Source organism: Pelobates fuscus, chromosome 13 (assembly GCF_036172605.1).
Source record: "Pelobates fuscus isolate aPelFus1 chromosome 13, aPelFus1.pri, whole genome shotgun sequence".
Lineage (NCBI taxonomy): Eukaryota > Metazoa > Chordata > Amphibia > Anura > Pelobatidae > Pelobates > Pelobates fuscus.
The window spans coordinates 62,436,866-62,725,223 of NC_086329.1; the positions used below are offsets into that span (position 1 = coordinate 62,436,866).

The 288,358-nt window shown below is 43.8% G+C and overlaps 2 protein-coding genes across 2 annotated transcripts; one reads left to right on the forward strand and one right to left on the reverse strand.

The window, feature by feature from the left end:
- The first annotated feature begins 29,013 nt into the window (after positions 1-29,013).
- ZFYVE26 (zinc finger FYVE-type containing 26) lies at positions 29,014-188,659 on the forward strand. The gene is made up of 40 exons (XM_063439262.1): positions 29,014-29,201; positions 32,256-32,334; positions 41,456-41,545; positions 42,001-42,541; positions 43,979-44,106; positions 45,227-45,391; positions 46,991-47,079; positions 48,076-48,236; positions 48,710-48,904; positions 48,997-49,107; positions 49,199-49,849; positions 54,220-54,368; positions 58,695-58,887; positions 61,509-61,772; positions 64,241-64,360; positions 67,017-67,172; positions 70,471-70,698; positions 71,923-72,028; positions 72,699-73,438; positions 74,060-74,256; positions 75,747-75,848; positions 77,154-77,276; positions 81,887-82,063; positions 102,564-102,810; positions 108,291-108,389; positions 111,011-111,177; positions 112,352-112,488; positions 113,120-113,154; positions 114,383-114,504; positions 118,799-119,019; positions 122,460-122,607; positions 135,379-135,588; positions 136,515-136,733; positions 158,322-158,519; positions 170,830-171,029; positions 171,896-172,037; positions 181,185-181,244; positions 181,771-181,953; positions 183,919-183,963; positions 188,339-188,659. Exons 1-40 carry the CDS (start codon positions 29,014-29,016, stop codon positions 188,546-188,548), a joined length of 7,596 nt encoding a protein of 2,531 aa, XP_063295332.1. The 3' UTR covers positions 188,549-188,659.
- Positions 188,660-207,546: 18,887 nt separating this feature from the next.
- PIGH (phosphatidylinositol glycan anchor biosynthesis class H) lies at positions 207,547-227,335 on the reverse strand. Its single transcript, XM_063440464.1, has 4 exons — positions 227,120-227,335; positions 222,356-222,565; positions 211,080-211,163; positions 207,547-208,182 (listed from the first exon to the last, which is right to left on the reverse strand). The coding sequence occupies exons 1-4, from the start codon at positions 227,294-227,296 to the stop codon at positions 208,075-208,077; spliced, it is 579 nt and encodes a 192-aa protein (XP_063296534.1). The 5' UTR covers positions 227,297-227,335; the 3' UTR covers positions 207,547-208,074.
- Between the last annotated feature and the right edge of the window lie 61,023 nt (positions 227,336-288,358).

Here is a 288,358-nt window from a genome sequence, read left to right on the forward strand (position 1 = left end):
AATAACTGTTTTTTGTTTTATGTATTCATTTTCTTATCACTTTCTACTGCATACAGTGACTAACGACGTAGCAGACTGGTCATCTTATATTATTGGTACCTAAATATACCCATAGCAGACGTATCCTGTTCACAAATGTAATCACCCACTAGAACATAAGGCACCACCATGACTAATAACTTTACCTCGCTGGGCCTCTCATGGGAGCAACTGTAAGTTCAAGTTCCCAGACATACTCTACTTTTGAAGATTCAGCGACACCTGACTAAACATACCTATTCTCAAAACGTGCCCTTAAACTAATTAAACAGGTCACGTCCTTAGTGTACCTCTGCACTCGGGGACTGCATTGTACCCCCTGCTGGCAAAGGCTGAGCCAGCTAGGGGACTGGTCTGAGAGGGGAAAACCCTGAGCTACATACTGCAGCAGACCTCCTATGAGACTGTACAGTCGTATGCGAATATTTAATAGCCTGACTAGTAAACACCGATGGCCTTTACTTCATAGTCCCTCTGCCAACTGACAGTACTTGAATATACCTTGGGGCAGGCTGTGTGGATCAGTGGGCAAAGGATGTTGATCCTCCTCAACAGGGCCCCACATGCACCCCCATTTTCAACAACTTGCCAGTCAGGGCAACAAGTTTAGTTTTTCCTTATTTTGTGCTTAGTTTTTTTTTTTTTTTGTCTTGCACCAATCTGTGGCATCAATCTAGGTGGTATCATTTAAGTGCTCCTTATGGGCGCTGGGTTCTTATTTAACTTTAACATGCATATTTCTGATATACTGACATGACTCACCAAAGGGATTATGTTTTATCAAGCCTATGACCTTTTACACCTTCCAAATATCAGTAGGTTATTCTTGGTCTATAAAACAAAAGGGGAAAGGAAAAAAAAAAGGTAAAAGAAAATGTGCACTGCATTATAAGCCATATTATTGTATATTAATTTCTACTGCCCTGTCGCCACCAGCGGTTGCGGCGGCATAAACTTGTTAACTGACCCTCTCAGATGAGACTCAATGTCATGTATATCCCTATTAGGTGGTTCACTATGCTGTGACTTACAATCACCTGACACTTCAGATCTAATACACCTAATAAGCTGGTGAATCATCTTAGTTTTTTTTTTTTGTAAACATGTGTAACTATTGAAGCGTCAATGTTGAAGCCAGTTATTCAGCCACAGCATGATTTCCTGTAATAGACAGTTCCTTGCAGCTTAGAGCAGCTAAGTCGTTTAAAACCTGGATAAACCAGCATAGACTTACATATAACTGTTTAAACTATGTACGTATATTTTGCCATTGTCTACCTAACTAATGTTCTTATTTTGTCTCCTTTTTAAAACAAAAAAAAGTGCAGTACCTCTTGACTACATGTACCAAGTGCTTAAAATGCTATGTTATTATGAACATGTCACTGCTTACGCCTGTACTTAACTCTGCACTCAAAAATAAAGAATTAAAAAAAAAAAAAAAAAAAGGATTAGAAACAGGAATCCTTACAGAGAAATAAGGTAAATATCTACAGATGACACATCCCAAGATACCAGTTTTTTTATTATTTACCTAAAATACATAAAAATGCACTTAACCCACCAGGTCGCCCAATTATATCGGGAATTGACTCAATTTCCTCTATAATTTCCGAGTATATTGATATACTACTACAACCTATAGTCACTAAAACCCTTTCACACCTTAAGGATATGATACATATCTTACAAGTGTTGTAGAATTATTAAATTACCTATTATTGATTACCTATTATTGATTTTCCTAACAGTATTTAGAATATTAGAAGGAAATGCTTTTCTAGAAGGTTATGAGCAGCACCGGAACAGTCAAGTTCCTGTAGTATGAAACATTGTATGCCATAGTTAGATCATGAGTTTGGTACTAATAAAATGTCTATTCACTAAAAGCCCTGAGAAAGTAACCTTGAAGCTAAATGGTGCCAAGTACTCAAAATGGCTGGCTGCCAGATCCCCCCTCCCATCGAGCGAGCCTCGTGCTAAACAACAATGGCGCTTGTATCTTAATGTCCTCCCGTGTCAAAGATGACGACATCCCATGATGGGAGGATGCCCAACTGACCACTTAACCCCTAAGCCAATTAATAATATAGATGGGAGGGCATTTAACTTACCACTTAACACATAGACCAATTATTAATGCATAAACCAATGTTATCTCTGACAATGCTAGTGATGTAATAATGCCTTTAAAAGGGTCTGCGTACCCGCTTTTTAACCAGATGCCATTAAATTTTCTTGAAGTTCTTTCATCAAGCTGAACCCTGTGTCTCAGTGTGAATTTACTTCTGCGTATACGCAATTTAATCATCTCTAATTTGGACAGGAACAGATAGTCATTCAAACTTATTGGTTTGCATAAATTAATCTAGTACAATTTGGCGCATCAACGTGGGGCTCTGAGTTATGACCTATCTGGCAGCCGTCCAAGAAGACGCTGGGTGGATGAATCCTGGGGGAAGGAAGGAGATTGATCACCTCTGAATACACGGTAGAGTTTGCTGCAGCACCTGGCCGGTATGTTCCTTTTCCCTGTGATTTACCTGTCCCAGTGTCTGTGACTGCTACCGAGAGGACATCAAAGTCAGGTAATAACTTGCCCAGAGTCCTTGTATTGTTACTGTTACCCACTTTTTACCTGCAGTTTTTTGACTATCTGTTGCCTGGGTGTGTTTGCATTGTTTCGTTTTTTGGCTTAGTGCCCGGGTAGAGTGCTTGCCTGTTTACCCCTTTTAGGAGCCACGTGGCTGTGGCTGTAAGGAAAAAGGGGGGTGGACCTGTGGAAGTTTTCCTGGGGGTCTTCTCTTGCCTGTTTACCCCTTTTAGGAGCCACGTGGCTGTGGCTGTAAGGAAAAAGGGGAGGGGGGATCTGTGGAAGTCGGTGTAGACTCACTGCTTCCTGGGGATTCCCCATAGTGTCGCTTTGACAGCTTAGCTAGCCTCATTGGACACTTATTTTCTCTGCTTGCAGAGGACAGGACACTTCAGCCTCGAGTGCTGATGCTGGTAGTGTTCCAGTCTTTATTTTCGTGGCGGGTGGATTCAAGCAGGCATTGCTGTCTCCAGCACCACGTGGTAGTGGGACTTATGGGTGGGTCCGTAGGGGCACTACGGGAGTGAGGGAAGAGGTGGTTGCGGACCACTGTAACTAAGGAGGCTACACAGGATTCGGGTCGGAGTTGGTTGCTGTTTCCTGTGGCCGCTGGTAGTGAGATTTACGAAAATCGTTCTCCGAGCGGGGACACTACGAGGTTGAGGGAGGTGGCTTTGCCCACATGAGTAAAGGAAAGGGATTACTGTTGAATTTAATTTGAACTGTGATGCATGCACTGTATTTTAAATTGCAAATTGTCTTTGTTGACTGTCACACAAATCTCTGTGTCTACTCTTGCTTTCACTTTTACTCTACTTTCTGTGTTATTTACACTTTCCCCTCCTATTTATCTTTGTGAGAGAAGTGATTGGTCACACACTTCTCACCTCGCTCCAATCCGTGGCTACCTCGGGTAGGCGGAATAAGTGACTAGTCTACATTTTGGGAAGACGTACGTAGGAACCCACTCTTACGTAGCAGTCGAGCACTGTAGACCTTCTTTTCCCTCTTACTCTATATCTGGGAAGCCTTATATAGGGAGGTTTAGATAAACCCAGTAAGGGTTGGTTAGCATGTGATCTGGTGGAAGATAGAGAGGGTGAAGAAATGATTAAGAAAGTTGAAAATATTGCTAAGGTATGTGGTATTGCCGTACCTTCATGTGGCAGATTGCAGCCAGAGAGCTGGCGTAGGTTATTGACAGAAAAGAAAGGCAAGCTGTTAGACCATGATTTGCTCCGTACAGCAGAAGCTTGGTACAGAGTAGCAAGAGCTATTCAGCAGGAGGGATGGGTTGAGGAAGAAATTGATCACAAAGGTTTAAGATTGTATGTTCATCATAATAATTGTGTTACTGGGAAGTTCTCCCAGCCAGCGCCCTGTCATGGCGTCCAGGAGGTGACCACTCATCATCCCGTCAGTAATGACCGAAATGTAGCTGACCTCGGTCACCATCCCTGGTCCCCACCCTACCCCAATCTTAAATGCTGTGGGGTTTTTGTATTTTGTGTTAGCCATTAGATGGCAGAGGACCACCCTAGTAGAGGGTTGGGGTTTTGTACTGAGTTTCACTGAGATTATTACTGTGTTATGATTGACCTGACTGGATCAGGAGTTATTTGCTGTGTTTTACTGTTTATATGCGCATTATTCTAATGTGTACATGGCCATATTACTTTCTGCTATAGTATGGGTAAATGTTGTGTTTTTGTGTCTCTTTGCTTGCAATAACTGTAACGTAACTGTCCTTCCAGCGCTGACATGGTTAAAAATTCATGCTTGCAGTCTCTCTCTTGTTCCTCTCCCCCTCTTCCCCCCATCCCTCCCTCCTTGCCTTCTGTGAGACGCGAGGGGGGGAGGAGGGAGGGGTGCGATTCAGATTTGTGTTCCATAGAGTTATTCAGAAGCTACTGATAAGAGTTAGCAATGGAATTTTTGCTAGAAAATATTCTAATTGTGTATTTTGTTATTTCAATAGAAGTTGTTAAGTTAGTATGTGAAGTGATTAATTGCTGGTGAATGATGGGGGAGATTGGTTGCATTCCGTGAGTTTATTTTGCATCATGTTATTTTGAAGTATATGTTTCTAGAGACAGCTTTACGGGCTGTTAGATGCATGTTGTTTTCAACTGTCTTATTTAACCTGCCAGGTTTGTTTATAGTTTAGTATTCCATTTTTGCAGAACAGAATGTTGCTTCTCTGACTTATTTTATTAAGTCATAATATAGTGTAATGTTGAAAGTACGTCAGCCTAGTACAAAAGGAGGTTGGCACAGCCAATCCCGTGACCTCCACCTAATTACCATACCACTGATGTCACTTCTGCCCTTACCATACCACTGATGTCACTTCTGCCCTTACCATACCACTGATGTCACTTCTGCCCTTACCATATCAGTGATGTCACTTCCGCCCTTACATCCTGTCCTGTCACTTCCTTCCTTGCCCCTGTCATGGCTGCCTCGATCATAAGACCTACTCCTATCATGCTCATCCTATATTAAGACATGCTGTTTTCCTTGAATCCCACATATTATAAACAGGAAAGTTATAATTACTAAAGGGAAAAATTAGAGAGTTTCAATAATTTAATTTAATGGTAATACAATTAAAGATTGGTCTCAAAATGTTTTGATCTAATTGAAAAGGAACCAGAAAACATTATAAGCCTAACTATTAACAAATGGAATAAGGACTTAGGTACTGGCATAAACTATGAAGAATGGATAAGGTGGGAGTGTGCTCCAATCTGTCTTTATTGGATAATGATAGCCTCCAAGATTAAAGACTGACTAACATAATTTTTGATGTAAGCCCAGATATTTTATTATTGCATATACATTTAAGTCGAGACTTTGGGCATTATAGTGTATTGATTCCAGATCTGTTACTAGCAGCAAGTGCATTACATAGAAACATAGAATGTGACGGCAGATAAGAACCATTCGGCCCATCTAGTCTGCCCAGTTTTCTAAATACTTCCATTAGTCCCTGGCATTATCTTATAGTTAGGATAGCCTTATGCCTATCCCACGCATGCTTAAACTCCTTTACTGTGTTAACCTCTACCACTTCAGCTGGAAGGCTAATCCATGCATCCACTACCCTCTCAGTAAAGTAATACTTCCTGATATTATTTTTAAACCTTTGTCCCTCTAATTTTAGACTATGTCCTCTTGTTGTGGTAGTTTTTTCTTCTTTTAAATATAGTCTCCGCCTTTACTGTGTTGATCCCCTTTATGAATTTAAATGTTTCTATCATATTCCCCCTGTCTCGTCTTTCCACCAAGCTATACATGTTAAGATCCTTTAACCTTTCCTGGTAAGTTTTATCCTACAATCCATGAACAAGTTTAGTAGCCCTTCTTTGAACTCTCTCTAAGGTATCAATATCCTTCTGAAGATATGGTCTCCAGTACTGTGTACAGTACTCCAAGTGAGGTCTCACCAGTGTTCTGTACAATGGCATGAGCACTTCCCTCTTTCTACTGCTAATACCTCTCCCTATACAACCAAGCATTCTGCTAGCATTACCTGCTGCTCTATTACATTGTACATTGTCATTAACAGCCAGAAACTGGAAAACAAGAAAGGTAAATTAATGTATAGCTATTTATAAAGCTTAACAAAATCTCCATTATCTTTTTCATTTATTTCGCAGAAAACAATGTTATTTGTCTATTTTGTATGTTTTAATACATTATCAGCGAAGAGTAGAATAAGTTTTATCCCTTTTGCAAGACATAAAATTGTGATAATGTATATTTGTGATGTATGTAAAAATTATATTTTGAGATATGTTAGAAATAAATAAATAAATAAAAGAAAGAACGAGAGTCAGGGATAGCGTCTGTCTCCACGGGCACAAGTCTGGTGTGGGAGATGTAGTGGGTTAGCCACTGCGGGATACCCACGGAGTGAAGCATGTTAGCCTTTTATTATTTTTCTATAGGGAAAGCATAGGGTCAGTTAATAGTTGTTGTAAATGGGCTATTTGCGGCCTTCTACCTGGTCTTGAATGCTGATGGATCCTTATTCTTCCCCCCATCAGTCCTATAGATCTCGTCACCCTCATCCTCTCCTTTACCACCCTCCCCCTCTAATCCATTTCTCCCGTCCACTTTTCCTCCCTTCAAACCCATCCACAACCTTGCCCACCTCCACTGCTTCATCACCTGTCTGCTCCCTTACCTGCCCACCTCCTCTTACTCCTTCCACCGATCCCTCCTCCCCCTTCATCTCCTGTCCTTCCTACTCCACCTTCTCCTCCTTCTACTCCTTCCGTCCTTCCTACTCCACCTTCAGCTCCTCCTACTCCTCCCGTCCTTCCTACTCCACCTTCTCCTCCTCCTACTCCTCCCATCCTTCCTACTCCACCTTCTCCTCCTCCTACTCCTCCCGTCCTTCCTACTCCACCTTCTCCTCCTCCTCCTCCTCCCGTCCTTCCTACTCCACCTTCTCCTCCTCCTACTCCTCCCATCCTTCCTACTCCACCTTCTCCTCCTCCTACTCCTCCTGTCCTTCCTACTCCACCTTCTCCTCCTCCTCCCTCATCTCATGGCCTTCCTACCCCACCTTTTCCCCCTCCTACTCCACCCGCTACTCATTCCTCCATCTCCCCACCACCATATCTATCCTTTATATGCTTCCTCCCTTCTTAATCCCTACCCATCTCCTCCGCCCTACCCGTGCCCCGACCTGGCACCTGCCATCCTCCTACCCTTACCCCGCAACTCCGCCCTATTCAGCCACTTCCCATGTAACTTCCATTGCCACACCCCCGACCCCAATCACGCCTACACTGCCTCAACCAATAATTCTTGCTCCTCATGATATTAATTCTATTCCCTACTGTATCCAGCCAAAGCACCTTACTTCTCTAAGACATTTCCGCCCACAGACAACTCTGCCTCTACCTGACAACATCATATTTTGAAGAAATGTTACTCCGGCCACTCTTTTGCCACTTCCCAGGGGGGAATACCACACTACGAAAAATTATTCAGACTGGTGGAGGTACACCTCATCATGACAGACCTGGTTTTGGGACTCTGGAAGTAAGACACATGTGTCATCACTGGGAGGTGGCTGTCCCTCATTTCCTTCTTCACTAAGTCCCCAGAAATCTCATGAAAGGAACCTGACTCATTAGAACAAAAACATGAAACACTAAAAATCGATATCAGCTCTCTACAGAGGGGGGTCAGCAAGAGAACTATAAATGGAAAGACAAATACCCTCCATCTCACACAGAAATAGGTGAGGATACCTCTCCTACTGCTCCTCATGGTTGCTTTGAACAGATGAAAGAGGAAACAAGACACCTCTCAACAGGGCATGCAGTAGCTTTGCCAGATCCTGACTCCACTCTGTTTGCGGATGAAGAGGGAAGGTACCATACTGGATTTGCTGTTGCTACAGAAGATCAGGTACGTCAAGCATCTTCACTTTCCTCACCCACATCTGCTCAAGACGCTGAATTGACAGCCTTCTCAATGGCATGCAAAATGTCTGAAGGAAGACGTGCTAATACCTACAGAAGATATGCCCTGGGTGCGGCACATGATTTTGGATCAATCTGGAAGACAAGAAGATTTCACACAGCGACTGGCACGACAGTTAAGCATAGCACGGCTATTAAGAAGTTGGTGGATGCCCTACTCCTTCTGAAGAAGTGGCCATAATAAAGGTGAAGGCCCATGGAAAACTGAATTTAGAAGAAGCACCACTCAGCTGACCAAATTGTCAAGCAAGCCGCAAGTGCACCAAGGGAAGTGGACAGAAGGGTGTCCGCTGAAGAAACTTCTATACTCACCATGAAGATCCTATCTACAGATTTCAAGCTCCTGAAAGAATAACAAGCAGCTGCTGATCCTGAAGAAATGCAAAGCTGGACAACAAAAAGGGGCAACCCTTGAAGACGGGCTGTACTCCAACACTCTCAAGTTTTGTTTACCCAAAAACATGTACTGGGCAGTGGGCCCATGGCGTTTTATACCTATCCAAGACCCTCATGAACTCTTTGATCTCTAAATACTCTGAAGCACCTATAATTACTCCTCTAATCAACAGTTACTGCCGATCCTGTGTCATTTGTGCCAAGGACAGCTCAGGCAGAAGAGGAGGAGAATCCTAAGCATCTAGCTAACTCTCACTATCCCTTTCAAGAATCCAAGTGACTATATCCAGGTGCCAAAGAGCTGCCGGTTCAAATATGCACTAGTTATAATAGACATTTTGCCAGGATGGCCAGAGGCCTAGTCGGTCATCAATGTGACAACCAAGACCATATACCCAATAGTGCATTGTGAAAGTTGCAGAGATCACTCAGTGGATTCACTGTTCCAGATTCAAGACTCTCTCTGCAACATGGGAAGTAACATTTGTTGATCTTGACAAACCTTTGACTCTAAAGGAAAAATTACTTGTTAGAAGACAAAAAGATATCAACAAGTAGGTGTTTGATGGCCATAATAATGCCTGACCACCTGCCATCGATGGAAAGCCGAGGACCCCAAAAGGAGACCTCGTGAAGCTAAAGAGATTCAAACGCCAAGCTTCTTCAGGATTATCTGCCCATCCTGAGTTTGTGGTGATATTAATATTGACTAAATGATCCGAGTCCACCTACACTGATGTAGCATGGGACAGGTTTAATACTATGATGAATAAGTAAATGTGCCCTAGCCAAGGTTATTATGTCCATACACATAATACATGACAAGGTACTCTTGACACACCACATTCATGCTTCAGAACAAAAAAAGGAGCACCCCTCTAAAGGGAAGTTTGACACATATACATATATATTGATGCCATAGGTGTGCCAAGGGGGGTACCAGATGATTTTGCAGTTAAAGAAAAGTTTGAGTCCATTTTCCCAACCGTCACTGCTAATAATATTTTGATTTGCATTTATTATATCTATAACAACCAACAACGTTTTGTCAACTACACCAGAGATGCCCTCCAGGGCTTGGCCGAACAGATGCAGTCCACATCCCAGATGACCTTCCAGAACAGAATGGCCTTAGACATGATTCTAGCTGAGAAGGGGGGTGTATGTAAAATACTACCTGACACCATGACTTGTTGTGCCTATATTCCAGATAACACAGGTCCATATGGTAATGTAAGCTTGTCTATTTTATGATGTCCCTCTGAAGAACTAAAAAGACTTTAGGAACCGTTACTTCATAGGGTTTTGTGCCTTTGGGCTAACATGTCTCCTGGAACTAACATATATAGTTTATCTTTTAGTGACTAACATTTTATAGGGGGGACTGTTGTAGGATTATTAAATTACCTATTATTGATTGCCTATTATTGATTTTCCTAACAGTATTTAGAATATTAGAAGGAAATGCTTTTCTAGAAGGTTATGAGCAGCACCGGAACAGTCAAGTTCCTGTAGTATGAAACATTGTATGCCATAGTTAGATCATGAGTTTGGTACTAATAAAATGTCTATTCACTAAAAGCCCTGAGAAAGTAACCTTGAAGCTAAATGGTGCCAAGTACTCTAAATGGCTGGCTGCCAGATCCCCCCTCCCATCGAGCGAGCCTCGTGCTAAACAACAATGGCGCTTGTATCTTAATGTCCTCCCGTGTCAAAGATGACGACATCCCATGATGGGAGGATGCCCAACTGACCACTTAACCCCTAAGCCAATTAATAATATAGATGGGAGGGCATTTAACTTACCACTTAACACATAGACCAATTATTAATGCATAAACCAATGTTATCTCTGACAATGCTAGTGATGTAATAATGCCTTTAAAAGGGTCTGCGTACCCGCTTTTTAACCAGATGCCATTAAATTTTCTTGAAGTTCTTTCATCAAGCTGAACCCTGTGTCTCAGTGTGAATTTACTTCTGCGTATACGCAATTTAATCATCTCTAATTTGGACAGGAACAGATAGTCATTCAAACTTATTGGTTTGCATAAATGAATCTAGTACACAAGTATTAGACTCTATTCAATGGAAGAAAGACTACCACTTAGTTACAAGCGACGTTACTTCTCTGTACAGCATTATCCCGCATGAGATAGGGATAAAAGCAGTTAAATATTTTTTATCTCAAGCAGATTTTAAAGATGAACAAATTGAGTTCATTTTAGAAGGAATCCACCTAATTTTAACGAATATTTTTTTTTGGTATCATGATACGTTTTATTTGCAGATCAGAGGTACGGCGATTGGCACCAAATTCGCACCCAGTTACGCGAATCTTTTGATGGCGTATTGGGAGGAACATTACATTTATTCAGTCCACCCCTGGGTGTCGAATTTGGTGTCCTATTGCCGATACATAGACAACATCTTTTTAATTTGGGACGGAGCCCCAGACCTTTTAGAAATGTTTAAATACTTTTTAAATGACAACGATTGGGGGATTATGCTGACGACCTCTCAAAGCCAGAAGGAAATCCAATTTTTAGACCTCCATATTTTTATACAGAACGAACAAATCAAAACAAAGAATTTTTTTAAGGCAGTTGATGCCAACGGATACATTGAGAAATCCAGTTGCCATTATAGACCATGGCTCAACAATGCACCAAAGGGCCAATTTTTAAGGATAAGGCAGAATTGTACCAATGATGAGGACTACATGATGCAGGCAGGAAGGATAAAAGAACAATTTAAAGAAAAAGGATACGAAGAAACCAAACTAGATAAGGCAATGATAGAAGTAAAAGAAACATCGAGGAAAGAACTATTAACCTATAAACCCAAAAACATACAATCAAAATATTCTCAAGAAATTCCCTTTATTTGTAATTTTAACGGTAATTATAAAAAAAGTAAATAAGGACATTAAAAAATACTGGTACATCCTACAGGAAGATCCTGTCTTAAAACATATACTACTACGAATTATTTATAGAGGCGCTACCAATTTTAAAAAAAACTCTAGGGTCACCTCTCACCCGCCGATTTTTTTTAGATACATACAAATTAGAGACTTCGTGAACCAGGCGCACATAAAAACAGCGGCCCGGAGACGGATGACGTTCTTCGAACGCATCTGCCTCCACAAAATAATACCCAAAGGCATGATAACGCTCATGTACGCCCACCTTTGTGCAGAAGCTAGGGACTGGGGCAAATTAGCCTATACAGATCACTGGGAAAGAGACCTAGGGGACACACTAGAAGGTATAGAGTGGCAAGAGATCTGGGAGGCAAATCATACCTCGTCGGTGTGCGTGGCCCTCCAGGAGCAATCTATTAAAACAATGCTCTGCTGGTACACTACTCCAGTTAAACTATTCCAAATGCACAAGACTCCTACAGATGAGTGCTGGAGAGGGCGTGGCCTGAGGGGGACATACGTCCACATGTGGTGGGAATGCCCACAGATGAACACATTTTGGAAAAGGGTGCAGACACTACTGACACAGGTCTTTGGCAGAGCACCGGGCCTCGACCCATGGCTATACCTCTTAAGTAGGACTCTGGACAGCTGGACTAGGCAAGAACAAAAGCTTATCCATAAAATTACCTTAGCAGCAAGGAGGGCAGTAGCCACAGACTGGCTTAAGCCAGGCACTCCGGCTATCGCAGGAGTCATTAACAGAATTAAAGAAGTCCACCTAATGGACGACCTGACAGCTAGAATAAGGGGCACTCAAAAAACGTTTCAAAAGATATGGGAACCCTGGGAAAACTCCAACCTGAGTAACTGACACCCAACCTGTCCCTGATGGAGACTTACTGGCCCTGCCCCCCCCCCCCCCCTTTCTGTTCACTATCTCTTTCTCCAAGCCTCTTTGGCAAAATCAAAATAACTGACCAACGCACTGCATCCATGGGAACAGACACATGGGACATATAGAAAATTGACACTTCAGCAGAGGGAACTGGGTGTATAGCCCGTCACACCACACATGACTTGCCATGAGTAAAGCGCAAACCTTCTATATCACTAGCAAGGCACCAACTGGGTCGTAACGACCAGTGATACGGTTATACATGCTAATGCGGAACAGCCACATAGCGCCGAACGCACCAAAACACGTTCAAAGTACATACAGAGACCCCATGGCAGGTCCGTTGAAAGACCATGTTAAACGCACTATACTCTCAGTTAACCCATGTCTAATTCATGCTAATCCATGTTCAAACTGTGCAAGTTCTTGTATGTAACATGTCGTGTCAAGACAAAATAAAGAATTAAAAAAAAACACTTTTTAAACCAAAATAAAGGATTTTACGGTTGTGGGACCTGCTTAGCGTGCAGAACTACTAAGAGCAAAAAAAGGCACCTAACCAATATCAAAGATTTTATTAATAGGGAATTTACGATTAAAGAGCAATTAACGTGTTTTTCGAAAGGAGTTATATACGTACTAAAATGTCCTTGTGACCTACTATATATAGGTAGAACCACTAGATGCCTGCATGTAAGAATCTCTGAGCATGTACGCAATATTAAAAAGGGCTTAGAGACCCATAGCGTATCAAACCATTTTAAAATTCACCATAATAAGGATGCCGAAAACGTATTCTTTTGCCCACTTAAACTTGTTAAGAAAGACTGGAGGGGATTTTAATAAAAAAATGGCACAGAAGAAATTAAATTTATTTACAATTTTAACACGCTTATACCTCATGGACTAAATTCAGACTTCGAGATTTGTCATTTTTTTAACATTAATTTTATTATTTTAATAGGTGGTCCATTTAATAGCTTTTAAAATAAGAAGAAAGTGTTAGTTTTTATTTAGTTTTTTTCAGACTAGGTGTTTCTCTGAGAAGCCATTCGGATTAGTCAGTATATAGATATTTTTATTGCTCATATGTTTTTTAAATATTATCCACACTCTTCTGCACAATAAGCACTTTACACTTAAAGCCTTAATGGATGTCCTTTTCCCCTCATTACATTACCTGGTAAAGAATGATTTTCCAAAACCTAAATAAAAAAAGAGCAAAGAGAAAAGGAAGCAATAAAAGTCTATTACTTTATTGCTACATAGGGGAAAAGAACATCTAATGTTTCTTTATGATAAGGGAATCTATAGCAATTAGCTGATCTTACTTGTGTGGAAACCGAAAGTAACGAATATGTTAACATTTGTTTATGCTATGGTGGAACGCATGATCGAATCGACATGCGTTCCAGTGACGTCAGCCGACGGAGACTGCGACTATCCGGAAGTAGTAAACATGCCGTCGGCTGTGGAACGCACGTTGCGTTCCAAACGCAAGTTGATTGAAACCCGGAAGTAAAACGAACGAGGAAGGTAAGAAGGCGCCGAGAGAGAGAAGACTCACACACACCGATTGAAAAAGCCCCTGGTGTGGTGTATTACCAAACTCTATAAATTATTATGTACGCATACACATATAAACTCTGGTCCGTCTACTTTAACAAATATTTATTCAGAGACAAAACAACAACAACATACAAATAATGACACACAATCTAACTATACCAACAACAACAACAACAACAGCAACAACAACCTAACTAACAATAACAACTAAATCTTATAAAATCACCAGATCCCACTCACAGTTCACCATGATAAAAATTAGCCCATGTCTGCTTAAGGGTCTGCTTAGTAGCACAGCCAAGAAGGAACAGAAAGGAATGGGGATAGGGGGGAGTGGTTATCTCTTTCCTGACCTGTAAAGGTTTTGAATTACCATATCAAAGGTAAAGCTTATCCCACTGTGAGAAAGGCATACATGAGCTTGGTCACATGACCCCTGGTCACCATATTAGTTTGATGACAGAATGTCACCACATTCCCTCACTTTTTTTTCTCTTATGTTGAGCACATTTAAAAGTGAGAGAAAGAATATAGTCAAACAGGGGTTGCATCACCCCACATTCCCCCAATTTCTATTGTTTTCAGTTGTTCCGTTTTTTAAATTAACTACTGCCCTAGTGGGTTGGTAAGAACCCTGGTAGTTGTTCATTAATATTATATGCTAATGTGTTCATGTGAAGTAAAGTAAAATCCAGACACAATCAACCCCATACAGTAATAATCACTAGTGTATGACACAAAATGATGTTTAGTTTAGCCTGGGACTGGAATCTGAAGACTGTGACTGATCTGTGTGCTTGATAGCTGTGATTTTAGAATGAATTCTCCTTGAATATTGTCTTAACCAATCCATTACGAAGCTTGAGGTTTGTTTGTTTAATGGCACATGCAAGTTCATGAGTGTAGGGGAAACTCATTCTGTGACCACCTTGAAATGACACAAATTCCTGCTTCTTGCTGTTACTTTATCCTCATTCTGGGCTGTGTTAATAGTTTGACTTGGTAATCTCAGCACTTCATCTGTATAGTATCCATTTTCAGGATAATAGTTTGACGTGTAATCCCAGCACCTCTTCATCTGAATAGTAATCATTTTCATGATAATAGTTTGTCTTGGTAATCCCAGCACTTCTTCATCTGTATAGTAATCATTTTCATGATAATAGTTTGTCTTGGTAATCCCAGCACTTCTTCATCTGTATAGTAAACTGTGACAGGACATGTCAGTTACCTTCACCTCTCTGGGCCTTCCAATTAAAATGTTCTTTGAATCAAACACAGACAATGAAAAATGTACAACAGTAATCAGCGTATTGTCTTGTGTCAAAGGCTTAACTAGTTTTGTCTAATAAAATCTATTTGGTTGTGGTGTCTGAAGGCTATGTTTACATTTTAGATGTAGGTAAAAGACCCACAAATGTCTCCTGAAATTTTGATTAATTTAGACATTTACTCCACACCTGATGGAGAGTTGAACACAAAACCATATTAGTTATTTTATAATTTACTGGTGAATACATGCAATAATCACAAAATGTACATAGTTTTAACCGAAAATTATTATACATGAATGTGAGTGGGAAAGATGTAAGGGTGAAAAATGTATTCGCAATTGAACGTAGGTGCAAATTCTCATACCCACAACTATTTAATCCCCTGCGTATAGCCAAATAGAACAAATAGCATACATTGTCACTTTATTCTTTATGCCATCTTCACTCAAGGCAATCTAATTTCCCTATATTCTTAATGACAAAAAGCAAAAAAAAAAAAAAAAACCAAAGCATCAAAGATGGTGAGAGAGAAGAAAAAAAAAAAAATAGACTGAATGCTACCATGACACAGTTTGGCAGCGTGCAATCTATAGATCAATCAAAAATCAACTTGAGGCTATATTTGTTGGGAACCAAATAAAAAAAAAATGCTTTTAATGTTTTTACTGTTGTAAACCAACAGAAAGTTACACTATCACATCTCTCCAGTGTGATCAAATATAAGCCTCACGTTGGCCACAATTCACTTAAACTATGATTTTTTTAATTATTAATCCAGCATAAAAAAAAAAAACATAGCTGGCAGTGCAGGCGTGCTAAACTAATAAAAACAAAAAATATTTGGAATTTGGCCCACCTGACTGTAATTAATGAATTTAGAGGCTTATCCTTAATATGAAAAATATATATATATATATATATATATATATATATATAACAATACATACTAAGGTCCTCTTTAAACTGGAGTGTTACGAGATAATGGTGAGACAGATAAAATATAGAAACAAAAGAAAAACAAACATACATACATACAGATGTAGAGGACAACAAACATTATGGGAGTTATTAATTACTGGGGACCCCCAATTGATCAGTATTTCCCTCCCTCATCTGTTCCCTAAGCGCTTTCACGTCTGCCTCCAATCTCTCAGTCTGTCTCTTTAGGTCCCAGTAGTCTCTATTCCCTTCTTTATTCCTCCAATTATCCCAATTCCGTCTATTAGTCTGATGCTCATCCCATCTATGGTTCCTTCTCCAATTATTCTCCCAATAACTGTTCCTGTTGTTTCTCTGTTTTTCCTGCCAACTGTGATTTTTGCAGTTATTCTCTCTCCTTTTTAGCCTCTCCCATGTATTATTATTATTCCAATTATTATTAATTACCTTAGGCCCCTCCCATCTATTTTTCCAATTATCTCCCATTACATTGCTCCTTTTAGCACTGTCCCTATTCCTATGGTCCCTCTGTGGATCTCTCCATCTTTTGTCAAAGTCCTGTTTTGGTCTCCAGTTCTCATTATCCCTCTTGTTCTGGGGTACATCCCACCTCTGGCTTCTCCATTTACCATCTAAATCTCTACCAGAGTCAACCTTGAATGTTCTTATGGCTGAAACGGAGAAGGCCTGTTCTGAGGAAGGATGCTTAATCCACCAATTGGCAGCTCTAGTTAGTACAATCTCTAAGTTTGCTGGTGTTGGATCAAAAAGCCTGACAAATTCTTGACACTCCCAGGGAAGGGCTTCCATTACTTTAGCAATGTGTTCTGGTGAGCCCAAGACCAGAGGCTGTTGAGGTTGGCGTAGCGTATACCAGAACAATATCCTTTGAGCTACCTCTCTAGGACCATCTGCTGGTCTCATCATAATATTAGCTATTTCTTTCTCTATGCTGACTAGATAGAAATTTGTTGCAGCAATTCTTCCTGCCTGATCAGACACACTGTTATTAAATCCAAATAGTCTGCTAGCCAAAGGACCCATAGCATATTCTAACAGTTCTGTCCATTCTTCGAAGTTAAGACCTCCTTTTTTTGCTCTATTTGCTCCCCTCATGAACCAATGTGTAAAGGTGTTAAAGTCGTCAGTTGGCATACTTCCCCACCATTTCTGGAAATTATCTTTGTCTGTGATTGACATAGTCCTTGTCTGTCTAGAGAAGCTAGTAGGCCTTTCTCTTACATTAAAATGTTCAGTTATTATTATAGGGGCTTGTGGGACACAATTTACAATTGGCACATTTCCATTGTGTTTTGTTCCCAGCACTGGTTCTTTACTTTCAGATATAAAATACAACTGGTCTGGGCATACTCTAGGAATCTCCTTATCCCATTTATTTCTGTTTTCTTTAATTTTAATTTTATATTCCATGACTAGGTCTTGGAGTTCAGTGATCTTAGCACTATATGCATCTCTCTGTTGTTCTATTTCCTTTAATTCCTTCTCCAACCCCTCAATCATTTTGTTTGTTCTTAGGGCAGCTATTTTAAAACAATCTCTTTCATCAAGAGCATCTTCCATTTTATTAGTGGTTACTAAATTAGCTTGCTGCAATTCGACTACCATGCTTGCCAAACCCCTTATTGCAGCAACAATCGCTTGTGCCACCAAGCTTTTCCTTTTCTTAATATTGCACTTTTTATTAGTAACAATCTGTGTCAAAACATCCATGAAACCTTCATATTTTCCACAATTGGGGCCTGCTGGCAGAGGCGGCTCTAGACTTTATGAGGCCTTAGGCGAAACTCAAACATGAGGCCCCACTAACAAAAAAGTGTCACATATACACAATGATGCACAGTTTACCTGTGTATGTGCCTGAGAGTGTGTCTGACGGAGTATCCTTGTGTGTGAATGCAGAGGCGGCTCTAGACTTTATGAGGCCTTAGGCGAAACTCAAACATGAGGCCCCACTAACAAAAAAGTGTCACATATACACATTGATGCACAGTTTACCTGTGTATGTGCCTGAGAGTGTGTCTGACGGAGTATCCTTGTGTGTGAATGTATGTCTCTGTGAGCATGTTTGCATTTTTGTCTGAGACCCTATGTGTATGGGGTAGCTGCTTGAAGTGTGTTGTGTGTATAGGAGGGTGATGGTGAGAAGGAGAGGCGGGTGATGGTGAGAGGGGGTGATGGTGACAGGAAGGTGATGGTGTGGGGGGTGATTGTAATGTGAGAGGGGTGATGGTGATGTGAGAAGATGGGGGGGGTGATGTGAGAAGGAGGGGGGTGATGTGAGAAGGAGGGGGGGTGATGTCAGAAGGAGGGGGGGTGATGTCAGAAGGAGGGGGGGTGATGTCAGAAGGAGGGGGGGTGATGTCAGAAGGAGGGGGGGTGATGTCAGAAGGAGGGGGGGTGATGTCAGAAGGAGGGGGGTGATGTCAGAAGGAGGGGGGTGATGTGAGAAGGAGGGGGGGTGATGTGAGAAGGGGGGGTGATGTGAGAAGGAGGGGGGGTGATGTGAGAGGAGGGGGGTGATGTGAGAGGGAGGGGGGTGATGTGAGAGGGAGGGGGGTGATGTGAGAGGGAGGGGGGTGATGTGAGAGGGAGGGGGATGATGTGTGAGGGAGGGGGGTGATGTGTGAGGGAGGGGGGTGATGTGAGGGTTGATGGTGAGGGGTGATGCTGAGGGTGGTGGGGGATGGTGAGGCTGAGGGTGGTGGGGGATGGTGGTGCCTGATGCTGAGGGTGGTGTGGGGGGTAGTAAGGCTGAGGGTGGTGTGGGGGGTAGTGAGGCTGAGGGGGGTGGTTGGGGGTGGTGATGCTGTGGGGGGTGGGGGGTGAGGCTGAGGGTGGTGGGGGGTGAGGCTGAGGGTGGTTTGGGGGGTAGTGAGGCTGAGGGTGGTGTGGGGGGTAGTGAGGCTGAGGTTGGTGTGGGGGTAGTGAGGCTGAGGGTGGTGTGAGGGATAGTGAGGCTGAGGGTGGTGGGGGGTAGTGAGGCTGAGGGTGGTGGGGGGGTAGTGAGGCTAAGGGTGGTGGGGGTGAGGCTGAGGGTGGTGGGGGGTGAGGCTGAGGGTGGTTTGGGGGTGGTGGGGGGTGAGGCTGAGGGTGGTGTGGGGGGTAGTGAGGCTGAGGGTAGTGAGGCTGAGGGTGGTGGGGGTAGTGAGGCTGAGGGTGGTGGGTAGTGAGGCTGAGGGGTAGTGAGGCTAAGGCTGGTGGGGTTAGTAAGGCTGAGGGTGGTGGGGGTAGTGAGGCTGAGGGTGGTGGGGTAGTGAGGCTGAGGGTGGGGGGGGTAGTGAGGCTGAGGGTGGTGGGGGGGTAGTGAGGCTGAGGTTGGTGTGGGGGGTAGTGAGGCTGGTGTGAGGGATAGTGAGGCTGAGGGTGGTGGGGGGGTAGTGAGGCTGAGGGTGGTAGGGGGAATGAGGCTGAGGGTGGGGGTAGTGAGGTTAGTGAGGCTGAGGGTGGTGGGGGTAGTGAGGCTGAGGGTGGTGGGGGTAGTGAGGCTGAGGGTGGTGGGGGTAGTGAGGCTGAGGGTGGTGGGGTTAGTGAGGCTGAGGGTGGGGGGATGGTGAGGCTGAGGGTAGTGAGGCTGAGGCTGGTGGGGTTAGTAAGGCTGAGGGTGGTGGGGGTAGTGAGGCTGAGGGTGGTGGGGGTAGTGAGACTGAGGGTGGTGGGAGGGTGAGGCTGAGGGTGGTGGGGGTAGTGAGGCTGAGGGGTAGTGAGGCTGAGGGTGGTGTGGGTGGCGAGGCTGAGGGTAAGGCTGAGGGGGTTGAGAGCCTACCTTTCCTGGTGGTCACCCTTCCCTGGTGGTCCAGTGTGGGCTCCCTGGTGGTCTGGTGGCCATTGCTGCCTTCCGGTCTGCAGCTCCACAGAGCTGCAGACCATGTAATCTCGCGAGATGTCAGAGCGTTGCCGTGGTAACCCGCGGCAACGCTCTGATTGGCCGGTTCTCGCGAGACACATGGTCTGCAGCTCTGCTGACTGCGGAGCTGCAGACCGGTGTCTGCGGTGGCCGGGCAGCCAGGAGGGGCCTCGCACCCGGCGGCATACCGGGCAACCCGCCGGGCCCCCTCCTGGTGTCAGGTCCTCGGTCACTGACCGAGGACCTGACACACTCTGCCAACAGGCGGTTTAGGCGGCCGCGAGGCCCCAGCCAGCGCGAGGCCTTAGGCGGCCGCCTAAACCGCCTAATTAGAGGGCCGCCTCTGCCTGCTGATTCTGGAAGCTCATATGGTCCATCATGTTTGTCAATGTCATTCTTGAAGTACTCTAGTACTTCTACAGAAAAATACTTAGTACCTAGAAATGACATTTTAAAACTGAGCTCTCCCTGAGTCTTTAATCGAAATAGACTAGCAGACTAAGTAAAAAAAACAACAAGCTTTTAACAATGGGATTAGTTTAAAAAAAAAAAACTGAAACTGGCTCCAAAGAGATTGAACCATTTGAGAAACTTAATTACATTAACCTATTCAAAAAACTCTTGTCTTTTAAGAAAAAAACTTCACAGTCTCAATACAACAAATGCCCACAGATAGCAAAACACAAAACCACCCTTCTGCCTTTGTTTAAGGGGAGGGGGTGGGGGTTTACAAATAAACAGAATGATTTAAAGGAAGATATGGGAACTGGAAAATACCTGACTGTAACTTCACAATGATAATTCCCAACCATATAACAATCTAACATAGGCACCTTTACTTCATAATATTTACCTCAAATACAAACTGTTCATTTTCTATTAAACACACTCCAGTGTAAAAATGGAAATGGTAACTTGGCTAAACAATAGCCACCACACTGTATTAGCCCCAATACCTTTATCATGTAAACACAATGCTCCTACCCAGAATTCAATGGTTCAAACAGACAAAAGAGAACCAAAAAAACTGTTTGCTATTTAAACTTAGAATGCAGTGAAGCCACAAAATGTACAAAATGTAACATCTAAAAACAATTACAATATATTCAGTTTGGTTCTAGTTAGTTGCAACAGGAGAGAGACAATACAGCACATGGGCTATTAAAAATGGCCGAAACATCCATAATACCAATGCAGTGCAACTATTCAATCTTCCCCTTTAATCACCAATAATTTAAAACTGTGCAGAAACAAAATTAAAAATGCTACAATTTGCAACAAAATACGTTCTGTCAGTCATAATGCACAAACATTATGCTCCTATCCTGAATTCAATTATTCAAACAGACAAAAGATAACAACAACAAAAAACGTTTGCTATTTAAACTTAGAATGCAGGGAAGCCTCAAAATGTAACATCTAAGAAAACAATTAAAATAGATTAAGTTTCATTCTAGTTAGTTGCAACAAGAGAGAGACAATACAGCACATGGGCTATTAAAAATGGCCAAAACATCAAAGGTTCCAATGCAGTGAAACTATTACATTTTCCCTTTCTATCACCAATACTTTAAAACTGTACAGAAACAAAGTTAAACCTATAAATGCTACAATTTGCAACAAAATATGTTCTGTCAGTCACAATACACAAATTTAAAACAGTCAACAAAACACATATGTATATTTGTTTCAACAACGAATCCTATGCTATAAAGTCTCTTGCTCTTAGATTATGTATCAATATGGTAGTTATTGCGCCTCACAAACATTTGTTGTAGAAGTCTAAAATTCATGGTCGCCACATGTGGTATATTACCAAACTCTATAAATTATTATGTACGCATACACATATAAACTCTGGTCCGTCTACTTTAACAAATATTTATTCAGAGACAAAACAACAACAACATACAAATAATGACACACAATCTAACTAACTATACCAACAACAACAACAACAGCAACAACAACCTAACTAACAATAACAACTAAATCTTATAAAATCACCAGATCCCACTCACAGTTCACCATGATAAAAATTAGCCCATGTCTGCTTAAGGGTCTGCTTAGTAGCACAGCCAAGAAGGAACAGAAAGGAATGGGGATAGGGGGGAGTGGTTATCTCTTTCCTGACCTGTAAAGGTTTTGAATTACCATATCAAAGGTAAAGCTTATCCCACTGTGAGAAAGGCATACATGAGCTTGGTCACATGACCCCTGGTCACCATATTAGTTTGATGACAGAATGTCACCACACCTGGTACGGGGCGAAACGCGTTTCGGACTATTTGAACTTTTATTGCCAGAGGCAGGACTGATTATAAGTTGATTTTATATTGCGGATATTTTATTTCCACTATTTTCTTTGTATTTTATTGTATTTTACTCCACATTGTGGAGCAATAAATTGATTTTTTTGAAAAGACACCATTGGAAGTGTGGAATCCAGATTATTCCCTGACCGGAAGAATCAGAAGGCTGCCTAGTAACAGGAGAGGGACACCCTGTACAAACAGTCCCAAGGCATCATCCATGAGAGCCATTGATACCGGAGAAACTGACGGAAGCGAAGCACAGAGAGATGGACACAGGTTTCTTCAGGAAGGAAGAGATTCTTTATTGGATCACCGATCGGGACTCAGAGGGACTAACGTCACCAAAATACAGCAAGTTCTGAGCCCCGGACAATAGTGCAGGCTCCTTATATAGGCACATAACTCCTCCCATATTAAGCTCCACCCGCACATTCTCTTAACCAATCAACACAAATAAGAATTAACTTCCTGTTTGACCGCATGGCCTGTCCAGCACAATGGAGGAGGGGAATACTATATCCTGTATTCTTGCACATGCTCCGTACACTACTGATCGATACGTCAGCATATGCACGTACACATGCCACGTGGTAATCTCGGCCTACTAAATTTATTTTTACCGAGATTCCACCACATTCCCCCCTTTGATGCCTCTTGATATTTCACAATTACTTGAGGCATCACTTAACCTTAGTTTGCATACACCGCAAGTTACCTTGAACCAGACCAGACTTATCTTATGATGTGAATCTTCAACACTCATCTTCCTGCATTAGTTCTCCCTGATCTAGAGCCTCATATTTATAAATTGCCATTATCTGTGCAGCAGCCTTCCTCTTTGCTATATTTTCTATCAGGCTTTGCACAGACCTAACTACTAAGGGTATAAGACACGGCAGGAGTAGACACAACATTAAAATCAGTAGGACTCCACCTACCACTGCCTTAAGCCCTCCAAACCACTCATACCAGCTACCAAACCAACTACTTGGATTGTACCCTTTCCATACCTGAGTAGGCACATGTGCTAGTTTAACCATATGGCTAGTAAGCTCAGCTATCGCTTGCCCTTCGTCATCTATTTGAAGACAGCAATTGCTCAGGTTAAACTTCCCACATACACCTCCCTCTACTGCCAAAAGGTAATCCAAGGCTAATCTATTCTGGTAGACTGCTGTCCTCATCCTGGTATTATGCTTCGCTAGAAGATTGAGCGCTTGTGATGTCTCGTTAGTAATGATCTCAACCACCGCCTGTAATCGTATAATACGGTTGAGCATATAAATAGGGGTTCTATAACCAAAGGTACCATCTTCTGCCCACGTGGCTGGCCCATAATAATCTATAATACGCTGGGGAGGCCATTCATTATCTTCCCAGGCGCCTATCTCTATGGGTCCCCTTTTCTTCCTATGATTCACATCATACACTTTAACACCTAAAGTCTCACCTGTTTCAATAGGTAACAAGAAGAAGGATGGTTTGAGCATACCCAACACACATGCCCCTTCCCAGTCCTGTGGCAACTCCGAATAGGCTTTCTTACCACAGATCCAGTACAAATTTGCTGGGGCTCTCCAGGTAGATGTGATGGATAGATCAAACCACACATCCTTTAAATTGGCGTATCTAGCAAACGGGTTAGATGGTTCTGAGACATTTGAAGCCGACCACCAAGTTGTATTCTTTGTATCATCATCATAAGCTTTTTGCCCTAGACAAGTTAATTCTCCTACAGAAGTATTATACATCATTCCTTTCCTTGCTATGCAAACATAACCTATGATGGAGGTCTTTAATCTCCACTCAGATTTACCTCTAACACTCATATGATAATCGGCTTGTGTAGATATTAATTGGTCAACTGCCTCAGAACCGGACATTACCTCCTTTGCTTCCCAAGGCCATTGGTCTCCCATGTTAGTACCTCCACACACATAGCAGTTGGTAACATTAAGACTACCGGCAATACTTTCAGCTAAATCAATGAACAGGTTTTTAGCATTATGGGGGATCTTATTATCTATACTCATCTCTTCATAAAAGGAATGGTATACTTGATGAGTTTGGGAGGATACCGTATCAGTCTCTATCCCTATAAACAATACTGTCCCAGGATCTAAACCCGTCCCATATATTTGAAACCCAAATAAATTACCATACTTGTCTAAGAACTTGTCGGGGTTATTTATAAGTATATGGACTGGGTTGCATTCCATAGACTTACAATATGGGCTGGTAGGCAACTTAGTCACTATCATGTCCTTGTCTACTGTCTGTCCCCAAGTTGCCCACCCCACACAAGACCAATATGGGCAAAAGTTATAATCTCTATTTGGGCATCTAGGACTCACATATTTATTTTTACTACTGGGACAAATATATTTATCATTAGACCCATACGTCCTCTCCCATCTAAGATCCCCACATACATTCCACGGCTTTCTACCACTTGATATCGCCTTACATGCATCAAATAGCAGAACACCCGAAGAATGTACGGATTCTAACACCGTCTTGTTAATTAGGGTCCCCTGAGGATCTCCATTCCTGAGAGTCAACCAAATTGTACGAGGTTGATACTCCGGACTGAAGCACTTAGGTTCTCCTACTCCTAAATGGCACACACTATATTCTATATTAAGGTATCTACATCTTGATACATCTCCTTTACACTCGTATTGTGAATGCCAAATTAGGGTTTGGGAAATATGATTACCTGTTCTCGTAGTCTTAATGCATACCTCACAGCTAGGAGTGTCGGTACCTCTACCTTCCTGAATATAAAAACACACATAAATAAACATTATCAAAAACACATCTTTCGCCGTCATCCTCAGTCTTCGTCCGTGCGAAGGCACCTCAGCTTCCAGGATGTAAGGGCTGCAAGGAATGGAGTTCTGCTCGTCTTCACAGGAGTCCCTTCGAGACTTTCCTGGCTTATACACTATATGTCGGTGAGCGGACAGGCTTTATTATGGCCGTCTAAACACTCACTTCACCAAATCTCTGTAACAATAATCCACAAAGTTCCTCGTTACTCCGACTGAGTCGTGCGTTTTAACCGGATCTTGCAGGGATTCTCTGGATCTGCTGTAATCACCTCAACTGTCTTCGACATATTTATGTGTCTGAACTATTGAGGTGAACAGATCGGTCATAGCTTGTGGTTTCTCAGTATACGAGGAATTGTGGGTCTTCCAGTTTAAGAGATCGGTTGTCGTGAATGGGACATATACGAAGACTGGGTCAGCATGTGCCATTTGACCTGCGGCATCGATATAGGCTGACCCGGGATTCAGACGAAGAGGCATCTGATAATGTTTTAATTGTTGGGTACCGGTCAGTTGTCGGGTTTGTATGGGGCTACGTGGAGGGGCGTCAGTCATGGGTTCCAGTCGGGGAGAAATAGGGCATGAGGATGTGGGAGCTTGGTTTTGGGAAAAGGTAGTGAATAAAACACTTCGAGCCGAGCTAGAAGAAGCTTGACCGGAAGTCTGAAGTGGCGCCAAATCAGGATATTCAGATCTAGTGGGGGTTGGCTCTGATTCCGGAAGGGGAGATTTAGTACGAGGGGGGGTGGATTCTGTACTGGAGGAGGAAGCGGAAGTGGATGAGGGCAATGAGGGGAGGGGTGCAGGACTTCCTGCATTTGCGTCACTTCCTCTTAAAGGAAAGTAAGGGGGCGGCAAAGGAATCTCGAACTCAGGGGGCGTGTCCAAAATGGGCCTAACACCAGTCCTAGTGGACAAACAAGTCCTAGCCACCATGAGGCGACACTGCTCCTCGTGGCACGTCTGGATCCATTTTGGCGAGTCATTTACGGCCTGTCTCCAACAATCAATATAAGGAAACTGCCCGTAAAGTTCTGGCCTACCCGATACAGCCACGTGTAAGCGCTGTACCAGAGTTGGATCCAAACTGCCACGTGGCGGCCATGCCGCAACCAAAGTAGGCCACTCCCTAGTACACAAAGTGACCAAACGTACAGGAGACATTTTAACCCCAAAATCACAAGTTTTGAATCCCTTTTTAAAATTCTTCACCATACAACCTAAGGGATCCGGAATCGTTGACTGCGACGCGCCCATACTTATCAATGGAACGTCGTTGACAACGAATACTATACACGCGTACTATTCAACAGTCACACCCGTTTCCTCTGGCAACAGCACCACGTGATACGGTTACCAAGTGAAACGTACACAATAATACAATAAACACTCAGGGAATTCCCGTACACACACAGCTGTTACACCAGTCACTATATAATCAATATTATGCCCTTTGGCGAAACTATACAGTCACCCACGCTATAATTCTCTATATATGAATTACCCGTCTATAACACACCCCAGTAACATCGTCTTTTACAAATAGCGGTTACAGTACGGTTAGCATAGGTCAAAGCACAATTTAAGGTCACAATACAATTATTAGTGGTTATGGTGTTAAACATGCAATGGACGACAGTGATTAGTACTTATATACAGTGTCAGTAAATATACAGGGTTATGGTACCGTGCACTATAATACAGCAACACACTATTAACACTCTCGCTAGACGGCTGAGCTTGCGCTATCTAACAAGATATACACTTTACTAAACAATCTTTAACACATTTACAATTCCCAACTAAACTATTGGCCAGTACCTTGAATGGACTACCTAAAACTATGTACACCCGTTTTGGTTAGCCACACTGCCCAAGCACCACATATAGCGAGCTAGAGGACCGAATTTACACAGGCGCCTCTTAGTCGATAACTATCAAAAATCTAGTGGGTTCCAAATTTACACGCCTTCCCACTTAGCCAAGATAGGTTGAGAGCTAGCGAACCGAATTTACACAGGCGCCGCTTAGTCTCCCGGTCCCTCCGACCTAGCGAACGTAATATACACCCTAGAACGCTAGTCTAGACAAGACACCGGTGTCCGGCTAGGGCTATTTACACCAGGACCCCGCCTGACTAACCAAATCAAACGGTCTGACTAAAGAGCGTTCGATTGAGCGGTGCGCCTTCGCTCCTTCCCTCCGACAGAGGGGGCAGATTCCATACACAAATAACCCCTTATGGGCCTACCGCACAATCGGTATACCCCTAGTGGGTCTGCCGTCTAAAACAGCAGTTGTCTTACCTCCTCGTTCCTGAACCTGAGTTCACACTCATCGACGGGGACACCCCAGCACTTCTTACGTAGAGGCCGATGATCTCCTGGACAACAGACCAGTGGCGCCGAGACGAAGGGAGGTCCACGCAGAAGTTCAGGGGTGCAGCCGTAGAGAACGTGGGCAAAGATAGACCGTCTCACGCCTCTGCCTCTCAGCTACCGTTGAACGATGAGTTTCCCAGCCAATGCACCAAATGATACCGGAGAAACTGACGGAAGCGAAGCACAGAGAGATGGACACAGGTTTCTTCAGGAAGGAAGAGATTCTTTATTGGATCACCGATTGGGACTCAGAGGGACTAACGTCACCAAAATACAGCAAGTTCTGAGCCCCGGACAATAGTGCAGGCTCCTTATATAGGCACATAACTCCTCCCATATTAAGCTCCACCCGCACATTCTCTTAACCAATCAACACAAATAAGAATTAACTTCCTGTTTGACCGCATGGCCTGTCCAGCACAATGGAGGAGGGGAATACTATATCCTGTATTCTTGCACATGCTCCGTACACTACTGATCGTATCTTGCCTCGTGCAACCAACTGATCGATACGTCAGCATATGCACGTACACATGCCACGTGGTAATCTCGGCCTACTAAATTTATTTTTACCGAGATTCCACCACACCATATGTTGTGATTTGGCTCTAGGCTTGTGAGTACCAGACTCCTACTCCTATTTATACATTGTACATACTATATTACACTATGTTGTTTTTTGTACATTCCTTTTAGATGTTGAAGTGTGATTCACCTATGACATTGTACGTACTCTAATAAGATTACATATATTCACCTGGTTACATAGGTACTCTACTAAGATAACATCAAAACAGAACCAGTGTCTTGTTCCATCACACCATGGAAACTAGTGACATTCTTACTGTGTTGAACAGTGCTGCACGGGTCCAGGGTGATTTTAAAGGAACACTCCAAGCATTAAAGTACACTATTGTGGTTATGGTGCTTGGATTGTTACTTATATACCCAAGGATACCTTAGGCCTGCTCAATGATGTTAGTGTACATTGACAGAAAAATCCCAGGCTTGCACAACCCAATGGAGGGGGGGGGGGGGGGGGGGGGGTGTACATGAAGTACAGTAAGGGTTAATTATTATTTTTTTTACAGTATTATAAGAGGTAAATTTAACAACAATGTTACGGGAACAATAGGTTGACGATGACCCTGCTCAAAAGTAGCATTCAAAACTATCATATAAATTCATATAAATAAAAAAACTAAGAAAAACAAACCCACTATCTTTTAGTTAAACCTACTGGCTTGTGCATAAATCTCTCTGGTGACAATTCTACTTTAAAACATCAGGGAATCAAAGAAAATGGGGCAAGCAAGACATTATGTCTTAAATCTTCCTACATCACGTGACAGGTGTTCCATCAAATTTCGTACTCTGTCATGTGACCGTATAGTCATGTGACCTCCCTTTCTCTGTCATGTGACGTTCCCCAGTGTGCTAGTTTTTTTTGCTAGAGGGAAAGTCCGCGGTGTGGGTAGTAATGTCGGACGCACAGGGCTTAGACCGTGTCACCTCTCTAAGGCGCCTCCGAGGCTTCTTCCGCCGGTGCCTGAGGCGGGGGCAGTGGCAGCTTGCTCTGTCCTGTGTACCCCTATTATACCAGGCTCCTGAAGCCAATAAGACGGAGGAGATCTTGAGAGCCCTGGTAACTGTTCCCCATTTACTAAGGTGAGGACACTTTTTGTCCTGTACATTTGTATGAAATTCCTCAGTACACTGGCTTTATGTGAATACACTGGATAATTATGTTTACATAATCTTATTTCTAAAATGCATAGTTCATGCACACACACAAGATCATGTTAAATTTGAGATTAGGAGGAAATGTTTGGTATCTAATAGTAATTTGGTATGCAGTAGTACATTCTTTGCATTATGTAAGAATTTCATAATGTTTATGAATCACACAATAACTTTACAAGTCTAATAAATTACTGTGTGTGTATATATATATATATATATCTATTTCAAGGGCACCCTCCTTTGTTACTATACACACAGGCTGTCTGTGTGCATTAACCCCTTAAAGGTACACTCCACTGCCCAAATACAAAATATTTTTTTTTAAAAATACTGTTTAGTAGATATACCCCATATTTAATTATGCATTTTTTTTCATTTGAGTTATATATTAAAAAAAACAAAAAAACTGCTTACAAAATCTAACCCAGAAATTCTAAAAAAATTCTAACCCAGCCCAAACTTTCTGTTGCTGTCCAATTGCAGAATTCCCAATGCAGCTCTACGAGAAGTCTTTGCAAGGCAGGTGCTCTGGGCAATTACTGCCTCCTGAGTTTAGCTCCACTGAGCTAACCAAACCAGAAAGTAACATTACCCGTTGTCTAAGTTTTTATATATATATATTTTATATATAAAAATCAACCATTTTAACTTATAAAAGTGCCAATTTCTAATGAAATTTGCACTTTTTGCAAAATGATAAAATGAGGACACACTCTTCACACAATGCTTTTCAGCAAGCTAAATTGCTTTAGGGGTCTGGAGTGTCCCTCTAGGGACAAAGGCAATTTTGTAGAATAAGTAATGAATCTAAACAAACATTTGTGTTGTATATTTGTTCAACCGTAATTTAAGGGTTTAATTTTAAGTGCCTCCATACACATTCATGGATGTGAAAGATATATTGCCTGACTGCCAGGATATGCAGTTCCAGGTGTCGGGTATGGATATGTTGGACACCCAGATCGGGGCTATCAGGGGATGTAACTTTTGTGGGGGTTTTATGTGTTTTGGAGGTATAAATTCTGTGACTGTGCTTCGATTAAACGGACTACTTCCCAGCATTAAAAGCTTTGGCTCGTGTGTGGGGGTAGATTGCTATACTGCTCTTTGGATTACTATACCTGCTATACTCTTTTGGAGGAGAGGTCTTTCCACTGGGAACTGGAGACCCCAGCTAAGCTGCGGCGGCTAAGGTTGCTACAGTGGTTATGGTGTCTGTTGCGGTGATTATAGTACCCAGAGATACCCAGTCGGGGTGCCAGGTGGGCCGCCACATCTACTGTAACGGAGCTCCCTGTACCCTGGCTGGGTACCTCTGCCAAGGACAGCTTCCTAACTGGAACAGGGGACAAACCTCAGCACTCCTGCCCCCAGTCGCCGTGACTTGACTGGGGTCCTGGAACCACTCCTTCCTGGAGCCGAATGGGGGAACTCGCTCTATCCACTCCCAGGACTTTCCACGTTGAATTATCCACACTGGAACAAACTGGAGTAGTGATTTAGCCCTTTCCCCTCTCAGTAACCAGACGACACATAGTTCTGGGAGTACAAGCTGGAATGTTTTAATTTGGTCAGATGGCCTGCTTTTATACATTTCTGAACACAGACAAGCATGCCCATGACACTCCCACACAAAACAGGATAATCGCTCCCCTGTGCCTGGGAGATAATCGAATTTCGAACTGTACAAAACTCAATTATCTACAGGCACAAAAAACACACATTTCACAGACACCGCACATTAAACTACATGAAAACCCGACAAAAGTTATATCCCCTGATGGCCCCGATCTGGGTGACCAACATGTCCAAAAATCACCCAGATTGGTTCAGGGGTTTGGGATTTTCATGGAAATCCTATTTTGACCGACCGCACACAAGGCTCCTGCCCAAAATAGTTCCCGGGAAAAAGTGGCAGTGGTCGGTCAAGTTCAGTAGTTTAACCCCTTAAGGACCAAACTTCTGGAATAAAAGGGAGTCATGACATGTCGTGTCCTTAAGGGGTTAAAAGAAAACAAACTACGGGACAGAATCCATTGCCATACCGTGGATCTTCATCCAGACAAACGATCCCACTGAATAGTGTTCTTCTAAGTTATATAAAACCGAACGCAGGCGATCATGGAAGTACAGCGGTGTTTGGGAGCTGCTTTCAGTTCCATGAACTCGACGACCAAACACCGCTTCCTGCGTTCGTGCGAACAAGATGGCCGCCACTACGTGTTCGTGCATACGAACAGCGGCCACTCAGGCAAACCATTAGGACACTGCGGTTCCGATCGTTACAATGTATCCATTAAGCTTGACAAGCTCCCGGGTGGTCCATAGTTCGTGTGGCGGTTCGGTTCCCGAACGGCATAGAGGAATCACACCAACCAAGCCAGTTAAATAGTCTTTTACAGGTTTTCCTGCAGGGCCCATAGTCTGTGGGCAGGAGGCTGGTAAGCAGACTCCTCCAGGAGTTCATGGCAAACTCACATGGGAAAGGGAGTTTGTCACACCAGATAGGCAGTATTTTCTTTTATTCTTTTACCTCTGTTGTGTCGTGGTACTCTCTAGTGAGTCAGAGCGCATCTATGGGTCGTTTCCAGCTTGCATTCTGGCTCACTGAGTACTAATCTGTGAGGGAGTTATTATTGAGGTCTGCAATCACTGGAGACGCAAAACCTCACGCTAGCCCGCCAGGCATAGATAATGCTCCTTTTGGGCCACCAAGGAGTATGGTCTCCCCCATTGCACCACCAGGGACGATTGTACCATGCAGATGTCCCTTAGCTTATCTGGTGACTAGTCACATCATTACTGTGAATTTGACATCACATTTGCGTTTGTGTTCAGTAGAGACAGGTAGGAATCCCCTTATTGATTGTAAATTTTACATTCTGCTCAATTTAACATCAATTTATAGGCATACATACATAGTTGTAATACTGTTGCTAACTTTGTATTTTATTGTTTATTTTTGTTTTGTTTATATAGATGTGATGAAAACCACACTCCTGAGCAGTTATCCTGGTTCTGGCTTAGTGCTTTGAGTGAGTGGTTTCAATGGAGTAAGGTATGTATCCTGAAACTTTTTTTTTTTCTTTCTTTTTTTTTTATCTTTGTTTTGGTTGCAGAAGATTGCTAATAGATCATCATCATAATAATGTTGGCATCCATTTCACAATCTCCGGCACATTTTGGAAATTAGGGTTTTATACTCCAAACAGAATGCATAAGAAACACACTGAAACAATTTCTTGTTTAAGTGTTTGCTGCAGAAGAACAGTAATAAACTAAAGTTGGAGTGCTGGTGAGCAGGGGTTGTGAAGCGACTGATATTTTTACTATTTTTATATATATATATAATATATATATATATATATATATATATATATATATATATATATATATATATATATATTTTTTTTTTTTTTTGTTTACCTCAGTGAAAGTGGAGTTGGTTCCAAATGTCGTTTGTGACATTTTCAGAGTTGAGAGCAGAGCTAATTGGTGTCTGCTGAGGTATTGCTCCCTACGACTGCCTTGCTGTACTTGTCACCAGGGATGAGGAATCTTAAGGCGCATTACAATAGTTACATGTCTTGTGAGAAGTAGGCTGGACTATTGACCTGGGTTATAGGAAAAGTTGTTAATGCTTCCTGAACCCTCCACACACAAACACCACTGCATTCACAAACACATATTTCGGCTTTCCCACACATACTGGCACTCCATACATATGTCTGCTTTCCTGCTCATGCTGGCTCTCCAAGGGTGGTCTTTGCTTTTCTGACAACATTGTCTCTCTGTGCGTGCGTCACCTGCTTTCCTACACAAACCTGCGCTCCACTCGCATGTTTCCTTGCCTTTCCACAAGCATAGTCACTCCATACTGACATTCTGTTCTTTACCCATACCTCCCTGTGATGTAGAATTATTAAAAATCTTTATTGTACTTGTATTGAATTATTGCACTAACTCCATTTTAACCTGATGCTGTGACAAATCCTCCATTTTGTCCTCCTAACCTGACTTCTTCAATCCTCCATTTTGTCCTCATAACCTGACTTCTCCATATGAAAACTACATTACATGACAGAATTGCTCAGCACATCTAACACAACAGACAAAGACTGTATTTTTCCATAAAGATATGACTAACCCAGGAACTGCTGAATTTCCCCTAACTCGCAACATAGTATAAATTGAAGGCCATGAGAACACTGTAGTAATGAAATGTTCTATTCATAAGAGACCTTGCACCTGACCACGAGATCTGACATCACCGACCGTGTAAAATGACGCTCAAGACCCCCTTGTCCCCACCCGTGTCCAAAATAATACCACCTCTTGGTGGGTGGACACGAAGCTAACCACTTAGTTTTTGATCCAATTAATAATATTGATGGGTGGACACTGATATAGTCACATAACGTTTAATCCAATTAATGATGTTTATTTGTTATTATCTGATATTCAATGATGATGTCATTTTGCTTTTAAAAAGATCTGCACAACTGTTTTCCAACCAGATTGCATTAAATTTTCTGAAGTGCTTTTAACCTGAACTCCATGTGTCAGTGTGAGCTTACTTCTGCGTATACGCAATTTAATCATCTCAGATTTGGACAGGAACAGATAGACATTTAAACATATTTGTTTATTTCTAAATTAATCTACATCAATTTGGCGCTTTCCAACGTGGGGCATCGGGCTATGGCCTCTGGCCGGTGAGCCGTCCTAAGGAAGATGCTGTTGGACGGGGGAATCCTGGGGGTAGGAAAGGAGACTGATCACCTCCAGGTACACGGTAGAGACTTCTGCAGAGCCACCGGTATGTTCCGGCCCCTTTGATTAACCCGTCCACGTGTCTGTGACTGCTTCCCGGGAGGACATCAAAGACAGGTAATATCTTGCCCGGTGTCTCGTTACTCACTTGCTTACCTGCATTTTAGTCTATCTGTTGCCTGGGTGTGTTTGAGTTGTGTTTGAATTGTTTGCCTGTTTCCCCATTTTGAGATAAAGGGGGGTGGACCTGCAGGGGATTTGCCTGGGGTTCTGTCTTGCTTGTTTTCCCCTTTTTGGGATAAAGGGGGGTGGACCTGAGGGGACTTGCCTGGGTCTTCAGTTTGCCTGTCTATCTGTTTGTATTTTCCCCCTTTTGGGATAAAGGGGGGTGGACCTGAGGGGATTTGCCTGGGTCTTCTGTTGCCTGTTTTACCCCTTTTAGGAACCACGGTGCTGTGGTTGTAGGGAAAAAGGGGGGTTGACCTGTGGATGTGTTCCTGGGGGTCATCTTTTCCTGTTTAACTCTTTTAGGAGCCTCGTGGCTGGGGCTGTAGGGAAAAAGAGGTGTGTTGGATCTGTGGAGATTGTGTAGACTCATAGTTTCCTGGGGATCCTTCTGGTGTCACTTTGATAGCCTAGCTGGCTTCTCTGTGCACGTTACTCTGCTTGCAGAGTGGTGGTACCCTCCAGCTTTGAGCGCTGAGCTGGAGCCATTCCAATTTTTTATTTGTGGTGGATGAATTCGGGCAGGCATTGCTGTCTTCATCGCCACGGAGTAGTGAGACTTATAAAGTGGGTTTTTTATAGGGGCACTACAAGGGTGAGGGTAGCGCAGACACTATTAGTGGGCTGCTGTGTCAAGGGAGGCTGGCGGAACTCGGACCGGTGTCAGTTGTTTTCCGCGGCCGTAGGTAGTGGAGACACTACGGGATTGAGGGAGGTGACTTTGGAGTAAGCACACGAGTAAAGGAAAGGAATTACTGTTGATTTCATTTGAACTGTGATGCATGCACTGTATTTCAACTGTATTGTTGTCTTGTTTGTTTAATGAGGAGTCTCATGAACTCCTGTGTCTGTCTCTAAGGATTTTTCCTTGCCTTTTCCCTTTTCTATACTTCCTATATTATTATTCTATCCTCTCCTATTTCTATTGTGAGAGAAGTGACTGGTCACACACTTCTCACCTCGCTCCAATTAGTGACTAGTCTACGTTTTGGGAAGACGCACTTGGGGGGGGACCCACCCCTCTCGAGTGTCAGTCCACCATTGTAGACACTGTTTAAAACCTTTTTCCCCTATATCTGGGACGCCTGTATAGGAGGGGAATGGAACAGGGTTAGAAAAGCCCAATAAGGGCTGGCTAGCGCGTGTGATCTAGTTGAAGATAGAGATTGCTAAAGTGTGTAAAATTGCTGTGCCTTCATGTGGTAGATTACTGACAGAGAAGAAAGCAAGCTTACTGGTACAGAGTAGCAATGCTATTCAGCAGGAAGGTTGGGCTGAGGAAGAACTAGATCACAAAGGGTTAAGAATATATGTATATTATAATAATTGTTTTTGTATTTTGTGTTAGCCATTACCCTGGTAGAGGGTGGGGGTTTTGTATTGAGTTCCACTGAGAGTATTACTATATTGTGATTGACCTGACTGGATCAGGGATTATTTCAATTATTGCTATAAGTATGGGTACCCTAGGTGTATTGTCTAAATGTCATGCTTGCAGCCCCCCCTACCTCTTGTTTCTCTCCCTCTCTCCTCCTACCCCTCCCTTTTTGCCTTCTGTGAGACAGGGGAGGGAGGAGGAGGAGGGGGGGGGGGGGCGTGGTTGCGACTCAGTGCGATTCAGATTTGTGTTTCGTAGAGTTGTTACTGATAAGACTTAGCAATGGAATTTTTGCTAGAAAATATTCTAATTGTGTATTTTGCTACTTACATAAGAGTGATGTGTCGTATGGAACGCTTTATGGGAGGTTTCTAGGGTTTGTGTGTTGTTGCTGCTGCCATTTGTGAGACGCCAGCAGGTTCCGTGGCGTTGTATATGTATTTGGACGTGTTGAGTGATTAATAGCTGGTGAATGATGGGGGAGGTTGGTTGCATCCCGTGAGTTTATTTATTTATTTATTTTTTTATTTTTATTTTTTGCACCATGTTATTTCAAAGCTTCACGGGCTGTTAAATGTATAATGCTTTCATTTGTCAGCTGAAATGCCCTAAAAGAAAATGGCCCCTAGAATAAAAGAAGGTTGTCCTTAGTACCCACACCTCCTCCTGCCCTCACTCTTCCCTTACCATATCAGTGAGGTCATATCCGCCCGTGTATTGTGTCATGCTCATCCTATCTTAAAGACATGCTGTCTTCCTTAATTCCCATATATTATGAACAAAAAAGAACATTTACTAAAAGAAAGTTCTAATAAACCAAGATCTCTTGAACAAATGAATAAGCCAAGTTTAAAGACTGACTAACATAATTTTTGTTGTAAGCCCAGATATTTTATTATTGCATATGCATAGGAATTGAGACTTTGGGCATTATAGTATATTAATTCTAGATCTGTTACTAGCAGCAAGTGCTTAGCCTTATGCCTATTCCACGCATGCTTAAACACTTCTACTGAGTTAACCTCTACCACTACAACTGGAAGGCTATTCCATGTATCCACTACCCTCTCAGTAATGTAATGCTTCCTGATATTATTTTTAAACCTTTGTCCCTCTATTTTTGAGACTATGTCCTCTTGTTATGGTAGTTTTTCCTTCTTTTAAATATAGTCTCCACTTTTACTGTGTTGTTTCCCTTTATGTATTTAAAATGCTTTTATCATATTTCCCCTGTCTCGTCTTTTCACCAAGCTATACCTGTCAAGATCCTTTCACCTTTCCTGGTGAATTTTACCCTGCAATCCATGAACCAGTTTAATAGCCCTTCTTTGAACTCTCTCTAAGGTATCCATATCCTTCTGAAGATATGGTCTCCAGTACTGTATCCAGTACTCTGCACTTCCCTCTTCCTACTGCTAATACCTCTCCCTATGCAACCAAGCATTCTGCTAGCATTCCCTGCTGCTCTATTACATTGTACATTGACATTAACAGCCAGAAACTGGAGAACAAGAAATGTGAATTAATGTATAGCCATTTATAAGCTTAACAAAATCTCCATTATCTTTTCCATTTATTTTGCAGAAGACAATGTTATTTGTCTATTTCGTATGTCTTAAAGATACATTATCAGTGAAGAGTAGAATAAATTTTATCCCATTTGCGAGACATAAAAATTGTGATAATGTATATTTGTGATATGCGTAGGAATTAAATTTTGAGATGTTAGATATAAATTAATAAAATTAAGAACGAGAGTCAGGGATAGCGTCTGTCTCCACGGGCACAAGACCCCGTGTGGAGAAGTGGTGGGCAAGCCATCATGGGCCACCCATGGGAGTGAAACGTTCGAGGCTTGTGGAGACAAGATGAGCATGTTAGCCTTTTATTATTTTTCTCTAGGGAAAGCATAGGGCCAGTAATAGTTGTTGTACATGGGCTATTTGCAGCCTCCATTGCATTTCTACCTAGTCTTGATTTCTGATGTATCCTCCATTGCTACATCACCTGTCTGCTCCCTTACCTGCCCACCCCCGCTTATTCCTCCCACCGATCCCTCCCCTTCATCTGCAGTCCCCCACTTTCTCCTACCACCCCTCCCTCTACTCCACCTTCTCCTCTCTCCTCCTACTTCTCCTCTTCTCCTCCTCCTACTCCTCTCTCTACTCCACCTTCTCCTCCTCCTCCTACTCCTCCCTCTACTCCACCTTCTCCTTCTACTCCACCTTCTCCTCTCTCCTCCTACTTCTCCTCTTCTCCTCCTCCTACTCCTCCCTCTACTCCACCTTCTCCTCCTCCTACTCCTCCCTCTACTCCACCTTCTCCTTCTACTCCACCTTCTCCTCTCTCCTCCTACTTCTCCTCTTCTCCTCCTCCTACTCCTCCCTCTACTCCACCTTCTCCTCCTCCTACTCCTTCTTCCTGCTCTTACTCCTCCTTCTTCTTCCTACTCCTCCCTCTACTCCACTTTCTCCTCCCTCTACTCCACCTTCTCCCTCTACTCCACCTTCTCCTCCTCCTACTCCTTCTTCCTGCTCTTACTCCTCCTTCTTCTTCCTACTCCTCCCTCTACTCCACTTTCTCCTCCTACTCCTCCCTCTACTCCACCTTCTCCTCTCTCCTCCTACTTCTCCTCTACTCCTCCTCCTACTCCTCCCTCTACTCCACTTTCTCCTTCCACTCCACCTTCTCCTCTCTCCTCCTACTTCTCCTCTATTCCTCCTTCTCCTCCTCCTACTCCACCTTCTTCCCTCTCACTCTATCCACTACTCCTTCTTCCATCTCCCCACCACCATATCTATATCCTTTATATGCTTCCTCCCTTCTTATTCCTTACCAATTTCCTCCACCCATAGACAACTCTGCCTCTACCTGACAACATTATATTTTGCAGAAAGGTTGCTCTGGCCACTCTTCCGCCACTTCCCAGGGGGGAATACCACACTAACGAAAAATTAAAATTATTCAGACATGAAAGAATTGTTTTGGGCACTCTCAAGGAAATAGTGCGGTCCTGACCCAGATTCCCATGGAAGTAAGACACCTGTAAGGGAGGTGGCTGTCCCTCATGTTTTTTTCTTCACTAAGCCCCCAGAAATCTCATGAAAGGAACACATGAAACACTAACAATCAATTTGCAACTCTCTACAGGGGGGGGTCAGCAAGAGAACTGTAAATAGAAAGACAAATACCCCCCAATCTCACACAGAAATAGGTGAGGAAACCTCTTCTACTGCTCCTCATGGTTGCTTTGAACAGATGAAAGAAACAAGACACCTTTCAACAGAGCATGCAGTAGCTTTACCAGATCCTGACTCCACTCTGTTTGCGGATAAAGAGGAAAGGTACCATACTGGATTTGCTGTTGCTACAGAAGATCAGGTACGTCAAGCATCTTCACTTTCCTCACTCACATCTGCTCAAGACGCTGAACTGACAGCCTTCTCAGTGGCATACAAAATGCCTGAAGGAAGACATGCCAATATCTACACTGACTCAAGATATGCCCTGGGTGCAGCACATTATTTTGGATCAATCTGGAAGATAAGAAGCACCACTCAGCTGACTAAAAGCTGCCAACCAAGCCACAAGTGAACCAAGGGAAGTGGACAGAATGGTGTCCGCTAAAGAAACTTCTATACTCACCATGTAGATCCTACCTACAGATCTCAAGCTTCTGAAAGAATGACAAACAGCTACTGACCCTGAAGAAATACAAAGCTGGAAAAACAGAAAGGGGCAACTCTTGAAGACGGGCTGTACTCCAACGCTCTCAAGCTCTGTTCACCCAAAAACATGTACTGGGCAGTGAGCCCATGGAACTTTATACCTATCCAAGACCCTCATGAACTCTTTGATCTCTAAATACTCCTAAGCACCTAGCTAACTCTCAATATCCCTTTCAAGAATCCAGGTGACAAAGAGCTACTGGGTCAAATATGCACTAGTTATAATAGACATTTTGTCAGGATGGCCAGAAGCCTAGCCGGTCATCAATGTGACAACCAAGACCATATACCCAATAGTGCATTGTGAAAGTTGCAGAGATCACTCAGTGGATTCATTGTTCCAGATTCAAGACTCTCTCTCTCTCTGCAACATGAGAAGTAACATTTGTTGATTTTTACACACTTTTGACTCTAAAGAAAAAAAAGATACCAACAAGTAGGTGTTTGATGGCCATAATAATGCCTGACCACTTGCCATCGATGGAAAGCCGAGGACCCCAAAAGGAGACCTCGTGAAGCTAAAGCAATCCAAACGCCAAGCTCCCTCAGGATTATTTGCCCATCCTGAGTTTGTGGTGATATTAATATTGACTAAATGATCCTAGTCCACCTACGCTGGTGTAGCGTGAGACAGGTTTAATACTACAATGCATAAGCAAATGCGCCCTAGCCAAGGTTATTATGTCCATACACATAATACATGACAAGGTACTCTTGACACACCACATTCATGCTTCAGAACATAAAGAGGAGCACCCCTCTAAAGGGAAAGTTTGACACATATATATATATATATATATGGATGCCATAGGTGTGCCAAGGGGGGTACCAGATGATTTTGCAGTAAAAGGAAAGTTTGAGTCCATTTTCCCAATCGTCACTGCTAATAATTATAATAATATTTTGATTTGCATTTATTATATCAATTGCAACCAACAACGTTTACCTGTCACCATGACTTGTTGTGCCTATATTCCAGATAACACAGGTCCATATGGTAATGTAAGCTCGTCTATTTATGATGTCCCTCTGAAGAACTAAGAAGACTTTAAGAACCGTTACTTCATAGGGTTTTGTGCCTTTGGGCTAACCTGTCCTCTGAAACTAACTAATAAAGTTTATCTCTTAGAATATTAACATTTCATAGGGGGGACTGATGTAGAATTATTAAAAATCTTTATTGTACTTGTATTGAATTATTGCACTAACTCCATTTTAACCTGATGCTGTGACAAATCCTCCATTTTGTCCTCCTAACCTGACTTCTTCAATCCTCCATTTTGTCCTCATAACCTGACTTCTCCATATGAAAACTACATTACATGACAGAATTGCTCAGCACATCTAACACAACAGACAAAGACTGTATTTTTCCATAAAGATATGACTAACCCAGGAACTGCTGAATTTCCCCTAACTCGCAACATAGTATAAATTGAAGGCCATGAGAACACTGTAGTAATGAAATGTTCTATTCATAAGAGACCTTGCACCTGACCACGAGATCTGACATCACCGACCGTGTAAAATGACGCTCAAGACCCCCTTGTCCCCACCCGTGTCCAAAATAATACCACCTCTTGGTGGGTGGACACGAAGCTAACCACTTAGTTTTTGATCCAATTAATAATATTGATGGGTGGACACTGATATAGTCACATAACGTTTAATCCAATTAATGATGTTTATTTGTTATTATCTGATATTCAATGATGATGTCATTTTGCTTTTAAAAAGATCTTCACAACTGTTTTCCAACCAGATTGCATTAAATTTTCTGAAGTGCTTTTAACCTGAACTCCATGTGTCAGTGTGAGCTTACTTCTGCGTATACGCAATTTAATCATCTCAGATTTGGACAGGAACAGATAGACCTTTAAACATATTTGTTTATTTCTAAATTAATCTACATCACCTGCATTCCCAAAGGCACTCAAACTAAACACAAATATACGCATGCTGCAGGGCTGTGTGTATAATTGGTGTCTATATGTGAAAAGAAAATCACTAATATTATACATTTTAATGTAACCTTTTTTTTTAACCTACCGTATATGTATTTCTGTTTTCTTTAGGCTGTTCTTCCTGTTTTACTCAAAAATGAAACTGAATTTCTTTTCTTACTGGGCGAGTTGGAATGCAACATTTTAGAACAAGTTCATAAGGTAATGGTAGAATTTAAATCTGGATAAATTAGAACCTCTTGAATACTAAACCCCCTAAACGTTGTTCAGCTTAGCTCCTCCTACCTTAGAGTATTGTAAATTGTAGCGAAGATGAAGTCAAACTTTGTGACTTCTATAAATGTGATACGGTCAGGTTCAGAGGAAACCCATTGCTTTTAACAAAGAGAAATGTGGATACATCATTGGATAACTCAGGGGGACAAAGACACTGCACCCAGACCAGTTAAATGAGCTGAAGTGGTCTGGTTGTTTATAGTGTCCCTTAACAAAAATACACAGACGCAAGCACTTTTAGACCATTGAATAGATTTAAATCTATGTACTATATATTGCCTGAGCTCTTCTGGGTGACTATTATGTGACAACTGTAACATTTATTTTAAAGCTCTGACTCAAATGCTTTGCTTTCTTTAACTGTCTGTGCTCTTCGCCAGGAGTTGCATGATGCGTTTTTACACAGTCAACATGAATCTAAGGAAAATAGGAATGAAGGACCGGGCCCACAGCTCAGCCATGAAACCATCACTGTTTTACAAGATGTTCTGTCTAAAAACCCACGACTAACACAAGCTATCTTTCAGTTTTTACTTGTTGATGATGGCCACACATCTGCACTGGAATATAATAATAGCTTGCACAGAATTTCAGTGGACTATCTCTTACGCTTGTTAACATCTCTTGAACACCTCCAACATAGTGATCAATCCAAGACACATCTAGAAGAACAGAGAGCAGAGCAGATTTACAACATCTTAAGCACTATGCACTTTAATGTGGAACATCAAGCGATTGACTTGAAACACTTGTGTGAAGAACTCTATAGAGCCTGTCGGAGAAAGAGAAATGTTTTGATTGAAGAAGACGTACAAGGATGTATGCTACGAAAACACAACTATGGATTAATTCGTTTGTATGGAAGTGTGGCTAGTGAACAAATAAAGGAACAAATCCTTATGTGGAATGCTATAGAAAAAGGTTTGTCCTTGTACGACGATTGTCATTGTATTGTTTTTTCCCCCCCCTGGTTTTAAAGAATGCATTAATGCAATGCAATTTGGAATTTTTCTACACCAGGATTTTAAACTGTAGGAAACACCAAAAGGAGTAGAAAAGGGAACTTGTGCTTTAAAACTAGGGAAGAGCTTTACATAACATATTTTTTTGTTCCCTCCCCCCCCCCATACTTTAATTGTTTTTTTTTTTTCAATTAAATTATGGTGATAACACTTTTTTATTTTCATAATGCATATGTCATAATACTGTTTTTTATGATTGTTTTGTCCTCATAGTAAACTTTTGTCTTTTTTTTGTTTTGTTTTTTTCTTTATGTCTGACTTTTCTAATTTATTTATTTTTGTGTTTGTGTAACTGTAGAGAATTTCTCAATATGACGAGTCATTGTTATCCCTTCAGCCAATTGAAGTGATCTGGGTGCCAACTACCATCACCCTTAACCCTGCAAGTGTAATTATTGCAGTTTTTGTAAACTGCAATAATTACCTTGCAGGGTTAAGTCCTCCTCTAGTGGCTGTTCTTAGACGGGTTCTTAGACGACTTTTGGTCATCTAAAAGACGCTGGAATCCCGTTAGGAAAGCATTAAATAATACTTTCCTATGGAGAAATCCTAATGCGAGTGCGGCCATTGCCGCACATGCTCGTTAGGTCTCCCCCCCCGCCGGCTGACGTCGGTGTGGGAGGAGCGTGGGCGGAGCCTGAACCAGCCCCGACGGGGTTTAAACCCCTTCAGCGACGTCGATGGGGGCTGGAGAGAGGGGGGCACTCCATGATTCTGAAGTGCCAGGAAAACTGGTTTGTGATAAAATAGATTTTAACCAATGCCTTTATTTACAAAACAGTAACTTTAAAATCATATGAATTACAAAATAAAAATGTATCAGCTCTCTTATCCAACCAGTGCTTTCCCATTTGGACAAAAGTGACATTGAAATTATAGATAATTAATGTAACTGAAGGGTGATCTTAGGGTGCTGGATAGAGCCCCGGTTTATCAAACTATACCTAAATGAATCAGGGGATGGAACCAAGAGACTGTTTGCAGTATAACTGTCTTGAGCTGTAATGATTGTGTTTTTTTTTTTTTTTAAGTGACAGTTTAAATATTCCCTAGACTAACTAGCACTTGAGATGGGACCGTTTATATCCATAATACTGCTAGTTAGTCTGCGGTAATACGACTACCTATTGCAATCTCTTTTTAACCGTGAACCATAACTTTATCAATGACTATAATACCTTGTTGTTCTGTTTGTTCCCTTATAATTTTTCTGTTATTGTGTTATTTGCTTTATAGACCTTTAACTAATTTACATGTGTATATTAGTGCTTTAAACATATGTATGTATGTATGTGTATATATATATATATATATATATTTATTTATTTCTCTCCAGTTGGTGATCTCTCTAATAGTGAGCGAGCTATCCTTGCCTTATTCAGTAACCCTGAGCAATCTGACCCCTGGAAGGCTGCCTATTTCTATTGCTGTTCCACTGGAAAACACTTTCTGGAGCAGATTGTGGTGCGTGTGTTCATTGATTTTATTTTATTTATTTTTCCTTATTTCTTTCCCAAAGAGAAAATATAAAAATCTAACAGTTTAACGTATACATATGTTGTTTTTTTGTATTTTGTTTTTTCAATGGCCACATGCTTTTGATTCCTTAAAGGTCTTAAAAGCCCCAAATAGCTTTATTTTAATGAAGCCTTACAAATAAATATTCCTAATGCTATAATGCCCTGGTCACATTTTAGGTGATGGGCCAGTGCTTACAAAAGTAAAAAATTGTGCATATTTGCATGTGGGTCGAATTTGTGTTAACTTTAAAACCACTTTTTTTGTCAAATGCATTCACTGCGTTCTTTTTTTTTTTTGACACCTAAAACTTGAATAAAGTCTAAAATTATAATAAAAGAGGATTTTTATACTTTTTCTCATTTGCCTGCTGTTCTCCTCATGGAAGTTCTGCCACTTTGGCTGAGATCATTTAGATTGGAGAATAGTATGAATGTGGGGCAAAGCGCTGTTTTACTCTTTGTCAGAAGCACCTGTTATATTGACAGCCACTAGAGGCAAGTTAACCCTGCAATGTAAATATTGCTGTTTCTGCAGAAAGCAAATGTTTTCAACTGCAGGGTTAAAAGGTGATTGGCATGGCACCCAGACCACTTCATAGAGATGAAATGGTCAGTGTGCCAATGGTGTTCTTTTAACATTTTGCAGTTTCCTCACCTACTCGTGGCTGTCATTGAAACACCCACTAGCGGCTCCGGGAAAAAATAGATTCAACTATTCAATCATTTTGACATCTGTTTAAAGTATGTAGACATGAGATGCTTTGTGCACCCATTGATTGTTTGAGTGGTAAACACAAAGAATATTATTCTGGTGACTATAGTGTCCCTTTAGGACAAATAGTTTAAATTACATAAATGCATTAGGATATAAAGAATCTTAAATGTCCTCTAAACAGGTTGATAACGTGTTGGAGTACCAAATGAATAAGCTGGAAATTACACTGAATATAAAATAGAAACATTTGAAAAATTGCTCATATTGTTTACCATCTTTTTTTTTTTTTTAATGATTGGATTAAAACAGAATAACTCTTTCCTATATTATTTGTGATGCTATTTTTCAGCTTACTGCCTTAGCTTTGATAAAGAAGGAAGACTTCTACAATTTGGAGCTGCTTTTGAAGAAAGAATTTAAACCGCTTCGACGTCTCCTTGTGCTGTTAGGATGGGGTCACTGTCGGAGTATTGAAGCAGTAAATTCTCTTCTGTGTGCTCTCCATCAAGGAAAAGTAGGTCTTAATCATTCATGGTAAAATACAAAACCGATAAATAACTTAGGCTAAAATGCTAGGATGCGCTTACATTTCATCGTTTTAGTTATCCAAATTATCTTTTGTAGTAGAAGATTGCGGATAGGGGATGTACTCTGTGTAAGGAGTGCATTTGACGTGGACAGTGGACATATGGGGGTTGGTGGAGCTAAATGCTTCCTCAGGCCACCTGAAGATGTGGGATTTCATCTGATAGCATAACTCTCCCACTGAAAGCTTGAGTTCAATAATTTCTCATTAAAGTAATCTGGAGTTCTTTGAACTTAAAGTGTAAATACATAAAGGGAATCGACACAGTAAAGGAGGAGACTATATTTAAAAGAAGAAAAACTACCACAACAAGAGGACATAGTCTTAAATTAGAGGGACAAAGGTTTAAAAATAGTATCAGGAAGTATTACTTTACTGAGAGGGTAGTGGATGCATGGAATAGCCTTCCAGCTGAAGTGGTAGAGGTTAACACAGTAAAGGAGTTTAAGCATGCATGGGATAGGCATAAGGCTATCCTAACTATTAGATAAGGCCAGGGACTAATGAAAGTATTTAGAAAATTGGGCAGACTAGATGGGCCGAATGGTTCTTATCTGCCGTCACATTCTATGAAAAGGCTGCATTGGTTCATGAAAATTGTATAGTAAGATTGCATCTCTGTCATTTGTAAATAGTTGGCAAGGGTAGAGCTGTGACACTAGACCAGGGGTAAGCTACCTTTTGTAGTACTGTACCAAAACAAGATCTGGATGTCCTTTGGCGTGCCGATCCCTTATATTTCTTTTTATTTTTTTATTGAGGTATGTTATTCTACTTGTTATTTATGAGTGCTGCAGTTGCTTTGTAGCGTTGTATTTGTTTATGTTTTATATTGTATATGTTCATGAGTAGTTTGTGATATTGGCTATGATACCTATGAATCTGGGATTTGTATGAGGTCTGCTTGTGGTATTGTGTGGATGAAATGTCACAGTGTGTCTGGTGGTGTGTGTCTGTGTGGGTAATGCAAGTGAGGCTGCTTGTGTGGTTGTGTGCGTGTATTTGGAATGTCGGAGTTTTGTTTGTGGGAACTGTGCGTGTGTTTGTGTGGGGGCTGTTTGTATTATTTGTATGGGTGGGCTTCTTCTGCAGCTCTGTATTTATCTAGCAGTGTGGGTGACTTTTCTGAAGTCCAGTGTGGACCGGGTTTGCCAGGCGCAGGTCATGGGTAGGAGCTGCAATAGCGGCTGTTGGCTGCTCTACTCCAGTGCAGCTTCCTGTTCACAAGTGCTGGGAGGAAGTGGTTTGAGTGTTCTAAATGTGCAGCAATGTTTATAGAGGATTGTCCTGCACTCACCACTTGCTTTGCACTAGCAGATATTTGAAGACCCTCTGGGACACCTGACAGGCCAGAGTCTATTTGGCTTTGGCAGCCTTGAGTCCTGTGCATGGCAGACGTGCCATAGGTTGCTGACCCCTGCACTAGATTATGGATCTGAATTTATATTTTCTTGTTCTTTTAGTGCCTGAACAATAACACATTCTTGCCCTGTTTTACAATAAACTTGTAATGTATTTATTTTTCAGGATACTTGCAATGATTTAGTGTTTAAAGAAGTCTGTGATGGATTGATGTTTCAGGTTGATGCTTTAAGATGGTGCATAGAACATAACAGGTATTTAAATGATTTTATTTTATTTGTTAGCACTTGAATGTAAACGTTGAATGGATTTGTCGAAAAAGCAGAACAATAGAACCTCAGTCGTTGGGAATCTATTCTACATAATGTTGTTGCTTTTGTTTAATTCAAGTTCCTTTTTAAGTGTCTTTAGATTAATTTCATATACCTTAGGAAATCTTGCAAGTAAGAATATACACCTAACTCTTTCATGATTAAATAAACTTTATGAACCTATTTATAAATGGCATTGACAAATAGTTTGTTGATGGAAAGGTGTAACCATATGCTATACAATGCATAATATTTATCAGTTCTTATATAATGATACTAACCAAGGTACTGTCCTGATCTTTGTACATTAGTACTGTAGGTACCATAATAACTTCAACTTTTTGAAGTAGTTTTGGTTCCTGAAGTCCACTGATTCTGGATCCCACATCAATGGTAAATGATCTGTTCACTTTTTTGCAGAAATGCTTGGTTTCTGGCAGCTTGGCCATTACGTTATAGCAGGCAGCATTCTGTTTTGAACTTATATCATATTTCCAATAGATCTCTAATTTGGCTGGCAGTGATAGGTGCTCAGCTGACACTCTGCCTATCACTGCCCACTTCCCCTGGAATTATGTGAAGTGGAGTCATTTCGTTTCGTTTCCGTGTATTTGATTTGCACAACAAGTTTTCATATTTTGTTATAGCTTTTAGATGTTGATTTGCAAGCCTTAAACAGGAATGCCTGCTCCAGATAAACTCAGGAAGGGATTAATTGTGTTCTATTTAGTCCCTCAAAGTTAGGCATAATATATACGCCATTATTTATTGATATGGAAAAGCTTTAAAGAAGTTGTGGGTTGAATTAAGCAACCATGGCCTGTTATTTATGAGTTAATGTAAAGGTTCTAAAAGGATTTTACAAATAGAGTCTTGATCCAAGGAAAGAAAATGTTATTTTATTTGTTTATACTTGCATTCTCTTTTTTTTTCTTCCAGTCAGAGTATTCCTAAAAAAACTCTCTTACGCCACTTGAACAGTATAGAGAGCCAATCAGCCTTGTATATACTGCATCACCTGACTAACCTGGCAGAGGTAAACGAGGACGACGTGCTTAAGCTCCTGCGGGCAGAACCCTCCATTGGAAAAGGAGGAGATGGTATGATTTTGCAAATTAGTCAGGGCTGAAAAAAATGCTCTCCTGTACATGTTTAATGTCATTTTTCTGGAAGCCATCTTACATTTCTGATTTCACACCTGCTTCTCTCTTTCACCCAGCAATCCAAAATAAAACAGATTAAAAAGGAACTAATGGATACTGATTAATTTCTGTCCTGCAGTTTTGCATTTAACCTTCCTTCTTTTGTCCTATAGTCAGAGGAGTCTTGTCGGTGTTCCTTTAAACATGCTTTCTGTGCAGAAATAATAATGCCATAGTTGTTAGTAGTTTAGTGCAGACACAATGTGTTCAGATGCAATGCTAGCCAATATGTTGACACAACAGGTATACAGTTAAAGGAGGACTAGTTGCAACATATGTTCACTGCATGTTACTCTCCATGGTAGTTTATCAATTTTCACATGTGCCAGATTTTTTCCCCTTTAATTTCTTTATATTTTTAAACCATGTAGATGCAAGCATCTCCCTGCAGCAACACAACAGTGCTGTGTTTCAGGCATTTTGTGCTATAAAATATGCGATTTATGCAATCTCTCTCAATGCTCATAAGAGCGTCCGATCCAAGGGCTGCCAGCAGAGCTTTCTGAGTGGATCCACAACAAGCACTGAGGTTCTCAATATTCCAGAGGAGTCAGTTCCATCACAAGGTATCTTTCCTTATTACTACTCCACATTGTGTAGTTGTACCTGTGACTTTGACATTGCTTAGCCAATAATTGTGTAATTTGTCTCCTGTCAGATGGCTCTAAGATGTATGAACAATCCAAGGACTGCCAAGAGAGCTTTCTGAGTGGATCCACAAAAAGTACGGAGGTTCTCAGTATGCCAGAAGAGTCCATTAAATCACAAGGTATCTTCCGTTACACCCACTCAGTGTTTTTTAGTTGTACCTGTGACTTTGATATTGCTTAGCCAATAATTGTGGAATTTTCTTCTTTCAGATGATTCTAAGCTGTTTGAGCATTACTTATCAAAGTGCCAGTATTATTTACAACTATTACCGGCTCATTTGAAGCTGGAACTGTTGGAGAACATTTTCTCTCTTTTCTTTGTGTCACTAAATGACTTGAACACCAGCTCCTCACAATCTGATGACTGTGCTATGGAGCAAAATGAAGACTACGTACATCTCAATATTGAAAGGCCAATAAACTTGGATAGTAGAGAATATTCTCAGGTTGTCGTATCTGCAAAACAGACTCACCACAGCGAAGGCTCTATTAACAGTATTGATTTGTCTGATGTTTCTGAAACCTCTTCCTTTTCTGATGTGGAAAACGCTGAAAAGATTTCACATGGATTCCTCAGAAATAATTATTTAGACCTGGAACATTTCACTAGAGAATTGTCAGGGTTTGTAGTTGATGAATTGTCCATGGATGCGTTTTTGAAAATGTTAAAAGAAAACATTGAAGAACTGAAAGACTTCATTTCATTGTGTGGAGATAACCTTAATGAAGAGCAAACGTTGAATGAATGTTGGTCCAACTCTACATTCAAAAAGGATTTCAATTGTAGAATACTTCAGTTATCTAAATATATATCAGAAGCCCAGTGGCGATACAAGGTTGTGATGAGCAACAGAAGTGCATGTAAGCAAAATATTGGCTTTCTTTTTATTTGTTGTTGTGTGGTGGTGGTTTTTATTTACTTATTTCATTTGTGGCTTGCTGATAAATTTGTAATGATGCTATCTAAAATGATAGTAAATGAAGGCCCTTTTGTTTATACAAGGGTATTTATCAAGTATTTGAAGTTGAACTGTGGTGGTAGCAGCTCCATGTTGTGGTTTGTTTGGTATTACAGGACTGGATATTGTGCAACGTGGGACAGTGTATAGTGCTACATTGCAATCTGTAATGGGTTTCAGTATTGGTTTATGTACTTAAGACATAAATTGGGAAGTGGACTCAAAAGTGCCAAAATAGTGCAGGAAAGCTGCTGACCACACGATGACTCCTCAATCCAATAAAAAACAATGTTTATAGATAGACTCTGTAAACATGCAAGAAAACAATATATAAGTGGAGCTCTGAGATACCTGTACAAACAAATTTGTTGAGTATGTTGGTAAAATATTATTACAATAATCTGCAAATAATAGACAATCAAATCATAGTGCAGATATTTCTTGTAAAATATGGATAGTTGTACAATACAAATTAGCAACTCACAAGTATAGAGCCAAGAGGTCACCTGGCTCTAGTGATGTACGCCTTGGGATCTTTTAAGGGAGATCCACTACCCTCTCTTTGGAAAATTCCAAAGGTGGTTGAGACGAAACACCTTTGGAATTTTCCTGTCCGCACCTATTTCTTACAATTGGAAGTGGAGGAGACTAGGAGGAGACAAAGAGAGGGTAGTGGATCTCCCTTAAAAGATCCCAAGGCGTACATCACTAGAGCCAGGTGACCTCTTGGCTCTATACTTGTGAGTTGCTAATTTGTATTGTACAATTATCCATATTTTACAAGAAATATCTGCACTATGATTTGATTGTCTATTATTTGCAGATTATTGTAATAATATTTTACCAATATACTCAACAAATTTGTTTGTACGGGTATCTCAGAGCTCCACTTATATTTTTGTTTTCTCGCATGTTTTGTATTGTGAAGGTTAAGGGAATCCTTCTCTTAAGTGTTGAGCCTGATCTCACCTTACTGCATTAGTGTGCACTTTCTTTCTTTGTATACATAAGACTCTTTAAACAAATCAGGGCACCACAATCAATAATATCATCATATAAAAAGAACAATAGAGAGAAAATAATAGTGCAGTAATTTAATACAATTAAAATAAATATAAAAAAACAAAACAAATGAAACACTCACATTAAACAGTGACACAATTAAATTGCATTAAATGTGCAAAAATCTATTTGTAGCCACGATGGGTTTAGTCCCACAGGGAATAACAGCAGTCAGTCTTAATATCGGGAACCTGGAGACCACCACAATGCAGAGGAGAAATCTGGAAGAACGCTGGCTATTGTCCCTCTTGTGTAATCCACAAGAGGAACAATTGTGCCAGCAGTCTTCTGGATTAATAAAATTTTACTGTGTGGTATATACATCCACCCCAGTCAATAGTGGAGGGCTATAGGCTATACCAGTTACCCTAAATTATAAAGGGCTCTGTAACCTAAAAATAAGCACACATATAGTGAAATATTGCCAATATTTAGTGAAAAATTGTGCTTTAATTGGAAACTCTCACATTGGATGGAGACTAATATGGACATGCTCTACTCACATGGGCTGATTTGTACTTAGGTGATACTGTCCCTCTTCCGCTGTATCTTCAAGCTTTTGAAGACAAACTAATTGATAAAGTCGATTGTCGGTCAAACGTGACTTGGGAGGACTGCTGGAGAATATTTTCAGCTTATTTGATTTGAATTGTTTGTTTTTGACATAATTTAATAAGTAGTAATATTTAGATATTTCATGTGGACTCCATGTACTATACTTGTCCAGTTTCCAAAGAAGGATTTGTGTCCTCTTTATAGAAACAAAGATCTACACACTTAGAGACAAATATCATAGGCTCTAAAAAAAGGTGAACAGTTTGCAGTGTTTCACTATATTTGATATTTGAATAGCATATTGCACTCTTTTTTTTTCACAACTTTTTGTCTTTAAAAGTTTGACAACATACAGCGGAAGAGGGACAGTGTGACCCGACGAGATTAGAGCATGTCCGTATTAGGCTCTATACAATTTTCCATTTTTCACAAAATATTGGCAATATTGCACTATATGTATGTTTATTTTTTTTATACTACACAGTCCTTTATAGTTAAGGGTAAGTGTTATAGCCCATAGCTCTCCACTATTGACTGGGATGGGTGTATATACCACACAGTTAGGTTTTATTAGTTTATCAGGGATTTGTTCTGGGACCGCTTCTATTCAACCTACTTATAAATTACCTTGAAATAGGCATTTAAAGCCATGTTTCAGTATTTGCAGATGCTGCAAAACTCTGTGAAGTAATACAATGTTAGCAGGATATTGCTTTGCAGAGGGTTTTAGATAGATTAGGTTACTGTGCACTCAAATACAGATAACCTTTGTAGAGACACCATGGTCACCATAACAACTACAGCTTATTGTAGTTGTTCACGTGAGTATAATAATTCCCTGCAGGCATTTTCATGCAAACACTGCCTTTTCAGATAAAAGGAAGTGTTTACATTGCCACCTAGGGACAGCTCCAGTGGCCACTCCTCAGATGGCCACTGGAGATGATTCCTGAGGCATTGCTGCACAGTGTCTCCACACTCTGCATGGAGACACTGAACTTTCCTCATATAGATGCATTGATTCTAGAGATGCATTGATTTTAGGGAGCTAAGGGGAGACAAGCCACTTAAATGGTAGATTGAACACTATAGGGTCAGGAATAGATTTGTGTTCCGGACCCTATGGTATTTCTATAATGTAGAAAAATTAAAAATTATGCACTTTTGGGTAAAGAATGCACAAGCAACTTACACCCTTAATGGTAGTGAATTAGAGCTAACACACACAAAGGATTTGGGAATTGTTATAGGCCTCACACTAGGCAGCAAAGTGCAATGTCAATCGGCAGTTACTAAGATATGTTAAATATAAATAGGGGCATTAATTCTCAGGATTAAAATATAATTTTTGCTTCTTTATAAATCACTGGTAAGACCACACCTTGAATATGCTGTGCAATATTGGGCACCTGTTCTAAAGATGGATATTACGGCTCCAGAAAAAGTCCAGAGGCGGATTACAAAATTGATAAAAGGAATGGAGCATTTTAGGTATGAAGAAAGGCTAACAAATTTCAATCTATTCATAAACCGAACTATACATGAGGTCATGCATTTAGACTGAAGAATGGAGATTTTGTCTAAGGCAAAGGAAAGCGTTTTTTACAGTAAAATCAATGATGATGTGGAATTCTCTGCCTGAAAATATGGTTTTATTAGAGTCTATATTGATATTTAAACAGCAATTGCATAGATACTTGCAAAAAACATAATATACAGGGATATAATTTTTAATTTGTGGGATAATAGCTTCTTGATCCATGGACAGATCTGACTTCCATTTGGTCAAGAAGGTATTTTTTCCTAGTTTGTTGCAAATTGGAAGTGCTTCAAACTAGGGATCGACCGATTATCGGTCTGGTCGATATTATAGGCCGATATTTTGTATTTTCAGCAGTATCGGCCGATACCGATATTTCCGATAATGCAGACCAGTGCGCCATCAGGGTCCTGGGGTACCCAAGGCTGTCCTGGGGGGCCCAACAAGCACCTACTTACCTTCTCAGCAGCTCCCTTCAGCTCCCCTGTCTAACTCTCGCGAGTCCCACGGCCGTCAGAGCGTTGCCACGGGTTACCATGGCAACGCCCTGTGCAGCATTCAGCCCGCGAGATTTAGACAGGGAAGCTGAAGGAAGCTGCTGAGAAGGTAAGTAGGCGCTTGCTGGGCATATCCCCCATCCCTGGCCAGGTAAGAAGCAGGGAGGGGGGACTAAAAGCTCTTACCTCACCCATGAATATTGGGTCATGGCTTCCATTTAAAGAATGGGTAGTGGCCAGATCACTGTCCACCTGCACAGTTGGGCTAATAATTTAAATAAATTAAGCGGTGGAGACACTACTCCATCGGTGGCAAGCAAATGTGACTATAATTAAAATTAACTTAAAAAAATGCCCCCCCCCCCCCATTTTACACACTTAACATACCTACACACACACACACACACACACACACACACACACACACACACTACATTCATTATATATACACACTCTGCATTCATTATATACACACTACAAAAACACACACCTTGCATTCATTATATACACACACTACTGAATGAATCTGAATTTAAATATAATTTTTTTTTAAGTTTGAATCATTTTATTTTGTCTTGCAATTTCAAGCCTTTACATATGATTTATTTCTTAATGCAGGTAGCAAGTCAGCTGGTTTTACTGCCAGGGATGGCACAGATAACCGAACACAAGCTCAAGAACAAAATCTGATTCCCATGATGCTCTCCTCACCTGAATGTTTGCTTGTGTCATGTATATTGAGAGGGAACTACACAGAAGCGCATCAGGTATTTTGGATAAGAACCGTCTCAATCTCGTTGATTCTCGTGATCAAAATATAATTTGCCTCTTTTTAAATTAATGGTAAGACCCACACTTGAATATCTAGTGCAATCTTGGGCACTAGTTTTAAAGAAGGATATTGCAGAACTAGAAAAAGTACAGAGGTAAGCTACAAAACTAGTAAGGGGGATGGAAAACATTAGTTATGATGAAAGGATAGGAAAATTGGAATTTATTTTTTATTTTTTTTCTTCTACAAAAAAGGTGTCTCAGAGGGGATAATAGCACTATGCAATTATACACAGGATTAGTACAGACCGCTGTGTGCTAACCTGTTCATTAGGACTGAAAGAAAGGTTTACATTAGAGGAAATAGTTCTTTACAGTAAGAACAATAAAGATGCAGAATTTTCTACCTAAGTCTTATTAGATGCTATATATATATTTAAAAAAAAAAAGGCTTGGATGCTTTTTTGCATAAACAGAATATTTAATGTTATAATTGATATGTATGTAAACAGGTTGTTGATCCATGGATGAATCTGATTGCCATTATGGGGGCAAGAAGGATTGTTTTCCCCTTTTGTGGCATAATTGAAAATAATAACTATTGGGTTTGTTTTTTTTGCTTTGTTTTGGATGAACCACATAAAATAATGATTTGAAAGGTTGCACTTGATGGACTTAATTTTTTTTTTCCGTCTTTTCTTTTTTTTTTTCAACCTGGATTACTATATAACTGAACTTTTATAGTCCGCAACATATATCTCAATATAGGAATTTCTAAATATAGTCACCGTATGCCAGCCACTCAGAGGCTACCTGTGTTGCTGACGTGGCTATTGCTAAATGTCTTATGAGTGAGGCATTCGTGCAATAGTCTGCTGGAGGTCATCGGCTGGCCATTTCCATAGTTGCATTGGGGACTTCTGGGAGTTCCTGGAACATGCTGATATGGCATATATAGGACTAATGCTGGTAGCCGTTATATCAGGTAGCCTCTGTTGATAGCTGTAACTGATTGGAAATGGCATTTTGCGATGTAGGCCCATTTGTTTTGATAGTCAAGTAAGACAACTTGGCATCTAGCACACACTGTCTTATATTCTGTCAATACTAATAGAGAGAGCAGGGATATGACGTTGTTATATCCTCACTTCTTCCATACAGCACCCGGTCGCAAACAAGCAGAATCCAGACATGACATGCTTGCACCATGCTTCTTGGCCTTGTTATTAGTGCTGGTGAGATGGATATTGGGCCACATAGTGGAAGGGATAGATGTGGAAGGGATCGATGGGGAATTCGGGTGAATATTTCGTACCGGAGGGGTGGATCTTGGGAGAGGGAGTGGGCGGGAGGGGTGGATATTGGGAGAGGGAGTGGGCGGGAGGGGTGGATATTGGGAGAGGGAGTGGGCGGGAGGGGTGGATATTGGGAGTGGGCGGGAGGGGTGGATATTGGGAGATGGAGTGGGCGGGAGGGGTGGATATTGGGAGAGGGAGTGGGCAGGAGGGGTGGATATTGGGAGAGGAAGTGGGCGGGAGGGGTGGATATTGGGAGAGGGAGTGGGCGGGAAAGGTGGATATTGGGAGAGGAAGTGGGCGGGAGGGGATGATATTGGGAGAGGGAGCGGGCGGGAGGGGTGGATATTGGGAGAGGGAGTGGGCGGGAGGGGTGGATATTGGGAGAGGAAGTGGGCGGGAGGGGTGGATATTGGGAGAGGGAGTGGGCGGGAAAGGTGGATATTGGGAGAGGAAGTGGGCGGGAGGGGATGATATTGGGAGAGGGAGCGGGCGGGAGGGGTGGATATTGGGAGAGGGAGCGGGCGGGAGGGGTGGATATTGGGAGAGGGAGCGGGCGGGAGGGGTGGATATTGGGAGAGGGAGCGGGCGGGAGGGGTGGATATTGGGAGAGGGAGCGGGCGGGAGGGGTGGATATTGGGAGAGGGAGCGGGCGGGAGGGGTGGATAGTGGGAGAGGGAGCGGGCGGGAGGGGTGGATAGTGGGAGAGGGAGCGGGCGGGAGGGGTGGATAGTGGGAGAGGGAGCGGGCGGGAGGGGTGGATAGTGGGAGAGGGAGCGGGCGGGAGGGGTGGATAGTGGGAGAGGGAGCGGGCGGGAGGGGTGGGTAGTGGGAGAGGGAGCGGGCGGGAGGGGTGGGTAGTGGGAGAGGGAGCGGGCGGGAGGGGTGGGTAGTGGGAGAGGGAGCGGGCGGGAGGGGTGGGTAGTGGGAGAGGGAGCGGGCGGGAGGGGTGGGTAGTGGGAGAGGGAGCGGGCGGGAGGGGTGGGTAGTGGGAGAGGGAGCGGGCGGGAGGGGTGGGTAGTGGGAGAGGGAGCGGGCGGGAGGGGTGGGTAGTGGGAGAGGGAGCGGGCGGGAGGGGTGGATATTGGGAGTGGGCGGGAGGGGTGGATATTGGGAGAGGGAGTGGGCGGGAGGGGTGGATATTGGGAGAGGAAGTGGGCGGGAGGGGTGGATATTGGGAGAGGGAGTGGGCGGGAAAGGTGGATATTGGGAGAGGAAGCGGGCGGGAGGGGATGATATTGGGAGAGGGAGCGGGCGGGAGGGGTGGATATTGGGAGAGGGAGTGGGCGGGAGGGGTGGATATTGGGAGAGGAAGTGGGCGGGAGGGGTGGATATTGGGAGAGGGAGTGGGCGGGAAAGGTGGATATTGGGAGAGGAAGTGGGCGGGAGGGGATGATATTGGGAGAGGGAGCGGGCGGGAGGGGTGGATATTGGGAGAGGGAGCGGGCGGGAGGGGTGGATATTGGGAGAGGGAGCGGGCGGGAGGGGTGGATAGTGGGAGAGGGAGCGGGCGGGAGGGGTGGATAGTGGGAGAGGGAGCGGGCGGGAGGGGTGGATAGTGGGAGAGGGAGCGGGCGGGAGGGGTGGATAGTGGGAGAGGGAGCGGGCGGGAGGGGTGGATAGTGGGAGAGGGAGCGGGCGGGAGGGGTGGGTAGTGGGAGAGGGAGCGGGCGGGAGGGGTGGGTAGTGGGAGAGGGAGCGGGCGGGAGGGGTGGGTAGTGGGAGAGGGAGCGGGCGGGAGGGGTGGGTAGTGGGAGAGGGAGCGGGCGGGAGGGGTGGGTAGTGGGAGAGGGAGCGGGCGGGAGGGGTGGGTAGTGGGAGAGGGAGCGGGCGGGAGGGGTGGGTAGTGGGAGAGGGAGCGGGCGGGAGGGGTGGGTAGTGGGAGAGGGAGCGGGCGGGAGGGGTGGGTAGTGGGAGAGGGAGCGGGCGGGAGGGGTGGGTAGTGGGAGAGCGGGTGGGTAGTGGGAGAGGGAGCGGGCCGGAGTGGTGGGTAGTGGGAGAGGGGAGGGGTGGGTAGTGGGAGGGGTGGGTAGTGGGAGAGGGAGCGGGAGGGGTGGGTAGTGGGAGAGGGAGCGGGCGGGAGGGGTGGGTAGTGGGAGAGGGAGCGGGCAGGAGGGGTGGGTAGTGGGAGAGGGAGCGGGCGGGAGGGGTGGGTAGTGGGAGAGGGAGCGGGTGGGTAGTGGGAGAGGGGGCGGGAGGGGTGGGTAGTGGGAGAGGGAGCGGGAGGGGTGGGTAGTGGGAGAGGGAGCGGGAGGGGTGGGTAGCGGGAGAGGGAGCGGGCGGGAGGGGTGGGTAGCGGGAGAGGGAGCGGGCGGGAGGGGTGGGTAGCGGGAGAGGGGGCGGGCGGGAGGGGTGGATGGATAGTGGGAGAGGGGGCGGGCGGGAGGGAGGGATGGATAGTGGGAGAGGGGGCGGGCGGGAGGGGTGGATAGTGGGAGAGGGGGCGGGAGGGGTGGATAGTGGGAGAGGGGGAGGGAGGGGTGGATAGTGGGAGAGGGGGCGGGCGGGAGGGAGGGGTGGATAGTGGGAGAGGGGGCGGGCGGGAGGGAGGGGTGGATAGTGGGAGAGGGGGCGGGAGGGGTGGATAGTGGGAGAGGGGGCGGGCGGGAGGGAGGGGTGGATAGTTGGAGAGGGGGCGGGCGGGAGGGAGGGGTGGATAGTGGGAGAGGGGGCGGGCGGGAGGGAGGGGAGGGTTATGAGATGCTTTGAGGGAGATGTGTTGTATGGAAAATGGGAGGTTGGGTAAGTTGGTAATAGGATAGGAAGATATTTAATTTTTTGTGTTTGTGTGGACTTTTTTTTTGTTTGTTTGATTTTTATATTGCTGACTGACACTGCACTAGATGTAAAAATGATTCATGAGTTATACAAATTAAATAAAAACAAACCCCACAAACTTTCTCTGTAAGAGGGTACACATTTGTTTGAATTCTTCTCTAAATTTATCAATGCTCTAATCCATTATTTTACAACTTATTGATAATGTGATTCTGCTTATTCTAATTTATTACAAATCCATTCGTTTAGGTTGCACTGATGTACAATCTGCAACATTCGTCAAGTTACAGTGAGTTAAAATTCATGGAATGCTATGAGGAAGTGATGCGAGAACTTGCTAGGCTTGAGCAAAAAATAGAAAATCAGATCTCAGAGGCCAACATTAGCAAGCCGAGTAATAGTCGCTCTACTCTCAAAGCCATTGGAAATGCAGCAGCTGCAGGTAATATTTTCCTTTTAATAATGTTAAATTTCCTAGGGTTATTACCCTTCTTGCTCAAATTGCTTTGGGAAAGTGGCCATTAATAAACTGAGCCACTTGCACAGTGCTTACATGTATTAGGAAGCAATGCAGAAGTGCAGCACTTACACAGAGCTGGTACAATAAGTAAGATACATGAATTATTGTGTTACTATGGCATCGTTAAAATGCGAGCTGACACATGCTTAATACTTTACTGTTTGCTGGAGGTCTCATCTTGACTAAAGCCTCAAATAATATAATATTCATAGTATGCAAGGCATGTTAAACAGATACTCCACTGCCCAAATAAATAAATCACTATGTAGTAGATATACCTACTATCGAAACATACATGCATTTAATTATGCTTTTTGTTTTCTTTGCTGGTATTTCTAAAACCAATTTGCAAGGCGGCAGATCTCGTTTGCAGCTTTTACAAGCATTCCTCTTCTTCCCAACCCAGACTTTCTGTGGCTGTACCAGGGCCAGCTCGTCCATAGACCGCAGTGGAACCATGGCTCCAGACTGCACACTGACAGAGTGGCGGCATTTTGCCGCCCCTGTCATCTAACATAGGCGTTCCCAACCCGTGGCAGTGGTGCAGCTGCACTACATGGGTTGCGAACCTGTGTGAAGGTACATCAGGTGGCCCGTGGCCTTAGGGCCTCCCGATAGACGTATGCAATGAGATGCCCGGTTGTGCACTGCGGCACTTTAACAGGGCCTCTTCCTATCCGCATGGAGAGCTGGGAGGAAGTGACAGCCTCTCTCTTCCACCCAGCTCACAAACTGACACAGAGCCGTGTGGTAGGAGGTGGCCGCGAGGATGGGACCAGACCTGGAGAGCATTTCCCAACTCTCATTGGCCACAGCCAGCAGAAGGGAATAAAGTGCTGGGTGGCTTAATTTTGTAATGTTTGTGTGTATCTTGGATGTGTATGTGAGTGTACATCTGTATGTATGTCAATATCTGCATGTGTGTCAGTGTTTGATAAATATACTGGCACACATGCAGATGCACAGACACACATACAGTTGCATAGACACACTGATACACGTGCAGATATACAGACACACAGATACAAACACTGCCACACATGCAAATACATTGACAAACAGATACAATCACTGTCACAGATACAAACACTGCCACACATGCAAATACATAGACAAACAGATACAATCACTGTCACAGATACTAACACACATGCATATATAGACACACAGTGTATAGGCAAGTGTATTGGCTGCAGTGCAGACACACACTTCATTCCCAGTACACACACACACACAGACACACACTTCATTCCCAGTACACACACAGACACACTTATCATCCCCAGCACACAGTTAGACACACACTTCATTCCCAGTATGCACACAGACACATGTTTTATCCACAGCACACACACACACACATAGAGACACTACCATTGCAGAAAGGTATGTTTTTGTTTTTTTTAGGGAGGGGGCAGCATTTCATCCTTGGACCAAGGTAGCACAATGTCTTGGGCTGGCCCTGGGCTGTCCAATAACATATTTTGCAATGCAGTTCAATGAGAAGCCTTTGCAAGGCAGGTGCTCTGAGCAATCACTATGCTATACAACCAGGAAATAGCAGAACTTGTCTGACAGCTAGGTGGGTAGAACAAGATTAACTTATAAACAAGAGAATATTATAACTCTAAAAATGGGAAAAAAGCTTGGAGAAACTCAGTAGCTTGCGCTTCGGTTAGTCTCTGCTCAAAAAATGTTTTTGCTCACTTGTGCCATTACAAAATGAACCTTATACCATTTGCATATCAGACTGATCCCACCCGCAAGGGCTGTCAAGAACAGAAATGCCAGTAAGTTATCTCTGCATGAGAAATACGGCAACACCGGACAATCGTTTCGGCCTTCTTAGGGCTTTGTGTAGCTCAAACATGTCAAACTGACAGCCCATAATGAACATCTTGTGGGTCTAGTAAAGATATTCATTACTAATAGGGGGGCGGTCCGCCCCGGTTGCCATTCTTTAGGAAGGTGCTATCAGTGTTGCGATGGCCGCGACTGGACAGTGGAGGACATGGAGGTGCGCAACGCCACATGACCTTGACGTACTTGATTTTCTACTCCTGATGAAGTCTAATACATTAGACAAAAAGTACATTAGACAAAAGTACCATTTTTTAAAATTGAATTTTGCACTTTTTTGGAAAATGACAAAAGAACGCTTGCTTTTTACAAATAAAGTGCTAGGGGGTTGGAGTGTTCCTTTAAAGGGACACGATAGGCACTTTAACAGCTTAATTTTGTTTTAAGTTGTTATAGTGCCTGCAGTCCTGCCCCCTCACCCAAACCCTTTAGTCTAATTAGTCACTAATTAGAGTTTGGCTTTGGAGTGTTGCTTCATGCCACGCCTCCAAACCCTCTGGGTACGAGAGCCGTCATATACCATGACATCATGCACGTCATATCTTCTCAGGGACAAACTTTACACAATAATGCTGTTAGATATAGTCATTCTTGCAAAATCAATTTTCAAAGTTGTATGTGTTTGATTTCTAGGTATTTGCTGTATTTCACTGTATACAAATGTATTTTTTTTTTTTTTTCAGGCATGGTGTCGTACTCTATTTCAGATGTAATGGATAAATTACTGACCCCAGGAGAAGGGCGAATACCTGCATTACATGATGATTTCTGGATAAATAGCGCTAGATTAGAGAAGGTTAGTTCTTGGAGGTGTGTGATAGAAGAACTGATTCCCTCGGCAATGACCACTTTTGATCTGGCCTGCACTCAGGCTCGTGTCTGGAAAACTTGCAAACAACTGCTTGAAACTGCAGAAAGAAGACTGCATAATCACTATGAAATAAAAGGTAGGTTGTAGAGTACATTTATATATTATTTTCTTTAATTTTTTTCATTAAAATGATAGCATGTAATACACAATAGTACCAACATGGGACCTATGATTTAGTAATACACATTATATGATATAGGTTTGAGTGGTATAGGAAAACATCTCACTTTATAATATAGGCAAAGTATAAAAATGACACTGCATGTAATGTTAGCTAGGGATTCAGCTTGCAATCATCCCGTTCCCCAATCTGCAAGATGACAACCAGCCATTTGGTGGGTAGTCCCAAGCTAATTGAGACCTGTAGCTCCACAGGCTGCTGTGACACTGCTCCTAAATTCCACAAGGTCTCCCAAAAGCAGCAGTCGCCATCTCACTGTCAGCCTGGACTGTGTAACCATAATGGTTGTAGTGCTCAGGTCTCCTCTTCCATCCCCTGCCATCTTGGAAGCAGATGTGTTGGATCCTGTGAGCTAGGTAGGGTACCTTTAGAGCGCCGTCCTCTCCCACACCAGACCTGCTTGTAGGCCGCTAGAATCTCGATCCAGACATTCGAGGTGAATACAGCAACAAATGTGGTATCCTTTGATTTGTTGAGCTGCCCTTTCTTAGGTAAGGTATTTTTTGCACAAGATCAGCAAACTGAATTTATGTATATAAAACCAATGCATTACACAGGAGCTCGCTCAGCATGTGTCTTCTCTGCTTGGATTTCAAGATCAACTCCCTTAAAGGATACTTTAAGCATCATAACTGCGTGCCATAGCAGCTATGGTTCTAGGAGTCCCTGACACTGTTACGGTAATTAATTTCTGTGTGGTTTTACTGTTACCTGGCTTTGTTAGTTTCCTGCAGTACATTCGGTATGCACTGATATGCTAATTTGGAAATCCATACTTCTACATTAGCTATATTAATTTTTTGTGACTTTTGCAGAGCATTCATTGGCTCAGAATGTCCAGGGGAATCCTGGCAGGAGCAATATTTAAGTATTTGCCATAGTGGTAATTTCCCTTCTTATTTAGTGCACAAATGTGTATCAGTCACTGTTTATTTGTTTTTTTGGGGGAGGGAGGGTGCATTTAAGACTTTATTTTCATAATCTATTCACTTATATAACTTTCCATAGGGAGCATTATCAAAATGCATAAAAACTTGGACAGTTTTACCAGTTACAATCCCTGCTACTTTTGGTTTTAAAGTGGCACTGTCACCATCTGGGGACTTTGCATAGTTTGCAAAGACCTCCAGAGACATCGCCACTGGGTGTCCAATGGCCTGGGGTGTTGGCAAGAGTGAGTTCAACTTACCTGAACCTATCCTTCACATGTACTGCTATCTTCTTCTGGCCGGTCCTCTAATGCTTAGGAGCCAACATCACTGCTGTACTCGGATTACGGATGCGCATGAATACAGCATTGAGGTCTATGGAGGGTCCCATGAGACCACGGAATTCTCCATAGATAGAGCCAATTCTCTGCTGCCGTTACTGGCATAGGAAAAATACTGAGGCAAAGTAATCTGTGCCTCTTTGTCTCAGTTTATCTTTTGATTGGGTTGGAATTTCAGTGAAGATTTTATCATTATGAAATACGCATTTTGCGTGACAGTGCCACTTTAAGTTTGGAATTTATTTTGAATTCTCTCTCTAGTATATAACTCTGTAAGTATTGATTGTAGAGATGCCTTATTCACTTACGGTTCTCACATTTTTACTGTGCAGGTCATACACAAAGCGGTTCATTTCTTTTTTTTTTTTCTTTTTCTTTTTATAAATCTAATTTATTGCATTGCAGTAATATCCCGCTATAAATCTGTTTTCCTCTGGTTCCCCAAAATACAGGAATGTTCTTGTTTTGCTTTTTTTTTATTTGCCTTTTACATTTTATTTATTTTGTCAATTTACAAGACTAAATTTCAGTTCTAATATTTGGAATTGTGACACTGGTCCAATGTATCATCGTTGAGTAATTGAACAAGCTACAATTTTAAATTAGTTTTGTATGTAGGACCATTTTTTTTTTTTTTTTATGAGCGGAGAAGGAGCCAGAGGGGATCAAGACACGGGTTGGCAAAGGGGGCAATGTCTACACTTACCTTTAAGCCCCTCTCTAACTCAAAATCACTGTAAGCAATAAATGGCCTTGGGCCCTTTCATCACTGTATGACACAAGGATGTAAATATGATTGATGATAAATATTTAAGTGGTGGTTTGTGGAATTGTGGATGAACAGTGACTCTAACCTCTTGTCTCAGTCTCTCTTCCAGTAAGTAAAGAGAGATCTGGAGACTTTTTAAAAAGCAAACTAACTTTTTTTTTTTTTTTTTTTTTTTTTTTTAAGACTAGACTTGTTTAATTATGTTTCTGTAAGCTCAAAATAGTTTTATAGGTGAGGATAATGCAAGGTATAAAAACGTGTTTTGTAAGAAACTGTAATACTTGTGATTAAAAAATGTAAATGTAAAAATATTTGTTTCTGCAGGCAGCAAGCAGTTTCCTATAATTAATTATCCAGAAGGTATACGTGGCTTTCCATCAGTCCTTCAGCAAATTAGTAAAATCATTACTTACCCGTGTCCTGCTCCAGTACAAGATGAATTAGGTATCCTGTCATATTATCATTTTTTTTTTAAACTTCATATGTGTGGTCAATCTCATGCCTGATAGTAATAGAAAAGAAAAGGAAGAAAAGAAACCTTTTTACACAGTACTGGAGACCCTATCTTCAGAAGGATATTGATACCTTAGAGAGAGTTCAAAGAAGGGCTACTAAACTGGTTCATGGATTGCAGGATAAAACTTACCAGGAAAGGTTAAAGGATCTTAACATGTATAGCATGGAGGAAAGACGAGACAGGGGGGATATGATAGAAACATTTAAATACATAAAGGGAATCAACACAGTAAAGGAGGAGACTATATTTAAAAGAAGAAAAACTACCACAACAAGAGGACATAGTCTTAAATTAGAGGGACAAAGGTTTAAAAATAATATCAGGAAGTATTACTTTACTGAGAGGGTAGTGGATGCATGGAATAGCCTTCCAGCTGAAGTGGTAGAGGTTAACACAGTAAAGGAGTTTAAGCATGCGTGGGATAGGCATAAGGCTATCCTAACTATAAGATAAGGCCAGGGACTAATGAAAGTATTTAGAAAACTGGGCAGACTAGATGGGCCGAATGGTTCTTATCTGCCGTCACATTCTATGTTTCTATGTTTCTTTTTGACTACGTGTCGAATATATCTTGGGCTATGTCTGCTCTCCACAGTTTCATACCAATGTTGAAATATTATAAACTGGAATATTATTATTTCATTACATTAATACCAAAATGAGTTTGCCTTACATTAGGATGTATCCAGCGCCAATGTCCCTCAGTGTTGGTTCAGGCTCCGCTCCTCTCCTCTCCCATCAACGTCAGCCGATGGTGGGGGAGATCTAATGTGCATGCGCCGCTATTGCCGCACTGGCATTAGCTCTTCCACCATAGGAAAGCATTGTATATTGAATGACCTGAATGTCCTCATGCATAGCGTAAGTACGTCCAGTGTCAGGCGACCAAATGTAGACCGCCACTAGAGGTAGTGTTAACACTTAAAGGTAATTATTGATTATTAAAAATTGCAATAATTACCTTTGCAGGGTTAAGGGACCTGGGACACTGCGCCCAGACCACTTTAGTGAGATAAAGTGGTCTGGGTGCCTGTAATGTCCCTTTCAATTTCAACTTTTTTATTTTAATTTGAGTTTCAGATCGGAGGTCATGAAGAAATTGTTAAATATATTCCTTTAGAGCTCTTAGTCAGGTCACAACGGCATCTTGGGTCAAAAACACTCTTAAAATCAAATCTTAATGATTGAAGCATAGCTAAGCCTACCCAATTGCAATAGGAAATATTCTTTTGAATTATGGCTTTCATTGAGTGTGGAATATTTTACTGCTGTGCTAACCATGTAAATAAAGAAAAAAAATTTTTTGTGAGAATTCATATTCTTTATAAATACTGTTGTGATACATTTGTCTCCCAAACAAAATTGAAATTGTCATCAATTATCTGATGATTACTGGAACAGCTTAGAATACCTTATTCTAGAAATGTGTCAATGGCTCTCTTTAATTAACATGGGGTCTTCTTCATTATTTTGGAAACTGTAATACATGTAAAGAAGCGAAACCTCCAGCTATTTGTAACGTCCCGTATGTTTGTGGGGGTTTTTTATTTTTTTTTTACAAATCTTTTAAAAAGGAAATTGTAGTACAACACGAATAATAGAAAAAGATATCAATGTGAGATGATCTTAATTTACAGCTTAACAAATGTGACAGCTGGCGTTAATTAACAGATCATTCAGGTTTATAGGTTGTTGGGTTTTTTCAATTTATTTAGTCATGACAGTGCAAAAAGACAATACAGATTACATAGTGTAATATGCAAAAAGGCAACAGGTATGGTCATAAGAAAAGCAATGACAGTCAGAAATTTAAAGCCACCTCACTTTACCGAATTTGAACATTTCTCACTTGGAGTATTGTACACAGTACTGGAGACCGTATCTTCAGAAGGATATTGATACTTTGGAAAGAGTTCAGAGAAGGGCTACTAAACTGGTTCATGGATTGCAGGATAAAACTTACCAGGAAAGGTTAAAGGATCTTAACATGTATAGCTTGGAGGAAAGACGAGACAGGGGGGATATGATGGAAACATTTAAATACATAAAGGGAATCAACACAGTAAAGGAGGAAACTATATTTAAAAGAAGAAAAACTACCACAACAAGAGGACAGAGTCTTAAATTAGAGGGACAAAGGTTTAAAAATAATATCAGGAAGTATTACTTTACGGAGAGGGTAGTGGATGCATGGAATAGCTTTCCAGCTGAAGTGGTAGAGGTTAACACAGTAAAGGAGTTTAAGCATGCGTGGGATAGGCATAAGGCTATCCTAACTATAAGATATGGCCAGGGACTATTAAAAGCATTAAGGAACTTGGGCATACTAGATGGGCCGAATGGTTCTTACCCGCAGTCACATTCTGTTTCTATATAAGTATGGATAGTTACAAGGTAGGTAAAAGGTAACTGAAAAACCTAAACTCAGAGCTTGCATAGGCATGGTAAGGGGGAGACACATAATTAGAGGTAATTAAAGCTGTTTAAATGTTCTACTATAAAATGTTATGCACAAATGCAAAAATAAATGTTACCCAAATACTATTATTATAATTTTTTTCTATTTTGTTTTACATATTAAAGGAGATAAAATAAGCAACCAATTCAAGTGTAACATTACAGAGATTTTGCACACTTGCTATGCAGTAATGTCCGATGAGTATATTATTCGCAATATTACACTTGACCGTGAGCGGGAACAAATTCTCCTTTGTCTTAAAGCTGCAATATCTGTTCATGGTGAGTAAAGTTTTGTCATCTGTGCCTGTCAACCCTGAAATACTTCAAAAGCATAATCCAGGGTGCGCTAAATAAAATAAAGGGAGATGAAAAAGTCTTTATGGGTACAATGTGGACCTTGAGTGAGTGTTCTTATGTTCTTTCTTTGTAGTATCTCAGTAGTCGAATATGGAATACAAAAGCAGAGAGGGGAGACCAATAGTGCAAAACCGTAATGCGGAAAGGATCACGAACAACACAGACGTGGAGAAGTGCCAACTTACAATTTAAAGAGCTAAGCCCAGCTCTAGGTAAAACAGCATACAGTGGTATTTAATACTCCCCACATGTAGGATATTACTGGACAATTGGAGGTGTCTTCACAAGATTCTTTACACCATCCCAGACAGACGTCAGCATATAAAATATATAAAAGATGGAAAAACCCAATGGTGCAATAACTTTGGTAATACTGCAACAACAGACAACACTGAGGTCCTAAGAGTGCCAACTTACAATTTAAAGAGCTATGACCAGCTCTGAGTAAAACAGCATGCAGTGGTATTTTAACTCCCCACGTGTAGGATATTCCTCTAATGATGCTTGCAGTCAGGGGCGTATTTGCCGCGAGGCAAACAAGGCATTTGCCTTGGGCGGCATTTTCCAGGGGGCGGCAAAAAAAGCCGCCCCCAAACGCCCAGGGCAAATGCCTTGTTAGCCTTGCGGCTAACAGACATCCTGGGCTGGTGGCTGCTGGGCTGGTTGCTGGGCGGGCGGGCGGCTGGCGAGGGAGCACTTCCTCTGAGCTGTCTGCTCAGCTCCCTCGCGCGCCGCAGAGTGAGGCTGGGAGCCGGAATATGACGTCATATTCCGGCTCCGCCTCCCAGCCTCACTCTGCGGCGCGCGAGGGAGCTGAGCAGACAGCTCAGAGGAAGTGCTCCCCAGGTAAGGAGGCTGGGGGGGTAAATAAAAAAAAAAAAATGAGTTCATGTGAGTGAGTGTGTGTCTGTTAGTGTGTGTCTGTTAGTGTGTGTGTGTGTGAGCGTGTCTGACTGTGTGTGTCTGTTAGTGTGTGTGTGAGTGTGTCTGTTAGTGTGTGTGAGAGTGTGTGTGAGTGTGTCTGACTGTGTGTCTGTTAGTGTGTGTGTGTGTCTGTTAGTGTGTGTGTGTGTCTGTTAGTGTGTGTGAGTGTGTCTGACTGTGTGTGTCTGACTGTGTGTGTCTGTTAGTGTGTGTCTGTTAGTGAGTGAGTGTGTCTGTCTGTTAGAGTGTGTGTGTGTGAGAGTGTGTCTGTTAGAGAGTGTGTGTGTGTCTGACTGTGTGTGTCTGTTAGTGTGTGTGTGAGTCTGACTGTGTGTGTCTGTTAGTGTGTGTGTGAGTGTGTCTGTTAGTGAGTGTGTGAGTGTGTCTGTTAGCAGCTAACAGACACACTCACACACTCACTAACAGACACTCACACACACTGACATACACACACTAACAGACACACACACTAACAGACACACACACTAACAGACACACACACTAACAGACACACACACTAACAGACACACACACTAACAGACACACACACTAACAGACACACACACTAACAGACACACACACTAACAGACACACTCACTAACAGACACACTCACTAACAGACACACTCACTAACAGACACACTCACTAACAGACACACTCACACACAGACACACTCACACACAGACACACTCATACACTCACACACACACACACTGACAGATACGCATCCATTAGCTAACAGTTAGCTAATGGATGCGTATCTGTCAGTGTGTGTGTATTTAGAAGGCGGGGGTGGCGGGGGGGGGGGGGGGGTGGGGGTGAGGGGGGCGTCTGAGTTTTGTCCTGCCTAGGGCAGCACAAAACCAGGATACACCCCTGCTTGCAGTGCCGGTCTTATGAAAATAAAATCACAAGAGAGGGCCCATAGTGTTTTCCATATATAAAATGACAAAGAAATAAAAAGAAACATACTTACAGTGTTCAGAGCAGCCACACTGCTCTATGAACCAAGCGTAGGTGGAATAATCCCCACCAGGGATTTCTGTTTTACTCAGAGCTGGTCATAGCTCTTTAAATTGTAAGTTGGCACTCTTAGGACTTCAGTGTTGTCTGTTGTTGCAGTATTACCAAAGTTATTGCACCATTGGGTTTTTCCATCTTTTATATATTTTATATGCTGACGTCTGTCTGGGATGGTGTAAAGAATCTTAGGAAGACACCTCCAATTGTCCAGTAATATCCTACATGTGGGGAGTATTAAATACCACTGTATGCTGTTTTACCTAGAGCTGGGTTTAGCTCTTTAAATTGTAAGTTGGCACTTCTCCACGTCTGTGTTGTTCGTGATCCTTTCCGCATTACAGTTTTGCAATATTGGTCTCCCCTCTCTGCTTTTGTATTCCATATTCGACTACTGAGATCACAAAGAAAGAACATAAGAACACTCACTCAAGGTCCACATTGTACCTATAAAGACTTTTTCATCTCCCTTTATTTTATTTAGCGCACCCTGTATTTGTTGTATTTTGTTCTCTCCATTCTTTGAAGGGTTTGAGGGTTACCCTTCCTTTCAGGTGTGCAGCTCTATCCCCCCTTGTGATCAGTACTGTAGCGCTGTTCCCCTCCCTTTCTATTTACTACAAATCTCAAATCAAACCCTTATTTAAACTCTCATGCAAACTAATTCTTAATGCAAGTATCCCTAGTGGTCACACATCATGTAACAATGTTTCTTGTAAGGTCAACCTCCAAGAGAACAACAAAAAAGAGTAGAGATAGAAGAAGAGCACCCTCACATGGTTAAGAGCTATTGGCTTAGTTTAGTGTCAGGCAGCAGGAGCAGTATTCGGATATGCCGTTTTCGAATATGCAATATGTTGCAGCTTCACAGAACAAAGCAAGCAATACATGATGCGGTGTGGCTTACCAGCAAGTTGATTGGCAAAATATGGAACAAATGCAATAATGTAACACTGTATATTCATGGTATTTAAATAAAATGTATGCTTACTTAATGTAGAGTGCTGTTTGCTATGCTAAGAGTACCCGCACTTTAGGTGGTTTAGTCCCCACCATTAGGACCTTTTAAATTGCAGCTCCGTAGCAAATATAGCATTTGGCCCAAAAATTTCCAGCACAAGTTCAGTTTGTACAACTTATTTAAAAATTTAAAAAAAAATACATATAGAAAATAAACACTAAACACGTTTCACCCCAGGCTTCATCAAAGTGTAAATGCCCCAGTTTTCTTTTAATTTTGACAAACCAAAGTTTCTTTTTTTCTCTTAAATTATAGAAGCAAAAGGAAATCTGATCCAAACATTACTGGATCAGTCCTCTACAAAACCCCAAGAAGTTCAATCGCATCCTGTACGCCAGGAGATGTCACTTCTCTTGAACAATCTGGATGAATGCGAAAGGTCTCTTGAGAACCAAATCCATAAGTCTCAGTATATCAGAAGCTTTTTCACACATATGGACACTTTAGCCAAAGTTATCATTCAAAGCATAAATACAGAACTTGGTAAGTATGGGAAATATTTTGAAACTAAAGTAATAATACTAACAAAATGACTGAAGGGACACTGCACAAATAAAAAAATAATACAAATCACCATTTTGTAGGTATACTCCCAGCGAAACTTTTCTTTAGTAAAATTATTTGTTTTTTACATCAGTGAGCTTAAAGTGTTTTAGGGGGCTGATGTGTCCCTTTAACAAAATACATTCAAATAATACTTTTTCATTTAACTTTACTCGTCATTGATGACTGGTGTTGTTTCCTGGAGTAGGAGACATTTAATTAAAATATATAATTAATTTTTTGATGAGTTTGGCCGCAACTCCTGGTCGAGACCAAACCAGGCTGCAATATTGACAGATTGAAGCCTCTCTGCCTCACTTAGCAGGGTTACTCCAGTAAGGTTTTCTGCCGTACCTGGATGTTAGCAGGCCTCCACCGGTGGAAAGAAATCCAAGAGCTTTCGTCTCCACACGTTCGATTAACATATCGTACTTAATTCTAAACTGACCTGAGGACAACTTCTCCTAAAGTCAAAGAACGAACAACAACAAAAAGCCAGAAATATAAAGATTATGCAGAAGAAAAAAAAATTCAGTTTTTTTTGTTGTTGTTTTTTTTTGTGGGTTGGAAACACTTAGTGGTGTGGTGACTTATAGACAGGAAAAATCTATTTTCTCTATAAGGCCTTCAAGGAATATAAGTAGCTATAGTGCTTGGAAAGTCTCTTTTAATGTTTCATGATCATTCAATTATAATAAAAATATAGGTTTTTAGTATGTTTGGATGCAAATTATTAGTTACCTATTCATAAAAGATATGTAGAACAAATACAGCTCAAATCCTTCATAATTCACTCACAAATTCTATAATTCAACTGTGCAGTTATCCAGAATCTTATTTTGTGTCAAAAGCATTATCTCAAGAAAAAAAGACACACGCAGGCATTCACACATAACCACAGCGCTATGAGCAAGCTGCGAATGTGATCTTGTTAGAAGATCCACCATTTTTACTTACTGTACCTTCAACACAGTCTATATTATGTTCATGTAATTCCTTGATCTTGTTCATAGCTCTGCTTATTAAAACAATTTGCCATCACTAATTTGTTTGCAGGTATACACAAGATTAGTATATGAAGGCATACCTCAAACGTGTGTGTGTGTGTATAGATGTATACATAATGTAATGTGTGATGTAAAATGTTATTGTCTTCTTTTGTAGATACATCTCTAGATCTGAAAACTGGAAATCCTTTTGTTCTTCTACAACAAAAACCTGCTCAGTTGATTTCTTACTTGCTGTTTGAAAAACAAGTACAAGCAGAAAGGTGAGGTACTGCCATTTGTTTAGGTGTGTTGTATTTATGTACGGCTATTATTATTATTGCCATTTATATAGCACCAACAGATTCCTTAGCACTTTACAATATTATGAGAGGGGGGATTTAACTATAAATAGGACAATTACAAGAAAACTTACAGGGACGATAGATTGAAGAGGACCCTGCTCAAACAAGCTTACATTCTCTAGGAGGTGGGGTGTAAAACACAATAGGACAGGAATTCGCAATCAAGTAAGGTGGGAGTGAGGCAGAGCTGGAGGAGAGAGTATAGTGCTGCCCTTTAGGAGAGAGAAAGAGACAGGTAAGGTAGAGGTTACTCTGGGAGACCATAAGCTTTCCTAAAGAGATGGGTTTTAAGGCACTTCTTAAAAGATGCAAGACTAGGGGAGAGTCTGATGGCGCTAGGCAGGCTATTCCATAGGAAGGGAGACGCCCGCGAGAAGACCTGCAAGCATGAGTTGGCCGTATGGGTGCGGACAATGGACAGGAGACGGTCATGGGCAGGGCGGAGAGACCGAGAAAGGAACATACCGCTATCTGTTGATGTGGTTTGTAAAGTATCAACGTTAAACAAACAGGCTTTAAAGTAGCCTACCTCTGCAAGAACACCACTTTTATAGTAACTTTACTGAAATATTGTTTTTATTCACTATAGGTTGTCTTCACTACTGGAGAAAGAAAATATTGAGCTAAATTTAGGGCGGGTTATACTGGATTGTTGCTGTGAGCCATTGTCCATTTGTAGGACAATGAAGACTGTCCAGACTCAGTTGCTCTTGATTGGTATTGGACAAATGACTCAGCAATGTTTGAATACTTGTTTACCAGACATATGTATCCCACTTCTCAAGTGTGACAAGGATAGAGAAGCCAGTTCTTCCTTTAAGCAAACTGTGTCTGATTCTAGCCAGTACAGTATCACAGCATCCATCCTAAACTTCTTAAAATCAAAGTCAAATATAACTGCAATTATTGCCTGTCTGAGTGCTTCCAAAATTCATAAAGCCCCAAAATCAGGTCTGTCCTGGATGGAATTAATAGGCAACAAGAAAGAAAGTCCACTGGAAATGGAATACATTGCAAAGGAATGTGAACTGCTCCTTTCTGAGTTTCTAGTTCTTCAAAGGTTTTTGTCCACCATGTCTGCGCCATTTGTGGATGACTATACTGAGGGCAATGAATATAACCGGTCTATCTGTGGCAAGATTTGCAGTTCCTTGATTCTCCTAGGTTTTCACTACCCTGCTGCAAATGAAGTAATTATGGAAGCTTTCCAGAAAGCCGTTACTGAAAAGAATTGGAAAAAGGTTTTGCAGATTTTAGATTTGCATATTGGTGAACTTGAAGACTTTGCAGGAGTGAAAGACGCTCTCTTGTGCTGTGCTGCTGCTGAAGGTATGTTGAATAATTTGCTATTTTTATTAATACGTGACTCTTGGAGCATTATAAAGATCCAGGTCGAAGAAATTAAATTTTCGACACAAATTCCAGGGGACATATTCAGTAATGTTGCATAATGTCCTTAAGACTGTTTGTAAATATCCACATCAATGGTTTTCCTCGAACATTCAAGTAATTGTGACTTCAACTTGCACATTTGTAAATCTGTAGTGGTTATGATTGCAGGATTGCCCTTGCTTTCAGCCAGTGTAAGTAGTGAAACGGTTTGTAATGTTTTGGCAACTTACCTAGGGCACTGAGGTCACTTCCTATAATTAAGAGACATTTCCTTCCTACTCAGAGCTTCGATTAAATGGTCTGAGCCAAGTACTACCATGCAGAGCCAGCTAATTGACAGAGAGGGTCAGCTGGTTGCCAAACCTAGTTAACCGCATAAATCTGGCTCTCATGGAAGAGTCTGTTTACCGGTGGTGGAGTGGTACGTGCTCCATTGCTGCTCTATTTTAATAGAGGTTTTAAAATAGGTGATTTTAAGAGGAATGGATCTGAGAAATGTATTGTTCAGTGTTAGTCGTTCATGGGAGTTCTATTATCAACTTTACTTATTTCTAATAGAGGCAGATGGCTGGAAATACATTTTTGCGGTTGAAGACCCTGACTTAAGAAGTAAACTTGCCCTTCACTTTCTTGACAAGTGGCCTCTGGAAGCATGTCAAGAGATCCTTGGATATTGTTTCTGTGAGCCACACATTGCCGCTGATTTGAAACAAGACCTGCAGAACAAAATAAAGGAACTGGAGATTTATCGCAAGGTGTGTCAATCATTTTAGATGGATGCATGCTATATTCTTTAAAACTGACCTCTATGATTGTTCTTGCACTCATTACTCTACTGGGTTTTAAATATTCATACACAATTTGATTCAGTTCCTAAAGATTAAAGAGGCATTGAAACAAAAATATTTTTTGAATTCTTAAAATCGCATACTGCCATATATAATTGTATTGGGTTAAAATTCTTTGAAAAATGTGACAGACTAATGTCGGTAGAATTGTTCACTGATATAGAGATCCACAAAAATATGCTTTGAGCAACATTACAAAATATTTAAATAAATTCAATACTCAAAAGCTGTGTTCCAAAAAATACAGAGAATAGACAAGAACTCAAGTAGCTTGCTCTGTTCCCAAGCAAATTTAGGACACGTTATCCATTTGAAGAGAGTTCCTGGATCATTTGCATGTCAGATTGAGGCCTCTTCTAATAGTTCTGTTAGTGAATGTGTAGTTTGAATGGCATTATCCCAAAGTGTCTGTGGGTTGCTGTATCTGTAGCCACCTGCTCTCTGTCGGGATTGCCCTGCTTAAGATTACTTCCTCAAGCAGGGTAGTTCTTAATGATGACACGGATTTGCTAACTTCACTGCCAGCACATCGGTGTCTGTTTGCCCATATTCCCCCAGCAAGCATGAGACATGCATGCTAGAGGGGAAGCAGTCTATCAGGGAGCAAGGGAACCTCATAGGGAAGGGTTTGTTTGCTCTCCTTGTCACTCACTCATTGCAATTAGATCCTCTGTTCTGCCAGGTTCTAATGCTGAGGATTGATTAACATGTGGATGAGGAACCAAAAGAGCTTTAAATGGAAATATGTACATTTGCTAGCATTTCTGCTAGCACAAGGCATGGAAGGAATTCATTGCTCTTTATTCCCATAAGGGGACAGCTTCAGAAGTAAAAGGCCATCATGGTAGGAAATCTGTTATCTGTCTTTAAGGGGTGAAAATGACCTAACTTCTGCATACTATGGCAGGATAACTTTAGTCTGTTGACTATAATTATTACTTAGTCTTTTTGTTTAATGATATGGATAACTCAACCCCATTTAGTTCCCTAAGTTGTCACTTTAGTTTGTTTATTGTTTGATTATATGTTTTGTACAATCTTTGGGCACTGTGGTGGTTCTCATTGCTACAGCTTCTCTTTAAGAGTTATACTGTTCATAAATGTTTAACCACTTAAGGGAACACAGAACCTCCAGGCAACATAATGACTTAATTGACATAAGTCATTATGTAGTCCTTTAACTCAATAAATATTCAATTGCGTATGTATTGTTTTATTTTTTGTCATTTCATTTGTACAAAATAACCCCTAAACTTTGATGTTATGTAGGATGGCTCAGTCAATTAGTGTGATCCTTAGGGTGTACCATAGTTAGAAGATAATGCAATGCAAACCATTTCAAGGAGTGCCATAAATGGAAAATATGTTTCATGTCATTCTTAACTACTTTATTTCAGATTCTCACTCTGAAAGATGATGTTTGGGCAAATTGGCAGGATTTAAAGAAGAACTGTGTAGACAATCCACATACAATCATTGCTATTATACTGGAAGCTAAGGTATTGAATACAACTGTAATGTCTTTTTCTTTCTTTTTAACACCCTGTTTAAAACAGTGATATGACATTCACACCTTTTTATAACAAACCTGTGTGAACAAAGGTTAAATAGCTTGCAGCAAGAAAACAAAATTAACAAAGCCTTCCCTCTTATATCTGAACTGCTTATTTTCACAGCAATTTCCAGTCTAAATTAATCAGGTAGAGAGAATATGAATATGAAATCACACCTGGTAGGATAAATTGCAAGCCCAGGAATTAAGCAGAATCACACATGAAGCTCCATTAAGTCATATATTGCAGGCATCCGGGCACAGTATAAATCAGACGGCATTGAAATTTCCTTCTGCACTACATATAATGTAGAAGTGTATATTTATTATATTATTTATTCTATTATTCATCATTTTATTTTTATGATATGGCATACCTTTGTGGTTGTGTCCTGTTTTACAGTTTGTTTGACTATGGAATCTTTGCTTGTTTGCTAGGGGTATCTACAAATAATAATTTTGTTTGCTTTGCTGAAATCTATTGAGATTCACATTGAGATTCACAACTTAGATATACCTCTCTGCAAGTAACTTTGGATTCCACATTAACCGTGTATCTTCATAAAGACAAATAGTACTTCAGTGTTGGCTCATGAAGTTTAACGACTGTGGATTGCTAGACTCTATTTAGAACTCTATCTCTTATCCCGTAGCTTCTTGGGCTCTGCTCACTTAATCCATGCAATACAGGGCTTGGCTCAGGAGAGCTAATGAGGGTTCCTGAGGAACTGCCAGTTCTTAGGAGATGTTAGTGGAGGCAGGGAGCAGAGCCTAGCTAAGAATTCCAACTGTTCAGAAATGGTTTCACTCCCTTTAATGAGGGCTTCGCCAGGGAACTCCTGGCACCATAGCCACTACAGATTGTCTTGGATTGTTTCTTATAAAGCATATGAGTTTTGCATTGTAAATTAACACTCATAGCCTTTTGATTTGTTCCTTTTCAATCGAAAAAATCCATTCTAGTTTTAAATATATTTTTGTTTTGCTAAGTGTGTATCTACAGTGCTCAATAATTTTAGAATTGTGTAGAAACGTTTTGTATTTTTTTTTCTTTACCCATATTGATCTATTGTATTTTATTTGATTATTTTGTGTATTGACATATTCTGTTATAGATTTAACAGAAGAACAAAAAACATACTTCTCTATGTTTTGTTTCACTGTATTTATTTTTGTCATATCAAGTGATGCTCAATGTTGTGGAGCACACTGCGGTACGGCTGAAAACTAACCATTCCTGTTCCTGCCACAGGACTATGAGTTATGTGAGGACTGGAGTCTCTTTTATCCAATTCCAACAGAACTATTAACCAGTCTTCATGGAGAACACCTCCTGCATTTATTGCACATCAAAGACACTGAAAGATCCCTACAGGTAATATTCTACTTCTCTGTGCAAATGTATTTAAACATGACACATTGATATTTTCTTTTTCAGGGCACTTGTGAGTTCTGTTAAGTTGAAACTGACAAGGGTTTAGGGGGAAGCACTACTTAAAAAATAAAAAAAAATAAAAAATAAAAAAAATATACAAACCAAAATAAAGGAAGAAAAACTTTGAAACGTATGTAATAAACATTTTAAAAAATTACTATAAACATGCTAAGATTCAGCGGTTGAACTACCACCAGTGGCTACACGGGAGGCCCGCAGACTCAGAGGGTTTAGAGGGTGGCCCATGCACTTAGGGGCACCCAATGGCAAAAGTGTTTTTTCATAGGCCCAATCAGCGCTATGACACTTTAATCGCACGACCAGGCCCTTTAAATTATATCAGACAGGGCTAAGAGGAAGAGACATCCAGTCACTTCCTCCCAGATATAACAGAGCCATCCAGGAGAAAGTCTGAGAGGAGAGGAGTGGAGTGGGAGAATTTCTTTATCTCGACTAGACCCCTGGGAAGCCACCTTGCTGCAGGTAGGAAACCGGAAAATATTTTTCAACAGGACAAATGAGTGCAATCGGTTTTAATCCCTTAATGAACGTGATAATCCTAAATATATGAGAACATTTTTACTTTTATTATCTATTCCTGAAGTTGTTCTCTTCTGCAGGTATTCTATTTAGACAGCTTCTTTCAGACACTTTGTATGATTTGGGTGCATTTGTATTATCTAAAACTAATAAGTATACATTAAAAAAATTACATCCTTCTTTGCTTATGGGACAAGCAGCATTAAACCGTGAAATTGAAGCACTTGTGCATAAACAGTTTATAAAACTTGTTTCATTAATCCCAATCTCTGGAAGCGTGGCTTTAATAATTTTTTTTTTGATTTTTTTTATTTTTGTTGTGCAAAGGAATTACAGCAGTTCTTGTATAGCCACAGTAGCTTTCACAAGCGCGTTTTTTATGGGTTGTAACATGGCTTGTAGATATCTTGCACATTTTTTAGAATAATATGACATGCTGGGTTAAGTATGCATATAACTGCGAATATCATAGATAAGCACACTTTTGCTTATAGTGAAATATGCAGGTCTCGTGTGAAGCTTAAAAGGAAAAATAATTAAAATAGGCATGTTCTACACTGAAGCTTAAAACATATTAGCAGTGTGAACAGTGGGAACATATTAGCAGTATAAGTATGCTTATAACTTCGAGTATCATAGATAAGTACACTGTTGCCTATAGTGAAATATGCAGGTCTCGGGTTAAGCATAATAAGAAAAAAGAATAAAATAGGCAAGTTTTTTATATGTCATCAGACATTCGTGACTATGCCTGGGTTGGAGTCTCAGTCCCTTTGGGGTCAGCCGATGCCTTGACGGGGCTGGGTGAGTACCCCCTGCTGTAGGTGGTGCAGCTGCTGCAATCTCCTTGGCTTGTCGGTGCTGAGATCCCCTGGGCAGTTCTGAGTTGCTGTGGGTGCTGAGTGTGGCTTCACCTGCCTTGTGTGGGGTGGTCTGGTGCTTGTCTTCGGCGGTTCCCTCTGCTTCCCCGCCTTGCCTGGGAGATGCCGGTGTTTGACCACCCGCCGCCTTCCAGCATCCGCTTTTTTGGGTTGTGTGTCCTGCCACTGCCCCTGCCGGTTCGGGTTAGTGTCGCCCTTTTGCTGCGTCTGCCGTTGGGGTTGCGCTGCTGTTTGTCCCCATCTGGCGTCTTGTGGGGTACCCTGTGGCGAAGTCTGGGGGATCTCTTCAGGCTCTGAGCCCCTCATGTGGGTTTCTAGGGACTTCCAGAAAGCAGTGAATATACGGTTTAGTCGCACCTCAGTTTCCCGCCATGTGTTAGACATGTCGGCAGTGCGAGAGGTAGCTTTTGGGCTCCACGGAGCCGGTTCTGGCCCATTGCTTTGCCAGGGGGTTGGTTGGGGGTGGACCGGGATGACCCCCCCCCCCCCTCACCAGTCCAGGGGGGGGGGGGGGAACGAGGGCTTGCAGTCAGCTTTCCAGAGTGGCCTTGCTGCTGGGGAGCGGCCGCCTCCTTAGCGCCTGCCACGCTTGTAGGCCTCATTGTGTGCTGTGCTCGGTTCGTCGCTTGAGAGGTACCGATCTCTGCACCTCGGTGTCGTCTCTCGAGTGGTCGCTTTGGGATCATGATTAAGTGCCAGTTTGGCGGTTAATTTTAGCCTTAAGTGCCGGCTTTAATATTTTTAAAAACAAACCGTAATTATGAGAATAAGAGGATTACTGATTCCTATGAATTATTATATAGTACCAGAAATTATGATTTATTTTTTTTCAAGGGTTCTTTGTCTATTTTGACTTGCATAATGGTTGCATTAAATAAAAACTGTGCTTTAAAAAAAAAAAAAAAGTGTACATTTTTCATGCATATCTATATGAGCATCTGTGTGTCTTTGCGACTGTGTATCTAAATGTGTATTAGTGTGTATCTAAATGTGTATTGGTGTGTGTGTGTGTTTGTATCTAAATATGTCTGCATGTGTATTGGTGTGTGACTGCGTATCTGGTGTTTAATATATGTATATGTGCGTCTGTGTATCTGCATGTGAAAGTGTAGCCTGGTGTGTGTCAATGTGTTTGTGTGTACATCTGAGAATTCAAACTTCAACACTGCACACAAATACACCCCTGCATTTAAAAGTCAACACTACATACAAACACACCTCTACATTCAAAGATAAACACTACATAAGCACTGCTTTCAAATGACAACAGTACATAAAACACACACACAACACTACACACAAATACACCCCTATATTCAGTGGCGGAACTAATCTAGAGAGTGCCCTGGTGCAAAAAATATTTTTGGGCCTCCCACTAGCGAAAGGGTGGGCAAAAAGTAGATTCCCCTCTGTCATACAACTCCCACAATGCTATGCAAGCTGAAGACCTACCATTTGTCCATCCTTGCAGGATTTTATTTGTAAGCAGTGTTTGAATGTAATCATGTTCTTGTATAGAGTATAGGTGTAATTGTATATACTGTTGCCATTGGAATGCAGTGGTGTGCTTGTGTTTAGGGTTTGCGTTTGAATGCAGGGGTGTATTTATATGTTGTGTTGGCTTTTAAATGCAGGTGTACATTTGTGTGTAGTGTTGGTATGTGAATGAAGGGCTGTTTGTATATAATTGGGAGTTTTAATACAGGGGTGGGTTTGTAATGTTTGCCAAGGGTGTGTTTGATTTCTGTGATGTTTGCACATACATACATACGTACACAGATAAACATACACATTGACACACACACACACACACACACACATAAAAAACAATGACACATACACACATGCAAATACACACACTGACACATACAAACACTCTGACGCACAGATGCAGACGCACACAGACACATAAATACATACACTCATATATGTAAGAATTTTTAGGCTTACCTGGAGTCCTGCTGCTGGCTCCGTCTGATGGGAGTGTGGTTTTGGAGCTGGGCCTCTCCCCTTCCTCTTATGCTGTGGCCCCTCTCTCTCCCACACAGCTCTTTCTGTAGCTGGGAGGAAGTGATCTGATCTCACTTCCTCCCAGCATGCCAATGTGAAAGAGGCCCGGTCAGGCTCTTAAGGGTCCAAGGTGCACGACCGGGCACCTTTTCAGAAATGCCCATCGTTTGACCCTAAGTGCAGCCGCATCAGCTGCACCGATTGTAGTTCCGCCACTCCCTACATTCACACACATACTCCATACGCAAATATGCTCTGTGTAAAACATTGTGGGAGTCTACTTTTTTTTTTCTATCATTGCAATAGGGGGCCCCAAAAAACAATCTTGCACCAGGGCCTCTCTACTTAAGTTCCACCACTGGTAAGATTCCATTATTGGGCACACCACTTGGGTAGGAGAGTTTCTTCAGCCTCCCTCCCCCGACCCCTTACCCTCTCATCTCAGTTCCAGACCAGTCCTTTAATGACATAAACAGGGCATCATTGTGCAGCAGTAGAGAGAAACCAGACAGTGGAAGCCTGCTCTACATGATCACGCTGATAAGACTCTTTTCCCCCTATCGGGATGTTGCAAGGTGAAGATATCTTCCAACATCATGTGTGTAAATCTGTCAAGCATGCCCAATGTACTTCAGTATTCCTGGGGATAGAACACTGGTTAAATCGGTGTACCCCCTGAGGTGGGTGTGGAAAAAATAAGAAAAGGGAAGAAGGTAACTGGAGGGGGAAAACATTTAATTTGCCTGCTTTTTTATTATTTTTTATTTTTGTTCAGCCTGCTTAGTGCATGTTTGCACAGCTGAGAATGTTTTAACTTTAGCTGTTTTGGTTTCAAGTATGAAAATAATTTTTAATTCACGATAATTCTCTTTAGTGAATAACCCTGAATATCTAACAATATAAAAAAAGCATTAATTTGCGCCACAAAATTTTGAACAGGAGTGCAAAATTTTGTTCTTGGATAATAATCCTAAAATGTGCTACTGTAGGATTTTAATGAACTTAGAAATTCTTAATTGGGTTTGTGTTATTTGGTTTAAATTCATTATTTTGTATTGAGTTAAAATGATTTGCTGTATATGCTTTGGATTACATTCCTTGAATTTTTATATCCTGTAGCTGTTGCAGAGGATAAAAGACCAGAATTTGCAGCTTGCAGTCACTGAACAGGCGTTACTTCAAAATCCTGGCACTTTTGCTTGCCATTTCTTGTCTGATTACCTACTGTCCCATTTTCAAAATAGACTTGCAGAAACACGTCAACATGATATACAAAATATGCATATGGGTTCAAAGGTAAGCATGGTTTAAGTCAAGTATGGACTTTACAAGTCTTAATATGTGTGTATTGACTACTGCTGTTTAATAATACTAATGATGCAGGTGAATTATCGATCTTTGAGAATAAAAAAAAAAACACTTTTAAAAAAAAACAACTTTTAACTGTAAATTGAACTTTAATCACTCACAGGAGGCTCCTGCAGGGTTTAGCAGACTAAACAAACCAGTAGATAAGAAATTCTAAATTAAACAGAATTTGCTGTGGCAAACCTAGCCACTTCTGGACTATGCTGTACCAAGGTTGTCTGTAGGCTGTAGGGGGGACTGTATATATTGTGTATGTGTATATTTTACTGTGGCCGTTCGCATGCTGGCAGCCCTAAGCTACCAGCCTGCAAACACTTCGTTTGACAAATCGCGGCTATCCGGGCCGTTCGCCAAACGAATACGGGCTCCCCAGGTGGACCACACACTTAGAGGCGTGTGGCGCTCATTAACCGATTGCAACAATGTTGCAATCGGTAATTAAAGGCTCTCCTAGGTGGCCGTCGTTCGACTACCGACCATGCGGCGGTCGGCCATCTTGGATCCTTTGTCTCTCCAGCGGTGTTCGGTCGTCGAGTGCCTGGAACTAAAAACGGCTACTCGATGATACGAATACCGCTGGACTTCCAGAGCGTTCGGGAGTTCCGCTCTACTCACATTATGTTCCCCGTCGGTGTTCGGTAGTTTTAAGCCGAACTCGATGGTTAAATGTATTTCATGCGGCGTTCGGTCAGTTCAGCTGGGAGCTGAGCGGTATTCTCCCAAAAGATGCGTTCAGCCCCCAGCTACCTACCGAACGATCGGTCACATTAATCTGTCGAATAAAACTCTAAAACTGTATTTTAATGTAGATTGTCAGTTCTGCTGCACGAGGGGATAATCCACTTAATCGTCCATTTTAGTGGGAGTATCCCTCTCGTGCAGCGAAGCCTGTTGGGAGAATTATGCTGCATAATGGGAGAAATCCCCTGAAGTAACTGTATGGAAACCCCTTGCATGGGGAACTGTATAAATATGCACACTGTGAATAAAGCCAGTTAGTTGACTCCCAAACTGTGTTTCGTCCGGTTATTGGGAGGATTGGGGATATTGCCTTACTTTTCAGCGCTGACTGTGGATGTACCTGTTATACCAGCGGAGATCGTGGATTCTAATACTGCAGGCAGCTACAATTGGTGGCAAGCGACGGGATCCGAACCTTACAGCAGAAAAGCGAAATTCGTGCAATCAGAACTGCCGAATAGGAAAAGGGAATGGCAAGCAGAATACAGCGAAAGAACTGATTACCGAAAGTGAATGGAGACAGATTATTCTAAGCTGAAGAGACAAACGTTAAAAGAACTGCTGGAAGCCAGGGGTAAGATAACCAGCAGCAAACCCAAGGCTACACTAATTGCCGAGCTGATGGAGGGAGACCGAGCCCGCAGTGCTACACCCCCAGCAGTTATGGAGGAAACGCTCTATGAGAGAGAAATGAGGACCAGGCTAGCATTTTTGTCGCAGCCTATATCAGATGCCATGATGAACCTGGTGATGGCGAATGTGCAGGAATACGTAATGGCACACAGCCCGCAGCACACGCTGGCTCGAGCAGAGTCCGCAACCGGGTCCCTATACAACCCGGTAAAACCCAAAATCCCGTATCAGGCCTTTAAAGCATTTTGCAAGGAAAAGGATGAGATTGATGGGTACTTGCAGGACTTTGAGAGACTTTGTGATTTGCATGAGTTAGAGCGGACAGTATGGGTGCCACTGCTGGCAGGCAAGCTAGCAGGTCGGGCAGCCGAAGCATACCGTGCTGTGCCCAGTGAGGACAGCAAAGATTATGAGAATGTGAAACGAGCAATATTAGAGAGGTATGCCATTACTCCGGAGGCATACCGGCGCAAGTTCAGAAACTTGCGCAAACCAGAACGGGATTCGCACACTGAATGGGCACACAAGCTAGACCAGGCCTCCCAAGGGTGGATACAGGCCAGCCAAGCCACCACCATGGAAGGGTTGCGGCAGCTGATGTTATTGGAGCAGTTTTTTAATGGACTATCCCCAGAGACACAAGAATGGGTGCGGGACAGGAAACCCCTCACCCTAACTGAAGCAGCTAGATTGGCCGACCAACACTTTGACGCACGGCGACACCATGGACCTATAGCCAAAAGCTACCCACGACCCACCGGACTACCTAGCGCTATACCAACCCCAGCGCACACAGCCTCCCCATTTCGTCCTTCCCTAGGGAATTTGCCTCCACCCTCTAGGTATAACGGGCGGGCCAACATCCAATGCCACTCTTGCAAACAATGGGGGCATATGGCCCGGGAATGTACCCAAAACCGGGGCAAGCCCGCCTGGAATCAGGGGCGCCCAAACCCAGTACCTAGGGCCGCTGCCCATTATTATCAAAGGGAACCAACCACACAGGAATTGTGGAGTGTTCATGCGGAGGAACCCCTGGGTATATTACATGAGGTCATGACAGTCCGAGACACGGATAACCGGCAACATCACCGCCAGCTAGTGACCGTGGAGGGAAAGGAAGTCCAGGGACTTCGGGATTCGGGAGCTACCCTAACCCTGATTACTCCCCATTTGGTTCCTGATACAGCACACACTGGTGGATCTGTGGCAGTACGAGTGGCAGGGGGAGCAGTATACCGATTGCCCACTGCTAAGAATTATTTGGATTGGGGTGCGGGGGAGGGCATGATAGAGGTAGGCTTGATGCAAAACCTACCAGCGGATGTGGTACTGGGGAATGACCTGGGTCAGATGACATCTGCTTTTGTACTTCATGCCCCACATCAGGAGGTCCACCCCGTAACCACCCGGCAGCAGGCACGCACCACGGCCCCACCAGCTCACACCGAGGCTCAGGTAAGAAACCATGACAACCCCTTGACATGTATGACCTGGGACACCCCCACACAATTTGAGGCAGAGGTAAAAACTGACCCCACGCTGCAGGTGTACCGAGATAAAGTGAGCACTGATCAGGCTGGTTTAGAGGGGGAGCGGTACATCTGGGAGAAAGGGTTATTATACCGTATAGCAGCTAGTAGTACCCCAGAAGTATAGGCAAGAGCTGCTTAGGATAGCTCACGACATTCCTCTATCAGGTCACCTGGGAATGACACGCACCCGCTACCGATTGACCCACGCTTTTTTCTGGCCTGGGATCTCTAAGGATGTAAGGCAATATTGCACCTCCTGTGACGTGTGCCAACGTGTAGGCAAACGAGGTGACCGCCATAAGGCTAAGCTATGCCCATTACCCATCATTGAGGAACCCTTTAGCAGAGTAGCTGTGGATATCGTCGGGCCTCTACCCAAACCCAGTCCCTCCGGGAAGAGGTACATTTTAACCGTAGTGGACTACGCCACTCTGTATCCCGAGGCCATTGCCCTCTCCAACATCCATGCAGAGACGGTAGCTGAAGCATTAATAAAAATATTTTCCCGGGTCGGATTTCCCCAAGAGATAATCTCCGATAGGGGCACCCAGTTCACCGCCGAGGTTACCCAACAGCTTTGGAAGGTATGTGGTATTAAACCAATAGTTAACTCAGCATACCATCCCCAGTCCAATGGGTTATGTGAGAGATTTAATGGGACCCTAAAACAGATGCTCCGTACATTTGGCGAGACTCATAAGGACTGGGAGCGTTACTTACCCCATCTACTTTTTGCCTATAGGGAGGTACCCCAAGAGTCGACAGGTTTTTTCCCCCTTTGAATTGCTATTTGGGAGGAGGGTGCGGGGGCCATTGAACCTCATTAGAGAACATTGGGAAGGGGAGAGTAGCCCTGATGGTAACCCCATTGTATCTTACGTGCTGGAGTTCAGGGGCCGACTGGAGGCGTTGACCCAGGCTGTACACACCAACCTCCGGGTGGCCCAACAACTCCAGCGCCGCTGGTACGATAGGGGAGCCAGAGACCGTAGCTTTCAAGTGGGACAGAAAGTTTTAATTTTAAAACCTGTCCGCACAGACAAGCTGCAGGCCATCTGGCAAGGCCCATACCAGGTAGTAGAGCAGCGATGCGACACGACCTATGTGGTTGGCCCCTGCTCAGGGGTAGGGAAGCGACGCATGCTTCATGTGAACATGCTCAAACCCTACCATGAGAGGATAGAGGACGTGGCGGCCATATGCGCCTCGGCCTCTGAGGATCAGGAGAATCTGCCGCTACCTGACCTATTAGAACCCGAGGACCCGATCGAGCCCTCCAAGGGTGTCCAACTGGGAGAGCGGCTAAGCCCTTCAGAGCGTGACCAGGTACAAGAGTTGATGCTAGCTAAAGGAGCTATCTTCTCCAACGTACCCGGGTACACTCCGCTGGCCACTCACCGAGTGGAAACCCCAGGACAGCTACCTATGCGGCAAACACCATATCGTGTCCCTGAAGCAGTCAAGGCACATATGAAGGCAGAAATTGACGAAATGTTGCAACTAGGGGTTATCGAACCGTCAGACAGCCCCTGGGCATCGCCGGTAGTTTTGGTGCCCAAGAAAGACGGCACCACACACTTCTGCGTTGACTACCGGAGGCTAAATGACAAAACGGTGTCTGATGCCTATCCGATGCCCCGGATAGACGAGTTGCTGGATAAAATGGCTAGAGGACAGTATCTTACGACCATAGACTTATGTAAGGGATACTGGCAAATTCCACTAGCCGATGACGCCATCCCCAAGTCGGCGTTTGTCACCCCGTTTGGCCTGTACCAATTTCGGGTCATGCCTTTCGGGATGAAAAACGCTCCGGCGACCTTTCAAAGGATGGTGGATCGGCTATTGGACGGGTTCCAGGAATATGCATGTGCATACCTGGACGATATTGCCATATATAGCCAGAGCTGGTCAGAACACCTCCGACATATAGGAGCAGTTATTGACCGTATAGGGGAGGCAGGACTGACCCTGAAACCTAGTAAGTGCCATGTCGGGATGGCAGAGGTACAATATTTAGGACACCGGGTGGGGAGCGGGCACCAGAAACCCGAACCGGCCAAAATTGAAGCTGTGGCTAAGTGGCCTACCCCTAGGACCAAGACCCAAGTACTAGCATTCCTAGGTACAGCGGGGTACTACCGGAAGTTCGTGCACAATTATAGTGCCCTAGCCAAACCCCTGACCGACTTGACACGTAAAAACCTTCCCCGACAGGTTACCTGGGCCCCAGAGTGTGATCAGGCATTTCAACAGCTAAAGACTGCTCTAACTAATGCTCCCGTACTCGCTGCACCCGATCCAACTAAAAGATTTCTTGTTCACACAGACGCTTCAATGTTTGGATTGGGGGCAGTGCTGAGCCAAGTTGGAGCCGATGGCGGAGAACACCCCGTAGCCTACTTGAGCCGAAAGTTATTACCCCGTGAAGTAAGCTACGCCGCCATCGAAAAAGAATGCCTGCCCGTGGTGTGGGCCCTTAAAAAGCTACAGCCGTATTTATATGGACAACCTTTTTCCTTACTCACAGATCACAACCCGTTGGTGTGGCTGAACCGTGTGGCTGGGGACAATGCCAGGCTGCTGCGCTGGAGTTTGGCGCTGCAACCCTTCGACTTCACCATACATTACCGCCCAGGGAAACAAAACGGTAACGCCGACGGGTTATCCAGACAAACTGACCTTGAAAAGTGATCTGTGGGTGCTCTCCCGGACATCCCCAAGCCGATCCGTTGGGATCAGACTGTGTATGCCGGCTTGGTTCTGGGGGAGCATTGTGGCAAACCTAGCCACTTCTGGACTATGCTGTACCAAGGTTGTCCGTAGGCTGTAGGGGGGACTGTATATATTGTGTATGTGTATATTTTACTGTGGCCGTTCGCATGCTGGCAGCCCTAAGCTACCAGCCTGCAAACACTTAGTTTGACGAATCGCGGCTATCCGGGCCGTTCGCCAAACGAATACGGGCTCCCCAGGTGGACCACACACTTAGAGGCGTGTGGCGCTCATTAACCGATTGCAACAATGTTGCAATCGGTAATTAAAGGCTCTCCTAGGTGGCCGTCGTTCGACTACCGACCATGCGGTGGTCGGCCATCTTGGATCCTTTGTCTCTCCAGCGGTGTTCGGTCGTCGAGTGCCTGGAACTAAAAACGGCTACTCGATGATACGAATACCGCTGGACTTCCAGAGCGTTCGGGAGTTCCGCTCTACTCACATTATGTTCCCCGTCCGTGTTCGGTAGTTTTAAGCTGAACTCGATGGTTAAATGTATTTCATGCGGCGTTCGGTCAGTTCAGCTGGGAGCTGAGCGGTATTATCCCAAAAGATGCGTTCACCTACCGAACGTTCGGTCACATTAATCTGTCGAATAAAACTCTAAAACTGTATTTTAATGTAGATTGTCAGTTCTGCTGCACAAGGGGATAATCCACTTAATTGTCCATTTTAGTGGGAGTATCCCTCTCGTGCAGCGAAGCCTGTTGGGAGAATTATGCTGCATGATGGGAGAAATCCCCTGAAGTAACTGTATGGAAACCCCTTGCATGGGGAACTGTATAAATATGCACACTGTGAATAAAGCCAGTTAGTTGACTCCCAAACTGTGTTTCGTCCGGTTATTGGGAGGATTGGAGATATTGCCTTACTTTTCAGCGCTGACTGTGGATGTACCTGTTATACCAGCGGAGATCGTGGATTCTAATACTGCACTCCGCTACATTTGCCATAAAGAAGTTTAAACATTAGATATCTCTTTATAGGAAGTGTTTAGTAAGGCTGTGGAAGTCACAGTCAGGGGAGGTGTGCCTAGAGCTGCCTAAACAAAGGGATTTAACTCCTGAATGGCAGAGAATTGAGTAGTCTATGTACCAAAACGTCTTCATTAAGCTAAAGTTTTTTTGGTGCCTATGCTGCCCCTTTAAGAGACAATAGTGACCTTTAAATTTTTAGCAGTGGCCAATCATTCATCACTTTAGTAATGGCTGTTTCAGTAGAATGGAGAGAGCGCAAACTAGACTGAAGAGGGTCAAGGAGGAAGTTGGAGTTGAGAAAGTTTGTAAAAAGGGTTGTACACAGGGCACTCTAGAAGAGGTGAACGGAAGAAGGGATATGGGATGGAGGTTATGAAGTATGATTAAGAGAAGCCTTTTTTAGGATGGAACTGACATTTGCATGTTTTAGCCAAATATGAAAGGCTACAGAAGACAGAGAATTAAGTATATACAAGGAAAGAAAACAGGGAGAATTATTAAGAAAAAAACATTAAAAGTGAGTGTCTTTTTCTGCTGATATTTTAATGCATTAGCTCTGTAACAAAGAAAGTGGGTAAACTAAACTAAAATCTTTGAGATATTATTGACACAAGGAGTATCACAATATTCATCTTTTGTGCTCAAAGACGTAAAGGGTAATGACACATCAGTTGACAACAGGGCTTGTAATTGGTTCTGTATTCCTGTAATCAGTGCCTCCCGAAACATCAACAATGGCAGAATTAAAGCGGCACTGTCATGCCGAACTTACCTTTCCTCAATCTCTTCCTCTTCTCCCCCTCTCTCGGGATCTGTTATTCATTTCTTCCTGTCTTCTTTAGTTTTCTTTAAAATCATAAGACAAAGTAGGGACTCTTTGTCTTATGGATGATTCCTCCGCTTTACCAGCTTAGATCAGCGGAGGAGCAAAGTGTGCTTCATTTCCGCTTGTCAGAGCAATTTTCCCATGATCCCTAGCTTTCCTCCCTGTTCCCACAATGCTTCCTGTCAGTATTGCCGAACGTCCTGTCACTTAGTCAGAACGCCGGCAAAACTGCCGAATTGCATCCTAACAGAATGAGCACTGTTTCTCCATTGGTGTTAGGATGCAATTCGGTATTTTGATCGTTTCGGAATTTCATTCTAATGAATGAAACTCCGATCCTATTCATTGCTGTGGCTGCATCTTGCAGCCGCTTAGTAGATAACTCCCTAATTCCCACGGTATCAGGGAGCTATCTACTAAAAGGCTGAAAGACCTAAACTGGTATTTCAGCCACATTTACTAACACTAAGTAAAAATGACTTGGTATTAGTAAATAATATGCCCCTACTCGCTATACCGCGAGTAGGGGCATGTCTAGTAAGCAGTGAGCAGCCTGTGGCTGCTCACTGTAAAAAAAAAATAAAAAAAAAATATTGCCCACCACCCCTAAACGACGGGTGGGGGCCGTAAAGTAAAATAAGGGAGGGAGACCTATTGTCGCCCCCCCCCCGGCCCCCACCCCTGAGCGGTGGGTGGGGGCCATAAAGATAATGAGGGGGGGGGGACCTACTGTCCTCCCCCCCCCGGCCCCCACCCCTGGGCGGCGGGTGGGGGCCATAATAGTAGTAGGGGGGGGACCTACTGTCCTCCCCCCCAGCCCCCACCCCTGGGCGGCGGGTGGGGGCCATAATGGTAATAAAGGGGGGGGACCTACTGTCCTCCACCCCCCCGGCCCCCACTCCTGGGCGGCGGGTGGGGGCCATAATAGTAGTAGGGGGGGGACCTACTGTCCTCCCCCCCAGCCCCCACCCCTGGGCGGCGGGTGGGGGCCATAATGGTAATAAAGGGGGGGGACCTACTGTCCTCCACCTCCCCGGCCCCCACCCCTGGCCGGCGGGTGGGGGCCATAATGGTAATAAGAGGGGGGGGGGACATACTGTCCTCCCCCCCGGCCCCCACCCCTGGGCGGCGGGTGGGGGCCATCATAGTAATAAGGGGGGGGACGACCTACTGCCCCCCCCGGCCCCCACCCCAGGGCGGCGGCGGGTGGGGGCCATCATGGTAATAAGGGGGGGGACCTACTGTCCTCCCCTCCCCCGCCCCCACCCCTGGGCGGCGGGTGGGGGCTATAACGATAATGGGGGGGGGACCTACTGTCCTCCCCCGGCCCCCCCCCGGGCGGCGGGTGGGGGCCATAATAGTAGTGGGGGGGACCTACTGTCCTCCCCCCCGGCCCCCACCCCTGGGCGGCGGGTGGGGGCCATCATAGTAATAAGGGGGGGGGACCTACTGTCCTCCCCTCCCCCGGCCCCCACCCCTGGGCGGCGGGTGGGGGCTATAACGATAATGGGGGGGGGACCTACTGTCCTCCCCCCGCCCCCACCCCTGGGCGGCGGGTGGGGGCACTAAGTAAATTCCGCCCCCCCCCCCATCAAGGTGACTAGGGGTCCCCAAGCCCCTAGTCACCCACCCCCCACCCAAATAAAAAATGCCCCTACCTACCCCCCTCACCCTAAAAAATAGTGAGGGGGGGAATAAAAAGCTAACCTGTAAAGTAAAATTAAACTTACCATTCGACGTCTTCTTTTTTCTAAAATCTTCATTTTTCAGCCACAAAAAAGGCCAAATAAAAAACCATCATAGCCGTCGAACTAAAAATAAAATAAAAAACCCGAGCGCAAAAAAAAAAATCCATCTTCACCCATGGAGGGCTCCGCGCAGACTGAGCTCCGCAGGGCGGGGGAAGGCTTATAAAGCCTTGCCCCGCCGTGCAATTAGGCTAAGAACACTCTGATTGGTGGGTTTAAGCCAATCAGAGTGCTCTTTGTCATTTTACAAGCGTGGGAAAGTTCTTTGGAATTTTCCCACGCTTGTAAAATGACACAGAGCACTGTGATTGGATGGCTTGAAATCCATCCAATCACAGTGCTCTGTGTCATTTTACAAGCGTGGGAAAGTTCTTTGGAATTTTCCCACGCTGGTAAAATGACACAGAGCACTGTGATTGGATGGATTTCAAGCCATCCAATCACAGTGCTCTGTGTCATTTTACAAGCGTGGGAAAGTTCTTTGGAATTTTCCCACACTTGTAAAATGACACAGAGCACTGTAATTGGATGGCTTGAACTCCATCCAATCACAGTGCTCTGTGTCATTTTACAAGCGTGGGAAAGTTCTTTGGAATTTTCCCACGCTTGTAAAATGACCCAAAGCACTGTGATTGGATGGATTTCAAGCCATCCAATCACAGTGCTCTGTGTCATTTTACAAGCGTGGGAAAATTCCAAAGAACTTTCCCACGCTTGTAAAATGACAAAGAGCACTCTGATTGGCTTAAACCCACCAATCAGAGTGTTCTTAGCCTAATTGCACGGCGGGGCAAGGCTTTATAAGCCTTCCCCCGCCTTGCGGAGCTCAGTCTGCGCGGAGCCCTCCATGGGTGAAGATGGATTATTTTTTTGTGCGCTCGGGTTTTTTCTTTTATTTTTAGTTCGACGGCTATGATGTTTTTTTATTTGGCCTTTTTTGGGGCTGAAAAATGAAGATTTTAGAAAAAAGAAGACGTCGAATGGTAAGTTTAATTTTACTTTACAGGTTAGCAATTTTATTCCCCCCTCACTATTTTTTAGGGGGAGGGGGGTAGGTAGGGGCATTTTATTTGGGTGGGGGGGGTGGGTGACTAGGGGCTTGGGCACCCCTAGTCACCTTGATGGGGGGGGAGAATTTACTTAGTGCCCCCACCCGCCGGCCAGGGGTGGGGGCGGGGGGAGGACAGTAGGTTTCCCCCCCCCCATTATCGTTATGGCCCCCACCCGCCGCCCAGGGGTGGGGGCCGGGGGAGGGGAGGACAGTAGGTCCCCCCCCTTATTACTATTATGGCCCCCACCCGCCGCCCAGGGGTGGGGGCCGGGGGTGGAGGACAGTAGGTCCCCCCTCCCCCCTTATTACTATTATGGCCCCCACCCGCCGCCCAGGGGTGGGGGCCGGGGGGGAGGATAGTAGGTCCCCCCCCCTACTACTATTATGGCCCCCACCCGCCGCCCAGGGGTGGGGGCCGGGGGGTGGAGGACAGTAGTTCCCCCCCCCCCACCCCCCTTATTACCAATTTTTTTTTTACAGTGAGCAGCCACAGGCTGCTCACTGTTTAGTAGACATGCCCCTACTCGCGGTATAGCGAGTAGGGGCATTGGGGAGATTTTAATCTCCCTTATGCTATTATGGGGGTCATATTGATCCCCATAGAGTGAGGAGAGGACCTGGGGGGCTAATGAAGTGGTGGGGAGCACAGCTCCCTGCCGCTTCTGTCTTTACATATTGCAAGGAGGGTGCTGCACGCCGGTAGCTCCCTCCTTGTAATAAACCGAACAAACAAACGAACACTGATATTCGGTGTTAGTTTGTTCGTTTGATTTTTTCTATTCATTCATTCGTCTGTCTGATGAATGAATAGGTGAAATTCCCGTTCGCATGTCCAGGTGTTTCACTGGGCATGTGCGGGAATCTCACAGTCTGTGTAGTGTGGGCAGATGACGTGTCCCACTGGGACTTCACCTACCCACACAAAGATGGCGGCGCCCTGAATAAAGATCGGGGCAGAAGATAAAGAATAAAAAATAGGTAATGTGGGGGGCTTAGGGGCATTTGGGGGTGACTAGGGGGTCGATTGGATGTAGTGGAGGCGGGAGGGGGGTTAAAAAAAAAAAAACGGAATTCGGCATGACAGTGCCGCTTTAAGAACAAAATTGGAAACTTGTAGAACTTGTAGATTATGCTAGCTTTAGTGTACCCATAATCTTCATTTTTGTAATGACAGGTGGCAAAAAAATTTCAGGACGCTGGCTGGCTGGATTTGGTGGGTCATAGTTTGAGGACCCCTGTCTTAGAGTGATGGTAAATACACCAAAAACAAGTAAAAATAGGCGCTGGTAAAAATAGTCTTAAAATCTAAATATCAATATTAAAAGAATATAGAAAAAGCTGCACCTTAACAAGTGTAAAGCTCCAATACAACACTCTTACAATATAAACAATCCCAAATAAAGGTGCGCTGTGTCTTTAAGACCAAAATCTCAAAAGTGCCAAAAGTGCAATATGTGATCAAGTGCAAAAATTATTTGAAAGTGCACTTAGAATATTAAACAAATTTATACATACATATATGCGTCCTCTCCAATAGTAATGAACATATGAAAGGGAGAGATAAAAAACAATAATAGTGTAAATCTATTTAAAAGCGTATAAATACGGTGTGGTAAGAAAATTTTCACTCACAAAGATAGAGCAGTAAAAGCCTGCTCTAGCTGTATCAGCTTCTTCAAATATTTCCTTTAAGGAAAATGACAGCACGGACAAAAGATTATTTTCATGGATTTTAATGCCCAACTTAGCACAGGTACTCCACCTTCCTCTGCAGACAGTGTACAGTCAAACGGAATGGCTTTAGTATACTTTGGGGTGTTGACAAGTCCCTTAGTAATCCGCCGCTGTTGCTGCTTCCAACTTCCGGGAGGAGGGGCTTCCAATCGTGCGTAACACGTGGTGCGTAATTTGCGTGATGACGCGTTTCGCCGTACTCACGGCTTCATCAGATCTGTCCGTTCACGTCCTCTTTAGTCTTATATACACACCTTCATGGGTGTGTTCAGCTGATTGGCATTTAACAAGTCCTTATTCTGAGCACACAAACCCTTCTTGACACTATATACTTCTTAAATACATGAGTATATATTTATATTTAAAAATCAACTTTATTTCACATATGAATCTTTTAAAAACTATTTATATCAAAGTCCATTGGCATTATATCAATATAGTATAATCTAAAAAAACTTAATACACGAAAATACATTTAACATTTAAAGCGACAGTATAAAACTTATGAAAATAGAAAAAAAAGGGGATAATTATACCTTAGGAGTTCTATCATAATGCAATTAATGAAAAACATATTAGAACATTACATATTAGCTGTATGAAATATAAAAGATAAAAGTTAGTACATATATAATAATATGAAAAACTCTGAAAAACTGTCTAAATTTTTTTTTTTTAAATTCCCATAAATATAATATCTCTAAAAAAATCTATATAAATATTAATAAATATTTTCTAAAAAACTAAGAATTTTACTCTTTCATCTTTTTTTCATCTAGAAGCCTAAAATATTAATATTTTAACCTAAAAAAATTAAGCAAATCAAATTCTATGTTGAGCCCCCTGGGTTCTAGAGTTTTTAATCTATGGACCCATTGCATCTCTTTTTTACCTATATCTATTAAGTGATTTCCTCCTTGCCATGATCTTTTAACTATCTCTATTCCTAAAAATATTAAGCCCTTTGGATCCTTATTATGGTGTTTCTTAAAATGTGCAGACACACTGTGGTTATCGTAGCCCTTTATAATATTGTTCACATGTTCGTATATTCTTTTGTGTAGTGGGCGAATTGTTCGCCCTACGTATTGGAGTCCACATGGGCATATTAATAAATAAATTAAATTTTTGCTAAAACAAGTAATAAAATAATTTATAAAAAATTCAGCCTTATTTGTTTTGCTTTTGAACTTACTAATACCTTTTAAAGTCACGTTTCTACTACATCTACATCCTGCACATTTATTACATGAATAAAACCCTTTTTTATTATCTAAAAAGGTCTTAGGAATTACTTTTTTTGGATGTTTAAAAGTTAAGATACGTTTAAAATTAGGTGCTCCTCTAAAAGTAATAAAAGGCTTCTCTGGAATAATTTTATTGAGTTCATTATCTTTTTTAAGAACATGCCAGTGTTTATTGATTATAGATCTTATTTTATTGCAATCCTGATTAAAATTAAAAACTAGGGGTAAAATCACTTCCTTTTTCATATTTACATTATTTTGTTTATTTCATAGATAACTAGGTTCTAAACTGTTCACTTCATTATATGCTTTTTCTAAAAATTGTTGTGGATACTTTTTTTGTTTAAATTTATCTATGATTACCTTAGCTTGTTCCTCAAATTTTTCTTTGTCAGTGCAATTTCTCCTAATTCTCTGTAGCTGCCCCTTAGGGATGTTATTGAGCCAGGGAGTATAGTGGCCGCTATTGTATAAAACATAATTGTTAGCGTCCACCCCATATAAAAATTAAATCATCGATATACCTATAATACAGGACCAGGCTTGCCCCCCACTCTGGGCTCTCATATATATATATTTATTTTCCCAGCCTGACATATACAGATTTGCATAACTGGGGGCAAACCTGGTCCCCATGGCAGTTCCTTGACACTGTAGATAAAAACTTGAATTGAATAAAAAATAATTATTATTTAAAATCCAATTAATACTTTTAATTAAAAAGTTAATATGTTTATCTGAAAATGTATTTGATGTGTTTAGGCAATCTTCTATTACCTGACAGCCATGGATATGTGGAATAGAAGTAAATAAGGAGGATACATCACTTGTTACCAATACATATGAATTTTTCCACTCAATATTTTTTAAAAAATTGATCACATCTAGTGTATCTTTTAAATATGAAGGTATTATTTTAACTAAAACCAGCAACAGCGGCGAAAAACAGCGGCGGATTACTAAGGGACTTGTCGACACCCCAAAGTATACTAAAGCCATTCCGTTTGACTGTACACTGTCTGCAGAGGAAGGTGGAGTACCTGTGCTAAGTTGGGCATTAAAATCCATGAAAATAATCTTTTGTCCGTGCTGTCATTTTCCTTAAAGGAAATATTTGAAGAAGCTGATACAGCTAGAGCAGGCTTTTACTGCTCTATCTTTGTGAGTGAAAATTTTCTTACCACACCGTATTTATACGCTTTTAAATAGATTTACACTATTATTGTTTTTTATCTCTCCCTTTCATATGTTCATTACTATTGGAGAGGACGCATATATGTATGTATAAATTTGTTTAATATTCTAAGTGCACTTTCAAATAATTTTTGCACTTGATCACATATTGCACTTTTGGCACTTTTGAGATTTTGGTCTTAAAGACACAGCGCACCTTTATTTGGGATTGTTTAGAGTGATGGTAGTCCATTCCAGAAACTATCTACCAGTAGGGGTCAGTATACCTAGCAAGTAACCGTACAGATTTTAGTACATATGAAACAATCAACTTGCGATTAGTGAAACCATATCCTTCCACACCCAATTCATTTCTAACTATACACATTAAACTGATGCATATCTCCTCTAGAATTCGAAGGATATTGCATTAATGATCAATAAAGATAAATACAGTTATTACAAAACTGCTAAGGGAATATTTGATATTACCAATTTATCAAATCAGACAAGCAACAGGTAAACAACATATGCAGCACATGGCAATAAACGTGCTGGCAGCAGATAAGAAACAATCCGTTAGGGTATTTTACTAGCTCACTGCTGGCTATAGTTCTCACCGAGCAAACGCTTTAACATTGAAAAGCAGAGTTTCAATACCTTTAAACAATTTCACACAGTTAGTTCAATTTAATTTTCTTTCTCTACCAAGAAAACCGTAAGCCGTAATCTTTCAACTACAGTATTTAAATAACTAATTGTGACAGTCTATGGGAGGGTAATAGAAGGAAGGTATCTAGGACCCAGAATCCTCCATAGTCTATACTCATTCACCTGCCCAATTAGCAACTGCTGAGGCTTTAATGAGCAGGTCTCAGGGCAGAAAGAGTCAGATACAATCTGACCTGCAGAGAGAGAGCAGGTCTGTGCAGAGCAGCATCTAAACAATGTGCTAAAGGTTGGTGAAACCAATGCTTATTTTTGATTTGTGTAGTTTATTACCCTGGTGAGTAAGGGACATTTCTTTATGTTTAGTTAGTGCTCAAATTTGAGCTAGGATTTATTTTGTAGATTTTCCTTTCTGTTGTGCTGCAGTTTTTTGAACAAACTGATTGCTGTATGGATTTTGTGCACGCTATAAATAAACCACACCATTTTTGCACCAGAGACTGTTGTTCTATGCCTGTTACCCTAGAGGACTGTGTTGCTTTGCCCATAAAGGTCACATAATTTACAACTGATGCAAACTCTTCAGTAGCTGGTAACAATTAAGAATGTTTAATATCTCTGGATAATAACTTTATATGCTAAACTTGGCAAATTACCAGTGAATCAATATTTAATAATTTCATCTGCAGTCTAAAATCCTGAATTATATTATTCCCTTTGGCTAGGTATGATTCCAAATTTTTGGAATCTAGATCAGTAATTTTCCAGGTATATTGTTTTTTTTTTTTTAGGAAAACTTAAAGTAAATCAATTGTATTCACCAGTCTTCTGTAGTAAATTATCTTGTATTGTGGAGATTTAATCCAATGGGTGTAACATCTTTAATAAAATAAAGAAGTGTGCTAGGCGCTTCAAACAATAATTACTAAACAGTGCCGAAAAAAACCAAATGTCACTGATATAAAGAAGTACTTCCCCAACACTAAAATATATACAAACATACACAGGATGTTGGTACCAAGGTAGTAATATAGATACTGTAGGAATACCACTTACATGGCCAGAAGCCGTACCAGGCTCTGTATAAAAGGCTCAAAAGGTATACTACCAATACTGGCTCAGGATCCACTTGTCGATAGCAGGAGATAAGACATCAGATGTATGGCAAAAATATTATTTATTTAAAATAAAAATATATACAGAGTACATTTAAAAAAAACTGGGTGCTAGGCCAGAATGGTGGTGGAACAACTACTATAAAATTTAATATATTATCAAAGTTCCACTTCCCACCAAAAAGTAACACAGGATTAAAAAAATTTATCAAATGAATTCTCTCCAAACCAAACCGCAAAATGCAAAATATTAGAAAGGGAAACATCCAAAGAAAAACCAAAAAACATTGCCATCTTCAAACCGAATGCACTCCTAAAGAAGACTCAATACCTGTGAGAGAGAGAGAGAGAGGAGCCAATGCAGCCACCGAGCCAAGGTGGTGGTAGAAACTGGTTTGTGAGGGTCCACATACGAAATAAGAAGCTGACCTGACAGTGAAGAACAAAGTGGAGCCGTAACTTCTACATAACAGAGAAGAGAGGAGACGACACACACTTAAAACATACTCGTTTTCCTGGCACTAGAGTGCCCTGAGGGTGCCCCCACCCTCAGGGACCCACTCCCGCCGGGCTCTGGGGGGAGGAAGGGGTTAAACTTACCTCTTTCTCCAGCGCCGGGCGGGGAGCTTTTCTCCTCCTCTCCTTCTTCCTTGCGAGACGTCATCGGCTGAATGCGCATGCGCGGCAGGAGCCGCGCTCGCATTCAGCCGGTCGCATAGGAAAGCATTTACAATGCTTTCGTATGGACGCTTGTGTGCTCTCACTGTGATTTTCACAGTGAGAAGCACGCAAGCGCCTCTAGTGGCTGTCAATGAGACAGCCACTAGAGATTTTGGAGGCTGGATTAACCCTCAGTATAAACATAGCAGTTTCTCTGAAACTATGTTTATAAAAAAAAAAGGGTTAATCCTAGAGGGACCAGGCACCCAGACCATTTCATTAAGCTGAAGTGGTCTGGGTGCCTAGAGTGGTCCTTTAATGAAAATCCTGGAAAAACTGGTAGAAAACCAAAGACGAATCGGACTTTGGCAAACTTGAAACTGTGAATCATATTCCCTCCGGGGAAAATTAAAAGCCATCAGAGACTATGCCTTAACAACCGAAACCATGAAGGAAGGAAATGAGACACAACCACAGGGTGATTTTATCCGACAACTGCCTGATAGACAAGTCCACATTATTAGGCCAATCTTATCTACATCAAATGAGTGTATTTGGGAACTGGTGGATGTGAACCTAATGCCATGCAAAAAGTGATTAGAGGGTCCTGAACTACACCTAAACCCCTAACCAGGATGAGGTCAACGGAGATATCCAACCGCATCATGTCAATCGAACAAGAAGTCCTACCTAAGGAAAAAATATGAGATTTAAAAATCTGTGCACCAAAGACCATAAAGGGATCAATGTTCCTTTCCAAGCACCAGCACTCCAGGAGTTCCATGCAGAATGTTTACATCACAGAGTGCCTGGCACTCAGGAGTCCCACCGCAGATCCTTGGTTGCATGCAATAATACCACAACACTCTGTGAGACCCAGAAACCGTCCACCCACTTACTGCAAGACTAAACTCCATCTGTGTTGGTTTAAGATGAGTTTTATAGCAGCTGCAGTGGATAGGTTGTATTAGTCCAGTGATGTTTGTAGCAGATTTAGGAGGGTTTTCCCTTCCTTATCAGTTATCTTGTTACATTGTGTGACTAGATGCTATTCCACGTTATTTATCCCTAACAGGACGTTATTTATCTCAAGCAGTAGTCTTTCACCCACAGGGATCTGGGGTGTATTGATAAGCTATACACTCCATCTGTGTTTGTTTAAGATGAGTTTTATAGCAGCTAGCATTTACTCCTACTAGCCTAAGATATCTTGCTATATTGTTTGACTAGATCCTATTCCACATTATCTATCTCTACCAGTACGCTTAGATTATTGCCTAGCAGGTATTCTAGGCAGTAGTCCTTCACCCACAGGGATCTGGGGTGTATTGAAAAGCTATACACATGCCTCTCTTGGCAAACGTATTACCTCTTTTGGATTTCACTACCACCTGTACGCTGATGACACCCAGCTATATCTCTCCTCCCCGGACCTCTCCCCTGCCGTCCTGCAACGTGTCACTGCTTGCCTTTCTTCCATCTCTGACTGGATGTCCTCCCGCTTTCTGAAACTCAATCTCTCAAAAACTGAGCTCCTTGTCTTTCCTCCTCCTAATACTGATCCTCCTCTTTCGCTCTCCCTCCAAGTTTGTGGTACCAACATCAGTCCATCCTTGCAAGCGCGCTGTCTTGGCGTCATACTTGACTCTGGTCTCACCTTTGAGCCTCACATCCAGCATGTTGCCAAATCCTGTAGATTCCATCTTAAAAACATAGCCCGCATCCGCCCCTTTCTTGCACCAGATACTACCAAGGAGCTTGTCCATGCTCTAGTAATTTCCCGCATGGATTATTGTAACCCTCTCCTGATTGGTCTCCCCAATAGCCGTACTGCACCCTTACAGTCCGTAATGAATGCTGCTGCTAGATTGATTTTCCTCTCTAGTCGTTTCTCTCACACCTCACCCCTCTGCCAGTCCTTACATTGGCTTCCTGTATGCTATAGGAGTCAATTCAAGGTACTAACTCACACCTATAAAGCACTGAACAACTCTAGCCCCTCTTATATCTCCTCACAGATCCATAGATATGTCCCTTCTCGGTCTCTCCGTTCTGCTCGTGACCACCTCCTGTCCGTTGTCCGCACTCGTACGGCCAACTCGCGCTTGCAGGACTTCTCACGGGCGGCTCCCTTCCTATGGAATAGCCTGCCTACCGCCATCAGACTCTCCCCTAGTCTTGCATCTTTTAAGAAGTGCCTTAAAACCCATCTCTTTAGGAAAGCTTATGGCCTCCAAGACTAACCCTTACCTCACATACCTGTCTCTTGCCCTCTCCTAAAGGGCAGCCCACCTTATTTGATTGTAAATTCCTGTCCTAATGTGTTTTACACCCCACCTCCTATAGAATGTAAGCTCGTTTGAGCAGGGTCCTCTTCAACCCATTGTTCCTGTAAGTTTATTTGTAATTGTCCTATTTATAGTTAAATCCCCCCTCTCATAATATTGTAAAGCGCTACGGAATCTGTTGGCGCTATATAAATGGCAATAATAAATAAAATAAATAAATCTTTGTTTGCTAAAGATAAGAGTTTTATAGCATCTAGCATTTACTCCTATTAGTCCAAGTTACGGCAGCTATGTGTTGGATATTAATAATTTCCCCTCGTTACAAATAGGCTTTTGCGAGTGACTAATTCATTGGGGCATATATCCTTCACAAAGAGATATTTTGCTATGGTCTTTTGCTTGTCTACATTTTTAATTTTGAGTTTGTCACTAGCATTAGTATTTTATGTCTATAATCATTAAAAGTTATGTTTTAATATGTACGGAATCTAGCAAGGGACCAACTACACGCTTTGGACCCTCACTGTATTTTTCTCCTTTGGGTCCTTTTTTTCTCTTTGATGTACACGCATATGTGAGGGTTGTCATCTATAAGGTCTAGCTAGTTCCCCTAGGGGCTTCTAGCTTTCTATTCTGACTAAGGTTGTTAACTGGGCAAAATTCTCCCGTCTTTTTGCGTACCAGAAAGAAACTGCTGGAAAAACATCTGGAGTGAGCTGAACTGCGCCTTTGGGCAATAGAGATGACTCTCCGCATCTATGAGGCATTGCTTTTCCCCACAAAAAACAAGAACTGAACCGATAGAAGGTAGACCACATGAGTCAGAGGGAAATTAAAGGAATAAAGGCGGGCTGAGAAGCAGAAAATGAGAACTAGGGAGCATGAGGGCACTCAATAAAAATGATTTCAATAATCACAAATTCACACAATGTGAATGACCCAGGACATGAGATATCTGACCTGTGCTGAAGTCTTGGAAGTAACTTGTTACCACCTTTCCATTTTTTATTGGATGTAATGGTTATTGTTCTAATTGGTGCTACAAAATAAGAAGCATCCTGTCATGTAGTAAAATCTACAAACCTCTTGCTGCAAACAGATCCTGTAAGCTCATCTTAGAAGAGTAATTCTTTACATACTCATACATGCTTTGTAAAATCATTTGTTTAAGATGGACTACTTTTAAGCTACAATAACTTATTTTTGTGTGGAGTAAACCACTAATTACATTATTATTTCTGTACTGTTGCTTTTAGGTACTGCTTCTACTTCCGGAGTCTGCTCATCCAAGCTATGAACATCTCCTGTCCAGCCCACTCCTTCTCATAGAGCAATTGCTGATGAATATGAAAATTGACTGGGTTTCTGTTGCAGTGAATGCTCTGCAACAGCTACTGGTCGAACCCAGTTCAAGTCTTTCAACGGAAGATGTAGACAAATTACTCACACTATATGCAGGAAAAGCTTTGGCCATCCCATTTTCATTTCGTGAAAGGAAACCAGGTCAGTCTCTCTTATGTTCCCTCAGTAGTTGAGTTCAGTACTTGTACAGTAATATACATTACCGTATTTATCGGCGTATAACACGCACCTCATTTTTAGAAAGAAATTCCAGGAAATTTCCCCCCCTCCCATAGTATTCCCCCCCCTCATCCCATAGTATTCCCCCCTCATCCCATAGTGTTCCCCCCTCATCCCATAGTGTTCCCCCCTCATCCCATAGTATTCTCCCCCCCTCCCATAGTATTCCCCCCCTCCCATAGTATTCTCCCCCCCTCCCCTCCCATAGTATTCTCCCCCCTCCCCTCCCATAGTATTATCCCCCCTCCCCTCCCATAGTATTCTCCCCCTCCCCTCCCATAGTATTTCCCCCCCTCCCCTCCCATAGTATTTCCCCCCCCTCCCCTCCCATAGTGTACTTCCCCCCCTCCCCTCCCATAGTGTACTTTCCTCCCCCTCCCCTCCCCTCCCATAGTGTACTTCCCCCCCTCCCCTCCCATAGTGTACTTTCCTCCCCCTCCCCTCCCCTCCCATAGTGTACTTCCCCCCCCCCCTCCCCTCCCATAGTGTACTTCCCCCCCTCCCCTACCATAGTGTACTTCCCCTCCCATAATTACTTACCTGTCCTGAAGCGTGTGCCGGCTTCTCAGTGCGCACCGCGGTACAGGAACTTTAATTTAAGGTTTCGGTTTCCGGCGGGACTGAAAGGAAGTGTGCACACTATTGTGCACACTTCCTTTCAGTCCCGCCGGAAACCGGAACCTGAAATTAAAGTTCCTGTACCGCGGTGCGCGCTGTGAAGCCGGCCCACGCTTCAGGACAGGTAAGTAATTATGGGATATCGGCGTATAACACGCACCCACGATTTCCCCCCTATTTTCAGGGGGAAAAAGTGCGTGTTATACGCCGATAAATACGGTATTTTAAGTTTTACTCCTAGTGTGGTGTAATTTTTAGCTCTTTCATCCAAAAGTTTCCTGTGGTATCTTTTTTTTATTTTATTTTTTGCAAGGACAGGGAAATCTGAAGGAATTTCGGTTATCTGGAATTTGACATACCATTGCAGTGAATTATTAAAATGGCAGACTTTATTGCAGCATTCATCGCTAATATAGCAAGATTCCAGACCACCGTGCTCGTTCGAATATGCAAGTGCATATAAAAGACTTAAAACATGTTTACTCTATTGTACATTATATGTATTTATTTATAAAATATTTTACCAGGAAAGATACATTAAGATTTCTCTCATTATCAAGTATGTCCTGGGATATCAATTATATCAAGTACAGTAGCATATATGAATAAAAATGCTACCACCATATGCATTGCTAAACTTAAAACAGTAGAGATTCAATGTATACAATCTTTCAATTTAAAGGGATTCTCCAGTGCCAGGAAAACATATTTGTTTTTCTGGCACTGCAGGACCCTGGAGTGCCCCTCTCCCTCCCACCCCACATCCCGAGTTGCTGAAGGGGTTGAAACCTCTTCAGTGACTTACCGGAGTCCAGCGCCGATGTCCCTCAGCGCTGGTCAGGCTCCGCCTACTCTCCTCCCCTGCCATCAGCCAGCGGGGGAGACCTAATGAGCATGCGTGGCAATGGCCATGCACGCGCAATTGACCTCCCCATCAGAAAGCATTATTCAATGCTTTCCTATGGGGATTTTGGTGAAGCTGGAGGTCTTCACATAGCGTGAGGACATCCAGCGACGCTGAAAACACTTTTCGTGTTCTTTAAACACAGAAGTCCCTCTAGTGGCTGTCTGTTAGACAGCCACTAGAGGAGGATTTAACCCTGCAAGGTAAATATTGCAGTTTATGAAAAAAAATTACACTAGCAGGGTTAAGGGTAGTGGGAGTTGGCACCCAGACCACTCCAATGTGCCTGGAGTATCCCTTTAATGTATAAGCAGTTTTTTTTATTTTTTTTAAACAGTTGCTTTATTATGGCCAGCAATATATTCAATTAGTGAAGAGTATTTCTGTGCATAGATATGTTTATATGTATGTGTTTGTATCTGTGTGTGTACATATATAAAAGTGAGTACACCCTTACATTTTTGTAAATATTTTATTATATGTTTTCATGTGACAACACTGAAGAAATTACACTTTGCTACAATGTAAAGTAGTAAGTGTACAACCTGTATAACCCTGTATAACCGTGTGAATTTGCTGTCCCCTCAAAATAACTCAACACACAGCCATTAAAGGAACACTATAGTCACCTAAATTACTTTAGCTAAATAAAGCAGTTTTAGTGTATAGATCATTCCCCTGCAATTCCACTGCTCAATTCACTGTCATTTAGGAGTTAAATCACTTTGTTTCTGTTTATGCACCCCTAGCCACACCTCCCCTGGCAATGATTGACAGAACCTGCATGGAAAAAAAAAACTGGGTTCACTTTCAAACAGATGTAATTTACCTTAAATAATTGTATCTCAATCTCTAAATTAAACTTTAATCACATACAGGAGGCTCTTGCAGGGTCTAGCAAGCTATTAACATAGCAGGAGATAAGAAAATCTTAATTAAACAGAACTTGCAATAAAGAAAGCCTAAATAGGGCTCTCTTTACACGAAGTGTTTATGGAAGGCTGTGTAAGTCACATGCAGGGAGGTGTGACTAGGGTTCATAAACAAAGGGATTCAACTCCTAAATGGCAGAGGATTGAGCAGTGAGGCTGCAGGGGCATGTTCTATACACCAAAACTGCTCCATTAAGCTAAAGTTGTTCAGGTGACTATAGTGTCCCTTTAATGTCTAAACCATTGGCAATAAAAGTGAGTACACCGCTAAGTGGAAATGTCCAAATCGGGCTCAATTATAAATTTTCCACCCCCGGTGTCATGTGACTCGTTAGTGTTACAAAGTCTCCGGTGGGAATGGGTAGCAGGTGTGTTAAATTTCACTTTCACACACTCTCATACTGGTCACTGGAAGTTCAACATGGCACCTCATGGCAAAGAACTCTCTGAGGATCTGAAAAAAAAAGTTGCTCTACATAAAGATGACCTAGGCTATTAGAAGATTGCCGGGACCCTGAAACTGTGCTGCAGGACGGTGGGCAAGACCATAGAGTGGTTTCACAGGACCGGTTCCACTCAGAATAGGCCTCGCCATGGTCGACCAAAGAAGCTGAGTGCACGTGCTTAGCAACATATCCTGAAGCTGTTTTTGGGAAATAGTCGTATAAGTGCTGGCAGCATTGCTGCAGAGATTGAAGGGGTGGGGGGGTCAGCCTGTCAGTGCTCAGACCATAAGCCGCACACTGCATTATATTGGTCTGCATGGCTGCCGTCCCAGAAGGAAGCCTCTTCTAAAGATGATGCACAAGAAAGCCTGCAAACAATTTGATGAAGACAAGCAGACTAAGGACATGGATTACTGGAACCATGTCCGATGAGACCAAGATAAACTTATTTGGTTCAGATGGTGTCAAGCGTGTGTGGCGGCAACCAAGTGAGGAGTACAAAGACAAGTGTGTCTTGCCTACAGTCAAGCATGGTGGTGGGAGTGTCATGCTCTGGGCCTGCATGAGTGCTGCCTGCACTGGGGAGCTGCAGTTCATTGAGGGAACCCTGAATGCCAACATGTACTGTGCCATACTGTAGCAAAGCATGATCCCCCTCCCTTCGGAGACTAGGCCGCAGAGCAGTATTCCAACATAACGACCCCAAACACACCTCCAAGACAACCACTGCCTTCCTAAAGAAGCTGAAGGTAAAGGTGATGGATTGGCCAAGCATGTCTCTAGACCTAAACCCTATTAAGCATCTGTGGGCCATCTTCAAATGGAAGGTGGGGGAGCGCAAGGTCTCTAACATCCATCAGCTCCATGTCGTCGTCATGGAAGAGTGGAAGAGGACTCAAGTGGCAACCTGTGAAGCTCTGGTGAATTCCATGCCCATGAGGGTTAAGGCAGTGCTGGAAAATAATGGTGACCACAGAAAATATTGACACTTTGGGCCAAATTTGGACATTACCACTTAGGTGTGTACTCACTTTTGTTGCCAACGGTTTAGACATTTTATGGCTGTGTGTGGAGTTATTTTGAGGGGACAGCAAACTTACACTGTTATACAGGCTGTACACTTACTACTTTACATTGTAGAAGAGTGTCATTTCTTCAGTGTTGTCACATGAAAATATTTAATTAAATATTTACAAAAATGTTAGGGGTGTACTCACTTTTGTGAGATTTGTAAGTGTATATTTATTTATAAAATATTTTACCAGGCAGGTGTAAGGGCTTACCTTGGTTGGAGTCCATAGTGCAGAGATGTTGGCTCACCCTTGCAGATAATCAGGGAAAATAGGCAACAGCACAGGAACAGGAAACAATGAACTGACACTGCCCTCAGGGAGAGGCAGTGTTATGTTCCTGGATAATGAGCAAGTTGCCTCAGGTGGACTTAAAGAGACAGGTAGTAGCCACAAGAAAAGTCCAGCCCCCTAGTGCTGCAGACAAGGCAAAGTAAAGGGCTCGAACCACACTAATCGAACAAGTTCAGCAGTGACTCAGAGGCAGGAAAGCGGGCACAGGATACTGAAGGTCCCAGGATCAAGGCCCCTGAGGGGTGACCACGCCTAGTCGTCTGGATACATTGAGATTCCTCTTTTTTTTTTTTTTTTTTAAAGTATGTCCTGGGTCCACAAAACATTACATTGTATATGTATGTATGTATGTGTCTTTTGTGTGTCTGTCTCATGTTTCTCTACAGTCCAACTTGAGATATGCAGATGATGCACAACAGGAAGTTTTCTGTTTGCACTGTGGGGAGTTTTATATTGTTGGTATCACCACAAAGTTTTGGCATTTAGATATAAGCTTTCAGAGAGACTTTAAATTGCAGACCTGAACTAGTGCCTTACTGATCCGACCCAAAAAGTTAATACTGAATAATCCATGGCTGGTATCTGCAGAAATGCCGGGTGAAATCTAAAACACAGCGCATGTCTGTGCTCATTTGCATACAAAGCTAGGAACTCTGGGATAGTTTATGACTTCCCAAAGTCCAATTTGTGATATACAGGTGATGCGCAACAGTGGTTTTTCAATTTGCACTGTTGCGAGATTCATTGCTGTTGGACTTCCCACAAACCTTTTGGCTCTCAGAGAGACTTCAATTTCCAGACCAGAACCGATGCCATGCTGATGATACACAAAAGGTCAAAACTCTATAGTCATGGCTGGGTTCTTGTATCAGAAACCTTGCTATGGTATGTTTAAAAAAGCTGTTTAAAACCGCATCCATTGCTACGGGAACCTGCAGAAATGCAGGGTGAAGTCTGAAACACAATGCCGGTTTGTGTTCATTTGCATGTCAAGCTGGGACCTCTGGAATAATTGTGTAAACAGTATTCTCGAGTTTCTGTGCCCAAAGGGGACCTTTTAAATCCCTGCTTAAGATATGAAGGTGATGCACAACAGTAAAACGTTTACATTTTGCATGTGTAATCTTCTGTTTTCTAGATACTGTGAGTCGAAATCCAGATAGCTACAGTCAGTTATCAGAACCTGAACCTATTACACCGTCTTCACCAGCAGACCAACCTGGTTCCTCTTTGGCTGGTAAGGAAGATGATCTGTAAAGCAATTAGGATATAACTTTGAATCTTTAGAATGTAATTAATCACTCAAACAGTCTAAAAGGAATTTGCTTTTCTGGACAAATGTACCGGGACAAACAGATATTTCTTTATGGCTCCCTCTATGTGTTATATCACCTAGCAGGAAGATGCTAACATTTTATTGCCAAGCCATTAAGCTGGGACTTAGATCAGGTGAACCCAGATCATTTAGTGTCAATCGGTATATTCAGAAATTGTCTGAATTCTTTGGTGGTGCTAACCTTCCCCCGCAGTCATCCAGTAACAAACTTCCAGGTTGAATGGAATTAACAGTGCTAGCTCTGCATTATCAATGAGGCTCAGTAGAAGGGAAGTAATAGTTGGACACAAAACTATAGGAGGACCCCAGACACTCGTCAGCCTAACCACAACTTAAATCAGTAGTGGTTATGGTGTTTAGAGTGTCCCTTTAATTTTGCTCAATATATACTTGTGAGCGAAAGAGGTTACATTCTAGGCTGAAAAAAAGACTCAAGTCTGTAAAGTACAACCTTCAAACACATATTTGAAAAAATTCTGACACTCTTACAAGGTTGTTCTTTTAGGGAATGTGTGACAAATAAGAGACAAATACAAGTGTATAAAATAAATGTATTGTTAATGTTGATTTAGGATACGGTTACAGATTTTAAAAGGATACACACACTACACATTATAACCATATCAAGTCCAAAACAAAAAAAAACATAGAAAAAGGGCAATACTTAAACATTTAATGAAGATCTTCCCCTTGTGCCTTCATCATTGGTATCCTAGGACAGTCTCTCTCAGTTCGCCATGGCACCTCTGCTAGCTGCGCTGTCCTTCCCAAAAGAGACAATGAGAAAAAGAGCGCACGACCTCCTTAGCTGTTGTCCTTTTGAAGACTGATTCTTGCAGTCCTTAACTACATATCCCAGAGTCTCTTGTCACCTCACAAAAAGTGTTTAATCCAGTCCCCTTTTCTCTGAGAGTTCTGTTTTAATACAAGTATCTTTGATCTCTTCCCCTGAGCTATGCTACAACATGCTGTAAGAAGTGACTAGTTAGGTTAGGTTTCTGGGTAAGTTGGGCAGGGTGGCTTGGGAAATCACATACTTCTAGGTTACACCGAGATGTTAATTACTCTGACACTCTGATTCCCTGATAACATGACCCTTGAAACCTGTATAGTAAAGATGTACACACATTTGTACCCTTGGATTACAACCTTTGATATGTAAATGGAATTCCATTGTGAAACCAGATAGCTTATTACACAACAAACCTAATCAAAGCATATGTCAATATATTAAATAGATAATATATATTTTTAACGGCACCACATTTCTTACACTATTCCTGAACTCTGATTAATCATCAGAGCAGTAGTCATTTCTGTACCTTGACAGATATAAGAAAAGACACCAGAACCATAAAATTACCACCCTTGTATCCTTCCTGAACAAGTAGAGACAACATATGTTAATATGTATGTAATATGTACTGACAGACTATGATAGAATAAGTGTCCATACATGTGCAAACAGAAGAGCTAGTTCCCTTTATCTTCTTTTATAAACATGCCTATTTCAAGAGAAATCAACACTTTTTTTTTAAACACCCTTGATAACACCTACCTGTTAGTATTGCCTTCCTCATTCACTTTGAGCACTTGCTCACAGCATAAAAGAGCGCTTCTCCTAGAGAAGCATTGTTTTTTGCCAACACATGCGCCCAGTGTCTCACTGCTTCTTTAAGAGAAACATTAATTGGCTGGGTTCTTTTTTTACTTCATTTTATTTTTGTTATCATAATTGATATCAAATTGCACCAAATAATGGCCACTATTTGCCAACTGCTTCCTTCCTTTAATGTTTGAAAGAAAGTCAATTACAAGAACTAAACTAGCATATATTCAAGCAGGTGCTTCAATGTACTGAGACATGGAAATGTAAAAGTATCTGTCCCTCTATTCCAGTCATTGTCTAATTAAAATGACTGTAGGTGTGCAGACTCAGTTTGAAACAACATAATTTGAAATAACATTTGGTTTGTGAAACGTCATTTTTTTTTTTTTTAAACAAGACCGTCTTATATTAAAGACTTTATCAAGTAAGTCTCATTCTATTCTGCCTCGTTAATGTTCTATAAGACACACAAAAGAATTATAACAAAGTTGAACTTGTTCCCAAAGTATCTATAATGTTAAATAATGCACTAATACAATAATGTTCCCTTTTGGTATTTACAAAATGTAACGCAGTCAACTATGGGAGAAAACACAAAAACATGGTTCATGAATTCACAATACCAAATCAATTTAAAAAGCTACGACTCGATTTCATTGCCTGAAGCAAGTTTATGGTAACTGCATTTAGGCAAGTTTGTAGCTTAATGAATGAAGTCTTCCTCAAGTCCATCTACTTCCTGAAATCACAAGTCGACCTGAGTACCACTAATGATCAACACAACTATTAAAAAGCTCACAGGTTTGTGACTTGGTAACATTTTTTATTTATAACTTGCTTTCAGGTGAACATTTTTAAACATCTCTACTTCGGATATAACACAGTTCTTACTATACTATCTTGCATATTTTAGATTGGTCTCGCTTTCAGACACCTCCGGGTCCTCCAGAAAAATTCTTAAGGAAGAACAAGTCTTCTCCAGAGTTTGTGCCACCCGATACACCACCAGCAAAAGCTCAGTGGATACCAGATGAAACAGAAACTATCTGCATGGTCTGTAAAAATGAGAGGTTTACTATGGTAAGTATGTGCTTTACTCTTTCAGGAACAGGCACCTGATTAGTAATTAAGGCTATACCTAAATTGACTGCACCATGAAAATATTTAGTGCTTAAATTGCCTTGAAAAGAAAAAACAAATCTATGTTTCAGTCTATTTGAATATGCCTGCTTACAAAGTGGGAAAAGGCTTTGATTTGGGAAGCTACTTCCAGTTTTAGCCTGTGTAAATCATAAGGAAGAATATAAGATGCTAACGATAGGAGGAATGACTAACCATCTCTGCTGGAATAAGTATGGTGAGGTTGGTGTAAGTGCCCCTTGCTAGTACAACCACGATGGATAAAAGAGACAACACTACTCTCGTGCATATTTAGTGAAAATTCTTGCACTACATCCTGGAGTTTTTCTATTGTATAATATCTGCTTGGGGCAAAAGAAGGGAAATCTATTATTGGTTGGGATATGTTCTAAACCATCTAATGTTACTATTGATGAGGAACAACAGCTGTTCGAGCAAATGGGGAAAGCTGCAAATCTGGCTAACACATTAATTATTGCAGATTTTAATTACCCAGACATAGATTGGGGTAGAAGGTCTAGTAGTTCAGAAAGGGAGTCAGGTTTTTGAACCTATTAAATGACGCCTTCATGACACAATTGGTAGCACCAACTAGAAAGGATGCTTCTCTGGATCTGGTTAAAATATACAATGTTGATCTTTTGACCAACATTCAAGTAGGAGAGCACTTGGGAAATGCATCGATTTTAAAATTAAAGTGTAGGTACACTGAAAACAGATGAGTGTTAATTAATGAAGACCAGAAAAAGGCAGACATTTTTTATTTAGTGTATGTGTGTGTGTATATATATATATATATATATATATATTTCTACTACTTATTGTAAAGTGCTGTGGAATAAGCTGGCGTTATATAAATACCAATAATAATTGTAAAATGTGTTGAAAGTTCTAAAAAAAATGTAAGGATTTTGGGAAAGTTGCTAATCTAATTCTAAACAATGCAATAACATTTTTGAATGTTTATCACTATTAACATTGTCATCCACACAACTCCTTGAAAATAAAAACACTCTACAGAAACCTCTGAAATCTGGTGTCAAGATACAGTTGTCTGTGATACTTTTTCCTGATTCTTGACAGTACTTTACCTTTAATTCTGTTTTTTTCCAAGTTTAACCGTAGACACCATTGCCGGCGGTGTGGGAGGCTTGTTTGCAGCTCCTGTTCCATGAAAACAATGGTGGTAGAAGGGTGTCGTGAGAACCCAGCACGTGTGTGTGATCAGTGTCATGATTATTTCTCTTCAAGGTAAATGTTCCAAATTTTAGCTGAACAAACTATGCTTATAGATGTTTGCTCACTGCAAACTTCATTCCTTGGAATTGTGTCCTTCATCCTTGGAGCTTTCCACACTTGGCACACCTTCATAAGTATTTTAGGTAAAAAATATTTATTTTTTTAATATTGTTGGATTTAATGGTATTCAGTTTTTAATATAAAAATATATTTACATACACTTCATAAGCGTGTATCTCCCTCTGACCTCATGATGAGTTTGGCTGTGGTAGCGCTATGTGGCAAGTAATGCCTGTCTTGCTCAGATAGGAAGTGTCTTTTTATTGAGAGTGAGAAAAGCCAAGCATCCTTCCTGAGTGCAGAACCGGTGCTGCTATAAGCCTAACCGTTTAAATGCAGAAGTTTTTTGTGTTTTCATAATAGAAGTGGTGAATCAACAGGACGCTTACCCCTCCTGTTGAACAGACACTTGGATATAAGCTGTTTAAGGACATTCTAAAATAATTCACAGTGATGTTATACTATGAATTAAAGGACTTGCCTGATAAATGACATTACTATAAACCCACACTATGCACATTACATATGATGTTTGTTATAATTAGATTTATTACTAATGATTTTAAATAATGTTTGTCTATAGCATTATACCTGAAGAAGACCCAGAGCAAAATCAAGGTAATAGTTTGTGTATATGTGGATAATATCTGTTGTGTGAACAAAACGTGTTGTTTTTTGTAATTCTTGCCAAACGATGGCTCACACCTACTTATTCCATATAGGCACTGGCTACAGAGCTAAAGGAGTCTGGGATATTTAGTTGATTGCAAGTGAGGTTCTCGAGCCAGTACTGCAACAAAAACAAAGAATATGAGAACTCTGAGAATGGACAAAAGCTTAGAGACGCTCAGTGTCTTGCCCTTCGGTAAATCACCTCAGGTCTCAAAATAGTTTTTGCTCACTTATATTGTATTAAATATTACATAGAGATCTTATTCTGAAGCACATCAGACTGATCCCACCCGTAAAGGCAGTCCAGGACCGACATGCCAACAAGTTCGCTCTGTGCGAGAGATACAGCAACCACAGACAATTGTTTTGGCCTTCTTTGGACCTCTGTAATGGCACAAGTGAGCAAAAACTCTTTTGAGACCTGAGCGGGGATTTATCGACTGCTATTCAATGGGTAGGCTCTGTGGAACTGATTCTTTAACCCCTTAAGGACCAAACTTCTGGAATAAAAGGGAATCATGACATGTCAGACACGTCATGTGTCCTTAAGGGGTTAAAAAAAAAATGGAATTTTGTGGACTTTGAGCTTGGAGATTGTTACATAGTATAGAAAGAAATAGAACTAAAATAAGTATGGACAACAAGTTAGGAGATTGATTCGGAGTGTAGTAGGGAGTAGTAGTTCATCTATAGTTACATTAGGAGAACAAGACAACAAACAAGGCTTGTAGCATAAAACTGTATCTTCAACTGTAAATTCAACTTGTTCACCGCAAAAACCCACTGAATAACTCACTCACGATTTCCAAATCTCTATAAAGCAGTGCAGTAAAGACGTGGTATAAAATGCAGATAAAATCAGCCAGAGCCTCATACCAAACATGTCCTCTAGTAGAGACTTCATGCACTACAGTGTTAGATGTGATGTAAACCAGTCATCATGGCCCAGCAAGGCTTGTTTCCATTTATTTTCTTATGGATATACTTGCAAAACCTGTACTGTTGCTGGGTCATAAAGACTGGTTTGGGGACCATTGAGTTATTGGGTCTAACATGTTATCCTGATCACGAACACAAACAGATGTTGCATCTTTATAAGGATTCGTTAAATGTGTTCTAGTTTGTAACCTGTTTATAATGAAAATCCATTATGTTTGTTTGTGTATTACTGCAGAAGGTCTGGTTGTAAACTTAGCAGAAGTTCTAAAGTTATCAAAGTCTCAAGAAATACAGTGGCTGTTAACACTTGATGAGCATGAAAATGAAATGGAACGGAGTGAGTTTTATTATGAACAGGTAAGATAATATAGTATTAATGAAAGATAGCAATGTTTTAATGCACGTCAGGCTCTCTGCCAATCATGCAAGATGACCAACCAAGGGAATACTGTGCAAACAGCATCCTGAGTTTGGCATAAATGCGTCTAATGATGCTCTAGCTCTACGCTTTCTAAGGACTGTCCCCTAGCACTCGCTGTTTCATTCCTCTACTAACCTTCTTACTGGCAGGCAGGAACTTTTGTTGTGCAGTCTGGGAGCAAGTAGTGCGCAAACTCTGCTTTATCTCAACTAAGTTCATTGTCTGCCAGTCCACACCAGTTTTGTTCCCCTACATCCCTCTTAAGTTTCCATACTTAACCAAGAGCATGTGAAAAGTAGCCCAAAAAAATTCCACAGGCACAGGCCTGTAACTGCAGCTCCATCAGCCCCTATGTAATCCATGCTGTAGTGGCTCTGGTGTTTGAATTATGTAGTGAATGGGCCATGGAGTTGTTTTGCATTGAAAGAACATGATCGACAAAACATTTTTTTCATTTAATTTGTTTATAGTGAAGAAAAAAAAACCTTTTATAGAAAAGGAAAAAAAATCTTCATGAACAGTTTCAATCATTAAATTTTGATTTGTAGCAAATTAAAGTCTGATGGCAAAATGTGGGCAGAGTAATTAGTCACAAATTGGCTGTTTTGAATGAATTTGAATATTCACAGGGTTATTCATTACAGTATGGAGACCATGTTACAGAACCTATCTGTGATAAAAGAGGCTCTTACAAACAAATAATGAATAATAGAAAGATACATAGAATAAGCTGCTACAACACTTGGATTGGTTCGTTCCTTACACCACACCAGAACTGTACAAAAAAGATCTAATACTGTGTGACCGGATAACGACTCCAACATCAGTAAATGAGTGGAGCGCTTGCTGGTAAGTATATATTATCACTACGCAATCACTCACCCTTGAGTGTTACAGGTACAATTGGCTCAGTCACCCAGGGAAGCTTTCTATTACCAAAGGTATTTGCCTCTTCTCTTTCTCCGGGACTGTGGTATTCCGGCAGACTTTATACAACCAGGATATCCATTATCCGCACTCTTTTGTAAATTGCATTATTAGCACTCTTTTGTAAAATGCATCAATGCATTACCAGCACTCTTTAGTAAAATGCATCATTGCATTATCAGCACTCTTTTGTAAATTGCATTATTAGCACTCTTTTGTAAATTGCATTAGTAGCACTCTTTTGTAAATTGCATTAGTAGCACTCTTTTGTAAATTGCATTATTAGCACTCTTTAGTAAAATGCATCATTGCATTATCAGCACTCTTTTTGTAAATGCATTGTTGCATTGTCAGCGCTCTTTAGTAAATTGCATCGTTGCATGTATAAACTTTCCTAAATGCTCACCACAGAAACCTCCCAAATATCACCTATTTGTTAGAAAGAACATGCTATTGGTCACCACCAGTGGGAGAAGGTTTTAAACAAACCCACTGCAAGGTAGTCACCTTATGGAAGTGCTGTTGATTGGGTTGTCAGAGCTAAGAGGCTGAACCCTGGTTTGACTTCATGTATGCAGGGGCCCAGTGTCATCCCATGAGAGAGAGAGTTGGGTCAGACTCCCGTTCACTAAACGGGGTACCCAGGCTGGCGGCTCAGAGAAATGGGTCTTCAGGGATAAGAGGCTGAACCATGGCATATATGCAATGGACTGCTTTCATCTTCTGAGGGAGCGATTGGATCTGACCCCCGGTCACGAAATGGGGTACCCAGGCTGGCGACTCATAGAGATTGGTCTTCAGGGATAAGAGGCTGAACCCTGGCTGGGCCAGGTACACCATGGACCGCATTCATCCCCCGATAGAGAGGTCAGACCCCCCACTCACTAAAGGGGTTACCCAGGCTAGCGACTCATAGAGCTATGCTGTTGCTGGGTCTTCAGGGATAAGAGGCTGAACCCTGGCTTCATGTATGGACCGCTTTCCTCTTCTGAAGTAGGGAATTGGGTGAGACCCTGGGTCACTAAAGGGGTTAGCCAGGCTAGCAACTCATAGACCTATATACTAAATATATATATATATATATATATATATATATATATATATATATATTTTAAGAGTTACAAAAATACAATAACACATGTGGATCAAATTTGGTGTTTAGTGAATAACCTGGTCAGACTCATTTGCTACAATTCAATATTTAGTGAAAAACTTGGACATACAATGGGTAAAATATCCAAGTGAAAAATTCCTTCCTGACCCCATATTAAGGCGATTGGTTACAAGTCTGTCCCTGGATCTGTATTCAATGTATTTCGTATGAATCATTTACCCCATACATTACCATCCTCTTCAGATCATGTTTAGGTCCATACAGCAGATTATCCAGAAGGTAATGGTTTGTTCTGATGAATTCCTGTTTACCCTGTAGTCCCAGCTCCACACTGACTGGCTTCAGATTGTTCAAACTCTTTGTTAGATACTCTCAGATTATTATCTCCTTTTCCCCTCCCCAGTCGTAAATACCTTCATATGACTGTTCCATCCCTATTCCTCAGGCCTCACTTCACAATCAGCTCAGTGAAGACTGCATTTTTTTTCTCCCCACTTCCCACCCACCCTCCCCTCCTCCCGCCCACCCAGGCTCCCCTTAAAGATATAGCATGCTCCTCCAGCTGTTTGAGATTCTCACCCAATTACCTCTTCATTCCCCTAACATCTTACCAATAGCTTCTCTCTGTTAACTCTTTCAGCCATCACCTCCAAACTTCCCCTGCTACCTCTTGTCTCAAATCCCCATGGTTTCCTTTAGATTGTACGCTCACGGGCCATCTAGCCAAGCACTTTGTATAAAAGAGCTCCAATGGCTAGATATCAGCTTACGGGCAGGGCTCTCTTACCCCTTGTATTTGTATGTGTATATTGTACGTTTCTCAACTAATTGTACAGCGCTGCGGAATCTGTGTGCGCTTTATAAATAGCAATAATAAATAAATAAAAAAATTATGATGCATGATGACATCACTGCTTAGTGGTATCCTTATGAAGTAAATAGGCACATCAAATGTCTTGGGTTTATTTATTCTTAATAGTTGTCTATAACTACAAATTGTATATAAAAATAAGTCTGTACAATCAAAATTACTCTAATTGTTTTAAATGGTTTGGGAGAGGAACACTGCTATACGTATTCAAAGGCAAATAGCTTTAACTATCCAAACATAAACCAAAGATCTATATCATCTATAATGTCTGCCTGCTGTGGGACTTCTATACAGTAAAAACATGTATTTATCAAGATGCTTTACGTGAATCTGTCCTTTACTAATTTTGACTAACAGCTTATCTAATTTACAAGACTTTCAGCTGATATCATGTGAAACTGTGTATATTAAATACATATATTTTTAGGATTATTCACTAAAGCGAGAACCATTACACCATTAAAAAAAACTTTGAAAACCACCCATTACTTGTGTTAAACCATTAATTACATTTATAACAAGGATAGACAGTGTGCTAAGATGGAGGCGCCCAGTTCAAAGGTAAATTTAAAAACAGCGGATTTCTACATGTAATGCTATTTTTCCTCACAAAACACATTTCTACATACAGTGAATAGGAATATTAAAAAACCTGGTAGGAGCTCCCCTTTAATTGGCACTTTTGATTTGCCGTTTTTGTTTTTTTTTGTAACCCAGTTGCATTGGGGTAGGAAGTGGATGGGAGGGGTAAGATACCCACGGTCCACATATAAGTTCATCAAGCACCACCTCAGACAACTCAGCCTCAGGCACAAGGTGTTGCAAGCACATATATTATATTTATTCCCTCTTCTATTTTGATTAAATTTGATACTTTAGCATACATTTTGGTTGTTGTGTATTGCTTTTGGTATGACTGGAGAGCATCAGTAGGGTCAGCACAGAGAGTTTGCAGTGAGATCCAATTTCCTCAGACCCCATGGGTCTCCCCTTGTTAGATTAAATCCCGGTGATGTCAGAAATGTGTCAAAGTATATGGCTGAGCCCAGAATTCAGCCTTGGTAATTTAAACGGCTATATGCAGCACTCATTTTGAGTGCTGCATACATCTCACCGGTCAGCGTGGGGCCACTAATTCTGGCTCCTGCTGACCATGGTGAGTCCATGGTGTTGAGTATTAGCTGGAGTCCCTAAATAAATTGAATTAGTCATTGGTCCTGAAGGGATTTAAAATGTTGCTTTGTTCTCTTATCTATTAAGCAAAGTCACATGCATATCTGTGCTAGTTTGTTACCCAATTGTTTGTGGTTTTACTCAGGCTCCGAGTGCGTCGTTATGTACAGCCATCCTTAACTTGCATTCAAAATGCGAAGAGTGTGGATACCAGTTGATTGAACATTGCTGCACGTTATCCAAAGGACTGACTAATCCTGAGATGGATTGTAGACTGCTTTTGGACATCATGAGAAATTTGTTGTTCAGTGCCAAGATGATATTTGTAAAAGCAGCAAGGAGCCAAGACCTTGAACTGTGTGATAGGTATGTAAAATGTATCGTACAGTGTTCTCTAATATAGCAACCAGTCAGCACAGATCATTACCTTGGCTTGGTGTTTCAAATTCCTAATATTAGATTCTTATGTGCAAACATTATATGAGTACATATGCTTCTAGCAACGTTGATCTTAAATCAACCCAAAGCATTGTATGAATGCTTACACATTTAAGTCCAGGATGTGTGGACTGCTTTCACTTTATTTGTACAGAAAAGCAACTTCAGCAGTTGTCTATGTTGAGCATCTTGTAGATCCTTTAGGACTGTTATGTTACATTAATTGTTTTTTTCCCAATGACACCATAGTTGTTACCATAATTGTAGCATAGATAAAGTGCTGCAAGTGCAATTATTGTTACCAACACGGCAACAAATTAAACATGCGCTCCAGGCACCATTGGTGTGAGAATGCATCTTATGGAAAAATATGCTTTTTATGCCTTTTTGTTAGATCGACAGCAGGAACTAACATGAAATTGTATGGTATTACAGATTTCCTCCAACTTAAATGATTTGAGAAAAAAAAAAAAAACTCTCCCATGGCATACCTCCGTAGCATGTAACCTCCTTCATTTTAGGCAGAAAACTTATCCATCAAATACAGGTGCATTTTTTTCACCAAGTTCTTGTTATTTTTTTACTTTCTACAAAGGTAGCTGATCTAGGTTGTCCACACTTTGTATGCGACGATTGTAACTAGAGGCTCTGAGTAAATTACAACTTAAAGGACCACTCTAGGCACCCAGACGACTTCAGCTTAATGAAGTGGTCTGGGTGCCAGGTACCTCTAGGATTAACCCTTTTTTTTTTATAAACATAGCAGTTTCAGAGAAACTGCTATGTTTATAATGAGGGTTAATCCAGCCTCCAAATCCTCTAGTGGCTGTCTCATTGACAGCCGCTAGAGGCGCTTGCGTGCTTCTCACTGTGAAAATCACAGTGAGAGCACGCAAGCGTCCATAGGAAAGCATTGTAAATGCTTTCCTATGCGACCGGCTGAATGCGAGCGCGGCTCCTGCCGCGCATGCGCATTCAGCCGATGACGCCGCGATCAAGATGGAGAGGAGGAGGAAAGCTCCCCGCCCGGCGCTGGAAAAAGAGGTAAGTTTAACCCCTTCCTCTCTCCAGAGCCCGGCGGGAGGGGGTCCCTGAGGGTGGGGGCACCCTCAGGGTACTCTAGTGCCAGGAAAACGAGTATGTTTTCCTGGCACTAGAGTGGTCCTTTAACTAAACAGTGTTATGGAAAAATACATAGCATGTTACACCCTTTGTTAGAGTACATGTTCATGCAGGAAACCGACACCTTGAGCACTTTCAGGTACTGATAGTGACCTGCTGGACCCCTGGACCATGGTAGTTTTCCCTCCCTGGAATGTTGTCTCCTGGACAATATCATCACAATGTAAGAGTTTATGGACATCAGCAGAGCAAACGTCAGTGTAAACTACTTGAAGCTTATGTGCATGTATTTTTCCACAACATTCTGTTCAACCCAACTTCACCATCTGTAGAAAATGAGCATGGTCACAAAGGAGTTAGAAAATCTAAAACAGAAAAAGGACACAAATGGCGCTAAGCTAATTAGATCCGGTGCAGCAAAACCACCGAAGTGTAATGTCACCACTTACACTAAAATGTGATAAATTCTGAAAAATAAAGTGATTTGCGCACACAGAAAAAGCAAGTGTGAGTTTTACCTTTTACACAGGATATTCTTGTATGTTCACACTACAAACAGTATGTATCACCTATATACAGGTAAATAAAATACACATAGTGTAAACTGTAAAAAACAATGTTTTAAAAGTGGTGTATATCATCAAACTCACAATTTTCAGAGCCCATTTAAAGTTGGCTCTAGACTTATAGCGCTTTTCATCTCACTCTTGAGATATCCAGTGTTGGAAAAATGTGTACATCCACAGGAACTTGGAACTGGTAGCTTGCAGTGATGCTCCAAAAAGTCCAAGGCAGGTATGTAGTTAAAAGTATTTTATTCCAAAAGTTATTTTAAAATGCAAAATATATATATATATATACACAATAAAATATATATATATATAAACAGCACAACGCGTTTCAACCTTTCAGTAGGTCTTTCTCAAGTGCATCTGGTTTTACAATGGGCTCAAAAATCCTAATATATACCAAACAATTAAATAATTACCTTAATAATACTAAACATCTGTGAATATGCTCCCACCCATGTCCAAATATGGTCACAGCCGGAAGTGTTATGCCACACTCAATATGGCTACACTTCCATCTGTGTACCTCTATCTCCAGCCCTCCCCCACATGTCCGATATTACATTCAGCCATATCAGTCCGTGTGACTCCAATTAATCATCTCTTCGGTCCTCTTTTCATCGCGTCATTTCCTTTAGTGACGTCGTGGTGCGGTCCGATACGTCACTTCCGGTTATAGTTTTTCCGGTCTATCGTGATCTTTCAGTCAATTTCGGCGCATAAATGTCCATCATTAAGAAGGGCAAATTGCCAGTAGTTCATATTGCACATCAATAGAAGGACAAACGTTAAAAGGAAGGGAAAAAAGATATTAGAGTTGGAAAAAAAGGGAAGGTATTTATATTGGACATTAGTGGAACATTTAAAAAATAAACAACAGGATGAATAAACATATCCCAAGGAGATTCTGGGTCCAACTCTCTCTTAGTTGAATGTTTTCTATTAGAATGTCAGAATACCTGTGATCAAAAGATTGATACTAATAACTGTGTATGTAGACTCCATGTTAATGGTTCTTATCTGGAATTTAGCCAATGCTCAAACAGTTGGAGCAATCTCTTACTGAAGAGCAATATCTACAGCATTCTGTTACCAACACATGTTATTTTAGTAAATATTGATTTTTATGAAGTCATTTTTTTTAATTTATTTTTTTCAAATACAACAGAGTAGTAAAGGGCCTCGCAGGTCAGCGCAATTCTTGTTACACATATAGAAACTGAGAGAGCGGCAATAGACTTATTAAATGGTCCCCTCACTATATAAAGACCTTATGTGATAGTGTCGGGTGTAGACGCTATCCAGCATATGTTAGCGTTGCCCTGTATGTCAGCCATTCTTGTTGGCATGTCTTCTTGCATTAGCTAGTATCAAATGGGAAGGTATCGGCCGGTGTTGGTGACACATCAGCGTCCCAGGGGTTCATTTAGGCACATTCGGGTCATATGAAACAATAGTAGATCTGTTACGGCAGGTATGTGTAAACACATGCTATTTTAGTTCAAATCTTGGTATTCGTCTCTAATACGCAAATATTAGTAGACGTCTAGTCCTAAAGTTGTTCAGTCTTACTAGCATGCTGCCTTCATAATTGAGTATGTGAATATTTTATTTTTTATTATTTAATATTTAAATGCTTTTATTTCTCTGTTAAAACACCTATTTTTTTCTTGACAGCTACAGCAGTAAGGTGGATTTATTGAAGATTTTAGTAGCAGCATCATACAAGGACATTCCCTCTCTAGATGAGATTGTAAGGCCGGCTGCTGTAATTAGGTTAAGGAACCGTCTTTTGGAAGCAGAGTATTATAGTTTAGCAATTGAGGTAAGTGTACCCAGGCATAGAACAAGGCATTGAGTTCCTCAGTCATCCATTTTTCCTCTACTATATTCTTAACGATTTCTGTCTGGTAATAGTAATTCTGTGCAGTTTACAAATAGATTTGGATTTACTGTCCAAGCTTTGATGCTCCATTCCCTTATACTGCAGGATAAGGATAGTCTGATCCTCCAGCTGCCCTGCTACAGGATTTTCATGGTTAAATTAGCTAATGTGAAAAACTATCCATCTCTTCTATAATCACATTTTGGCTATTTTAGCTCATTTTTACCGTTAAGATTACTTTCTTTTTTTTAAATTCTTTATTTGTAACAAGGTGAAACACCATTAGCACAATATACATATATATACATCGCATTTGTAAAGACGTTAACAAGATCCAGCGTGAATGATGAGCAAGTTGTTCAAAGTAAAGCGTATGATATTCGTAGCTTTGTTAATGTCTTCGGCACACTGGCCTCGAAGCGTCCATATATGTGCACGGTGTCTTTCCAATTTTCCATTAACATAAAATTCAAAAAGAACATGAATGGCTGCAGTACATGAGGCATCTTGTTGTTAAGTATGCATATATAATCCCATATCTTACAGATTACATAGGGCCCTTTTATAGTCCCGCCAGGGGGTCGCTGGTTGATATAGTTGCAGATGCCTAAGATTAACACTGAATAGTCGCGATCCCCATCAGTTAAGACAAGGTCCCAGCCAAGATAGATAAAAATGCGAAGTAAAAGCCATTCAGATAATAAAGAAGTAGAGGAAAGAAAGAACAAAGAACAACACAGACAGAATAAGCGGGGATAGAGTAAGGTATAGAAAAGGAGGTCAAGGGGGAGGGGGGGGGAGGGAAAGGGAGTGTGAAGGGTAGGAAGGGTAGGAGTAGTCATCCGTCCTCAGCACCAGCCCATGAGGCTGTGCCCTCATTCATAGTCACGTCACTCTATTCCTTGTATACAGCCCCACCTATCCTCGAAGACCCGCAGAATCCTAGAGGCTCCCGATGGGAGCCACATTACATCCTCTGTAAGGGCAGCAAGTCAGGTAAGCATCCTGATCGCGAAAAGGTGACGGGAGAAGGGAGAACGGAGGCCCGGATCCCATTCCCGTATCACCTATTCTCCCGTGACACTATTTATCCACGGTGCCCAAATTTTATCAAATTTTGCCGTCGTGCCTCTGACCTTCGCTGTAAGTTTATCCTTAAGGAACGTATCCTTAATCTTTTGTAGCACCCTGTGAAAAGGGGGGGAGGAAGGTTGAAGCCAGACCTGAGCCAACGCCCGCCTTGCCGCCAGGTTTACGTTATTTAACAGTTTCATTTCCGTTCTGGTCCATCCCTCAAGAGGTCTGGCCAGAAGGAAAACCCATGGGTCTAGGTCAATCTCCCTATCAAAGATATCCTTCAGTAAGTCCGCCACCCCCTTCCAGAACGATTTAATCCTAGAGCACTCCCACCACATGTGTAAGTAAGTCCCTTTATGACCGCAGCCTCTCCAGCATACATCTGTGGATACCCTGTTCATCCTACACAATTTCACCGGGGTGGTGTACCACCTAAACATGGTTTTATATGCTTGCTCCTGCATTGAAACACATATAGACGACGTTGCTGCAGCTTCCCAAATCTCCTGCCAATCCACCCCCTCCAATTCTTCGCCAAGATCCGCCTCCCATTGAGCTATGTAAGTAAGGTCCCCCCATTCTGACGTGGAAGTGCTTAAATGCGCATATAAAGCTGTTATAAGGCCCCTCGGGAACTGTTCCCTGAGGCACATGGCTTCGAAAAAGGTAAGTGGTTGCAGTGCACTAGACCTATTGGTCGGGGTCTGTGCAAAGTCAGTCTCTAAGTTGTAAAAAGCGAAAGAAGTCAGAAGGGCGTAAATTTGCCCTGGCCTTTAAATCCTCAAACTGAAGTAGTGAGCCACCTTCATAGAGTTGGCAAAGGCGCTGGACGCCCGTACCCTCTATTCCTTTGAATTCCCTAGCGTGTAGACCAGGTGGAAAAGCTTTGTTTCTAAGGTAGGGGGTCAATGGGGATGTCCGGGAGGACAACCCATATTTGATCGACGCAATGTCCCATATTTTCATCGAATTCGCTATGGCCGTGCATTCAACTCGTGTTGTTGGTCTATGTTCACGAGGAACCCACATAAGGAATTGGGGCATATCAGGACCCATGAGGGACGACATCTGGAGGGGTGTGTCACAATGCTATTTGCATGAGCTGGGCCGCTAAATAGTAAAAATAAAAATTTGGCAACCCCTGCCCCCCCCAGAGTTTGATCTATATAGGATATTACGGGAAACTCTGTGCCTCCTGTTTTGCCAGATGAATTTCCCTGCGGCTCGCTGAAGCGGGCCTAAGTCAGACTTGGTGAGTCGAACTGGGAGAGACTGGAACAGGAACAAAATTCTGGGGAGGACATTCATCTTCACTGAGTGGATTCTACCAATCCAAGAGATTGGCTTATCCTGCCAGTTTTCCATATCCGAGATAAGGGTGCGTATCATGGGCGTGTAATTCTGCTGGAAGAGCTGGGCAGGATCTGCTGTCAAATGGATCCCCAGGTATTTGATGTGATGCCTATCAATACGAATGTTGTGATTATTTCCCACGCGAGCGATATCAGTATCACTCATACTTATAGGTAGAGCGCACGACTTGGGCAGATTCACTTTGTATCCGGCCAATTCACCGTATGTCTCTAAGACTGCTGCCAGCGCATCCATTGACTCTGTCGGCTCCGTCAGAGTCAGCAGAACGTCATCAGCGAATGCAGATACAACATATCGCTGGTCCCCAATCGAAATTCCATGAATCTCCTCGGTACATCTTACTCGTTGTAACAGGGGTTCCAGTGACAAAGCAAAGAGTAGGGGCGACAAAGGGCAGCCCTGTCTGGTCCCGTTGCCCAAGTTAAACGGTAAAGCCTTTGATCCTGCTATACGTACCCGATCCCGGACATCTGTATATAAGGCCCGAATTGCAGTGATAAACGTGTTAGGGAGGCCGAAGTGTCGCAGGACCTCGAATAAGTATGGCCATTTAACCCTATTGAAAGCCTTCTCTGCGTCAAGCGACAGGACCAATGTTGGGATCTTCCTATTCGCCTGCCGCCAGAGAAGGTCGATATTACGTCGAGTGTTTTCGTACAATTGTCTACCGGGGATAAAACCCACCTGGTCCGGATGGATCAGACGAGTTAAAAAGGGGTTCAGGCGAGTCGCTAAGATTTTAGCTAGAATCTTAGAGTCATGGTTTATCAATGAGATCGTTTGAAAATTTTCAGGGAGCGAATCGTCTCTGCCTGGCTTTGGTAGCAGGATCACGTCGGCCAGCGACATGTCCCTGTCCGGTATGCCCCCCTTCATTAGATCGTTAAACAACGTCTCAAGATGCGGTACCAGCTCTTCCCGAAACGTCTTATAATAACCGCCCTCGAAGCCATCTGGGCCGGGAGCTTTATTGCCCTTCAAGGACGATATTGCCGCGTCTATTTCGTCGGCTGTGATTTGAGCTCCCAAGGTGGCAGCGTCGCCACCCTCCAGTTTTGGTAGGGCTAGTCGGTTGAGGAAAATCCTTGTTTCCTCCGTCTCACGCTGTTGTCGTTCCCCGTCTGCTCCTCCAGAGTGGTTATATAAGTTGGAGTAGTATGCTGTGAATACCGTCGCTATGTCAGTGGGATCCATGCAATACTTACCCGCTGCGTCTTTGATGCTCGTGATGTGAGAGTGACCCTGTCTCGGGCGGAGGGACCTAGCTAACAATGTGTCCATTTTATTAGATTTTTCGTAGTATGTCCTCTTGGACCATACCACTGCCCTAGCTGTATCATCTAATAGTGTCTCTCGTACAGACATACGCAATTTCTGTGCGTCCGCCTACGTGGTAGCAGACGGGACTGCCTTATGCTTCTCTTCCGCACGTCCCAGGGCCTCCAGAAGGGATGACAGCATTTTACGCTTCTTTTTTATCGTCGCTTCTCTAATAAATATTCCCCGGATAACCGCTTTGTGAGCGGCCCAAACCGTTGCCGGGCGGAGGTCAGGCATTACATTCCGAAGAAAATAATCGGATAATTCCTGACGGACTGTCTCCACCACGACCGGGTCCTGTAATAACGAAGTGTTCAGTTTCCAGGACCACGGAGACGCGGTGCAAAGTTTGTCCATTGTTAACGAGATCTCCGCGTGGTCCGACCAGGTTATAGAACCGATCGTGGAATCAGAGGTCTTGGATGCCGCATGCGAGTTGACTAGAAATAGGTCAATCCTAGAGTAAGAGTCGTGGGGTGCAGAATAAAACGTAAAATCACGGGCATCGGGATGATGAGCTCTCCAGATATCTAAGAGTCGAGTACGCTGGATAAATGTGCGGAGTAGTTTGTCCTGACTCCCCCTACCGTGTGATCTTGGCAACCCGCTGCAACGGCTCCGGTCAACAGCCGGGCACGGAGTGGCATTAAGGTCGCCGCCCACAACTATCATTCCATGCGGTAAGTTATTGACCATTTGGGCCATGGCGTCCCAGAATTCGGCAGAGGGGACATTGGGGGCATATATATTGAGGAAGTGGATCGTATGGGTGTGCAAACTCCCAGAAAGTAATAAATAGCGTCCAGCCGGATCAGCTACCACATTCCCCATCCGAAAGGGGCATCTGTGGTGTATAAGGATGGCTACGCCATTCCTCTTGTTTAGAGCTCTCGCCTCATGTACAATGCGGAATGTATGGTCCCTCAACATAAATTTTGCTGGCTTTGGTATATGCGTTTCCTGCAGGAAGGCTATGTCAGGGTTCAGGCGTTTAAGTTCCCTAAACATAAGGCGCCGTTTACTCGGGGCATTAAGGCCTTTAACATTCAAAGATAAAAGTTTCAACGGCATTGTAGTGGATTTAGAGATCGGCTTGTCATACAAGTCGGATCCTCTATGGATCGACTCTGATAATGCGCAGAGGACACAATGACACCTCCCCCCAACTGGGACCGAACAGGGAATAGGGTTAAGGGAAGGTAAAAAGGGTAACAAGGGGTGGAAGAACAGTGAATGAAAAAAGAAAAAGAGAAAAACATAAACAGTAGCCTGGTCTTACCTATTGCCAGGACCAAATGGGAAATATGTCGAGGCGTTTCCAGAGAACCGAGTCGGCCCCAGAACCGCCTCAACATAGACCAACGACGAATAGCACCCCCAGGGTGCCAGACAATCCCCAATTGGAGATAAAATTCGAAAGTATTATATAAAAGAACCGAAATGAAGGGGGAGCCCGCTAGGCCGCCCCCAGGCAACATCCAGAATAAAAAAAAAAAAACTCCAAAATCTAACAGGTGCCTTAATCTTACACCTATACACAGCATACCCCGCCCCCCCCTCCCCCACACAACCCCCCGCCCGGGAATGTACGACACACAGTGTCATAACCTGACTTAAAAGTGTATGTAGCATAAAAATAAACGTGAACATAGCGTGAACCATATCCCGCCGCCTCATCCCGAACCCACCCCCCAGAAGAAAACCGTAACATAAATGTACATTGCCCCCGGCCCAAAAGGGTAAGCTATGAAACCAAAAAATGGTGGGCCGGCCCAAGAAAAATCCTGTGAGGAGGGGGCGGCATCGAAGCAGGAGCGAGAGGGGGGGGGGGGACAAACAATAAGCAACATCATGATCTGATGCATTAGAATGGGTAGCGAAAAAATATGAACACCAGGAAAACCGCATCCCGCCGCCCACCGCCCCTCTCCGAACCCACCCCCCAGAAAAACAGTGTCTACATATACAATGCCTCCGGCCCCGAGGGACCAGGCATGAAACCCAAAAATCATGCTACTAAAAATAGTGGGCCAACCTGGAAAGAGTCCTTTGGGGAAGGGGCAGCAAATAATAAAATAACATGAATACAGTGAAAATCGCATCCCGCCGCCCGCCGCCCCACTCCGATCCCACTCCCCAGAAAAACCAGTGAATAAATGTACATTGCCCCCGGCCCCGAGGGACCAGGCATAATACCCAAAAATCATGCTTTGAAAAATGGTGGGTAAACTTGAGAAGAGTCCTTCGAGGGAGGGTGAGCAAGTAATAAATAATATGAACACAGTGAAAAAACGCTTCCCGCCGCCCCACCCTGATCCCATTCCCCGGAAAAACAGTGTTTAAACAAACATTGCCCTCGGCTCCGTGGGACCAGATATGAATCCCAAAATCGTACGAAGAAAAATAGTGGGCAAATCTGAAAAAGGTCCCCCCGGGACGGGGCAGCAATAAGTCAGGAGTGTGGGAACCAGGGCGAGGTATGGGGACGGTAAGAAGCCCTAACCCACCCCATAACGAGCCTGCCCACCCGATATGAAACCCTATAACCTGGGCCCGCCGCAACCAGAAATGCTAATAATAAAGACCCAAAGGGCGCATTAAGCGGGGCCCAGGAATCGCCCACCCAAACAACCTAAGCCCACCCGCGAGGTCTTACCATCCAGAAGAACAGCCTGCCGATACGACAATGGAATAGCCTCCCTCCTCATTCATCCGTCGCGTACCACTCTCGGGGGAGAGCGGCAAGAGCCTCCGCCGATCCCCTCGACACCGGAAAATCATCAGGGGTTTGGATCCCCAGCTCGGCTAGGAACTTCCTCGGGTCGCCATCAGGGAATAGAAGCTTCGTGCGGCCATCCCTGAAGGCCGTCAGCCGGAATGGGTGCCCCCAAGCGTACTTGATGGAATGGCGCTGCAAGAGTTCAGTGATCGGACGCCAATCCCTTCGCCTCTGCAAGGTCAGTGGGGTAAGGTCCTGATAGAGAGTAAGGTTTACCCCGTTATAGAGGATCTGTCAGTCTCTGCCATACCTCATCAGGGCCTCCTTCGTTTGGAACGATAGGAATTTAATTATTACATCCCTTGGGCGCTGGTCTTCCGCCCTCCTAGCCCTGAGGGCCTATGCACCCGTTCAATGTGCCACAAGTGTTCCGGGATGTCGGGGAGTAGCGGCCTGAAAATCCCCAGGACGACCTCAGTCAGGGACCCTTCCCCTTCCTGCTCAGGCGTATATTGTTGCGCCGCGTTCTATTCCCCAGATCATCTATGGCTGATTCTGCAGTAAGTAGTTGGGAGGTGAGGTGGTTTATCTGGGCGGCTGCAGCGTTGTGGGCCACAACCGTGGATTCGACCCGCTGCTCAAGTACGGTCGTCCTCACCCCCAAAGCCTGTATTTCTGCATTCACTTCTGAGGTGGTACGAACCATCTCTGAGGCCAGATAGCTACGAACCTCTGCCAGTTTCGCCAGGATCTGGCTGGTATCGGTATCCGAGGCCACACCGCTTGCTGGGCTCGCGGGGGAACGCGGCGTAGTTTGGCCTTCTCGTCCGCCATCTTGTGTGCTTAGTCGCACGGCGCGAAAGGCCGCAAACATCTCCGGCACAATGACGCCCGTTTCCACCGCCTTTTTCGCCTGTTTTTTCGTGGTTCTCCGATCCATCACGTCTCCCCCGCCTAAATCGGTCAATTTGAGAGTTTATCTCCGCCTTTGTATGCTGTTTGCACCGTGGTCGCAGCGGAGCTCTACCCGGACACGTCCAGCACGCTCGGCTGCAAACCACGCCCCCCCGTTAAGATTACTTTCACTGAAATTAATTGTATATTACATAATTAGGTCTGAATTCTATAATGCGCACTCTAGAAGGTGGGGTTCACAAAACAATGTTGCCTTTCCCAGACATTTTATATTTCTAGTTAAGGGAATATACATTTTAATGGTATTCATAACAACTCAACTTTACTTTGTAGTAAACGTACATCTTGTTTTTCAGTTGTGTTTAACATTGTTGTTGAATATTTTATTAAAGTGCATTTCTATTTACTGCGAGTGTCACTGTAACCTACAATTATGATTATATAGTTTTAGGAGAGCATTGGTGTTTTTCCCCTGGGTACCGTATTTTTCGCACCACAACATAAGACGCACCTAGTTTTTAGAGGAGGAAACCCAGAAAAAAATATTTTGATCAAACTATCCCATAGTGTTTTTTACTGTGGGAAAGTTTGTTCAGAATATTTGTTTTTCTCCCCTGTCCAATAGTGTTCCTTACCACCCACTCCCCTCTCCTGTCCCATAATGATCTTTAACCCCCCCTCCCCTATCCCATAGTGATTTTTAACCCCCCCCCCTTCCTCTGTCCCATAGTGATTTTTAACCCCTCCTCCTCTGTCCCATAGTGTTCTTTAACCCCCATCCCCTTGTCCAAGTGTTCTTTAACCCCCTCCTCCCCTTGTCCAATAGTGTTCTCATCCCATAGTGTTCCCCTCTCCCCTCCTCCCATAGTGTTCCCCCCCTCCCCATCTCCCATAGTGTTCCCCCCCTCCCCTCCTCCCATAGTGTTCTCCCCCTCATCCCATAGTGTTCCCCCCTCCCCTCCTCCCATAGTGTTCTCCCCTCCCCTCCTCCCATAGTGTTCTCTCCTCCCCTCCTCCCATAATGTTCTCCCCTCCCCTCCTCCCATAGTGTTCTCCCCTCCCCTCCTCCCATAGTGTTCTCCCCTCCCCTCCTCCCATAGTGTTCTCCCCTCCCCTCCTCCCATAGTGTTCTCCCCTCCCCTCCTCCCATAGTGTTCTCCCCTCCTCCCATAGTGTTCTCCCCTCCTCCCATAGTGTTCTCCCCTCCTCCCATAGTGTTCTCCCCTCTTTCCATAGTGTTCTCCCCTCTTTCCATAGTGTTCTCCCCTCCTCCCATAGTGTTCTCCCCTCCTCCCATAGTGTTCTCCCCTCCTCCCATAGTGTTCTCCCCTCCTCCCATAGTGTTCTCCCCTCCTCCCATAGTGTTCTCCCCTCCTCCCATAGTGTTCTCCCCTCCTCCCATAGTGTTCTCCCCTCCTCCCATAGTGTTCTCCCCTCCTCCCATAGTGTTCTCCCCTCCTCCCATAGTGTTCTACCCCTCATCCCATAGTGTTCCCTCCTCCCATAGTGTCCTCCCCCTCTCCCATAGTGTCCTCCCCCTCTCCCATAGTGTCCTCCCCCTCTCCCATAGTGTCCTCCCCCTCTCCCATAGTGTCCTCCCCCTCTCCCATAGTGTTCCCCCCTCCCCTCCATAGTGTCTCCCCCTCCAATAGTGTACTCCTCTTCTCCCATAGTGTTCCCCCCTCCCCTCCAATAGTGTTCCCCCTCCTCTTCTCCCATAGTGTTCTCCCCCTCCCCTCCTCCCACAGTGTTCCCCCCTCCTCTCCTCCCATAGTGTTCTCCCCCTCCCCTCCTCCCACAGTGTTCTCCCCCTCCCCTCCTCCCACAGTGTTCCCCCCTCCCATAGTGTTCCCCCCTCCCCTCCTCCCCTAGTGCTGCCCCCTCCACCCCTCCCACAGTGTTCCCCCCCTCGCCTCCTCCCACAGTGTTCCCCCCCCTCGCCTCCTCCCACAGTGTCCCCCCATCTCCCATAGTGTTCCCCTCTCCCCTCCCCTTGTCCCATAGTGCACCCCCTCTTCCCTCCTCTTGTCCACCCCCTCTCCCCTCCCCTTGTCCCATAATTACTTACCTGTCTTGTAGCGTGGGCCGGCTCCACAGCGCGCACCGTGGTACTGGAGCTTCAATTTCAGCTTCCGGTTTCCGGCGGGACTGAAAGGAAGTGTGCACACTTTCGAAAAGCGAAGTCCTGAACATCACACTACCCAAAGCGGAATACACTTCCCTGGAGTCACAGTTCGCATTTCGCTGGTGTCATGACAAGATGAAGTACCTTGGCATCTGGATGTCTACGGAACCGGTTGACATATATCGATACAATTCACAGCCACTATTAAAGAATATCCTGGCTGACTTGACTAAATGGTCATACCCGCACGTCACATGGCATGGACGAATAGCGGTGTTAGAAATGAACATACTCCCGAGAATTCTATACCTCATGCAGACCATACCAGTCATCCTGCCGGCGACCTTCTTCTCATCCCTGAAATCGGCAGTCATCAAATATGTATGGCGGGGCGAACGATCCAGAATACGATATGACATTCTAAGCCGGCCCAGACAACACGGGGGCTTGGCACTACCGGATTTTAAAAAGTATTGCCAAGCTACGGTACTACAGCGTATCTTGGACTGGCACTCGGGACCAATACAGAAACAATGGGCAGAGGCCTTATCGGCCCTACGTTGGAGGCAAAGATCTGGGGGGTAGACGGGAGTAGTGTGTCGCAATACCGAGGGGAGGGGACGATCTTTACAGATGATGCAAAGCTGGAGGGCGTTGAGAGATCAGAACCATATCTCACCCACGCCAAGCCCAATGATCCCTCTCACACATAACAAAGCCGTGGGAGGAGGATTACCCACTAGAGCATGGTCCATTGCTAGCACCGGGACATTCATGCCTATACACAAGGCCCTGGGAAACAGAAGGCTGCGTACTCTGGACTCGTTACTGGAGGGTGAGCCCAGGACTCCCCTCACCGTCATGAGATACATACAACTAAAACATTACTACGACGCAATGCTCCACAAAGAACGCCTACACAGAGACCTCACCTGGTTTGAAGACCTTTGCGAACGAGGCTACCCCTCAGAACACGCAATCTCAGCACTCTATCAACATCTAATAACAGCGGGCACGACTAATACCAACACATTCCAGCGACAATGGGAGGAACAATTGGGGACGACTTTCACAACCCCGCAATGGGATAAAGCACTAATCTGGCAACAGAAGAGCTCCATTTGCTCATATTACCAAGAAGTGAATTACAAGTTACTCTCTTTTTGGTACAGAACACAGACACTGTTACACCGGATCTTCCCATCAGTCGTCCCCCCCCCATGCTGGAGATGCCAGGCAAAAAGGGGCACCCTGACACACATCTGGTGGTCATGCAGGAGCATAACCACATACTGGGAAATGATCAAGGACACGGTGACAACTATCCTGGGAGACATACCGTATTGGAGTGCAGAACTGGCCTTGCTCCACATTTTGACGCAACCAATTCCGCTATACAAAAAAAATCGATGCTCCGTCATCTACTAAATGCAGCCAAAGCGTCCATACCGGTACACTGGAAAACAGCGACAGTACCCACTAAAAGACAATGGATCCTCAGGGTAGAGGACATCCAGGCAGCAGAAGCAACGCATGCCTCTCTGACAGAACGAGGAACCAGACATGCAGAGATGTGGCTACCATGGTTCCTATACATATCCCAATACCGGCGGGATGGAGATGCTACCGGGGCTGCAGAAGGGACGTCAACGGGGACAGGGCCTACGTAACACAGATCGTACCGTATACCCCCTTACCTTACCTTCCCACGTTATCCCGCCCTCTCTTATTGTTCTCTCTTGGCCGACTGCCGGAGTGCCAGGGCGGGGGGGAATGGGAATGGGAGTGGGGGCCGAGGAGACCAACCACATGATACACAGCATGCTACGTCCATAATAGGTACAACACAACCTGACACAGGTTCTCTATCTTATGTGTTTAGAGACACATATCATGAAACACTCTAACCACAGGGAACATAACTGAAGAATTAACACATAACACCCACAACGCCTTACGATTCACCAACGTTCAACACACACACCTCTCTCATTATTATAGAAAAGCATTATAGAGAAGAGGTCAGGAGGATAGGGCACGATGCAGACTCCTCCACAGACAACAAACACGAACACCCGTACATATGAGTTTAGGGGTGAACCGAACCCCAGGCACAATATCTCACTGTGGTTTTTGGGACCTACGAGACTAATCAGAAACATAGCCTATGACTTACTAAGCTTGCATACTTCTTGGACCCTCCCAGTTATAAACACAAAACATATCCCTGTCTGGCGAACTTACTCTGGTTAATGAAACTAGAAATACACACTTCTTTTCTCTGTAAATATGTATTAAGTACAGGCAAACACCACGTTCAAAAACTGGCAACACCATATAGGACCTGCGCATCCGACACTACAGTGGGCCTGCGAGCCCAGTTGATAGCATTTAACATCTGATATTAGTCCTCGGACACATCATACAATTGTCTGTAAAACATTTTTTTTTTATTCTTTGTTTACCTAAAGAGATATATGTATCTAAAATATGTATTTCTAAGCATGAAAAATAAAAATCTGATTTACAAATTGGATAAATACTTGCAAACACAAAACATACAGGGATATAATTTCTGATTAGTGGGTAATAGCTGCTTGATCCAAGGAGACATCTGACTTTTTTGGGGTCAAGAAGGAATTTTTTCCTAGTTTGTTGAAAAATTGGAATTGCTTCAGACTGGGTCTTTTGCCTTCTTTTGGATCGACAGCAAAAACATATGTGAGGAAGGCTGAACTTGATGGACGCAAGTCTCTTTTCAGCAACTTTTCATGTAACTTTGTAAAATAATTTTGCTCTTCCATGCAGGCATAATATATAAAGCTCCAAATTCCCACAGTTTTACATATGGTGAGTAAATGTGATTAAAAAGTGCGGATTTGCCCTCCCCCAACCGACTAGACCCCTCGACGCAACCACCAAGTTCTCCCCTACCCGTTAAGATATAAAACTGATGCACAACAGTCAATATATTGAAATTGCCGCAATTACTGTTTTCTCTGGAAAGCTAAAAGTGTAACACTTGAGATATTGTAACAACAGAACGACTTCTGAGAACTAATGTAAACAGATATCGATTGTATGACTGTATCTTTCTCAATGCATCAATAAAAATAAAGAATTATAAAAAAAAAAAAAGTGCGGATTTGTTTATTTTTTCATGTCTCTTGCTTCTTTATAGGTGTCTACCAAAACAGGACTTGATCCTGCAGGTGTTTGGCATGCCTGGGGCATGGCTTGTCTTAAATCTGATAATTTACCTGGAGCAAGGGAAAAATTTAGTAGGTGTTTCAAAGCACCTCTGGATCTTAACCAAAAGAATGTTGGATCAAAGCTGTTGGAGGATGTTGTTCAGTACCTTGAGACTGCAGCCAAACCAATCCTCTTGGTGGTACGTATGCTCTGTTTATTAACCTGTCCACCATGTAAAGATCACCGTATTTTTCCCTCCATAAGACGCACCTAGTTTTTAGAGGAGGAAAACCAGAAAAAAGATTCTGAATCAAATGGTATACTAAACTATTTAATAAACGGTATCAGAATAATATTTCAATCATGTAAAGTGAACAGCAGTCAACAGTGGCAGTAAGAACACTAGTACAGTTTTTGCGCGCGCACACACAGAGATAAACACTGACACTCCCAACTATAAACACAGATACATGCGCGCACACACAGCTACACACACAGAGATACACACTGACACTCACAACTACACAGATGCACACTGACACTCACAACTACACACACTGACACACACACACAGATACACATACCTAAACATACACACTGACACACAAATTGCAGTTGACCTATTATTAACCACACCCTGTTTCCATACCTTTTGTTGCAGGGAGGTGAATTCCTGGGGCTGACTGAGGCTGGTGATGGGATGGTAGTCTGCCTGCAGAGCTTTCTCCTCCCTCGTCCTCTCTGTGTGCCTTCAGTCCTCCCAGCAAGTTCGGTCAGTAAGCTGGGAGGAAGTAACAGTCGCTTCCTCCCAGCACTCTCTGCTCGGGAGGGGCTCGGTATCGGCTTTCTGCAGCCTTCCCTCCTCCATGCCGCATGATCTCAGTATGCATTCGCTCCATGAGATGCACAGACATTTCCCCTTACTTTTAAGGAGGAAAAAAGTGCGTCGTATGAAGTGAAAAATACGGTTCTTTTTAACTATAAAAAAATAAAAAATCACATTATAACACTTGCTACAGTGCTGTTGGAAAGTTGTATAGAAATAGGATTAGGCTGCATGTGTATGCAAATTGCCTTAAACAATGTTTATGTGTGTGTATACTTTTTTATTTATTTATTTTTTAGAAGGATGATGACTATTTTGCAACCCTTAAAGAGCTTGAAAACACTTTGAAAACCCGTTGCATATGGTATGAAATGATGCCTGAGGGAAAGATAAAAAATAACACCTACTACCAGGAATGTTTGCATTACCTTCATACCTACGGCACCCACCTAGAGATTATAAAGTTTTACATGCGCCGTGAGCTCATGCGTGAAGCATTGCTGTATTTATTAAATAAGGTAATAATGCAAAGAATAATTTTAAAGGGAAATTCATTGTTTTAATATATCACTTTTTAGTCCGATGTCATATTTTTGTGAAATATTGGTGTGATATCATATAAACGTATAAAACGAATCTTCCTGACAATATAAAACTGTGCTCCTATTTGATCCTGGCTAAAATTAAAGTCTGTCAAAAGGTAAAATAAGGCAACCATCTCTGTGAATATTTAAGAGATAAAGAAAAATGCAGTGATAACTGGCATTTGATCAGAGATAAGCTTTAGTTAGTGAAGATTCACATCATATCTTTGATATATATATCTTTCAGTACTCTGTCTCAGCATATTGTCATATTGATCTGTTATGAGGGCTGAGTAGCTAATATCACACTAGCTCAGTAAGCATATTGTCCAAGTAAAAAGGGTAGGTTAGCGCTAATAATACAGTGGATAGGCAGCGACCTTACAGAGGGTAACCCTCTATTTGAGAAATGTACAACAAGGAAAAGAAAGGCTGCGCCAAAGGGAAATAGTAAAAAAAAAAAGTGAAAGTTTAAAATAAATATCGTTAAAAATATAAAATAGTCCCAATGAATATCAGAAGGTAAATAGGCTTTGTCACTGATTCCGCTGGTAGGGTATCTTCTCTGTTTATAGTAGTTAAAATCGTCTTGTGATATGGAAGACACAAGAAGAGAGGGCCAATCGTGCAGAGTGTATAAAGTAAATATATATAAAATATAATATAAGTATTACACTCACTATGTATATACTCTCTATGTGCCAGGTTTTATATTATTCCATTTTGATAAAGCCCCAGTGGTAAAACGCGTTAATTACACTCACATTTAGATGAGCTATGGCCAGCTCAGGTATACCTCCAAAGGGTGATTGTAACGGCACCCCGGGCATAAAAGGGGTTAAAAGCCGTTTAGTAGATCTTCCCCTTCCAGAGACACGGGCACAGCTACTACAGAACCCCAAACTCCCGAACAGGATACAAAGTAGCACTCCAAACTCCCGAACTGGAACCTCACGAATAGCTGCTAGCAGCTGAACAGGAAAAGCACCCAAGCGGCTTACACTCTTGGCAATCAGTCTGTAACAGCATACAGTAAATCCCCCCCTAGAACGAGACAAGGCTCCATGTTGAGGGTCAAGCAGTGAACAGACAGAGCTGTGGGTTTATTGTTCTTATATACACATTAGTACTACCCACAGGGTTTTGGAGAACAACCAATAAACACGTACAATACACTCAGACACTCCCACACAACATCCTCCCCTCTGCCTGTGATACAATTACCTTACACAATGGGTAAAGTAATTATCAGAAGCAGAGAAATACAGTTTTTCCACATTATGTATAACTTTAAAAGTACGCATCACATTCACACTTACATTTTCAGAATCAGCATACTTCAAATCCGAACATATGTCAAAATCATCCACATTGGTCCATTGGTTCAAAAGATAGATCGTAGTTCTTTGTGACCAAATTAAGCATGGCTTTTCTGCCCAAAACCAGTTGTTCCACAGAGTCTTCTATCCTGGAGATAATTGGGAAGTAATCCAATTATCTCCAAGGACAGAGGCAAAACTCCATTGAACACATGGCAGCAAAAGACCATAAAATACATAAAAATATATAACTGTGCAGCCATTTCATAAACCGGTACATTCAACATATCCCCAGATAGCTCAGATCTGAGTGCACAGTATTACTGAATGGCGCTCAGATCAGACACATACAGTTCAATTGCCATGGAGCCAAAGTCTTTCCCATAGTCTTTCATTATACAAATGGGCTTCATGGCATAGCTATCCGGGGTATCACCGCTCAAACAGGGCAAGCACCGAATGACCCGGCTTTCGTGTCACTGCAGGGGAAAATCAAGCGTTTCAACATGGGGCCATAGTCTAAAGGCAGCAGGCGGGCAACCAGGCTCCTCCAATGCACAGTGGCGAGATTGGTCTCGTCACAGTGATGATGTCCAATTCTCAGGAGAAGAGGAAAATAAAAACAGCAAATAGTGCTCTCTGATAATATGATGTAACAGTAGATAAAATAGAATAAATATACTCACAAATGGAGTGCAGACCACACTGAACTCTGGAAGTAGCGTTGGTGGTATAATCACCACCTCAGGATAAATTGAATAAAATGCCAGGAAAAAATAAATGGTGTGTAAAAAGATAGTGGCACAAATATTTAGCCAAAAATCATTTATTATATAAATACACAATATTTAAAACCATTAACGCGTTTTACCACTGGGGCTTTATCAAAATGGAATAATATAAAACCTGGCACATAGAGAGTATATACATAGTGAGTGTAATACTTATATTATATTTTATATATATTTACTTTATACACTCTGCACGATTGGCCCTCTCTTCTTGTGACTTCCATATCACGAGACGATTTGAACTACTATAAACAGAGAAGATACCCTACCAGCGGAATCAGTGACAAAGCCTATTTACCTTCTGATATTCATTGGGACTATTTTACTTATTTTTATATTTATTTTTAACTTTCACTTTTTTTTTTTACTATTTCCCTTTGGCGCAGCCTTTCTTTTCCTTGCTGTACAGTAAGCATATTGTGCTTGAGTGGTCTACAATTAATTCAGAAAGACATATAGTGCCACATTTCATCCTTAATTGTATTCCTTTGTATTGTATTGTATTATGCCAATTTCAAGATCATTTATAAACATGTTAAATAGAAGTGGTCCCAGAAAAGAACACCACTAACACATTTATCCAGCTTGAAAATGTATCATTAATGACAACTCTCTGTACTCTGTCATTAAGCCAGTGTTCTACCCAAGAACAAGAACTTTTCATCTAGACCAATTTGTTTTAGTTTTATCACTAACCTATTGTGTGGAACTGTATCGAATGACTTGACAAAATCTAAGCAGATCACATCCACTGCAATGCCCTGATCTATACTTCTAATTACTTCTTTGTAGAACGCAATTACCGTATATACTCGAGTATAAGCCAAGTTTTTCCGCACATTTTTTGTGCTGAAAACCCCCACTCGTCTTATATAATTTACATTGCCATAATACAGACTGGGGGCTGGCAGCGAGCACTTACCTCTCCTGCAGCTCCTGTCAGCTCCCTCCTCCTCCGCTCCGGTCCGTTCAGCACCTCTGTCAGCTCCCAGTGTAAGTCTCGCGAGAGCCGCGGGGTCATAGTGCGGCCGCGAGACTTACAGTGTGAGCTGACAGAAGAGCTGCACAGACCGGCGCGGAGGAGGAGGGAGCTGACAGGAGCTGCAGGAGAGGTAAGTGCTTCCTGCCAGCCCCCCTCCACTGAACTGCCAATGCCACTGGACCACCAGGGAGTGAGAGCCCCCCTCCCTGCCATGTATCAAGCAAGGAGGGGGGCCGAAAAAATATATATATAAATAATAATAAAAAATAATTAAATAAAAAATAATACAACAAAAAAATTATTAAAATAATAAATAAATAATAATAATAAAAATGCCCACCCCCACCAAGGCTCTGCAACACACACACACTGCATTCACACACACTGCACTCATACACACACACACTGCACTCATACACACACACTGCACTCATACACACACACAACACATACTGCACTCATACACACACACACACTGCACACACACACTGCACACACACACACACACTGCATTCACACACACACACTGCACTCATACACACACACTGCACTCATACACACACTGCACTCATACACACACTGCACTCATACACACACTGCACTCATACACACACTGCACTCATACACACACTGCACTCATACACACACTGCACTCACACACACTGCAGTCATACACTCACTGCACTCATACACACACTGCACTCATACACACACACACTGCACTCATACACACACTGCACTCATACACACACACTGCACTCATACACACACACACTGCACTCATACACACACTGCACTCATACACACACACACTGCACTCATACACACACACACTGCACTCATACACACACACACTGCACTCATACACACACACACACTGCACTCATACACACACACACTGCACTCATACACACACACACACACTGCACTCATACACACACACACACTGCACTCATACACACACACTCATACACTCACTGCAGTCATACACTCACTGCAGTCATACACTCACTGCAGTCATACACTCACTGCACTCATACACTCACTGCACTCATACACTCACTGCACTCATACACTCACTGCACTCATACACTCACTGCACTCATACACACACACACTGCACTCATACACACACACACTGCACTCATACACACACACACTGCACTCATACACACACACACTGCACTCATACACACACACACTGCACTCATACACACACACACTGCACTCATACACACACACACTGCACTCATACACACACACACCACTCATACACACACACTGCACTCATACACACACACTGCACTCATACACACACACACACTGCACTCATACACACACACACACTGCACTCATACACACACACACACTGCACTCATACACACACAGACTGCACTCATACACACACACACACACTGCACTCATACACACACACACACACTGCACTCATACACACACACTGCACTCATACACACACACTGCACTCATACACACACACTGCACTCATACACACACACTGCATTCATACACACACACACTGCATTCATACACACACACACTGCATTCATACACACACACACTGCATTCATACACACACACACTGCATTCATACACACACACTGCATTCATACACACACACTGCATTCATACACACACACACTGCATTCATACACACACACACTGCATTCATACACACACACACACTGCATTCATACACACACACACACTGCACTCATACACACACACACACTGCACTCATACACACACACACACTGCACTCATACACACACACACACTGCACTCATACACACACACACACACACACTGCACTCATACACACACACACACACTGCACTCATACACACACACACACTGCACTCATACACACACACACACAATGCATTCATTATATACACACAATGCATTCATTATATACACACACTGTAAATAAATATTCAATTAATATAATTTTTTTAGGATCTAATTTTTAGAAATTTACCAGTAGCTGCTGAATTTCCCACCCTAGTCTTATACTTGAGTCAGTACGGTTTCCCAGTTTTTTTGGGTAAAATTAGGGGCCTCGGCTTATATTCGGGTCAGCTTATACTCGAGTATATACGGTAAGTTAGTTTGACATGTTTCAAACTGTGTTTCATAAAACCATGCTAATTTTTGCTGATAACAATGTTCTCAATGAATTCCTGACAATTAACCCTTAATAGCCCTTTAAATACTTTCCCAGCCACAGACGTTAAGCTCACAAGTCTATAATTTCAGACAAAGATTTGAATCCCTTTTGAACCACATCTGCCTTACTCCAATCCTCCGGTACAATTTCTGAAACAAAAGAATCCTGAAAGATTAAAAGCAGAGGTTCACTTATTTCTACACTTAACTCCTTAAAGGGACACTGTAGTCACCAGAACAACTACCGTTTATTGTAGTTGTTCTGGTGTCTATAGCTTGTCCCTGCAGGCTTTTTAATGTAATATTTGCCCTTTCAGAGAATCACTCAGAGGGCAACTAGAGTTGCATCCTCGGTCTTTACTGCACATTCTGCATCATTCACGTTAAGTGTCTCTACACCATGCATGGAGGCACTATATGTTCCTTATAGAGATGCATTGATTCAAGCTGGACAAAAGTAGCAAGTGGGGTCCCTCTGGGTTCTGTTCTGGGTTCGCTTCTATTTAACATATTTATAAATTAACTTTAAATAGGCATTGAAGCCATGTTTCAGTGTTTGCAGATGACACAAAACTCTGTAAAAGCATACAATGTGAGCAGGATATTGCTTTGCTGCAGAGGGATTTATGTAGATTGGAGGAGTGGACACTCAAATGCCAAATTAAATTTAATATGGAAAAATTAAAAGTTATGTACTTCAAGGTAAAGAATGCACCACTTAAACCATAAATGGTAGTGAAATAAGGATAACAACTTGAACGGACCGTTTCTGCACACAAGGGGTTAGAATCCGTTTAGGCGATATTCCCCTTTCAGATATAAAGGCAGCTACTGTAGAACACCAAACTCCCGAATTGAATACAAGTGAATGCACCAAACTCCCAAACTGCATACAAGGGAATAAGGTAGCACTCCAAACTCCCGAACCGAAACCTCACGAATAACTGCTAGCAGATGAACAGGAAAAGCTCCCAAGCGGCTTACACTCCTGGCAATCAGTCTCTATCAGCATACAGTGAATCCCCCCAAGAACGAGACAAGGCTCCGTGTTGAGGGTCAAGCAGTGGTCTGTTTAATGGCACCAAAAGAACCTTCTTTTATGACAGTTTCCATTAGGTAGGACCACCCACAGGGTGTTACAAACTAACCAATCTGCATCCGAAGTGCCAATTTAAAGCTGCAGAACTGCTCCAATACAATTTAAAGGGGCAGCAAGTCTTTTAAAATCCAATCTGCTAAAATATTATTTAACAGGCAATATCTTCCAAGGGCCATAGTCTTAAAGGGGCATTGTTCCCAAAAGTCACAGTATGTCCCCAGATGGTTCTTAAATACTGTATTTAGAGGGTCAAATCTCCCAGGGGCCATAGTCAGGAGGCAGGCAAACAGGCTTCTCCAATGCAATGTGGTGAGATTCTCGTCACAACAACAATGTTGTCGATTTGTGAATTGTTATAGACCATAAACTAGGCAACAATATGCAATGTCAATCAGCAGTGGCTAAGGCCAGTAAGGTATTGTCATGTATAAATATGGGCAATCATTGTCTGGATGAAAATATAATTTTGCCTCTTTAAAAATTAATGGTAAGACCACACCTTGAATATGCTGTGCAATTTTGGGCACCTGTTCTAAAGAAGGATATTATAACACTAGAAAAAGTGCAGAGGCGGGCTACAAAATTGATAAAAGGAATGAAGCATTTTAGTTATGAGATGTTAAGAAATTTAAATTTCTTTAAGTTGGAAAAACAGCGCCTCAGAAGGGATATGATCAGGGGCGGATCCAGAACCAAATCTCGGGAGGGGCACTGATGGTGGGATGTAGAGGGGGAAAGTGGGCTGTAGCGGGGGACAGAGAACTATAGTTTAGGGGCTGGAGTGGGGGGTTTGGGAGCTGTAATTAGTGGGTTAGGGGGCTGTAGAGAGAGCATAGAGAGGTGGTTTTTGAGGGGGTAGGGAATTATAGTGGAGGGATGGGACTCTAATTAGATGAAATTACATTCACAGACACATAAAATAATAGAGGTCCAGGCACTCCTTGGTTCAAGACAGGTACTTTATTAAGAACCACAAAAGCAATCTTAATGAAGTACCTGTCTTGAACGAAGAAGTGCCTGGACCACAATTATTTTATTAATTTTTGGAAAACTGGTGTTTGATTCCGGTTTAGCAAGCAACCTGGCTCAGATTTATGGGAGTGAGTGCAGTTCCACACACACTACTAAAGATTCACTGACACACACACACACACACACACACACACACAGATATAAACATGAACCTACACATACGCACAACGGCACACACAGATACACATACACACACATTTACAATACACACACTGACACACATACCTTTACATATACACGGTGTTACACACACACACACACGGGCACACATCTACACAACACACTGGCACATGCACAAAGTCACACACACAGATACATATATACACAGATACAAACAAACACAGATACACACACTGGTACAGTTTACACACCGATACGTACACATACACACACTGGCAAACACAGATACACATACATACATACACAGATACACAATTGCCACTGGATATGATTGCATTACACAAATATTCAGGGCCAATACAAACCACTGTCTGGAAATCTATTCATACATAGGACTATACATAGGACATTAGGTCATGTATTTAAGGAGTTTATTCTAAGGCAAAGGAGAGGGTTTTTGACCATAAGAACAATACGAATGTGGAATTCTCTGCCTGAAGAGGTCTATACAGGTGTTTAAACAGCAATTGGATAAATACTTGCAAAAACATACTATACAGGGATAAAACCTGTAATTAGTGGGGTAATTAGTGGGGTAATTAGCTCTAAAAATGGTCAGACCTGTGGCAACTGACATTTAACGTGGATAAGTGCAAGATAATGCATCTTGGGTGTAAAAACCCAGGGGTAGAGTTTTGAATATTTAATACAGTCATAACCTCAACATCTAAAGAAAGGGAATTAGGGGTAATTATTTCAGATAACTTACAGGTAGGCAGACAATGTAACAGAGCAGGAAATGCTAGCGGTATGCTTGGTTGTATACGGAGAGGTATTACCAGTAGAAAGGAGGAAGTGCTCATGCCACTGTACAAAGCACTGATGAGACCTCAATTCTCTCCAGAAGGATATTGATACTTTGGAGAGAGTTTAGAGAACGGCTGCAAAACTGGTTCATGGATTGCAAGGTAAAACTTACCAGGAAAGGTTAAAGGATTGTAACATGTATAGCTTGGAGGAAAGACGAGACAGGGGGGATATGATAGAAACATTTAAATATATAAAGGGAATCCACACTGTAAAGTAGGAGAGTATATTTAAAGAAAGGAAAACTACCACAGCAAGAGGACATAGTCTTAAATTAGAGGGACAAAGGTTTATAAATATCACAAAGTATTACTTTACTGAGAGAGTAGTGGACGCATGGGATAGCCTTCCAGCTGAAGTGGTAGAGGTTAACACAGTGAGGGAGTTTAACCCCTTAAGGACCGGACTGTTTTTGCGATGTTGTACATTTGCGACCAGGCATCTTTTTACACTTTTGTGGTGTTTGTGTTTAGCTGTAATTTTCCGCTCTCTCATTTACTGTTCCCATACAAATTATATATTGTTTTTTTCAGGACAAAAGGGGCTTTCTTTACATACCATTATTTATATAATCTCATGTAATTTAATTTTAAAAAAATGAAAAAATATGATGAAAAATTGAAAAAAATACATGTTTTTTTACTTTTATGTGAAAAATATTTTACTCATCTACAAAAGCGAATGAAAAAAACTGCTAAATAGATTCAAAATTTTGTCCTGAGTTTAAAAATACCCAGTGTTTACATGCTTTTTGCTATTTTTTTGCATGTTATAGGGCTATAAGTACAAGTAGGATATTGCGGTTTCAAAACATACATTTTTAAAATGTATCAATAGTGACATTGTAACACTATTATCTGTCATAAATCGAGGAATAACACCCCACATGTAAATATTTTTTTTAAAGTAGACAACCCAGGGTATTCAATATGGGGTATGTCCAGACTTTTTTTAGTAGCCACTTAGTCGCAAACACTGGCCAAAGTTAGCATTTATATTTGTTTGTGTGTGAAAAAAGTAAAAAACTAAATTGAACGCTAATTTTGGCCAGTGTTTGTGACTAAGTGGTTACTAAAAAAGACTGGACATACCCCATTTGCAATACCTTGGGTTGCCTTCTTTTGCAAATGGTATGCCATCATGGGGGTAATTCTCATTCCTGGGCTACCATACGCAGGGCCGGCGCCACCTGTAAGGCGACCTAGGCAGCCGCCTAGGGCGCAACTTACCAGGGGGCGCCGGATCCCTGCACCCGGTGTCGCTCCTCATGCTGCGCCGCCTGAGCTCTCTTGCAAGCCTCAGGCGGCGCAGCACTGCAGCATGGAGGGTGGCCGGGTTTGAGCGACCGGCAGGAGGGAAGCGCAGAGCGCTCCCTCCTGCCGGTCTCTCCATGTAGCGTGGCCGGGCGGCGCGGAACGCGGGACAGGAACCTTTGTTTCCTGTACCCGGCCGCCGGCGGACTGACAGGAAGTGCTCACTCAGAGCGCTCCCTCCTGCCGGTCTCTCCATGTAGCGTGGCCGGGCGGCGCGGAACGCGGGACAGGAACCTTTGTTTCCTGTACCCGGCCGCCGGCGGACTGACAGGAAGTGCTCACTCAGTGAGCGCTTCCCTTCAGTCTGCCGGCGGCCGGGTACAGGAAACAAAGGTTCCTGTCCCGCGTTCCGCGCCGCCCGGCCACGCTACAAAGGCAGGAGGGGAGGGTAAGGACCACTAGGGGTGGGAGGGAGGAAAGGAGGGGGGAGGGGATAAGGACCACTAGGGGTGGGAGGGGGGGGGGAGGAAAGGACCACGAGGGGTGGGAGGGGGGGGAGGAAAGGACCACGAGGGGTGGGAGGGGGGGGGAGGAAAGGACCACGAGGGGTGGGAGCGGGGGGGGAGGAAAGGACCACGAGGGGTGGGAGCGGGGGGGGAGGAAAGGACCACTAGGGGTGGGAGCGGGGGGGGAGGAAAGGACCACTAGGGGTGGGAGGGGGGGGAGGAAAGGACCACTAGGGGTGGGAGGGGGGGGAGGAAAGGACCACTAGGGGTGGGAGGGGGGGGGGAGGAAAGGACCACTAGGGGTGGGAGGGGGGGGGAGGAAAGGACCACTAGGGGTGGGAGGGGGGGGAGGAAAGGACCACTAGGGGTGGGAGGGGGGGAGGAAAGGACCACTAGGGGTGGGAGGGGGGGGAGGAAAGGACCATTAGGGGTGGGAGGGGGGGGAGGAAAGGACCATTAGGGGTGGGAGGGGGGGGAGGAAAGGACCACTAGGGGTGGGAGGGGGGGGAAAGGACCACTAGGGGTGGGAGGGGGGGGGGAAAGGACCACTAGGGGTGGGAGGGGGGGGAGGAAAGACCACTAGGGGTGGGAGGGGGGGGGGAAAGGACCACTAGGGGTGGGAGGGGGGGGGGGAAAGGACCACTAGGGGTGGGAGGGGGGGGGGAAAGGACCACTAGGGGTGGGAGGGGGGGGGGAAAGGACCACTAGGGGTGGGAGGGGGGGGGGAAAGGACCACTAGGGGTGGGAGGGGGGGGAGGAAAGGACCACTAGGGGTGGGAGGGGGGGGGAGGAAAGGACCACTAGGGGTGGGAGGGGGGGGAGGAAAGGACCACTAGGGGTGGGAGGGGGGGAGGAAAGGACCACTAGGGGTGGGAGGGGGGGGAGGAAAGGACCACTAGGGGTGGGAGGGGGGGGAGGAAAGGACCATTAGGGGTGGGAGGGGGGGAGGAAAGGACCATTAGGGGTGGGAGGGGGGGGAGGAAAGGACCACTAGGGGTGGGAGGGGGAGGAAAGGACCACTAGGGGTGGGAGGGGGGGGGAAAGGACCACTAGGGGTGGGAGGGGGGGGAGGAAAGGACCACTAGGGGTGGGAGGGGGGGGGGAAAGGACCACTAGGGGTGGGAGGGGGGGGGGGGAAAGGACCACTAGGGGTGGGAGGGGGGGGGGGAAAAGGACCACTAGGGGTGGGAGGGGGGGGGGGAAAAGGACCACTAGGGGTGGGAGGGGGGGGGGGAAAAGGACCACTAGGGGTGGGAGGGGGGGGGGAAAAGGACCACTAGGGGTGGGAGGGGGGGGGGAAAGGACCACTAGGGGTGGGAGGGGGGGGGGAAAGGACCACTAGGGGTGGGAGGGGGGGGGAAGGACCACTAGGGGTGGGAGGGGGGGGAAAGGACCACGAGGGGGGGGGGGAAAGGACCACTAGGGGTGGGGGGGGGGGAAAGGAAAGGACCACTAGGGGTGGGAGGGGGGGGGAAAGGACCACTAGGGGTGGGAGGGGGGGGAAAGGACCACTGGGGGGGGAAAGGACCACTAGGGGTGGGAGGGGGGGGGGGAAGGACCACTAGGGGTGGGAGGGGGGGGGAAAGGACCACTAGGGGTGGGAGGGGGGGGAAAGGACCACTAGGGGTGGGAGGGGGGGGGGAAAGGACCACTAGGGGTGGGAGGGGGGGGGGAAAGGACCACTAGGGGTGGGAGGGGGGGGGAAAGGACCACTAGGGGTGGGAGAGAGGGGGTATAAGGACCACTAGGGGAGGAGGGGAGATATGGACCACTAGGGGAGGGGGGGGATATGGACCACTAGGGGAGGGGGGGGATATGGACCACTAGGGGAGGGGGGGGATATGGACCACTAGGGGAGGGGGGGGATATGGACCACTAGGGGAGGGGGGGATATGGACCACTAGGGGAGGGGGGGGATAAGGACCACTAGGGGTGGGAGGGGGGATAAGGACCACTAGGGGTGGGAGGGGGGATAAGGACCACTAGGGGTGGGAGGGGGGATAAGGACCACTAGGGGTGGGAGGGGGGATAAGGACCACTAGGGGTGGGAGGGGGGATAAGGACCACTAGGGGTGGGAGGGGGGATAAGGACCACTAGGGGTGGGAGGGGGGATAAGGACCACTAGGGGTGGGAGGGGGGATAAGGACCACTAGGGGTGGGAGGGGGGATAAGGACCACTAGGGGGGAGAGGGGGGGTATAAGGACCACTAAAGGGGGGGGGGGGCGGTAAGGACCACTAGGGGAGGGGGAGGTGGGAGTGAGAAGACCACCAAGGGGGAACTGCAGAGGGACAGGGGGCCAAGGGAGAGCACTAAGGGACAGAAGGGAAGGGGAAATCAATAATTGACCGGAGGGGAGAGCACTATGAATTTTAAAAATAAATAAATAAAGAGCTGCTCCCCTCTCAGTCCCTATCCTACCCCACAAACCCTCTCTTTTACACTACACACATACACAATGCATCCCCCCCACATACACAATGCATCCCCCCCACATACACATACACACACACACACACACACACAGAAACATACAATGCATTCCTACTCACACACAGACACACCCGAAACACACAATGCATCCCTTACGTTCACACAAACACTCATTCTCTTAGACACAGAAACTACATTACATACACAGAAACAAACTTTGCACCCCTTACACACACACACACACACACACACATACAATGCATTCCTTATACGCAAACACACACTGCATCCCCTATAAACACACTACATCCCTTACACAAATTGCACACATAAAACATCCCCAACTCATGGATGGGCCATGTAGGTGGATTTCTGGGTGGGCATTGTAGGCATACTCACGGTCAAGCTCTGGGGGCCCAAACCTTGAGCTGTGTAAGGGGCCCTAAAAAATGGAGCTGTTTACTGTTCGTTAATTGTTGTGAGCACTGTTAAAAACAGTCTCCAGAGAGCCTCTTCTACACCAGACCTGTGGAGCCAGACTGAGCCCATCATCAGCCTCTTGTCCTCATCTGGTGGTAAGTAGGCAATCCAATATATTATTAGTGGCACTAATTTCTCATTTACCTCACATTAAATGGATACTATAGTCACCAGAAGCACTACAGCATAATGTAGTGGATCTGGTGTCTATAACCTGTGCCTGTAGGCTTTTTAATGTAAACACACTGTCTTTTCAGATAAGACACTTTGTGAAGACTGGCGTTGGCCCATATGGCAGAGCATATGGGCGGGGCATTGTGATGTCACATGGTGGGCCGGACATATGGGGGGGAGGGGGAGGGGGGGGCAAAACATTTTTTGCCTAGGGCGGCAAAAATCCTTGCACCGGCCCTGACCATACGCTCTCAAAGGCAACGTAACCAACCTGGCATTTTTCAATGTAAAAATATTTGACCCATATATTTGACCCTGTAACTTTCAAAAACGCTATAAAACCTGTACATGGGGGGTACTTTTATACTCAGGAGACTTTGCTGAACACAAATATTAGTGTTTCAAAACTGGAAAATGTATCACAACAATTATATCATCAGTAAAAGTGCTGTTTGTGTGTGAAAAATGCAAAAAAAGTCACTTTCACTGACAATATCATCGCTGTGATATGTTTTACTGTTTTGAATCACTAATATTTGTGTTCAGCAAAGTCTCCCCCGAGTAAAACAGTACCCCCCATATACAGGTTTTAGGGTGTCGTAGAACGTTACATGGTAAAATACAGTGATAGCAAATTAAATTCTCTGGACTTTCGGCCTGGGTTGGCAGGCAGGTCCCTTAAATTGCAATCAATAAAATAACTTAATTATGTAAAAATATTACATAAATACGCACGTAGAATTTAAATATATATGCATATTTATATATTTGAAGTCTACGTGTATATTTATATAATTATTTATGTAATTTTGTATATGGACATATGAATAGTTCATATTCTTTTTATTTATTTATATATACATAGATATATATATAGGTATAATATATGTCTATATATCACACATATATATATATATATATATATATATATATATATATATATATATATACACACATATATAATAATAATAATTTTTTTTTATTCACTTTAACCCCTTCACGACGGGTGACAGACGAGGTCCGTCATCCAGGGGATACCCTTAACGACGGATGACGGACCTCGTCCGTCACACGGTAAAATTAACCCCAGATTGTCCGTGCTGTCATTTTCCTTAAAGGAAATATTGGAAGAAGCTGATACAGCTAGAGCAGGCTTTTACTGCTCTATCTTTGTGAGTGAAAATTTTCTTACCACACCGTATTTATACGCTTTTAAATAGATTTACACTATTATTGTTTTTTATCTCTCCCTTTCATATGTTCATTACTATTGGAGAGGACGCATATATGTATGTATAAATTTGTTTAATATTCTAAGTGGGGGGGCGGGGCCTGACCGCAGAGCCGAACGGTCGACATCCTTGTGGGCTCCTGCATGACTCCGCAATTTAACCGGTTTTCCCCGACCCAAACGCGACTTAAGCGGGCCGATAGAGCCAGCAATCGATGGGGAATGCCGAGAGGAACAGAATGATGCCCCTCAAGCGGCGAAACGAGAGTTTTATGCCCGACGGCCGTCGGAGGCCTAGTTAACGGGCGGGAGCAAGAGAGACGGCCGCTCTCCCCCCGCCAGGACTGGGGGCTTCGCTGTGGACAGATCCCTGTCCCCCCCCCCTGGACCGGTGGGGGTCATCCCGGTCCTCCAGCATAGGACACGTTCCCCTGGGACACAGACCCGTGCCACGCAGCCATGACAGCACCACGAGGCCTGGCCTGGCCAAGATGGCAGTCGACAAAGAGGCTCCTCTGCAACAGCGGAGCGATGAGGACTGGGCGGCGGCATTCCAGGCTAAATTCGACGCAATCTGCCAGCGCTTCTGGGACCGCATCGAGGATGGGAGCCCACGACCTGTACAGGTACCTGCCTCAACGGCACGAAGCCGGTGCGCCCCCCTTATCGCACAGACGGGCCATCCGACCCCAGCACAAGCACCGCGAAAGCGGTTTAAAGATACGGAGACCCGGAAGATAACACACAGACCGGGTGCATCCAGCACAAACCCGCCCCACAAAAGCCGGGCACAGGCGTCACAGAAGCGGGTGAGAGGATACTGCAGTCCGCCCATCACAAAGGGGGGCCCCAACAGACCGCTAACTCTAGGGCGCCCCTGCCAGACAAAACCCCTGCCGACACCACCCGCCAACCGAACAGGCCTGAGGGGCAGAGACACCAGGCCACCGGGTACACATCTGACGAAACACAACTCCTCACCACAAACAGGACTGGAAAAGCCACGGCAGACTAGCACCCGCAAGTACAGCACTCACCCCTGGTGGCTGATGCCTCTGACTACGCTGAAGAACTTTAATTCTTTCCCAGACCGTACAGAGTCCCTGCTCTGTACCCTCATGCTGGACAGGTCGGTATGCCGGGTGGGCATAGGATGAAGGGGCTAACTTAAAGGAACACTATCACCGCTGGCAGCAACTCACAGCCCGGACACCCACCTCGCAATATGTGTTCCTATTTGAACTGTCAACGACAAATCTTATTTAGCATTACCCGGACATGCATGTTATTAGTTTCACGCAGTATGTTTAGCATATGATTAGATTACCTGACCCACCAGCACTAGCCTGCTCACATAACTAGCGCACTGCATTCACTTTTGTAGTTTACCAGCGTGATACGTTGATTACGTTCAGTTTCATTATTATCATTTACTCTAATCTCTTTTAATTTTTTGTCATTAATGCGCTACGAAGACAAACACCTAAACAACCAGCCTGCTCCATATCTTAAGCGCAATCAGCACTGTTCTATGCATGCCTAGCTTAGCCTGCTATATCATGAAAACAAAGTTTAATAGCTTGATACCCTAGATAACAATATTTAAGCGAGAGATAACAGTATCAAAGCTAGAGATAGAGATAACAGTATTGAAGCGAGAGATGACAGTATTAAAGCGAGAGACAACAGTATTAAAGCGAGAGATAACAAATATTAAAGCGAGAGATAACAGTATTAATGCGAGAGATTACAGTATTAAAGCGAGAGATAACAGTATTTAGCCATAGCATGTTACTATACATAAAATGAGGTTGATAATCTTAGGAGACGTTGATAATATGTTATGACGACCCTATCCTGTACAACTTTTGAAAGTCTCCCTCTCTTTTTCTGTACCCCTATAATCACATGCCTCAACAAAAATAAAGAATTAAAAAAAAAAAAAAAAAAAATATTCTAAGTGCACTTTCAAATAATTTTTGCACTTTATCACATATTGCACTTTTGGCACTTTTGAGATTTTGGTCTTAAAGACACAGCGCACCTTTATTTGGGATTGTTTATATCAAATTAAAGCCCTTTCTGTCCTTTAAAAAACAGTATATAGGGGCGGGGCCGGACCGCCGAGCTGGACGGTCGCAAGTACGAGCAGCTCCTGCCAGCTTACACTCTCTAAATCCTCAAAAGCATGATTTTTAACGAGTTTTCAGACCGACAGCATGAGCACTCAGCGCACGGTGGGCACTGTATCCAGGGCGAGGCTGGCTCTTTGAGCTCCAGTCCCCTGGAGGGGAAATCTTCTCTGCACCTGAGGGGGCCTTCTCCGGCGGTGAGCGGGGCGGACGGCCGCTGCCCTGCCTTCCCGCCCAGCAGCACCCGGCCAGAGGCCCAAATCGGCGAATACCTGGCCCTGTTCCCCCCCCCCTCTGGACCGGCGGGGGTGATCCCGGTCCCAACTCTGAGGCAGGTCATCCGAGGCCCAGCAGCGTTACCATCACGATCTGCGGCCTATATCCCTCAATCAAAATGGCGGACGCCACGCGCCCTAACAGCACTGAGAGGGCCGGCAACAACACAGCGCTGACAACATACAGCTCCCACAGACACAAGATAGACTGCCACTCACAACAGCCGGAGGTCAACTCCCATCAAGGAGCCCTGGCACGACATCTGCCTTCGGAGCCGCAGTACTGTGCCTCAGCACCAACTCCCGGGCAGGCCCGAAAATGGTGGAAGAGATGGGGGAATAGCAAACCAGTACCCGGAGCAAAACTAAAGCAAAAGACAAAACGCCAGGAAAACTTACCCCTCAGATACGTAGGAGTACCAGTCACCCACATGAAGAGCAGCACCCCATTCCGGGAGAGCCCTATATCCACTCACAGACGACGCCTGTCACAACGCTGGCCGGCCTGCGGTAGGGTAACGCAAAGCCCCCTGAGGGCGACAGCACCGCGAAGACCCGAGAGGCCACACCGCTCCACTATCTCGGAATCAGCACAGCAGCGACTGGTCCAGAAGCGATGGACTATCCCTTTAAGCCATGATCTGACGCGGGACGAAGAGTCCCTGAGCATGAACGGGACACTAGTTGCTGGACAGTACACACAGGGAAGTGGAGCTCCCAGCCAAGGTATCGGCTGACCCACCAACTACAGTAGCCGGCTGTCGAGCAAGCCATGTCTGGCAGAGACTGTCACCTGAGATCTGAGAGACCCAGTGTCACACAATCGTTTTATTTCCTAGTTTAAATTTTCTTTTATAACATAATGTGTAGATAAACCTGTCTTACTCCATTTAGTCTAACACCCATATTAAGCTGCCTACAACCCAACATCACCCACTAAGCATAACACCACTGTAGCCAGCTTGAGCATACAGGGGGGCTGGGCACCTAGGCAACGTAGCGCTGCCACATCGTTTAATGCCCCAAAGCGGTTCTTCATCTCCATTAACAAAACACGAATGTGGCACACCTCACCTCACTGCATACAGAGGCACAAGCATGTTATATAGCATAATGTGAGGGAGAGAAAACCACTACAATGAGCAGTATCATACTGAACAACGACTTTACCTGCAATAACATATGTCTAAACCTGCTTATACACAAATGTTACCTACTCGGATGGCCTAACATGTATTCTAAAAGTGGAACTATATCCCACACTGGTACCACGGTATCTCCTGACTATGTTTTGTCTCTCCACTGTCTCTTTACCCTGTTACCATCTTTTGAACTCAGCGCTTTCACTCTATGATTCACACAGCTACCTTGAATTTATTAAGCGTGCATAAATATCTTGAAAATCGCAGATTAAGCTATTAGATCTAACTGTAAAACATAACCATTATAAAGCTAAGCTCTGTTTATGCAGTCATACACAAAAAATGTGCACTGAATGAATACCATAAATGTAAAACAAATGTGATATGTTTATGCTTGCGAACGCTATTATGGCAGAGTAAGCAGCTATGTCTATTCATGCACTCAAAAATAAAGAATTGAAAAAAAAAAAAACAGTATATAATATGTGCCGGTGCAATAAATGAGAGAGATGCAAATTGCAGTTGAACGCAAACAGCAAGAAAATGCAAAAATAGCTTGTGTCATTAAGCGTAAGTCAAGCTTCTGAAGCTGTGTCCTTAAGGGGTTAACTTTCTTTTTTTAAATAAAGCACAGACAGTCCCCCTGCAGGCAGACACATGGACACCTATTGTGACCATGTGGTCGCCCTGTTGGGCGATCACATGCCCACAGGGGTCCTAATCCGCCATGGGGAGACTGTCTGGGCTGCAGGCAGTCTCCCCACAACGGGAGCACCGCCGATCGCCGCCGGGGGAACGACGGCGATCGGGTAAGTACATCTTAAATTTAGGACGGTTCAGGACCGTCGTCGGTCGGCAATGGAAAAATGCAGATGACGGTCCTGAACCGTCCTGCGTCGTTAAGGGGTTAAGCATGCGTGGTATAGGCATAAGGCTAATGTTGAAAGCATTTAGAAAATTGGGCAGACTAAATGGACTGAATAGCTCTATGTTTCTATGTAATAGCTTCTTGATCCAAGGAGAGATCTGACTGCCATTATGGGGGTCAAGAAAGGTTTTTTTTCCCTAGCTTTTTGCACAATTGGATATGCTTCAGACTGGGTTTTTTGCCTTATTTGGATCAACAGCAAAAATCAAATGTGAGAAAGGCTGATCTTGATGGACACATCCCTTTTCAGCTATGTAACTATGTAATCTCTATGAAGATATGCTGATTGGCGTAGTGAGGCATTTTGCTGCGTACAATAACCTCCCAATGCTTTCCTATGGGAGAGCATTGGCTTGGCTGAGATTGCCAATTTTGATGATCTCCGTCAAGGAGGTGGAACTGGGGTGCAGCCATCCGTGACAAGACCTGCACGGTGCTAGAATAACTGTGTGTATAATACCTTTTACTATTCTAACAGTGGGGCCTGGGAACTAAAATATATATTTTTAAAGCTATAATGTTTGTATTCATGTCCCTATAGTGTTGCTTTAAGTACTTGTGGTTGAATACTGTCTGGGCCTGGGGCTTTCTTTAGTTGCTGTAGCACCTGGTCTTGTCATCCAATCACAATTTTTCTACAAGTTTATTGCAGCAATCATTTGTGAATCTCTTGCCTTATCTTCCTCAGTATATATGAAGGAGAAACGTAAGCTAGCTGCCCAGTCATGTGTCTCATCCCGCCATGTTTTCATTATGCCTATTATGTCATGTTGCTTAGTGTATGCTATTGCCCCTAGTTCCCCCATTTTGTTATTTAGTCTCTTTGCATTAGTAAGCATGCATTTAATATTATCATGTCACTTGTACTTTATGTGAATTTTTATTACTATTACATACCTTCTCTGTTCTGATCTTGCCCCTTGCCCCATCTCATCCACCCTTGTGCTTAGCTAAAGCCCATGTCCTATCTCCATTTTGAAGATTTGTGTTGCTCCCACCTACCACTAGATTTAAAATCTTCTCCAACCTTCCAGCTATCCTGTCCCCCAGCACATCTGACCCTTTTCCATTTAGGTGCAATCTGTCACGGCCATAAACATTATACCCAAGCGCAAAATCAGCCCAGTGCTGATTAAAGAGACACTATAGTCACCAAAACAAGTTTAGCTTAATGAAGCCGTTTTAGTGTATAGATCATGACTCTGAAGTCTCATTGCTCAATTATTTGCCATTTAGAAATTATATCACTTTTGTTTATACAACACTGGCCACACCTCGACTGACACTAACTGACACAGCCTGCATGAAAAAAAATACTTTCACTTTCAATCAGATAGTAACTTGCTTTAAACATTTGTATCATCTGCTCTCTAAATTGAACTTTAATCAAATACAGGAGGATCCTGCAGGCTCTAGCAAACTATTAACAGAGCAGAAAATAAGAAATAATCAATTAAATAGAATTTGCAATAAAGGAAGAGTGAACATTAGATGACTTATTACAGGAAGTGTTTACGAAGGCTGTGCAAGTCACATGCAGGAAGGTGTGACTAGGGCTATATAAACAAAGCAATTTAACTCCTAAATGGCAGATAATTGAGCAGTGAGACTCCAGGGGCATGATCTAAACAGCAGAAAAGCTCCATTAAGCTAGAGCTGTTTTGGTGACTATAGTATCCCTTTAAGATAAGGATTAAGAGACTGTCACTTCACTGGATTTGTAACGAAATTCTGCTCAAACCCTTCATTAGAATCTTCTCAGTATCAGGGGCATATGCTTTCATTTGGAATTGCAAGGCAGTGGCAGTGACTTTACTGTGGTCAACTGCTCGGAGCTTTATGAATATGATGTTGCCTTTTCCGGTCTTAGAGACCTACTTTTGTCTTCTGACCCAGGGATTAAGAACTACTGATTTAAAACTTGCATTCAGTTGGTGTTGTATATACAACTTTTACTAACCCCTAAAGACATAAAGTATATCATAATTAAAGGGATATTATTGGAATCAAAATAACTTTAGCATAATGAAGAAGTTTTAGTATATAGATCATGCCCCTGCAGTCTCACTACTCAATTATCTGCCATTTAGGAGTTACACATTTTTATACAGCTAGTCACACCTCCCCTGCAATAAAAAAAAAATAGGTTTAATTTTCCATCAGGTGTTCACTTGCTTTACACGTTTTTATCTTCTGCTCTGTAAACTGAATGTTAATCACACGTAGGAGGCTCTTGCAGGATCTAGAAGGCTATTAACAGAGCAGGATAAATATTTTTTTTAAATCAAACAGAATTTGCAACAAAGGAAGTTTAAACATTAGATCTCACTTTACAGGAAGTGTGTTAATAAGGCAGTGCAGGCTACATGCAGGGAGGTGTGACTAGCCCTGCATAAACAAACATTAACTCCTAATGTTTGTTTTATAGGGACATAATCTATACAGCAAAACTACTTCATTACATTCCTGGTACTGAAATGCTAAATACTTGTCAGTTGCCATCAAATATATGTCCATGTTAGTTGTTATAATGGTTTTCATTCATGCTGTGATCACTTTGTTTATGTACAGGATTGTCCTGCTGATATTTTCATTGAAGGAGTTTTTGTGCCGAGTTATGAAAGTGGCAAGTTGCAAGCGCTGGAAAACCTGATTAAATATATTGACTCCACTTTGCAATCCTGGAGCAGCTATCTGATTGAAGTGTGTAAATACCTCCAACAGAAGAACTTCTATAATATCCTTTATGAACTTCAGCAATTTATGAAGGTTAGTAGTCAATTTTGGAATATCAGACATACAAGTATAAAGGGATACAGCTGTTTAACCTAAAAAACAATTAACACATAGTGTGATTTAGTTATAGGCATGTATAAAGACATGCTACTGATAGCACTCACAGAATGGAGATAATCAAATCGACTTAAAGGCCCAATAGGGGGGTTGTGGAAATGCACCTCACTTCTTTGGAAAACGGGAACCAGAAGGAAGCCGGAATCAGGTAGTATAAACAATTTATTGACGAGAGATAAATAAAAACAGCGGTCCTACGTGTATCGTTCTAGACATAGAACTTCCTCAGGGACCTCCTCAATTTGAAACAATAATATCATATAACATGGAGTTAAAAATTCAGCCTAATTCCCACCCTCCCACAGTTTCCAATATATAGGGCTTATATAGGGCTCCCCTCCTCCATCATTGGTGGTGTAATGGGTGTGTTGCTAATTCACTCCACGATTGGTTTTGTCATCATACCGATCTCGATCGCGGTGATGACGTGTACGTTTCACGGAACACTTCCGTGCATTCCAGGGACGTCATTTCCTCTATGTGTTCGGTTAGTGGCTACACATGCGTATTGAAGACTTTTTCATACTTGGCCATATAACGGTATTTTAAAAGTCCTCTTATAGGAAAATCAAATAGTGTAAATGATGAAGAAACCACTACAAGAAGAAACATTTATTAGAACCCATAATCCTTATTACTCATGTATATATCAATAGGATAAAATGTAACTTAAAGGGACAGTATAGTCACCTGAACAACTTTAGCTTAATGAAGCAGTTGTGGTGTATAGAACATGCCCCTGCAGCCTCACTGCTCAATCCTCTGCCATTTAGGAGTTGAATCCCTTTGTTTATGAACCCTAGTCACACCTCCCTGCATGTGACTTGCACAGCCTTCCATAAACACTTCCTGTAAAGAGAGCACTATTTAGGCTTGCTTTATTGCAAGTTCTGTTTAATTAAGATTTTCTTATCCCCTGCTATGTTAATAGCTTGCTAGACCCTGCAAAAGCCTCCTGTATGTGATTAAAGTTCAATTTAGAGATTGAGATGCAATTATTTAAGGTAAATTACATCTGTTTGAAAGTGAAACCAGTTTTTTTTCCATGCAGGCTCTGTCAATCATAGCCAGGGGAGGTGTGGCTAGGGCTGCATAAACAGAAACAAAGTGATTTAACTCCTAAATGACAGTGAATTGAGCAGTGAAATTGCAGGGGAATGATCTATTCTATACACTAAAACTGCTTTATTTAGCTAAAGTAATTTAGGTGACTATAGTGTTCCTTTAAGTATAAATTAACTCAATCCTGACTCCATCTAAGGATTGAGTAAATTTATAGTTAATTGTTATTAATTTATAGTTAAGTTATAGCTAAGACTAGTGATCATATGAAGCCATTTAAATTCACATAGTTGTTTGGCTCCTTTTTAAATCATAACAGAAATCACCCAAATGTATCTGATCAACAGTTTACATACCCTTGAATGTTTGGCATTGTTACAGACACACAAGGTGACAAAAACAGGTTAAAATGGCAATTAAAGGGTCATCTCCCACTGTGTCAGAAATGCCTATGCCACGTGTTCTTGGAGGGGCCTCCTTGCCAGCCTCCTTCTCAAAAGACTATGGGCCCTTTAAAAACCTTATGTGATTTATGTACTTTTGTACTCCTGAAAGAAAGACCGACCTAATTCCGACCTAATTCCTTGGAAATGTTAGCCCTAATTCCTTGGAAATGTTTTGGGCATAGGACAAATGTGCCAGGTCAGTCAAAATTATGACTTCCATGGAAATCCCGAACCCCTGAACCAATCTGGGAGATTTTTGGATATGTTGTTCCCCCAGATCAGGGCTATCAGGGGATATTACTTTTGTGGGGTTTCCATGTGTTTTGGGGGTACTTTCCGGATGTTGTTAAAATTTGTTTTCTGTGCCTGAAGATAATTGAGTTTAGTACAGTTCCTGACTCCATTATCTCTCAGGCACAGGGGAGTGATTTTCTTGTTTTGTGTGGGAGTATCCTGGACAAGAGAGCCAATGTAATTACAGTGTGTACTTTGTCACAGTCCCCTCTCAGGTCCAATGGGGAATGCCTCTGGAATATGTTATGGAAAACCCCCTGCATGGGGAGTTGCATATAAGGCCAGTTGTGGCTGCCATTAAACAGTTCTACTTCCCCACTTAACACAGATCCTCGTCCCGTGCTTGTAGGGAACAGCTATATCACTAGCTCTTGTAATGGCTATCCTGCTATACTCGCTAGAGTAAGAGAGGTCTACCCACTGCAAGTTGGGACCAGGGTGGGTGGAGGACAACGAGACCTCAGCCAAGCTGCGGCGGCTAAGGGTCTACAGTGCTGATGGTGTCTGGTGGAGTGCTTGGAAGTACTCAGAGTTACTAGGAAGCGGTGATTGGCAGGGGGGCGCCAAGCGGTCCGCCACACCCACAACTGTGGCTTTTTAAATTGCAATTAGTGTCTGTGTATAAATAGTCAATAAGTTTGTTAGCTCTCACTTGGATGCACTGAGCAGGTTAGATACTGAACCATGAGGAGCAGAAAAGCACTGTCAAAAGACTTGCGTAACAAGGTAATGGAACTTTTTAAAGATGGAAAAGGATATAAAAAGATAACCAAAGCTTTGAAAATGCAAGTCAGTACTGTTCAATCACAAATTCGGTGATCTCTTGATACCAAGCCAAGGTCAGGTGGACCAAGATAGATTTCAGCCACAACTGCCTGAAGATTTGTTTGGGATAAGAAAACCCCACGAATAACCCCAGGAGAAATACAGGCTGCTCTGGAAAAAAGATGGTGTGGTTGTTTCAAGGAGCACAATACAATGATACTTAAACAAAAATGAGCGGTGTGGTCGAGTTGCCAGAAAGAAGCCTTTACTGCGCCAATGCCACAAAAAAGCCCGGTTACAATATGCCCGACAACAGCTTCTGGCACACTGTAATTTGGAGTGACGAGACCAAAATAAAGCTTTATGGTCACAACCAGAAGTGCTATGTTTGAAGAGGGATCAACAAGGCCTAAAGTGAAAAGAATACCATCTCCACTGTGAAGCATGGTGGTGGTTCACTTGATGTTTTGGGGGTATGTGAGCTCTAAAGGCATGGGGAATCTTGTAAAAATTGATGGCAAGATGAATGCAGCATGTTATCAGAAAATACTGGCAGACAATTTGGATCATTTTGCACGAAGGCTGCGCATGGGATGCACTTAGACTTTCCAGCATGAAATGACCCAAAGCACAAGGTCAATTTGATCCTCCAGTGGTTACAGCAGATAAAGGTGAAGGTTCTGGAGTGGCCATCAGTCTCCTGACCCTAATATCATCGAGCCACTCTGAGGAGATCGCAAACTTGCATGTCCTGGAGGCATTTTGCCAAGATGAATGGACAGCTATACCACCTGCAAGAATTAGGGGCCCTCATACAGGGCCGCCATCAGGGCATGACAACCGTGACAATTGTCACGGGCCCGGCGGCCCTGGGGGGCCCGGCCGCCCGGGCCCCACGTGTTTTAGCTTAACTGCCGCCGGTGCATCTGCACCGGGGCCCACACGCTGATGGGGCCCATCAGGTGGCCCAAGCATTTAGGGCCACCCAATGGGCCCTATTATCTTCAGGGGCCCGGTCAGCGCTGTAATAGCGCGACCGGGCCCCTTTAAAAAGAAAATGCAGCCGGAAAGCAAGTGCTGCTGGGAGGGAGTGACGTCCGGTCACTTCCTCCCTGTTTACTCCGCGCGGGGGAAGGAGAAGAGAAAAGCCGCGAGGAGAGGCAGCCGACGCACATCATCCCCAGCCACCCTCCTGCGACGAAATGGTAAGGAAGAGAGGAGGGTGGCTGAAAATGAGGTGTGTGTATGTATGCCAGTGTATGTATGTGTGTATGCCAGTGTGTGTGTGCCAGTGTGCCAGTGTATGTATGTGTGTATGCCAGTGTATGTATGTGTGTATGCCAGTGTGCCAGTGTATGTGTGTGTATGCCAGTGTATGTATGTGTGTATGCCATTGTGCCAGTGTGTGTATGCCAGTGTGCCAGTGTATGTATGCGTGTATGCCAGTGTATGTATGTGTGTATGCCAGTGTGCCAGTGTATGTATGTGTGTAGGCCAGTGTATGTATGTGTGTATGCCAATGTGCCAGTGTATGTATGTGTGTATGCCAGTGTGTGTATGCCAATGTGCCAGTGTATGTATGTGTGTATGCCAGTGTATGTATGCCAGTGTGCCAGTGTATGTATGTGTGTATGCCAGTGTATGTATGTGTGTATGCCAGTGTATGTATGCCAGTGTGCCAGTGTATGTATGTGTGTATGCCAGTGTATGCCAGTTTATGTAGGTGTGTATGCCAGTGTATGCCAGTGTATGTATGTATGTATGCCAGTGTATGTATGTATGTATGCCAGTGTATGTATGCATGTATGCCAGTGTATGTATGTGTGTATGCCAATGTGCCAGTGTATGTATGTGTGTATGCCAGTGTATGTATGTGTGTATGCCAGTGTATGTATGCCAGTGTGCCAGTGTATGTATGCCAGTGTATGGCAGTGTATGTATGTGTGTATGCCAGTGTGCCAGTGTATGTATGTGTGTGTGCCAGTGTGCCAGTGTATGTATGTGTGTATGCCAGTGTGTGTGTGCCAGTGTGCCAGTGTATGTATGTGTGTATGCCAGTGTATGTATGTGTGTATGCCAGTGTATGTATGTGTGTATGCCAGTGTGCCAGTGTATGTATGTGTGTATGCCAGTGTATGTATGTGTGTATGCCAGTGTGCCAGTGTATGTATGTGTGTATGCCAGTGTGCCAGTGTATGTATGCATGTATGCCAGTGTATGTATGTGTGTATGCCAGTGTGCCAGTGTATGTATGCCAGTGTGCCAGTGTATGTATGTGTGTATGTATGCCAGTGTATGGCAGTGTATGTATGTATGTGTGTATGCCAGTGTCCCAGTGTATGTATGCCAGTGTGCCAGTGTGTGTATGCCAGTGTATGTATGTATGCCAGTGTATGTATGTATGCCAGTGTATGTATGCCAGTGTATGTATGTGTATGTATGTGTGTATGCCTGTGTATGCCTGTGTATGTATGTGTGTATGCCTGTGTATGTATGCCAGTGTGTATGCCAGTGTGTGTGTATGTATGCCACAGTGTGTGTGTGTGTGTGTATGCCACAGTGTGTGTGTATGTATGCCACAGTGTGTGTGTATGTATGCCACAGTGTGTGTGTATGTATGCCACAGTGTGTGTGTATGCCACAGTGTGTGTATGTATGTATGCCAGTGTGTGTGTATGTATGTATATATCAGTATGCAGTATGTGTGTCAGTATGTATTTCTGCATGTATATATGTGTGTGTGTGTCAGTATCTCCCTATGCATGTGTGTATGTTTGTTTCAGTATTTGTATATGTTAGTGTGTGTGTATTCCTGTGGGCGGGATTTGGAGGCGGGCCCTGTGGGCGGGCTTGAAGGGGGGCCCAGACCTTGAGCTGTGTTAGGGGCCCCAAAATTTCTGATGGCGGCCCTGCCCTCATAGACAACTTTTACAAAAGACTGCACGCTGTCATTGATGCTAAAGTGGGAAATACACAGTATTGAGGGTATCCCGACTTTTAAACAGGGATCATTTCATTTTTTTCTTTCTTGCCATGTTTTGTTTTATGATTGTGCCATTCTGTTATAACCTACAGTTGAATATGAATCCCATAAGAAATAGAAGAAATGTTTTGCCTTTCTTTAAAAATGGTACATATAGATAGACCATATTTAAAAGAAGAACTACCACAACAAGAGGACATAGTCTTAAATCAGAGGGGCAAAGGTTTAAAAATAATATCAGGAAGTATTACTTTACTGAGTGGGTAGTGAATGCATGGAATAGCCTTCCAGCTGAAGTGGTAGAGGTTAACACAGTAAAGGAGTTTAAACATGCGTGGGATAGGCATAAGGCTATCCTAACTATAAGATAAGGCCAGGGACTAAGGAAAGTATTTAGAAAATTGGGCAGACTAGATGGGCTAAATGGTTCTTATCTGCTGCCACATTCTATGTTTGTGTGTATATATATATATATATATATATATATATATTATATATATATATGTATATATATAAAATGTCTATCCAGTTCTCAAAGGGTATGCAAACTTTTGAGTACAACTGTAAATGCTAATAACTGGCACATTTTGTGCAATTGTCAACATTTCAAGTGGTCTTTGTAATGCCAGTATGATGTAGTTAAAGGAATACAAACCTGTATTACTAACACAATAGCACCCGTCTAACTGTTTAGATGTATGTATTAAAAAGTAGTTTTTACTCAACTTTTACCCCTGGCCGCACCAGTCTGCCCTGTTGATCCGCCTCCCTAGCTGAGATTATCAGTCTTGATGATCTCAGCCAATCTAATGCTTTAACATTGGGAAGCTAGTGTGCATGCACTGCAAATTGCTATGCTTCACCAATCAGTATCTCCTCATACAGATATATTGTATTAGTTAATGTCTGTGTGAAGCATTTTGTGTCTCCATGCAGAGTGTGGAGACTTTGAATGTAGGTACTGCAGTCACTGCATGACCTCGTCCATGAAGTCCCTCTAGTGCCTGTCTGAGTGGCAGCCAGTAGAGGTGGACATGGGCAGTAATGTAAACACTGCCTTTTCTCTCAAAACAGTATTTACAATGTTCAGCCTTCATGGACAAGACCGTAGTCCCCAGAGCTGTAATGGTTCTGGTGACTACATTGAGCTGTAGTGGTTGTGGTGACTACATTGAGCTGTAGTGGTTCTGGTGACCAAGCCTACCTTCCAAGCCTACCTTCCTGTGCCTGAGAGGACTGGAGTAGATCCTCTCCCTGGAGAGCGGTGTGCACCAGGCACCAGTGTCCAGTAATGGCTGCTGTACTTTGGGGCACGGCTGCTATCATTTTATATTGACGGTTTGTCACTGGATCTTCATGGGCTACCCAGTCGCCTAGACTAGATGCCAGTAGAGCCACTGTGCACTAGCATCCTGGCCACTGCCGAAGTGGCCTTAAAGCACTGGCTGTGTGGATGGCCGGCAGAATCAGTGTCCCCGCATTATTGACATCTGGGTCTACAGTCCCACATGATCGACATCTGGGTCTACAGAATCTGGATACATGTCACAACCAGCCTTAAAGGGGGCCAGGGTATTTCTGGCATCATAACAACTACAGCAGGCATTTGGTGCTTAAGTTTTATGTTGGAGACTAGACAGGACTAATACTGATATTGTTTTTTTAAATGCCTCCAAACTATTTTTAAAAATAGGTGTGTGCGACAGGGTGCTATGGCCTTACCTGTTCAAACTACTTAGTTTTCAGGGGTTCCCAGAGACCTTTGTGGCAGCGATACAAGCATTATATACCGACCTGAGGGCACAAATACTCATTACGGGGGCACATAAAACACCTTTTACCCTGGGAAACGGCACCAGACAGGGTTGTCCTCTGTCCCCTTTACTTAGAGCCACTGCTACAAGCTATTCGGCAACACCCGCACATCAAAGGCATTGAGATTGGAGGCACACCATTCACGGTCTCGGCATACACCGATGATGTCATGCTGACGCTCAGGGAACCAATGAACTCGCTCCACCATTTAACGCTCGTAGTAGAGCGATTCGGGAATATAGCTGGGTACAAAATCAACTACTCCAAATCAGTAGCAATGCCCTTCCATCTGGAGCCCCCAGACGTAGCACACATACACAGCAAATATCACTTAAAGATTGCCACTGACGAATTTATGTACTTGGGGGGTCCGCCTAACAGCAAATACATCCTCCCTATTCGCCCGCAACTACACAGCCCTGCTCCGGACGCTCATCGCAGAACCGGAGCAATGGACAGACAGGCCCATTTCCTGGCTGGGGCGAGTAAACTCTATAAAAATGAATGTGCTACCGAGGCTCTTATTCCTCTTTCAGGCACTCCCGATACTAGTTACCCGGGGGAACCTGACAGGCATACAACGGGCGATCGATTCCTTCATCTGGCACAACAAACGCCCAAGAATAGCATACACCCTCATGTACAGACCAAAACCCAGGGGGGCATTGGGACTGCCTAATATATACGCCTACTACTTAGCGGCACAGCTGACTCAGGTCATACAATGGCACACACCCCCAGACAGGAGACGATGGGTAGATCTGGAGTCGCTGATGACGGGTCAAGACCTCCCACAGTTTTTCATATGGGAACCTAGAACACAGAGAGCCATACTACGAACCAAGAATCCGGCCATAATCAACTCCATACAGATATGGGACCATACCAAAACGAAATACTCCCTCAGCCCCCACTTGACCCCCATGGCGCCGGTCCTTAGAAATAGGGCATTCCCCCAGGAATGAGGGCTCGGGACTACAAGGGGATAGAGGCCACAGGGCTCCAAAGATACGTCCACCTATTTGTGAACCAAAACGTAGTCACATACGAACACCTAAGCACCAAAGCCACCTTACGAACAAGAGATTACTTCAGGTACTTACAAATCCGAGACTTCGCGCTAAAGCCCGAAGTGCAGAAGGCGGCCCTGACGCCAGTAACCTATTTTGAAAAATTATGTTATAATGAGACTACACAAACTAAACTTATCACACTACTGTACAACCACCTCAACGGGGCTCCAGACAGGGAGAGCACACTACGATACACTGACCAGTGGGAAGCCGACCTGGGGGAGGTACTAGAGGGAACGGAGTGGCAAGACATATGGGAAGCATGCACCAAAACCACAATGTGCGTAACACTCCAAGAACAGTCTTATAAAACGCTATTCCGATGGTACATGACTCCAGTAAAACAGAAACACATGGGATTGAGCCCCACAGACGACTGCTGGCATGGGTGTGGGGGGCGAGGCACATATATACACATGTGGTGGGAGTGCCCGGGGGTCGCTGCGTACTGGCGCAGCATCGTAGAGCTCAGGTGACAAATCATACAAAAACGACTGGCACTAGACCCATGGGCGTGCCTACTATCAAGACCCACAGAGGGCCTCCCCAGACACGAACAAAGGCTTCTCAACATGCTCTATTTAGCGGCCCGTAGGGCCCTAGCACAACAGTGGTCATGCCCAGACCTCCCGCAGATATCTCTGGTCAAGACAAAACTGCGAGACAACTACATAATAGATAAATTAACCTCCCAGGTGCGAAACACTATGACCAAGTTCCAGAAGGTATGGGATCTGTGGGAGCAGTACGACACTTAGAATCATAACCCGGGCGTGGGGCGGCATCCACGCGTTCCACAACAGTGGCAATAATTGGGATTCACCCAACACCAAATATCACACCAGAACCCGGACAAGTGATAGAGGCACCACTACAGGACGGGTATATGGTGAAAACCAGAACAAGGAGCGCAGTCTGAGGAGACTTGCGACCCTTATCTCTAGACCCCCAGGAGACCATCTCAAGATGATACCTATCTACAGTTACTTGTCTCTAACTATCTTTCCTTTATACCTATCTATTTAATGCAAGAACTCTAGTCTTGCAAGCCGGCAGGAGGAGTGTCAGGCAAAAATACGCTTACGATCCGCAGACAACAGGGGGGAGTGTGAGAACCATCAAATACCCCAAGGGGACTAAGACCAAAACTCTGCTCCCTAAGCCTACTCCTCCACACTACTACCATTGTATATAGTTACTTTTGCTTGCCAACATAACAGAAAATATCTGACGGAGATACCCACAGAGAGCACAATGTATGTAACATGTCTAAACTAACCACTGCAATTTGCATTCTGTAAAACACTTTATGACACTACGCTGTCACTTGCATACATATGCCTGCATATTTGTATATCGACTTGTTCGTCAGACCAAAAATAAAGAATTAAAAAAAAAAATAGGTGTGTGCATGCACTCTTTTCTAGGGATTTTAATTACAAAGTAGCATCTTACAAAACAACTTGTTTGGCAACTAGGTTAACCGGTTTCTTTCCAATTTGAAAATCCATTATACCAAATTATATTTCTTTAATATCTCTAACACGTACGCTCACTCAAACAAACATCAGTTTTCTTTTTAACTTGTCCTCCTTTTGTCTCAAATATATTTTGGATTTAACTTGATGTGGGTGCTTTTTAGTTTACAGAACTTCGTATCTTTACTGGCAAGATTTCAAAACGACTTTTCAAAATCTGTCATATAATATGAATTTGGAAACTTTAGTGTAGTCCAGATCAGCGGTTCCCAACCCGTGTACGCTTACCCCCAGGGGTACAATTGGGTTGGGAACCGCTGCCTGAGTCCATCGGGTGGCCCATGCACTTTGGGCCACCCGATACACAAATGCCTTCAGGGGTCCAATCGCACATGCCTTCAGGGGTCCTGACTCTGTGTTCCTGCAGCCAGAGCTGGCAGGAAGTAACAGCTTGTAACTACTTTCTCTCAGCTTGCACACCGAGCATGCTGCGCAGGAGAGGAGGGGGCAAGGCAGGCAGAGTGGACCGGGAGAGCAGCAGGGCTCTAACCCCAGCCAGCCAAAAGGTAGGATGTGTGTGTTTTTGTGTATCTGTATGTCGGTGTGTGTTTCTGTATGTCAGTATATTTGTGTGTGTATGTGTATCTCAGGGTTCAACAAATCCCAGGCGTCAGGTCGCCATGGTGACTAGGAAATTTGTTCTGGCGTCTGGAATATGTCAGCCCAGAGCGGCAAGGGAGAATGCAGGTGGCCAGCCGTGGGCGAGCATTGGTGGCCGGCCAGCCAGCCGTTTGTGTGTCTGCATGTGTGACAGTTTGTGTGTCTGGGGCAGAGGAGAAGCAGGGAGAGCCTGGGGCGGAGGAGAAGCAGGGAGAGCCTGGGGCGGAGGAGAAGCAGGGAGAGCCTGGGGCGGAGGAGAAGCAGGGAGAGCCTGGGGCGGAGGAGAAGCAGGGAGAGCCTGGGGCGGAGGAGAAGCAGGGAGAGCCTGGGGCAGAGGAGAAGCAGGGAGAGCCTGGGGCGGAGGAGAAGCAGGGAAGGTCTGGGGCGGAGGAGAAGCAGGGAGGGTCTGGGGCGGAGGAGAAGCAGGGAGGGTCTGGGGCGGAGGAGAAGCAGGGAGAGTATGGGGCGGAGGAGACGTAGGGGAATCCTAGGGCAGAGAAAAAGGGGAGATTGAACATAGAAAAATGAATAAATTTTAAATAAATGCAACTATATTAATTACAACATTTTGATAATGTAACGGGTACAATTTATGAAAATGGGCTGCCAAGGGGTACTCAAGTGAAAAAAGGTTAGGAACCACTGGTCTAGATGAACACCTTCTGTTATATTTGGCAATGAAGGATTTGCAGGCCAAAAAATCATCATATGACATAAACTGGAGTGGATGGTCTAGCCTTCTAAGTTTTTAAAATATTACCAGGCATAGCATCTCCAAAAAGTTGTAGGCTGTTAGAAAGCAGAATATGTCAAATAATAGCACATTGGTATACCCATGTGCAATCTGATTTTGATTTCCCCTTTATTATCCTTGGTACTCTCAACTCTGGTATTCTTTCACCTCCTTTTGCAAGATTTAAAACTATACTTTTCATGGTAACTGTAAACTCTCTAAAATGTATGGTTTCACATATGGGGCTATTAAATGATGCCAACCTTGGCTAGCTTACTCCTGTGTGTGATTTTCTATGTGACTTTACCTCTGCTAGTAAGTGACCATTTTTTAAATTTATTTTTTACTGGTTTTAATGTTTTGTTTTTCACCTCCCTAAACATGCAGCATTAAACCCAGCCACTCTAAGCATGTATATATATATATCTATCATTCATCATTCACTCTTACTTTTAGTTAAGACTAGTTTGATCAGTTCCCTGGCACCCAACCACTTACTTCCGCTGATTATTCTGCATTCCCCCTCAAGCCTTGTCTCAGATCTTCAGGTTGTCTATTGTCTCTACACCAATATAACTACTAGGACGCAGTCTCCTTTAGACCCTTGAAATACAAAAACTACATAAATATGTAAAATCCTTATTTCACACACCACATTTAACCAGTCCTTATCCTTCCATTATTTGAGGAACTTTGTTTTCACTGATACTCTCGCCCTTTACTTGAACATTTATATGTCGTTCAGGCTATAACTTTGTTTTGGTAATTAACTGTTTTATTGTACTTTGTTTCTCCTTTGGATAGTTGTATGTGCCTCTCTGTACTTTTTTCCTTTATGATTAAATCTTAATTCAGATACAGTGTATGTGTAACTATTTGTAACTTCTACAAACTTAACAAAATACCATTTCTTTCAGGACCATGTACGTGCGGCCATGACCTGCATATATTTTTTCTCTTACAAATCGAAGAACTACCAAGACCTAGGACATAATCAAAAATGGCTGATCAAATCAAAGGAGCATCTCAAAACATATTTGCAAGATTTGTCTCGAAGCAGTAGGAAAAAATCCTTTGACACATTTAGGAAAAAAATGTCTCCATCTGAAGTCTCCAGGTAGTATTTTCTGAACGAAGCCTTGCCCTTAAAACATACAACCATTAACATTGACACTAAACTACTGGAAATAATTTTCCAGCCTGCTATCAGATTAAAACTATTTTTTTTTTTTTTATAGAGACATTTAATTTATAGGCACTATACCCATAATGTTAAAGTTGTAATAGAATTCTTAATTATGATACCTTTAGAACTCAATGTGTTATACATTGAAAATTTATCTGCCCTTGTGTGCTAGTAAGAGATTGTTTCGAAATAGATTTTAATTTGTAATTATGAAATCTTCCATCGCTGAAAACTGTTATGTAAGCCTTTTTATTCAGCATTATAAAGATTCAAAGGGATACTATACAACTTTTGCTTCATGAAGCAGGTTTTCTGTATAGAACATACCCCTGAAATCTCACTGCTCAATTCCCCTGCTATTTAGGTTGACTCTAAATCACTTTTGTTTCTGTATTTGCTCCCCGAGCCACACCTCCTCTTAGATTTAGATTTTTTTAATTCTAAATATACAGAAAATTATTACAAAATATAAATATATAGCTTCCCTTTTTATATTTAAGTTGTCTCTGCCACTATAGGAGGCATAGACTATCCACTACTGTGCAGCTAATGTGGTGTGGAGATAAAATTACTTTCGATCCCTTTGCAGTGTCACCATGGCAGCCTCGCACCATGGGCTTTTGAAGACCACTACTAAAATATGTATAAAATACATTATAGTGCTGCACTTTTACAGATGTATAATCTTCTTTAAATGGACATCAAAAAATTTAACAGTCTTTTACTTACATTAAAAATGTTCTGACTATAATTTTTAAAAACTATGTGCTACATAAACACCCTCTTCCTTAAAACAGACACATCAATACAATTGAACTACAGATGGAAATTACAAGGTTCTTGAAAAAATATCATTTTTCAGAGACCACAAATGTCTCCAGCAAACCACCGCCAACACTTTTTGGCAATAGCTCCATGATGATTGATGTAGCATGTAAGGTAAGACACATGTTGCTGTACATTTAGGATCATTCTGACTTTTCCCTCACCGACCCCTACCTTGCACTGGGCATTGTGTAGTCAATGTGACATGTGAATTCATAACAATTATCGATTTTCCTTTTTTTCTGTGAGTTAAAATATTGTCTGTTCTATATAAAGAAAATGTATGTAATTCTTACTCTTTGATTCAACTTTCACTGTCTCAATTTTTATTTATATATAGAAACATATAGAAACATAGAATGTGACGGCAGATAAGAACTATTCGGCCCATCTAGTCTGCCCAATTTTCTCAATACTTTCATTAGTCCCTGGCCTTATCTTAGTTAGGATAGCCTTATGCCTATCCAACGCATGCTTAAACTCCTTTACTGTGTTAACCACTACCGTCCCCTAATATTTGGTTTTAAGGTAAAAATTAGGGGACGGTAGTGAATAACACATACACAATAAATTATGTGAGACTTCTGTCAATTATACACAAAAGCAGAAGTGTCAAAGGCGTGTGTGGAGGATAGGAGAAAAGGGAAGGATTAAGGGAGATCATATTGAATTGTCTGTGATTTATTTTTTTTCATAATTAATTTTATTTTTTTTTAAAGTTATTCACATCCATAGATGGATATACAAAATTTGTTGCATTTTAAATTTTTGTCAGTTTTTCCAACCACACAGAAACAAGCTTCCAACAGTTAGAACATACAAAAATTATTTAGCAATCTAAAGATTATCAATTATCTAAAATAATCTTAATTTATGTTCCATATATATGATAATATCATGGTCTGCGCAACTGGTTGTGTCTCCCCTCACTCTATACCATAAGTCTTAAAGATAAAACTAAATTAGGCTTTAAATCCATCAGGATATGAGCTCATCCAAGGTTCCCATATTTTCAAGTATGTTCAAATCTTTAACCCCTTAAGGACACATGACATGTCATGATTCCCTTTTATTCCAGAAGTTTGGTCCTTAAGGGGTTAAAAAGCCGAAAAGCATCCTTTTTCCATCGTACCTTGAAAATGTATTTGATTCAAGACCTTTGTCAGAGTGATTGCTTGTTTTTTTTCCTCCACATTCTAGTTATAACTTCCTTCATGGCCATAAAAATCTGAATAGTAAAAAATGTACTATGTTTGTTGATATTATCTAGATTTAAGTGTAATACAGCTTTTTCTGGGGAAAGCAAGATTTTTATCTTTAAAATATCTGAAATTATTTGAAAAACTTTATCCATGTATAGTCAGTGATACATTGATGCCATTCTGATTGTTTGGAATAGGCCAAAAGATGCCTTGCAATACTGTATGTTTAAATTTCCATAATTCACTAGATCAGGGGTCAAGTCCTGGGGAAAAAAGTGTGGGAACTCACCCAAGATTCCCGCCCCCCCCCCCCCCCCCTTAAAAAAAAATAATTACACTCCTATGCATATAGTGCAGTGCAGGGTGTGTATAATGGATGTAGTATGTTTGTAGTGAATGCAGTGTGTATAATAAATGTATTGTGTTTGTAGCGAGTGCAGTGTGTGTATAATGAATGTAGTGTGTGAAGTGAGTGCAGTGTGTGTATAATGAATGCAGTGTGTGTAGTGAGTGCAGTGTGTATAATGAATGTAGTGTGTTTGTAGTGTGTTTGTAGTGAGTGCAGAGTGTGTATAATGAATGTAGTGTGTTTGTAGCGAGTGCAGTGTGTGTATAATGAATGTAGTGTGTGTAGTGAGTGCAGTGTGTGTATAATGAATGTAGTGTATGTAGTGAGTGCAGTGTGTATAATGAATGTAGTGTGTTTGTAGTGAGTGCAGAGTGTGTATAATGAATGTAGTGTGTTTGTAGTGAGTGCAGAATGTGTATAATGAATGTAGTGTGTTTGTAGTGAGTGCAGAGTGTGTATAATGAATGTAGTGTGTTTGTAGTGAGTGCAGAGTGTGTATAATGAATGTAGTGTGTTTGTAGTGAGTGCAGAGTGTGTATAATGAATGTAGTGTGTGTAGTGAGTGCAGTGTGTATAATGAATGTAGTGAGTGCAGAGTGTGTATAATGAATGTAGTGTGTTTGTAGTGAGTGCAGAGTGTGTATAATGAATGTAGTGTGTTTGTAGTGAGTGCAGAGTGTGTATAATGAATGTAGTGTGTTTGTAGTGAGTGCAGAATGTGTATAATGAATGTAGTGTGTTTGTAGTGAGTGCAGAGTGTGTATAATGAATGTAGTGTGTTTGTAGTGAGTGCAGAGTGTGTATAATGAATGTAGTGTGTTTGTAGTGAGTGCAGAGTGTGTATAATGAATGTAGTGTGTTTGTAGTGAGTGCAGAGTGTGTATAATGAATGTAGTGTGTGTAGTGAGTGCAGTGTGTATAATGAATGTAGTGAGTGCAGAGTGTGTATAATGAATGTAGTGTGTTTGTAGTGAGTGCAGAGTGTGTATAATGAATGTAGTGTGTTTGTAGTGAGTGCAGAGTGTGTATAATGAATGGTGTGTGTGCTGGATGATGTGTGTGCTGGATTGTGTGCGTGTGTGTTGGATGATGTGTGCTGGATGGTGTGTGTGTGTGTGTGTGTGTGTGTGTGTGTGTGTGTGTGCTGGATGATGTGTGTGTGTGTGTGTGTGTGTGTGCTGGATGATGTGTGTGTGTGTGCTGGATGATGTGTGTGTGTGCTGGATGATGTGTGTGTGTGTGCTGGATGATGTGTGTGTGTGTGCTGGATGATGTGTGTGTGTGTGTGTGCTGGATGATGTGTGTGTGTGTGTGTGTGCTGGATGATGTGTGTGTGTGTGTGCTGGATGATGTGTGTGTGTGTGTGTGCTGGATGATGTGTGTGTGTGTGTGTGCTGGATGATGTGTGTGTGTGTGTGTGCTGGATGATGTGTGTGTGTGTGTGTGCTGGATGATGGGTGTGTGTGTGCGTGCTGGATGATGGGTGTGTGTGTGTGTGCGTGCTGGATGATATGGGTGTGTGTGTGTGTGCGTGCTGGATGATATGTGTGTGTGTGTGCGTGCTGGATGGTGTGTGTGTGTGCTGGATGGTGTGTGTGTGTGCTGGATGGTGTGTGTGTGTGCTGGATGGTGTGTGTGTGTGCTGGATGGTGTGTGCTGGATGGTGTGTGTGTGTGCTGGATGGTGTGTGTGTGCTGGATGGTGTGTGTGTGCTGGATGGTGTGTGTGTGTGCTGGATGGTGTGTGTGTGTGCTGGATGGTGTGTGTGCTGGATGGTGTGTGTGTGTGCTGGATGGTGTGTGTGTGTGCTGGATGGTGTGTGTGTGTGCTGGATGGTGTGTGTGCTGGATGGTGTGTGTGCTGGATGGTGCGTGTGCTGGATGGTGTGTGTGTGTGTGCTGGATGATGTGTGTGTGTGTGTGTGCTGGATGGTGTGTGTGTGTGTGTGCTGGATGGTGTATGTGTGTGTGCGCTGGATGGTGTGTGTGTGTGTGCGTGCTGGATGGTGTGTGTGTGCTGGATGATGTGTGTGTGTGCTGGATGATGTGTGTGTGTGCTGGATGATGTGTGTGTGTGCTGGATGATGTGTGTGTGTGCTGGATGATGTGTGTGTGTGCTGGATGATGTGTGTGTGTGCGTGTGTGTGCTGGATGATGTGTGTGCGTGTGTGTGCTGGATGATGTGTGTGCGTGTGTGTGCTGGATGATGTGTGTGCGTGTGTGTGCTGGATGATGTGTGTGCGTGTGTGTGCTGGATGATATGTGTGCATGTGTGTGCTGGATGATATGTGTGCGTGTGTGTGCTGGATGATATGTGTGCGTGTGTGTGCTGGATGATATGTGTGTGTGTGTGTGCTGGATGATATGTGTGTGTGTGTGCTGGATGATATGTGTGTGTGTGTGCTGGATGATATGTGTGTGTGTGTGCTGGATGATGTGTGTGCGTGCTGGATGGTGTGTGCGTGCTGGATGGTGTGTGCGTGCTAGATTATGTGTGTGTGTGTGCGCTGGATGGTGTGTGTGCGCTGGATGGTGTGTGTGTGTGTGTGCTGGATGATGTGTGTGTGTGTGTGTGTGCTGGATGGTGTGTGTGCTGGATGATGTGTGTGTGTGTGTGTGTGTGCTGGATGGTGTGTGCGCTGGATGGTGTGTGTGTGTGTGTGTGCGCTGGATGGTGTGTGTGTGTGTGCGCTGGATGGTGTGTGTGTGTGTGCGCGCTGGATGGTGTGTGTGTGTGCGCGCGCTGGATGGTGTGTGTGTGTGTGCGCGCTGGATGGTGTGTGTGTGTGTGTGTGCGCGCGCTGGATGGTGTGTGTGTGTGTGTGTGTGTGTGCGCTGGATGGTGTGTGTGTGTGTGTGCGCTGGATGGTGTGTGTGTGTGTGTGCGCTGGATGGTGTGTGTGTGTGTGTGCGCTGGATGGTGTGTGTGTGTGTGTGCGCTGGATGGTGTGTGTGTGTGTGTGCGCTGGATGGTGTGTGTGTGTGTGCTGTGTGCTGGATGGTGTGTGTGTGTGTGTGTGCTGTGTGCTGGATGGTGTGTGTGTGTGTGCGCTGGATGGTGTGTGTGTGCTGGATGCTGTGTGCTGGATGGTGTGTGTGTGTGTGTGTGTGTGCTGGATGATGGGTGTGTGTGTGTGTTGGATGATGGGTGTGTGTGTTTGTGTTGGATGATGGGGGGGGAGCATTTTTTTTTTTTTTACTTTGTGTCTATATATTTTTTTTAATCCCCCTGCGTGCTAGATTATGTGTGTGTGTGTGCGCTGGATGGTGTGTGTGTGTGTGTGTGCTGGATGCTGTGTGCTGGGGTGTGTGTGTGTGTGCTGGATGATGGGTGTGTGTGTGTGCTGGATGATGGGTGTGTGTGTGTGCTGGATGATGGGTGTGTGTGTGTGCTGGATGATGTGTGTGTGTGTGTGCTGGATGCTGTGTGCTGGGGTGTGTGTGTGTGTGCTGGATGGTGTGTGTGTGTGTGTGCTGGATGGTGTGTGTGTGTGTGTGCTGGATGGTGTGTGTGTGTGTGTGCTGGATGATGTGTGTGTGTGTGTGCTGGATGATGTGTGTGTGTGTGCTGGATGATGGGTGTGTGTGTGTGTGCTGGATGATGTGTGTGTGTGTGTGTGTGTGTGTGTGTGTGTGTGCTGGATGATGTGTGTGTGTGTGTGTGTGCTGGATGATGGGTGGGTGTGTGCTGGATGATGGGTGTGTGTGTGTGTGTGTGTGTGTGCTGGATGATGGGTGTGTGTGTGTGCGCTGGATGATGGGTGTGTGTGTGTGTGTGTGTGTGTGCTGGATGATGGGTGTGTGTGTGTGTGTGTGTGCTGGATGATGTGTGTGTGTTGGATTGTGTGTGTGTTTGTGTTGGATGATGGGGGGGAGCATTTTTATTTTTTTTACTTTATGTGTCTATATTTTTTTTTTTTAATCCCCCCTCCCTGCTTCTTACCTTGTCAGGGAGGGGGGAGATCGCCTCTTGGTCCGGTGGGGGAAGCCAGCCGCTGCACACAGGGGCCATCACACGCTGTGTTCCCTCTCCAGAACTAACTCTCGCGAGACTCGCCTGTGCGGAGCGTTGCCATGGTAACCCGTGGCAACGCTCTGACAGCCGCGGGTCTCGCGAGAGTTAGTTCTGGAGAGGGAACACAGCGTATGATGGCCCCTGTGTGCAGGTAGCAGGGCCGGTGTTCTATCAAAAAACCCTACCCCGTGAAAATTCCCTACCGTCGTCACTTCCGGTGACGCGGCCGCACCGGAAGTGACGTCCGGAGGGGGGGTGCGCCGCCGCGCAAGCGCACACCGACTGGGTAGGTGATTTTACATCGAGAAGGGGACATTAAGCCCACAGTGCGCACCCTCCCGTCGGAGGGTCAGCGCGCGTGCGCACTACTGGGCAGACAGCGCTTCACACCCCGCGCGTGCGCAGTTTAGGGGTAGGAAAATTTTATGGCCATTTCTCCTGTGAAATCTCCATACCCCTATACTGCGCGTGCGCGGACCCAATAGACCGCGCGTGCGCAATGTGGGGTAGGGAAATTTCACAGGACAAATGGCCATTAAATTTCCCTAGTATTAACCCCCCAGCACCCCTTTATTATAGTATTAACCCCCAGCACCCCCTTATTATAGTATTAACCCCCCCAGCACCCCTTTATTATAGTATTAACCCCCAGCACCCCCTTATTATTAAATTTAATGGCCATTTCTCCTGTGAAATTTCCCTACCCCACATTGTGCACGCGCGGTCTATTGGGTCCGCGCACGCGCAGTATAGGGGTATGGAGATTTCACAGGAGAAATGGCCATAAAATTTTCCTACCCCTAAACTGCGCACGCGCGAACTCTGATCGTTGGATTAAAGCCTCTCTCCCTTGCCACTAGTGCGCACGCGCGCTGTACCTCCGACGGGAGTACTTTGCCGCGCGTGCGCACTGTGGCGTTAATTTCCCCTACCCCGTGAAAAATCCCTACCTAGCCTAGTTGGTGTGCGCCTGCGCGGCGGCGCACACCCTCCTCCTCCATTGGATGAGCAACGTACCTCATTGTCACAGTGCCAGCACAAAAAAAGTGTGCGGCAATCCTTGGGCATAAAGTGTTGCTGGAGAGGAGTACCATTTTGAGCAAATTTTACAAGATATCTGCTGTAACCGTCTTTCGCAGCCGCACCGGAAGTGACGAGGATAGGGAATTTTCACGGGGTAGGGTTTTTTGATAGAACACCGGGCCTGCAGGATCACTAGCGGGAACGGCGTTCCTGCTTCGGAAAAAGTGCAGGAACGCCGTTCCCATGCGTTCCTGCAGGACTCGAGCCCTGCACTAGATGCTCCAATACGGTTAACACCCAAGTGCTGTAATGAATGATTCCATTGCATGACCTGTATACAGTATGTAGTCAAGCTTACCTTCAAAGGATGCAACCTTTCTATGGGGATACATGGCTCGCTTTGCCTTTTGCAGGCACCCTCAACCCCTAGGTGGGACAGATTTGGTGAGCCCCACATTCTGTGATCCCTTTTGTTTAAATTGTTTCCGAACACACCTCCAAATTTCTCCATCTTTAAAAAAAAAAAAAAAAAAATGTAATCCATGCTCAGATGTCATATTGTCTCAGAGAATGTGCCTTTCACAGAAGCTTACATTTTAATGGTTTTGTGTGGAGGGTCCCCCTCCGGCTCATTGTCTTTCAGTTGTTTATAATGTTTTTGTTTTACGAGGTATAACCCTAACATGCAGACTTTAGGACAGCAAGGGACAGACAAAGGAAAATAAATGTATTACTGGGCATTAGTGTGGCCGGACTTAACGTTAGAGATTAAAGTATAATTATGATACAAGCTGAGGTCAGGGTAACAGAGAGACAGCGAAAACGAGAACGTAGCCAGAGTCCGGTAAACGGTAATCAGTCAGATGGGCAAACAAGACAGGCAAGGGTTAAAGAGAAACGCGGAGTCAGGAAAGAGAGCAACGGTCAATACCAGAATGCAATACAATACAACAACTCATGCAACGCACTAAAGGGTACTGGGAACAGTAACCACAATAGAACACAGTATCTAGGGCCAGGTAAGTTTAAATAATACTGGATTTCATTTGATTGGTCCACGTCATGCCTGTGCCCCAAAACATGCGTAAATGGGGGCACCGGAATGATGCCGACTGGAAGGTTAGGCTCCCATTTCCCCTTTAAGAGTGTGCTTGTGATGAGAGCAGCGTTTTTAATACTGTACGGGCCGTGCACCGAACTGTCTGATTTGGCCCAGCAGAAGCTAGGAGTGTTTGAGCCGCATGCAGCTTTCCTGGAGGCAAGAGTGCTAGAGCCGCGTGCGGTTCCAGTGGAGGACTCCTGCATGCATGAGGACCATGTACAGTACCGCTACAGTTGCATAACAATCGGTACAATCTCCCTGCACAAATAAGTGGGAGAAAGACGGTTGCAGCAGATATCTTGTAAAATTTGCTCAAAATGGTACTCCTCTCCAGCAACACTTTATGCCCAAGGATTGCCGCACACTTTTTTTGTGCTGGCACTGTGACAATGAGGTACGTTGCTGCACATTTGGTGGGGTTGCACTCTGGTTTAGAAGTTTTGTTCACCATTTGTGTCAAGATGGGTTCAGGACCAGGGCTGTCTTTCCACATGGGCGTTGCCCGGGGGCCCCAAAAGCATGGGGGCCCCACCGCACTGACCAGCGTGCCCAGGCAGTTAGGGGAGATCATTTGATCTCCCCTGCGGGCCCATGGAGAGCCGGTACAAACACGCCACACCCCTCACTGCAGTCTGGGTGTATTCAGTAGTGTGTGTGTGTGGGTGTATTTAGCAGTCTGTGTGTGTGGGTGTATTCAGCAGCCTGTGTGCGTGTGTATTCAGCAGTCTTTGTGTTTGTGTGTTTGTATTCAGGGGATTGTGTGCATGTACTCCGCAGTCTGTGACTATATTCAGCAGTCTGTGTGTATGTAGTCTGCAGTCTGTGACTATATTCAGCAGTCTGTGTGTATGTAGTCTGCAGTCTGTGACTATATTCAGCAGTCTGTGTGTGTGTATGTATGTATTGCATTTGTTGAAGGTACCCATAAATATAGCTTAATTTTATCGATAATTTATATTTTTATTCCTGTGAGTTGTTGTGTAGGCAGGGTCCCGTTAAGATGGCACTGTTCAGGGCGTTGATATCAGACAGAAGGAAGATCTTGGCCACTAATATTCAGAAATAGTTTTACTTGCTGGAGTACCTTTCCTCCATAACGGTGGCGTGATCGGCCTAGTTCTGGTTGTGTGCAAGTGAATCTCTGTGCAGTAGGGTCTACCATGGCTATGTTCCTACTTTTTTTTTTTATCTGCTCCTCCTCCCCCTTTCCCCATCCTCTGTCCACCCACTTTTTTTTTTCTTCTATTTTGCACTTCTACAGACTTCATGTCTGTCAGGAAGCACATTTGTAGATTCTATAGCAGCTGATCAGACAGAGGATTTTAATATTTCTCTCTCTCTCTCTCTCTCTCTCTCTCTCTATCATTACCAGAAAAACTACTGCTTAATGTAGTTGTTCTGGTATCTATAGCCTGTCCCTGCAGGCATTTTCATGTAATCACTGCCTTTTCAGAGAACAGGCCGTTTACATTGCCACCTAGTAATACATTGAGGCCAAAATGTCATGCATCTGTTTTTGTCTATTTTTATTGTAATATTCAAACCAATAAACTCACATGCATTCTTTGTAGGTCATTTTAGGGGGGAAAAACGTGGAAGAAGGATTTGGAATAGCTTTCCGTGTCATCCAGGTAAAGCCTTTTTTCTTCTTCTTCTTTTTTTTTTTTTAATGTTGGCTACAGATTATTTGGTAAAAATATAATGGATAAAGTGTTATAGTGATCTTAAAAAATAATTCCTATTCCAGAGCATTGTAAAAGTTAAACGGGCACTTGAAGCTCATGATTGCAATTATTATGGTGCCTAGTGCCCTCTGGCGCAGTACCCATTTTAGACCAGTTGCATCTAACGAGTGGGTCTCCTGGCATTATGTGAAAATTTGTAAATGTTTAAAAAACTTTTTTTTTTGTGGAAAATGTTGGCTCTTTAGAAATGCCATTGATAAAATAATAACAAATGATGTTGTTCACATAGTGTCATTTATCTGTATACATTACAGATGGTTAACGTTTTCAGTAGAGAAGTTTGGTCTGTAACTCTTCTATTGAATATTTTGTTTTGTATTATATTTGGTAGGCACTTGACTACTAGAGTAATAGAGAAATTTTGACCTTTTTTAATAGTTATAGAATTTTTCCCCCCTATTTTTTTATTTAGGACTTTCAGTTGGATGCAACAAAAGTATACAGTAAAGTGTGCAAAGAGCTGGCACAAAGGAAACATTATTCTGAAATATTGCAACTTGTGAAGTGTGTCAGCGAATCTGGCGTTGCTTCAGAGAGTGACTGTGATCAAATTATACTAAAATGTGTAGAAGACATTGTGGACGGGAACTTAGATGTAAGATTTTTTTTTTTTATTATTGATATCATGAATGTTTCAGAAAATATTACAAAAGCACTGGGTTTTGCAAAATATACATTGTTTCTTCTAGCACTTAAATTGTCATTTTGAATTATTTTTCAGAAAAAAATAAAGTTTACACTTATGTTATAGTTAAAAGTACCAAAATAACTTTAGCTTGATCAAGCAATATTGTTGTCTAAATCATACCCATGTAGTCTTACTGCTCAATTCTTTACAATTTAGGAGTTAAATCCTAGTCTCATCTAACCTGCATGTGATCTTACAGCCTCCCTACACATTAACTGTAAAGAGAAATCTAATGTTTAAACTTCCTTTATTTCACAGTCTGTTTAATTTAGAATGTATTTCCTGCACTGATAACAGGTGCCTCCTATAGGGTTTAGCAGGCTGTTATCAGTGCAGGAAATACATTCTAAATTAAACAGACTGTGAAATAAAGGAAGTGTGTTTAAAGTTACATTTACAGAGCAGGATATAAAAACCTACAAAGCAAGTTAACATCTGATTGTAAATGAAACCTTTTTTCATGCAGGCCGTGTGAGTCACAGACAGGGGAGGTGTGGCCAAGGCTGCATTAACAGAAAGAAAAGCTATTTAAAGGACCACTATAGTGCCAGGAAAACAAACTCGTTTTCCTGGCTCAATAGGGTCTTTGGGTGTCCCACTCCCGCCGGGCTGAAGGGAGAGGAAGGCGTTAAATTTTTACCTTTCTCCAGCGTCGGAGTCCCTCTGCGCTGGGGACTCTCCTCCCTCTTCTGACGTCATCCGCTGAATGTGCATGCGCGGCAAGAGCCGCGCACGCATTCAATCAGTCGATTTCTTATTTCTCACTGTGAAAGTCAATGAGACAGCCACTAGAGGCTGGATTAACCCTAATGTAAACATAGCAGTTTCTCTGAAACTGCTATGTTTACAGCAGACAGGGTTATCCCTAGATGGACCTGGCACCCAGACAACTTCATTAAGCTGAAGTGGTTTGGGTGCCTATAGTGGTCCTTTAACTTCTAAATGGAGTACTGAGCTGCGAGAATTTATATTGTTTCCAATTTTGTGATAGAACTTGAATTTTCTTCAAGTGGGGGAGGTGTTTGATTTCTTTTAGATCAACCATGAAACGGAGACGTGTGTAAAGCTGCACTATAGGGAACGTGATCACTACAATATTAGAGTAAATAAAAAAAAAATATCTTTTGACAAATTCCCACAGCTTTCCGATCAGAGTTCACTTTTTTCTCAAATGGAATATGAGAAATAGAAAAGTCACTAAGCAACCTTTTTTGGCTAGCATCAAATTGGGTCACTAATTCAGTTTCCATTGTTGGGCAGCACACCTTGAGGAACAATATGCTCAAGACTGTCCATAAACTTAGGCTGTGTGGTAATCCTTCGGGACTGGTATGTCTGATCAGATGAAAGGTCAGGATTCAGACAACCACATATAAAACTGTAACATTAAATGGCAGACATTATTCACAGCTTAAAGATAATCAGAATATTAAAGCAGGCACAAAATATTATCAAGAACATTACGTCTCAACATAGATTGTTCAAAGCATCTTAAGGGAATTATGGTATCTTAGAATTCAGCTAAAATATATTATCTTGAGGACAACTAGTTCCATTGTCAGCCGATGCTGTGGCTCAAATGTGATATTTACAATTATCTTTTTTTTTTTTTTTTACTATTCTATCTGCTGTTTTCTAAGTTACTCAGAATGTCATTCAGGATAGAACCAGCATCATCAAGTTCACTCCAACACTGCCAATGAGCTGCTACATGGCTATATATATATATATATATATATATATATATATATATATATATATATATATATATATATATATATATATATATATATATATATATATATATATATATATATAGTAATCTGCTATTCTAATGAATAATTTGCTATTTTTTTTATTTTTTTTTTACAGGAACTTGAAAATCTTATTCGAGAAGTAAAAAATGATGATAACAAGGTACGTGATCAGACAGCTTGTTGTACATAACCTTAAATGTGATTGTTCTAAAGGACATACATGATGTACTCAATGAAAATGACACGTAGCACATACACAAATTGATATTTGTTTAACACAAAAATCTAAGCAACCTTTTACTTTTCTGTCACGGTGACAGCACAAGAAGTGGACCTTTTAGTTGGATAAAGGCATAGTTATGCAATTTTGGATGAGGAACACCAAAGTAATTTAAAGTGAGAAAAATAGAGGTACCGGCTGCGCCAATATCTATAACAAAATATAATGAGCAGTGAAAATCACAACACATAAAATGAGTAAAAAATCAAAATCGCAATAAAAAAGTGCAATAGAAAGGATCTTACTCAGACCAAATATAGAATAAGGTGCTTAAACGGGAGTAATATCCTCAATGTCTTTTTCCGGATGAATCCACTCATATGAAAGACAAAATCCAGGTAAAAAGAACCAATAGTGCAATATGAACAGTCCAATATGTATAATAGATTAAATAAACGGCAATAAACTCACATTTAGCAGAGCTATAGCTATATGAAGGGCGGACAGCGGTATAATCCCTGCTTATGGGATATGGTGTGGGTTTCTTCCGTCTGGGGTATGGTCCACACTCAGGATAGAGGGTAAAAAGAGACAATAGTGCAACAGTATATAAAATAACTAAAGTAGTACTCACAAGAAAAGAGCAGGCTAACTACTCCTTGGTAACAGAGCTCGTGGTATGATCCCCACCTCGGATTTCTAGTAGTGCAGGATACTAAAAAAAATGCCAGGTAAAAATCAAGTGTATAAAAAGATAGTTGGTACAAGGGAAGTGACCAAAAAAATCTTTATTACAATTAAAAATCCACAAAGCCTCAGGGCTTTATCAAAATGGAATAACACATAATACCTGGCAGTATTAGTTTAGATAGGGATACACATCGTGAAATACAACTAAAAATAGGCTAAAACATATATAGGTAGTAAACAGAGTAATTGTAGTATTTGGGTATTTGATTTCATGTAAAAACAAGGTGTCTATCACAGAATATAAGTGATTTATTGTGATCATGTGACTTTTTTTCCCCCCCCCTCTCTTTATTAGCAAATGAGAACATATGAGGATTACTTATATGAATGGTTAGAAATATATGTGAGGGCTATCATTAATAAGGGAATATAACACGGTTAAATAAAAATAGCAGATGATAGAGATAAAACAATTCAAACACTAAATAAACAAAACAATAAAAATAATAAAATGTTTGGATACTGAATTTCAAGTATCCTTTTTTTAATATTTCTGCAGTGTTCACTTAATCTAATTTTTAAGCACCTGGTGGTCATTCCAACATACTGGAAGCCACAGGGGCATTCAAGCAGATATATAACATTATTTGTATTGCAATTAATGAAATCTTTTATCTTATAAACCCTTTTTGTCCTATTAGAATTGAATTAAGTTACTTTGGAAGATACCGTGTGGTCTGTAGTTTTACCGACTATGCAAAATTGCATTTGCAAAAACCTATGGTTTGGGGAAAAAAGGACAGATTTTGTTTGTTTAGAGTTTCTCTAGTAAAACTGGTTGTTTAAATGGATTTAAAATTGGGTGCTCCTCTGAAAACTATATTTGGATTTTCGGGTATGATTTGGCGGAGAGTCTCATCTTGTTTTAAAATGTGCCAATGTTTCTTTATGATCTTTTTTATGTTTCTTTTATTTTGGCTTATATATTAAAAGATAATTTCTATCCTTTTGTTTAATCATATCAATAGTATTTTTTAGGTCTGTTTCAGAGTAGGTTTTTTTCGGCAAATTCTTTTTTTTATAAATTCAGCTTGCTCATTAAAATCATTCAGTTCGGAACAATTTCTACAGAGAAGGGTTTATAATGGCAGCTTGATTTGTCTATCGCAGTGTTTACACAGACTTTTTTAAAAAAAGTTTTTGTATGTAATTGTCCATTTTTTTAATAAAAAAAATACTAAAATCTACAAAATGAATCTGTTCCTTTACTATATTCGTATGTTAAAATGATGCCTCTATTGTTAGTGTTCAGATCCTCAATGAAGAGGATGAGGCTATCCTCTGAACCTTCCCAAATAAAAAAAAGAGATCGTCAATATACCTAAAATATGAGACCAGGTTTGCCTTCCAATCATGGTTCCCAAAAATGGCTTGAAATTCCCAGTCAGCCATAAACAAGTTAGCATAACTGGGGGCAAACCTGGTTCCTATAGCTGTACCTACTTTTTTGAAGATAAAAAGAATTTAAAAACCAAAAGCAGTTATTAAATGATGTTAATACCCTCTAATATAAACTTAATCTGTGTGTCGTAAATTTTACCTTTAATTAGTATGTCTTTAATAGCTTGACAACCTATATTATTGGGGTATGATGGTATAAAGAGACTGTACAGGTAACTAGCATAACATTTGGTTTCCATTTACAATTATTTACAACATGGAGTCTGGTAGATAAGACTTCATTAGTTTGACGGAAGGTTGGAGAAGGGTGTCTATATAGTGGGTGAGGTTGTATAAAAGGAGCCTATACCTGACACAATAGGTCTTCCTTGGGGGTTTCTGTGCATTTTTTATGTATTTTGGGAAGGAAATATATGACAGGAATTGTAGGAAATTTTTGGTTTAAAAAAATTGAACTCCTGTTTGTTTAAAATATTTTGTTCAAAACCTTTTTTTAAAAACTGGGATAAAATATCTTGTATATTTTTAGTTGGATCTGATAAAAGTTTCTCGTATACATTGCCATCACTGAGTTGCCTGTGTGCCTCTTCTATGTACATTGTACTAGATTGGATTACAAGCCGTCCCCCTTTGTTAGCTGGTTTTATAACTATATCTGTGTCGTCTTGAAGTTCTTTAAGTACCATTCTTTCTGCCTGTGTGAGATTGTAGGGGTCATATTTATACATTACATGGTACGGAGTTAGAAAAACTAATATGGTCTTGGAAATATAAACAGACTAAGCAATGTCAGCGAGCAGTTTATAATGCTAGGAAGATATGTTCATGCTTAAAAAGGAATTTAAATTCAAAAGTAAAATATATCTTTTATTAAACAATGGACTTTACCTTAAATGAGCTGTGCAGTTTTGGGCACCTGCTTTAAAGAACACTTTTATGGAACTAGAAAGCGTGCTAAGGCAGGTTACAAATTTAGTTTGTGGAATGGAAATGGAGTTATGAGGAAAGGCTAGAAAACTTGAAATTATTTACTTTAGAAAAAATGGGACTCGGAGGTGAGACCTGGCAATGTTAATTAACAGGACTGCTCAAAGAACTAGACGTCACCAATTTAGACTTGGAGAAAGATTTTATGTACAGCAGAGGAATTGGTTATTTACAGTAAATACGTTAAAGGGACTCTCCAATGCCAGGAAAATATATGTTTTCTTCCCACCCCCATCCCATGTTGCTGAAGGGGTTAAAACCCCTTCAGTGACTTACCTGAATCGAGCGCCGATGTCTCTCGGCGCAGAGTCAGGCTCCGCCTACGCTCCTTCCCCCGCAGACGTCCCCTGGCGAGGGAGACCTAATGCGCATGCGCGGCAATGGCCATGCGCGCATGAGACCTCCCCATAGGAAAGCTTTATTCAGTGCTTTCCTATGGGGATTCCGGCAACACTGGAGGTCCTCATGCATAGCGTGAGGATGTCCAGCGTCATTTAAAACCCTTTTTGTGTTTTAAGAAGCCAGAAGTCCCTCTAGTGGCTGTCTGATAGACCTCTAGTGGCTGATGGACAGCCACTAGAGGAGGTCGTAACCCTGCAAGGTAGTTATTGCAGTTTATGAAAACTGCAATAATTACACTTGCAGGGTTATGGGTGATGGGAGTTGGCACCCAGACCACTCCAATGGGCAGAAGTGGTCTGGGTGCCTGGAGTGTCCATTTAAATAAATGGAATTTACTGCCTATAGAGGTTAATTTTAAACACCCAAATGATTTTTAGAAAAAACTGCATGTTCAAGGATTTAATAGACAATGTGGGGTAACTGGTTGTTGATCCAAGCATAAATCTGTTTGCCATTTTGGTGTCAAGAAGACTTAAACCCTCCCACCTAGTTTATAGCATGTATTTTTAGTACACTTACACTTGTGCACTGTAGGAGTGGATCTTCTTAATTTTTGTTTATATTTGGGATTGAAGATTTAATTGTTGCTTTATAAATAACTTTTTTTAGCTTTATTTTTGTAATCATCCAGACTTTTTATCTCATTTGGGTTCTATTTATTGCTTTTGTGTTTGGTTTCTATATGGGTTAATAATATATACATATTTTTAATAACTAAGTAATTAATATCTGCATAACGATACTAAATGCCTTTGCCTACATTTTTCTCTCTCAGATTAAGGCATACTTGAAGTGTCACTCACTTCGCTCTGCTTTTTTGACGGCCATAAAGCTGGAACCTACCAAAGCCTTCCCCATCATACAGGAGGTTTGTGACATGTCCTACAAATTAGGGCAAATGCGTGTTCACGAAATATCCTTTAAATGGCTTGAAGACTACGAACTAATGACCAAGGAAGTGAATAAAAGAAGCACAAAGAAGTAACTGCTTTTAGGGAAAAATACTTAAGCATAAATTGGTGCTCCAAATTCTAGTGTACAAAAAATAATAATTTATAGAAATGTAAGTTTGTCATCAAGTACTGTAAATACGTGAAAAGGGTCTTAAAGGGACACTATAGGCACCCCCAGACCACTTTATTTAAATGAAGTGGTCTGGGTGCCATGTGACCCCCTTTTAACCCTGCAGTTGAAAACATTGCCCCTGTGCAGGAACTGTAGTGTTTACATTGCAGATTTAACCTGCCTCTAGTTGCTGTCAATGTGATAGCCACTAGAGGTGCTTTCGTAAAATAGCAGAATTTTAGTCTAATGATCTCAGGAGACCATCTGATTGACGCAGCATTGTTTTGCCACACATGCATAAAAGCTTCTCAATGCTTTCTCCTATGAGAAAGTATTGGATTGGCTGAGAACATCAACCTTGATCTCCGCCAAAAAAGGCGGAACTACATGGAGTAGACAGGTGCTGCGAGGTCTAAAAAGTTAAGTAAATCACCTTTTCTTTTTTTAACCCTGGCAGCACTGGCCTGGTCTCGTAAATTGTGACTAGCATTAGGAATATTGTATTCCTTAAAATATAGTGTTCCTTTAAAAGTTATTTAAAATAAAGAGTAATAAAAACAAACGTACAGAAACTGAAGCTGTAATAATGGACAATGCTCAGGGTTTTTATACTTTGTAAATGTTTTGTACATCTCAGTAGAAATATCAGCCAAGTATAAGTTTACACGATTTGTCAGGGTTTTCCACTAAACTCAGAATTTTATAGCATTGAATCTGAATGGTAAAGTTTAGGCAAAAACAGCTTGACTATTTTATCATTTATTTTGAATCCAGGTTTAACTTGATAAAATGTTGGGGGGGGGGGGGGGGGGGGGGGGGATAAATATGTGTCTTGGACTCACCATACAGTGCCAACCATTGCAAGAGAAGAAATCTCTACCTCCAAGAAATGCTAAAAGAACTGACTGAAAGTCTTTAATAGTTAAAGTAATGTTTTGTTGTATATAGTAATATAGTTATAATTGAATAGAATATCACGGCTAGAAATATTTTGATATGTACATTGCCAACGATGGTTGTACCCAAACAAATGAAAACATGCAGATTAGTTTTACAACCAACTTCCAATTTGATGTTTGAACCTAATTCTCAAATTGAATTGGACTAACAGTATAACCTTTGTGACTTTGCAAAGACAAGATCTGAAAAGATATTCTGCTCGCATAGTTTTTAACTAAAGTGAGAATTCAAGGAGCATTTTAAATTTTAGGCCAAACTGAATGCATAACTGACTTAGAGATGGTTTTTGTAATTCAGCTATTTTGGCCTTTAATTTGAATGAACAATTACTGATTGAAATATTTCTTCTGCAAATCAACATCTAATGTGAAGGCTTGGTTTTGCAACTTTGCATTAGAATTAAGTTTATATTGAGTGCATTGATCAACCCGCAAAATTCTCAATCCCTAATATGCTTTCGTAGAAGAACTAAATATACACACCTGCTTCCATATAGAGATTATTTAGTTACATTTTAAACTAAAGTTCTATATAGGGAAGTAATTTAATTGTATGCCACAGACTATACCCTTTAGCTTTTCTGACCTTATCAAAGACTATTTTCTTAAAAAAAAAAACACTGCCCATATTTGTACTTGCCTCTCAAGAGGATCTCCTGTGTTTCTCTCAACCTGTCTGTGCATTGAGCAGCCTTGTGCTGGTTCTGTAGAAGTACCGCACATGTGCACAGTCACTGACTCTTCAGTTGATTTGTTGAGGTTCCCCTGGGGCACTGAAGCTGGAAAGGATGCTCATTGTCTTTATACAGGGTTTAAGGCACCTAATTTTATCACCACTATTTTTGCGTGTGTAAATTATATGCACTCAACTTCAGAAAGCTGTAGTAAATATACATCCTAGTAAAAGTCCAAGAGTCACCATGTGATATACTGCTACTGTGGGCCGTATGTTGTCCATTGGTTTTTAACAGCCAGGCATAGCTCTAGCAGTATCATGTACAAAGTAGTACATGATTGATTTTTATTTTTCACACTTTAATGAACAGTTCTCTTCATAATTACTGTGGAAACCAAGTCTTTATTTCTCTGTGAAAGTAATGGAGCTACCCTGGTTGTGGATGCACAACCTTTTTATATACCATTTATATTACATTGGGTCTCTCTAACTAGACATTGTGACATTTTTTATTTTTTTTTTGAGAAACCAATTGCATGCTCACTTTATTACAATTCTCTCTGGTTGTGTTTTTCAATGTGTACATAGGACAGGAAAATAAAGACTCTCAGAATAAACTGTAGTTTAATATTAAAGAATAAAATATGTTCCCACTATATATCCCGGTAGTAGTATATTGGATGTGTACCGTTTGAGAAAAATGGGAAGTGGCCAATCCATTATCTTTTAGAAATTAATTTGGATAAAGGAGTTACAATACCCAATCCATTGCTAAGTTACATTACTAAAGTGTATTCTTTGTCTTTCCACTAATAGTGCATAATATTGTATGGTCGATATAATGTATTTGTTTGGGGTTGAGAATGGCAGCCTAAACCCCCCAGTTTCTTCAATGTAGAGGTATGCAGAGAAGATGTGCAATGCCATGGTATGTTTACATATCATTGTCTTCTGTGGATGTCCAACTTGCTGCTAATCGTGCATGTAATTAATGAGGCATAGGAGAAAACATTATTTTGGTAGCTTATTAAAACCTGTGCTATGAACAGGAATTACTCTTTTAATTGTATAAATACAGCATTGGTTGGGTAAAGAGTCTTTGCTACCTAGGCGAGATTCCAGACTATGTCAGACGTGTTGAGGCCAAACAGGAAGCTAGATATGGCTAACTATGGATAAAGATAGAGGAAAGGAAATGTGACTATTCTAGTTTGAAGTGGTGTCTAAAGTAATACACAGTCCACATCCAAAAATAATTGTTAAGTCACACTTGTAAGATATGTATTTGTTGCAGTGACACTTTCAGAAAAAAGGGTTTTTTTTTTTTTGGTTTTTTTTGTGTTTTAATTTATGACTAATTGGAGTATTTAAAAATTATATAATTGAATTTCCAGATATTGCACAAACATAAGAAGGGGAACATTCAGATTAGATATATTTTACTTTATAAACTCCTCACCAAATAATAAACTTTGTTCATATAGCTTAGTTACAAAACGCTCTACAACACAGTAGCTAATGACTGTCTCCCTATATATAAGGTCTAATGAATAATTTCTGATTCTATGCAATTTAATTTTTTTTTTAAATATTTGTCTTGTTTTGTTTGTGCTATAAGTATATATTTGATTAAATATTGTGACTTTTTATATAATTTAAAATTTTTCAATAAATTAGCTATCCGACTGCAGTCTCTTTTGTTAAATGGCGATCACATTCCTCATTGTCCATATGAAAATTAATTTTACGGAGGGAGATAACCAGAAACAGTTTAAGAGCTCTTATCTTGCAAAACACAGAAGAGCATAACTTAATATGGACTCTCGGTTCACCAGTACAACTTTTATTACAATTATTCATATAATTGATCCAAGGAGCTATTTTGGGGTCAAGAAGGAATTTTTTCCTAGTTTGTTGCAAATTGGAAGCGCTTCAGACTAGGTTTTTTGCCTTTTTTTGGATCAACAGCAAAAACATATGTGAGGAAGGCTGAACTTGATGTACGCAAGTCTCTTTTCAGCTAAGTAACTATGTAATATAGTGTCAGCAAATTCTGCAACGCTATCCAATAGGTAGATTTTAACAAAATACACTTTATATATGGGAACAGTACGTGAAATGCTAAAAATTACAGCACGTTTATGAGGCCAAAATAAATGCAATTTCAAATCTTTATTATATTTACACAAAACAAATGTTTTGCAGAAAACTTTCTTCTTATCCACGCCCCCTCATGCCATAACAATGTCCTTAGTTGTCCTCAGGGTTCTTCAGTAAAGTGAGAATTCAAAGTTAATTGAAAACTTAAGGACAAAAGAGCCAGTTTGACTTTGCAGCCTTAAATTTGAAATTAGGGGGTATAGGCTCAGCGCTAGGTGGTCTAAAGGAGAAGAGAAAAGAGAGAAGCTGCAACCTATGGGTATGAGGTTCCCTCTAAAGTCCTCAATTAAGAATGTGGAAAAAACAAAATAATAGGTCGCGCTGTACAGAAATAATACAATTTAAAGGTAAAATGAGAAATATAAAATAGAAATTTTACTCACATATAGATATACACTAAAATAAATATAAGAAAAAACGTAATAGTCCCAATATGTAGTGGATTCCAATAGGCTGATGGAAACTTGATACTGTAGTCAAAATAGAACGCTGGGTCTTCTATGGTATAGGCAATCTTGGCTCAATGATGGGCATGCAAAATAGAAAGACAGGGAGACTCCAATAGTGCAGACTGTATTGGCATAGATAAAATAAAATGAAATAGGTGTAGGGGAGGTATTTCACTCACCTATGCAAGAGCATGTACTTGCTCAAGTGTAATCAGCATTCAGTGGCGTTTATCCCCCACTGGCGGGACATAGATGCGGGTAATTCCTCGAAGTAAAGAAAATAAAATATAGTGCTCACTGTATATAAAATATAAGAGTAAGACTTAAAAAATAGAGAACGTACTCACATTTGAATGAGCAGGATATACTGCTCAATATGATGGCGTGGGTGGTATAATCCCCACCTAGGATTCTTTAGACAATAGTCAGCTCCAAAATGACGTGTAACCAGGTAAAAGAGGAAAAGATAATATAATATAAAATATACGGATAAAATAAAATAAAATAAAATAAAGGGTATATGGCAAATGTATGGTGAAAAAAGCCAATATTCCTTTATTAGTACAAGTATAAAATATATATATAAAATTAGCCAAAACGCGTTTCGCCACACAGGGCTTTATCAACTGGCAATAATATACAATAACCTGGTAAAAATGAAGCTTATATAGGTTTGAAGAATACATAATGGTTTGAATTATGGCGCCAAAATGACGTCATCAATACAATGAGAGAAATACAGAAATGTTAAAAAACATAAACATAACTTAACAATAGCAAGAGTATTGAATAATAATGGAATTTATAACTGAATGCTGTAAAAATTAATTAAAAACGAGTAGTTATAATGATAAAAGAGAGTGAAATAGATGGTCATGTGATCGCGAGTTGCCGTGATCACATGGTACGTCCCAGTGCTTGTTGGGACATGTAGTACATATGATGGTGAGCTGGGGAGACTGGAAGGGTAAAGAACACGTGACCGCGACCGCTCGCAGTCACGTGATATAACATGGAAATTAGAAAGGGTGTGATGTCTGGACGGAGGCTGGCTTCTGAGGGTACACCTCTGTCCGATGGTAGCCAGTAGGGAGGTGGGACACGTGATCGCGAACACGCGCGGTCACGTGTTGTGGCACAAGGCATCGTGGGAAGTGTAGTGCCCAGGGATGCAGCCCTTGATTGAAGTAAAAACAACACGTGATCGCGAACACGCGCGGTCACGTGGTGTGGCACAAGGTATTATGGGAAATGTAGTATCCAGGGATGCAGCCCTTGATTGAATGTAAAAACGGCCAAATAAAAGGATATGTAGTATCTCAAAGATATGTAGATAAAGGGAAAAGGGGGACTTAATGCTGAATAGCTAAAAAATATATGGTGGAGATAAAACCAAAAAGAGAGGAACTATACACATGTAGAGAAAAAGAGACAAAAAATATAATATAAAAAAGGAGAAGAATAATGGGTAAAAATGAATAATAATAGATAAAGAAAGGGATGGAGCAGGGCAATCTGATATAAAAATAAAGATATCTGGTATATATAATAAAAAAGGGGAAGGGAGATAATGAGATGAAAATATGTATAATAAAATAACTTATAAATTTATATACTTAATTTAAAGGGGCAGAGGTGATACAAATAGTGGTAAAAAATAAGTTATTACAAAAAATTAAAAAGATCAAATTCAGCATTAAGTCCTTTTGGGGAGAGGGTTTTTAATTGAAAAACCCAATACATTTCCCTTTTCCCTAAAACTGTATTGTATTGGGTTTTTCAATGAAAAACCCTCTCCCCAAAAGGACTTAATGCTGAATTTGATCTTTTTAATTTTTTGTAATAACTTATTTTTTACCACTATTTGTATCACCTCTGCCCCTTTAAATTAAGTATATAAATGTATAAGTTATTTTATTATACATATTTTCATCTCATTATCTCCCTTCCCCTTTTTTATTATATATACCAGATATCTTTATTTTTATATCAGATTGCCCTGCTCCATCCCTTTCTTTATCTATTATTATTCATTTTTACCCATTATTCTTCTCCTTTTTTATATTATATTTTTTTGTCTCTTTTTCTCTACATGTGTATAGTTCCTCTCTTTTTGGTTTTATCTCCACCATATATTTTTTAGCTATTCAGCATTAAGTCCCCCTTTTCCCTTTATCTACATATCTTTGAGATACTACATATCCTTTTATTTGGCCGTTTTTACATTCAATCAAGGGCTGCATCCCTGGATACTACATTTCCCATAATACCTTGTGCCACACCACGTGACCGCGCGTGTTCGCGATCACGTGTTGTTTTTACTCCAATCAAGGGCTGCATCCCTGGGCACTACACTTCCCACGATGCCTTGTGCCACAACACGTGACCGCGCGTGTTCGCGATCACGTGTCCCACCTCCCTACTGGCTACCATCGGACAGAGGTGTGCCCTCAGAAGCCAGCCTCCGTCCAGACATCACACCCTTTCTAATTTCCATGTTATATCACGTGACCGCGAGCGGTCGCGGTCACGTGTTCTTTACCCTTCCAGTCTCCCCAGCTCACCATCATATGTACTACATGTCCCAACAAGCACTGGGACGTACCATGTGATCACGGCAACTCGCGATCACATGACCATCTATTTCACTCTCTTTTATCATTATAACTACTCGTTTTTTATTAATTTTTACAGCATTCAGTTATAAATTCCATTATTATTCAATACTCTTGCTATTGTTAAGTTATGTTTGTTTTTTAACATTTCTGTATTTCTCTCATTGTATTGATGACGTCATTTTGGCGCCATAATTCAAACCATTATGTATTCTTCAAACCTATATAAGCTTCATTTTTACCAGGTTATTGTATATTATTGCCAGTTGATAAAGCCCTGTGTGGCGAAACGCGTTTTGGCTAATTTTATATATATATTTTATACTTGTACTAATAAAGGAATATTGGCTTTTTTCACCATACATTTGCCATATACCCTTTATTTTATTTTATTTTATCCGTATATTTTATATTATATTATCTTTTCCTCTTTTACCTGGTTACACGTCATTTTGGAGCTGACTATTGTCTAAAGAATCCTAGGTGGGGATTATACCACCCACGCCATCATATTGAGCAGTATATTCTGCTCATTCAAATGTGAGTACGTTCTCTATTTTTTAAGTCTTACTCTTATATTTTATATACAGTGAGCACTATATTTTATTTTCTTTACTTCGAGGAATTACCCGCATCTATGTCCCGCCAGTGGGGGATAAACGCCACTGAATGCTGATTACACTTGAGCAAGTACATGCTCTTGCATAGGTGAGTGAAATACCTCCCCTACACCTATTTCATTTTATTTTATCTATGCCAATACAGTCTGCACTATTGGAGTCTCCCTGTCTTTCTATTTTGCATGCCCATCATTGAGCCAAGATTGCCTATACCATAGAAGACCCAGCGTTCTATTTTGACTACAGTATCAAGTTTCCATCAGCCTATTGGAATCCACTACATATTGGGACTATTACGTTTTTTCTTATATTTATTTTAGTGTATATCTATATGTGAGTAAAATTTCTATCTATTTTATATTTCTCATTTTACCTTTAAATTGTATTATTTCTGTACAGCGCGACTGTGGCGAAACCAACCTCGCCACTGGGCCCTGGAGAAGCCTGTTTGCTAGCCTCCTACCTACTGACTATGGCCCCTGGGTTATTTGGGGCATATTGTACTGTATATTGCTGCTACTGGCCCTTTTAACAGCATCTATGGACATATTGGGACTTTTGGGACTACTGTCCCTTTAAGACTGTGAAGCATATTCAAGTGTACTGCCTGTAATATTATATATGTATTTATAGATGTGTTAAGTTTATCCTGGGTGATTTGTATGCAGCATTCTGATTGTTCGGTAGAATCACTCCATTCAGTATATTGAGTGAAACTACCGAACAACCAGACCACCCAGGAATGAGTGTGCCTCCAATTACCGTTTGCAACAATGTTGCAAACAGGTAATTGGCAATCAGTGCAGTGTGGTCTTTGTCCTCTGGGTGGCCGCCATTCGGGAAACAAACACGTGGCGGCGGCCATCTTAAACTACCGAACAGCGGTGTTTTGCCGTCGAGTGTCTGGAACTAAAATCGGACACTTGACTAGGCAAACACCGCTGAGACCTCCATACTTCCAGAAATTCGTATGGAAACTACCGAATGACCCGCCGTTCGGTAGAAAGAGCCCCATAAACAAGGGAATTCATTCAAACCCTCTCCAGGCTCTATAACACAGGCAATTCGCCTGTTTTCATTCCCTTGTTTGTGACCGACCGCAGGGCCAAAATGCATGGAACTGTTTTCGGATACTTTACCCATGCGGTCGGTCAAATCTTTGGAACCCCATATCTCACGAACCATTCATCCGAATTACTTGAATTTTGGATATGTTGTCCCCCTGAATAAGGGCTATCCAGCGATGCTGGATTTAAAGGTGTACCCCCGGGTTTTGGGGTACATCCAGAACTTGGCTGAAAAAGTGTACTGGATAATTGAGTTTAATGTTATCTGAGGGGAGGGGATGTGTGGGCTGAACCATGTATGTGATTGGTTATTTTATGCCTCCCCCTGGGTGTGGCCTGTATGTGGATTAGTGTAATAAAAGCCAGGCTGGATGAGCCAGTCGAGAGTTCCTGTTTTACCCTCAAAGTGATGTGTCGTCTCATTATTGGGGGGAAGGATTTATTGCATGCTGTTCCAGTTGACTGCTAGGAGTACAAGCCTATTCATATGGTTCCTATTCAATGGTCTACAGCATTCACATGCTTGGGAGAATTTTAAAGGTTTCCCGGATTCGGTGATTGTGGTGTCTGCCAGAGTGCTTGGAGTCCTCAGGAAGCACTAGGAGCATCCATTAACGGAGGTACCAAGTCGGGGTGCCAGGTGATCCGTTACATTGGTGGCAGCGGTGGGATGGCGTCCTAGTGCGAGGTAAAGCAGCTCGGAGACACAGTGCGTTTGGATTTACAATTGAGGGCAACGCTAGCAGTCGTGCAGCGCCCCTGGGAGCAGACAAGTATGGAAGGTTCTGGCTCTGGAGATGATTGGCTGGCCGAGGTGAGGCAGCGAGTGGCTGAGTATGGGGATGATATACCCATGGAGACACGCCGGGTGATCTGGAACCAGGTCATGGCCGAGCGAAACACAAGGCTGGACCGAGAATTCCGGTTGGCAAAAGAGAGGAAGTATGCTCAGCAGCAGGAGCGTTACAGCAGCCGGGTAGAGGCTGCATCCGAGGAGGTTAGCCGTCTTTCCCTGAGGCGGCGGGAGGAACCCGAAGTGGGGGTCCTCATAGACTGGTCCTGTGAGGAACCACAACAGGCAGGTAGAGATGGGACCAAGGTCACTCCACCGGGATGCTGGGCAGCCGGCCCAGATCCCCAGCAGCAACCAGAGTTGCCAGGTGGGGAAGCAGGTGGCCCTTACTCACAAATGTTGAGGGGCCTCACGGATTGGTCCTGGGAAGACCCACCAATGGCAGGTGGAGATGGGACTGCGGTCTCTCTACCGGCCCTACAGGGATGCTGGGCAGTCGGCCCAGATCCCCAGCGGCAGTGTGCGTTACAGGGAGCTGAAGGTGCCGTTCTGGCTCCCCAGCGGCAGTCTACGGTGCAGGGAGAGGAGCCTGTTATCCCCTCTCCCCAGCGGTTGAAGGTGTGTAAGGGAGAGGAGTTTGTTATTCCCTCTCCCCAGCGGCAGCACAGCTCACCAAAGGGAGACAGTAAGCCCCACACCAGCGCAGATGGGACCGTGGTCTCTGCGCCCAAGCTACAGGGAGCTGAAGGGGCCGTCCTCCCTCCCCAGCAGCAGTGTGATTTGTTGGGAATTGGGAGCCCAGTCTCCATTCCCCACCGGCAGGCTGAGTTACAGGGGGCAGAGGTAGTTGGTCCTACCCCCCAGCAGCAGCGTGATTTTTTGGGAATAGAGAGCCCAGTCTCTATTCCCCAGCAGCAGGACACTGAATTGGGAGGAGAGACAGTCGGTCTCCCTCCACAAAGACTGAAAGTAGGCATGGGAGAGGAGATTGTTACCTCCTCTCCCCAGCGGCAGATCATCAATGGGCAGAGTGTTCTAATGGGAGAGGAGATTGTTACCACCTCTCCCCAGCGGCAGATCATCAATGGGCAGAGTGTTCTAATGGGAGAGGAGCTGGTTACCACCTCTCCCCAGCGGCAGCTTAATGTACCAGGGGGAGACTGTAAGCCCCACACCTGTGCAGATGGGACCGTGGTCTCTGCACTTCCAGCACAGGGGGTAGGGACGGTCGGTCCTGCCCCCCCACAACAGGGCTGTTTAGCCAAAGGGGAGACAGTCTGTCTCCAGCAGCAGAGCTGTGTAACTAAAGGGGAGACAGTCGGTCTCCAGCAGCAGAGCTGCGCAGCAAAAGGGGAGACAGTCGGTCTCCAGCAACCAGGCTCCAACCAGACTACTCCTGTAGTAGTGCTGGCACCAGGGCAGAGTACCGCTGGTCTCTGCCCACTCAGCAACCCACCAAAACAGCCTACCAGTCCCCCACACAGCCGGGGTGAGGCACCTGGACCTGGACAAGTTTTTCCATTACTCAGGTGTAGTAACCATTTATTGTGGGTGGGCTGTACTGCTGTTTCTGTTTTGTGGGTGGGCTGCTGGACTAACAAGGGCACTGACCGGCAAGAGGTCAGGTACCCTGTTAGTCTGTTTGGAAAAGGGGAGAAGTGTGGCGAAACCAACCTCGCCACTGGGCCCTGGAGAAGCCTGTTTGCTAGCCTCCTACCTACTGACTATGGCCCCTGGGTTATTTGGGGCATATTGTACTGTATATTGCTGCTACTGGCCCTTTTAACAGCATCTATGGACATATTGGGACTTTTGGGACTACTGTCCCTTTAAGACTGTGAAGCATATTCAAGTGTACTGCCTGTAATATTATATATGTATTTATAGATGTGTTAAGTTTATCCTGGGTGATTTGTATGCAGCATTCTGATTGTTCGGTAGAATCACTCCATTCAGTATATTGAGTGAAACTACCGAACAACCAGACCACCCAGGAATGAGTGTGCCTCCAATTACCGTTTGCAACAATGTTGCAAACAGGTAATTGGCAATCAGTGCAGTGTGGTCTTTGTCCTCTGGGTGGCCGCCATTCGGGAAACAAACACGTGGCGGCGGCCATCTTAAACTACCGAACAGCGGTGTTTTGCCGTCGAGTGTCTGGAACTAAAATCGGACACTTGACTAGGCAAACACCGCTGAGACCTCCATACTTCCAGAAATTCGTATGGAAACTACCGAATGACCCGCCGTTCGGTAGAAAGAGCCCCATAAACAAGGGAATTCATTCAAACCCTCTCCAGGCTCTATAACACAGGCAATTCGCCTGTTTTCATTCCCTTGTTTGTGACCGACCGCAGGGCCAAAATGCATGGAACTGTTTTCGGATACTTTACCCATGCGGTCGGTCAAATCTTTGGAACCCCATATCTCACGAACCATTCATCCGAATTACTTGAATTTTGGATATGTTGTCCCCCTGAATAAGGGCTATCCAGCGATGCTGGATTTAAAGGTGTACCCCCGGGTTTTGGGGTACATCCAGAACTTGGCTGAAAAAGTGTACTGAATAATTGAGTTTAATGTTATCTGAGGGGAGGGGATGTGTGGGCTGAACCATGTATGTGATTGGTTATTTTATGCCTCCCCCTGGGTGTGGCCTGTATGTGGATTAGTGTAATAAAAGCCAGGCTGGATGAGCCAGTCGAGAGTTCCTGTTTTACCCTCAAAGTGATGTGTCGTCTCATTATTGGGGGGAAGGATTTATTGCATGCTGTTCCAGTTGACTGCTAGGAGTACAAGCCTATTCATATGGTTCCTATTCAATGGTCTACAGCATTCACATGCTTGGGAGAATTTTAAAGGTTTCCCGGATTCGGTGATTGTGGTGTCTGCCAGAGTGCTTGGAGTCCTCAGGAAGCACTAGGAGCATCCATTAACGGAGGTACCAAGTCGGGGTGCCAGGTGATCCGTTACAGCGACCTATTTTGTTTTTTCTTAAATTTGAAATTCACTTTGAATTCTTACTTTAGTAAATAACTCTGTATGTTTTCCTTTTCTTGTATGTGGTGTCCTTTCCTTTTAATGCATGTTGCTTTGTAGTTCAGATCACTCAGTGCTGTCAGTGGATTAGCTGTGTACATACCTTGTGAGGGTGTGTGGCTAAGGAGGTAGGCTTATGGTGCATTTAGTTTTTTTTGTCATTAAAGATTTGAGCAAAAGATACAGGATATTAATGAGGCCAAAATCTGGTAAAATGCATTAAAGTTGTATTAGTGTCCCTGCAATTTTGGAAAAGTGGGGAACCTCTTTCTCCAATCTGAGCTTTCACACGTAGGTTACTTCCAGAAAATAAATTGTAATCTGTTTAATATTTATTCATATCCTGATCATGAATCTGTTTTAATCACATGAAAAAAGAAATATTACTCATCAGATAATCATATTGCAGGTGAAACATTATGTACAAAGAAAGTAAATTTCCACTTTTATTAAAGGAACATTTCAAGCAGCCCACGGTTGTGGTTCCTGTAGTACCCTTGGTGCCTTTCCAAAGTAAGTAATTAAACGGTTTAAAAAGCTTCCGGCAGTAGTGGAGACAGCAACGGGTGCCTGGCGGACCCAGGTAAGTTGTCAAATTGTTCTTAATGGTTTGGTAACTTACTCTTAAGCACAGGGCCGGTGCTACCTGTAAGGCGGACTAGGCAGCCGCCTAGGGCGCCCCTTAGGGAGTGCCGGCCCCCCTCATGCTGCAGCCGCCCTAGCACTCTGCATAGAGCCTCAAGCAGCTGCAGCTTTGCCCGGGCACACCGCCCAGGTGCAGCCTGAGGAGAGGGGCTGACCGGAGGGAAGCGCTCAGCACTCCCTCCTGTCACTCCCTCACTGTAGCGTGGCCGAGCCCTGTATGGTCCGCTGGTACAGGGAGCATCTGTCTCCTGTACCCGGCCGGACTAACAGGAAGTGAACACTGAGTGTGCACTTCCTGTTAGTCCGGCCGGGTACAGGAAACAAATGCTCCTTGTACATACAGGGCTCTACAATAGTAGAGGAAGTAGGGGAGGGAGAAATGGACAGTGAGGGGGGGGGGGAAGGAATGGACGGTGGGGGGGGGGGAAGGAATGGACGGTGGGGGGGGGGGGAAGGAATGGACGGTGGGGGGGGGGAAGGAATGGACGGTGGGGGGGGGGAAGGAATGGACGGTGGGGGGGGGGAAGGAATGGACGGTGGGGGGGGGAAGGAATGGACGGTGGGAGTGGGGGGGGGAGGAGAGAGGAATGGACGGTGGGAGTGGGGGGGGGAGGAGAGAGGAATGGACGGTGGGAGTGGGGGGGGAGGAGAGAGGAATGGACGGTGGGAGTGGGGGGGAGGAGAGAGGAATGGACGGTGGGAGTGGGGGGGGAGGAGAGAGGAATGGACGGTGGGAGTGGGGGGGGGAGGAGAGAGGAATGGACGGTGGGAGTGGGGGGGGAGGAGAGAGGAATGGACGGTGGGAGTGGGGGGGGGAGGAGAGAGGAATGGACGGTGGGAGTGGGGGGGGGAGGAGAGAGGAATGGACGGTGGGAGTGGGGGGGGGAGGAGAGAGGAATGGACGGTGGGAGTGGGGGGGGGAGGAGAGAGGAATGGACGGTGGGAGTGGGGGGGGGAGGAGAGAGGAATGGACGGTGGGAGTGGGGGGGGGAGGAGAGAGGAATGGACGGTGGGAGTGGGGGGGGGAGGAGAGAGGAATGGACGGTGGGAGTGGGGGGGGGAGGAGAGAGGAATGGACGGTGGGAGTGGGGGGGGGAGGAGAGAGGAATGGACGGTGGGAGGGGGGGAGGAGAGAGGAATGGACGGTGGGAGGGGGGGGAGGAGAGAGGAATGGACGGTGGGAGGGGGGGGAGGAGAGAGGAATGGACGGTGGGAGGGGGGGAGGAGAGAGGAATGGACGGTGGGAGGGGGGGGAGGAGAGAGGAATGGACGGTGGGAGGGGGGGGAGGAGAGAGGAATGGACGGTGGGAGGGGGGGAGGAGAGAGGAATGGACGGTGGGAGGGGGGGAGGAGAGAGGAATGGACGGTGGGAGGGGGGGAGGAGAGAGGAATGGACGGTGGGAGGGGGGGGAGGAGAGAGGAATGGACGGTGGGAGGGGGGGAGGAGAGAGGGATGGACGGTGGGAGGGGGGGAGGAGAGAGGAATGGACGGTGGGAGGGGGGGGAGGAGAGAGGAATGGACGGTGGGAGGGGGGGGAGGAGAGAGGAATGGACGGTGGGAGGGGGGGAGGAGAGGAATGGACGGTGGGAGGGGGGGAGGAGAGGAATGGACGGTGGGAGGAGAGAGGAATGGACGGTGGGAGGAGAGAGGAATGGACGGTGGGAGGGGGGAGAGGAATGGACGGTGGGAGGGGGGGAGGAATGGACGGTGGGAGGGGGGGGGAGGAATGGACGGTGGGAGGGGGGGGAGGAGAGGAATGGACGGTGGGAGGGGGGGGAGGAGAGGAATGGACGGTGGGAGGGGGGGGAGGAGAGGAATGGACGGTGGGAGGGGGGGAGGAGAGGAATGGACGGTGGGAGGAGAGAGGAATGGACGTTGGGAGGGGGGGGAGGAGAGAGGAATGGACGGTGGGAGGAGAGAGGAATGGACGGTGGGAGGGGGGGAGGAGAGGAATGGACGGTGGGAGGGGGGGGAGGAGAGGAATGGACGGTGGGAGGAGAGAGGAATGGACGGTGGGAGGAGAGAGGAATGGACGGTGGGAGGGGGGAGGAGAGAGGAATGGACGGTGGGAGCGGGGGGAGGAGAGAGGAATGGACGGTGGGAGGGGGGGGAGGAGAGGAATGGACGGTGGGAGGGGGGGGGAGGAGAGGAATGGACGGTGGGAGGGGGGGAGGAGAGGAATGGACGGTGGGAGGAGAGAGGAATGGACGTTGGGAGGGGGGGGGAGGAGAGAGGAATGGACGGTGGGAGGAGAGAGGAATGGACGGTGGGAGGGGGGGAGGAGAGGAATGGACGGTGGGAGGGGGGGGAGGAGAGGAATGGACGGTGGGAGGAGAGAGGAATGGACGGTGGGAGGAGAGAGGAATGGACGGTGGGAGGGGGGAGGAGAGAGGAATGGACGGTGGGAGCGGGGGGAGGAGAGAGGAATGGACGGTGGGAGGGGGGGGAGGAGAGAGGAATGGACGGTGGGAGGGGGGGGAGGAGAGAGGAATGGACGGTGGGAGGGGGGGGAGGAGAGAGGAATGGACGGTGGGAGGGGGGGGAGGAGAGAGGAATGGACGGTGGGAGGGGGGGGAGGAGAGAGGAATGGACGGTGGGAGGGGGGGGAGGAGAGAGGAATGGAGGGGGGGAGGAGAGAGGAATGGAGGGGGGGAGGAGAGAGGATGGGAGGGGGGGAGGAGAGAGGAATGGACGGTGGGAGGCGGGGAGGAGAGAGGAATGGACGGTGGGAGGGGGGGAGGAGAGAGGAATGGACGGTGGGAGGGGGGGAGGAGAGAGGAATGGACGGTGGGAGGGGGGGGAGGAGAGAGGAATGGACGGTGGGAGGGGGGGGAGGAGAGAGGAATGGACGGTGGGAGGGGGGGAGGAGAGAGGAATGGACGGTGGGAGGGGGGGGAGGAGAGAGGAATGGACGGTGGGAGGGGGGGGAGGAGAGAGGAATGGACGGTGGGAGGGGGGGGAGGAGAGAGGAATGGACGGTGGGAGGGGGGAGGAGGAGAGAGGAATGGACGGTGGGAGGGGGGAGGAGAGAGGAATGGACGGTGGGAGGAGAGGGGGAGAGGAATGGACGGTGGGAGGAGGGGGGGGAGAGGAATGGACGGTGGGAGGAGGGGGGGAGAGGAATGGACGGTGGGAGGAGGGGGGGGAGGAATGGACGGTGGGAGGAGGGGGGGGAGGAATTGACGGTGGGAGGAGGGGGGGGAGGAATTGACGGTGGGAGGAGGGGGGGGAGGAATGGACGGTGGGAGGAGGGGGGGGAGGAATGGACGGTGGGAGGAGGGGGGGGAGGAATGGACGGTGGGAGGAGGGGGGGGAGGAATGGACGGTGGGAGGAGGGGGGGGGAGAGGAATGGACGGTGGGAGGAGGGGGGGGGGAGAGGAATGGACGGTGGGAGGAGGGGGGGGGGAGAGGAATGGACGGTGGGAGGAGGGGGGGGGGAGAGGAATGGACGGTGGGAGGAGGGGGGGGGAGAGGAATGGACGGTGGGAGGAGGGGGGGGGGAGAGGAATGGACGGTGGGAGGAGGGGGGGGGGAGAGGAATGGACGGTGGGAGGAGAGGAATGGACGGTGGGAGGAGGGGGGGGGAGAGGAATGGACGGTGGGAGGAGGGGGGGGAGAGGAATGGACGGTGGGAGGAGGGGGGGGGGGAGGAATGGACGGTGGGAGGAGGGGGGGGGAGAGGAATGGACGGTGGGAGGAGGGGGGGGAGAGGAATGGACGGTGGGAGGAGGGGGGGGGAGAGGAATGGACGGTGGGAGGGGGGGGGGAGAGGAATGGACGGTGGGAGGAGGGGGGCGAGAGGAATGGACGGTGGGAGGAGGGGGGCGAGAGGAATGGACGGTGGGAGGAGGGGGGCGAGAGGAGGGGGGAGAGGAATGGACGGTGGGAGGAGGGGGGGGAGAGGAATGGACGGTGGGAGGAGGGGGGGGAGAGGAATGGACGGTGGGAGGAGGGGGGGGAGAGGAATGGACGGTGGGAGGAGAGGGGGAGAGGAATGGACGGTGGGAGGAGGGGGGGGAGAGGAATGGACGGTGGGAGGGGGGGATTTGACAGTGAGGGGGGAGAGAAAGAAATTGAGAGGGGGGAATTGACGGGGAGAGAAATAAATTGACAGGGGGGTGAGAGTGACGGTAGGGAGGGGGAATGACAGTTGGGAGGTGGAGGGGAGAAGAGAGTGACAAGGGAGGAAGAGGGAGGAGAAGAGAATGACATCCATCCATCACACAGAAAAATACACAACGCATTACACACACACGCACACACACAAACACACAATGCACCCCTTACAGATGCACACACTGCATCCCGTACATACACAGAAACACACCTTGCAGCCCTTACACATACAAACACAGATTCACATAATGCATTCCTTACACACATATCAGGACATTCCCTACACACGCCAACCCCTGTGAAAAAACTCATTGGTGGAACATGAAAGTGGACCCTGGGACCCAAACCTTGAGCTGTGTAAAGGGCCCCCAAAAAATGGAGCTGTTTCCCGTTCTACCAGAACATTGATTTTTGTGACCACAGTTACAAACAGCCTCCAGCGAGCCTGTTCTACACCAGACCAGTGGAGCCAGACTGCAGCCCATCACCATCCTCATCTGGCTGTAAGTAGGCAATCTAGTATATTATTCGTGGCACTAATCTCTAATTTACCTCACATTAAAGAAACACTATAGTCCCTAGAACCACTGCAGCTTAATGTAGTGGTTCTGGTGTCTATAGCCTGTCCCTGCAGGCCTTTTAATGTAAACACGGCGGCACTGCAGCACTGGCGTTAGTTAAAGGGAAACTCCAGTGCCAGAAAAACGATCCGTTTTTCTGGCACTGGAGGGTCCCTCTCCCTCCCACCCACCAATCCCCGGTTACTGAAGGGGTGAAAACCCCTTCAGTGACTTACCTGGGACAGCGGCGATGTCCCTCGCCGCTGTCTCCGCCTCCGCAACGCTCCTCCTATTGATTACGTCGGCCGGTGGGCGAGACTAATCTCGCTCACCGGCCGAGGAGACCTAATGCGCATGCGCGGAAATTCCGCGCATGCGCATTAAGTCTCCCCATAGGAAAGCATTGAAAAATCATTTCAATGCTTTCCTATGGGGTTTTGAGCGACGCTGGAGGTCCTCACAGAGCGTGAGGACGTCCAGCGACGCTCTAGCACAGGAAACCTGTGCTAGAACCCAGGAAGTGACCTCTAGTGGCTGTCTAATAGACAGCCACTAGAGGTGGAGTTAACCCTGCAATGTAAATATTGCAGTTTATGAAAAACTGCAATAATTACACTTGCAGGGTTAAGGGTAGTGGGAGTTGGCACCCAGACCACTCCAATGAGCAGAAGTGGTCTGGGTGCCTGGAGTGTCCCTTTAACATGGCAGATCATATGGGTGGGGCATTGTGATGTCACATGGGGGGGGGGGGGCGCAAAAATCCTTGCACCGGCCCTGCTTTAGCATGCCAGGGCACTACTGGTTCCATAACCGTCACCGGGAGTTGAAGTGCTTGGAGTATGTGTCAGCAGTCTACTTTCATACTACTACAACCACCCATTGCTGCTATTAAGTGGTATGGCAAGAAGGTAGAGTGTAATCTAATTTAGCCATACCTCCATTGGGGACCATGCTAAGGGCAGCCAGGGACTTTCATTACTCTTTCATCTGCTTGAAAATCGGCTTAACACTAAATGGAGAGTCAGTGCTAGGGGACTCAAGGCCAATTTAATAAGATGCAACAGTTTTAGTGCCTTGAGTGTTCCAGATGCATACATCTAAATAAAGTTAGGTCATATGCAGCCCTCCAGCTAAACTTACATAAGTCACAGACAGAAGTTTGCTAGTAAAGTCTATTTCACAATCATAACCAATCATTCACAATTTGAGAGAAAATATATCTAACCCTGCACATGTGCTACTTACATTTAATACTTTCATTACTTTGCGAGACATTTTGGTTACACAACTCACAGCCCTATTAATGTCCATCTAAACCAGGTGCTTGGCTTTATAAAAATCACATTTACTTATAAAAGTAAGAATTTATAAAAAAAAAAAAAAATTTTTAACCCCTTAAGGACACATGACATGTGTGACATGTCATGATTCCCTTTTATTCCAGAAGTTTGGTCCTTAAGGGGTTAAAGAAAAATATTAAAAATAGACTTTGTCATCTTTCTTCAGAACTAAAAGCCAGGCTGAGATGAAAACAGTGACTAAGACAAATAAGAAAATAATCAAGTGACATTATTATAGAATTTTTATGATTAATGTCCATAACTGCTCCATATTTTTGAGACTGGTTTCCATGTTCTCACAAATATAACTGACGGCTTTGTATAGCCTGTGATGGCATAAAATATGAAGCAAGTCACATTCAAAATGTAGACTATTGAAAGACATCTATAATGGAGGTAGTTTGCTCATGGCTGTTCTACATCTAAGATGTCAATAGATTTTTTTTCCTTGGATAAGATGTCTTGGCAGCTCTTATAGACTTCAACCAAACAGTCCAGATGGGGCTTTGCACTCTAAAACATGAAGAAAAAAAAAATGTTTACATACATGCCTGATTTGCTCCTGAGTGCTCAATTTTAAGGTGTTTTCTAATTTTCACATAAAATATACTGTGGCTATAAAGAGTCTACACACACTCATAAAAATTGCATGTTTTTGACATGTGAAGACCTAACTTAAATGTCAGACTTTTTCCATCTGTAACATAATCTTCCAACAAACAAATCCAGAGGGAAAACAAAAAAAATAATTCAGAACATTTACATTTAAAAAATGTATATATCCTACACTGATTGGATAAGTCTGTACACCCTGTTCTAATGGGGACTCTCTAAATAATCTCTGTTGGTAAGTAGCATACACCTGCCACTAATGCAGCTCACTCACTTTCTGGGGTCTTTGCATGGTTTGCAAAGACCCCCAGCACTGACATCACAATCAGGAATCCAGTGGCCATGTGCGGGCTGGGAGGTAGGTTATGCTTAATTAAGATTGTCCTTCATGGGCACCACCATTTTCATCTGTCCGGTCCTCCTCAGCTACTAGGAGCAGAAGTACGCGCTGTAATCTTGAAAGAGCTTTTGTTTCTGCCCCCCACTCCAAAGTAGTTTCTGCACCATCATAAAGACTGATTCTAGATATGGGGGTAACCCAGCCGCTTTAAAGAAAAGATTCTGATTAATGTCATTTGATGCTGTAGAATTTGATTGAATTATTAAAGCTGCATCCTACTGTGGTTCACTAAATTATCAACAAAAATTCAAAGAACTAACTGATTGATGGGAAATACCAATCAGGAGAATAGAATTTTGAAGGCATTGGATGTTTCATGAAGCATTGTTTTATCAAAATTGTCATCAGAGAGACAGACATTGCAGAGATTAAGCCAACTCTCCAAAGTTAAAGGGATACTATAGTCACCTGAACAACTACAGCTTAATGTATTTGTTCAGGTGAGAACGATAGCTCCCTGCAGGCAATCTAATCTATTTGCAGAGAAAATACAGTGTTACCATTGATTGATAGGAATACCTCCAGTGGCAGTCACTCAGACGGCCACCAGAGGGACTTCCTATTATGTAGGGCCCTAAAAAGGCCTTGTACACGTCAGACGAGAGAGAAGGCACTGTGTGCGCGCCTTCTCTCTAGTGCCTGTCAGCAGAGGAGATGGGGCGGGCAAAGACCGCGAGCTGAGCTGTCAGCTCGCGGCCACGCGCATGCGCGGTAGTGCGTTTAGGACTACAGTGGGCGGCATGAATGCCGCCCTATGAAGTATGTGCGGCGAAGCCGCGCATGAGCACAAAAAAGCAATGACGCTTCCAAATGGAAGCATCTTATTGCTCCCGGCTCGCGCCCACCTATATCATTTTGATTAAATAGGGGGCGCGGCTTTACGAGGCTCCCGGCGCTGGAACCAGGTGAGTTAAATACTCTGCCTGGAGAGTCCCTTTAATGAGGGGATGAGAAGTGTAACAGAACTTCACCATCACCAAAGCCCTGTGGAATAAAACAGTGAAATGCCGGATAAAGCATCTGTTCGGTAATTTAATTTGTTACTTTTCGGCAGATTTCTACCGAACACCGGACTGATTTGATCTATTACAAAGCATGTTTTACCTTTCCAGCCTGTTTCCAGCCGTTCGCATCATTTCGCACGAACTCTGTGTATAACATATAGGTGGCCGCCACTTCGGGACTTTTGCACGTGTTCGCGGCCATCTTGCGTGCGAACAGCGGTGTTTGCCTGTGAACGCATGGAACTAAAAACGGATACACAAACAGGCGAACACCGCTGAGACCTCCATGCGCCCAGAAATTCGTGCTGGAACTACCGAACGACTGGCCATTCGGTAGTTACACTTAATCAGCTATGGGGAATCCAGCGAACTCTGAGATAGTTGTGGATGATAAGAATTTCGTATAGTTCTAACAGGCGAAAATCCGTGCAGTCGGTCAAAACTTCAAACATCCATAACTCCCGAACCCCACAACCGAATGGGCTGAAATTTGGACAGATTGTTCCCCTAACCAAGACCTTTCAAGCGGTGCTGGACTTAAAGGTGTACCCCCTGTTTTTGGGGTACATCCAGAACTGGGGTAAAATATTGTACGTTATAATTGTGTTATGTGTTTATCTGAGGGGAGGAGACGTGGGGGTGTTACCCTGTGTATAATTGGTTGTTTTCATCCTCCCCCTGGGAGTGTCCTGTGTGTGCCTTTTCCTAATAAAAAGCAGGCTGGGTGTTCCAGTCCTCAGTTCATCTTGACCCTTCAAAACGTAGCCTCGTCTCGTTCTTGGAAGGGGATTATTTGGGGATGTTACTCTGCTCCTGTTACAGCTGAACCTGACTCTCGCTCTGGATATCGTGGATGTGATTACATCAGCTTACTTCTCCACAGCAGCTTGCAGGGAAAAAGGACGTCTTCAACGGCAGATACCCTCTCTCTACCTGGGTAGCCGTTACAAGGAGAAAATATAGGATAGGGATAGGATAGGGTGGAAAAACAGAAACCTGTCTTATAAAAAGGAGCATCCAACTCCATTTCAATTATGCCAAGATATTCAGTTACCCCAACCCATGTTAGGAAATGTACTATGGTATGAGGAGACACAGCTTTGCCTAATGTGTGGCAACAAGTCATCAATGTTCATCAAGCAACACCATAATGACGTTGATGCATGGTGATGGTAGCATCATGTGTTGGTTGCTTCTCTTCAGATGGGTCAGAGGCACTTGTTACGATAGATAGCATAACAGTTTGGTACAAAACCTGATGTCCTCGGTCAGAAAGATGGAGGATGTTCACATTCCAAGATGACAATGACCCAAAACACACAAACAAGGTACAGCTTCATAAAAATAAGAAGAGGAGCCTTGCAAAGTCTCAGCAATAGAAAACATTAGCTTACCTGAAACACTGGTACAATGCTTGAAATGCCTTTTGGATCAGCAGGATCTTTAAGGAGAATGCACAAGTAATATATGACTTTTTGCTGAAAAATATCAAAATAGTAGAATAGCATATTTAAACACCAACTATGTATGAATCAATATTACACAATTAAAAGGGTTACCAGAACAATTTAGAGTAAGCATTGCATCCCCCAAATAAGAAAACAAAATAAAGCTAAAGCTGACCTCAGTTTAAGTGCCAAGACCAAGTTCTTACGGTTTAATGATCCTCTGTTGATATTGCTCCCCCTCGCTGGAGGGGAAAGGATGCTATCATGCTGATGTCAGATGTCTAATCTACACAGAATTAATGTTGGCCACCTAGAACTCTTCTCTGTGCTGACTAATGACATCTCAATAACACTGTCAAAGAAGGAGTAAACTCTGTATGTTTAGTGTTTGACTCCAGGCACCATAAACACTTCACCTCACTGGCATAGTCTTGGTGCTTTAAGAAACCCCAAATTGAGCCGTTTTGGTGTATAGTTTATGCCCCTGTAGTCTCACTGCTCAATTATCTTGCCATTTAAAAGTTTATGCAAACCTAGCTACCCCTTCCCTAACTGTGCTTCACAGATCCTCCATTTTACAACATACTGTGTTTACTTGATAGGTGCTTATCTCTTTCTCCCTTATTTGAACTTGACACACACAGGAGGTCACTGCATGCTATTAACTGAGCAGGTGATAACAATTCCTACAAATAAACACACTGGCAATAAATACATTTTAAAAATTAGATCTCTCTTTACAAGAAGTGTGTAGGGAGGCAGTGGAAGTCACAGCCAAGGGGCTGCATAAACAGAAGCAAAAATGACAACTCCTAAATGACAAATTGAGCAGTGAGATTGCAGGGTCGTGATCTGTATACCAGAACTACCTCATTAGGCTAAATTTGTTTTGCTATTTAAAGTGTCCCTTTAACCCCTTAAGGATAGAGGCAGTTGTACCAGTTGTGATCAAAACAAAACTTTGAATTTGCGCCATATGTCTGTTCAACCAGAATTCCCCTCTTTTATATTAAATGCACCCACACTTATTATATATAATTTTCTTCAGGAGGAACAGGGCTTTCATTTCATATCAAATATTTATATATGAAACATAATTTAATATGAATAAAATATAAATGTGAGAAATTAAGATTATTTTTTTTTTAGTTATGCATGGCATTTAAACTGTGAATGTCATACTACTGTTACTGCAATAAAACACACATATTTGTATTCAGCAATGTTTCACAAGTAAAACAGAACCCCCATATATAGGTTTTATGGTGTTTTGTAAAGTTACAGGGTCAAATAAAGCACGTTACATTTTTCAGCTTATACACATTGAAATTTGGCAGATGGGTTCTGTTGCCTTTGAGACCAAACGATAGCCCAGGAATGATAATTACTCCCATGATGGCAGACCATTTGCAAACGTAGACCACAAGGTATTGCAAATGGGATATGTCCAGTCTTTTTTAGTAGCTACTTAGTCGCAAAGACTTTCAAAAGTTAGCGTTCATATTTGTTTGCATGTGAAAAATGCAAAAAAATAATTTTAATGCTAACTTTAGCCAGTGTTTGTGACTAAGTGGCTACTAAAAAAGACTGGACATGCCCCATTTGCAATACCTTGGGTTGCCTACTTTTGTAAAAAGGTATGCCATCATGGGGGTAATTCTCATTCATGGGCTACCATACGGCCTAAAAGGCAACATAACCAATCTGGCAAATTTCAATGTGAAAAAACTGAAAGGCAAGCTTTATATTTGACCATGTAACTAAAGTGATGGCACTTTCACCTATGATATCACTGTGATACATTTTATTGTTTTGAAACACTAATATTTGTGTTCAGCGAAGTCTCCTGAGTAAAACGGTACCTACCCATGTACAGGTTTTACAGTGTCTTGGAAAGTTATAGGGTTAAATACCGTATATACTAGAGTATAAGCCGACCCGAATATAAGCCGAGGACCCTAATTTTACCCCAAAAAACTGGGAAAACTGATTGACTCGAGTATAAGACTAGGGTGGGAAATGCAGCAGCTACTGGTAAATTTCTAAATAAAATTAGATCCTAAAAAAATTAATTGAATATTTATTTACAGTGTGTGTATATAATGAGTGCAGTGTGTGTGTATGAGTGCAGTGTGTGTGAATGCAGAGTGTGATGCAGAGCCTTGGGGGGGGGGGGGGGGGGCATTTTTAATATTTTTTTAATTATTTTTTTATATTATTATTTATTTATTTATTTATTTATTATTATTATTATTATTTTATTTTTTTTCGTCCCCCCTCCCTGCTTGATACATGGCAGGGAGGGGGGCTCTCCTTCCCTGGTGGTCCAGTGGCATTGGCAGTTCAGTTGGGGGGAGGGGGGCTGGCAGAGAGCACTTACCGCTCCTGTCAGCTCCCTCCTCCTCCGCGCCGGTCTGTGCAGCTCTTCTGTCAGCTCACACTGTAAGTCTCGCGAGAGCCGCACTATGACCCCGCGGCTCTCGCGAGACTTACACTGGGAGCTGACAGAGGTGCTGAACGGACCGCTGCGGAGGAGGAGAGAGCTGACAGGAGCTGCAGGAGAGGTAAGTAACCGCACACAGCCCCCAGTCTGTATTATGGCAATGTAAATTGCCATAATACAGACAGTGACTCGAGTATAAGCCGAGTTGGGGGTTTTCAGCACAAAAAATGTGCTGAAAAACTCGGCTTATACTCTAGTATATACGGTATAGGGCCTGCAAACTAAATGCTGTGGACTTTTTGCCTGGGTTGTCATGCAGGTATACTCAAACCATAATTAATAAAATTACTTAATTATGTAAAAATATTACGTAAAAATATACGAAGAATTTAAATAAATATATATATATAATGGAAAATTTATTCATACTTACCGTAATTTTCTTTTCCTGGTTATATGCCATGGCAGCACAACATTGGGTAGCTCCTCCCTATCCCCATTGGACAGGAATAATAATTAAGCCGTATAAGTACCACCTCCTGCCCCTCCTTCCCCAGTCACGTGTTCCAGCAATATCCCCGGGCGGGACCCTTGTGCTGCCATGGCATATAACCAGGAAAAGAAAATTACGGTAAGTATGAATAAATTTTCCATTTTCCTGGCCATATCCATGGCAGCACAACATTGGGTAATACCCAAGCAATAAAACCAGGGAGGGAAAGAGACACAGACTCAAAAAATTTCATAAATGCAAAGTGTATTAACACCACAACAAGTGACAGACACAGAGATCAGGAATTAGATACAGACAGGACTGATTTAGCAAATTGATCAGACAACCCTGCTCTAACATCAATCTGGTAGCTCCTAATGAAAGTGTTAGAGGAAGACCATGTAGCCGCCTTACAGATGAGTTCAGGGGAGACATTAGCAGCGGCTGCCCAGGAAGATGAGAGAGCCCTAGTGGAATGGGCTTTAAGACCCACAGGGACCGGATATCCGGCGGACTGATAAGCCAGAATGATAGCCGCTACAATCCATCGGCTAATGGCAGATTTGGGAGCTTGAGAGCCCTTTTTACAGCCGCTATGAAGAACGAAGAGACTGTCAGAAGAACGCCAATCAGAAGTCCTATCGATATACATCCGGAGGCATCTCACTAGATCCAGAGAGGACAGGTCAGCAGAATTCCCCATTCCATGGGCGTCCGACCTCAGAGACGGAAGAACAATATCCTCGTTGATGTGGAAGGAGGAAGTAACTTTGGGTCGAAACACTGGAACAGTACGGAGGACCACTCTGTCCTTGTGGAAGATAGTAAAAGGCTCTTTGATGGACAGAGCACTGAGCTCAGAAACTCTCCTGCCAGAGGCTAAGGCCACCAGCAAGGCAGTCTTAATAGAGAGAACCTGTAGGGAAACTGAATCAAACGGTTCAAAAGGTTTCAACTTCATGGCATCCAGAACCAGAGGGAGACTCCAGGAAGGGACAAACGGTTTAATAGGAGGTTTCATGTGAAGGACACCTTTGATGAATCTGATGATATCCGAGTCCAGAGCCCATCTATGACTGGTCAGGGCGGACAAGGCTGAAATGTGTACCTTGAGAGTGTTATAGCTCAGTCCTTTCTCAAGGCCTGATTGCAAGAAATCCAAAATATGGGAGGAGGAGGGATTTTGGACATCCACATTACTGTGAAGGGCCCAGTTGGAGAAAACTTCCCATACTCTATAATAAGTGGCCGAAGTGGAATGCTTACGAGCCCTCAGCATAGTATCAATCACGGTCTGGGAGAACCCTCTATTCAACAGCCGGTTCCTTTCAGTTTCCAAGCCATAAGGTTGAGAGAGACAGGGTCTGGATGAATGACAGGACCCTGGAACAGAAGATCCGCAACTTTGGGGAGTGGGAGAGGAGGTTCCACCGAAAGACTCAGAAGCAGAGGAAACCAAGGTCTCCGAGGCCAATAAGGCGCAATCAGGATGAGAGACACCCGCTCCGATCTCAGCTTCCTCAGGAGTGGTAGGATTAGTGGAAACGGGGGGAACGCATAGCCCATTGAGAACCTCCAGGGGCTTGATAAGGCATCTCTTCCCAATGCCAGGTGGTCCTCTTCCTTTGTGAAGAAAAGGGCTACCTTGCTGTTGGCCCGAGAGGCTAGAAGGTCCACTTGAGGCAGACCCCACTTGTCCACAATCATGCGGAACACCCTGTGAGCCAGGCACCATTCCCCCGGATCTATTCTGGATCTGCTGAGGAAATCTGCCAGTTGATTCCGTTTCCCTGGGAGATGAATGGCTACAATGCCCGCCAGGTTTCTCTGAACCCACCACATCAGGTGATTCATCAGTACCATCATCTTGCAGCTCCTGGTACCCCCTTGGTGATTGACATAGGACACTACGGTGGAGTTGTCCGTCCTTATCTTCACCCATTGACCCTTGAGCTGGGACGAGAAGTGCTTCAAAGCTTTGAGGACAGCCAGAAGTTCCAGCAGATTGGAATGAACCTTGCTTGTCTCGAAATTCCATTCTTCCTGCGCAAAGTGGTGGAGATAATGAGCGCCCCAACCCCACTGGCTGGCGTCCGTTGTCACGGTCCTCCATGCGATATCCCCTAATGGAAAGCCGTTGGCTAGGTGCTTTCTGTTCAGCCACCAGATCAGAGAATGGCGTACCTTCAGGGGAAGCTTGATGGGCTGGAACAGGTTCCCGGATAGGAAACGACTCAGGAAGTTGGCCTGGAATGGTCTCATCCTCCACTGAGCCCATCTCGTCAGACCTATTGTGGAGGACATAGAACCAAGGAGGCTCATCACCGCCTTTGCAGGGGCAACCGGGGAATTCAGCATTCTTCTCAATAACTTTCTGAGTTTCAGAATTCTCACTGATGAGAGCTGGACAGTACCCTTTAGGGTGTCGAAATGGGCACCTAAGTAAACCATAGATTGAGTCGGGTGGAGGTGGCTTTTCTTGGTGTTGATCTTCCAGCCGTGGGCTTGCAGAACTGAATGCTGGTGATAGCTTGGGACGTCACAGAATCCACGTCGTTTCCCAAGATTAAAACGTCGTCCAGATAATGGTAAATAGCAATGTTTTGCTTTCTGAGCTCCGCGATGAGAACAACCAGGACCTTTGTAAACGTCCTCGGGGCAGTGCTCAGTCCAAAGGGGAGGGCCCTGAACTGGAAATGACCTTCCTCTACAGCAAACCTCAGGAACTTCTGATGGATTCGGGCAATGGGTATGTGAAAGTATGCGTCTAGTAGATCTATAGACAGCATCCATTGGTTGGGTGACACAACCTTTATTATAGACTGCAGAGATTCCATCTTGAATCTGCGAACGTGCAGATGCTTGTTCAGCCTGTGCAGATCCAGAATGGGTCTCCAACCCCCTGAGGATTTCCTTGTCAAGAAGATGTGAGAGTAGAATCCCTGAGTTCTTTCGCCTGCCGGTACTTGGACGATGACCTTCTCCTTCTGCAAGGAATGGACGAAATTTCGTAGAGCCATGCATTTCTCCCTGTCCCCTGGCCATTTCGTGAGGTGAAAGGATCGGTTGGGAGGATGCTTGAAGAATTCTAGCAGGTAACCTCTCCGAATAATATCCAGCACCCAAACGTCGCTTGTAGAGATGGTCCATCTCGAAAGATATTGGAGAAGACAAGCCCCGACACCTTCGGTTTTGGGCCGTACGTAGTCATAGATTCTTCTGGTCCTTAGAGGAAGACGACCCACGAGACCTGCCTCCTCTGTACCCAGAAGGGGCACCTCTCCTCGGTTGGAATCGGGAGTATTCCCTACCCGGCTTGTAGGACCTACTGTCACGAAAGGAATGGTACTCTTTCCGGGCGCGAAAGGATCCTTTATACTTCCTCTCTTGGGGTAAAAAGGCTTTATTCCCTTCAGCCGCCCTCTTGATGCACTCATCCAAATTCTTGCCGAATAACATGTTTCCGTGAAATGGGAGAGAACACAAACTATTCTTGGAGGAAGCATCGGCCGCCCAAGACCTGAGCCAGAGCGCCCGCCTGGAGGAAACCGAGAAGGACATATTTCTAGCAAGGTTTCTCACCAGATCCACTGCGGCCTCCGAAGAGAAATCAATCGCTAGACGCATATCCTTCAGGGCATCAACAATAGAGGAACGGCTCCTGCCCCTCTTGATGTCCCCTTCCAGCTCCTGTAGCCAAACCTTCATAGCTCTTGAAACAGACGTGAGAGCAACGGCAGGGTGGAGACTCGTGCCTGAGGCTACATAGGACTTAGACAGGCAGTATTCCATCTTACGATCCATTGGATCCCTGAAGGAGCCTGCATCATCCACTGGCAGGGTAGTGCGCTTGGCTAGCCTAACCACCGCAGCATCCACCTTGGGTGGAAAATCCCATGTTTCAGCATCTTTGGGATCAAACGGATATAATCTGGAGAATTTCCCTTTAGCAGAGGATCTCCTATCGGACCTGGACCATTCTTCTCTAATAAGGTCACTAATAGTGGTATGCACAGGGAAAGCCGCTCTTTTCTTTCTAAGATCTGAGAAATAGCGGTTAGATGTAGAGGGTTCCTCCTCCGAGGGCTCTTTCAAAGTAAGGGTTTCTCTGACCCGAGCAATCAAATGATCCACCTCCGCAGGTATCAGGAAGTCAGGATCAGGCAAAGCATCCTCCTCCGAGGAAAAAGCCAAGTCTCTCAGCGAAGCCGTGTCCATGAACTCATCCTCCGAGTTATCAGGAGACCAATCTGACGGCTCAGAATATCTAGGTCGCTTGTGGGTCTTACCAACCTCTTTGATGCCCCGGGCAACTGCATGCTTGATAAGCTGCTTAAAGTCAGGTGTTAACTGAGAAGGTCCTGCGGCTGCTGAGAGACAATTCGAACAGAGACGTTTCCCTTCTATGGCTCTGTTATCACAGGATACACACAGCGTCCTTTTGGGCGACTTCCCTTTGGACGATCCTGAAGTCTTTGTACTTTTATCACTGAAATACACCAAACGTGAATATTAGTACCTTACCACTCTTTTAGATATCAAAGTATCAATAAATTCCAAAATTGGATGGCTTACCTATATCGCTTAGATTGTGACCTACTATGATGAGAAGATTCTGATTCTCTAGATCCTGAGCGCGAATCCATCTATAAATAATAGATGAAACAGCGAAACTATAACCTAGAAGAAAAACTACAGGAAACCAACAAAGAGAAAGGAAAAGAACTTACTTTAGAAGAAAAAGACGAAGAATCAACAATCCACAGAACTCAATGGTGCCAGAAACTCTCCAGGAAGCAGAAAATACAAATTTGACAAAAAAGGAGGCCTGGCGCTTTAAGAAGGCGTCTGACGTCATCGCGCATGCGCAGATGACCGAAAAGACGCGCGAAACGGCCAGATTTGCGCGCGAATTCCGCGCATGCGTCCCAGAGTCCCCAGAACCGCGCAGGCGCCCAGGAGACCCATACACGCCGCGCAAGCGACGCCTACACGCCGCGCGGGCGCTACACGCCGCGCGGGCGCACAGGAGACGCCTACACACCGCGCGGGCGCACAGGAGGTTCCCGAGAGCCATGCAGGGAGACCCCAGAACGCTCAACGAAAAAAAACTTTCCAAAAGAAAGGAAAACCAACAGGTAAATTAAAATAATATTACCTTGAGCCTGGTGGGAGGATACCAACCCGGAAACCAGTCGCAATCCATGTACCTTTCCATGTCATCACTGGAAAAATGGAAAGAAAAAACCCCCGGTCACTAAAGGGGTTTTCTCCAGGGGGACACCTTTGCGCAGGGCCGTATACTGGAGACTTCCCAGGGGAGAGAGGGTGAACTCCCCAAGGGCCAGAGGAACTAATCCTCAGGTAAGCCATAAAAGAAAAATTTTTAGCAGTCTGAAAAGACCGACATGTCCTAGGGATAGGACAGGAAAAAAAGACTGGGGAAGGAGGGGCAGGAGGTGGTACTTATACGGCTTAATTATTATTCCTGTCCAATGGGGATAGGGAGGAGCTACCCAATGTTGTGCTGCCATGGATATGGCCAGGAAATATATATACACACACACACACACACACACACATATTTATATAGATATATATATATATGATTTTGTTCTAAGTGTATTTTGATATCAATATTATATATTAATATCAAAATACAGTTAGAACAAAATTACACATGTATAATCATTTATTTTAATACTAATGTATTATTAAAATACTTAGTGTATGTGCATATATACGGTATATATATATATATATATATATATATATATATATATATACACATACACACACACACACACACACAAAAAAATCATATATATAATACATATATATGATCTAAGTATATCTAATACACTTTTAAACGGTTTTTAAACTATTTAAAAAAAAAACAAAACTTTATTACAGGCACTGGGGGGAGTGGCTGGCATTCCAAGCAGGCACTGCTTTAAATGGGTATTCCAGGCAAGTCCCCCCATCGTGATCGCCAGCGATCAGGTAAGTGGGAAGGACAGCGTGGACGTACTATGCCGCCGGCCGGTGTTTAGGACCGGGTCCCCAAGGATGGCATAGTACGCCCGCCGTCCTTAAGGGGCTAATAGGCCACGTTATAAATGTAATATAATTGGCATTAGAACTGTTAATGATTTACTTTACAGCAGTGTTCTGGAACCTAACCTGCCATTTTAGCAACGTGTACCTGTATAGAACTACAAACTTTAAAGGGCCACTCTACACCTATAACGTACTTCACCTTGGTAAAGTGCTTTATGGGAGAGGAAAATGTGCTATACTTGAGCGCGCCTGCTTCCCCTACGTACCTGAGAACTGAGCTGTACAGTGTACGCCCACAAGCCAGCACATGCATAGAGGGAGGCTTCAGAGGCTTCTTAATTAGAAGCCTCTGTCTCTTCTTGGGGAAAAAAGTGAGGGCTTGTAAACACTGCAGTGCATGAGAACTACAGCTATTTCAAGCTGGTTTAAGATATATCCCCAATGAATATATGCATTGGTGATATAACTACTAAATAGTGATTTCAACTTCTTTTGCCCATTTGCGCAGTGGAGTGTTCCTTTTAATATGATGTTTGCATCAGGCATCAGCGTAGAAACCAAATTAAACCTGGGGAATGGTGGACAAAGAGCTTTTCATATTAATTCTAGTCACATATAGGAAGCATAAATTCAACCATGCAGTTTTCTACAAGCAAAACATATGTAATTACTATGTAGTCTATTAGTAGAATGTGATAAAACTTAACATATGTTTAGTTTTTCTTATCTTTCTTACATAGTAGCATATCTGAAACACAACATCCCCCCACCCAATTCCTACACTCATGGATTATAAGCACGTTTGAGCATGGCATTCTTTACTGCTTGACTTGACTTGTTATATTGTAAGTTAGAGGTCTCATATTCCCATTTTAGAATTGTAAAGCACTGCAGAATGTGTTGGTGCTATATAAATTATGATGATGATAATAATAATAATGGCATCAGCTAACTCCCCTTTATTTGTGCTATTCTAATCAGCCTAATTACAGCCAACATCGTAAGGTGCAAATAGTAGTTCTAATGTATTAATAGGACGGAAACCTTTTATATACTTACAATCTGTCTCGAAAGATAATTAAGCATGAAGCTGAAATGTTGTATTCAAGGGGTTGTCTTAATAGGGGTTGTATCCCTATAATAAACAAGAACCTCCCTCTGCTCCTTACTGTGTTTCCTTTCACATTCTTTCTCTTGTAACATTGGGGATTGGTGGTTCCCTATTTGGTCAGAACATCAGTAGTGTGAAAGAAGCCACCTTGGTCAACTGTGTTAGCAGTGTTGTGTCGGTTACAGTCAGCAATGTGGGAGCGAATGGCTATGCATACAGCACATAACAGAGACAACTCAACTTAAAGTAAGAGTAACTGGTAACTGATATCTCTATATAAGTGCTGGATATTTTTCTATCCGCATGTATTAATAAGTACTAGACGTGCATTTGCTTCGGAAGAATTGCAAAAGTGACAAAATTTCAGTTTTTGGTCATTTAGTCATATAAAGAAAGAAACGTCGCTGTCCTTTCTGCAGTGTGCACAGTGCGCAGCGTGCAGAATGTTGCATGTTAATGCATATGTTTATAAAAATAACAGATATATCACCCCAAGTCGTAGTAACCTAACAAAAACTTTTTTTCTTTGAACAAATTACTGAAAACACTGTAAGCTTTCTCCATGCACATGTCTAATACTTACTAGAAGTCGACCACTTGAACAGTTTAAATAGGTCCACTTTAAATATTCGTACATTTGTGTGTCAAGGAGCCTTCGGCATAAGGACATGAAGGGCTAGTAAACACATTTTAAGAAAGTACATTCTATTGAAATCTGATATTTGGCGCAAATATATGTTGTATAATTATACCGATCCAAATGTAGAGAGACTGCACCTAAAGACTCCTTTCGCCATAACCACTACAATAAGCCATAATGGTTATTGAATGTGGACCATACATTTAATCTATGTTACATCCTCAGCAAACAGGTAAGGAAATTATATATTGCTATAGTTAAGTAGCTGAGAACACCCTTAATCTGTGTGCTGATCTAAGAGAAAGATAGATATTGTAAAAAAAAAAAATATATATATATATATATATATATATATATATTTAAATGAAATATAAAAAGTAGTTATTTAAAAATGGGTGTGGCTATCATTTACTTTTGACTTTTTTTTTTTAATAACATTCCTTGACTTCAAGTGATCACACATTGTTTAACATACCATAAAGATGGCTTCATTAATGACCACATCCTTGACTCTATGCATTTCAATAAATTCTGTGCTTTCTTTGCCCGATGCAAAGGATAAGGTCATCTGAATGCCCAAAGAGCCAATAACCAGCAAAGATTCCTGGTCAATTTTCACAAAATGTAGAAAGAAAAGCAAACCGATAAGGGTGCAAAATATGGCAGCTGACAAGACCATGCTGTTCTGCAAAGAAGAAAACAGTTTAAGATATTTAAAAACAGGTAACAGATTGAGACATTTGATCCCATCCAAGTCCTAAAACCAGGCTGACAGATGAGCTTGGTGTGGTGTTTAAAGTGAGCGCTGTACACAGTCCTTTAAATACTGCGGCTGAGTAATCTCGCTAACCCCTGGTATTTCTATCACTGACCCGGTGACCCCAACCTCCTTCATTACAAAAAAGGGACCCTTCTGTATCGTGATACCTGGGAGACCGCTCTCTCAGTTAGGGCCACAGTTAGTGGCCCCAGACTGACAGGAGAGCTATAAGCAGTGCTTATGGTCCTTTAAATTTAAAAACATCCCTGTAAATTTAAAAATTCCTCTCATGCTTCAATCACAGAGCAAAGAGGGCTTACGGAGACCTCTGTACTGTGTGAGTTAGGAAAAACCTCTGCTGATGTCAGTATTGACATCAGCAGAAGGAATCCCTTGAGAGGTGGGAATAGAGGGTGTAAACAGGATTAGGTTTAGAGAGTGGGATCAAGACAGATTATAGAGAGGATTATGGAATGGATTAGAGATTGGATTAGGGGTAGGAAAAGGGGTTACCTTATGGGTATGATTATAGGTTAGACTAAGGATTACATGTAGGGTATCATTGAACTCAAGAACAGTAGCAGAATATACATATGGGATGTTTGTAGTATTTGAACATATGGTCTGTGACCTTTACCAAAATACAACATGTGTGGAACCCCTCCCCACAAAATATTAACTGACTTGACCTAGGTTTGTGATAAAATGGTTAGATGGAAAGTGTCAAAATACTCTTAGTTACATAGCCGGAGGGGTTTATTCTACAAATATATATACAATATATTGCGCAGCGGTTTTGGATTCTGGCATAGTTGTAGTAGAGATGTGGAACTGCACTCCATCCCAAGTATTATGTATCTGGGTGCAACCAGGCCAGTAGCAGGGACCAAATATATAATAGAGACAAAAAGAAGAAAGGTCCAGGCACTCCAGGATACAAAAAGGCAAATTTATTGAACCCACTGCCAATCACAACATTTTGACCTGTACGGTTGTCGTCCGACAAAGACCGTCCAGGTCGAAATGTTGTGACTGGCAGTGGGTTCAATAAATTTTCCTTTTTGTATCCTGGAGTGCCTGGACCTTTCTTCGATTTTTTTTCGCGGTTTTGGATTCTGCGACTTCTATTAAAATTGTAATCTTTAAAACTGTAACTCATTTACTGCATTTGTTTTATAACTTCTAAACAGTATTAAATCTATTTTGAGTTAGTTTTCTCTATTTGCACCTGGTATGTACAACTTCAAATTAAAAATTGAGAAAAAAAAGGAGTGAGGAAAAATACATAAAGCAAAGTAGTCCCTACTTTTCCTTATGCAATTTAGTAGCAAATTGAAAAAGAAAAAACAGATTAGGAGTAAGGAAAAGCAAGGAACGGTAAATTGAGGTTAGCTAAAGGAGGAGTTGCAGTTGGGTGGAGAAGGTGCTCTAGGTATTAAAAAAAAAGCATTTGGGGTTATGAGAGAAGGTGCTAGTGAGAGAGGTAACATACTCTTGCTTGTAAAAGGAGGTGGTGGAAAAACAAGAATGCAACATGATTTTGTAATCTGCATATTAAAATTTAACAAATTATTTTTGGGCAAATACAAACAGCTGGACAGATTTCATAAATGAGAGGCAGGACCCAGTATCAAAACTACAACCAGTGCAGCTGCACCGGGGCCGACACGCGGGGTGGGAAGGACCCGGTCTTGTGCCCCGGCCCGCGAAGACCGCGACCGGCTCCTGTAATATCGGCCCACTGGGAGGAAGTGACAGACGATCACTTCCTCTCAGCTTTAAACACTGCGCTGCAGGCAGAAGCAGGCTGCAAACCCACATCAGCCTCATCCAGCAGCAACCCAAAAAAGTCACCCTCTAGCAGATAAAAAATAGGCTGCAAATCTAAACATTATGATCTGTGTGTTTATATGTTAGTATGTATGTGTCAGTTTGTGTATCTGTGTGTATGTGTCACTGTATCTGTGTGTATGTACATCCGCATTTAAAATACAACACTACATCCAAACACACCCCTGCACGCAAATGTAATCATTACATACAAACACACCCCCTGTATTAAAACGCTACAATGATATACAAAACACCAAATCTACACACAAAAGCACACCTGCATTTAAAAGCAAATATTACATACAAACACACTCCTTCAATACCACATACTACACACAAGTACACAATACATTCCAATGGCAATATACTTAACGAGAACTCTTAACAGTAACTGAGTCCATCCTATGGTACACAACCATCCCGTCAATCATTAAACTGGATAATTCTTAGCAATGACAAGCATTAAGCAACCAAAAACATTTTGTTTCCCCAACTCGAAATCACTGGAAACATTTTCTTTACCAATAGACAAGCAAAACTCAAATTTGCAAATACGAAGGAAACAACGCATGACTCATTCCGAATTGACACTTTAGTTTGCGCACATCTATGAGTTCTCAATGTTCTGCGTATGCACTTGTGAGTCCTATGGATCGACGAAGTTGGGTTCATGGACCACTACTAAATGCATATAAATTGCATTCTTGAGTTAAATCGATGTTCCGGTATGCCACCCACCCGTCAGAAATGATATGGGTTCCAGGTAAGATATGATCAAAGATTAGTTGTTCCAAGGTTGCAGCTGTCCGATCTGGAACTTGCAACAAAAAACATCGACCAGACATGCTTTCGATTCCACCAAAGACCCAATGGACGTCCCTCCAAGCACCCCTGTGGTATATGCTTTGGAAATATTTGGATTTGTCTATTTCCACCACTATGGGTTCACCGTTGTCATTCAAGCCTCCCAGCTCAGTAGCATGACGATCTAAATAATTACTAATCTCCTCCCTCAAAAAATTTAACCAATCAACGACAGTTGTCTGCTCTTCAATCTCGGCTTCATGTTGTGTCAGATTTTGTGGCATATCCTGTGCAAAGCAATACATCATTATTGTGATTTGTTTCAGAGAGAGAGGACTCTGCGTAACGAACGAACGAACCTGCTCTGATGCTTTTAACAAATCCACATATTTGGCACTTCCATCTCACTCCATCCAAACCTTGGTTGTACGTCATCAGCCGGCAGATTACAATTGCCGCAGTCGATGGTGTTAGCAAGTAGACACCTCATAGCTAACCATATCATGGCAGTGTCCGGATTTGCAAAATGGTACGCTAACAGACATAGCCTCCAAATCTTGCTTGTAATGTCGTCTGGTTGCATAACTTCACCTGGGTGTACAATTGTCATTCTTAAAACCAACGGTCTTCCTGCCACCATACTTAGATTAATTAAATATTATCAACTATTACATTTGTCATTCAACTAACTCTTTTCCCGCCTTTTCCTGTATAGCTGACACTCTATATGTAGTCTTTTCCCTCAAAGCAGACTATTTTTAGTCTTTTCCCGCATAGCAGATTATCTATTTTTAGATCAATTGCTAGTTCCGGCAAAAAATTAAATACGCTAAAATACACCTGGAAAAAATGGTCAATAATATAGTACGCTAAAATACACTTTTACCGGGATTCTATCCATTCGCTATCCTTGCGCTAGAGGGGCCCAAAAAAATTTCTTGCACCAGGGCTCTTTCTACATTAGTTCCGCCACTGCTGGGACCCATTGTGTTTGGGAAAATACCCCCAAAATGTGACCCAGTGTCCCAATGAATTTGGAACTGTTAGAACCTATGAAACAAAGGAAAACTATAGGGTCAGGAACACAAACATGTGTTTAACTAGCTGCCTCCAAAACCTAAAACTAAAGTACATACATTTGAAAGGTTGACACTAATAAGAGTGATCTACAGGTTTCCAAGCTGCGTGATCACCATGTGGACCAACCAGAGTGGTAAATACCTTTGTTTTCAGCTGAAAGGAATGAAACAGGTGGGTGGCAAAACTGTCATTCTTAATATAGTATTATTATTATTGTGTCATTGTGCATGTATCTCTTTGAGTAAGTGTTTAGTTACATTTTCCAAATGTTGCAATGCAACTATAGCACAGAATGTGCCCTGCACTGTTCTCTGTCCTGTGTACAAGGACTTGTCAGAGTTCATCAAAAGACTGATATTACTGAATCCTATCACAGCTCAATTTCTTGTAGAAACCCAAACACTAAGGTTACCACAACCACTGTGTTTTCATCCTCTCTCCCAACTTTCCATGCAGAGTGTCAGGCAATAAAAAGTGCTGCCCTGAGGTTTGTGATATATTCTCACGGTTTAGGACACCTGCTGACTGATTCCCCATTGGAAAGTTACATTCTGCACGGCAGCACTTTTCCTGTACTGCCATCAATACCTGCAATTAACTTTTTTTTTTTTTTTTACATGTTTGTATTCCACATTTTGCATGTGTTTGCTAGTTGGTGATAATTGTTCCCCCTTCCCTCCATGATCATGTTTTGGTTGCTCAGCTTATCATATAAAAGGAAGTACACATGCCGTGTGTTATACCTGTAGCCATTCATCTCACCTCTGTGTACGCGAAGATGGCGTAGGCTGCAACCCACACTGCACATGTTGCGGTTGTAAGGGACCGCAAGGACAATTTGGGGCAAATTACATTAAACTCTTTGCATGTCTGACTGTAAGAATGCTGTTTGAGCAGGATTGTCGCTCCGTCTATATCTGAAAACCCCTTCTCCTCCATTTCCCTTTACAAAGATGGCGGATCGAAGCGTCTGCAACACAGTAGCCATTATAAAGTCACGAGGGACAACTATAGCCCAACGCTGGTATACAGTCAATTAACGTCGCCTTCGCGTTTCCGCATAGCCTCCTACGGTTGGCTTATTTTTGTCCGGCGGCTTCGATCACATGTCTATGTTGCTTTCCCCAGCTAATTTCCACGGTTTTGACCTTACAAACAATGTGCTGATTGATTGGACCTGCCTTTTAAAACAGGTTTTAACTAGATGTGAACAGTGATAGTTGTAGTAAGGAATAGGCAATAATTTTATGGTGACCATATTTTTTTATTTATTAAAAGTTAAAACAGAAATGTGAAATAATACATTTTTATGCAAAAAAAAATGTTATTGCATAAATTGTATTTATAAACTCTCCAAACCTCTGCATCCATGCCCACATGCTCATTATCACCAATTTATCTTTTATATACCTAGTAACTAAATGTTACCCTTAAAGGAACTTTAGGCATCATTTCATGTCAGTGGTGTGGTTATGGTGCCTTGTGCCCCCTGGCACCATTACAATGCTCAGTGTGATTTTGTCAATCAATGTTTTTATTGAAGCACACATCAAGAAAACACAGTCATATAATAGTGACGATTGGTAAGTACATGCAATGAATGAGTAAGGAAGTTGGGATAAATGTGGTATCATAAATTTGTTTGTTAGCATATCATCTTAATAGTATCCTTGCTGTCACCTATAGAGCCGAAAGGCCTCTTTTTAAAAATTAAAAGAATAACCAGGAATATAGCAAAGAGCAATAAAATAATATCGAAGGAACGTAATTTATATAGTAACATCACAACTTTGCTAAAGAGTATAAGAACACTCACCCCATTTTGACACTATCAGACATTCTCAATATGCTCGCTGTTCAGCTGAAATGCAAATAAAGCCTTAAAATCTTAACATAACATGAGACACTCTGCACATTATTATTATTATTTTATTATTACTATTATTTAATTATTTATACATGGTTGAAGGAGAGTGCACTGTATTATATATGGCAGATTAACCTATGTCTTGACATAGGATGATATTGGAGCTAAACCATAGACACAGTCCCACTTGACCTGTTATAAATTGCCCCTGGATTCTCATCCTCCAGCTCCAGGCTTCAATGAGAGCCCTGACACAATGTCCACTGACAGTAGTGTCCATGTTGACCAGGTCAGGATCCTGAGTGAATCCCTTGCAAGGGTAAATACCCCAGGTGTGTGGACCATGTCTAAGGTAAGGCCCCTTCTGGGCTCATGATCTATAAAGCGAGATACAGTCAGTGTCGCCATGCAGGTCGATTATCACACGTGTAGGAGTAACTTGCAGGGACCGTGTGGAGATACAGGACCAAAATCTATTACAGATGTCATCCAATGCAGCAAGAAAGTACTCCCTCCAGGCTTGCAGAGAATCTGAGAAGCTCAGTCACCATCTTGAGAGGAGAGTAGTTGTGTAGCCCAGCAAGCCTCCATTATGCTTTGTGCCTGAGTGCAGGGGAATATCTCTACAGAAATGTTGACTGGGATAACCTCTATCAGCCCAGAGATGGGGTACATTGGACTTGCCGCCTATCCAGACAGTGCAACTCCGCCAATGAGGTTGGCCACCACTCTCGATCAGGACCATGCCAGACCATAATATCGATTGTTGACAGCCTCTCTGCCACAGACAGCAGAATAACTCTGATAAGGTTCCCTGCCATTCCCAGATGCTATCAGGCAGCCACCAAGGACAAGAAATATGTTGCATATCCCCGCCAGGCGTCCGTTCTGCAAGACAGTCAAGCCCTGCCCCCCAATGTTTATTGGTTATATTGTTTTTAGACAGTTTAACACTGGGGGTCCCTGGCTGCTTGTAGTTTGTCCCTTCTTTGCTGCTTAGGGTTATAGAAGCTGAGTACTGTCAGCCTATCACTGCCAGATTGTAAGCATGAGGTGTTATGGGGCGAAGCCATGGGCATCCTGGGAAACTCATTCGGTGCTTAAATCTTTGAAAAAAGATGGTGCCAGGGATTCAGGGCACAAATAACCACTTCAGTTAGAAGGTTAGCGTGCCTAGTATGTCCCTGACCACTTAGCACCATAGCCCATCTCAGCCGGCTCAGCATATTGCAAAACACTTCCACATTAGCATTAACGGTTTAGTTCATAGGCATGTGCATGGGGAAAATTTTCGGTTCGGCATTCCCAAATTCGGGATTTTTACAATTCGGGACTTTGGAACTTCGGCAACTTCGGCACTTCAACACTTCGACACTTCGGAATTTCGGGACTTCGGCACTTCGGACTTCTTTTGCAGCCGCTTAGTAGATAACTCCCTAATTCCCACGGTAATAGGGAGTAATCGACCAAAAGGCTGAAAGACCTAAATTGGTCTTTCAGACAAATTTACTGATACTAAGTAAAAATGACTTGGTATTAGTAAATTTTACCCCTACTCGCTTTACCACGAGTAGGGGCATGTCTATTAAACAGTGAGCAGCCTGTGGCTGCTCACTGTTAAAAAAAAAAAAACCAGGCTGCTCACTGTTTAATAGACATGCTCCTACTCGCGGTATAGCGAGTAGGGGCATCACTAATAATACTAAGTAACCTTTACTTAGTATTAGTAAATTTGGCTGAAAGACCAATTTAGGTCTTTCAGCCTTTTAGTAGATAGCTCCTTAATACCGTGGGAATTCCTGTCACTATTCATTCCTGTCACTGACTGGCCAAGTAACTTACATTTTATATGAATGTATGTTACTTGATTGTTGTAAGTGTTGCAAATGCTTACAGCTGAATCCTGGCTATATTTGTATACTTTTTATTTAAAATTGTATACAATGTACCATTCTTCTTCTTTCACTGGGTAAGTATATTAGTATTTAGGCAATACTGTGCTGTGGAAATTCGGCACTTCGGAAATTCGGTAATTTTGGAACTTCGGGACCTCGGCCCTTTGGCAATTCGGCACTTCAGAAATTCGGACATTCGGAAGTACCCGAATGTCCGAATTGCCCGAAATTCATCCGAATTCCATATTCGGACCGAAACAAATTGCACATGTCTATTAGTTCATATTTGGATAGCATTCACTGCTGAGAGTCCAAAGTAGCACAAAATTGAAACTGCTAATGTAGAAGTATAATTTACACAATAGTGATTTGGCAAGAAAGTCCCTTAACCACAGGCACAAGGAGAAGCCTTTTTTGTGTCAAACAACTCAAAAACTATTTGACACATAATCGGAAGAAGAAGCGTATACAGGCATCAAAACCACTACAGTTTGCAGTAAAGCTGCTGGTTGTTAGAAAGCCCATTTCAGAACAATTTTAACTATAGCATTTTATAGTATTCAGAGACCCTGACTACGAAATGAGCAGTGCTGTACAGTTGGAGTGCTCAGATGCCCCTCTCACAGGCAGGACATGCAAGGCATCCTTTGAGAACTTAAAACATATATTGGTGATAAACTGCAGAAACATTCATAACCTGGGCCGGCCTTTGGGGTGTGCGAGCTGTGCGGTTGCACAGGGCTCCATGGCAGCAGGGGGCGCCATGTGTCCGACACAGCTTGCACACTCCCTGCCCTCCCTATCTTCTAGCAGAGAGAGCTTAGCAGAGAGAGACTAGGATGCAGAGCTAAGCGGGGGCAGAGCTAAGCAGCGGGGGTGGGGCTAACCGAGGCCCGAATCTGCTGCCTGGTAAGTGAGACCATCTACACCTTTAGTGCCCCCATCGATCCAATAGTGCCCCTGCTCCCCCTATAGTACCCCTGTTCCCCATCTATCCCTATAGTGCCCCCATCTATCCCTATAGTTCCTCCATCTATACCTATAGTGCCCCCCTCTACCCCTATGGTGCCCCTGCTTCCCCTATAGTTCCCCTTTCCCTATCAATCATTATAGTGCCCCATCTATCATATAGTGCCCCCCTCTACCCCTATAGTGCCCCTGCTCCCCATCTACTCCTATGGTGCCCCCCTCTACCCCTTTGGTGCCCCCCTCTACCACTATTGGGCCCCTGCTCCCCCTATAGTGCCCCCATCTATCCCTATAGTGCCCCCTCTACCCCTATAGTGCCCCTGCTCCCCCTATAGTACCCCTGTTCCCCATCTACTCCTATAGTGCCCCCCCTCTACCCCTATGGTGCCCCTGCTCCCTCTATAGTACCCCTTTCCCCATCTATCCGTATAGTGCCCCCACCTATCCTATAGTGCCCCCCTCTACCCCTATAGTGCCCCTGCTCCCCCTATAGTACCCCTGTTCCCCATCTACTCCTATAGTTTCCCCCCCTACCCCTATAGTGCCCACCCTCTACCCCTATGGTGCCCCTGCTCTTCCTATAGTACTCCTTTCCCCATCTATCCCTATAGTGCCCCATCTATCCTATAGTGCCCCCTCTACACCTATAGTGCCCCTGCTCCCCCTATAGTACCGCTGTTGCCCATCTACTCCTATAGTGCCCCATCTACCCTATAGTGCCCCTACTCCCCATCTACCTCTATAGTGCCCCCATCTACCTCTATAGTGCCCCCTCTACCCGTATAGTACCCCATCTACCCCTATAGTGCCCCTGCTCCCCCATCCACCCCTATAGTGCCCCTGTCTACCCCTATAGTGCCATCTGCTTCCCATCTATCCCTATAATGCCCCTGCTCCCCATCTACCCCTATAATGCCCCAGCTCCCCATTCTACCCCTATAATGCCCCAACTCCCCCATCTACCCCTATAGTGCTCCTGCTCCCCATTTACCCCTATAGTGCCCATGCTTCCCATCTACCCCTATAGTGCCGCTGCTCCCCTCTCTACCCCATAGTGCCCCTGCTTCCAATCTACCCCTATAGTGTACCTGCTCCCCATATACCCCTATAGTGTCCTATAGCTGACGGAACTGGATCAAAGCCTGACCATGATGGAGGCTCCAATGACTGTTAGCGACCAAAAGAACAGGATTGTCCGGAAAAGGCTCTCCTGGTTCGGCCCGAACCCGTCTGTGGAAAAAACAAACCATGGCACAAGTGGACGTGGAGATATGAGAAGCCAGAGCACACAAGGTCAACCAGGTCACCGCCCAGCAAAGCCCCGCTACAGTGCCGACAACTACACCTGCAGAAGTGACTGTGAAGAGGAAGATTCCTCATGCAGCTTTCCGATCATTCCTAGAGAATGAGATGGAGATCAACGAATATCTGGCTGACTTTGAGCGGCAGTGTGCGCTCCATCAAATACCCAGCGAGGACTGGTCCACCATATTATCTTGGAAACTGTCGGGCTGAGCCCTGGATGCATTCCGGACACTATCTTCCGAGGAGGTGACTATCTTCCGAGGAGGGTTAAAGACACTTTGTTACAACGGTAACAAAACTCCCGATACCGATCGCAGGCAATTCAGGAACACTAAGAAAAAGCTGAACGATACGCATACCGAATGGGCTCATAGGATGCGGAGGGCGACCGACCACTGGATGAAAGGATGCCAAGCAGTAACGGGTGAGGAGGTGTTGCAATTATTTCTTTTGGAAAATTTTTATAACGGCTTAGATCAACAGTGCAAGGAATGGCTTCGTGATCGTAGACCTACTACCCTCACAGAGGCCGTTAGGTTAGCTGATGAACATTGTGATTCACGGTTACACGAAAGCAACAACTACCAACCGACGATTCATACCGAAAGCCAGGACAACTACCGAACAACGTCCCGACCTGACTTCAGGGCTCCAGTACCAGCAGGACCTACCAGGCACACCGGACCTCCCAGTAGCAACCCTTCAGAACACCCATGCCCACCCTGTTTCTGGTGCAAGCAATCGGGACATCTCATGGCAAATTGCCCTCTCAACAGCCACCACCAAAACCCCCGGAATTACAACAACCCTACGGGACCTTCCCGGCCCGCTTGAGCCCTGTGTGTTAACCAGGAGGGTCCCATGGAGGAATACTTGGGATCCCTCCATAAGGCAGACCCAGTATATGCCTCCTCCAACAACTGCCAACACCACAGGCAGAAGGTATGGCTCAAGGGTCACCCCACAGAGCGGCTGCTGGAAACTGGTTCAAAGCCACTTGATGCCGGAGCACAACCGTTCAGGACAGACTGTGGCAGTTCGAGTGGCTGGAGGGGATGTATACAAAATACCTACCGCCAAGGTACATCTTGATTGGGGGGCGGGAAAAGGGACTGTGAACGTGGGAATCATGGATAACTTGCCAGCAGAGGTGTTATTGGGCAACGATTTGGGACCTATGACATCTGCCTATGCACCATCCTATAACCCCGACGCTCATCCGGTGACTACTCGGGCTCAAGCCAAGAGCCAGCAAGACCCCTCACCAGTGCGGGAGCCACAGGTAAGACTCACTCCAACCCTGACTGCCCCATTAGACCCCATACTCTGGGACACCCCAACCACCTTTGAGAACAAGTCTAAATCTGACCCGACCTTACGAAAGTACAGGGAAAAAGCCTAATCTGGGTCAGATAACGAGACGTTTATATGGGAGAAGGGAAAACTGTACTGTCTGACAGAGACGAAGGGACAGCATAGGCGACAATTAGTAGTACCGTATAAGTACAGACAGGAGATATTAAGGATAGTGCATGATATTCCCTTAGCTGGTCACCTGGCTGTAACTCACACCCTACACCGGATCACCCACACGTTCTTCTGGCCTGGGGTACACACGGACGTTAGGACATATTGCAATACATGCGATGTGTGTCAGCGGGTAGGGAGGAGAGGCGACCATCCTAAGGCACACCTGGTGAATATGCCCATTATAGAGGAGCCATTCAGCCGGGTTGCTATTGATTTAGTGGGGCCACTGGCTACCCCTAGTCCCTCCGGTAAGCGCTATATTCTTACCGTAGTGGACTACGCTACCAGATACCCAGAAGCCATGGCTCTATCTAACATCCAGGCGGATACTGTGGCTAATGCTTTGGTTCAGGTGTTCTCTCGGGTCGGATTTCCCAAAGAAATCCTATCCGACAGAGGCACTCAGTTTACCGCTGAATTAACGCAGCAGCTATGGCATGTCTGCAAAGTTAAGTCCCTCCTTAGCTCCACCTACCATCCCCAGACTAATGGGCTCTGTGAGAGGTTCAATGGGACCCTCAAACAGATGCTCAAAACCTTCGCTCAAGAATATAGGGATTTGTAACGCTTCCTACCGCACCTCCTGTTCGCATACCTGGAACTACCCCAGGAAACAACCGGATTTTCCCCTTTTGAGTTGTTCTACGGGCGCAAGGTACGGGGACCCCTGAACCTGATCCGGGAGCACTGGGAGGGGGAAAGTGAGAATGACGGATTCCCCATAGTACCATACGTGCTGGAACTCCGGGACCGAATGGAGCAATTAACCAAGTCTGTTCAGGCTAATCTCCGGTCGGCCCAGAGAAGACAGAAGGTTTGGTACGACCGGGGCGCCCAAGGAAGGAGCTTTACAATAGGGCAGAAGGTGCTGGTACTCAAACCAGTCAAGGCTGACAAACTACAGGCCGTCTGGCAAGGTCCTTACCAGATTGTAGAAAAGAAGGGGGACACCACATATGTAATAACCAGCTGCCATGACGAAACCCTGAGAAAAATCTTTCACATTAATATGCTCAAGGAGTATCTGGAGAGACCAGAAGACGTGACAGCTATCTGCCTCCCCCCCACACGAGGACCCAGACAGTTTACCCATCCCAGACTTGCTAGAAAATAATCCTGACCCAGACCTAGTGGCCCAGATCCAGATAGGGGACCAACTGAATGACACTGAAAGAGAGCAGCTAAATCAGCTACTCCACGCTAAACGGGCCACATTCTCCCAAGACCCAGGGTACACTCACCTAACTACTCACCAGGTAGATACTCCAGGGCAGCAACCCCTACGACAGGCTCCCTACAGAATCCCCGAAGCAGTTCGGGCTGGGATGAAAAAGGAGATTGATGAGATGCTCCGACTAGGGGTGATTGAGCCGTCCGATAGTCCATGGGCATCCCTGGTAGTTCTAGTGCCCATGAAAGACGGGACTACCCAGTTTTGCGTGGACTACCGGAGGCTCAACGACCAGACAGTAACAGATGCCTACCCTATGCCCAGAGTCGACAAGCTACTTGATTGTATAGCCAGGGAAATTTACCTAACTACCATTGACCTCTGTAAAGGTTATTGGCAAATCCCCCTGGCCCAGGAGGCTATCCCCAAGACGGCCTTCGTTACCCCGTTCGGCTTGTACCACTTTAAGGTAATGCTGTTTGGGATGAAGAATGCCCCAGCCACATTCCAGCGCTTGGTGGATAGACTCCTGAATTGCTTCCAGAGTTTTGCCTCGCATACCTGGACGACATAGCGATCCACAGTGAGTCCTGGGAGGAACACTTAGCTCACGTAGGAATGGTCCTGGATCAAATTTGGGCCGCCGGCCTGACTCTAAAGCCAGAGAAATGCAATTTTGGGATGGCCAAGGTACAGTACCTGGGTCACCGGGTGGGGTGTGGGAAGCAGCGGCCGGAGCCGGCTAAGATAGAAGCTGTCGCCAACTGGCCCACTCCCACCACCAAGACCCAGGTCCTAGCCTTTCTGGGCACTGCAGGGTACTACAGGCGTTTTGTGCCCGACTACAGTACCATAGCCAAGCCTCTGACTGCCCTGACTAAGAAAAACCTTCCCAGACAGGTGCTGTGGTCTCCCCACTGTGAAACTGCTTTTCAGGCTCTCAAAACTGCTCTTGTGAACGCTCCCGTCTTGGCTGCCCCAGCCCCTAACAAATGTTTTATTGTCCATACAGACGCTTCCATGTTCGGGCTGGGGGCCGTCCTCAGCCAAGTAGGAGAAAATGGAGGGGACGCGAGGTCAGCTATGCCGCAGTGGAAAAGGAGTGTTTGGCCCTGGTGTGGGCACTAAAGAAACTGACTCCCTACTTGTATGGACAAGAGTTCACTCTGGTTACCGACCATAACCCGTTGGTGTGGCTAAACCACATCTCTGGGGACAACAGCAGACTTTTACGTTGGAGCTTATCGTTACAACCCTTTAACTTTACCATTGCCTACAGACTCGGGAAACAGAATGGCAACGCCGACAGGTTATCCCGACAAACAGACCTCAGTCCAGCCTAACCCACCGGTCTGGACAGCCTTAGTCTTCCCCAAAAAGGGGTCAGACAGTGTCTGCCAGAATGTTCCACTAGGAGGGAGCACTCTTACGGGAGCTTTACAGACTATTACGGAATTACCCCTGTTTGTTTCACCGTATACCCTGTTTCGGTATTTAGACTGTGTAAACCCATTCCACGAATGGCGGACCACCCGGCTCTTGGCATATGCCGCCACGTAACCTTTGTCACCCCTGAAATAACCGAAAGACCGACCACCCTACGAGCGGAGTGTGCCTCTAATTGACCACCGGGAAGCTGCGGTCTGCGGTTAACCGCAGCCTAATTGACTGTCTCAGGGCGTCCTCGTTCGTGTGACAATTCACCGAACTGGAACTCACGAAAGACTTTCCGATTGAGGGCCACCCGCATCCTGGCGTGTGGCCCCAATTAGAATGTTTGGTCTGTGGTTAACCGCAAGTTAAGTACCCCCCTTCATGGTGATCCCCGTTCGTCACACGAAGGGCTGAGACAACCATACTCTGAGCGGGGTTCGCACAACTGCTCAGCCGCTACTCGCTCCATGGGTTTTAGGTCCAGGTCCCGCTCTCTATCTGCCTACCTGTAAACATGACCGCCATCTCGTGTTTGGGACAAAAGGCACGAACGAACTTTGTAATAAAGAAACTGGCTAGACTGTTCGTGAGATCTGAGCGCTATTCGCCTATCTGTTGCGCTCAGATCTGGGCTACCTAACGAATGGTTGAAGGGAAGATGTGGCTATTAAAATATTAAAGTTATATATTTTTATACTGTTTTACCTGTTAAAATAAAACGTGGGATTTTGGGGGCTTGGAGATAATTAAATTGTCATAACCATTGGATTCATTATCTTCAAGCTGGGCGGTAACAATTTCAAATGATACATTGTAATGCCATTGGTCAACTGGTTGTATTGTCCCTGTATCCCATCAGGTCCAGAGGGGGCTGTCCCTGGACCTGGGGTCTTGCATAAATTGCCATGCCTGTGTGCCATTAAACTCAGTTCGTTTTGACTCTCAAATCGCAGCTTCGACTCGTTTTGTGGGGAAAAGGGTATCCTAGCTGTACCATAGCTAGTGGGATTGCTTTATATTCAAAGGATTCTCGTGGTATGCTGATCGGAACGGCCCTTCTCTCTCTCCACACTTGGGAACCAGGACATCCAAGCGGTCCAGCCTTCAGCTAGCTTGGAGGTAACCGTAAGAACACCTATTACAAATATGGCACACAGCCAACACATCACACAATCACGTCTGACACACACATGATATATGTCTTCTGAGTTCCGCCAATCAGAACGTTGCCACAGATTACCACAGGAAAGCTCTGATACTGTAGGTGCCTGAACACGAGACACCATGGGCTGCGCACGCCTATGGTGCAGACCATTAGTAGATGGTCTGCACCATAGGCATGCACAGCCCATTGTATAAGGGTGTGCACCCTAAAGCACAAACACACACGCCGTATATATATAAAAATATATATATACACATGTGGCGAAACCGACCTCGCCACGTGTCCTTGGAGGGGGCTGATTGCCCGCCTCTTGCCTTTGGACTATGGACCAGACTTTATGGGAATGTGATACCCCAGATAGCCATACCATGGAGCCTATTCATATAATGGAAGACTATGGGAAAGACTTTAGCTCCATGGCAATTGTACTGTGTGAGTAGGATCTGCGCGCTATTCGGTAGTTTTGTGCGTGCAGATCCCAGCTATCTGGGGATAGGTGAAATGTCTGTGTGTTATGTGTAAATGTGACTTTATGTATTTTAAAGTTTTTTATGTTGTTTTGCAACCATGTGGTTAATGGAGTCTGCCTTTAGTCCTGGGTAATTGGATTACTTCTCCAATTAACTCCAGGGCAGAAGGGAGGAAACCAGGGTGCATTGTGGGGATGTTTTTCTGCCAGCCAGAAAGGAACAAAAGATACTTTTAGTAACTTTTGAACCCCTGGTCGGATTCATGCCATTTTTTAATATGTTGTTCCCCTGAATGGATTGATTGTGGATATGTATTTTTATGTGAATGTGATGTATGGTTTTAAAGTTATGAAAGTTGTGTAAAAGTATATTTTACACTGTATGCATAATGGGATTATGTGTCACACTAAGGGGAGGGGATGTGTGGGAGGTAACATCTATGTCATTGGTTCTTTTATGCCTCCCCCTGGGTGTGGCCTGTATGTGTGAGTTGGAAATAAAAGTCAGGCTGGATGAGCCAGTCCAGAGTTCCTGTTTTACCCTCAAAGTGATGTGTCGTCTCATTATTGGGGGGAAGGATTTATGGCATGCTGTTCCAGTTGACTGCTAGGAGTACAAGCCTATTCGTATGGTTCCTATTCAATGGTCTACAGCATTCAAATGCTTGGGAGAATTTAAAGGTTTCTCGGATTCGGTGATTGTGGTGTCTGCCAGAGTGCTTGGAGTCCTCAGGAAGCACTAGGAGCATCCATTAACGGAGGTACCGAGTCGGGGTGCCAGGCGATCCGTTACATTGGTGGCAGCGGTGGGATGGCGTCCTAGTGCGAGGAGAAGCAGCTCAGAGACACTGGTAACGTTTGGAATTACAAATTGAGGGCAACGCTAGTATCCGTACAGCGCCCCTGGCTACAGCAGGATGGAATCAGCTAGTTTTTGGACAGCGTTCCATGATGAGGAGGAGGAGGAGGCGGCCGCGGACTACAGGGATGCAGACAGAAAGGAAGTCTGGTATGATGCCCTGGAAGACGCCCAGTGGCGGCGAGGTGAGTGTCTCCCCAGTGATGAGCAGCGGCTACAGAAGCGTGTGGCGATGCGCATGTATCTATTGGGAGAGCAGCCCCTGGATGAGTGGGTGACAAGACTAGAGACCCTGGTATGGCGAGAGATCTGGCTAGACAACGCATACCAGGCCCTCTGGTGGCATACCATTCGACTTACCCCCTGGACGGCCGAGCACGACTTACCGGAGGGGGATGATTATGATGGCCCGGGTTTATTATGGGATGCCTTGGAGGACGACATTGATCTTGGCAGCACGGAGGGGTCTAGGTTTTGGGACATCTACGACTACCGGATGGGCATGTATGTCTGGGCTGACGAATGCGAGGTGAGCAAAGACATGACCCACCTGGTAACAAGGGAGTGGGAGCTGGAGCAGGACTACCAACACCTGCTCAGCTTCGTGCAGCTCCAACCTACCCGACAAGCAGAACCAGACCTCATAGACTGGTCCTGGAGAGACCCACAGATGGCAGGTGGAGATGGGATCGAGGTCTCTCTACTGGCCCTACAGGGATGCTGGGCAGTCGGCCCAGATCCCCAGCGGCAGGTTACAGTTCAGAGAGAGGAGCTTGTTACACCCTCTCTCCAGCGGCAGCCTAACCCACCAAGGGGAGACCGTAAGCCCCACACCAGCGCAGATGGGACCGTGGTCTCTGCGCCCAAGTTACAGGGAGCTGAAGGAGCCGTCCTCCCTCCCCAGCGGCAGTGTGATTTGTTGGGAATTGGGAGCCCGGTCTCCATTCCCCAGCGGCAGAGTATCCAGCAGGGAATAGAGAGCCCATCCCCCTTTCCCCCACAGCAGGACTCTGTGCTGGGAGGAGAGACAGTCGGTCTCCCTCCGCAGAGACGGGAAGTATGCATGGGAGAGGAGATTGTTACCACCTCTCCCCAGCGGCGGATCATTAATGTACAGGGAATAGAGAGCCCAGTCTCCATTCCCCAGCGGCAGAGTGTTCTAATGGGAGAGGAGCTGGTTACCACCTCTCCCCAGCGGCAGCTTAATGTACCAGGGGGAGACTGTAAGCCCCACACCTGTGCAGATGGGACCGTGGTCTCTGCACTTCCAGCACAGGGGGTAGGGACGGTCGGTCCTGCCCCCCCACAACAGGGCTGTTTAGCCAAAGGGGAGACAGTCTGTCTCCAGCAGCAGAGCTGTGTAACTAAAGGGGAGACAGTCTGTCTCCAGCAGCAGATTTGTGTAACTCAAGGGGAGACAGTCGGTCTCCAGCAGCAGAGCGGTGTAACTCAAGGGGAGACAGTCGGTCTCCAGCAGCAGAGCGGTGTATTTAAAGGGGAGACAGTCTGTCTCCAGCAGCAGAGCTGTGTAACTAAAGGGGAGACAGTCGGTCTCCAGCAGCAGAGCTGTGTAACTAAAGGGGAGACAGTCGGTCTCCAGCAGCAGAGCTGTGTAACTCAAGGGGAGACAGTCGGTCTCCAGCAGCAGAGCGGTGTAACTCAAGGGGAGACAGTCGGTCTCCAGCAGCAGAGCGGTGTATTTAAAGGGGAGACAGTCGGTCTCCAGCAACCAGGCTCCAACCAGACTACTCCCGTGGTAGTGCTGGCAACAGGACAGAGTACCGCTGGTCTCTGCCCCCTCAGCAACCTACCAAGGCAGCCTACCAGTCCCCCACACAGCCGTGGTGAGGCACCTGAACCTGGACAAGATTCTCCCTCACCCAGGTGTAGTAACTGTTTATTGTGGGTGGGCTGCTCTGCTGTTTCTGTCTTGTGGGTGGGCTGCTGGACTAACAAGGGCACTGACCGGCAGGAGGTCAAGTACCCTGTTAGTCTGGGGGGTAAAGGGGAGAAGTGTGGCGAAACCGACCTCGCCACGTGTCCTTGGAGGGGGCTGATTGCCCGCCTCTTGCCTTTGGACTATGGACCAGACTTTATGGGAATGTGATACCCCAGATAGCCATACCATGGAGCCTATTCATATAATGGAAGACTATGGGAAAGACTTTAGCTCCATGGCAATTGTACTGTGTGAGTAGGATCTGCGCGCTATTCGGTAGTTTTGTGCGTGCAGATCCCAGCTATCTGGGGATAGGTGAAATGTCTGTGTGTTATGTGTAAATGTGACTTTATGTATTTTAAAGTGTTTTATGTTGTTTTGCAACCATGTGGTTAATGGAGTCTGCCTTTAGTCCTGGGTAATTGGATTACTTCTCCAATTAACTCCAGGGCAGAAGGGAGGAAACCAGGGTGCATTGTGGGGATGTTTTTCTGCCAGCCAGAAAGGAACAAAAGATACTTTTAGTAACTTTTGAACCCCTGGTCGGATTCATGCCATTTTTTAATATGTTGTTCCCCTGAATGGATTGATTGTGGATATGTATTTTTATGTGAATGTGATGTATGGTTTTAAAGTTATGAAAGTTGTGTAAAAGTATATTTTACACTGTATGCATAATGGGATTATGTGTCACACTAAGGGGAGGGGATGTGTGGGAGGTAACATCTATGTCATTGGTTCTTTTATGCCTCCCCCTGGGTGTGGCCTGTATGTGTGAGTTGGAAATAAAAGTCAGGCTGGATGAGCCAGTCCAGAGTTCCTGTTTTACCCTCAAAGTGATGTGTCGTCTCATTATTGGGGGGAAGGATTTATGGCATGCTGTTCCAGTTGACTGCTAGGAGTACAAGCCTATTCGTATGGTTCCTATTCAATGGTCTACAGCATTCAAATGCTTGGGAGAATTTAAAGGTTTCTCGGATTCGGTGATTGTGGTGTCTGCCAGAGTGCTTGGAGTCCTCAGGAAGCACTAGGAGCATCCATTAACGGAGGTACCGAGTCGCGGTGCCAGGTGATCCGTTACAACACACACACTGCTGTGTGTGTGTGTGTGTGTGTGTGAGAGCGCTGTGTGTGTGTGTGGGTGCTGTGTGTGTGTAAGGGTGCTGTTAGTGTGTGCTATGTGTATAAGAGTGCTGTTAGTAGGGGCAGGGCCATACCGCCATGCTGACCGGTCGCATGCAGGAGAGGCTCCAGAGAAATCTGGCCTCTTAGGCAAATCTTGTAGCTCTGACACCTGCGATGAGCCCGGTGGTGGACACGGTGGCAGAACCCGAGATCGGGAGCTTTGGGACCCTGAGGGGCCGGACTAAGCTTCGGGGACTGCGGCCTACTCGAGGGGGGAGCGGGGTGGACGGCCGCTGCCCTGTCTCCCTCCGCGGCTGCCACACGCCGACTCCCTGAGACGCCTGCTGGTCCCGTTCCCCCCCCCCCCCCATGGGCCGGGGGGTTATCCCGGTCCCCACTGTGAAGAGCCTGGGAGAAAAGAAATATGTGAGACACGGCACTCCCGGGACCTACCTCCCAAGATGGCGGCAGCGTGAAGCCCGATACCAACGGCCCCTGCCTCGTGAAGCCCCAGGAGAGAAAAGCCGTGCAGCACTCCAACCTGCACAACTGTAAAGCGAGCCCAGCAATACCGCCGTAAGCTATGAAAACATCGGTAACCAGGCTACAGACGGAACAACACAACAGCTCCATGCTGGGGAGAAGAAAAATCCTTCAGACCACACCGCCCGCAAAGGCCTGCCTATCCTGCAACCCAGTGAAGCAGACCCCAAGTCCGGAATGGTAATTACCCTTGGCTCCAACAAAAGCGATTACAATCTACTGCTGGGTCTTTTGCCTTCTTTGGGGTGCTGGGGAGGAACCCTGACCGCGACATGTGGCTCAACCTACTGGTTCACCCTGAGACACTGAAGCCTACAGTACCCACCCTGGTTGCGGGACTATGTTACACTCATGGCCAGCGCAGATTAATTTGGGACAGAAGGGACTCCTGGCCACCCACCTTACTCTCCATCCTGGTGAGGTGGGGACACACATGGGCTACTGTGTCAGTTGCTCTTCACTCACCATACTATGCATTTAGCCAGTTAGATACCTTCTGGAGTACTTATACTGCATAATACCCGACTGAGCTATACCTTTGTTCTGCTTTTCACCACTTTTCCCTTGAATTCTAAGCATGTACTCTTACAATATTCATGTATAGCTAGTCCCCTTTGCTCGTTAGATCAGCAAATAATTTCAGTCTAAACATGATAGCCTAGTTTGCCGCAGCCTGATATTGCAATACAAAATATGAGCTACAGATGACCAACTGTGTATGTTGAAATATAGGCTTGACCATAGCATTACTACATGTTTCAATCCTGAGGCACATAGCTTATTTGCCTGCTCCTCTAAGCGTTGTAAGCCCATCCTTAAACTAAGCCTGTATTCATTCATAAATTAAAAAAAAAAAAAGAGTGCTGTTAGTGTGAGGGTGCTGTGTGTGTAAGGATGATTGTGTGTGTGCTGTTTTGTGCAATGTGTGGGGGCCATTTAGTTAATATCCCCCCTCCCTTCTTACTCTCCACTGGTGGTCCAGTGGAGAGTGAACTCTAGCCCCACAGGGTAACCGCAGCAACTCTCCGACCTCGCGAGAGGAACCCGGCGGAGCTGCTGGCAAGAGCTCCCCGGGTCCTCTCCCTTTCCCTTTATCCTCTCTCCTTTTTCCTCTCCCTTTATGCTGCTGTGGGTCTGTGAGGGAGATCTTAGCCTCCCTTACCGGCCCACGGAGGGATTAGTACTCTTGGAAATGGTTAAAACCTAGCTTTGGCACCCGATCTGCCTCTTGTTCTGACATCATCAGAAGTGAAGATCTCAGCTATTCCAATGCTTTCCCATTGTATGATCATGTGGACATTCAACTATCTATAGCAGTTTCGAATAAAACCAGACCTTGGACATGGCGTTTGAACCTGCTCTTGCTACAAGACAAAATCACAGTCCACACTCAAGATATCATAGACTTCCTCTCCAATGCCATAGTGGACACATCACCTGAAATACTATGGGCTGCCCATAAAACACACAGGAAACTTATCTCCATGTCTACCCACTAGTGATGTCGCGAACCCGAAATTTTCGGTTCGCGAACAGCGAACGGGAACTTCCGCAAACGTTCGCGAACCGGGCGAACCGCTATTGACTTCAATGGGCACGCGAATTTTAAAACCCACAGGGACTGTTTCTGGCCACAAAAGTGATGGAAAAGTTGTTTCAAGGGGACTAACACCTTGACTGTGGCATGCCGGAGGGGGATCCATGGCAAAACTCCCATGGAAAATTACACAGTTGATGCAGAGTCTGGTTTTAATCCATAAAGGGCAGAAATCACCTAACATTCCTAAATCGCAATGGCTATGGATTGACACCTGACATATGACATATTGACACCTTGACATATGGATTGACACCTGTCCTCAGAGACCCTGATACACACTGACACAGAGCAGAAAAGGGACTATTCCCCCTACATAGGGTCACTTGGCATTTGATACAGTTCCACACAAAAGATTAGTGTTCAAACTCAAGGAAATCGGTCTCGATGAAAATGCTTGTTCTTGGGTAGAACATTGGCTTAAAAACAGAATACAAAGAGTTGTCGTTAATGGTAAATTTTCAAGCTGGACAGAGGTGGCAAGTGGTGTCCCTCAGGGGTCTGTTCTGGGACCCCTTCTATTTAACATTTTTATAAATGATCTTGAAGACAGCATTGAAAGTCATGTTTCAGTGTTTGCAGATGACACAAAACTTTGTAAAATAATACAATGTGAGCAAGATATTACTTTGCTGCAGAAGGATTTAGATAGACTGGAGGACTGGGCACTCAAATGGCAGATGAAATTTAATGTTGAAAAATGCAAAGTTATGCACTTCGGCGTAAAGAATACACAAGCAACGTATACCCTTAATGGAAGCGAATTAGGGATAACAACACACGAAAAGGACTTGGGAATTGTTATAGACAACAAACTATGCAACAATGTGCAATGTCAATCAGCAGTGGCCAAGGCCAGTAAGGTATTGTCATGCATGAAAAAGGGCATTCATTCTCGGGACGAGAATATCATTTTGCCTCTCTATAAATCACTGGTAAGACCACATATTGAATATGCTGTGCAATTTTGGGCACCTGTTCTAAAGAAGGATATCATGGCACTAGAAAAAGTGCAGAGGCGGGCTACAAAATTAATAAAAGGAATGGAACATATCAGCTATGAAGAAAGGTTAACAAATTTAAACCTATTTAGTTTAGAAAAACGTCGCCTGAGAGGGGATATGATAACATTATACAAATATATTCGGGGCCAATACAAACCATTGTGTGGAAATCTATTCACAAACCGGACTTTACATAGGACACGAGGCCATGCGTTTAGACTGGAAGAAAGAAGATTTCGTCTAAGGCAAAGGAAAGGTTTTTTTACTGTAAGAACAATCAGGATGTGGAATTCTCTGCCTGAAGAAGTGGTTTTATCAGAGTCCATACAGATGTTCAAACAGCTACTAGATGCATACTTGCAAAGACAGAATATTCAAGGATATAATCTTTCAATGTAGGGTAATAACTGCTTGATTCAAGGATAAATCTGACTGCCATTCTGGGGTCAAGAAGGAATTTTTTGTCCTAGCTTGTTGCAAAATTGTGCTTCAAACTGGGTTTTTTTTTTTTTTTTTTTTTCTTTTGGATCAACAGCAAAAAACAGGTGTGAGGAAGGCTGAACTTGATGGACGCAAGTCTCTTTTCAGCTATCTAACTATGTAACTATGTAACTTGGCAGATATGGATTGACACCTATCCTAAGGATCCCTGATACACACTGACACAGAGCAGAATAGGGACTGTTCCTCCTACATAGGGTCACTTGGCAGATATGGATTGACACCTATCCTTAGGATCCCTGATACACACTGACACAGAGCAGAATAGGGACTGTTCCTCCTACATAGGGTCACTTGGCAGATATGGATTGACACCTATCCTAAGGATCCCTGATACACACTGACACAGAGCAGAATAGGGACTGTTCCCCCTACATAGGGTCACTTGGCAGATATGGATTGACACCTGTCCTCAGGGACCCTGATACACACTGGGGGGGAACCTACTGTCCTCCCCCCCCAGCCCCCACCCCTGTGCAGTGGGTGGGGGCCATAAATCACAATGGGGGGGGGGACCTACTGATAGGAGTGGTGTACTATTCTTATCAGTTTAATACCTGTTGCGTCTCCTATCAGTGGACGTGTATATGGCAGCGATTTTAGGAACCGCACACCTGGGACCCGAGCAAGGTCACCTCATTCAACAGGCTACAACATTTGTCCCTGGAAAACTATCCTGGACATTATGTACAACTTATATGGATATGGCAGCGATTTCTGTAACAGGGAGATGGAAGAAGATGCTTGGTCGGTCCTCCTACTTCACATTTGGGTCACTGTGCGTGCAATCTAATGTGCCACCAGATAGGAGTGGTGTGTTTAGTATTATTCTTATCAGTTTAATACCTTTCGCGTCTCCTATCAGTGGACGTGTATATGGCAGCGATTTTAGGAACCGCACACCTGCGACCCGAGCAAGGTCACCTCGTTCAACAGGCTACAACATTTGTCCCTGGAAAACTATCCTGGACATTATGTACAACTTATATGGATATGGCAGCGATTTCTGTAACAGGGAGATGGGAGAAGATGCTTGGTCGGTCCTCCTACTTCACATTTGGGTCACTGTGCTTGCAATCTAATGTGCCACCAGATAGGAGTGGTGTGTTTAGTATTATTCTTATCAGTTTAATAATACCTGTTGCGTCTCCTATCAGTGGACGTGTATATGGCAGCGATTTTAGGAACCGCACACCTGGGACCCGAGCAAGGTCACCTCGTTCAACACGCTACAACATTTGTCCCTGGAAAACTAGCCTGGACATCATGCACAACTTATATGGATATTGCAGCGATTTTTGTAACAGGGAGATGGAAGAAGATGCTTGGTCGGTCCTCCTACTTCAAATTTGGGGCACTGCGCGGGCAATCTAATGTGCCACCAGATAGGAGTGGTGTGTTTAGTATTATTCTTATCAGTTTAATATCTTTCGCATCTCCTATCAGTGGACGTGTATATGGCAGCGATTTTAGGAACCGCACACCTGCGACCCGAGCAAGGTCACCTCGTTCAACAGGCTACAACTTTTGTCCCTGGAAAACTAGCCTGGACATCATGCACAACTTATATGGATATGGCAGCGATTTTTGTAACAGGGAGATGGAAGAAGATGCTTGGTCGGTCCTCTTACTTCAAATTTGGGGCACTGCGCGGGCAATCTAATGTGCCACCAGATAGGAGTGGTGTGTTTAGTATTATTCTTATCAGTTTAATACCTTTCGCGTCTCCTATCAGTGGACGTGTATATGGCAGCGATTTTAGGAACCGCACACCTGGGAGGCATGGCATAAGGATTTGAGTACAGTCTTCTCAGAAGAACAATGGAACCAAGCCTTCATAGCCCATAAAGGTAGATCCAGATGCGCATCCCACCTAGAGCTAATGCGTAAGATACAATATAGGTGGTACTTGGTACCGACTAGACTAGCGACCATATATCCCAACACCTCGAGACTTTGCTGGAGATGTTTAATAGAGTAGGGCACAATGCTCCACATCTGGTGGGCCTGCTCGGCCATCAGAAGGCAGTTGAGGGGGTGATACAAGGGGCACTGGTCACGAGAACCAACCTGAGACCAGAAAATGCCCTACTCTTCATCTCGATTGACCCATTCCCAAAAGCACATGCTGACCTAACATATCATATTTTGATTGCTGCCAACTTATTAATAGCCAGAGGGTGGAAACAACAACAGCCACCGGAGAGATCTAGCCTTCTCCAACAGATCTCCCTAATCCTAGCATATGAAACAAAAACCTGCCAGCGGCTACACCCCCCACACCACATAGTGGAAGCCAGGAACATATGGGAGGCGTATCTGAGGAAGGAGGAGGAGGGGGTCGTGTTAGAACAATAACATATCACACATATATATATATATATATATATATATATATACACGAAGGATGAATAGTACCACTCCTAAGACCTAACTGCTCTGACGCAGAGAGACAACGACTCCAAACACCATGGTACAACAGCCAACATTGAGGTATACCAAGCTGAGGTTAAACAATCTACAGGGCATAACGGAACAAACACCCACATTGTACATAGTTAAGTAGTTAGATAAGGGAATAGACCCAGTGACCGCACACAGCGTGCTAACTAAGAAGGAGACAAAGGGAGATGAGGGGCTTCCGACGTCTATTTCCCCCGTTCTTCTTCCCCTACCGTAGCCTGTACCCAGGTTTCCCCCTTCCCATACCCCGGACCAAACCCAGTTTTAGGAGAGAAAGACAACCCTGACATGGTACTAGACCGAAGGCACAAGGGCAGCGGAAAAACTCCCACGAGAATGAATAACCAGTTTGCTCTTGAATGTATAAGATGTGAATAAGATCGATGTACCTTAACCGCTTACCCTCCCTTTTTTCCTTTCTTTATCCCGAACAAGTTCTCTGATAAAATAAAAATTGTCAGATTCAAGTTCTTGTGCCCCACAGTTCAAATTAACATTCAAATGACAATTCATGACAGATCACACAAGTGAAATTTTTTTTGTTATCTAAGAAGAAATACAAATGCAAGAGCAGAATAGAGACTGTTCCCCGTCCTCAGAGACCATGATACACACTGACACAGAGCAGAATAGGGACTGTTCCCCCTACATAGGGTCACTATGTGCCTTTTTTTTGGTTTGGTTTTTGAAGCCACAGTGCAGCACCAGAGGGCCTAAAAATTAGGCATGTACACATGCTGTAGCAGCGGCCAGAAAAATTGATGTTTGTTTCACAGGCAGAAAGTGCCCTAAAACATGGCGGCTTGAACCCTAGTTGGTGGCGGATAAGTCACGAAAGTCAACCGGCATTCAGAGCTAAAATACAGCAGCGTGTGGACCATTTTTAGCCCAAGGCAGCTCATTTCATCAGGCCTTTTGTAATCGAATGTATCGCCCAGTGTCAATCTATAACAGTGAAGAAAGTTTTTTGGTTTTAAATGCACGCTATAGAGACACCAGATATGAGTGGCAAATTACACTTGCTGAGGTTGGCAGAGCACACGTTGAACTTCCAATCCTTTCAGTTTAAAGAAATTATTCTATGCATTAGTAGAACAAAGCCTCTTAAAGAAGAAGAATTTAAAAATATAATTGTATTACAGGATTTATCCTTCTTCAATATGGATTTCGTCAGATGGACACTTGACTACATTAAAATCTGTAGAAGTGGGCGGAGCTTAGCATCCGGACAGAGCGGTTGTGCTGTACTTCAGCTCCTGCTACACTCGGCACTTTTCAAGGGATAACCCCCCCAAAAAACCGGCACAATTGCACACTGGACAGCTCCTAGCATGACGGGGACACCCGGGGGTATCACCCGATACCAAACTCAAGCCTGTAATCCCTCGGAGACCACACAAAACACCCGGAGGCCTACCGGAGATCGGGCAGCGGGGAGAGGGCCGTTCCCCAGGCTGACTGACCTGGACAAGGATCCCTCGAGAGAGTCATCTCCTACCCCCCCACCCCCTCTGGACCGATGGGGGACATCTCGGTCCAAATCAAGCGACTGGAATAGCAACCACGAGCAAACCATGTTAATCTACACACTGCAACATCAGGGCAGCCAAACACATGGCGTACCCAAGATGGCGGCGGTAAGAAAACCACACGGACCAAAACGCTTACCTGAGATTGGGGATCACAGCGACATCCAACTGCGCATAGACGCAGCTTTTGCCAGATTCTGGTACAAACTGGAACAAAGGCTTCCCCAGCTGGCGGTAAACAGACTGAACCGAACACACGGTGTGCGGAGACAGGCGACACCGCAAACGCAGCCAGGCCACAAGTCTGGAGCGGGGAAGGCGGGGAAGAAGCGCCCCACTCCGGGCACAGCAACTACCCCCAAGACGACCACACAAGCAAGCAGCCCACCCAGGCTGGGTGCCAGGAGGAAACTGCCTCCACAGCATCGACCACCCTGCAGGAGGAATGCCCGCCGCTGGCGGCGACAGAAAACCGTCTCCAACTGCACCCGTTATGGGAATGCCTCGACCTCACAGAGCCATCGAGCCGCTCCGACACCGCCTACCTCTCAACTCCTGAAGACAACCTGCCGCGCACCGGCATGGGCTGAGCGGGACTGATATACGGACACACAGTACTGGTTAACGCTCTCTCCACACCTTTATTTTTTCTTTCTGCCTTACATGTGCCAGGTGACGCGCTATGCCTTTACTTACTACCTTTTAGCCATTACCTTTATCGCAGCCAACGCTATAACCACAATGTAATCCATTGGCATGTTGTACTAGATAGAAGGGCAGAACATATGGGTCCACTATTAGCCATGAGACCATTCCCATAGCACAGGCAGCTTTATTGACCCTGTTAGTCTAGCATAACTCAATATGAGATGTAATCATTACCGAAAGCATGTTTCCTAACCTATACTGTCGCTGAGAGCTGCATGTCTAGAATGAGATGTATAGATCCTTTAAACTAAAATGCCGCTGACTCTGTTTCACATACCCCGGGTACGACAGGCAAACCAAAGTCTAGACTTAATGCGTAATGCAGATGTAGGGAGCACTATGTCGACAGGATTTTGTTTGACCTGCCCAGCTACCTACTAAGCATCATTAATTTATTTTATGTTATGTTACTTTATTTTGTTTCACTTAACTAAGCCTGTATCGCTATGTTTATTCAAGTTTAAAAAAATAAATAAAAATATGGCAGTCTTTCTTAGGAGTGTAGCTCAAACCATCTTGTTATCATTAACGTGTGTTATCCCTCAATACCTCCTTTTTCTATTCTGTACCCCATAACGCATATGCCATAATAAAAGAAAGATAAAATCTGTAGAAGAAGCAAATATCTGGATAAATAAAAAAAAGTTTAACATAAAGATTCAATGAGTGGGGAGGTAGAGATGTGAGAGATTGGGATTTTTTTTTCCTCTGAAGAAGTCACGAAGGACATTCGATGAAAGGCTTTTGCATTTAAAATGTTACACGGCCTCATGCAGGGCAAGCCGAAAAGGGCATCTTTCAAAATAATACATGCCCTCTGGCAGGATGTAAAGATTTGATTTTACCAACTGAGAGCTATAAAGAAGCATGAAGAAGAAGGTGTGAATACTCAACAACATTTTTTTTTAATGCTTTGCTTGTAGAGAAAAAGAGGTTGTTTGCACTAAACTGCTTATAGTAATTCACAATATGTATTTAAGTGTGTAATGCAATGGGCCTTTGGTTAATATTCCTATAATTAAGATTATTTTCACTATAGAGGGGAAGGAATGGTACTTAACAGTGATTGTTTTCACAGAATTATTATAAAAAACGAACAGGAGGGAATGAGAGTGGAAATATTATAAAAGTTTAATAGGGAGTATAAGATAAACAGTAAGGTAATAAAAAAATAGGTGGTGGGGCCTAACTAGCATGGCCGACGGACGTGACTGAGGCGAGCTCCTCACATATACAAACACAAAGATAAAGCACCGCACTTACAGCAGCAGTAGCTTAGTATCCAACAGCTTACAATACATAGTAAAAACAAAGAGAACGTTACCTGCGCTTTGGCCTAAATCCATATGTACATTTAACCCCTTAAGGACCAAACTTCTGGAATAAAAGGGAATCATCACATGTCATGTGTCCTTAAGGGGTTAAACAAAATGGAGGCTCTTTAGTTTTTATTCCAATGGCCATTTGAATATATAAGTGATACCGGAGAAACTGACGGAAGCCAAGCACAGAGAAGTGGACACAGGTTTCTTAAGGAAGGAAGAGATTCTTTATTCGATTCACCGACCGGGGCTCAGAGGGACTAATGTCACCAAAATACAACAAGATCTGAGCCCAGAACTGACTGTGTAAATGCATGATATAGACATATAGCTCCTCCTATAGTTAACTCTACCCACATATACTCTTTACCCAATCAGCTGAACAAAGCCTAACTTCCCTTACCTGTTAGACCACATGGCTCACCCAGAACAATGGAGGAGGGGAAGTGTTTTCAGTTTCTGCATTCCTGCACTTGCTCAGTACAGTGTTGATTGTATCTTAGCTACGTGTAACTGACTAACTGATACACCAACATACTCATATGCCACGTGGAAATCTCGGCCTACTAAATTTAGTTTCTACCGAGCTTCCACCACATAAGCTCACCTGCTACATCAAGGCAAGCCTCAATAGGTGAGTTCCTACACTAGCCATTAGATATGCTTATATCAGCCAAGAATCTCCAGTGAGACAGGAAGGGGTATTTTATAAACCCTTTCACATTTAACCCTTTATAGGGCTTCCACACATACAATAAACTTTGCTGGTATCAGACAAAGTAAAAACATCTCTAATGAGACAGGAAGGGGTATTTTTTTAAACCCTTTCACATTTAACCCTTTATAGGGCTTCTACACATACAATAAACTTTGCTGGTATCAGACAAAGTGTAAACATCTCTAATGAGACATGAAGGGGTGTTTTATAAACCCCTACATACTTGACCCTGAATAGGGCTATAACACATACAAATCACCTTGCTGGTATCAGCTAAAAGGCAAATTTCTCTGATGAGACAGGAAGGGGTGCTGCCCCTACATACTTATAAACTCTTAATAAGACAAATGTGGGGAGGCTGGCAGCAATGTAACATAGCTGTGTGATACAAACATCATATACAAACACAAAGATAAAGCACAGTGCTTACAGCAGCAGTAGCTTAGTATCCAACAGCTTAAAATACATAGTAAAAACCAAGAGAACGTTACCTGCGCTCTGGCCTAAATCCCCATGTACATTTAAACAAAATGGAGGCTCTTTAGTTTTAATTCCAATGGCCATTTGAATATATAAGCTCACCTGCCACGTCAAGCCTTGACGTGGCAGGTGAGCTTATATATTCAAAGAGCTCTTCACATAACCACAGCGAAACTTGAAAAAAGACAGAAGTGATACCACCAAAAACGCAACCATAGGGCTCACATCCTCATTACTTACTGGTGGGGAGCCCTCACAAGTGATCCTGGAGTTCCATCCATCGTCCGAAACCGGAATTAACCATTGCGGCCTACTCACCAGGAGGACCACATGGAGGGAAGACACGGCCGATCTTCCAACCAGCCGCCGCTAGAGTGCTACAGCCGACCCCTCCCCCCCTCTGGACCGGTGGGGGTTATCCCAGTACCCCCTGAGGAAGAAGCAGCCACGCCACACAGGCGACCTACCGGCTTGCCCTGCCAAATCTCACCGCCGAGCCACAGCCAAAATGACAGTTGCGGCAGAGACAACACATGTGCCTGACTGGGAAGCTGAATTCAATGCAGACTTTGACAGGATCTGTGCAGCGTTCTGGAGCTGGATCGCATCCTGTGCAGCTCAGACGCAGCCACATACAATCCCTGAAAACCAGTATCAGTTGACGGCCCTTACCACAAAACAATCCTCAAGTCCAGAGACTCATCGGGCGCAAAGCCCTAGTTAGCCAGCACAATTTCCATGATGGCATACCATTTGCAAAAGTAGACAACCCAAGGTATTGCAGATAGGGTATGTCCAGTTTTTTCTGGTAGCCACTTAGTCACAAACACTGGCCAAAGCTGGCGTTCATATTAGTTTTTTGCATTTTTCACACACAAACAAATATAAATGCCAGCTTTGGCCAGTGTTTGTGACTAAGTGGCTACTTCAAAAGACTGGACATACCCCATTTTGTCTAATTTTTCAAACGGTATGTCATGGTGGGGTTTATTTTCATTTCTGGGCTGCCATACCGTCTCAAAGGCAACATAGCCAATCTGGCAAATAGCAATTTACAAAAAAGGAAATTGGAAAATCTTATGTTTGACCCTGTAACTTTCCAAACCACCATAAAATCTATACTTGAGGGGTACTGTTGTACCCGTGAGACATTACTCTACACAAATATGAGTGATTTAGAGCAGTAACATTTTTTCTACTGATAATATCATTGGTGACATGGCAGTTTATGTGTAAAAAAATGCAAAAAAACTAATATAAACGCTAATTTTGGCCAGGGTTTGTGACTAAGTGGCTACTAAAAATGAGTGGACATACCCCATTTTGGGGTTGTCTACTTTAAAAAAATATATGGTCTTCTGACAGGCGGGGGGCAGACCCAGGCAATGGGTGGGAATCGACCAACCACCTGACGGGACGCTTTACAGACCCCCTCAACATCTCCTAATTGACCCCCCTCCCTATTGCGTGGCGGAAAAATATACCCACCCCTGTCCCCAATTACTCCCCAATGACTACACCCCCCCCTCTACTCTCGACCCGCTTTATCAACCCACAGGCTCACCACCACCCTGACCAACAATCCACTTACTCTTCCTGAACAGGAAGAGACCCTAATGTCTGGTTGCAGTTAAGATACTGATAGCAAGGGGGCGTGGCTCGGACGTCGACCGGGATGGCGGCTTAAACTGAGAGCTCCGCTCCACCGATATCCACAAAGCCCTACTAATTTGCTTTAACCCCTTAAGGACCAAACTTCTGGAATAAAATGGAATCATGACATGTCCCACATGTCAGGTGTCCTTAAGGGGTTAATCATCCCTAATGGGACGGAATCGACGGGGGGAAACTACCAGAACCCCCAAGGGACCCCAACTTACTCAGCAGGGTCCGATGGATGGATTCACCCACAGCCCCGCAGACACACGCGGTGAGGCCTCGGGATCCAAGATGGCGCCCGCTCCCTCCACACCCGAAGCCTCTCAGGCCTCTACCCTGGATGGCATCGGAGAGGAACTCCGCACCATAGCAGCATCTATGGCCACGAAGACCGACCTCCTGGTGCTCACGACCACTATCCAGGACGCCCTACGGGCCGAAATGGCCGGGATCCGAGCTGAGGTAACTGCGCAGGGACTCAGGGTACAGGAGCTGGAACACTCACACGAGGCCCACAGCACCAGGTTAGCATCTACCGACACGGCAATAGCCAGACAGGGTGACCTGCTCCTACAACTCCGAAGGTCAGTTGAAGACCTGGACAACCAGGGGCGACGCTGCAATATAAGAGTGCGCGGCATGCTGGAGGTGGAGGGTGAGGAAGACATCGAAAGCACCCTAACAACCCTCTTCAACCTTATTACACCCGGTGATAACCCACTAGAGATCCGCTACGATAGGGCACACAGAGCCCTGAGGCCACGCTCCATAGAGGAAGGCCCACGGGATATCATATGTTGCCTGCACTCCTTTTTCACGAAAAATGCCATAATGAACGCTGCGAGAGCGAGACCCGCATGGGAATTTCAGGGGGCACACATAACACTATACAATGATCTGTCACCGGTAACGCTGGAAGCCAGGAGAGCCCTGAGACCCGTTACATCACTCCTCAGGGAACACAAAATACCATATAAATGGGGCTTCCCTTTTGCCCTTTCAGCACGACACCAATCCGGTCTCAATCCGCTGGCCGGAGGATGTACCCAGATTCCTGGAAGACATGGGATTGCCACTGGTACAGGTCCCAGGGTATGTAACTGCTGTTATAGATGTAGCGCACTGAGGACGCGGACCCGCCTGGGTGGGCCTGCCCCCCCCCTCTCTATATGACCGACCTCTCGGCCTTAACCCGGCAAGATTTCCCCTTGTGGGCCGTTTGGCGATCTGGACAGGCCTACATTGCCTTTAACCACTATAGACACAACAGTTGGGAGGAGGCCCTATGGATACTGAGAGAACCACGCTCCTGCCCGCATCAATATTCCCGCTTATTCTGGTATGCTCAGGGACACCACCAACCCACAATGGAACCACGTCAACAAGAGGCATCGTCCCGGCGCAACCTTCTTCCCACGGCAGAGTATTGTACTGCAACACTGACTCACCTCATCTGCCGTTGGGGTTACTATTTTTATCTATGGTGACACTGTGCGGGGACCACGGCAAACTCCTTGGGTGGGGGGAATGTGGGGGGAAGGAGGTTTTGTCAATTGACGCGGACTGTCCCGGACTGCTTCAGCCCTCACTGCACCTCCCATGGATGAGTCTCAAGGGCCTAAGCTACTCACTGCTCACTTCACCAGGACACTGGAATCTGAGACTCTCTCCGGACTGATAAGTATCTTCCGTTATCATATACCATTGAGACCACCTACTATGTTATTCCGCATACTGTATTTTACCTGCGCAATTGTGTATTATGACGTGGGGTACTCTGGGATTGTACACAGGGGATCTTGGAGAGGCAGGGTAAATAATGTTGCAGGACGAGAGAAGGCCGATAGAGGCGTAGGGCAGAGCTGGGGTATACCTGGGGACGGAAACGGGGACTGGAGACGACATAGATATGCCCCCCCCCCACACACGGGGGAAAAAAAGATGGGAGAACGACCGGGACCTGATATTGAGCTCCACCCACGGCTACTGCAGGGAGGTCCCCCCACCCGAGAGCCACCCAGGAAACGAAGTTGGGAACTAACCCTTACTCGAATTGCGCTACGCTAAACAGGCAAGAGACTCTGTGTGGAGGGGCGAAGAAACTTGCTAAGACCTTTAATTGTTACCAATGTTTGTTATCAACTTATAGTTTTTGATTTGTTTGCTTGTTTTTATACACACCTGGGATGGGATTCGGTTGGAGCGGCACAACCCCTTGTTTACCGTATACCGACATTTACACTGAACCTCTCCCGGTTCTGATTATGACCACGACTCTACTCTATCACTTGCGTGATTTTCTCGGCGGAGCCACAGGCCTGCTTACCCGCTGATCTGGTTATCGGGGTAACACCTGGTCACTCCGGCCGAGACGCAAGTAAACCTTCTCTATAGGAGGCTTCGGGGTACTCACCTTACTTTCCACCCCGCTGGGAACATCACCCAAGGGGGCAGCCTACGCGGCACACAACCCCATTTTAACTAACAGCGTCACTCGCACTTCCGAACACACACTCTGACCCTACCCACGGAAACACATATACTCCCAACCGCACTCATACCTCCTCCTACGGCCACGGTACACGTTCTAACTTGTAACAGATACTGCGGACGACACTCACACTGACGTTTGACCATAGCAGAATCCGGACGGGACGTCCCCTACATATGCACACACCGCACAAACTACATGGTGCATCACCTCTGGTACAGAGTTGGTCTGTCTGGCCTATGGGGCGAGCTCGGATCCCGTCTCCACACGGTACACCCTTCGCTGCCTCACACCCTTAATCAGGTCCTATGGCGTACAACCGCACTCCCCTGTCCGTCTTGACTCTCAAGTGCAGAGGATTGAACTATCCTGAACGCCGCTCACATCTATTGAGGGACCTTCACAGTAGACACATAAAAATAGCGATGCTCCAAGAAACTCACTTCCAAGAAGGTGCTGCCCCCAAACTCCGGAATACCCGCTTCCCGCTGAGTTATTGCAACAATCATCCGTCAGCACGTCGAGCGGGGTAGCGATCCTGATTGCCGCGGACCTGGGGTTTCGAGAACTAGACCGGGTGGCCGATGATCAGGGTCGCTTTCTCTTTTTGAAAGGAATGATCGCAGAGAGGATGTACACACTAGTGTCCGTCTACGTCCCCAACTCAAACCAGGCACTATTCCTACGAGGGATGTTGAACAAACTGAAAGGATTCTCGGAGGGAGCTCTGATAGTTGGAGGAGACTTCAACGCCCCACTGGACCCCCTCCTGGACTCCTCCACAGGCCACAGTTGCATTCCCCAATATCGCATCCGATCTATCCACAAAGCACTGGGGGAACTGTCACTGGTGGACTGTTGGAGGGCACTTCACCCAGTCGACAAGGATTTCACGCATTACTCGGCACTGCACAACCGCTATTCTCGAATAGATTATGTGCTCATTAAGCAAGATGGACTGTCTCGACTACGGAGATCGACCATTGAACCCGCCACCTGGTCAGACCACGGACCGGTTCTGATCGAACTGGAATCTCCGTTGTTCAAGCCGGCAACATGGTCGTGGCGCCTGAACGAGTCATTACTCCAAGACCTGACGGTGAAGGAGGAGATATCCCAAGCGCTGGAAACATACTTCTAGGAAAACGGAACGGAGGGGATTGCACCGGTGACAATATGGGAGGCACACAAGACTGTCCTGCGCGGCACTATCATCAACATCGCAACCCGCAAAAGAAAGGAGACGACACGCGCAATGGCGGACCTTTATACTACCATTAGAGAGCTGGAACTCCAACATAAAAGATCAGAACTAACTGAGACATATGGCGCATTGATGGAGGCTCGACGTAATCTGACGGCCCTCATCGCGAAGAGACATCACCGCTCCATTCAACGATCAAAACACTTTTTTTTACACACATGCGAACAAAGGTGGGAAATTCCTAGCCCGCCTCTTGAAAGGTGACACGCCACGCACACAGGTGCGAAAATTACACCTTTCGTCTGGTAGAGTATCCTCTCATCCAGAAGACATAGCTGAAGAGTTCCGGACGTACTATCAATCTCTCTTTAACCTCCCTCGAATGGACGCCACGACTCGGGACGGAGATCTATCCCCTACCATGCGTACGTACCTTCAGGACCACATACGGAAGCATATTGACCCGACTTCGGCATCTGTACTGGACGAACCAATTACCGCGGAAGATCTTGCAGCGGCATTAAAAAATCACGAAAACGGGACGTGCTCCGGGACCGGATGGATTCTCCACAGGATATTATAAACTATTCACCCTGATACTGCTCCCATGGCTGACAAAGGCTATCAATGCAGTGTCAGATGGAGGACGCTTTGGTGGGGAGTCCCTGACGGCGACCATAACGGTTCTGCTCAAACCTGGGAAGGACCCGGAACAATGCGGCAGTTACCCGCCGATTTCTCTGCTGAACGTGGACACAAAGCTGTTGACTAAGGTGTTGGCTACCAGGCTCCAACGGATTTTACCGTTCCTTGTTCACACTGACCAAACGGGATTCGTCCCAGGCCGGGAAGCTCGAGACAGGACGCTACGCCTTTTTTCCATACAACATCATGCACGGAAATTTCAGAAACACCTTCTGCTGCTGTCCACGGATGCAGAGAAAGCATTTGACCGGGTCAACTGGGAATACATGTTCCAAACGCTCCGGTGGATGGGCTTTGGGCAGAGAATTATGACCTGGATTAAGGCTCTGTACAGCACACCGAAAGCAGCAATCCGCGTTAACGGAGCACTAACCACAAGCTTTGGAATTGCGAACGGAACCAGACAGGGATGTCCCCTATCGCCACTCCTATTTGCGCTGTCCCTAGAACCGTTATTACAGGCCATCCGGGATAGTCGTGACATCCGGGGCTATATGTGGCAGGACACTGAGCATAAGGTAGCCGCGTACGCAGACGACCTCCTGTTCTTTGTTTCCCAGCCCCGGACCACCCTTCCATGCTTATTGCGAGATCAATAGATTTGGTCGACTTTCCGGGTTTAAACTAAACCTAACGAAGTGTGAAACGTTGAATGTCACCATTCCTGCGGAGGAATACGAAGCCCTCGGCCCGCTCTTCCCATTCCGGTGGTGCACAGGGGCTATGAAATATCTCGGCATATGGATCACCACGAACCCCCAGGACATCTACCAACGTAACTTTGAGCCATTGCTGCGTTACATTGCGACAGACCTGACGCGGTGGTCCTACCCACATATCACCTGGCACGGCCGCATCGCAGTCCTTAAAATGAATATCCTCCCAAGAGTTCTCTACCTGTTTCAGACCATACCAACGGCCCTACCGGCGCTATTCTTTTCGACCCTGAAATCGGCAGTCATAAAATATATCTGGAGAGGGGACCGATCCAGGCTGCGACACGATATACTATGTATGCCTAGACACAGAGGAGGCCTAGCCCTGCCAGATTTTAGGAAATAAGCTGCGACACTACAACGAATCCTGGAGTGGCATGAATTGGACACCACCAAACAATGGGTCACACTAGATCGGGAGGGAGACACGGCAAAGTTAAAAGCGGCAGTTTGGATGCGGCGAACAACTAGAGGCAGCAGAAGACATGAGGTCGGACCTGTAGCGCAGACGCTACTCTCCTGGGAAAACATCAGGGAACTGCCACAGGTTTCCCCATCCCCCTGCCCCCTACTCCCGATCCCGCACAACCCCAATATCGGAGGTGGATTGCCGACGGACGCCTGGGCATTCCTAGGCAAAGCAGAATATATGCCGATATACAAGGTTACACGGGATGGAAACCTGAAAACTCTAGAGGCACTGCTGGAGGCGCGACCACGATCTTCAATGGCAACCTTTAGATATATGCAATTACGGCACTACTACAACTCGCTCCCTCACCGGGAAAAATTACACAGGGACCTGACGCAGTTCGAGACCCTCTGTCTTCGCGGCTCATCACTCGGAAATACCATCTCACACCTCTATCAATACTTACTAACCGATCCGACCTCAGAAAACGACACTTTCAAACTCCGCTGGGAACGAGCTATGGGCACGACATTCACCTCTACACAATGGGACAAAGCCCTGATATGGCAACACAAAAGCTCATCTAGCTCCCACTATCAAGAGGTGAACTATAAGCTACTCTCCATGTGGTATAGAACCCCAGCCATGCTCCACCACATATTCCCCGATGCCACACCAACGTGCTGGAGGTGCCAGGCTGACAGAGGGACCCTGATGCACATCTGGTGGGAATGTTCACACATCGTCCCATACTGGGACCAAATCAAAACCGACATTCAACAGATCTTGGGGGACGATATAGTCTGGTCCCCAGAATTAATTTTATGACATATCTCTGCGCACTCATTGTCCGCCTATAAAAAATCCATCCTACGTCATCTATTAAACGCTGCGAAAGCACTCGTGCCGGTATACTGGAAGAAAGTAGATATCCCCACCAGGGAGGAGTGGATCCACAGGGTAGAAGACATCAGGGCAGCTGAAGCCCTGCTAGCTGACCAAGCGGGCAGAGGTACGAAATGCGCGGAACTTTTGGCTCCGTGGTTTACTTTCCTTGCGCGGCGATAGGGGAGTGCCAGTGTGGAGACGGGACTAAGTGACAATACTGACCTCGTGGATTGCCTACCACACGAGACACGCCCAACATTAGTCCCCTAGAAGTAACAGGTACGGGCAATACACCCCACACTCGCTACATTAAGAGGCGTAAAGAACCTCCTAGACAGGACGACTGGACCAATCTACAGGAATGCTTGGGATACTTACACGGATGGGGATGATCTCCACATCAGACTGAGGGACCGCCTTACACACTCATAATAGGTAGATAACGTACTGCATACCTACACACCATACATGGGTTTTCTAGACCTCAATACCCCTACGGATCTATAGAGATAGAGCAGACAGAACACGACTGTCCCACCACAGGTAGCATTCTGCGGACGACACGGGGAACCACTTAGAGTCCAACCTAGTACATACCCAGACTTGACAATAAAAAGCATGTGGCTAACCACTGGACCGACAGCACACGAGACGTAAGCAAACAGGTAAACCAAAGTCTAGTCTATGAACGTGTACGGTGGCAGGAGGAACCCTCCTCCTCCTCCCCCCCCCTCTCACACACACATACAGCACCCTCTTACTCCCCTCCCGGACATATCGTTCTCCGAACTACCCCCCACATCAACTAAAAATAACGGACCATATATTCGCACCTCTTTCCCACTAATCCAGGCACCTCGGTCTATGGCAACACTATTCTGAACTGGGGACGGGACCCGGACACTACACTGCATAATAGTTACGGGAATAAGACTAATGCTATAGAAGGGCGCTGACACACCTCAATCACTCAGAAATGCCTCCACAAACCAAGGGACCCCCAGTCCCTCTCTCTCCTCCCCCACCACCACTAATCTCGTGCACCGCTGGGGTCCAACCACGACACATACACGCTACCACGAGGGAAACACCACACAACCCCACACACTACTTTCCACACCTATTATAGGACACCTATAATGAATACGAGTATTGCACCTGTAACCACGCTCTTCAAAGCTTTACACATCCTACCACGCCCACGGTCTCATGAATACTAATGGATGTATGTGTCGGTACGGATTCACACAATATTTACACGCAGCTACAACTTGTATGAAACACATATGATCTTTGTTTACTATCACCAGCTGTAAACTGATACTGAATGGTACTAATGATTGCATACTAATAAGCCCAGCATACGTATTTGCACTGTGTTATTACTGTTTTATATGATTATATTGAGATGGGCCTGCGCGCCCAAAATTTGCTCCAATATCTTGACAAACTCCAAATAAAAAGATAAAAAAAAAAAAAAAGATACTGATAGCAAGAAGTTGGCAAAAAGATCAACTATTTGCTCCAGTTTCAATTTAATACACAATTAAAGTTTCAATTTCAAATGGAAAAAGGTATGAGCCACATCAAGGGGCTATATAAAGATATAGATCAGAGGGATAAATTGTTATATCTTTTTGAGACACTGGATAAGAACAAAGATCCATAATGGAATAACTATACAAATAAAATCTGTAGAAATAGGTAAAGAGGATTAATTTAGTACCAATAGTCCCCATCGCCCGACTTGCGTCATATGTTAAATCAATATGCATTTTATTTTTCTATTTGTTAAAAATATTTTATATGTGCTTTTGTATGTATGCAATATTCCGAATATTGATTTAATATGATCCAACCAACATCTTTAGGATAATTGTATTCTTTCAGATGTGGGTCTTAACAAAGTATGTTTGAATGATGTATTTATGTAAAACTATTTTTCAGAGATAAAGATATATAAAAAAAATAAAAAATAAGACATATTACTAAAAATGCACATACATCTATATTCTAAAAACAATATGGTCAGTGTAACCAAAATCCAGACATCAGACAGGCTAATGTGGGAATGTCTCATAAGATATACTCATTCTATGAGCAATTTATTCAACCATGAGAGGAGTATACACTTAATGGATATTTCTATTATGTCCTATTTATAGACTTAAGTTGAATCAAAGGACAGAGGTATTGAAATCAGAAATGTATATTTAACCCCTTAAGGACTTGACTGTTTTTGCGATGTTGTACATTTTCGACCAGGCCTCTTTTTACACTTTTGTGGTGTTTGTGTTTAGCTGTAATTTTCCGCTCTCTCATTTACTGTTCCCATACTAATTATATATAGTTTTTTTCAGGACATTATTCATATAATCTCATGTAATTTAATTTAACCCCTTAACGCTGTTACAGCGTTCTATGCCGTCCCGCATTTAAAGGGCTTTAAAGCCGTTGCGGCGGCATAGAACGAATAATATATATACATATTATATATATGTAACGTCATACGTAATGTATTTTAATACTAATATAAGTATATATATTAATATTAAAATACACTTAGAATGACGTTACATATATATAATATGTATATATATATATTTTATATATAATAGATCTACATATATATATTATATATATATACGTATAATTACAATAATAAATAAATAAAATAATTAAATAAAAATATAAAATATTGAAACAAAATGTAAAATAAATTATATATTCATATGTAATTTCATTCTCAATTTCATTGTTATTAATATATATATATATTGGAAACAGAATACACTTAGAATGAAATTCTATATATAGCTTTCTATATATAAAATACAAATAACCGCAAATATATATATAGAGATAAATACATATAATTACATAAAAGATTACATTAGTATACACGTAGAATTTAAATACCTATAAATGCATATATATTAAAATTCTACGTGTATATTTAAGTAATTTTTTAACATAATTATGTCATTTGATTAATTAAAATTTGATTGACATGCCTGACAACACAGGGAGAAAGTGCAGAGAATTTAATTCACAAGCACTATATTTGACCCTGTAACTCTCCAAGACACCCTAAAACCTGTACATAGGGGGTACTGTTTTACTCGGGAGACTTCGCTAAACTCAAATATTAGTGTTTAAAACTGGTAAATTGTATTACAACGATGATATTTTAAGTAAAAGTGAATTTTCTTGCATTTATTTACAAACAAACTAAGTGACTAAGTGGCTACTAAGAAAGACTTAACATACCTCATGTTCAATACCTTGGGTTGTCTACTTTTTCAAATGGTATGCCATTATGGGGGTAATTCTCATTCCTGGGCTACCACACCGTCTCAAAGGTAACATTACTAATCTGGCAAATTTCAATTTGAAAATGGAACGTTCTATATTTGACCCTGTAACTTTCCAAAACACCATAAAACCTGTTAATGGGGGGTACTGTTCTACTCGTGAGACATCGCTGATTACAAATATGTGCATTTTTTTTCAGTAAAACCTAACAGTATTATGACATTTACAACTAAAATGTGAAGCGGAACTACAAATGTAAAAAAAAATTAAAATTTCTCACAGTTTTTTTAAATTTTATTCATAATAAATTATGTTTCATATATAAATATTTTATATGAAATGAAAGCCCTGTTTCTCCTGAACAAAATGATATATAATAAGTGTGGGTGCATTTAATATGAAAGAGGTGAATTACGGTTGAACAGACATATAGCGCAAATTCCAGTTTTTGTTTACGTTTTGTTTTGATCAGAACGTGCACTATTGACTCCGTCCTGAAGGGGTTAAAAAAAATTAAAAATTATGATGAAAAATTGAAAAAAAATAAGTTTTTTTACTTTTACTTGAAAAATCTTTTAGTCATCTACAAAAGCGAATGAAAACAACTGCTAAATAGATTCAAAATGTTGTCCTGAGTTTAAAAATACCCAGTGTTTACATGCTTTTTTTTGCAAGTTATAGGGCTATAGGTACAAGTAGGATATTGCGGTTTCAAAACATACATTTTTTAAAATTTATCAATAGTGACATTGTAACACTATTATCTGTCATTAATCTCTGAATAACACCCCACATGTACATATTTTTTTAAAGTAAGCAACCCAGGGTATTCAATATGTCCAGTCTTTTTTAGTAGCCACTTAGTCAAAAACACTGGCCAAAGTTAGCATTCATATTTGTTTGTGTGTGAAAAAAGTAAAAAACTAAATTGAATGCTAATTTTGGCCAGTGTTTGTGGCTACTAAAAAAGACTGGACATACCCCATTTGCAATACTTTGGGTTGTCTTCTTTTGCAAATGGTATGCCATCATGGGGGTAATTCTCATTCCTGGGATTCCATACGCTCTCAAAGGCAACGTAACCAACCTGGCCTTTTTCAATGTAAAAATATTTGACCCATATATTTGACCCTGTAACTTTCAAAAACGCTATAAAACCTGTACATGGGAGACTTTGCGAACACAAATATTAGTGTTTCAAAACAGGAAAACGTATCACAACAATTATATCATCAGTAAAAGTGCTGTTTGTGTGTGAAAAATGCAAAAATTACAATATATTCGCTGTGATATGTATTTCTGTTTTGAATCACTAATATTTGTGTTCAGCGAAGTCTCCCTGGACTGCTAGCAAATTAAATTCTCTGGACTTTCGGCCTGGGTTGGCAGGCAGGTCCCTCAAATTGCAATCAATAAAATGACTTAATTATGTAAAAATATTACATAAACACACACATAGAATTTAAATATATATGCATATTTATATATTTGAAGTCTACGTGTATATTTATATAATTATTTATGTAATTTTGTAAATGGACATACGTATATTTCGTATTAATATCAATATGACCCCCATAATAGCATAAGGGAGATTAAAATCTCCCGAATGCCCCTACTCGCTACTATGCCGCAAGTAGGGGCATTTCTACTAAACAGTGAGCAACCAGTGGCTGCTCACTGTTGTAAAAAAAGATAAAATGTGGGGCATCTGTTAACTAGCAGGGGGGGGGGGCTATAAAGGTAAACTGGGGCCCCCACCTATCACCCATGAGCGGCGGGTGGGGGCCCTAAATAACAATAAGGGACCTATTGTCCTCACTCCGGCCCCCACCCCTGAGCAGTGGGTGGGAGCCCTAAATGAAAATGGGGGTGGACCTAGTGTCCTCCCCCTGGCCCCCACCCCTGAGTGGCAGGTGGAGTCCCTAAATGAAAATGAGGGGTGGACCTAGTGTCCTCCCCCGGCCCCTAAATAACAATAAGGGGGGGGGCCTATTTTCCTCCTCCCTGGACCCACCCATGAGCGGCGGGTCGGGGCCCTAAATGAAAATGGGAGGTGGATCTAGTGTCCTCCCCCCGGCCCCCACCCCTGAGTGGCGGGTAAGGGCCCTAAATAACAACAAGGGGGAGGGACCAATTGTCCCCCCCCCTGAGTGGCGGGTGAAGTCCCTAAATAAAAATGAGGGGGTGGACCTAGTGTCCTCCCCTGGCCCCCAACCCTGTGTGGCGGGTGGGGGCCCTAAATAACAATAAAGGGGGGACCTATTGTCCTCCCCCCCGGCCCCACCCATGAGCGGCGGGTGGGGGCCCTAAATGAAAATGGGGTGGACCCCCTGGCCCCCACCCCTGAGCAGCTGATGGGGCCCCTATTGTCCTCCTCTCCGGCCCCCACCGATGAGCGGCGGGTGGGGGCCCTAAATGAAAATATTCATTTACCCATGGGTAAATACCCCCCCCCAGGTGACTAGGGTTTCCCAAGCCCCTAGTTACCTCCCCACCCAAAATATTTTTAATAAAGACCTACCTACCCACATCACCCTAAAAATAGTGAGGGAGGAACAATAAAACTATATCCCTGTAAATAAAAAATAACTTACCATTTGATGTCTTCTTTTTTCTAAAATCTTCTTTTTCTACCCCCAAAAAAGGCCAAATAAAAATCCACAATACCCGTTGAACTTTGAAAACAACATTAAAAACCCGAGCACAAAAAAACCCCCAAAAACTAAAAAAAGACACTAAAAAAGTAATCCTTCGTCACCCATGGAGGGCATGGTGCTGTCTGAGCCCCGCAGGGCTGGGAAAGGCTTATAAAGCCTTCCAATGCCCTGCAATTAGTCTTAGAGCACTCTGATTGGTTGCTTCCAGGTTAACCAATCAGAGTGCTCTGACATGTAAATGAAGAGACTAACAGGTAAGTCTCTACATATACCTGTCACAACACTCTAGTTGGCTTGAAATCCAACCAATCAGAGTGCTCTGTGTCATTTTACACAGTGTGGGAAAGTTCTTTGGAATTTTCCCATGCTGTGTAATTTGACTCATAACACTGTGATTAGTTGATTGAAAGCAACCAATCAGAGTGTTGCTATGTTACGCGGTGTAGCAAGTAGGGGCAGAATTTACTAATGCTAAGTAATTTTTACTTATTATTAGTAAATTTGGCTGAAAAACCAATTTAGGTCTTTCAGGCCTTTTTGTAGATAGCTCCCTAATACCATGGTAATTCCTTAGAATTACATTTCGAACCAACCTAAAAGTACCTAATGTCATCCCAACATGAGTGAACAAACTGTCCTCATTCTGTTAGACAGAACGTCGGCAAAACTATCGAATTTCGTCGTAAGTGACAGGACATTCGGGAATACTGACAGGAAGCATCGCAAGGTCACGGAGTAAAGGTAGGAATTGTGGGGAAATTGCTTTGACCACAGGAAACGGAGAACACTTTGTTCCTCCGCTGGTCAAGCGTAGGAAACCTCCATAAGACAAAGTAGTCCCTACTTTGTCTAATGTTTTAAAGAAAACCAGAGCAGATAGGAAGAAATGAAGAACAGATCCTGACAGAGGTAGAGAAGAGGAATTGATTAAAGATCGGCATGACAGGAAAGATCGGCATGACAGTGCCGCTTTAAATAGCTTAACTGTGTTTATCTTATCTGAACTGCCAGCATCAGTGTTTTATGCTATATGCTGTGTACTCTGAAACGATATAAACGAATCTCTTAGCATATTTATTTTATTGTTCAAAATTATGGAAAAATCCAGTTGAGTTCTAGAGGTGATATACAAATGTTCAATGTGTATATTTTCTTTAGAAATCAACTTAGGGTTGGCTGGATACTGTTTTTACTTATAGCTGATTATTCACGTGTATTAAAATCTGTACTATTACTTGTTTGATATACTAACCATTTCTGGAATTTACAACTAACCCCATCATTCTAAGACATAGTTACCAAAGATTCACTAATTGCCATGCATGTTTACATTTTTATTATTTTATAAATTATATTTTTTTACATTTTTGTGAATTATTGTGTGAAATATAAAACCTCTAATAAACGTGCTCCAGGGTCTAACAGAGTTAAAAATAGTGAGTTAACTCTTAGCTTTAATTGACAAGGGGATACAGTGCCATAATATTGATGTATTTTTTATATTAATAAAAATTAATAATTGTATAATTATTTATAAAATATTATTTTTAATATTTTAATTACCCCATAAATACTCTCACATCATATGGCCTCATCTCAAATTAAACTGAATATAGACAAATTGGAAACTTTTAATGTCACTCAAAAGGAAAGAAATTGGTACTATTAACCCAGAGAGGGGAGAGAAACACGAGAAAAAAAGTGTCTGGAGCTAGTCTAATAGTAGCAACCCAGAAGCACATATATAAAATCTAACTTTTATTAGACACATTAAAATAATGTAAAGAAAATATTAGATAAATCAATGAAAATTTAAAGTCTGTGGTAAAAATAATACATCAGTCGGGATACCCATAGGGCTAAATTACCCTCGTCTAGTGGTAGCAAACAGGGGATATATAGGGAAGGGGTAACTGGAAAGAACCCTACAAAAGGCAGTGTCTCGAATCCCATGTAAAGAACCCTTTAGATCCCAACTCTCAGAAACACCCCAGAATCGGTAGAATAAACTGCCAATAGAGAAAGGAGAAAATATCCATCAGCGGCTGCAGTGCATAGCCGATCGAATAGAGGAACAGTGAAACCTCTATATCGGGGGGTGGTAAAAGGGGAGAAAGTCGATAAATAGTGAAAAAAACCCTGTCTAAAATTCACATCCCACTAACGGTGGGAGCAGGATGGCTTTATTCCCACCAGCCTTAGCTGACCAGATGTCTGACAGGGTTTATACCGATGTGCAGGATTACATCATGCTTCGAAGGTCGCAGATGAACCAGCCAACAGGAGCCACAATACCTGTTCACATCCTGCCAGGGAAAGCAAAAATTCCCTACCAAGCTTTCAAAAGCTATTCAGAAGCAGATGGTGAGGTAGACGACTACCTGCACTACTTTGAAAGGCTATGCCATTTGCACAATATCAGTGCAGAGGATCAGGTACCCCTACTGGCAGGGAGACTATCTGGTTGCGCTGCGGAGGCATATCGTGCCGTACCGGACGAGGACAGCACAGACTATGCCAAGGTAAAGCAGGCCATTCTAGTCAGGTATGCAATTACCTCAGAGGCCTACCGGCTAAAATTTAGAGACCTTAAAAAGCTCCCCAGGGACACTCACACGGAATGGGCACACTGGTTACAACGAGCCGCAAAGGGTTGGTTGGAAGCCACCCAAGTCCACACCCTAGACGAACTGTTTCAACTCATGGTAATGGAACAGTTCTTTGGGGGGATATCCGCACATTTACAAGTTTGGGTACGAGATCGGAAGCCACGCACCCTAAAAGACGCAGCCCAGCTGGCAGACGAGTTCCAGGACGTCAGGAGGGAGCAGCGGCCCCAAACAAAAACTACCTATGGGCCTACCACACCAGTACCAGCCGTAACCGCAGCAGTACCAGCACGCCCGGGGGTAAGCAATAACATCTACACCCCCAGGTATCTGGCTCGACCCCCGATACGATGCCACACCTGCAACCAACAGGGACATATGCAGCGGGATTGCACCGAGGAACCTCTGGGTACATTGCATGAAGTAAACCCGGTACAAGCCGCCTCTGACAACCGACAAGGGCACCGGCAAGAGGTACAGATGGAGGGGAGGAAGGTGCAGGGGTTGCGAGACTCTGGAGCTACTATAACGCTGGTCCGCAACCACCTGGTACCCAAAAGCCACCTCACGGGGGAGTGTGTGGCAGTACGTGTGGCAGGGGGAGCGATCTACAAGATCCCCACTGCCAAAATACACCTGAATTGGGGAGCGGGGAATGGAAATGTGGAGGTGGGCCTAATGCAAGATTTACCCGCAGACGTTATTTTGGGCAACGACCTGGGGGAGCTAACTTCAGCTTTTGTTCCCCAATCTACTCTACGAGAAGCTTATCCGGTTGTAACTCGACAACAGGCTCGCACCACAGCACCACCTAACCACTCTGAGGCTCAGGTAAGCAATGTACCCCCCATGCCTAATGTCACCCCCTGGGCATCCCCCTTAGAATTTGGGTCAGCAGTGGCCCTAGATCCTTCCCAACAACTGTACAAGGACTGGATAGACAAAAAACAGGCAGGGCTCGAGGGAGAAAGGTACACCTGGGATAAGGGACTCCTATACCGCCAAGCCGAGAAAGTGATAGCCGGAGCGATTCCTATACCCATTAAACAATTAATTGTTCCCCGAAAGTATAGATTGGAACTACTGCGCATAGCGCACGACATACCCCTGTCCGGGCACTTAGGGATCAGCCGGACTAAACACAGGCTGACCCAGAATTTCTTTTGGCCAGGTATCTCCCAGGATGTACGGCGGTATTGCCAGACCTGTGATACCTGCCAAAGGGTACGGAAGAGGGGTGACCAATACAAGGCCCGGCTGCGATCTCTCCCCATAATTGAAGAACCCTTTAGCAGGGTCGCGGTCGATATAATAGGGCCCTTAGCGAAACCTAGCCCCTCCGGCAAGAGATATGTTCTGACAGTAGTAGACTACGCCACCAGATACCCTGAGGCAGTGGCCTTGACCAATGTGCATGCAGAAACGGTAGCAGATGCCCTGATGCGAATCTTCTCCCGCATGGGATTTCCCCGGGAGATTATTTCGGATAGGGGCACTCAGTTTACCGCCGAAGTGATGCACCAGCTCTGGAAGCTATGTGGGGTACAACAAATTTTGAACTCCGCATATCACCCCCAGTCCAACGGGCTCTGTGAACGTTTTAACGGCACTCTCAAACAGATGATCCGTACGTTCATGGACACCCAGAAAGACTGGGAAAGGTTCCCCACTTAATGTTCGCATATAGGGAAGTACCCCAAGAATCCACCGGATTCTCCCCTTTCGAACTTCTGTTCGGAAGGAGAGTGAGGGGCCCCCTCGATTTAATCCGGGAACATTGGGAGGGAGAAGGGACCATTAATGGTACACCTATCGTACCATATGTGCTGGAGTTTAGGGAACGCTTGGAGGCTCTGACTCAGACTGTGCGCGACAACCTCCAGGCGGCCCAACAGCGACAGCGCCGATGGTATGATAAGGGAGCCAGGGACCGCAGCTTTCAAGTCGGGCAAAAGGTATTAATATTACGACCAGTCCACAAAGACAAGCTGCAGGCCTCCTGGCAAGGCCCATACAAGGTGGTAGAGCAAATATGCGATACCACCTATGTGATCGGCCCGGTCACAGGCACAGGGGTCAAACGCATGCTCCACGTGAACATGCTCAAGCCCTACCAAGAGCAGACCGAAGAGGTCACTGCGATCTGCGCATCCGCAGCCGAGGATTTCGATAACTTACCTCTCCCCGATCTCTTAGACCGGAACGGAGATTTGGGAGAGATACAGCTAGGGGAGCGGTTAAACGCCCAAGAATGGACCCAAGTCCAAAGCCTAATTAGGGAGAAAGGGGCCACCTTCTCTAACTTGCCCGGATACACCCTCTTAGCCACCCACAAGGTAGAAACTTTAGACCAAACCCCCCTTCGCCAACCTCCCTATCGTATCCCAGAATCCGTAAGAGGGAATATGTATAAGGAGATTGGAGAGATGCTCCAGCTAGGAGTGATAGAGCCCTCTGATAGCCCTTGGGCCTCCCCAGTAGTGCTAGTGCCGAAACGGGATGGAACAACCCGTTTCTGCGTAGACTACCGGAGGCTCAACGACAAAACCACCTCCGATGCTTACCCGATGCCCCGGATAGACGAGCTCCTAGATAAAATGGCCAGAGGCCAGTACCTCACCACAATAGACCTATGCAAAGGGTACTGGCAAATTCCACTAGCCGAGGACGCCATCCCAAGTCACCCCGTTTGACTTGTACCAGTTCAAAGTCATGCCATTCGGGATGAAAAATGCCCCGGCTACCTTCCAGAGGATGGTGGATTGGCTACTGGATGGGTTTCAGGAGTATGCTTGTGCATATTTAGACGATATCGCCATTTTTAGCTGCTCCTGGCCTGAACATCTGACGAACATAGGAGCCGTACTAGACCATATTAGGGAAGCAGGATTGACCCTCAAGCCCAGCAAATGCCACATAGGGATGGCCGAGGTCCAGTACTTAGGACACCAAGTAGGAAGCGGTCAGCAGAAACCCGAGCCGGCTAAGATAGAGGCTGTCGCCAAGTGGCCAACTCTCCGCACCAAGACCCAAGTTTTAGCCTTTTTAGGTACCGCAGGGTACTATAGTAAATTTGTGCCCAACTACAGCGCCCTAGCCAAATCCCTCACTGATCTGACCCGCAAGAATCTGCCTAAGATAGTAACCTGGGCCTCAGAGTGCGAACAGGCATTTCAACAGCTAAAATAGGCACTTGTGAACTCCCCTGTACTTTCTGCTCCCGATCCAACTAAACGATTTCTCGTTCATACAGACGCTTCTATGTTTGGATTGGGAGCAGTACTGAGCCAAGTCGGACCGGATGGCGGCGAGCACCCAGTGGCTTATCTAAGCAGGAAACTTTTACCCCGGGATGTGAGCTACGCCGCCATTGAAAAGGAGTGCCTGGCTGTGGTGTGGGCCCTCAAAAGGTTACAACCCTATTTGTATGGACAAGCTTTCTCTTTACTCACGGATCACAACCCGTTGGTGTGGCTAAACAGGGTGTCAGGAGACAATGCCAGGCTGCTGCGCTGGAGTTTGGCGTTGCAGCCTTTTGACTTTACCATCCACTACCGCCCTGGGAAGCAAAACGGCAACGCCGACGGGTTATCTAGACAAACAGACATTGACAAATGATCCGTGAGTACTCCTCCAGACATCCCCAAGCCGATCCGTTAGGATCAGATTGTGTATGCCGGCTTGGTTCTGGGGGAGCATTGTGGCAAATCCAGCCACTGTACATTGTCCTTCATGTATATGTATACTGTTCTTGCATATGTGTATACACCTTTAAGAACCAAGCGTATGTATTCTGTATAAAATGGTTCAGGGGAATTATAGTGTTCGTATGCTGCCGGCATACAAAACCGCCAGCATTCTTACAATCGTTTCACGAACGGTGAATTTCAACACCATTCGTGAAACGAACAACCTCCGAATGGAGACCACACACAGGAGGTCGTGTGGCTCCCATTAAGGATTGCAACATTGTTGCAATCGGTAATTAAGAGGATTCAGGGTGGCCGTTGTTCGACTACCGACCACGCGGCGGTCGGCCATCTTGGATCCTTTGTTAGCCCAGCGGAATTTGGTCGTCGAGCGCCTGGAACTAAAATCGGCTACTCGGCGGCACAGATACCGCTGGACTTCCAAGCCATTCGGGAGCCCCGGTCCTTCGGTAATGTGTTTCTGTAGAGTCATTCGGTAGTTTGAAGGTAACTTAGAAAATATGTGTATTTCATGCGGCGTTCGGTTATTTAAGCTGGGATCTGAGCGGCACTTTCACGAAATGTGCGCTCAGACCCCAGCTATCTACCGAACGTCCTTTCATATAAATCTGCCGAATAAAATGTAAGATATGTATTTTTATATAGCATATTGGTTCTGCTGCACGAGGGGATAATCCACTTAACGGTATATTCTAGTGGGAGTGTCCCTCTCGTGCAGCAGTGTATTATGGGAGAAAAGTCCAGGTTGTTAAGTTCCCCATGTAGTCCCCTACTGTACAACCCCTGTAATGTCAGTAGGGAAACCCCTTGCATGGGGAATCGCATAAATACTGTGACCTGTAAATAAAGAACTCAGTTGACTCCCAGCCTATGTTTCGTCTAGTTCTTGGGAAGGAAGGATTCTTACTACGCTACCTGGAATATTATAAGCTGTACCTGCCTATGCTGATTATTACCTGTTTTCCTGTCTACGAGCGGAGATCTTGTGGATTATACTACCTCTCTGCTACAGTTGTCTTTAAGCGGGTGTCAGGCCTACAGCGTGTACTATGCCAACCTCTGCCACTCACATTGCCACTCATATCTGGTGTCACAATAGCATGCATTTAAAACAGAATTTTTTTTTCACTGTTATAGATTGAGTAGAAATTAGTTGTCTGCAAGCGGGTCTCAGGCTTACAGCGTCTACTCTGCCAACCTCTGCCAGTGCACATTGCCACTCAAATCTGGTGTCACAATAGCGTACATTTAAAAACCAAAAACGTTTTTCACTGTTATAGATTGAATAGCAGTTAGTTGTCTTCAAGCGGGTGTCAGGCCTACAGCGTGTACTCTGCCAACCTCTGCCAGTGCACATTGCCACTCATATCTGGTGTCACAATAGCGTGCATTTAAAAAGCCAAACACTTTTTTCACTGTTGTAGATTGAATAGCAGTTAGTTGTCTTCAAGCGGGTGTGTCAGGCCTACAGCGTCTACTCTGCCAACCTCTGCCAGTGCACATTGCCACTCATATCTGGTGTCACAATAGCGTGCATTTAAAACCAAAAAACTTTTTTCACTGTTATAGATTGAATAGCAGTTAGTTGATTTCAAGTGGGTGTGTCAGGCCTACAGCGTCTACTCTGCCAACCTCTGCTAGTGCACAGTGCCACTCATATCTGGTGTCGCAATAGATTGCATTTAAAAACCCAAAAACTTTTTTCACTGTTATAGATTGAATAGCAGTTAGTTGTCTTCAAGCGCGTGTCAGGCCTACAGCGTGTACAATGCCAACCTCTGCCAGTGCACAGTGCCACTCATATCTGGTGTCACAATAGCTTGCATTTAAAAAAAAAAAAGTTTTGACCGTAATATAATAGCAGTCAGTGTCCTTCATAAGTGTGTGTCAGGCCTACAGCGTGTACTCTGCCAACCTCTGCCAGTGCACAGTGCCACTCTTATCTGGTGTCGCAATAGATTGCATTTAAAAACCCAAAAACTTTTTTCACTGTTATAGATTGAATAGCAGTTAGTTGTCTGCAAGCGGGTGTCAGGCCTACAGCGTGTACTCTGCCAACCTCTGCTAGTGCACAGTGCCACTCATATCTGGTGTCACAATAGCGTGCATTTAAAAACCCAAAAACGTTTTTCACTGTTATAGATTGAACAGCAGTTAGTTGTCTTCAAGCGGGTGTCAGGCCTGCAGCGTGTACTCTGCCAACCTCTGCCAGTGCACATTGCCACTCATATCTGGTGTCACAATAGCGTGCATGTAAAACCAAAAACATTTTTGCACTGTTATAGATTGAATAGCAGTTAGTTGTCTTCAAGCGGGTGTGTCAGGCGTACAGCGTCTACTCTGCCAACCTCTGCTAGTGCACAGTGCCACTCATATCTGGTGTCGCAATAGATTGCATTTAAAAACCCAAAACCTTTTTTCACTGTTATAGATTGAATAGCAGTTAGTTGTCTTTAAGTGGGTGTCAGGCCTACAGCGTGTACTCTGCCAACCTCTGCCAGTGCACATTGCCACTCATATCTGGTGTCACAATAGCGTGCATTTAAAAACCCAAAAACTTTTTTTACTGTTATAGATTGAATAGCAGTTTGTTGTCTTCAAGCGGATGCAGGCCTACAGCGTGTACTCTGCCAACCTCTGCCAGTGCACAATGCCACTCGTATCTGGTGTCACAATAGCGTGCATTTAAAACTAAAAAACTTTTTTCAATGTTATAGATTGAATAGCAGTTAGTTGTCTTCAAGCGGGTGTGTCAGGCCTACAGCGTCTACTCTGCCAACCTCTGCCAGTGCACAGTGCCACTCATATCTGGTGTCACAATAGCGTGCATTTAAAAACCCAAAAACTTTTTTCAATGTTATAGATTGAATAGCAGTTAGTTGTCTTTAAGCGGGTGTCAGGCCTACAGCATGTACTCTGCCAACCTCTGCTAGTGCACAGTGCCACTCATATCTGGTGTCACAATAGCGTGCATTTAAAAACCCAAAAACTTTTTTCACTGTTATAGATTGATAAGCAGTTAGTTGACTTCAAGCGCGTGTCAGGCCTACAGCGTGTACAATGCCAACCTCTGCCAGTGCACAGTGCCACTCATATCTGGTGTCACAATAGCTTGCATTTAAAAAAAAAAGTTTTTGACCGTAATATAATAGCAGTCAGTGTCCTTCATAAGTGTTTGTCAGGCCTACAGCGTGTATTCTGCCAACCTCTGCCAGTGCACAGTGCCACTCTTATCTGGTGTCGCAATAGATTGCATTTAAAAAACCAAAAACTTTTTTCACTGTTATAGATTGAATAGCAGTTAGTTGTCTGCAAGCGGGTGTCAGGTCTACAGCGTGTACTCTGCCAACCTCTGCTAGTGCACAGTGCCACTCATATCTGGTGTCACAATAGCGTGCATTTAAAAACCCAAAAACTTTTTCACTGTTATAGATTGAACAGCAGTTAGTTGTCTTCAAGAAGGTGTCAGGCCTGCAGCGTGTACTCTGCTAACCTCTGCCAGTGCACATTGCCACTCATATCTGGTGTCACAATAGCGTGCATTTAAAACCAAAAAACTTTTTTCACTGTTATAGATTGAATAGCAGTTAGTTGTCTTCAAGCGGGTGAGTCAGGCCTACAGCGTCTACTCTGCCAACCTCTGCCAGTGCACAGTGCCACTCATATCTGGTGTCACAATAGCGTGCATTTAAAACCAAAAAACTTTTTTCACTGTTATAGATTGAATAGCAGTTAGTTGATTTCAAGTGGGTGTGTCAGGCCTACAGCGTCTACTCTGCCAACCTCTGCTAGTGCACAGTGCCACTCATATCTGGTGTCGCAATAGATTGCATTTAAAAACCCAAAAACTTTTTTCACTGTTATAGATTGAATAGCAGTTAGTTGTCTTCAAGCGCGTGTCAGGCCTACAGCGTGTACAATGCCAACCTCTGCCAGTGCACATTGCAACTCATATCTGGTGTCACAACAGCGTACATTTAAAACCCAAAAATGTTTTCACTGTTATAGATTGAATAGCAGTTAGTTGTCTTCAAGCGGGTGCGTCAGGCCTACAGCGTCTACTCTGCCAACCTCTGCCAGTGCACAGTGCCACTCATATCTGGTGTCACAATAGCGTGCATTTAAAAAACCAAAAACTTTTTTCACTGTTATAGATTGAATAGCAGTTAGTTGTCTGCAAGCGGGTGTCAGGTCTACAGCGTGTACTCTGCCAACCTCTGCTAGTGCACAGTGCCACTCATATCTGGTGTCACAATAGCGTGCATTTAAAAACCCAAAAACGTTTTCACTGTTATAGATTGAACAGCAGTTAGTTGTCTTCAAGAAGGTGTCAGGCCTGCAGCGTGTACTCTGCTAACCTCTGCCAGTGCACATTGCCACTCATATCTGGTGTCACAATAGCGTGCATTTAAGACCAAAAAACTTTTTTCACTGTTATAGATTGAATAGCAGTTAGTTGTCTTCAAGCGGGTGAGTCAGGCCTACAGCGTCTACTCTGCCAACCTCTGCCAGTGCACAGTGCCACTCATATCTGTTGTGACAATAGCGTGCATTTTAAAACCCAAAAACTTTTTTCACTGTTATAGATTGAATAGCAGTTAGTTGTCTTTAAGTGGGTGTCAGGCCTACAGCGTGTACTCTGACAAACTCTGCCAGTGCACATTGCCACTCATATCTGGAGTCACAATAGCGTGCATTTAAAAACCCAAAAACCTTTTTTACTGTTATAGATTGAATAGCAGTTAGTTGTCTTCAAGCGGATGCAGGCCTACAGCGTGTACTCTGCCAACCTCTGCCAGTGCACATTGCAACTCATATCTGGTGTCACAACAGCGTACATTTAAAACCCAAAAATGTTTTCACTGTTATAGATAGAATAGCAGTTGGTTGTCTTTAAGCGGGTGTCAGGCCTACAGCGTCTACTCTGCCAACCTCTGCCAGAGCACAGTGCCACTCATATCTGGTGTCACAATAGCGTGCATTTAAAAACCCCAAAACTTTTTTCACTGTTATAGATTGAATAGCAGTTAGTTGTCTTCAAGCGGGTGCGTCAGGACTACAGCGTCTACTCTGCCAGCCTCTGCCAGTGCACATTGCCACTCTTATCTGGTGTCACAATATCATGCATTTAAAAACCCAAAAACTTTTTGACTGTAATATAATAGCAGTCAGTGTCCTTCATAAGTGTGTGTCAGGCCTACAGCGTGTACTCTGCCAACCTCTGCCAGTGCACATTGCCTCTCATATCTGGTTTCACAATAGCATGCATTTAAAACCAAAAAACTTTTTTCACTGTTATAGATTGAATAGCAGTTAGTTGTCTTCAAGCGGGTGTCAGGCCTACAGCGTGTACTCTGCCAATCTCTGCCAGTGCACATTGCCACTCATATCTGGTGTCACAATAGCGTGCATTTAAAAACCCAAACACTTTTTTCACTGTTGTAGATTGAATAGCAGTTAGTTGTCTTCAAGCGGGTGTGTCAGGCTTGCAGCGTCTACTCTGCCAACCTCTGCCAGTGCACATTGGCACTCATATCTGGTGTCACAATAGCGTGCATTTAAAACCAAAAAACTTTTTTCACTCTTATAGATTGAATAGCAGTTAGTTGATTTCAAGCGGTGTGTCAGGCCTACAGCGTCTATTCTGACAACCGCTGCTAGTGCACAGTGCCACTCATATCTGGTGTCGCAATAGATTGCATTTAAAAACCCAAAAACGTTTTTCACTGTTATAGATTGAATAGCAGTTAGTTGTCTTTAAGCGGGTGTCAGGCCTACAGCGTGTACTCTGCCAACCTCTGCTAGTGCACAGTGCCACTCATATCTGGTGTCACAATAGCGTGCATTTAAAAACCCAAAAACTTTTTTCACTGTTATAGATTGAATAGCAGTTAGTTGTCTTCAAGCGCGGGTCAGGCCTACAGCGTGTACAATGCCAACCTCTGCCAGTGCACAGTGCCACTCGTATCTGGTGTCACAATAGCTTGCATTTAAAAAAAAAGTTTTTTGACCGTAATATAATAGCAGTCAGTGTCCTTCATAAGTGTGTGTCAGGCCTACAGCGTGTACTCTGCCAACCTCTGCCAGTACACAGTGCCACTCTTATCTGGTGTCGCAATAGATTGCATTTAAAAACCCAAAAACTTTTTTCACTGTTATAGATTGAATAGCAGTTAGTTGTCTGCAAGCGGGTGTCAGTCCTACAGCGTGTACTCTGCCAACCTCTGCTAGTGCACAGTGCCACTCATATTTGGTGTCACAATAGCATGCATTTAAAACCAAAAAACTTTTTCACTGTTATAGATTGAATAGCAGTTAGTTGTCTTCAAGCGGGTGTGTCAGGCCTACAGCGTCTACTCTGCCAACCTCTGCTAGTGCAAATTGCCACTCATAACTGGTGTCACAATAGCGTGCATTTAAAACCCCAAAACTTTTTTTACTGTTAGAGATTGAATAGCAGTTAGTTGTCCTCAAGCGGGTGTGTCAGGCCTACAGCGTCTACTCTGGCAACCTCTGCTAGTGCACAGTGCCACTCAAATCTGGTGTTGCAATAGATTGCATTTAAAAACCCAAAAACTTTTTTCACTGTTATAGATTGAATAGCAGTTAGTTGTCTTTAAGCGGGTGTCAGGCCTACAGCGTCTACTCTGCCAACCTCTGCCAGTGCACATTGCCACTCATATCTGGTGTCACAAAAGCGTGCATTTAAAAACCTAAAAACTTTTTTCACTGTTATAGATTGAATAGCTGTTAGTTGTCTTCAAGCGGGTGTGTCAGGCCTACAGCGTCTACTCTGCCAACCTCTGCCAGTGCACATTGCCACTCATATCTGGTGTAACAATAGCTTGCATTTAAAACCAAAAAACGTTTTCACTGTTATAGATTGAATAGCAGTTAGTTGTCTTCAAGCGGGTGTGTCAGGCCTACAGCGTCTACTCTGCCAACCTCTGCTTGTGCAAATTGCCACTCATAACTGGTGTCACAATAGCGTGCATTTAAAACCCCAAAACTTTTTTTACTGTTAGAGATTGAATAGCAGTTAGTTGTCCTCAAGCGGGTGTGTCAGGCCTACAGCGTCTACTCTGGCAACCTCTGCTAGTGCACAGTGCCACTCAAATCTGGTGTTGCAATAGATTGCATTTAAAAACCCAAAAACTTTTTTCACTGTTATAGATTGAATAGCAGTTAGTTGTCTTTAAGCGGGTGTCAGGCCTACAGCGTCTACTCTGCCAACCTCTGCCAGTGCACATTGCCACTCATATCTGGTGTCACAAAAGCGTGCATTTAAAAACCTAAAAACTTTTTTCACTGTTATAGATTGAATAGCTGTTAGTTGTCTTCAAGCGGGTGTGTCAGGCCTACAGCGTCTACTCTGCCAACCTCTGCCAGTGCACATTGCCACTCATATCTGGTGTAACAATAGCTTGCATTTAAAACCAAAAAACGTTTTCACTGTTATAGATTGAATAGCAGTTAGTTGTCCTCAAGCGGGTGTGTCAGGCCTACAGCGTCTACTCTGCCAACCTCTGCCAGTGCACATTGCCACTCATATCTGGTGTCACAATATTATGCATTTAAAACCCAAAAACTTTTTTCACTGTTATAGATAGAATAGCAGTTGGTTGTCTTTAAGCGGGTGTCAGGCCTACAGCGTCTACTCTGCCAACCTCTGCCAGAGCACAGTGCCACTCATATCTGGTGTCACAATAGCGTGCATTTAAAAACCCCAAAACGTTTTTCACTGTTATAGATTGAATAGCAGTTAGTTGTCTTCAAGCGGGTGTCAGGCCTACAGCGTGTACTCTGCCAACCTCTGCCAGTGCACATTGCCTCTCATATCTGGTTTCACAATAGCATGCATTTAAAACCAAAAAACGTTTTTCACTGTTATAGATTGAATAGCAGTTAGTTGTCTTCAAGCGGGTGTGTCAGGCCTACAGCGTCTACTCTGCCAACCTCTGCCAGTGCACATTGCCACTCATATCTGGTGTTACAAAAGCGTGCATTTAAAAACCTAAAAACTTTTTTCACTGTTATAGATTGAATAGCAGTTAGTTGTCTTCAAGCGGGTGCGTCAGGCCTACAGCGTCTACTCTGCCAACCTCTGCCAGTGCACATTGCCACTCATATCTGGTGTCACAAAAGCATGCATTTATAACCAAAAAACTTTTTTCACTGTTATAGATTGAATAGCAGTTAGTTGTCTTCAAGCGGGTGCGTCAGGCCTACAGCGTCTACTCTGCCAACCTCTGCCAGTGCACATTGCCACTCATATCTGGTGTCACAAGAGCATGCATTTAAAACCAAAATGTTTTTTTCACTGTTATAGATTGAATAGCAGTTAGTTGTCTTCAAGCGGGTGTGTACGGCCTACAGCGTCTACTCTGCCAACCTCTGCTAGTGCAAATTGCCACTCATAACTGGTGTCACAATAGCGTGCATTTAAAACCCAAAAACTTTTTTTACTGTTATAGATTGAATAGCAGTTAGTTGTCCTCAAGCGGGTGTGTCAGGCCTACAGCGTCTACTCTGCCAACCTCTGCCAGTGCACAGTGCCACCCTTATCTGGTGTCGCAATAGATTGCATTTAAAAACCCCAAAACTTTTTTCACTGTTATAGATTGAATAGCGGTTAGTTGTCCTCAAGCGGGTGTGTCAGGCCTACAGCGTCTACTCTGCCAACCTCTGCCAGTGCACATTGCCACTCATATCTGGTGTCACAATAGCGTGCATTTAAAACCAAAAAACTTTTTTCACTGTTATAGATTGAATAGCAGTTAGTTGTCTTCAAGCGGGTGTGTCAGGCCTACAGCGTCTACTCTGCCAACCTCTGCTAGTGCACATTGCCACTCATAACTGGTGTCACAATAGCGTGCATTTAAAACCCAAAAACTTTTTTTACTGTTATAGATTGAATAGCAGTTAGTTGTCCTCAAGCGGGTGTGTCAGGCCTACAGCATCTACTCTGCCAACCTCTGCTAGTGCACAGTTCTACTCATATCTGGTGTCGCAATAGATTGCATTTAAAAACCCAAAAACATTTTTGCACTGTTATAGATTGAATAGCAGTTAGTTGTCTTCAAGCGGGTGTGTCAGGCGTACAGCGTCTACTCTGCCAACCTCTGCCAGTGCACATTGCCACTCATATCTGGTGTCACAAAAGCGTGCATTTAAAAACCTAAAAACTTTTTTCACTGTTATAGATTGAATAGCAGTTAGTTGTCTTCAAGCGGGTGTGTCAGGCCTACAGCGTCTACTCTGCCAACCTCTGCCAGTGCACATTGCCACTCATATCTGGTGTCACAATAGCGTGCATTTAAAACGCCAAACACTTTTTTCACTGTTGTAGATTGAATAGCAGTTAGTTGTCTTCAAGCGGGTGTGTCAGGCCTGCAGCGTCTACTCTGCCAACCTCTGCCAGTGCACATTGCCACTCATATCTGGTGTCACAATAGCGTGCATTTAAAATCAAAAAACTTTTTTCACTGTTATAGATTGAATAGCAGTTAGTTGATTTCAAGTGGGTGTGTCAGGCCTACAGCGTCTACTCTGCCAACCTCTGCTAGTGCACAGTGCCACTCATATCTGGTGTCGCAATAGATTGCATTTAAAAACCCAAAAACTTTTTTCACTGTTATAGATTGAATAGCAGTTAGTTGTCTTCAAGCGCGTGTCAGGCCTACAGCGTGTACAATGCCAACCTCTGCCAGTGCACAGTGCCACTCATATCTGGTGTCACAATAGCTTGCATTTAAAAAAAAAAAAGTTTTGACCGTAATATAATAGCAGTCAGTGTCCTTCATAAGTGTGTGTCAGGCCTACAGCGTGTACTCTGCCAACCTCTGCCAGTGCACAGTGCCACTCTTATCTGGTGTCGCAATAGATTGCATTTAAAAACCCAAAAACTTTTTTCACTGTTATAGATTGAATAGCAGTTAGTTGTCTGCAAGCGGGTGTCAGGCCTACAGCGTGTACTCTGCCAACCTCTGCTAGTGCACAGTGCCACTCATATCTGGTGTCACAATAGCGTGCATTTAAAAACCCAAAAAGTTTTTCACTGTTATAGATTGAACAGCAGTTAGTTGTCTTCAAGCGGGTGTCAGGCCTGCAGCGTGTACTCTGCCAACCTCTGCCAGTGCACATTGCCACTCATATCTGGTGTCACAATAGCGTGCATGTAAAACCAAAAACATTTTTGCACTGTTATAGATTGAATAGCAGTTAGTTGTCTTCAAGCGGGTGTGTCAGGCGTACAGCGTCTACTCTGCCAACCTCTGCTAGTGCACAGTGCCACTCATATCTGGTGTCGCAATAGATTGCATTTAAAAACCCAAAACCTTTTTTCACTGTTATAGATTGAATAGCAGTTAGTTGTCTTTAAGTGGGTGTCAGGCCTACAGCGTGTACTCTGCCAACCTCTGCCAGTGCACATTGCCACTCATATCTGGTGTCACAATAGCGTGCATTTAAAAACCCAAAAACTTTTTTTACTGTTATAGATTGAATAGCAGTTTGTTGTCTTCAAGCGGATGCAGGCCTACAGCGTGTACTCTGCCAACCTCTGCCAGTGCACAATGCCACTCGTATCTGGTGTCACAATAGCGTGCATTTAAAACTAAAAAACTTTTTTCAATGTTATAGATTGAATAGCAGTTAGTTGTCTTCAAGCGGGTGTGTCAGGCCTACAGCGTCTACTCTGCCAACCTCTGCCAGTGCACAGTGCCACTCATATCTGGTGTCACAATAGCGTGCATTTAAAAACCCAAAAACTTTTTTCAATGTTATAGATTGAATAGCAGTTAGTTGTCTTTAAGCGGGTGTCAGGCCTGCAGCATGTACTCTGCCAACCTCTGCTAGTGCACAGTGCCACTCATATCTGGTGTCACAATAGCGTGCATTTAAAAACCCAAAAACTTTTTTCACTGTTATAGATTGAATAGCAGTTAGTTGACTTCAAGCGCGTGTCAGGCCTACAGCGTGTACAATGCCAACCTCTGCCAGTGCACAGTGCCACTCATATCTGGTGTCACAATAGCTTGCATTTAAAAAAAAAAGTTTTTGACCGTAATATAATAGCAGTCAGTGTCCTTCATAAGTGTTTGTCAGGCCTACAGCGTGTATTCTGCCAACCTCTGCCAGTGCACAGTGCCACTCTTATCTGGTGTCGCAATAGATTGCATTTAAAAAACCAAAAACTTTTTTCACTGTTATAGATTGAATAGCAGTTAGTTGTCTGCAAGCGGGTGTCAGGTCTACAGCGTGTACTCTGCCAACCTCTGCTAGTGCACAGTGCCACTCATATCTGGTGTCACAATAGCGTGCATTTAAAAACCCAAAAACTTTTTCACTGTTATAGATTGAACAGCAGTTAGTTGTCTTCAAGAAGGTGTCAGGCCTGCAGCGTGTACTCTGCTAACCTCTGCCAGTGCACATTGCCACTCATATCTGGTGTCACAATAGCGTGCATTTAAAACCAAAAAACTTTTTTCACTGTTATAGATTGAATAGCAGTTAGTTGTCTTCAAGCGGGTGAGTCAGGCCTACAGCGTCTACTCTGCCAACCTCTGCCAGTGCACAGTGCCACTCATATCTGTTGTGACAATAGCGTGCATTTTAAAACCCAAAAACTTTTTTCACTGTTACAGATTGAATAGCAGTTAGTTGTCTTTAAGTGGGTGTCAGGCCTACAGCGTGTACTCTAACAAACTCTGCCAGTGCACATTGCCACTCATATCTGGAGTCACAATAGCGTGCATTTAAAAACCCAAAACCCTTTTTTACTGTTATAGATTGAATAGCAGTTAGTTGTCTTCAAGCGGATGCAGGCCTACAGCGTGTACTCTGCCAACCTCTGCCAGTGCACATTGCAACTCATATCTGGTGTCACAACAGCGTACATTTAAAACCCAAAAATGTTTTCACTGTTATAGATTGAATAGCAGTTAGTTGTCTTCAAGCGGGTGCGTCAGGCCTACAGCGTCTACTCTGCCAACCTCTGCCAGTGCACAGTGCCACTCATATCTGGTGTCACAATAGCGTGCATTTAAAAACCCAAAAACTTTTTTCAATGTTATAGATTGAATAGCAGTTAGTTGTCTTTAAGCGGGTGTCAGGCCTACAGCATGTACTCTGCCAACCTCTGCTAGTGCACAGTGCCACTCATATCTGGTGTCACAATAGCGTGCATTTAAAAACCCAAAAACTTTTTTCACTGTTATAGATTGAATAGCAGTTAGTTGTCTTCAAGCGCGTGTCAGGCCTACAGCGTGTACAATGCCAACCTCTGCCAGTGCACAGTGCCACTCATATCTGGTGTCACAATAGCTTGCATTTAAAAAAAAGTTTTTGACCGTAATATAATAGCAGTCAGTGTCCTTCATAAGTGTGTGTCAGGCCTACAGCGTGTATTCTGCCAACCTCTGCCAGTGCACAGTGCCACTCTTATCTGGTGTCGCAATAGATTGCATTTAAAAAACCAAAAACTTTTTTCACTGTTATAGATTGAATAGCAGTTAGTTGTCTGCAAGCGGGTGTCAGGTCTACAGCGTGTACTCTGCCAACCTCTGCTAGTGCACAGTGCCACTCATATCTGGTGTCACAATAGCGTGCATTTAAAAACCCAAAAACGTTTTCACTGTTATAGATTGAACAGCAGTTAGTTGTCTTCAAGAAGGTGTCAGGCCTGCAGCGTGTACTCTGCTAACCTCTGCCAGTGCACATTGCCACTCATATCTGGTGTCACAATAGCGTGCATTTAAGACCAAAAAACTTTTTTCACTGTTATAGATTGAATAGCAGTTAGTTGTCTTCAAGCGGGTGAGTCAGGCCTACAGCGTCTACTCTGCCAACCTCTGCCAGTGCACAGTGCCACTCATATCTGTTGTGACAATAGCGTGCATTTTAAAACCCAAAAACTTTTTTCACTGTTATAGATTGAATAGCAGTTAGTTGTCTTTAAGTGGGTGTCAGGCCTACAGCGTGTACTCTGACAAACTCTGCCAGTGCACATTGCCACTCATATCTGGAGTCACAATAGCGTGCATTTAAAAACCCAAAAACCTTTTTTACTGTTATAGATTGAATAGCAGTTAGTTGTCTTCAAGCGGATGCAGGCCTACAGCGTGTACTCTGCCAACCTCTGCCAGTGCACATGGCAACTCATATCTGGTGTCACAACAGCGTACATTTAAAACCCAAAAATGTTTTCACTGTTATAGATAGAATAGCAGTTGGTTGTCTTTAAGCGGGTGTCAGGCCTACAGCGTCTACTCTGCCAACCTCTGCCAGAGCACAGTGCCACTCATATCTGGTGTCACAATAGCGTGCATTTAAAAACCCCAAAACTTTTTTCACTGTTATAGATTGAATAGCAGTTAGTTGTCTTCAAGCGGGTGCGTCAGGACTACAGCGTCTACTCTGCCAGCCTCTGCCAGTGCACATTGCCACTCTTATCTGGTGTCACAATATCATGCATTTAAAAACCCAAAAACTTTTTGACTGTAATATAATAGCAGTCAGTGTCCTTCATAAGTGTGTGTCAGGCCTACAGCGTGTACTCTGCCAACCTCTGCCAGTGCACATTGCCTCTCATATCTGGTTTCACAATAGCATGCATTTAAAACCAAAAAACTTTTTTCACTGTTATAGATTGAATAGCAGTTAGTTGTCTTCAAGCGGGTGTCAGGCCTACAGCGTGTACTCTGCCAATCTCTGCCAGTGCACATTGCCACTCATATCTGGTGTCACAATAGCGTGCATTTAAAAACCCAAACACTTTTTTCACTGTTGTAGATTGAATAGCAGTTAGTTGTCTTCAAGCGGGTGTGTCAGGCTTGCAGCGTCTACTCTGCCAACCTCTGCCAGTGCACATTGGCACTCATATCTGGTGTCACAATAGCGTGCATTTAAAACCAAAAAACTTTTTTCACTCTTATAGATTGAATAGCAGTTAGTTGATTTCAAGCGGTGTGTCAGGCCTACAGCGTCTATTCTGACAACCGCTGCTAGTGCACAGTGCCACTCATATCTGGTGTCGCAATAGATTGCATTTAAAAACCCAAAAACGTTTTTCACTGTTATAGATTGAATAGCAGTTAGTTGTCTTTAAGCGGGTGTCAGGCCTACAGCGTGTACTCTGCCAACCTCTGCTAGTGCACAGTGCCACTCATATCTGGTGTCACAATAGCGTGCATTTAAAAACCCAAAAACTTTTTTCACTGTTATAGATTGAATAGCAGTTAGTTGTCTTCAAGCGCGGGTCAGGCCTACAGCGTGTACAATGCCAACCTCTGCCAGTGCACAGTGCCACTCGTATCTGGTGTCACAATAGCTTGCATTTAAAAAAAAAGTTTTTTGACCGTAATATAATAGCAGTCAGTGTCCTTCATAAGTGTGTGTCAGGCCTACAGCGTGTACTCTGCCAACCTCTGCCAGTGCACAGTGCCACTCTTATCTGGTGTCGCAATAGATTGCATTTAAAAACCCAAAAACTTTTTTCACTGTTATAGATTGAATAGCAGTTAGTTGTCTGCAAGCGGGTGTCAGTCCTACAGCGTGTACTCTGCCAACCTCTGCTAGTGCACAGTGCCACTCATATTTGGTGTCACAATAGCATGCATTTAAAACCAAAAAACTTTTTCACTGTTATAGATTGAATAGCAGTTAGTTGTCTTCAAGCGGGTGTCAGGCCTACAGCATGTACTCTGCCAACCTCTGCTAGTGCACAGTGCCACTCATATCTGGTGTCACAATAGCGTGCATTTAAAAACCCAAAAACTTTTTTCACTGTTATAGATTGAATAGCAGTTAGTTGACTTCAAGCGCGTGTCAGGCCTACAGCGTGTACAATGCCAACCTCTGCCAGTGCACAGTGCCACTCGTATCTGGTGTCACAATAGCTTGCATTTAAAAAAAAAGTTTTTTGACCGTCATATAATAGCAGTCAGTGTCCTTCATAAGTGTGTGTCAGGCCTACAGCGTGTACTCTGCCAACCTCTGCCAGTGCACAGTGCCACTCTTATCTGGTGTCGCAATAGATTG

What these genes read in the sequence shown, in the direction of transcription:
- ZFYVE26 (XM_063439262.1), top strand. Translation starts at nt 29,014, where the DNA reads ATGTCGGACGCACAGGGCTTAGACCGTGTCACCTCTCTAAGGCGCCTC. An exon ending in ACTACACAGAAGCGCATCAG is followed by an intron (nt 54,369 to 58,694) that starts GTATTTTGGATA and finishes CCATTCGTTTAG; the next exon opens with GTTGCACTGATGTACAATCT. An exon ending in TAATCACTATGAAATAAAAG is followed by an intron (nt 61,773 to 64,240) that starts GTAGGTTGTAGA and finishes TTGTTTCTGCAG; the next exon opens with GCAGCAAGCAGTTTCCTATA.
- PIGH (XM_063440464.1), bottom strand. Translation starts at nt 227,296, where the DNA reads ATGGAGGAGAAGGGGTTTTCAGATATAGACGGAGCGACAATCCTGCTC. An exon ending in CCATCTTCGCGTACACAGAG is followed by an intron (nt 222,566 to 227,119) that starts GTGAGATGAATG and finishes TCTTCTTTGCAG; the next exon opens with AACAGCATGGTCTTGTCAGC. An exon ending in TTAATGAAGCCATCTTTATG is followed by an intron (nt 211,164 to 222,355) that starts GTATGTTAAACA and finishes GATATTTTTCAG; the next exon opens with CAAAAAGTCATATATTACTT.